General features: G+C 37.8%; 3 protein-coding genes across 38 annotated transcripts; 1 reads left to right on the top strand and 2 right to left on the bottom strand.

Annotated features, from left to right (window-relative positions):
• Positions 1 to 70046: 70046 nt before the first annotated feature.
• Positions 70047 to 219523, bottom strand: NRCAM (neuronal cell adhesion molecule). 33 transcript variants are annotated; one of them, XM_032195391.1, is made up of 33 exons: positions 219374 to 219523; positions 135933 to 136117; positions 133209 to 133226; positions 131136 to 131241; positions 128445 to 128641; positions 127775 to 127897; positions 127271 to 127441; positions 126739 to 126795; positions 124613 to 124724; positions 122535 to 122719; positions 121223 to 121354; positions 111633 to 111776; positions 110419 to 110530; positions 109939 to 110105; positions 109708 to 109855; positions 109038 to 109162; positions 108130 to 108159; positions 106661 to 106762; positions 104715 to 104912; positions 104531 to 104601; positions 103411 to 103636; positions 102985 to 103100; positions 99039 to 99243; positions 98716 to 98838; positions 97567 to 97743; positions 96465 to 96500; positions 88461 to 88526; positions 87815 to 87940; positions 86588 to 86740; positions 82733 to 82864; positions 80125 to 80203; positions 71077 to 71088; positions 70047 to 70510 (listed from the first exon to the last, which is right to left on the bottom strand). In XM_032195391.1, exons 2-33 carry the CDS (start codon positions 136021 to 136023, stop codon positions 70273 to 70275), a joined length of 3978 nt encoding a protein of 1325 aa, XP_032051282.1. In that variant the 5' UTR covers positions 136024 to 136117; positions 219374 to 219523; the 3' UTR covers positions 70047 to 70272. The 33 variants fall into 33 exon arrangements, with proteins under 33 accessions (XP_032051282.1, XP_032051303.1, XP_032051293.1 ...); XM_032195412.1 differs by lacking the exon at positions 219374 to 219523 and adding an exon at positions 216150 to 216269; XM_032195402.1 differs by lacking the exon at positions 219374 to 219523 and adding an exon at positions 154069 to 154288.
• Positions 219524 to 235088: 15565 nt separating this feature from the next.
• On the bottom strand, positions 235089 to 271664 carry PNPLA8 (patatin like phospholipase domain containing 8). 4 transcript variants are annotated; one of them, XM_032190694.1, is made up of 11 exons: positions 271510 to 271664; positions 271307 to 271401; positions 269656 to 270869; positions 269070 to 269219; positions 267702 to 267853; positions 265982 to 266076; positions 260422 to 260593; positions 256969 to 257026; positions 254419 to 254613; positions 236594 to 236789; positions 235089 to 236249 (listed from the first exon to the last, which is right to left on the bottom strand). In XM_032190694.1, exons 3-11 carry the CDS (start codon positions 270775 to 270777, stop codon positions 235975 to 235977), a joined length of 2415 nt encoding a protein of 804 aa, XP_032046585.1. In that variant the 5' UTR covers positions 270778 to 270869; positions 271307 to 271401; positions 271510 to 271664; the 3' UTR covers positions 235089 to 235974. The 4 variants fall into 4 exon arrangements, with proteins under 4 accessions (XP_032046585.1, XP_032046579.1, XP_032046594.1 ...); XM_032190688.1 differs by having other exon boundaries at positions 271542 to 271664; XM_032190703.1 differs by having other exon boundaries at positions 271546 to 271664.
• A 14130-nt stretch (positions 271665 to 285794) lies between these two features.
• Positions 285795 to 288128, top strand: LOC116500603 (arg8-vasotocin receptor-like). The gene is made up of 2 exons (XM_032205723.1): positions 285795 to 286791; positions 287876 to 288128. Exons 1-2 carry the CDS (start codon positions 285876 to 285878, stop codon positions 288073 to 288075), a joined length of 1116 nt encoding a protein of 371 aa, XP_032061614.1. The 5' UTR covers positions 285795 to 285875; the 3' UTR covers positions 288076 to 288128.
• The last annotated feature ends 230 nt before the right edge of the window (positions 288129 to 288358 follow it).

Below are 288358 nucleotides of genomic sequence, written 5' to 3'. Positions count from 1 at the left end.
TGAAGTACATTCAAAATGGAACCTTAATCACCTGCAGCCTCATATGCACACACAAAAGCAGCAAGGATGTGTTTCAACTGGCCACAGAGAAAAATATCAGAAAATCTTTTTTTTGTCAAATCCTATTTTATACTTCAAGACCCATACAGCATAAAGAAAGACGGTGAGCAATGATCATTGGTAAAGTGTGTATTTCTTATAAAGGACACCACTAGTTATATAGCATTTGGATTAACTGAAAACTTCAGCCAAGAGCCTGGAATGGAAAACCCACACAAGGAGAAGAGCAGCAACGAAACTTCAGACTGTGGGGAAAGACCGTGCCAGTGTCACACTGCCTGAGCCTCCCCCATCAAGTTTGGGACTATTTCAGCAATAGCATGGCATCTGGAAACACTACACAAAGCAAGATGAGAACATTTAGTATGCTCGGACTTAAAGATGAAAAGTTACGTTTTCCTGCTGAGCTCTCTGCAGTGAGCCAAAAGCAGTTTTCACCCCTGAAGTTGGTCAAGCAGAATTCTCTCCTTTACACCACGTTCCTCTGAACCAGTGGAGTAAATTCAGGACAAGCTCAGCAGCACTACAGCATGGACCAATAAACATAAAACAAAGCCAGCACCGGCCCCAGCAGCTCATCATTCCCAAACATGTGACAAGGAACATAGTGATATCTTTGTTCTTGCTCTGAAGCAGTTGTCACAGAAGTTTCAACACAGAAAACTCAGCTAAAAGCACATGTAAGTATAAAACTTCATGGGGTTTAGCTGAACAGAGGCTTCAAAGTTTGGAGCTTCTAATTGAGGGACTTTGTATCAATATCAAAAAGAATAAAGTTCAAACTGCTTCGTTGTTCTGAATCATTGGGATGATGCTGAATGATACGGAACTTTCTTTGAAAAGGGCAAAAATGAAAACAAACATTTACTTGACTTATGATAATATCAGTTCAGAAGATAGGAAAAATGTGACTGCTTATTTATACTGCTATGACATCAACAGGAAAAGAGTTTAATGACTGCCTTTTATTTGGAAAACACATTTAACATTGGAAATGAAAAAAATGGATGCAGGAGATTTGTGATGTCAGAGTAACAAAGGGTTTCAGTACTGCTCTGCTTCAGTTATCACTAAGGTTCGCATACAAAGAAAGAGTAATCTGTCTCTAGCCCAGCCCTTTGTTTCAGCAGGAAGAGCACCAGACCAGAGGGCTGGAGAAAGATGTCCCATACACATCTATAAGCACAACACAGCAGCCCAGTGAGCTGGGCTCTCCTCCGCTGGGCCCCATAGGGTGAGAAGAGCCTAGATTCACACCAGCAAATCTAGCTGGCTGCTACAATTGTTCTCCTCTATGAAGCAATGGGAAGATGGGTTTTCTGTCAAGCTGAAAATATTTGATGATGTGGTGATGTGGTCTCTGCTGCTTATACCTCACGGTTACAGAATTAGCTTCAGATTCATTACTCTGAGTACAAAAAAAAAAAAAGAAAAAGAAAAAGAAAGTGTTCTCTAATGCTTTCAGATATATTTTATCTACTGATCATTTTTGATCTTGCTTGGGCACTGGAATTGAACTTAGCAATTTTCAATAGTACAAACAGTTTTCAGAGGAGAAAAAAAGACTATATTAAATTTTTAATGCTGAAATAGATCTGGTATGCAATATCAGTATGTAAAAATCTATACTCCATTTACATCTATTTTCAGCATACCATTCCAGAAACATTTCTTCATATGGCCATACTATTGATGTTTCTTTTTCATTTCATGTATCCATATTGAATGTTTCCTGAATGTTTAAAGTAAATTAAACACATTTATTTTTCTGTACTTAAAATTTTTACTTTGATTGTGCTGCCATAGGGATTCTGAGAAAAGTTTTTTGGTTTGTTTGTTTGTTTTATGGGTGGGGGAAATTACGAAAAATATAGTAACATTTATAAAACGTAGCAAAATGGAAAATATAGCAAAGCGGAAACCTACTATACTCCACAACAGAGCTAAGAGCACAATCAATTCTGTCTATAAGTTCTTTCTAGCAAGACAAGTTTGGAATGACCTTCTACATATGTAGAGACACCCACAACACCAACAGGGTACTTCCAGCCTGCTGAGCATGCCTTCCCTGCTGCACGTCATTCCCAATACTGCACCACTGGCACTTTGGAAGCCTTTCTGAATACTCTCAGCCTAACAAAAACTCTGAATAAATGGAAAAAATTAAGTAATATGTTGGAATACTTAAGCACATTTATCACCTATTACTAACTTGTTTCCTTAAACAACCCTTTTTTTGAATAAAGGTTGTTTTCAGTTCAGATGCTTATTCTAAATGACATTGGTGCAGTCCCTCTCTCTCCCTATGACAACAGTGGGGAGATAAGGGTTATCACCAAGCTAACTAACTTCTATGGCAAATGCAGGCAAAATTTGGGTAACATAAATATTGTTATTACACTTCCTCACTTTCTGTAGCTTGAGAGAGATGATGACATCAAAATACGAGGGTAAAAAACAGGTTTCTTTTCCCCTTGACTGTATTGGGTTTACATGGCAAGGGCTTGGTAGCAGGGGGGCTGCAGGGGTGGCCTCTGTGAGCAGAGCCCGGGATCAGCCCCATGTCAGATCAGAGCCAGCTCCAGATGGCTCCAAAAGGGACCTGCTGCTGGCCAGAGCTGAGCCAGTGAGCAATGCTGGTTGGGCCTCTGGGAGAGCAGAGATAAGAAAGGGGAAAAAAATACTGCTGTGCAATAACAGCTGGGAGAGAGGAGTGAGAAAATGTGAGAGAAGCAGCCCTGCAGCCCCCAAGGTCAGTGCAGCAGGAGGGCAGGAGGTGCTCCAGGCACACAGCAGCAGTTCCCCGGCGGCCTGTGGAGAGGCCCCTGGTGGAGCAGGCTGTCCCCCTGCAGCCCATGGGACCAACATGGAGCAGATCTCCACGCTGCAGCCTGTGGAGGAGCCCCCGGTGGAGCTGGTGGATGTGGCCTGGAGGAGGTTGCGGCCCATGGAGAGCCCCCACAGGAGCAGGCCCCAGGCTGGAGTTGCAGCCCTTGGAGAGGAGCCCACGCAGAAACAGGGGGTCTGGGGGGAGCTGCCGCCCATGGGGGACCCGTGCTGGAGCAGTTTGCTCCTGGGGGATGGATGGACCCCATGGTATGGAGCCGTGTGGGAGGAGCTCTTGAAGAGAACCCAAAGAGCCTGTCCGCAGGCTCAGTTTGGGAAGGACGGAATCCCGTGGGAGGGACCCCACGTGGAGCAAGGGCAGAGAGTGACCGTGAAGGAGCAGCGGAGGCGAAGCATCAGGGACTGACCGCGGCCCCCATTGCCCTGTGCCATTCATGTTTTAGTTTGCTTTAGATTCTCACTGCTCTAGTCTATTAGTAATAGGCAATAAATTACATAAGTCTCCCTATGCTGAGTCTTCTCTGTCTGGAATAGTTGAGTGATCTCCCTGTCCTTATCTCAACCCACGATACCTTTTTCTGTTATTTTGTGGAGAGGAAGTACAGAAGTGGTGTGATGGAGTTCAGCCAGCTATCAGTGTGAAACCACCTTGCCTAGTCTTTAATGTCTAGCTTTTTTTAAGTACCTGAGTCTGACCTGGGCACCTTAGACTCACTTCATGTTCAGAGGAGAGAAAAACGAGGTTAAATGGATCTTTATGGTAAAATGTCTGTTTCTGAGAATAACTCAGAATTATTGATTATTGGCAGAAATATCTAACTTTTAGATGCCTAAATTAATTCAGATGAATCTCACCAAAATAAATAAGAATGCATTCTGATGTATCGTGAAAATGTCTGAAACTTCCTCTCACTTCACAAGACCTGAGAATGTCACTGCACAGGAGCTGGCTGCCATGAGCAGTGGAAAGTTAGCAGGGACGGCTTCATACTGTGAACACTGTCCTGATTTTTTGATTCCAAGCTCCTAATGAAAAGAAAATCCGTTGCATTTGGGATTCAGCTGATGTAACTCTCTGTTAAAAGGAAGATGAAATCAAGCTAAGTGAACTAATTATGGAAAGTAATCTCTGTATAATTCTTGATAGTTACCTTTTCTTACTTTCCCAGTTAGCCATAGTAAAGATACTTCACAACATTTCCAGGGAACTAACAAAAGTAGTTTCCAAACTCTTTACAGAGAGATTCTCAAGAGATTACATTTAATGAGCAAGGCTATGTCTAGGAGGAAAAGGAATAAACATAAAAGGAAAGCAAGCAAGCTCTTATATTCGTTCTGAAGGTACTTGACAGTGTAGTTCTCTAGCAATCAAGCATATGAAAAGATTTAACAGGCAGGGAAAGTTGGAGGTCAATGAATACTACAGAAGGCATTCTTACTCAGTCAAGTGAAATCATTACACTGCAACATAAGAGAAACTTGATTGGGATTCATGTACCTTATTTAGTAATTCTTATGGCACGGATGCTTTTTCTAGCTCATTAGATTACAGAATTAGGTACTTCAGCTCTAAAGGAGTCTAATGTTCCTCCAAGAACTCAAGCATAATTTATGAATTCACCTGACAGTATTTTGAAAACTTTTCAAGAGCTACAAGTGACGCCAAGAAGAAAACTTTAAAGAACATGTTAGAGGCTTTGTCTAGCTATTGTTAAATTATTAACTTTTATTCGGATTTTTAGAGCTACATAGTACAAACTGATTGTACTATGCTGAGGACAGTGCATACTGTCACTGTTTGTTTAACCACTGGAAAATAGCCAGTAGAAAGAAAAATGGGAAATTGTTTTAATCAAGTAGCTTCCTCAGAGGAAAATTTGCTTTCCATATGACTCTTGAGCAGCACCTCTATCTAACACTTCGTCTGTATTGTTCTGTAGCCTCTTATACCTAAGGATCTCAGAGCTTTTTGCCAATATTTATGACACTTCATGCCAACCTTGGAAGGAAAGAAAACAAGCATATGGTAAACAAACAACAGAAATGTTGTAAACTAAGACATTACAATGGATTTAAAATACTCTAGTCAAGAAAATACATGGGTTGTTTGGTGAGTTTTCTTTTTCTATATAATGGGAGAAAAAAATGTCATTTAAAAATTTTGCTATTTTCTTTATATATATATATATTATATATAGATAGATATACATATATATATATATATATATATATATGCACACATACACATGTAATATATTGCAGGAAGCCACATATGCCATGGCCAAAGAAAGAGACGTTCAGTGATACGGAATGCAGTTAACTCTTAAGGACAGTAAATGGTAACTCATACTTTCAGCTTTCTGCAGATATCAAAACAAAGTATTTATAATTAGGACATGCACTTGACATGATTTTGTGACCAAAAAAAGGCCATAGTAATAGCTTAGTCTGATCCCCTGTAAAATACGTTTCATGAACCATTACCAGTAATTCTTGTACCAAGTTGAATCACAGAATCACAGCATGGTTTGGGTTGGAAGGCACCTTAAAGGCCACCCAGTTCCAGCTCCCCTGCAGGGACACCTCCCACCAGACCAGGTTGCTCAAATTCCCATCCAACCTGGCCTTGAACACTTCCAGGGACCACCTTGTTATTAAAGAATTACACAAAACACAGCTTTTATGAAAGAGGCCATCTTGGCTAAGGTTAACCCTTGCCTTAAAAAAGTCTTTACTGTATTTTTAATGTAATTATTCGCATTACCAGATTTCATCGTTTTGGTCCAGATCTATCTATGTCTGCCTAATTAAAGGGCTCTCTAGCAGCAGTTCTCTCTTCCAGTGCAGGTATTTACAATCATTAGAGTCACCTATGAACTTCTCTCTACAAATTAAACAAACAGAGCTCCTTAAGTCTGTTATGGCAAGGCATGTTTGTTAGACCATGAAGCATTCCTGTAATGAACTCGGTGCCTTCAGCTCTGTTTACTGCAAGAAAGGGAAGAAACAGCAAACCATCAGTCCTTCCAATCTCCAGTTCGTTTGCCTTTTCTATAAGCTATAAACATCTTGAATATGTGACGGAATTGAAACAAAATGCCCACATCATTTTTTGATATCGTTAACATTTACTGTTACATATAATGCATATATTATTAACTCACAGAACTTTTGTCTGGGTTACAGAAACAGCCAACGCATACCATTAATGTTGTCACAGAAAAATATATCACCTTTATAGTAAGTTTTTTTGCCTAGAAGAAATTCCTAAAAGGATTTCCCAACTGTCATCCTTATGGATGGATTTCCTAGCCCATAAGGATGGGCTAGGAAAAACTAGGAAAAATTATGTGCCTCTCCTTCCAGTAGCATTTAACTTCTTTCATTTCTGAATTAAATTCCTAATTTCTGAAATTATTCAGGAGCTGGACACAGACATGTGAGATGCACTATTTTAAAGTTCTCCAGTCCATTTTAAAGCAAAGACCAAGAGACTAGGGGGGAAAATAAATAAATAAATAAAATCAAAATTTCCATCATTTACAAGTATAACACCCATGAGTGTAGAAATTAAGGCACTAACTAACCTGTAATCAGTAAATACTTACACATGCTTACACAAGCTGTAACTTTGGCAAGTTATGTGAAAAATGAATTAGAGGCAAAAGAACATATCATAATAAGAAAAGACACCTGGCATCTATCAAGGGATATTTTTATGCAAGGAAACAAAAATATTCCCTCAGAAAATAAGGAAAAACATTAAAAGTTTATTATTATTATTTTAAATAGTTCTTAATAAATGTACTGAGGGTACTTCAACCAAAAGCTGTGACTTTTCTTTGCCTTTGTTTTCTCAAACATTATTTTATATTGTAATAAGCTTATTGACAGTTTTAGGAATTCAGCAGTAATTATGGCTATTATTGCTGTTGGCATTTTTTTTCTAACATATTTTAATATTAATCACTACATAGAAACAAATATTTGTTCCTTTCTTGGTAATTTTTGTGATTAACACCAACCCAACAGCTCTTGACTCTGAGAAGAAAATAAAGCCGCTAATGTAAAACACATCTCTGATTTGGGTGAGACAGGATCACTTACAGGAGCAGCTACTAACAGCAGGAATCAATCCCCAAAATGAGAAAAAAATTGATTAAGATGCATCTCATGGGACCTTTTTCTTCACCCATCTGAGTGGTATAGATATGAAGATTAGCACATTTGTTTTAGAGGTTAATTCCTGTACAACCAAACAAGGAAGACAGCAATGGAAATAAACAGAGAGAATTTCCAGTCCAGCACTTCTCCTTGCTTCTAGTGACCTGAAATTCTTACACTGATAACAGCCTGCTGTCAGCTCATTATACAACCATATGCAATCTCGCCATCTGCATTAAATGGAGTTATATGATTCTCGTAAAAGGTTCAGGATATACATGGAATAGTCATTTGAGAATCTTCCAGCTTCAGTACAAATATTTTCAGTTAAAACTGTCTTCCCCCATTTTCTGTTCAAAATGTTGAATAAACTTCACCTCAACTATATTTCAAATAATCTCAGGATAGTTATAAATACTGTTAAAACTTCCAAAGGAATGGTCTGCATACTTTAATTACACTTGAAAAAGAATACTGATGGAATACCTTGTGAAATCAGTGATCAAAGGCACTCATAGAGTAGTGTGAGTCTATGAATTATATTTCTCCAATGAAAAGATACAGGTGCCAGGTAATCTGCTTAACCAGATCATCAAAAATTTCTTAAGATGCAATAATTGACTAACAGGCATTTCACTGGCCCAATGCCATCAGGTAGACTGATCATTTCATAAAGGAACTACTAACCTGTGAAAATTATTCTCTGCTTGAAAAAATTATGAAGCACCTCAACTAATTATTTTTTTTCCCCCTATCTGTGAAATCTACTGTGAATTATTTACCCAAGGTCTGGGTGAAAGGAGAGTATCAAGGGGTTGTTCACAGCCTCCTTCAGCTGCCTGTCTACACAGAATCAGGGCTAAGTAGGAAAATCTAGAAGCTACATACCTTTCCAATTTGCAAAACTCAACCTGAAGCCTCACAGGTTACAGGTCTGCTTTTATTACTAATTTTTTTTTTTTTTTGCAAATAACAGATTTGACTTCCAGTTACACTGAATATGTCGTTTTACAAAAGTGCACATGCACACACACACAATCTGCCTTTTAAATCAAATTATTTTATTATTTTTGACCAAAAATATCAAATCATTTATCTGATTTTCTTGGGATTAACTTTCAGCACTTATTACAAAAAACTGTCAAACAAATGCTGTGACATTCTGATTAACATCCCATGAATATAGACTCCCTAACACGCACTCTTCTCATTTAACATTGCCCATTTAATGGTTTAACGTTTGCAATTACTGCTACTAATTACATTACATTATACTATATTTTAACACACAGCACAGTACTTCTCTGTCAAGGTAATCCTAAGGTTCTTTTATTTAATAGATTTATGGAGCATTAAATGCCATTGACAGAGCTCTCTTTAGTTAAAGAAAGAGAATCGCGTTTTCACAGGATTAGCAAACTTTAAATTGTATAAAATCAACAAAAGCATTAGTCATGTTCCTCTACCTATCTTATTCTTTTCTAATACTGTCATGTGACAAAATTCATAATTCACCATTCATTCTCATGAGAAACATGATTCACACTTTTGTGAGCGCATTAAGTCATCATAATATTTACTTATAAATGTTGCTTTATTAATAAGCACTTAGCTGTATCTTTGTATAGAGTCCAAATTAAATCACTTTTGCAGCTGTCAGTCATGTGCCACGCAATCCTACAGTACTAGAAAAATTCATAATCACTTTGCTGATTGTCAGAAAAACTACAATGGGTAGTATTATCATTGCTGGCAAACAAATGTCACAGAGCCCTCAGAGAGCCACGCTGTGCTGTGATGGCTGCATGTGGAACCCTGGAAGTCCTATTTCTGGAAGGGTTAACTACTGCTCCCAGGCCTGTTGTTGTATAAAGTACCCTACTAAAGACTGAAGGCCACATAAAAAATGAGATAATTGGCAATTAAAGTGTTGGGAGATTCTAAGTGGTTCAGTTGTCATTGGGCTTGATCCAAGTCAGAAAGAAATCACTGAAAGCCTCCCCATGATGATGCAGGCTGTAAATAAAGGTCTTAAAATAAACCCTATTCAACCCTAGGGCTGAAGTTATGTTCTGAATTTTACACATTCATAACTATTAAGAACAGTGAATTCCTATCATTTATCAGTTTTATTTTTAGCACATATCCCTCTGAAATGCTTAATTAGGTAATCTAATGTTCCACTTTACTATGGCATTTATCTCTGCAGAGACACCAATAAATGGTACACAAACAAAAATCCTACCAAGGCTAAAGTAGTTCATGATACTTCTGAATTCAAAAGACACAAACATCAACCAGTTCACCAAAGAAGCCAATATTGTCATTCCAACAATAAACCAGGACATCAAATACAGCTGGTGATGAAATTAACGGGAACTAATATACCAAAAATATCCCTCTTTGTTGACTGTGTACTTTCTTATCCTCTTTGCATTTTCTCTTTTCTCATTTTACTTCCAATACCTGTTTTAAGCAAGTGGCTTTAATTTAATCAGGGATGCACACTTTATATTCCACTGCTTTAACCTGTTTTAAATGCTAGCACTTACACTTAGGACAAACATTATGTTCTGGAACAATTTCCCCAGGACCAAACAGGATGTTTTTTTTTCTGTAGTATCAGTTACATTTAGCCTTCCTGAGTAGTCTTCATTCAAACATATTGGTCAAGGTCATTGCTTTAAGGAATCTTTTTACCCTAAGAAAGTGAAAAGTTGGTGTGACCTACTTTAAAATACTTGTATGCTGACATTGCTTTCATATGAACATCTAATTCATAAGATTAATGACACAGCTGAACAGTTAATGGGATATGGGAATTATTTACCCTGAACTGAATGTGGAAAAAAAAAACACACAACCACACCCCATATTCCACAGACATGCAAATGAGAGGTGTGTTATTGGGTAAATGAGGTATGGATGAAATAATGAAACAGCCTAGAACCCCATTTTTCCAAGCAGTTCATTTGTAGCTTCTGAGTATTTTTTCTTCAGCACAATTCTGAAGACTACCAAGATTTGTCTCCTCTGTCTATTAGTGCACCACCAAAATCCATATGTGGCACTGCCCTAGTTACTGGAGTTCTTATCCTGAAGATGAAGACAAAACAAAACCCTAAGTTTACAGCAAAAACAACATTCTGCTTTCCCTGACAGATCTTTCACAACAAACCAATGCTTTGATCTTATGGTACTGTTTCTAAAATTATTTATGTGATTTATGCAAAATTATAATTACAGCATATTTATGCTATCTAGGTCCACTGTTGACAGTAGCATCAGTGTGGCAGCAGAGGAGAAATTGTTGGTTAATTGCTTGAGAATTTGCCCAGAACCCCATGAACACTTTGCAGCCATTGTTGAGCCCCATTCTCTTAGCTTGCCTTCTTAGCAATTAACCTAATTAAGTGAGTATAAATTTAGTTCATGCACATTAACAAATGTAAATAGTAATGCTTCTGATGGTGGAATAGGTATCTGTTGTTATGCACCAATATTGTTCTATGTTTCTGTGGGATTTAGGTTGCTTTGAAACTTTTTCCCAGTATGAGGATGGCAACTTGATATATCAACAGCAGATCACCACCTATACTCTCTAGGAGCTACACACACACAGGATAGTAAGCCCCAGACAGTGAGTGACTGACTTTGAAATAAATTACTAAATAGAGAACTAGGTGAAGAAAAAGAAGAACAAGAAACTGAAGTGAAATTAAATGACTGAGTACAACCATATTTTATCCACAAATACATTCAAAAAACCTATGACCAGCATGTGGACAATGAGCTACATTGCACCCAAGTTGGAGAATATTAAGGATGCTTCATGCAGTCAGGACTGTGCTGAGAAAAGATGTGGTCCATGCAGATCAGAAGGTGGCTATTCCCTTTCCTCACAGTTTGGATTATTACAAAAAAGAAGCTTACATAAGAATCCTCTTTGAAGGTCTGGGCTTTGGCCATCAATCCCACTGAATCTAAACACTAAAAGTAACAAGTACAGTTGTATTTACCCATATATATTATGCCTCATATGTCAGCCTCTGAGTCTGCTCTTTTGTATCAATTGCCACTCCTTTTTTCTTACAAAGGACTGCTCTTGGAGCGTTCTCTTGTATGCAAAGCAGTTCCCCCAGCATTCTAACTCTAACACTCATCTCAACATGTCAATGTGACTATCTGTGTGATCTGGGTTTTGAGTTTGATGCATACTTTGATATCACACTCACATTTTCTGGCCCTGAAAATCAGTTTGTCAGTGCCACTAAGTAATTAAAAAGGTGGTTATATCAGAAGCACAGGTACTAGTCAAAAAAACTTCTTCATCAAGAAGCCTTCCTCTCTCTGAATCAGAAACAGAGTTCCACATGCACAGGAAAATCGGCCTTGGGAAAGATGAAGTGCTAGGGAAGCGTCAGTCCATGGTGAGTCACCACAGCTTTCTTCAGCTTCACAAGAAGATCTTAAAGAGGAACATGATTAGCAGGTTGTTGGCACCAATGAACCCACACTTGCCTGGGCATAAGCATTTTAGCTGAAATCAGAGAAAGTAAAACTCTACTTCAACCCTTGACTTGGAGCAGACACAGGTGGCCTAATATATTCAAAATGTCTTTGTAAGTCAGTGATGCCAAATTGATGCCAGTTTTGGAATAACACAGGACCCAGTTACCGGTGAAACTTTTTCCAGAGTGAAAGATGAGAAACACTAATATAAAATACCATTCAGAGGGATGGGAAAGGAACACTGGTAGAATAAGATTTTCAGACCTTCAAACAAGCCTGTCACATTTCCTATAGCTCTGGCTAATCAATAAAATATTCAGCAGTTGCTTAACCTTAGCATGTCCTTCAGGTCACCCTACATTATTATGGCTGTCTACACCAGGAAATTAAAGATGCCCTGAACTGTATTACTTGACACAGAAGTAAACTACTGTTGAATAGTCCATATCCACAGCATCACAATCCTTTATACACTAGGGCAGAATGGCCACGTTCAAACTGTCTCCTTGAAAATGGTTCCAGGAAAATATTAATTCCTGAATTAGGCTCAGCATTGCTTCTGGGTGTCCCAGCTAACAAGTTAGCAGGACAGGCAGCTGAGCTCCTGCGCACAAGAATATTCTCTGGTCGTTAGTACAGGGGCTATGCAAGCGTCCCTAATATCAGCTTGAGCAAGAGGTATGTACACTGAACATTATTCATACAAACTCTTTGGAAGCAGTATTTTTAAAATTGTGCAGTTTGCAGCTTCTGATTCTAACCAAATATTGGTAGCAACTAGAGTTTAAATATCTAGATGCTATTTGTGAAAATCACACTACTCCATTCAAAAATATGCTTTTTCTGTGGTTATTCAGTCATTTTTCTAATCTCATCTGTAATATTTAAATGCTCATCTTGCTGTGATGCACAGACAATAAGAACACATTGTGTTCTTATGGCACACACAATTTCAGATTCACAGCAAGTGTAACCATACAGAGAAGCTTCTCCTGACCTATAAAGCCCATTATAATTTTGAACATCACCTCTCCAATGTGTTCTCAGCATATAGATGCTGAGTTTGTGGAACAGCCCCCTTGCCTCTGTACACTTGGGAAGGGAGATGCACTTGCTGACAGTGCTGAGACTGTCTTAACACTATAGAGTATGTGGAAAGAAAAAGCAGGCAAGTTTCATATGAGCAATATGAACATATACGCACAGAGTGACAATATGAATTCTGAGCTCATATGAGAAAGAAGCTGACATGTGAACTACTGACTGCAATGTCTTTTCATATTAAGAACATTATCAAATAAGAACTACACATCTAGATCCAACATCTAGAGTTAGATGCCAATGGCATCCTGGCTTGTATCAGGAATAGTGTAGCCAGCAGGACCAAGGAGATATCATCCCCCTGTACTCTACTCTGGTGAGGCTGCACCTCAAGTGCTATGTTCAGCTCTGGGCCCCTCAGTACAAGAAGGACATTGAGGCCCTGGAGCATGTCCAGAGAAGGGCTACAAAGCTGGTGAAGGGCCGGAAACACAAGTCCTGTGAGGAGTGCCTGAGGGAGCTGGGGTTGTAGCGTGGATGTTAGAAAGTAGAATCACTATAAGAATTAAAGACTTATTCATGCTATAATAAGAAGAGTATGGGTCAAACTATACCTTCAGTTACCAGCAAAGCAGAATAAAATAATAGAAAATTCTTGAGTACTTTCCTCCAACTGAAAATAGTTTCCAAACCATTGAGACTCACTCACTACAGTCCTGTTGGAGAGGAGAAATGGGGAAAGACGTGAAAAAGATCAGTATTGTGCTCCTAGCATTATGGAATCATAACACACTGGGGAAAAATAAATAAATAAATAAATACAATATTTACTTTTATTAAAGACAAACCAATTGACAGTATGTAATTCCAGTTTAATATGGCATTTTTCTAAACAAAGTTTAATGTTGTCTTGGATGGAGGAATATGACATTCCAACACTGCACTGTGACTCATCTACCTGACCAGAAATCATTAGAGTAATTTGTCTCCATATATACATGTATAAGCAGCACATTGAGTCAATTATGATCAATTTATACACATCTCCTGCATTACAGCTCCATTTGAACGGTCTTTTTGAGCATTCTAGTCTTTTTTTTGCTAGAAATGTCATTGGGGGAATGAAAAGGGGAAAAAAGTAGTAATATTCCCTGGATATTGGGCCAGTATTTGAAGCATTGATTATATGAAATTAAACTACAAAATGTACATTGTGCTACAACAGAAGAACAACTTTGCTAGATAAAATCTTAAACAGGTAAGAGAACTCCATGAAACCAAACCACTTATATACCACTTATAGGTACCTCTTTTTCTGCATTACATATTTGGCCCAAATCTTATCTGTAATGGACTTGAAAGCACTAATGGCCCAGTGATTCAGAATCAATGGTCCTCCTAAATGATAACGCAAAAGAAAAAGGTTGCAGAGCATTTACATGTAACTGAGATACTAATTTATATAATCGCTAAGTTCTCCATTTCCATGGTAACCATTAGAGAAGAGTTTTCACCCTGAAGGAATTCTTCCATCATAGCAGTACTGCCCCTACTGGACCATGTCACCCAACCTCCTGCAAGCTTTCCCACTGCCTTCCAGAGCCTGAATGGCCACTGGGGCAAGAGGCAGGTCCAGGCTATCTACCAACACCCACCATCAGACCAAAAAAAAAAATCCAGGTCATTATTCTATATTGTTGATCTAAAACTAAACATTTCCCAAGGAAAATGTGAAATATTTGGTTCATCAGATACTCTGCGAGAAAGGCTGAGTGACAGGGCTACTTATTAAAGATAGCTGCGATGCTTGCAGATGGAAAAGCAATATTTAACAAACCTGCACAGTCTGCACTCTTCCATTTTCTGAGGGAGATGAACAGTTTCATTATGAAATAGAAATCATAACTAAAAATCATAACTATTTTCGATTGAAGAGGAAAAAAAATGTATATCAGCAACATGAGTTTTTAACCTGTAATCCTATTATTCTGTTAAAAAAAGAAAGCAAATGATATTAAGGGATTCTTTTCCACAGCTATTCAGAACAGCTCTGAGAAAGGCCTGGTATCATGCTCACAGTCTTAGAGTTCATTGTGAAGTATGTGAATTTGTGAGGGGGAAAACTTAATCTCTTGCCATCTACGCACGTTAAAATATTGAATTTCTGTTCTTGAGTGTGACGCAACCACTATGTTACTATTACTGATTGATAGAATTTTGAACACAACACTATGAAAAAAACAATCATTTTACAATATGCATAAAATGGTAAATTAGATACACTAACTTACAATTAAGGATGGTAATGGCAGTTCACAAATACTAGCACTAATTATTATAGGTACATATCTATCAAGTATCACCAAAAAATCTCACCACAGTTTGCCTGGTGAAACTGTTAGTTATATCTACAAAAAAAAAAAAAAAAAGGAAAAAAAACTAACTACAAGAAAACAAAACAACATCACTCCCACACTGCCTTAGATTGGTTTATAGCAGGTGAATTAAGCCATCCATGTTTGTGTACTCTCCATACTGGAATATAAGATTAGCAGCATATTAATATACAAAATTAATAGGAAAAACAACAACAACAACAAAAACCTTAAAATTCCTTTTTTTTTTCCCTTATTCAAACGTCAACCTTCCATCATTCTCTTTTAGATTCTAAGATCACTTTGGAGGATGGGATAAAACAATAGCTGATATCACTGTGTTTAGAAAACTCTCTTGTTGCTAGGTGAAAACACATCTGTTCATGTAACGTGATTGCTACCTGCATCAGCAGATGGAGAATGTCAAACCAAAATATTTAAAAGTTATCAATTATAAAAATGGGAATGACTGAAAAAATAAATCTTGGATAATATGTATTCATGTTTGTTTATTTACAATGAGCAGATGAATGATTAGCATCTTTTGTTCACCTATAAATTCAGCATGTGAAAGCATATTTGTCAAAAACTCTTCTATATTTCCTTCCACTTTTGTCTTAGCAATGACAGTGAGCTATAAACTATCCCTATGATGAGGATGGAAATAATGAATTATTTGTTCAGCCAACTAACTTTTATGAATCTGTTGTTTGATAATGTTTTGGTGCCTCTTGCTAAATCTCATGGGCAACCACAAACAATGTCTCTAAATGAAGTTTAATTTCTGAGTGCTCAGTAGGACAGGAATGTATTTAGGTAGTTGAAATAGCATCCCTTTTATTAAAAAACACAGGTTGAATAAATTTCTAAATCTTTCATGCAAAAAATTAAAAGGAACATAGAATTCAGTGTTTTAGTTTTATAACATTATATGCATCCATTTTGATTCAATAGGAAATGTTTTGTGCCTCAGAACCTGGAAATCTGTCGGTTATTTAGATCACTCACTCAAATTTATTTGTGTCAATAAAAATAATTTAAGCATTCTGGGAAGATGTTTTTTTGTTACTGTAAGAGGTATCCCACTGAGAAGCAAAAGGAGGTTTTTGATTAAAAGATGTAATAAGTGACAGTTATTTTAAATGATTTCTAATGTGGTCTTCCTAGAAGTTACTGATCCTTTAAAAAGGCTATCTCTTTCAAAAAATAAATTCTTCAGACAGAAATACACTAAAATCAATTCCACATCTACACAGGGGAAAAAAAAAAAAAAAAAAAAAAAAAGCAAAAACCTTCTTCTGTTTGAATCACACACAAATGCAAATGGAAATGCCATCACCACCTCTTTACTCATGAAATCCAATCATGCAAATATTTAATCAGGGACTTGTCAGACTCCACCTCATGACAGTATCAGCACTAGCAAATAATGCCTGAGGTTTCAATATGTATCGTCTTTTCTATTGCTCCATTTAGTCATAAACTCAAAAACAGAATGTAAAAATAAAAGACCTCCTTCTCCCATCTTAGAGTTTTCATCAGAGATAGTAGTATCTCTAATGATAACCTGAAGACTATTTTCCAGGGCCTGAATCAGAGAGCAAAAATGAACATAATTCCCAACTCTGAACAGTCAAAGCAGAATATCAGTCCCTGAGAGAAGAACATCCTTGCACATATTGTGCAGCACAACCGTCTGTCCAAACGTGTCAATAGAGAATGCTTGTATTTCAACACAACAAAATCTTGAAGCAGAACATAAAACTTATTCAAAATTAAACGAGTATTTTAAGACTAACAGCCTATTGCATTAGGAAAAAAAAAAAAAAAAAGTAATAGCATTACCTGTCAATTGAAACAGAAATAGATCTTGCACACAATGAAATGCAGTAGAGTTCTTGCTCCTTTGCATTTACAATAACTATTCATTTTGCTTACACCTTTCAATAACTTTAAGCAATGAAGTAAAAATCAATAAATAAATTAAGACTAAAATCCAGCACATTACGAAAACAGCATACTCACAGTCCTCTGTCCAAATGTCTAAGGGTGTTACTGGGCATAATCACTCATATGAGGACACAGAAACCCGTACCAAATAGGTTCACTGAAGATAAAACACTATGCCCAGAAAGATAACAAATACAAGTGGTGTCTTTGGGGGATTATCTGCAAGGCTGTGAGCTATACTAAGCTACAGAGGCAAGAGATAAATGGCACTGGCAAATAGTTTAAGGAACTTGCTTCTAAAGGACCATTGAGATTTTCACTGTTCAGACAATAGTTGTGGGGTCAGTGTGTTCTTCCCAACTCTCCTGAGTGCGTTTTCTTTTTTTCCAGCCAAGGACTCAGAGTTCTTCCAAAATAAATGGTGCAATCAGGTACATACATTAAAATAGGGAAGGAAAAACCAGAAACATTCAGTAGGCATTTTCAGAAAAAAAAAAAAAAAAAAAAAAAAAAAAAAGATTGCAAGGTCAAGTCTGTTCTCACACACTTAGAAGACCTAAGACACTCAAAAGCAATAAAAAATCACCTCCGGCAGAGGGATACCTAAACGCTAGTCCTTGTCACCTTGGTCTTCTACTTGCCCTTATGTTATTACTTTGAGTAACTGATCACTACAGGAGTTTTAGAAATCCTGCCCTAACCCACAGCTATTTAATAAAGCCAAAATATCATAGGGTGACTTGTTTGACTTTTTAAGTGGGAGACAACTTTTACATTTTTCAGGAGCTCTTCCACTGAAAGTGTGTATTTTCTCTCTGCTTTTTGCTAAAATGTATTTGTAGCAAGCAACAGATGAAATCACTTATGATATCATTCCTTCCCTTGAACTATCCACATAATTCAATACTCAAACTAAAACTCAGAGAGCTCTGAAATAGGTATTCAAACGTGAGCTGAAAACACTTTTTCATCCGCAAACCGCAGTCATTTATGAACAACATATTCAATTCCATTCCAGATGAACAAATCTGAGCATGAAATTTGAAAACACATTGGTGGATCTTTGGGTAAATTCAATTTCTACATCTTAATAATAATAATAATAACAACAACAACAGTAATAATAACAGTCTTTAGGATTCATAACAGTACTCACATGAAAACCTAGAGGAAAGCAGAATGACTACATTAAAATGAGGAACTGCCTTATTAGAAATTGAAGCTCAAAAATCCTGAAAAACTACCCAAAAGTTGAATGCTACCAAAAACTCTCTTCCCTCCCCGCTTCCAAATACCTTTTTGCACATTGTCCTAACGAAATTTAGCGGAATAGGGGTGCAGCTACTCTCCACTATCTGACAGATGCTACTCTCCTTTACTGACACCAAGCAGTAACAATGTAAAAATGACTGAAACACTTTAAAGTATGGTCTCTACTCACGGTATTTTGAATAAATGTTAATTTTTTACCTATTTAGAAATCCAGGAACTGTTACAAACAAAGCAGCTGTCACAAAATAACAACCTTGTGTTTTTTTTTAATGTCACAGCAGTCTTAGTTAACAATTTCTGATAGTGTTACATACATAGCCCTTTGGTAGCCTATAGGATGATAAACTCAATTTTACTTATTACAAACTCAAATATTTGAATCACAAATTCAAATATTTATATACATGTCAATAATAACAGTGGTGACACATTCAGATCACTTTATTATATTGCCATAAAATCATTCTGAACAAAAATGGAAGGAAACAAGCAACAAGAAGATATTAATTTCCCACAAGAATGCAGGTTTTAGTTAATTTTATTTACAACTAATTGTCTAATTTACTTGCAGGCAAAAATAAAATTGTCTCAAACTCCAGATAGAGATATAAAAGTGCTATTTAAAATGGAGTTGAACGATTCCTACAGAACCTGAATTAGCTTTTTCAGCACTGACTGTAATACACAATTCACTAGAAAATATAGAATGCTTCCATAATTACTGAGCTATCCATCACCTAAAATTGACAACCCCATATAGTGAATCCATCAAGAAAACACTACACAGCCAATATGCTCGAAGGTACATATTAGTGACAAATGAAATGTTCAGGTAATTAAGAGTCTTGAAATGAAATTAAAGCATAACTGTTGCAATCTATATCTAAAGGATATATGAAATGCTGAACACCCACACAGAAATAACCTACGTGACTCGTACAACGGTAAATCCAAACAGTTTGACGTCTAATGGCAACATTCACAAGAGATTCAATTTTTTTTCAGATGTGAAAAGCACAGCCCAAATTTATTCACATGCTGAAGCAATCAAGCTGCCCTTAGCAAACATCAGAAATGAAATGCATTAAATCAGAAGCAGCAATTAAACCCTTTTCTTCAAATATATTGTTATTCCATTTACCACAAAATCAACATTCAAAACAAAGCTAGGGAAATGGCTTTTGCAAAGTCATAAAGTCAAATTTAATTTGTATCCTTGTTCTGCGTAGCTACCCATGGAAAGCAATATGGTACTACAAGAGAAAATTCAGAGATCATCCAATGGGGTACAACCATTGCAAGTTATGTATAATCTAATGCCAATATTGCTCAAGAATCTACAATTTTATGTATTAAAGGCAGTTGATAGGACTGCAAGGGTATAGTATTTAGAGAGCAGTTTATTGAAGGACAGTAATTGTAGAGCTCTTGTTTCCAGATCAGACCTTTTTGTCTTACTTGCAGTGAACAAACAGTACTTTGAGAGCTGTCCAATTAATAGCAGCTAAAAAGATGAATTAATTTACTTTTTTTTTTTTTTTTTTTGTGGGCAAAATAAGATGTTATGTAAATTACTTCTCATCTTCAAGGTTCTCTGCAGTCAGGCTCATTAAAATTAGCTTTTATGTCAGTGCCACTCCCTTGACGTCAGTTAAATTATTCCCAATGCACTTCCACGTGTGATTAATGTCAGACATAATAACTTGCTAATCACAATAGAAAACCATACAGTTGTTCCTGTTCCTTTCTAGGAATTATAAGAAGGCCTGCAGAGGTTGTAATGTACTTTAAGCCAGGGCCAAACACTACATTGACTTTTTTTTCAGTAGCAGCTGGAAAATTGCACAGTAACACAAGTTTCGAGGGTAGAATTCTGAATTATACAAGTTTGGTAAGATGCAATAAAAAATTAATGTTTGTGATTGAGAAAGAGGAAGGACAATCTTGAAATAAAGATGACTAGTATAGAAATAGTGCACCTGGAAATAAATACATTTGCTGGTGCCATTTGACACATAGGTTAAGAAGTCAGAGAAAACTGTCATGAAATGCACTTGATGTGACAAGTTTTTCAGCACTATTTTTATAAGAATTGGAAAATGGGATTGAACTTGATCCCAATGGAACAAATACCAAAAATTCCATAGAAGTACAGCAGAATACAAAAAGAAAACCGAAAATTCAAACTGGTTGCAGTGATCTGTAATGTGATCTGTGAACTGACTCCAATTCCCAAAAAAAAAAAAAAAAAAAAAAAAAAAAAAAAAAAAAAAAAAAAAAAAAAAAAAAACCACAACTAAGACTGAAAGAAGGCTGAGGAAAATGTTTCACAAGTCAGTCACTTCCCATTGCAGTTTCATGCTACTGAACTAGTTGTCCTAAAGTTGTGTTGTCATTAAAGCCCTGCTGGTGTGAGCTGCTACAAAATGGACTCTATGGGTGCGGATGAACCAGTCACCAGAACACATCAGGCTCGAAAGAGCAACAGTACGTGGTGAGAGGGAACATCTGAAAGCATATCACACGCTGATGAGCTCCAGAGACTCATGGCTCTGCTACACCTGCAAGAAGTGGAAGAAGCCCCAGAGCCTGCTGAGCACAGGTGCAGCCAGCAGCCACACCAGCTCTGACAGAGGGCTGCGTGAGCCAGGCCGCACCTGAGGTGACAGCAGTGGCTCTGTGCCCACTCGGGGCCATGAGGGAAGGGGGAGAGAATAAACAAGTGTACCCTGGGGACAGTTATCTGCTTTTACTAATCATTTGATCCTGTTCATAATAAAGGCTTGATTAATAAAACCTGTTCTAAGAGATTTTCCCTGTCATCTGCCTCTCCCTGTTGTGCTTCCCTGCCAGGGAAAAGAGACTTTACAACTGAGTATGGATCCCCTAAATGAGATCAGGACCCTACCTCTAACCCCTACACACCCAGACATGCATTACACTACCTGCAGAATAAGGTTTCCTTTTTCAACACATGGTTTTGTTCTTCAGACAGTTTCAGTCATCTCAGGTAGCATGCTCAAATAATTATTTTATTAAGACTTAGAAGAAAAGACACTACAAACACCAAGACATTATCAGCTCAGATCTTGTATTAAGGGACTCCTCTAGGTTCATGGACTGCCAGATTTCTGCAAATTCTGTAATTCTGGCTTGAAGTGCACTGTAATTTATACCCACCAATACTTTATGCGATCTTCAATAATGTTAATAGCAAAACACACCTTTTCATGCCTTTCAGCAATACGATCCTGCAAAAAACCACTCACCCTTAACTCCAATATTGCTCCATCATTTTTAATTTTTTTTTTTTTTAAAGTAACACGTTACATAAACCTCATAGTTAACATCTGAGGACTGAACTGGCAAGGTTCCTACACAAGTAATGCATTGACAAAGAAATCGAGTTCCATTAGAATTTCCTAAAAGGTTTCAAACATAAATATTATACAAAGAACAGTTGTTCGTCAGTCCAAAGAATCCTATATTTCTTGAAAGAAAATTCCTTGTACCATGAATTTAAAGAAGGAGGAGTTGTGTTTGATGTGGAATACACCAAGATATTCCTATGCTTTTCACACGTGCCTTGATGTTTCTAACTTTACCGTTTTCACTTTCAGGTCATTCATCAGATCACTGCATCTTCTTACTTGACCTCATTATTACTGTTCATACAAAGTGTGTTTGTGCACCAGGCTGCTTGTGAGACACAAAGAGCTGCTCCAGTGAAAATTAATTTATAAGCATATTCCTAAGGAATCATCTTAAAAATGGAATAAGTTAAAACAGAATCTCATGATAAGATCCTTTCCTCTAATTTGGAAAGAGAACTTTTTTTTTTCCCTGATTTTTTAGTAAGCAGGTAACAAAAATAAGGAGCAAGGAATAATTTTCAGATGCACTGTACAGACAGGTTGTTTTTAATGGAGGGGAAAAAAGGACCCACTTTCTGAATAACTGAAAGCTGATTTTTTTTTTTCTTTGACAGGATTAACTTTTGCTACTCTTTTCACACATATACACCTAAAGTATTTCCAACTGGCATCCACTTTAACTTTCAGGCATTCTTAGACTAGTTTTCAAAAACTATTGGTGATACTGAGCTGTCAACCCATAGTTGGTTCAGCAAAATGCAAGCTTTTCTGAGGACAAGTACATCTTCCTCATGCTGCTTATATGTATGCACTTTCTTTGACAAGACTGGATAATTGCTGATTTTCTCTGGAAAAGAAAAAGAACTTGCCTTAAAAGACTATATTGTAGCATGAGAGAAGGAGGCAATTTCCTTACCCAACTTCTATGCCAATTACCAAGCTGTGCAGTTTACAGCCCTCGGTTATTGGAAGCTAGCACCTGCCAACTGTCACCACGTCAACAGAGGAAAAAAGAGAAACAATAATGTATATATACACACTTCTGCAGTCAGAATTAACACAAGAAAGCACTATTTGCAATTGTCTGTAAAACCACAAGAGAATGTTTCTAAAAGTCTGACAAGGAGCATCTCTGCTTTTATATCACATTGAAGTCAGCAAAGATTTAAGCCCAAAACTCTGGGAGAGCAATAGAAGAAACTGATCTACAATGGATTCCTTCATTGCTTTCAGCTGTCTTCCAAGGCAGCCTTCTAGGTCTGACTAACAGAAAAACAAGAATACAGATGTTTCTCCTCATCTACATGCAATAACTGCAACTAAAAAGCTCATCATTGTGAATGTCCATATCCTCCCACAAACCAAGGGAAATATAAATTAATTGTCAGACCATGATTCCTCCCTCAGAAGTCGTTTAATGATATACAGTAAGTCACAAATGCATGCCAAAATGTGTGTAGTATGCCAAATAGGAAAGATTATCTTTATTTGGAAACATAATGTATCAGTATACAAAAAGCAACAAAAGTGTTTAAAATATAACAGCAACTACTCTACTACAAACATTTAGAAAACAAGGCATTTTGTGCTTACAAAAGCGAAAGGTTTTAACAAAAATGTAGTACATACTTTGAGAACAATAATTCATCAAGCAGCTTCTGTTTAGCTTGAATTAAATTTTCAGATTATTTTTATTGAATCTTCACATAATGGTTAAAAATAATAATCCTGCTATTTTAATTTGCATCATTGATTTGGTTATATGCTCTTGTACTTAATACAGGAAAATTTGCCTTTATCCAGTATCACAGTCTTAATCTTTCATTGTTAATTTCTCCAGACATTTTGAGAGACGACAGGCTTACAGTTCAAATTATGAATTGGGTATCAGGTTTCCACATTACTTGCTGAGATCAGGTGAAACCTTATCTTGGGCTGGCAAACCTTGCAAGATGCTGTTGTTCTTAAATTCCCATTTCACCTAACAGTCAGCATGCCCACACACAGACTTCCAGAAATGGCCAGGTCCTCCAGTTCTTGGGTGTCTGCAGTCACTGAACTTTGCCCTTGACGTGAACACAGACCTTGAAAGCCACCTGCCAGCAAGCAGACACACAACTTCACGGGTAATCGTGGTCCGAGCCAGAGGGATTTGGAAGGGCCTAGCACGGCAACTGCAGGGCTGCACTCCTGCAGCTTTGAAATCAGCTGCAGATGTCTGTTAAACTCGTGAGCAGTCTTTAACCAGTCCAGGGGAAAAGCACACTATCTATTTCAAATTAAACTCATGCAGATATCTTTAGAGTGAGGTGCAGGACAGAACAGGCCAATTAAGAAGCATGTGTTAGCACTTACTACCTCTTCCCTCCTCTGTCCCAGCTTCTCATCACTCTGCCCCTAGGAGTGAGACCAACCAGGAGAGCCCATGAGGCTCTCTTGGGACCACCAAGAGCACTCCCAGGGAAGATGAGAGAACCACGCAGGCCAATAGCCAGGCCTGCCAAGTTTTAACGGGCCATGGATTCAGAGACAAGCATGAGAACAGTACTAGTTTTCAGAAAGATTACATAATGTTTTTAAATATTCTCCCAAATTCACCCACTGCCATTTTTTCCCACATGTACTAAAGGGATTCCCAGGGAAAAAACTCAAATGAGAATGAAGTGGATGGTAAAGTTCAAAGGCCTAATCCTAACAGCTAATAAAAGCCTTCTCTTTTAAATGCCCCTCTATTTATTTCTGAAAAGCACTTACTGAATTTTGTGTTCTGGCAAAAAAGACATACATGTTTATGGCTGACAGAAAAGCGACAAGCAACAGCTGGGCACAGCTGATTCTCCTGGGGCAGGCAAGAACTTGGTCCCAGATTCACCAGAATGCTGCCTGTGATTTATGAAGCTGAACAGGAACTACCTTCCCAGTAAAACAAAATTTCCAAAGTGTAGCTTATTACCTACTCAGGTAATCATACTTTCCTTTAACAGATTTTCCTTTGAATTATTTTATTATTTCAGATTACAATGTCTCCAAGTCTAACAGCCAAATAACTGCTATGTGGCTGGTTGTACACCCCATTCCATAGCACAGTATCTACCTAGCAGCCACACAATAAATATTTCCCTTTTTATAAAAAGACCTCTGTAAAAAAGAGATTAGTAACACATTAACTAGGGAAATTCCTGGAAGTCAGACCAAGAATATCCTAAATGTTTGGAGTGCTTTATTTCCGACAGTCACAAGGAAGTGTCAGAATAGTTCTGCCTAGAGGAGTTGTGAACAACAAGGGATAGGCACCAAACTGCTGAACCAAAAATTTCATTTCAAGGTGCTGCATATCCTTCGCTGTACTTACATCAATCCACCAGTAGCAAAATCTTTCCTTGTACTGGTCTGGTAGAAGAATGCCTGTGACCTGACTAGTTCAGTAACATAAAATACTGTGGGTGCATAGATACCTAAATAATAGCACAAAAGTAACTTCTGACCAGTTCTCATTGCTTTATGCAACATTAAAATTCTTTTGACAGCAACCAAAAAGGCAAATATATTGCTTCCACATTTTCCTTTCTTCTCCTGTCACTTCAGTACCATTAAAGTATAGATGCAGAAAAGAGTGCTTGGTGTAAAAACAAACAAACAAAAAAACGTGCACAGGGAAAACCTCAGCAACTCTTTGCAAGCTTTATCTAATCACTGTCAGTATAAATAGTGTCAGCTAGCAACATTGCCAAGGATAAAATCTTCTACAAAACATTCAGCAGGCCAGCAAAGCATCCCACATGAATGTAAATAAAATTGAGTATATAAATATATGGTAATACACTTAAGTGCAGTTATTTCAGAGTTGTTCTGGCTTAAATAAATAAATAAAATCCTAACCCCCTGTGTCTCCAGTACATGCACAGGCAAGGTCTGAATGACACTTAGCTGTTGTAACTACAGATATGAACATCACATTTGAGTGGAGTTAATCACTCTGAAGAAAAAAGAAAAAAAAAAAGTCTTTATATCTTTTGAAGGCTTTAAATAAGATCTCATAGAAATAGGACAAAACAGGTTTTATGGTTCAGCCACATTTAAGACTGGGTCAGCTGGTCTGTAGAGAACCCACAGAACCTATTACAATACGGGAATGTGAGCGGAAATGGGAACAACTGTGCTTTATTTATAAATTCATGCTTTACATGTATTTATAAATTTGTGCTTTATTTATAAAACCTGCGACTGTTTTTTATGACAAAACTTTATTTATGTCTGTATGTTTCTGTAGGACTCCATGTCATTCTGAGCAGCAGATTCACAGCTGCCATTTCCACAGCAAAATACTTGGTTTAGTGAGATTTATCTTTTCCTGTATCTGTTCTGTACAACCAAGCGCAAATTAATCTTTCTTCTCAGGCATACCACTTTCCTCTAGGCCCCAAAATCATGCTCTGAAAGCCTAATAAATTAACTGATAAATCACTGGTAATGAAAATGCAATCAAATCTTTTTCATTCAAAACCCTTTAGTCATCTTGAGTATTCTTAACTAATAAAACACAGATACTTAAGATTATCTGTTTCTCTTTCTTTAATTTAGGGGTATTTATTAGATGTAACTTTCTTCTTCAGGCCACTACCTCCAGACAAATAGAAGTGCATTGGAAAATAAATCTATATAGATATTTTTGTGCTAATGTAACAATGACTGCGTAAAGCTAGATCAATGTATCATATGTGGAAATTACATATTTTTTCCATTATGCAATTTCAAATAATATTAATTTTTTGTTTATGCTTTCCCAATTCTCATTTTGCAAGCTTAGAAGGAAGTTAATTCTTCGTCTAAACCACTAATTCTATGCTTACACAGATAAACAGTTTCTACTGAGGCAGGAATATCGACAGAAATAGGTTGTGATGTAAACCAACTGACATATATTGTAATTTTTCAGTTAATGCATCAATAAGTTTTGCAAAAATGTGCTCCTGAATAGGGCTGATGAACATCAAGAAATGAAAGAAGCAATGAACTATGATAATGAACCAAGGAACTGAGAATCTTATTCAGCATTCCCTCCATAACTCTGAGTATAAGCCTTTTCCCGTACATTGACTTAAAAAATAAAAAAAAATACTGTATCCATCTGGCAAGACCAGAGGCAAAATGAAAATGGGAGATGCTTAAACAACCAAGTGTAACTGAGCTGTCACCCCAGTTATTTAGAAGAGTAGTCAGCATTGGCACTTCTTGCCTTGGCAGCTCTTTACTGGTATTTTTGCAATAGCGGACACATTTCTTATGTGCTATGTAGAGAGTCAAGAAAGAAATGAAAGTAATCAAAAAATGCATACAGAGTTTTTTTATGCTCAGCTAACATTGAATGTATGCATCAAACGCTGACTTCAGTTTACGACTTTCAAAAACAACCTGTAGCAGTCAAGCATCTGGCTACTTTTGCCATTGTGACAGCCTTGTTACACCTTTTCTGAGATACCATTGCAACATCTCAAGTTAATGGTGGATACTTCTTCAAAACATAATTTGTTTAAAGAAATGAGAAGTTACAGGGCCAGAAAAGGTCAGAAGGAGAAAGTATATTAAAGATAAAGAGCAAAGAGAGGCAGAGTTCAAGAAATGACAAGAACACAGGGAAAATAGTGTTTCAGAATGCCTGCCTTCACAAAATGTATTTCAACAGCAGCTGGCATCTGTTGGAGTTCCTTTATAATAAAAATCTTAAGTGGGAACCGTTCAATATTCCAAAGTTGATTTTCATAAAAGAAATGAACTGTAGACAGCTGATGAAAGGGAAGCTTGGCCTCTTGCTGTAGTTCAAAAGAGTAATGCACTTATTCTTCTCAAGAAGAGATTCAGAAAACAAATAAACTGAAATGTACATTTCTAGTTGCTCTCTTTCTCATCTATCTTAATCATTATTTTCCTTTTGCTTTGCTCAAAATTTTTCATAATGGAAAATGCTATACTTCAGCTATACTTTAGCTAAAAGTATTACTAGCAACAGCAGTAACACTGAGTCTTCTAACTCCTAGAAACACTAAGCCTTATCAACAAACTATCCTACTGGATACTGTAAGAAGTTCATTAATAATGGTTGGTAAAGGAAAATACAGAGTTGATATTCAACATTTCAAGATATTTTGCTTCTTTTCAACTTTATTTTAGATTTTACCAGTGAGTAGATGACAAAATAAATGACTGCCTCTATCAAAACAAAGCCAGCTTTAGTTCTTGTTTCAAAGAACTCATACTAGTTTGAAAAACTTCAAAACTTATCTCAAATGAAATCTTTGTTAAGACATAAAAAGCTGTTTATCTTTTTGCACACAAGAAAAAGATTTTTTTTTATCCTAAGCTCTGATTAGGCTTGAAGATGAAAAGCCTAAAGAGTAGTCACAGAGAAAAACAAAACTACATGTGAAAAAGGTGAATATGTTAGTCTTAGCATCAAAACAGTCTGCAAAAAATAGCACATACATTACTATATCACATATTGCTTAAATTGTAAATAGGCTCTCCAACAAATCATTGGGTTTACAGAACACAGAAGTTAAAAATTACTTCTTTCCCAGCTATGGTTAAGTCCTGAATTCCCACACCACTCTGCCCATACACGCTTTTAGGAAGATACTGTATGTATGAAACTGTTTTTATACACTCTGTATGTATGAAACTGTTTTTATACATGAATTGCAATATTCAGTTTGTGATGCAAACCACAACTCCTCCATGTTCCCCATTTCAGACACCACACTACTAAATTACTGCAAATGTTATTTTCATAACATCAAAAGGACTAGCTTATGTAAACAAGATATTATGGTGCAGTGGTAACTCCACTAGTCACAGTTTTATTCAGATCTCAATTCACCAAGAGCCTTACATCTTATTTTTCTAAGTATCTCTAAAAGAGCAGTAACCATAGAAAATTAACATCAAATAAAAATAGTCATAAAAAAGTTATATATATTTAAAAAAAAAAAAAAACACGTAAGTATAATCACAAACCAATCCAACTCATCAGACATTTCATTTGCCAGGCCAGAAACCCATAAAACTTAGCAGGGTGAGTAGAGTAGAGTAGAATAGAGCAACTTCCTAAAAAAAAAAAAAAAAAAAAAAAAAAAAAAAACAGTATATGATACAGACAGAATTGCTGATGTATCTTTATAATTAGGACTATTGATTTTAGTAGACATTTCTAATGTTTACTGTTACTTACAACTTTGGTAAAGTAACCGTCCTGTCTGTCATCTTTGCTTTCTGCTAATGCTTATACACAAGCACAACACATACTATAAACTTCATTGAAAAATATGTTGAGAAGTTCAGTTTTAAAAGGAAACGATGGAAAAAAAAATAATCTTCTTTCTTTCTTTCTTTCTTTCTTTCCATTAAAGAGTCTTAAAACACTTCAAAAAACTTAGTATGTTTTGAATCCATCAAGGTAGGCATTGAATTAATGCATTTTTTCCTGCATCTCTAAAAATGGACCAAAAATTAACCAACTTCTAAGAGGAAAGTACTGTGTAGAAGAACGTAAGAAACACTATGGGCTACAAAGAAGAGTAAAAGTTGAGACCAATACCTGGTAAAAATGCTGAAAAGGTGCCTGCAGACTGAAGACACTGGACTGATTTAGGAAATCAAGAAGAGGAAGCTTTGGAGAATAAAAAAACATGTCGAAAGAATGCTGATAAGAAAAAAGAAAGGAGAGAAGGGACTGACTGATGGAAAATAAATAAATAAATAAATGACATATTTGGAACAGTCAAGACCAGCAGTAACTAACAATTGAGATTTTGACTGGCTCCAGAAGGATAATGTGACTAGGAAACATGTATAAAGGACGACATGAGAAGGACCGTGCTTGCAGAGGACTGGCAAAAGAGCCTTCATCCCCTATTACAGATTCTCTCTAAAGATCAGAATTGAATGAAGGACTCAAGTTTTTCACACCTTCTCCACAATTAGAAATACCTGTAGAAACCTGTGACAAATTAACCCATTCTGCTTTATTACTGATGCATTTAAAGGGAAATGCACTTTCATAATGATATAATTCTTAGCTAAGAGCCTTTGCTCTTAGAAAAGCAAAATAGGAGATCCAAATTCTCCTATCCTGTTGATAATCACTGTGGTCCAATACAGTAAGACAAGAAGAGATTTACTTTGAAAGCTGAAAAGTTTATAGTTGTGTTTTTTTTATTATTAATATTATTTATTTTTATTTGCTTACATTTAATTTTCTTATTTTAAGACATGAAAGAATATTATGAATGTTACTCAAACACTCAAAAAGTAATAAAGTGACAAACATGTTGCCTGTGCAACCTTAACTCATTTCCTTTGAGCGTGAACACTTTAATACAATATTTAAATAAACACATATGGTTTCTTCAAAGTTACCTTGCCTCAACCAGTGCACAGGATAAACATGCACAGAAGATGAAACAGGACCTAGTGTAGGCAGGACTCTTGTTACCTATTGAAGAGACAGGTATGTGTGTAGTGAATGCAGAGGGCTTGCAGAAAGAAAAAGGAGAGAGACTATACTGCCATAAATGCACTGGCAGTTAAAGTCCTTCATGTTGTAGGCTCCTCCATCCCTCCTACCATCACACACACACAATTTAAGCCAAGATTCCCCAGTTTGTAATTAACTGTGATTTCCCTTTTTCCCATCCACTCTGCAGACACATTCAAATATATGTGGAGCACTCAGGACTGTTACTAAACACAGTAGCCCTTGTAACTTGAGAAAATACAGAAATACTGCTATTTACAATGGTGGAAGCTTTAAATCAGACACCAAAAATGAGTGAATGCTTTTAACCTAACCCTCTCTGTGTTCACCATTTGTAAAAGTCTTGTCTCACCTTAAGTAGCATTTGATAAAGTTAAAACTGTCTGTGAGGCATTCTGATCACATAATGATAAGCACTTTAGCAAAGCCCATACGGTTGTTATCAGTTCTGTCTTCAAAGCAGAGTTGAGATATATAAAGACGAAAAAATCATGGGCTCACGTATCAATCAAGGAGAAAGAAAACCAAAAGCAAAATACTGAATTTGTGTTAAGTGAGTTCCATCCATCCTGTGCACTGAATGAGGCAGGGTTCCTGCAGAAGAAAAAACAGTATGTGACCATGTAGTTAAGACTGTATCAGAGAGACATGCTCAAAAAGCCGCTTTTAAGTGTTTTTGTTGTTAAAAGCGTAGAGTTTCTTCTTCAGAAGGTATGTAAGATCCTTGATTTGAGGTCCTGTGAAACCAAGTTCTTGCATAACCATGCAGCTGTGTTGAGGTTGTGGCACTTTTCGGTGTCTGTCTGAAGTAAAACTGAAAATCTCATGCTGGTTTTGAACAGCACGGTAGAGAATACAGCATGGGTAAGGTCAGAAGTCTTTTGCTTAACTACTTATTTTTACCTTTTGCAAAATTTAGGGATGGATAAGGTATATTCTGATACACTGTCAACTACCATGAAACACAAATACAAGATTTAAGCAACTGATGCTAATACATGTAAATAATATATATTCAGAGACTAACATACAAAAGCTCCATAATGCCAACAGGCTTCTGCAGCATTACGGAAACTTTTTGTTAGAGAACTTTTGGTCCTTCGTTATTTACACAAAATGGGCCAAAGCTCACCTGGACATAGAGATTTGTACAAGAGAGACGTGAAAAGCTACTAATTATAAAAACAGAGAATTATTAAACTTTGAGTCATTTCAGCATGCTTTCCCTTGTGCTTATGCAGTCTCAGGTCCTCTGTTTGTTATTTTTACTGTTTTAAGAGTAATTTCATACAACAGACTGATGCGAAGTAACGTGTATCTCTGCACAGGTGGCTGCGTTTCGGGGTTTTTCATTGCCCAAGCTGTACGCACACCTGTAATTACATATGGGATTGTCGTCCAAACCCTAAGGCTCTCATTAAATATCTTTACGGCCCTTAGCATAATGACCCATAAAACTGTTCTTCCTGCACGGGCCGTGGTTTATTTTCATTACCGCATGGTGCAGGGGCGGTTACCTGGGCAGGTGGGTGTCCCAGCGGGGGGGGGGGCGTTTTGGGGGACAGGTTGGGACCCAGGAGGGTGCTCCTCGGGGGTCCAGGACCCCGGAGCTGCAGCTCGGCCCCCGGGGGGATATTTTGGGGAGCCCAGCACCGGCAGCACCCGCGAGCAGCGCTCCCGGCCCCGCCGCCGGCTGCTGCATCGCTGCCATTTGCAGCGAAGTGACACAGAAAAGGCGCAGCGCGAGCGTTTCGCAAGGAGAACCGCACAATTAAGCAGCACGTTATCACCATTTTTTTTTTTTTACTGCAGGAAGGCGCAACGAGGAGAAAAAAAAAAAAAAAAAATACACGTCAACCCGCCGCACACACCCGCCAGCCCTGAGACACGACCCCTGCAGCAGCAGCAGCAGCAGCAGCAGCAGCAGGGCTGGAGCGGAGCCTCCCTGCGGCACCCCGCGGCTGCGGCACCCCCGCACCCCGCCAGGTGACAGCCCTGGGGACCCCCTCCCGCAGCATCACTCCCGGCCCCGCCGGCCGGGCCGTGCCCTACCTGACAGCCGGGACGTCGCCCGGGGGCGTCCCGGGGGGGCTGCGCTCGGCCCGGCTCGGCTCGGCTCGGCCCGGCTCGGCTCGGCTCGGAGCCCGCCTGACAGCCGCCGCCCCCCCAGCCGGGGCCGAGCGGGGCGCGGGGAGCGGCGGCGGCTGATTGGCCGCGGGTGATGTCACTCGGGCGGGAGCGCGCGGGGGGGGCGCTCCCCACCTCACCTCAGCCGTGGCCCCCCGCCCGTGTCCCCCTCACGGCCACCCCTGTCCCCTCCTCACAGCCACCCGTGTGCACTCCTCACACACCCGTGTCCCCCTCACACCAACCCGTGTCACCCTTCAGCCCCCCCACCCGTGTCCCCTCCTCACACACCCGTGTCCCCCCCCCAACCTGCCCACCTCTCCCCCCACACACCACCGCCGTGCCATGAAATGGCGTGCGTTTGCTGGAGCTCCTCCGTCTTAATTTCTGTATTTTTTTTTTATGGCAGAGGTGTTCCTGAAGGGGCTGCCTGTCCCCACAGCCCCCCCCGAGCTGATGCAGAAATCAGAGCTTCCCCCCTCAGGGAAATTGCGGGGACCCCAGGGTGGTCTGTCCCGAAATAAGTGCGGGGCTTGCTGCATGGTGGAGGACGGGGCAAAGATGACCCCCTGAGATGGGGAAGCGGCGAATTTTGTGACAACCCTGCAGGAAGGGCTCGGGAGGGATGTTACAGAGTACCTGCAGCAGCAGGAGGCACCAGTTCCCAGGGTGCATGAAACAGCTTCTGGAGGGAGCTGCTGCTGAAACTGGCCCCTTAGGTATCTGCAGAGAGTGGCATTTAACACCCAGGCTCCAGCTGAAAGAGCAGAAGCAGCACTTGACCACAATATCCCACCCATGTGGCAGTAAGGACCAGAGAGTGGACAAATTCACCTGAGCCCCCCACTGCTCCATGAATAGCCCTTTCTGTTGGGACAGACACCAAAGGGCATCTGTTCTGCCCTAGGAAGAAACCAGGTCTCTGCAGTAGCGAGGCATATGGAGGAGTTGTTTTTTTGTTTGTTTGTTTGTTTGTTTTGTGTTTTTGTGCAGCTAGAGGTAAAGAGGTGCCAGAGAAATTAAGGCAGGAACACTTCACTCGCAGCCATCCTCTCAGCTGGTTACTGCATGTCTGAAAGGATTTGAACTCAATCCCCTAAAGCAGAAGATACCACTGACCTTATGGCCTTACAGTCTGCAGATTACAGCAAACATCATTATGACAATTAAAATGAGATCACGCTCTCACAAGCATAGGGGGCAGAAGCTTGTTGTTCAATGAACAAAACGATAGATCATAAAAAAAAAAAAAAAAAAAGAAAAAAAAATAGATTCTCATTTAATCATTCCAGCATTGGAGATTTAGGCCTGGTCTTTAATTCCTGTGTCTTAATCCAGTGCTGAGCACTGGATGCATACGCAAACATGCAAAGAGGAGGAGAGCTATCACTGGGGGTGTGCTCTGAAAGCAACAGGGACAGTGGTAAAATGTGCATGCCAAAGAGCAACCAGGGTGGTACAAAGGTACAGAAAAAAATGGGAAATATAGCAGGGAAACAGGTTGAATTATACGTATTGGCGAACAGTATATAGTATGAGAACAGAAGGCATTTAAAATATTAATAAGCTTGAAACTGGCAGAGACTTGATCCGAACCATGTATTTTAGATGCCTTAGCTGCTTCCTTACGGTGAGGACCGTAAAACCATTTCAGCCCCTGGCACAGTTTAGAGCAGTCTCAGGACTGCTCTGAACAGTGCATGGTTCCAAAACTGCCTCAGGGTGCATTTTGCAGCTATGAGCACTAAAACATGAAAGTCAACTTTAGGATAAAGATTTGCTGAAAGGAGCGCTGGGCTGCTCTGCATGTCCTTGCAGATGTACGACACAGGCAGCTCCATACTGCAGCAGTGCATTTAATATTTACCATACCCTCTGAAGGACGTTATTCCATAACACTCAGTAAATTTAGTTTCTGATTTCACTGCCAGAAGTTAAGATGGCTGTCGTACACATTTTGAGCCAGGGTAATTTTTTGCTTAAATATACCAGTGGGTGTCTCTGCACTGCACAGAACATCCCTGCCTCTCCCCTTGCTCGATTCCAACATCCCTCGCTAGCGCCAGGCACTCAGCAACGCAGAGCAGGAACAGAAAACATGCGAAAAGCAGAAACATTGTGGATTCAGCACCCGGTGCGTTTGTAATCATCAGCTGCCAGTTGCTCTGTTCCTACAATAAGTTTATATCTGTAGCTCATACACGTACCTTCATCCCTGGATGGCTGATTCCTGAGAGGAATTTGCTTCCTGAAAAGAGGCAGAAGTCATTTAGGATCCAACCGTCCGCAAGACAGAGGCATAGATGGAGCCAGCAGCTCCCACGGAGGAACAGCAGCCACTGACCTCACTTCATGTATCCTGCAGCAAACACTCATGGCATTCACCATGAGAGGAAGGGGTGGCGGGGGAATATGAAGCAAGGACAACAGCTTTCCGTTATTACAATAAAAAGGAGACACAGGCCAGCATGAGCTTTGTGCACCCCTACCCAGTCTCAGCAATCTTTTAGAGGATTAATAAGATTAGAAGCTCCTATTGTTTTGCTAATGGCTGTTTATTTCAAAAAGGGATTTTCTTGTAAACATACAGAAATGACCATATGCTGCTCCATGCTGCAGTGCTGCCTTGGACTACTACTAAAAGCAAAACAAACAAACAAATCATATCCCAACTGGCAATTTTACAAAAAGGAACAATTAATTTGCCCTTTAACTATGCTGCTGTGGGGCAGTTGAAGGTAGTGCATTAAAAATGTCTTAAGAGTGGTCTCTTAGAAATACCTTGCCACAGCTACGAAGGCTAACAGTGTAATACATCCAAAAATCTGCGGTTATTCACTTTTTTTTTTTTTTCCTTATTGAATTTCAGATGTATATTTGCAGAGATAATTTGAACTCTGACCACATCTAAGCCTATTGCCCATAAAACTGATCATGCAAGTTCCTTTTCATTGCTCCCAAATGGTGCAAAATACTTCCCATGGTATTAAAATTTTTCAAATGAAAGTAAAAACTTTAGTCAGCCACCACTGAGCTGAACAATACTCTTGTTGAATTCCAAACTCTCCAAAGTGAATGATGTCAGAAAGGTAATTTTATTTATAGGCTTTAAAATACAGCATATGGCAAAACCTACACTTCAAGATAGCTTCTGTATCTATTTTCAATGCCTTTTGCTGTAATAATTCAGGCTATTATGTCCTGTGCTTGATATCTTCTGTGACTTAAATGTTTCTGGAAAATGATTCAGACAGTTTTGAGGATGTGAAAGGACAAAATTAGGTAACTTTAATGAGAAACCACTAATTTAACCATGTCTTTCAATGGGAATACTATCCCTATATCCCTCCACAGGAGCTATAGCAGGGACTTGAGATCTGTCAAAAAAAAATAAAAAAAAAAAAGAGTAGGTTGGAGCTCAGACAGAATTTCCTATACAAACAAAAATATTTTTATCTAATGAAGAAGTGGAAGAGGAGGGAAATTCAGAGGATGAGAGGATGACCTGAGAGCACAGTTACCCTCTTGATTGCTGACTGGTACGGTGAGCTCTAGATGCCATTCCTTTTGGACTTCAGGTTACTGTGCAGTACGCTGGGGTTTTGCTGAGAACCAGTCACATCAGATCGGATGCATATAAAATGAGCTGTTTGTCTCAGCAAGCAGATCTCCACTTTCCCTTGAATCTAGCTCCATGGATTACTGTGTTTAATTTCTCCATAAAATTGTTTCTCTATAAGCTATTACCAGGATTACAAGTTTGTAGCACAGGAGACAGTGAATCATGCCCCTTCAGAGAAGCAGAAGTTGCCCTGAGTCTTGCCAGAGTCAAAAATACAATCTCTCATCAGTCCATATTCCATTGATGCATGTAGCTAGATGCATATTGCTGCTTACACTCACATACTACAGCATTTCCATACTAAAACAAAGGAGAATCACAAAATTTAAAAAAAAAAAAAAAAAAAAAGTGACCCTATATTGGCTGTTTTTCTCCTTAAAGTAAATACCTATTAATGCCAACAGTTACTAATTTAGCCCAAGTGAGAGACAATCATGAATATAAAATTCTTAAGTTAAGTTCCTGACAGCCCTACACATTCAGAAAAGATTTCAGTTTTCCTCAGGTATATATACATCTGTATGCATAAATACTATACAAAAAGGATAGTAATTACTGAAGTTGCAAGTCAAACACTTGAAGAATTAGTGTTACCTTAGCTTTATCACCCTTTTCTTATGCTTTTCCCGAGTCTTCACTTGAACTCAGTATTTTTTTCTACAAATTCCTGTCTCATTTAGTGCACAAGGTGAACATATACAACATCTGTTTGATATTTTTTTCTATTGTTTGCCAATGAAAACTTTTATTGCAATAACACAAGTAGGAAATATTGCTGTTCTTTCAGCAACATTTTTAGGGAATTATGTAACACATATCTGTATGCTACTTTTTACTTGTTTTTGTAATAAAGTATTAATTGGATACAAAAAGAAAATATTAATTTACTTCAAAGGAGAACTGCTGTGCAGTAGGGTTCAACATACCTGTAAAGGCTGCAAGATGCTTCAGATTTCTGCAGCTCATTGAACTATTCTTTGATGATATTTTCAGAAGCTCTTTTTGAAGGAGCATTTCTGATGGGAGAAGACTCTCAATCACAGTAGGTATTTGGATATTAGCTACTTAGCATTTGCTGTTAGGTACTTCCCATTAAGGTGTGGCAGACACCTCCTGGACTTTCAGCACATTTATTTTACTCTCATTAGCCTGCTAGTCATCACATATCAGCAACATAAGGTTTAACCTCTCTGTTTTCCTAAATATAACCTGAAATCAGTCTGACAAGACAAGGTACAGAAGCAGACAGTCCCTGATTATGGGAGAAAAAGGTTAATGCTAAAAATCCTATGGCTACCTTCATCTGTTCTGTTGTTTGCCATCAAGGTCAGTGTTTACTGGCTTTCTTGTCGTTACTGCCCTTGTCTTCAGCTGGGAATATTGACATGTCCATGTCGGGGCTGGAATATTGTTCTCACAGTGCTTGCAGAGCCCCTGTGAGAAGATTCAGAGTTGTTATAAAAAACTACAATATCCGGTTGGTGGTTAAAGATGAGGCCAGGTTCACTGCCTGCAAGCATGACCCTAACATATTTGCCTGATGATCATCAGTAGAGGAGTTAGGCTGTATCAGAAGAATATACTGGTGTTGTTATTTAGAGTAGCATCAAAATACGTCCCTTAACACTAATATAATAATCATTCATATTTTTATTCCTATTTAATGAGCAGAATAACACAATTTAAGCATAACTCTCTATCTATATCTTTTTTTTTTTTTTTAGTATCCTCACCTAGGTGACCTAATCTGAGGTTCATCACTTGTCCTACACCTAGTACAATTTTTCTTCCTTCTGTCCTGATAAGAGTGTACATTGTGTGAATGCCTTAGCATGTTTTTATGTGATCGATATACCTTCTCCAATGCGTGCTCGAGTCCTACAGCTACAACCAAAGTGATACAGGAATTTGCCACATACCTACTAGTGCTAATGGCAATGCTAAAATCCTCCATGGGTGAAATCTGTGTTTGCCTCACCTTAACTGTGTGTGGATATAGATCAGATAAATTAGACACAGGCACACACACATACATACATGCATACCGCTATGGACAAATTAATTTAGAACTGATTTAATAAAAAATAAAAGCTAAAAAAAAGTCTGTGTCCTATTTTTCATCCAGTACAGTCTTTAATCTTCTCGGCAATGTGTAGCTAAACTTAATTTAAAGAATTCTCATGAGACTGACATAAATTGGTTGCCCAGCAGTCAAGATCATCTAGAAAGGCTAATCTTTAAACTACAAAGACCAGGAACTTCCACATCAAAAGATTATACATTTTTCACTCGAGCTTTTTCAAGCAAGATGTTAAAGGACACAAAAGTAAAGAAATAAAGACAGGCAGATGTAAAAACATGCATACTTTAAAAGGCTCATCTATTTTTTAAAATTTCTTCACCCTCTTGAAAAAAATGTATTTCCAATACATTTACAAATAATTTTGCTGAATTTATTTTAAGTAATTAACTCAGATTAAAAAAAAAAAAAAAGGAAAAAAAAAAAAACACATCAGTAATTGAAGACTCAAAGAGACAGAAATAACTAGTAATGAGAAAACATTGTGGACAATCAACTAATTCCTGTCCTTCAAACCCACTTCTTTTACTTGTTGTCTGGGATGAATATAGCTAACTCAGATTTGAACATTCTGTTTCTCAGTTCCAGCATTTGGAATATTATTGGGCTTCATTTGCTCATATATATATGCATTTATAATATGTGTGTATATATATATATATATATGACTTAACTACTAACACATTTTGAACAGGATTTATGAACTGCTGTCCCAAATCAGACAAGCCATCCATCCAGCAGTAGCTCAACCTCTTTGTTGATAGCTTAATTTTATTAAATTTCATCAAATTAAAACTTAGAAGCAAGCTCTTTTATGCATGTGGTGTTTGGGTTTACTGGGGTGGGAGAGGGAGGCCTTCAAAGAACAAATGACATCCCCTTGTCCCAAGTTCAAATTATTTTAGGACAGGATGACTTGCCCCCTGGAAGTTACCTATTACCTGTAGACATCTATGAGAGGTAACTTTTAAATCCCATGAGAAATGTTACCTGTGAATCAGTAAAGATTACTGTTGAGAAAGATACTGAAATGAAAAGTTCTTAAAAACTTTGATTACGTGAAAATTTAATTGACATTTATAAAGCTCTTTCTGAAACTACTGTCGTAACAGTTGTGATCTGTTTTGCATGGTGTGCTCCAAATTTTCAAGTTTCATATGTTTTAATGTTAGCATGTTAAAATATTTCCCCATTTTCAGTGGTAGAAGATAGAGCTGCCAGGTTTTCCACCAGGAAAAATGACACAACTGTTAGGAGCCAGCAGTATGCCTTTGCAACAAAGAGGGCCAACAGCATCTGGGGCTGCATTAGGAGAAGTGTTGCCTGCAGCTCAAGGGACGTATAAGCTGCTTCCAGGATAACCTGTTAAACGTATCCCAAAGGGAATTCTGCCTCAAATGCTGTAGGATTAGAGTGGAACTACTTCAATACTGAGATATTTCATGGAGTGAAATATGGGGACAACAGCCTAGTTTTATAAGGTCCAGTCTGCTCGGTGCATAAACCATGCCAAATTCATATCTGAGATTCTCTCCACCACTACCTGGTTTTGTGCTTACATGCTGCTGCTTGTATGCTTTTATTCTTGATTAACAGTTAACCCTGACAGATCAAAGACAATAAAAACACAACAGAAACAAAAATTCTATGACAAATTCAGTGTTATCTTTATAATATTTCATTTAATTTCACCAAAGCTGTAAAGATAAGTGAAGTCAGATGTTACAGCTCCGTGAGGTTATTATTTGTTTCTTGGTGGTTTGATATGTTTTCTGTTTAACAGATGCTGTACCTCAGGGGAGGAAAAAAAATGACAATTACAGTTTATAATTAATGCCTCTTTAGTTTTTAGTTCCTAACATTTTAGTAACTAAACACAACAATAATTACACTGCAGTGCATGCAATTCCTCCATTAAAAGGCTCGTTTAGAAAAAGAAATTTCTAAATTAAGTTCAGCCTAATATCCATCTGCGTTTTTTCATCCAGTGACACTCTGTTGGAAAATACAGAAAGAGTTCTATACCGTGACCAGAACTTGAAGGTCTCAGTCTTGGATGAGTGACATAATTTCTTCTTCTTCATATCTCTCCCATTAAATCTTCATTTATTTCTGCAGAGCTTTGGTTAGAGACTCTTAATCCTGCTGGGATTTAAGTACTGAATGTAACTGGAGTGCAGACTAGATTTGATAAAATATGTACTTCCTAGAGAAAACTTAAAAGCCAAGGAACGTATATTATTCGGATTCAGTAAAAAGGTATGAGTTTTGAGGACATGGGTCTAGGGCACCTCTGGTCCTTGCACCTAACTCTGAAATGAGTTACATGGCACTTAAGTCCTTTTGTTAAGCTACCTGTCTGCTTCTCTGTAGATACGTCAAGAACAAATTGTATCAGACCAGGCTAATCTCTTGCACAACAACCTAGCAGATAAAAGACAGCAGATGTCAAATACTAGGAATTTTTAAGGTTTCACATAACAGACCTAGAGCAAATTGGGAAAGATGGCTTAGATAAAAATGCTATTCTCAAACTAAAAAAATATGGTTGCCAAGGCATATTTGGGGTAATTGGCACCGACTCGGGGTCAAAATGGAGAGTTGCTCTGAGAGATGTTTATCAAGGGCCTGTCCTGGAATGGTACGGTTCAATATCTGTGTTGTTGATGGGGTGATAGAGGAGACCACATGGCTTACTCAGTTCCAAGACAGTCTAGATGGAAGGGAGCTAGCTTGCCAGGGGATGAGTTTTAGTTTAAAAGGGAGTCTTGACAAGTGGAGATTCAATCTGAGAAGGGTACAGCACACTGACAAATGCACACTAGTACATAAATGCAGAAAAGGAAACTGATGGGCTGTGATGGTGTAATCCTCTCCCCAACTTCCCTGCTTAAGCAGAGCATCCAATCTAAGCAGATAACCATCACTGGCAGTCAGGAAGGATGTGTCTGGCTGTGATGGCTCTGGCCTGCATTCAGGGGAGACAGAAGACAAATAGCCAAGGGCTAATTTGAGCAATGCATGCACACACACAAACACAGCAACCACAGCAATGGCCAAGTTTGGAAAAAAGTCCAACTCAAGCCAAACTGAGAAGCAACTAACATCTGTATGCAAATGTGATCATAACTCAATCATTTTATGCCATAAATAGTGAGCAGTTCAGGAGCCCTTTGAGATGTCCCGACACAACAGTGGGCTGCACTCTGGGACCTCCCCTTGGGCAGGGACCCTCCCAGCATTACCTCTGGAGATTGAGAAGACCCTTGTTAATACAGGTAAGCACACTGGGAAAGAAACAGCACGTTAATGTGCTGTAATGGTGCTCTGTGATCACACTTTATAATCTCAACTAAGTAGCATAAAGGATTAGTGTAATGCTTATAATCCTTTAGACATAAACTGTTGACCAAGTCTGGGTCTGGGAATAGATTCATTCACACCTAGGCTCTTTACCTCCTCAGTTCAAGGGGTTTGGAAAGCAAGAGCATCCTTGAACCTTGCCAATCAACAAGAGTGTTTCCTTAATGTAATGTCACCTAACCCAGCTTCTTATGTAGTCTCTATGTAGTATATAATGTCTTCTGCTCTTTGAGTAGTATATAAAATCTCTTATACAGTGTGTAATTGAGTGTATCTTCCAATTATAATCAGGTGTGTTTTGCCATCATTGACCTTGGTTAAGCTTTGCTATCAATAAATCATATTGCTGTTACTCTTTTGAGAGTGATATGCATATCATTCCTTCCCTCCCACACACACACTGACACTGGCTCAGAAGCTGTCCTGTAGGAAAGGATTAACATAGGTTACCCCGGATGATTCTCAAGTGTTGCATTTCTGCAAGAACAACAAATTTCAGCCCATCACTTAAAAAGAGTGAGATAAAGCTGCAGAATGCGTGAGCTGGTCCATGCACCTTACTCAGGTCTGGCAAAGCCTTGCTACAATATTGTGTCCAGTTTTGGACATGACAGCAGAAGGATGTGGAGCAAATTTGGACAGAAATGAAATGCGTGCTGAGAAAAGTCACAGTGCCATATGGAAAAATTGGACAAAACAAGGTTGTTTAGCCTAGAGGAAAGGGAACTAGATGGTCACATGATAGCAATCAAGTAAATAAAGAGAAAGAGGTTCATCTGCTTTTCAAGTCCATAGCAGAGAAGACAAAAAATAATGGTTGTAAATTATAACAAGCAAGTGGCAGCTTAGGTACTTGTGGTTTGAAGTCTCCAACTTGGGAACTTTTTAAAAGCAAAAATAATCTCACTAAAGATGATCTTACCTTAGGAATTTGGCTGCACTAGGTGATTTCTTTAAAGCCCCTTCAGTCCTGTGATTGGTTTATTGATGTCTAAATCAAGACTGGTTCTAAATCTAGACTGGTTTCATGTAGTAAAGACCTCAAATAATAGCAAAACTTAGTCTTGAATGTCTTCAGTATTTTTTTAGGTTATCCAGACCATAATAGTATTGTTTCCTGAAGCTGTAAAAATGATTGTGCCTATATTATTTTGCATTAACTGGATGATAATGGAAATACTTGCTGCTTCCAGTAAGAAAGTATTGCAATGTAGGCAGTGTTTGCTTCATTTATTGCTCTTCCTTGGACCTGTACAGCTGTAGCATGATTTGCCAATTATGAAACAGAGGGAACTACTGAAAATTGAAAGGCAGTGGCCAGGTTCATCTCACCTTCCCATGCCTCCAATATGAACATCTACAACTACACCACTCATGCTGATCTCTATTCATAGTGAACAGAGAGAACCAGGCAATTTTAGGATGCAATTTATTTGACTTGCTTTAAATGTCTTTATTAAGGTGAGATGAACAGAAGTGCTTCTTTCTCTCCTCTGATTAGACACAGGCAGGCTGGATGAATAGCTCAAACAGGGAAATCTGCATGGCAAATATCCTTATCTTCTCAGATAAACTCTACCTGGTGTGTCAGTTTCAGAGTGCACCAGTATCCACATCAAACTACAAGATACACAACAGTGCTGACAGCTTTTTGAAATAGAACGTAGAAGGGGGAAGACTTCACCACATCTCTCAATTAAATCCTATAACTGTTAACAGCAGATAAAACTAGGAGGTGGGAAAGAAGCACGATCATGCAAATTATGTTAAAAATACAGAATTATTATGTAAAATCAGGGCCAATATCTTTTAGCTGAAGAGCCTATTGATTAAAATTGCTTTGTACATGACTGCAGTGCAGTGATGTTTATTTTAGATTAGAACTACCACTCCCACTGAAAAACTCAGTATTTCTTCCCTTTGGCACTCCAGATGAAATGAAAGATCAGGTTCATTCTATGTCTAGGGTTAAATACTCATTATCAGATTATTATACTTTCATTCATTAAAAAAATATATATTAAAAGGTAGGAGCACTTCATCTCACTTGCAGCTAAAAAATAGTAGCCTTTCCTATTCCAGTATATTCAGTAAAACTGTATTTTGTAGTTGAAAATGAGTAGAATTCATGCTCTAGCCCCATTTTTTGGACTTTTCTTCTTTTCTTCTGGCCTCAGAGTTAAGTAAAATAAAATTGAAGTCTTACCGAATATATACATGGTATTACCAGTGCCTCCTTAGAAGGGCCTGGCATCCTGACTGGTTCAGTAGTCTCTGGTTCTTCCACCTTGCCTCTCTCTCCTCTTCTTACCTCCTCCCTCTTCAACATTTTACCCCATTTTATTTCAGCCTCCTTATATCTACTATAGTTTTCTGTTCCAGGATTGCCTATGACAGTCAGACCCCATGCGAATGGCCGCAGTGCATGAACCCAATTAGCAGAAGCATTTAATTTTCAGTTTCTATTGTGAAAGTTTCTTTCCATAGAGCTGTCACCCTCAGACAATCACTTGCAGGAGAAAAATAGAAGAAAACACTTAGCTCTGGGGTTTCTAGAGACAAAGTTTTCTCAAGTGCATAAATGATCTATTTTTGTTTGATTATTTGAAGATTCTGAATGCAAAAGCAGGTCAGTGCTTCCAAAGACCATCCGCTAGACATGTTCTCCATGGACCCTGAAAATATACACAGCATCAGACTGCATTTCTTTAAGCTTTCCACAAAATCCATTGTTTACACACTAGTTTGCATATAAAACAGAACAAGTGCCCTGATGAAGCAACTAGGGATTACAAGATTTCTGAGAATTCAATGTTACTCAGATACATTGAAGCTCTGAAAAATCAAGCTCGGGAACATTTCTCTGAATAGCAGGGATTATGCAGCAGTCCCTAGAGCTTCATTATGAGCATGTTTTTTAATAGCCCAATGGAGCCCAATGTGGTGAGGCAGAAAAAGACTGTAAATGGAAAAAGAGTTATTAGTTAATTCCACTCCTTTTACAACAACTAAAAACATCCCCGTCCTCAACCATGACATTTTGAATGCCCAGCAAAAGTTTCCATAGATCTTCAAAGGTAAACCCAATATTCTTGCTCAAGTGGGAAAAAATTTATAAACATGATGTTTTGTAAAATAAATAAATAAATAAATAAATAAATAAATGAACAATTTGCACTGTGGAGTGTTTGTAAATATGGCATGCAATGCTGTTGCATTTGGGCTGGACCATTACATTGCTACATTCACTGAACATCATCAGCTTATTTTAAACAGTATAAAGCTGAGTGTGTACTGCTGAAATGCATCGCAAATTAACATGTTAGTTTTCCTTAAAATAAACTGCTAAGCACCAAAATGCAGGAAATTCCTAGAGAAATTTATTATTTCTAAGTCACCTTCCTGTCATTGTCACCCAGAGACGGATTGAAAAAGCTCTTACAAACAAAGGCCTGCTATCACTGACGCAGTCAATGAAACATGGAGAAGTTTACTGGATCAAGCTCTTAATTTCCTCTTTAGCATTTTAAATAACATAGCAAAAATGTTTCATCAATATTTTACATGCATATTTACTGATTTTCTGTGACCTCCACATAACTGGTGTATTCCAGATTGTATTCCTTGAAATTGCATTATAAATAAACCATATAGACACAAAAAGCTAAGTGCCCAGGTGGGTAAATAAGCAGATTCAGGAATTCTACGTGGTTATCACTCTCTGGAGTTCACCTTGGATGAAGATGCGTGATGTAAATTGTCTTCTACAAAGAAACAGGTCCTCCATGGCAGAGAATACAAATAGCTATGAGATACTCATAATGCAGTAGAAATATGTTAGCAAAACAAAACAAATAAAAGATCAGAGAAAAGAATGAATGCAAATCAGAAAGGGACGCAACAGTAGGTGCTGTGTGTCTGCCACAACTGCACTGAGGGCTTTTAAATGTGTGAGGCTAGGTTTCAGATGGCGGCAGTGGCACCATCATGCTGTTAAGCAATAGTTTTCAACAGACCCAAAAAGTTGCAGCTGTACCCCAGAAAGGCTCCTTCCAAACCTGAATCCAGTAAACACTAAAAGATGGAATTGCCAGCAGTGACTGCATAGCAAATTAGAAGAGTTTGAATATATATAAAACAAGTAAAAAGCCAAGCCAAGCCAAGCCAAAAAAAAAAAAAAAAGTCCAATAAAATGAGGGTTTGGCAACAATCTTTTCTGATCTCTATACCGATAGCAAAGCTAGAAAAAAAAAATTGAGCAAAATAAGGTAAGAATTTTCAGCTTGCAGCTGCTAAACCCCAGCTGCACACACCTCATGTGGCAGCCCACACACTACTCTTGCTGCTTTCCAGAGGCTGCACCTGGTGATCTGACCTTTCAGGGAGATAACAGGGAAGGAATGCCTTGTTTCCTGCTTGACCAAGAGGCAGGTAAAAATGCTGGAAATTGCCTAAGGCAATCACTGTACCCCAAAAAGAAATAAGCAGCCTCAGTGTGGCTCTGCTACTGGAACAGAGAAAAGTAAATCCAATCGCTGCAGCATACTGCTCCCTGTGCAGTAACACTTACCCTTTTTACAGGTGTGGCTAGTGGACTGACTTTGTTAGAAATGTCACCTTATACTTTCCATTAGGAAATTTTGTTCACAATTTTCAAAACTCTTTTTTTTTTTTTTTTTTCTTTCCAGGTATATGGATTGACATTTTCCATGCCCAAATGCCCAGAATGCAGACTTTGATGAATCCCTTACATGTTGATGTTTCTCTTTAAGAAACATTAGGACTCCACCGCTTAGACAAGGACTTGTCATTTAACAGGACCATAGTTTTTGCACTGTTAATCCTGTCCTGTTGCCTCAAACTCAGGCAAACTGGCTGCCCAAGTGAATAAAGACAGCTGATATTTTATAAGTGCAATGTGTCAGGATGCAATGAATGAGACTATAGGAATATATTCAGGCAAATAAACTAAAATGTGCCTGATCCCTGGTACAGAGACCAGCCAGCCTGGCATTGCTCATGTCATTATTATATTATCTTGCTCCTTACAGCAGGGGGACTTCATTGCAACTGTCTGCTAGGAAAGGTCCCTGGCTGGGCTAATTTCCAAGCTGTGCCAGTGAATAATTTGTGAGAATGTTAGCTGGACAAGGACAAAACAATGTCATCACCTTTAATTTATTGGTATAGCTTTAACCACACAGTTCCTTATCCCATGTGTCATCTTCATGTACAAGTGCACTTCATACTCTCACTGTTCCTGAACACAACTGGGCTGTGTGAACTGTACTGACCATACAAGTTGGCCCAGACTTGCCAGTGGAAAGCTGGACTTTCCTTGAAATGGCTCCTTTTGACCAACCTTAGAAAACCTTTCTCCCCACCTGAGGTCCTGGCGTTGTGCTAAAAGCAGCCTGACTTGGTGCCTGCTGGATTTGGTGTGCTGAGCAAGGTGGTGATGGACCAGAGAAAGCAAAAGAAGACATGGGAACACCGTGTCTGGAGCTGCTGGAGAGATGAGGAATGTCCAGGTAGGGGAGCCCGCATCAGGTGGACACAACAGGTTGAGGTCTAGTGAGCTGCATTCCCTATTATCTAGCACCAACCCATTCCCAGAGTAGCTCCGTGATGCTACTCTGCATGCTCAGTGAGAGCATGCTCATCATCGTGGTGGAAAAAATAATCTGTGGCCATATAATAAATTATAATTATATATCATAATTCAGATATTATAACATGCCTATTATAATACATGCCTAAAAAAGGCAAATTAAGGTTGAACAAAAAGGCTTGACTTGACTACCTCGTAGCTTTTTAGTGTTTGTCTTTCCAACATATTAGGGTACTTTTAAAAAAGAGCTTCTGGTTTGTCTTTTAAGATAAAATGTATGCAAATGTATTTATTCTTTCTCTGTACAGAGATGCCATGAACATCTTGGGTGCTATGGCAAACCAAAAATCTCTAGGCAATGCCATTTAGAAATAGAAAACTTATCTAACAATATTTGCAGTTAAATAAACACCTTTGCTTCTTCGTAAAATTGCCAGAGACCATCCTTCATGTAGAATTTTGGGATGATGGAATATGTATATCTGTTAATGTTACTAAATCATAGTCACAGTAATGAGCTGCTGAACAGTGGTTTGCTTTAACATTGAAAAAACAATAGTCAAATGGTTGAAAAACAATTTTTTGGTCAAATCAGTTCAAAACTTCACAAGGTTTAAGGTATGGAAACACAAGAGATGATCTCTAATGTGCTCAGAAAGTACAAATGACATTTGGACCTCTCTAAAATGTTGACTAAATCAGCTGTACTATAAACTAATTAATATAATCTAACCTTCTTTTTACAGCAGGGATATATGAAATATTCACAGATAATAGGTCAGACATGGAGACTTAAAAGGAAACAACCTTTTAATACAGAGCTTACATTAAGTTTAATGTATTCATTTGGCCCTGTATTCTACTTAGAAGATTTGGCAGCACAATATGTGCTCATTCTGTCACACCAGTATAAAATCCACTTGTTTGACATTGGTCATTAATATATCTTTAAAAAAAAAAAAAAAAAAAAAAAAAAAAAAAAAAAGCTAACACAAGATTAAAAATTAGGTCAAAATCAGGATGATTACATTTTTTGTCACATCTGGCATACAGTAATTATTTCAGTATCTTATAATGCAAGTGACCAAGCCCATAAGAATTCAATTATCCATGCACATATCATGAGGCAAATCCAGACACTTCCTGACTAATATAATCCGTTCTTTCATCTCCCAAGAACACACTGCACACTCTCCATTACTCCATATACTCTTTGTTACATTTTAGAGCCAATGAAAGTGCAGCGCCACTGTGAAGACACACATTCATATCACTGGCAGCAGGCACCACCGCTGTCTCCTGACCTTTATTCTCCTTGAATCATTTGGACACCTTAGTCTGCTGTCTGCCCAAAATGCACATGGACCAACATGAGTTTGGCTGGCAGTCCAATGGTGTATGATGTTTGGATTCATAGATGACAAGTACTGGGATTTGGGAAGTGTGCTTGTTTTGAGGATGGACAAAAATGGTCACAATTAGTATTAAAATTCAAAATGAACTGTGACCACATGCTCATTAAGGAAGCAATTAGACAAACTGTGTGCTATTATACGACTGTTTATTTGTGAGAAATGCTCCCAATAAATATCAGCTGTAACTAGTAGAATTGGTAATCATTCAAGCAATTTATATCAATATTTTAAAAGGAGTTTGTTTTTTGCCTTTTTTTAAGCGTCCTTTTTTTTTTTTTTTTTTTTTTTTTTTTTTTTTTTTTGAGTCAAGCCTCCTGATACATTCATGACCCTACTGTCCCATCTCTCCATGTCCTTTTAAATGTGGCCCAGGCCCTATGTATATGGGCTTGCCCATTGTTAGGTGCCTCTTCAGCATCTCTTAAAATTTGGGCCCTAAATGCAGACTGAAGTATCAATCCTTTTTACCCAAAGGGATGAGGGATAGCTCTACAGGTGCAGGTTCATGGGGGCTTGGAGGGTTAGCATTCACTGCATGTTCTGGATTACACGAGCACAGAGAGAAACTGCATCCCTGATTTCAGGTCACCTACCAGGGCAATCTGAATGTACACAGGGACATCTTGGACACAGTCCAGATTTCAGACTGTCTATTGGGTCCACATAGCTCAGCTAAACATAGACGGGATGATGGGGTCACAGTGAATTCACAGCTTTAATGAAAGGGAACTGATATTCTCAGCAACAGGGCCTGTATCTCACCATCTGTACCATTGTACAGTATTGCAATATTTTTAAGTCCAAAAAAGAGGATAATTTTAGGTTGTAGTTCTCTTTGTTTCCACACAAAGAGACAACAACAAAGACATATCTGGAAATAGAGCATTTCTAAACAGTCTCCTTGTTTTTTTCTTTTTGTTTTTTTCTTTTTTTTTTTTTTTTTCCCTGAAGTTGTGTAGGAAGTTCAATAGCCATTAAGTATTCATGAGCAACTCTGCAGGTCGGTAAAGAAAAGGAGACAAAATTGGTTCAGCAACAGATCAAGAAAGGTGCCTGCACACAGAAATGATTTCCATGCAATTCTGGGATTTAATGTGTGTTTTTCCAGCTTTTCTTATGTACAAAGCCTTCTCTTAGGGTAATATTTAGTCCAGCACAGCACATTCCCTTCATCTATGGAGTTAGCAAAAGGGGGGACAAAAGCTCTTCAGGTTGTAGAAGTTGCATTTAATAGGATTCACAGAAGAGATTTAGGGAGCTAATCATCCTTATAGCTTCTCAAGTCAAATTTTTATCCCCAAAAGCTACTAAATTTTTAACCATATATTTTTGGCAGTAGTCTCCAGAAATTATCTCCCCTTGGAGCACACTGAATTGTGTAGGCTGTATTACCTAAATGAGCTTCTTTGCCATCTCTGTAACACCTAAATTCTTGTCTATAGACATATAACGAGGTATTCCCTTCTTTATCTCACCAGGCTGACCACTTAACAAAGCCAGAAGAGTACAGATATTCAGCACAGGGCCTGGGACACAGTGACATGCAGCTCTGCAGTGCCTAGATGCCAGGATCCAGAGCTGCAACTGACTGGGCTAGGTGCCCAAAGAGTCCTATCCAAACCAGAGCACAGCTCAGGTGTCCACACCATGACTCAAAACAAATGGCACCCTCACCCTCTGCCAGCCAAAGGAAGCACCATGGATGACAGGATGTTTGATACTCTGTATGTGTATCTATAACCACATACATAACCATATAGAGGAAAAATGGTGGAGAAATGCAAACCAAGCCAAGGATTACTCTGCACATGTTTATCCCTCTCTGCGTTCCCCCTGCCATGGGTTCAGTGTCATTTAAACAAGCAGAGCAGGAGGAATATTGTCCACAGTTTGGATAATTTGGAAGGAGATATTTGGTACCTTATGTCCCAGTGGGTGGGCTAAGAGCCCTGCACTGGGAGATGGTAGAAGGCAGACTAGCTGGTATTTCTCATCATCTGACAGTTACTGAAGCTCACTGACATGGCTGACATGAGGCAGACATGGAAGGGCTGAGTTCCCACCAGCATTTTCACCAAATCCAACAAAGCTGAGGGCAGCTCAGTCATGAATGTTAGATTCCTTCCATCTCTCACCCCTATTCATCCCTTGCAGAGGCAAAAACCCTTAGCGTCTCCTCAGCACAGGAGGGCACATGATGTTATGAAAACATTAAGGAGCAAAGTAAGTCCACATACTAACATAAAGTTTCAGTCTTGGAACCCTTATATATATAAGGGTTTTGACTGTTTTAGTTTTCAGAATTATTGTACAACACAAGCATAATGTTCCTCAAGCCTGTCTATGGGTTCTTGCAATTTTCCCACTACCAACTGCTTGACCATGTTTTGTCAAACATTTTCTGTGCTCCCTGTCTGGAAGCAGTTTGAGCCTTGTAGGCTAAGTACAGGGTCAAGGCTGTCAGGGCCGATAAGGACTGTGAAAACACATTGAAAAAGACCTGGAAATATTGAGATGTAATGCAAGATTTTGAGTGATTATGGAACACCAACATTAAAGAGATATCTGGAAGAAGAGACTTAGAGACTTAATCAAGATGAGGGACCATGGCTGCATGGATCTTCTACCTACCCTATGTGTAGCAACTGTGGCTGTGCTGTCAGGCAGCAAGAGTCAGAAATCCAAACAGATTAATAGAAATTGTGAATTAAATACCACAACAAGCAACTGGTCCTTTTCAGATGTACTTTAATCATCTGGTTATTCCCAACACTGAAAAGTGCACAATTGTACTTCAATTATCATCTCATCACTACCTCGTCAGAGCAGTCACTCCACACAACAAAGGCAGATTGGCTACCCTATCTGAAAATAAAATATGTCTTGGCTCTGAAGAATCTCTCTTCCTGCAACACTTCTCCTTCACCTGAAGAAAAGACATGTAAATTGAGATTGCCAAGGTTGGCTATGAACTGAGATGTTAAACTTGTCCTCCTCCATATAAGGATTTAGGAAACAGTATACTTCATAGCAATTTTGAATGAGATTCTTTTAAATGTTTTTGATTTATTTAATTTGCTGTGCCATGTTGATAATATAAAAGATATACAATATCACATACAGCAATAAAATAAAAAAATAATTACACAGGTGGATTACTAAAGGCTTATTTGATCATATTTTTATAATATTAACATGCTAGATCAGAATTTGTGGTCATGTTTGTCAGACAAATGCCAAAAAATTGCAATCGCACAGTCACTGGGAGTTACTTCTGCACATCCACAAAAGCTGCACTCATTTACTTTCAAACTTGTGTCTATGAACCAGTTTAAATGGGCAGCCTAAAATGATTAAACAATGAACTGCTTCTTCAGTGGTGAGAATCTCTTCAACTACAGAAGTTCAGTAGCTCCTGGTGCCATTAGATCAAAAGCCTGATCCAGGTCCTAGCTTTGTGGGGGAACTTGCTCATACTCCTTTCTCACTTGACCAGTGTTGAGCTTTCAGACCTGCACAACTCCTACAATGTTTGAAAACTTCTGATAATGCAGACCTGCATTCCTTAAACATTTGTCATTCTGGCGAAGAAAAAAAAAAAGTATAAATAAATTTCTGTAATTACAGTAAAAAGCATTGCTTTCTCATGATTCTAAAAAACATTTTTAGCTGTATTCAAGCTGAATTCATTTTATATAATTGCCTCAGATCCTGTCGTTCAGCTGCTAAAAATCATTACCCCGGCTGGCCCCTAGCAGTCTTTCCCCACATCTGCCCAACCAGTCCTGACCACATACATGTGCAAAAGGCTGTCCCATGCTCCAGGGGATGTTGGAAATGTGGGAAGATATCAATAGCCAGTTCAGGCTAATGAAAACACATCTCTGCAGGGGCTGAGCAAGCTGATGGTTGGTTGTTAATTATATGGGGCAAGTTCAATTGCATTTCCCTTCAATAGGTTTTATCTGACTATGATATCTACTTGGTTGTTATAGCCACTTAATTACATTGCATCCTTCATACTTACAAAATGCAGAAACTGTTATTAAATAGATAATTCTGAAATATGCTTCTTATCTCATTTTAAATGTTTGTGTGCTGTTTTTATCATATAACCTCACAAAGAAATGTCACTATATATTTATAAAATAGAAAAACTGAAGTAAATGCCATTTTGATATCTAATTTCTTTGTTGCAAAAGAGCAGTTACCAGCATGCTCCATGTTTCTCCCCTTTTTATCCTTTATAGTTCTATCAAAAGAGCCTTCTATGACTGCTGTGCTGAGCTCCTCTGCCCAGCTCTTTCCTTGCTTGCATTTAGTTTGATTCAGCCTTCCTTTTGAGCTGTCTCTGCTTTACAACTTTTTTGAAAGAAGAAATACCATGTCATGCAACTTAATGTCTCTTCTGCTTTCTGTGCAACAGCCAGTGTTTTCTTTCTTGATAACCCATCCTGATATTTTTTGTTCCCTCTTTAGTATCTGCTTCTCCTTTGTGACTCCTCTTTTACACTTCAGTTCTGTTTTCTTCCTGTGCTTACTTGGTTTATGTGGTTGTGGTTACTCAGAGTCAGCCAGAGCTTTCAGCCTGGCCCCTTGCAGATCCAGCCCTTTGCTTGTTGTCTCTCTCTGTTCAGACTTGTATCTCAGCCTACCTCTCTGCCTTGTCTTGGACAGAGTTCCAGAATCTCTATCATCTTTCTTATCATGATCTTTTTTCTTTCACACAATTCAAAATTTTACTGCACTCCCCCTAACACTTCCATAACTTGGCAGTTGTATTTGAGTTTTCCTTCTTATTTTACCTCTGTCCAAATATTTCTAGTTCTTCTGTCAAATTTTTCTCTCTGTCACTTATGGAAGAAAAGTCATATCTCTCTCTCTTTTTTTTTTTTTTTTTTTTTTTTTTTTTTTTTTTTAACGTAGCTGGAGTTCTTTGAGGCATTTTGTTCATATATTTTGAAGGGTCAGTAAAGAATGTCCTTTTTTTTTTTTTTTTTTTAAAAAAAAAAAGCAGAGAAAAAGACTGCCAGTCATGGAGTAAAGTACATCTACACTAAATCATACACTTTGAAATTAGAGCCACAAGAACACCCTTGTCATAGTACATGGTCTGAATACAGATAGTCCATAAACAAAGATAGATGGTTTATCTCCATCTTCCTTGAAACTATTTTATATTTCCATGAAAGCATTCCAGTTAGGCAGCTAGCTGTGTCATCGACCCACTGGGGTTATGTAGGATCTGCTCAGAACTAGAGTCTGAATAACATTTTCTTCTAAGACCTCTAAACAGCATCCAAATCTGATTCACAGTGGCTGTATTCAGTGCCTGGAAAAATAGTTCCCATTCATTATCATCCCTCCTTGGTCTCTCCAGTACTCATCAGTTTGCCAAATGCCATCAGTGTTTTTACTTGTAGTTTGCATTTATCTTTGTGTCTGGCTGGCTCAGTTTCTTTCTGTGTTCTCTAAGGAATTATAACATAAAAATATATAATGAGTTTTCTTGAAATACCTTTCTAAACTGACATGACCAGCAGGAGGCTGGGGCATGTCCTTGCTCGTATCTACAGCCATTCATCAAGGTGCAGCACTATGGAACAGTACTGCTAGTAGCTGTGGAGCCAGTGTGGGAGAGGGCTATGTGACCTCACCTCTTGGAGGTGTCAAAGCACAGCAAAACTGGTCTCTGAAGGAGCCACAGGGTCAGCATTCAGCTTTTTGTTTGGTAGTTGTGTTGGCAATTGGAAGTTTTATGAATGCTGTTTGCTGTCCATAATTCACTGATTTCTTATGGGACCTATAGGTTCCCACTTGATACCTAAAATGCCAGGAGGTGGAATATCACTGTCAATAAAATCTTCAGAACATTTGTATTATATCCAGGTACATTTGTCGCTATTTAATCTTCTTGGAAATACTGCCAGGCTGTTATTTAGGCATGATTTATACCCTTTCTGTTAGAGTGAAACTTACTTCACTGGAGTAATCATGGTTTCCAGCCTATCTTTTATCAATGACATGAACTCACTCACTAGCCTAATGCTCCATTATCACAGGAGCATCATATTGGTGTGGTATTACCTTCCCCTGGTGGCGGCGGCTGGATTGCTTTTATTACTTCCTACTTGAACAACTGCTAATCTCTTTCCTGGAGTTCTTCCAGTGGTATGACTATACTTCTGACATGACTGATTCAAGTTGCCCTTGCTGGGATTTAACAGACTAAAATATCTCTCACTTCCTTCAAGGACAGAGATTTGATTTCCTATAGAATCTCTGATTCAAAAACAAGAGTCATTCTTTTGTGTGATTTCCCATTTGTCCTCCTTTTTTTTGATGAACTTGCCCACTTCATGAGTTTTCTGATGAAACTCATAGGTTCAGATTGCTAATTATTTCAACTTACAGCCAAGCTCTATGATAGTTTACAGCCTGTAAATACCATTGATTTCAGTAACTATTCATAATCTAAACCATCTAGAATTTGTTGTTAAAACTCATCTTTTGCTGCATTAATTTTCTGGAGTGTGACTTTTTAACTAGTTTACTAACCAGAGCTGCTAAATCACCTTCTTAGTCTTAAATCTAATGTTCAGAATAAAACAAATTTCATTAAACCAGTTCCTGAGTTTTATGTGTATGATGTTATGAGGGCAATGCCTGACAGTATGTGGTACCTGCTTACATACTGCCAACATCTGTGCAAGACTTCTGTTTCCAGTCTACCAGGTACTACTACCAGCTGCTTTGCAGCAGGACTTCTTTGGCAAAGTGTGAAGAAAAGGAGTTAATTGTGGGGAAGGACAGAAGTGTAAAATGAGAGTAAGAGATAAAAGGAGAAATATGGTGAGAACCTGGTTGTGTTGTTCCCAGGCAGGAACACCTGGACTAAATAAAAGCTTCATGCCTTTAATAAAGACACATGAGACAGAACCACCAGTTAGGGGGGATAATTATGCATTGTGTTTCTGCACACAGAAACACTGTATTGGCTCTGGGTGACCCCAGAAAGAAGATCTTTGCTGGAGGAAAAATCCTGGAAGTGGGTGATTATCCTGGAGATCAAGTAGATGGATGGAGACAAATGCTGGTAATGCCCAAGACTTGTAGCTTTAAGCAACAGCACACCAGGAACCAACCTAACTTTCTGCCCAACCTTCCTGGACCAGCAGTGATCTCCCTGTGGATCCAAGAAGTCAAGACCAAGCCAGCATAAAACTGAGGGGTGCATGTGAAGGCAAGGCGGTCAAGTAGCACAAAAGCTCAACCCTTGCTAGTTCTTATATAAAACTCATTACCCAGATCCACCATCATTTGCTGTTTACTCTGTTTCATCTGTGGCATGCTGGAACCTTGAATAAGAAAGGTGTTTACCTATTTGGTCATTTAGAGTTTTAAAGTTCTTTTAGTTTTGGAAAACTATTTTCATTTAATTTCTTTACAAACAAGTTTGAATAGATTGACTAAATTTTTTAATATTACTTAACACACTGGAATCTCCCAAAGCCTCTTTGTACTGTTGTAACATAAATAAGAGCAACCACAATAACTAATTCCTTCTGGTGATGGATCTGATCTCACAAAAAAAAAAAAAAGAAAAAAGAAAAAAAAAAGTTGTTAAAGAGCATGAAAAAGAAACATATTGAATTATTTTAAGATCACTTTTCAAAGTTGCCTGGATTCTGACAGTGTTAGGACCTGGCTATTTCAAATCAGTCTAGTCTACTCACGTCCACGGGAGCCAAAAAGGCACCATAAAAGAAACTGAACCCACAGGGGAAAAAAAAAAAAAAAAAAAAAAAAAAAAAAAAAAAAAAAAAACAGCAAAGTTTATGGTGAGAATAGTGAGAATCCAATTTTATTTCTACTCACTTCACTGCCACATAAATTTCAAGGTCTAACTGGGATCAATTTATGGTTAAGATTATTAACTGCAGGAAATCACTCATTTTGAAACTGAGCATAAATATCTGTAGTCTGCCACCTGTAACTTGACTATCCAAAATGTTTGCAGAATTTTTCTCAGCTTCTCTTGGGCTCAGAGATGGTGTCAGAAGTAGTGTGGGTCAAGGGCTCAGAGGGACTGTGCTTTTAACTGCACCCATGCTTGGACTCAGTGACGAAACTGTGCTTTCAGATGTTAGGTCCATTAACAATGACCACATTTTTAAATGGAGAGTGTGACTTATTTGATTATCCATTTAGTTGGAACATGATTGCTGAATACCCTCTAGAATAAAGAATTTAAATCAACCCAGTTCTCCCCGGATGTCTTATTAACTACCATTCAATAAAAGAGTGGCAATTACTTGGCTCCAAAATTGTTTTTTCCCCCTCCAACAAAAACATTTTAAAGCATCACGCAAACGTACATGTGGCAGTGGGCAGGAAGTCTCATTTTAGGTTTGGGCAATTAGCCATCCATCTCTGCTTTTTGTTCCCTCAAGGTTAGTTCTTCTTTCATCATGTTTTTGTGGCAAGGAGGTTTTTTTAGATGGATTTGTTCTTGCCTATTCACATAAACACAATGTGGAGATCTTGCAGATTAATTTCTTCCAAAGCAATTACATCTGTGGTAGAAGAGTCACAGTGGCATCACTTACATTTTTCTTATCTCTTTGCCTTTTTTTTTTTCCCCCTGTTACCTAATTTCCCACCGACCTTGTTCTTCCTGCACCTTTTAGTTTGGCACTTACCCTGAATTCCATTGAGTCATTAGTGATTGAATGAATGTCTACATGAAACGTACTTTACATCTAGCATAACTACATCATATATACCAGACAGCCCATATGCATATAATACATTCATGTCCTTTCACCTATATGCTTTTTCCTGTTCATTGGTTCTGTTAATTCACATATTTTTTTTTTTTAAATATGTTGTTTGCATGAAATACCCAAGCTTGGTATCATTAGACAGATGTTTGTGCCCTCCTTGAGAAACACTTCAAATAAACATATTATAGAATCATTGAATAGCCCAGGTTGGAAGGGACCTCAAAAGATCATTACATCCAACCTTCCATGGGAAAAAGGAGCTCATCTAGCATGCTGTCCAATCACATCTATATTTAACAATGATGATTTCTTATGCCTCAAGCAAATAAAGGAATTTAATGGCATATTGTCTTAAGCAGATCATGCCATACGAGACAGAGAGGAGGGGGGGAAAAAAGTGGTCTTTCAGTCTTTGACAATATAACTTAAGGTAAAATTCATTTATGATTACAAACAGAGAAAAAGCTGAGCACAGCAGTAAGATACATCATCCACATGAGATCAATTAACATCATTAGCACCTCCTGTAGCTGTGGAGAGTCTCCAATATCTCAGAGAAAAGCAGCATATCCTCCTTGATTACTACTTGTGATAATATCTTACACTCCCATGAGCTCTGTGGGATTGCCTATCTCGCCTTTTGGTAAGTATAGTCACTGGTTTGGCCTGAAAATACATAAATTAAGTTTTGTTTGAGGGCTGTCCTCTCCCCTTCAGCCCCCTCCATCTTTCCAGGGTATCACAGTTGTCATAGGCAGTCAATGCATAGAGCTAAGCAGAGAAGCAACATACGTGCTCTCAAATAAAAGGACCACAGGACTAGTGGCCCCAAGACCAAGGAACACAGACCATTCTATGACTACCCTTTGTAGGCTTTGCCCTTTGATGGCCAGGTGGCACCTCTGCAGCCCTTTCCCCTTCCCAGGTGCAAAGATTTGAAGTGTTGGATACCTTAGCTGTGCAGTGCACTGACCATGCAGAGATGGTGCTGAAGAGCTGCAGAGAGCAGAGACGGAGCTGCTGGAGTCCTGTCCTCACTGCCTTTTGGGAGCTAGGTACCTCTGAGGTCCTACAAATCCCTAACACAACCCTTCAAAACAGCCCAGTAATGAGCTAACAGCGACGCCTGTGAGCCCAGCCTCTAATTAGCAATGGAGAGAAACCCACTGAGACCATTGCAGAGTCAACGACACTACAAAGAAATTTTTGGTAAAGAAATATTTGATGAATTCAAATGAGATAAAACCACACACATGTTTGCATTAGGACTTGGAAAACTTCAGTTGTTTGCAAAATTCAACATTAGGAAAACTAACACATTTTGGAGTTACATTAAGCCTTGGATGGGAACCAAGAAGAGGCTTCAGCAGTTGTCTAAGCTTTCTGAGAAATCATGACTAAAAATATCTGGGTATGTTTTAGTGTAAGTATATATACATTCTGCAGGCTGTTGCAGCACACCTGTTGTTGTAGGAGTGTGAGAGGTAATTGAAATATCACATTACTATCACCTGGTCACACTCAGCTAGGCCATTTGACATTTACTTTAATCAAGTTATATTTCAAAGTTATCTGTGGTTTCATTCAAGAACACAGCTCCTCAAATTTGATTTGGGATATCACTTCAGGGTTAGGCATGTGTACAGCTTATAAGGATCTTAGGTGAAAAAATCAATAGTGCGCAGTTTAATGAAGTTGACAATGCTACCTGCAAGGATGATGCATGGACCTGCACCAGAACTGAGGCAGAATGCCTGGGGTTATTGAATGTGGGCATGAAACTTTCAATGACCATATTAATCCAGACAACCTATAAAAAAACACCTCATTTTCATTTTGCTGTCCATTGTTTGCTAGGAACAACGAGACATGGAGAGGTAAATATCACTTCTGTGCAGAGATGTGTGATTCACAGACTATAAACAAGGCCAACTGGCTGCCTCTCAGGAATACACACTGATTTTGTGCTTCCTATACAACAAAACCTTTGTCAGGATTTAGCTGTATGGATGTTTTATGCAGTGAGAATAAAATAATAATCCTACATGATTTTGTTTTATGTAAAATAATGTTGCATTTGTTTCTGGAGGATAGTTTGCAGGTGAAGATATACTGCAGTGAACTTGCTTAAAAAATCCTTGTGGCCATCTAAATTACTAGTCATTTGTGCATGTCTACTGTGTCTTTATGAGAATTTAGAAAGTCAAAATTAAATAGAATAGCACTGTTTAAGACTGTTGCTGTGAGGTAACAGCACAACCAAGTAGCACGCTGTAAGTCATCATCAGTGTCTCATCAGGTCGTTAACAGCTCCTAATGGATGCTGGCACAATATATTCAAGGGGTTTTCAGCACATGGTTTGATTATCTGCCCTACCAGTAGATAACATGTCAAGAATTTATTTCACGTAACAATCTGAATTAGTAGTAAAGCACAATATCTAGTGACTTTTTTCCAAAAGTAAGCACTTAAGTGAGGGGTCAAAATCTACCACTGTGAAAATGCATAAGCAATACTGAGAATGACAGCTGGCTCTGCCACCAGGGCATGCCCTACCTAGACAGCCATGGAGTGTCCCCGTCACCCACTCTTTGTCATTAGCTCAGTCACTTCTAATCATTCCCAGCAATGAGTAGGTATTTAGGCCCACAGTTCTGGCTAAGTCCTGCTTTGGCCAGGACCTAAATGGATGGACACTTGCCATGGCAAAATCTTGACCACCACCAGCAGCATGGCAGTGGCCCAGGAGGATGAGAGCACACCTGGACAGGGCACTGGGTGCCCCTGGTTCCCTCTGTCTTCTGATCAGGCAGTCTGTTCCCATGCTGGAAATAGTACCACAGGTAATTCAATGGAAATAAACACAAGACTTTCTTTGATTTTGATAGGGGGAGGCCTGGAGAATGATCTGGTTTTGCCCATCTGCAGGCAGTGAAGATTAAAACATGATAACTGATAGCCTTGATAAATCTTTGTGTATGCGGTGATGATGCACGCATCTGCCTTGTTCAGGGAAAAGGGTGATCCTTCTGACTTACTGGTGGGTACTTTCAAGGTATCTTTGAGTTGGTATCTAATAACACACTGGTCTATTATTTGAATTTGCTGGCCTGAGTAAAAGGTGTTTGGAAATAATGTTTTCTAATTATAGACTTGTCAGGTCTTTATAAAGATACCAAACTACCTTAAATGTGTGATGAAATATTTGTTAAAAACAAGTTAAGTAGATGCAGCAGCCCTGTTTTTAGGAACCACTTCCAGTGTGTGGCCAGCTTGGGAGTGTGACATTTACCTAGCACCTTCATAGGAAGGAAAAGAATATGCACTTTAAGCATTAGCCTCTATTTAATATTTCCCCCTTGCTATAATTGTTTCCCCTTTGAATGTGCTGCCAGCTGTGGGATCCAGCACTGGATGAGACCGTGCCACTGCAAATCACCCTGCAGCACCCAGAGATGCTCAGAGAAGAAATGTCTTCCCTGGGCTTCGGACAGGGAAGCAAGGGAAGAGAAAACGATTTTTGCTGTGAGACGTGAATTAATGACAGCATTTTTAGCAAGGTTGTCATTTCTGCTCCTATAGGCTTCACATTGCATTATCTTCAACAGAAACCAACCCCCATCCCCTCTCTCCCCCAAATTTACCATCTTCATTTGCCTTAAAATAAAGAAATCCGTATGTTTCATACATTAGCCTACATTTTGTCAGCTGAAGTAGTTGAACATTTCAGATTCAATACCTGTGTGTTTTTATATCAGTTCAGGTCTCACACAGAAAGCTTGCTTGAAATTAAAAACTAAGTCAAGAGGAAAGACTACGTCTAAATGCAGGACTAGGCTGCATTAATTGTTGTATCTGATTTTTGACAGACATTTTCTTATGGTATACAGCAATTTTTCTCTGAACATCTTGCTGAAAAACTCATCATCCAGTGATGATGGATATGAATAATCTTTGAAACCTATCCTATTTGATATATTAAGAAAAAATAAATGCCTGACAGCAAACAAAAAACAGAACCAAACCTGCAGACAAGCTTTAGATGGGTGACAAGGCAAATTTGTCTTGATATCTTTTACAAGAAACATCAAATTGCAGCCATTAAAAACAGAAAATCTTACCTACAATTAAGAAAGATGTTGCAATGATTCTTCTGAAGCTTTTGTGTGTAGAATTAAGATCTATACTTTGAGAGTCAGCCTCTTGAAAACATGGACTATGCCTCTCCAGAGGTCCTTTTACTTTATTTTCATTATTACGGATCTTGAGTTACCAATTTGCAATAATCACACCAAAATTTAACTACATAATTAAATCTGTTTGCTTTATTATTATTATTATTATTTGCAGCAGAACATTTTTCAGTTGCAGCCTGAAATACGTAATTTAGAAAAGAAAGATCAGTCTCCAGCCATGTGGCTGTCTCTAACATGTAAGCTGGCTGGGGCTGTAGTGTCCCTGCTGGAGGCTGCTGTCATTAGTGGAGAAACCCTGACACTTTATTAGATGGTTATTCACTAAAAAAAAAATAAAATTCATTATGAAAACCTCTGCCCAAAGACCTGCATAAAATGCCACAAGCAGAGGTCTCAGCTGGTGTAAATTGACGCAGCCTTGATGGCTTTGGCAGGGCAGCGGTTGCCTGCTCTGGCTGAAAAATCTGTCCCAGCTCCAGTGTCAGCAACTCCACTCTCACCACCAACAGCAAGAAGAAACAATTTCCCAGATTTTCTTCATTTTTAATCAGGGACCTCTGGCTATGTTCCATTCTCTAACCCCAAAATTCTTGTACTGATGTTTTCATGGGAGGCTAACACACAATGCTTTTTCTATTTTGTTTGATTTAGATCTTTAAGTGGTGTTTTTAACACCTTATTTTCTGAGCATCCCAGGCTTTCTTGCTTTACTCCACAGCCTCACTCTATGCAGCAGATGTCCTGCTACAAAGCTGTGCACATCCTGCAGGTTCCTCCTCCTGCCACCTCTGGGTGCTGTTGCACAGATGTCACAGTGCTCACCCCAAGAAGCAGCCCCCACCTGGAGTGCTGCATTCACCTTTGGGGCCTCCAGGACAAGAAGGACATGGAAATATTAGAATGAGTCCAGAGGAGGGCCATGACAATGATCAAGGGGCTGGAGCACTTCTATGAAGACAAGCTGGGGAAGTTGGGGGTGTTCAGCCTGGAGAAGAGGAGGCTCCAGGGTGACCTCTCAGCGGCCTTCCAGTGCCTAAAGAGGGCCTACAGGAAAGCTGGGGAAGGGACCCTTTGTCAGGGGGTGTAGTGATTGATAGGACAAGGAGTAACGGCTTTAAGCTGAATGAGGGTAGGTTTAGATTAGATATTCAGAATAAATTTTTTGCTGTGAGTGTGGTGAGGCACTGGAACAGGCTGCCCAGAGCAGCTGTGGGTGCCCCATCCCTGGAAGTGCTCAAGGCCAGGCTGGATGGGGCTTTGGGTAACCTGGTCTGGTGGGAGGTGTCCCTGCCCATGGCAGGCAGCTGGAACTGGGTGGTCTTTGAGGTCCTTTCCAACCCAAACCATTCTATGGTTCTTTGTGCCTGGGAGATAATCTGCTGTCCTGATCCATGGGGTTAATCACTGTGACTGACTTGGTCATACCCGAAGAGGGATTGCTTGCACAAGTGTCAGAAGAAATGAGCCCAGCACCGAGTTGCTCCCTGCCACAGTGACACTGGCCCAGCCTAGCACAATCTGCTGCGTGAGGAGCTCATCTCACCTGCATGCGTCAAGACCTTAAGCCTTTCTTCTTTGACATGGAGATTAAGGGCAATCCTGACAAACTCAAACCCGATAAGCATCCTGTCTCAGTGAGACTGGGTAGCTACTGGCCTACAGATTACCCAGTGTGGCCTTTTCATGGGTTGAGTGTCCCTTTTGCTTTCATAAATTCAGCCAGGAGCAGCATGCTGCCCTTTCAAATGACTCACAAAAATCTGAGCCAATTGGCTACAAATAAGCCAAATCAACACTATCTTTATGAAAACCTTTATTATTTTATAGCTGCCAAGCACTGGTGGCTACATACACTGACTTAGGAGTTGACAAAATAGCAAGGTGTTTGGCTGATTTCTGATTCTGCCTACATCTTCAAAAATTGCTATTTCTGTCTGCCTTTGGGACAGGGATGGATGCTGAATTTCGGACTAAGCATCCCTGCCCCACTGTTCTTACCATTCTACTTTACAAACAGCAATTCTGCACAACATGTCCTTGTAATTTATGGTCATGATAACAAATGTGCACATTAGAATAAGATCATTAATATAATTGCATATACAGCACCAAATTAAACTGCAGATACAATACAGACTCAACTTCAAGGGGATCTAATTTTAGTACCTTTTCCCCCATCTTCCTACTGTGTCTCTCACACACACATAGCTCGTGCTTCCTCATCTTCAAATATGCACATATACAAGAGAAAAGCCTCTTGTATGCACTAGGGAGTTCCTGCAAAATGATGAGCTCAACCCTATAATGTTTTTTAAAGTCTGACTCATCTCAGTGAGTGTTCATCTGTTTGCTGCTCAGGGTTTGTCTATGCTGGAGTTACATGACCCTGTAGTGGGGGAAATAAGGAGAAAAAAAATGTAGTGGTCTCATCCTGCGCAGAGGCCTGAATTTGTGTCTGGGAGACAACATGGTGTCCTCTGTCTATGTCTGTAAGAGCAGAATAAGCAGCATCTGGAAAAATTTCTAACCATTACATCCCAGTCACCCACTCTGTTGTTAAAACAGTGCCTTGCATGGGCCAACAAGCACCATGCAGAGTGCTTGCTGGCCAACAAGCACTCTGTTAAATGATTCACAAACATTTGAGAACTATTGTGGACTGTTCCTGGCTACTTCAGCTGGTCTTGAGACCACCAGCTTTCCAGAGCAGCTGTTGCTTTCATAGCCACAGGTAATTAAATGAATAGCATCCTGCACCTAATATCCTATGCAGCTCAACGTGACCAGAGCAGCATGGTAACGTGATCATGCATTCAACTCTTTGCTTTTATGGTCCCGTGGGGTTTTCATGGCTCAAAAAGGCAGACTCCTTGTTCCCTCTGTAACCCAGCAGCACCCTCCGCAGGGGAAAGGCAGAAGCTGGCAACAGTACTCAGAGAAACAATTAAAAAACATATATATATTTTTTCAAAACAGGAAAATTATTATGAACTTGTGTCTTACAGCAGTATTTTATATATGCATATTATATATAAATATATGCTTTCACATGTGATATGAACTTTGATGCATCGTTTTGGATCGCTGTTTTCATGGGCTTCTGCTAACAAACAACTGTGACTTCCCCCTAGTGGTCAATTGCTATTTTTAAAGCTTTAAAACTGGGCTATTGAATTAAACAAAATTCATTTTAGGAAAATTCAAAAACCTTCCTTTTGACAAAGTTTATGGTCACTGACTAATTTTAATAAAACAGCTGAGTCTGGTTTCTTACTAAAGCTGAAAAAAAAAAAAAAAAAAATTGAACCAAGAGTTCATTGTTGTAACACAGCCAGGAACAAACAATAACCTCAGTGGCATCAAATTTCTGGCCTGATCATTGGCTCACTGATTGATTGATTGAGTTATGTATTTACACATAAAACTATGGTTTGTCAACGCCTACCAACTTAAATGTACAGTATTCCCTTAGAAGCAGTCTAAATGCTTTTTCTAGTGCTTCCTTATGTTGCATTTGTACCCAGAGGCTGCCAGATGGCTTAGCAAAGGACATTTTTTCTCTCTTTAATGAAAATCAAAATATTCCAGCTGATGTCCACTTCACCTACATTCACTCTGTCCTCCGATTTGCCAAAAATTGTTTCAATTAACTGTCCTCTTCCCACTTCTTTTTTTTTTTTTTTTTTTCCCTTAAGAAGTTTTTCAAAAACATTGAAGCTGGCATTCCAAGTTTGGAGTCTTCACTATGTGGCTTCTTTGTATCTTCCTTATCTAAAGGGCTTGGAAAATTCCCTCTTTCCTCATCTTATTAGAACAATACCAGTCAAATTCCCAAGCTAAGGGAATTTCAGCTGGCCTTGACCTATACTTACAAAAAGCAGTTGCTTTCCAAGCAAAATCCCAGCTTGCTTCAAAAAGTAAAGAAAATTAAGCAATTGCCTTGAGTGTTTGTCCATCTGTTACAGTACTTTTCCCATCCAAAGCATGCAAATTTATTGGCTGTTTTCAATTAAATATGAGAAAAGTCTCTAAGACTGATAAGTTCTTGTAAGTATCTCGAAACAATATATGCATAAATAGAAACGCAACACTACATAAACAAAAAACCTTTTCATACTGGCATGTCCACAAGGACTCCCTCACTACAGCTCATATATTCCAGACCATCTATTTGGAATATATTTGGAATACCAGAATTAGGAAAACCTAATTTGTCCCCTTAGTCCTATGAAGACTCAAAGTCCTTGAGATCTGTGCAAACACGGAGTAATGGCAGAGCAATGTACAAAAATGGCTATCACCTGTCAGATAAGGTGATGGGTTTCAAGATAAAAGCATCCCTTTTTAGAGGCCTTTGGACTGGGAAATAGGGCAGCATCCTCTGGAAGATATGGATCAAGTATAGTTTACTGTTGGAAATAAATATAGTTTGTTCCTTAATACAGCATGAGTGAGTAATTTCCCAGAAGTCAGGCTAGAGTTAGGATTAGGTCTGAAACCCTGGACCATATAATTGTACAACTTGAAAAACTGGGGACCTTGAATTTTTCCTCCTCTTCACTAATATCCAAAACATAACAGAAATCCAGGCAGAATTAACTCCTATTTAGAGATTCAGCTTACATATATATATTTATTTATTTATTTATTTATTTATTTATTTATTTTTTTCCCCAGCATATGGGGAAACACCATCTTTTGAACTTCTTTATTCTACTTGGGTACCTCAGGGTCAGGGAGGACAACAGGCTGGAGGGGACCTGCTGACAGAAGCCATCCCCTGCCCTGCCTCATTTCTCAGCATGGAACATATGCAATCCCATTGCTAGCAAGCTTGCTCTAATTTTATCCTGCAGTGCTTCCCCAGGGGACAAAGCAAGTGCTGCCAAATGCACAGTTGGGTATACTGCTCCAGCTCTCAAATGAAGGGTTCATTTTTTAAGATACTAAACAGGATTTGGATTTGTTACTGGATCACCTACATTTGAGTACAGTAAGAAAGTTTGCATATATTTTTGTTGCCGGAAGTTGTGAGACCACAAGGATGAGAATTTATTTGTTTGCTTACAGTCACGATGTATCACATCTACTGTCAGTCAACGTCCTGTTGACATGCACTTATCTTGACAGCTTGGTCTAAAGTTTCCACTTCATGTGCACAAAGAGCAGCAAGAGAAAACATGAATCCCCTCAGAGATTAAAAATGATGACCAGATGGAGTTAATTTGCACCCCAGAAAGCATTATTTGGGGGTAGACCCCTACAGTAGCATATTCACTTATTTCCATCTTCCCATGACATCAGTCGCTCCTTCTGCCAGCTCTCTGAAGTGTTCTTTCCTAAGATAGCAGAAGAGGGAAGGCCAGGAGAGGAAGAGAGACAGGAACACACAACAAAGGACAATTACTTTCCAATTACACATAACAAAGGACAATTCTCAACATCTCAACATCTTCCTGCTTTTATCCCTAATCCTTCTTTCAGAGAAAACAACAATAACAACAAAAAGCCCACTTCTGTACTGTAGAAAATATTGCTTCATTTATTATTTCTCCAAATTCCGTCTCGAAACGGGCCAGACAGCACATGAAAAGAATTTGGTTCACTTTGCCACTTTGCCTCTGCTATGCAGATCCACAAGGAAACTCTATTTTCCTAGGAACAATGTGAGAATAGAAGATTACAAGAAAAACTACTGATGGGGTATCCTCTTTAATTCCCTCTGGATTTATACAATCACTTCAGTGAGAATAAAACCAAAAGCAAAAGTAAATCACTAAAAGGAAAATGTAGTGACTGTATGTATTAATGCACTTTGGGAAACAGGAACAGATGAACAGAAGTGTGTCTCCAAAAACAGTTATCACGTGAAATCTTTTGTCCCAACAAAGCCTAGGGAACTCAGATCCCTCTTTCTAGGAATTATCTTTAATCAAAATAGAAACAGTTGTATTTCATATCTCCCAGTCAATGTACATTGCTGGAAAAATCAATAGATGCCTGCACAGAGAAAGACAGCCCCATGTCTGAGGATGCAACTGTTGTGACTACACAGGTGACAGAAGTGAGAATAGCCAAAGGGGTCCAGTATATAGGTGGCTCGGAGGGCAGACAGAATGGCTTCAGTGATAAAATCCCTCTTTTGGGCATCACAAACATCAACCTTCTGACGTACTTCCTGAAGCGTCCGCACCTCTTGGAATCCATGACTCTCCTGCAGCCTTCTCTGTGGAGCAACTGCCCTCCTGCCCAGCGCGTTTCCATTCATACAAAGAACAGACAGGGTGTGAAAAGAGCATTGCAATGGATTTTGTGTACTGTGAAAGGTGTTAAACTCACCTCACTTCATGTACTGTTAAATATCATGTTTAGAAATGAATACTCAGAATTTTGTATGTCCTTTAGGACACAAAATCCTTATTTGGGATCTTATCTGAAGGCCCTTAATTTTGAATGGACATTCTTATTTTCTCTTATTCACGCTTACAGGTATGGACATGACTGCAGAAATACAACTAAATAAAGCATCCATGGAAGTAAAGTGTAAACAGCAGCAGATTTCAATGGGAAATGGTCAGACAAATTCATATCGTTTTCAAATGGTGGTATGTAAAGATAGGCAATAGTCCATAAGTAATTTGGTTGCGGTACATAAAGTCCTGTAACAACGTGGGAACAGCTTCTGATAAGAGTTGTTTCATGCTTTTTCCAATTTGAATCCTTAATTACATGGTGAATCAGATCTGACTTTTACTGCTAGTGTAAACAGAACAAACAGTGAAATTTTAAAACCACATTTATTTTTAATACAAAATCTGTTGCACTATTACAGAAGTGAGCCTGTATGTTTACCCCCACATGCACAGATAATTCAGCATCTACAATTAAATAAAATTATACTTCTCTTTTACCAAAACCATTGGTAAAATCTTATTAAGAAATGTTCTCTTTGTGCTTTGTAGTCAATGTTTGTATAATTCATTTCTTATTTCGATTCCCATTAAGAAAACTGGTCAATGAAAAGCTCAAAGGTGCAAAAGAAGCTTATTACAGCTAGCGTACATTTATGATCACTTCGGTTGTGCTTTACCTACAATATATACATGAAAGCTGTGACGTGTACTATGGTCTGATGTAATGCACTGGCAAAAGCTCTGAATGGTTCAATTAGGAATCTGCAGTAAAAAAGCAGAACAGTTCACTATTTTGTTTTCACAGCAAAAAAAAATATATATATATATTTAAGTAGATGCTTTAAAATACCATGCACACCATTGGCTATAGTACTTCTTACACAGTACAACATAAGCTTTCTTGTTTTATTTGTTTGTAACACCTAGAAGCATATAGCACCTACGCTTTAAGTGTATTTACAAATTCAACAAAATATCTACATATAAAAAGCTTACTTAAAATTAAACTTGATGCAAGTTATGAAAAACCAATTTATTGGCAAATGAAACTGAGCATTCCTTCAACCATAGGTTGTTATAAAAATTTATATTTGGAGGTAAACACTTGATTGATATAGTATGTGAGAAAATAATTTTGTAACTGATAATGGTAATCCTTTACCACTAAACCATACGAGCACTTGTCAGATTGAATTCTGCGGTTGTGAGTGGTAACCCCACAGTGCTTTGGGGTGTAGATAATTCCAAAGCTGCCACACTGAGCAGGCCAGGACACAGAGGGAAATGCACTCTTGCTGGTGTAGTTGGCTAGCTTGTTTTTTAGCTGTTTATTTTACAAGAGCTTATACCTTGCTGTGTTAGTAAATAATTTAATTCTGGTTGTTTGTCATGTGTGGTTTTTTTTGTTTGTTTGTTTGTTTGATTGCTTGTTTTATTATTTTCCTAAATATATCTTTTAAGGCCATGAAAACATGTTGTGCTGTAACTGTCTAGGAAGTGTTCTTTTTATTAAAGGAAAAAAACCCATACTTTCCTTTGTGTAATTTCAAACATTTTAAACCTTCCATTTTTAGCACAACAGTTTCATAACACTTTTTTAAAATTTTATTTTATTTTACATTTTTACTTTATTTGGCAACAATAGTTGTCCACTAATCACAGTTTACTGCAGCAACTGACTTCATAGTACAGTGCATTATGGAATGCATATTGTATAAAGGCACTGAATGTATTTTGCCCTGTCTTTTCTGGAATATTTTCTGTCATTTTAAAATTTTTCTTTCAGTGACTGTACAAATTCCAAAATGCATTGCAATGCGTATCTTTTATGCCCTAAAATCAATCCAATGTGTTTTGATGTAAAAATAGAACACTGTACTGCTGTAATACTTGATAGATTAAAAAGGCTATAAAGTAATAGGAGCAAAGAGCAGATAGTAGGGTCTCATTAAGCATCAGCAAATGCAAGTGTCATACTTAAATCATTTAGCAATTATATACTGTACATACTGTTCCTAACTGTCTTGCAAAAAGACATATGATAGCTAGACATTAAGTCACCAATTTCACAACAATGTCCACAAAGACATTGAAGTTCTATATAATACTACTATAACACTCTGACAATGAAAACGGAATTCATATCCAGGGATTCAGCCAAGGATTGCATAACAAATTGTCCAACCATGTTTTTATAGTGTACACGAGATTGTGAATTGTGTAGCATTTTTTTTCATGCATTATACCATATTTTCAACAGAAAACAAAATTAGAAGTCAATTTTTAGTGTCAGTTCCTTTTAAAAAAAGTAAGAAAAAACAAGTTTCAAACAAAATTTGAATTTTGTATTTTGATTCATACTAACATACCACTTGATGTGTCACCATACTGAGTAATTGTATTGACTGGCATGTTCTCATAGCATAAACGTTTTGAGGTGAGGAGCTTTGTTACCTGCATGTTCATAGTATGAGAAGGAGGATGTACAAGTGCTTTAAACAAACAGAAGACACAAGGGGATCGAGTTCTTTGATTACACAAATGAATTCATGGCATTTACAGGAGAAGGAGCCTCAGAACTTTCATTTCCTTCTGCAGGTTCTTTCTCTTTTTTACCACTGTATTGTCCAATAAAGGAGCCATCCTCATTGAACTGACCATTTACACCTTCTCCATAGTCAACTAAACTATCATCACTGTCTTCTTTTTTCACAGTTCTGTCTGAAGGTGTCCGGCTTCCTTTTTTTAGAGGTTTATGGTCCTCTGCATCACTGGAGACACAAACAAACAAACAAAATGAATTAACTGATGTACGATTCGTTAAGGCAAAATCAGCCATGCATGCAGAGTTTATAAAAAGCATGTGAGCAGCCCTATAATCCTTTAGTAAACCCACATCACATTGGAGAGACAAGTCAATATGATGCAGTTGACATGAATACATGGTGTAGTAATGGTTTAAACAGCGAATGTCTTCAGTGGAGGACGTTTTTTTTGTGGTTTTCTTTTTTTTTTTTTTCATCGTGCATGACTTATACAAGGGCATAAGACTCGTGCCCTTGGCTTGGAAGCAATTTAGATGCAACTGCAAGCATTAAAAAGTGGGTTGTAAAGTTAAAAAAATAATAATTATCTGTTCCTCAGAGTAACAAGCTTATGATGTGCTGTGAAGTTAGTCTGTTAAATTTATTTTCTTTGACTCCTTCAACACGAATGAAGAATGAACTTAGTTAAATGGGATATACTGGTTTTCTTTACTTGTACAAAGAAAATAAAATGCTGCATTTCAAATAATTTGTTACATAATGCAGGCCAGACTTGCAATTTTCAGCCTTACCTTTCAAGAGACCTATATATTCCATTAAAAGGGTGCAGAAGAAACAAATGAAAATAGCCTAAGAAGAAAAGCAAAGTCCATATCCTGATAGTGATCAGTATTTTATCAATAATAAGTTGCTTTTAAAATTGTTAAAACTCTATACAGGTAAAGCAATAATTCAGCTTACAGCAGCCAGAACTGAGTAGTTAAGAGCATGGTTAGTTTTTTTTCATTACTTATCAGATCAACCTCTCTATCTTAATCCATAAATAATAACATGTTCTGACAATGATGATGATAATCTGGAGCACAACAGAAACAAAGAAAGGAAAGAAAGGCAGGGAAGAAAGATCCCTTTAGCAAAGCACTGCAGTTTCTCCCTCGTTGGTGGAAAAGCTGCAGTGCCATCAGCAACCTTGAACAGATTTGTAGCTGTGGTAAGCCTGTATTTTATGAAATAGATCTAGTTGGTCTATTTCTGAATACTTAAAACTGAACTTCAGTTTCAAGGTGAAGATTTCAGCAGCAGCTCCAAACCACTTCTAATTAAAAAACGCTACAATTGCACTTATGGGTGAAATTGTCTTAAATGAAACACAGGACTTTATATATGTACCAAAGAACAAATTATTATTTTTTTATTTACTGACTTTCAACTCATGGAAAATATAAAGAAATGTATAGAGTGTCAAGTAAATAAAAATATATTTACAATATCCACATTGTTAGATGGAATCAAAGCAATAAAGTACGTACAAGGTCTCACAGGTTATACTGTTAGCTAATATATACCCTATCGAGAAGCATTTCACTATTGCAAAACAACAGTATATCAATTTTCCACCAAGCTGGTACCCCTCATCTCCTCATCTGTTTTTGGCTTTGGAAGATTTCAAGTTTTCATATTTTAAAAGAAGTACACCTCTACCATGCATATCATTTTTTAAAACTGCATATCAGAGATTTTATTTTTCTGTGCATACACAGAAGTGGTAGGAACACCTATCTTACCAACATGTAAGAAAAGCTTCATGTTAAAATTAAAATGCACGAAGGCCAAAACTCTAAACTTGATCATATTGGCTTAACTTTGTTTTAAGCTATTGCCGTGTACATGGCATGAGGATAAATATCACTGATCTTCTGTGCCCATTGATAATGCGAACATTTAGGTTGTTAACACTTAAATGAATTCTAGTTGAAAATGTCAATCATCCAGCAGCAAAGTGCAAATGTTTATGACACTGCAAACATGAGCAGATTACAAAGACATCACTCATTTGGAGATTGTTTTGGAAGGAACCTGTGTGAAAAATGCTAAAGAAAGAACACAGTATTTTAAAATTGCATGTCTCCTCATCAGATAGCAAGGTACTTTCTTCATTGCCCCCATCTGAGGGCATTAGAGTCATTAAAATAGGCTACAAAAGCACTGAAGACAAGACTCTCACTTTGAAATAGTATCAGGTTATAATTTCAAAGAATGACCTGAAGTGTTTATGACTTCAAGGTAAGAGCGTTTAGTGAAGAACATTACACTGCAACATGTAGGAATGAAAACAAATTAAAAACTGCATTTGTACCCTATTCAAACTGGTCAAGAAACTCTGTGCAAATGTTCTAAAGTGTGATCCTATCCAGCATAATTCATTAGGCTGGAAATACACAGTAAATAAATAATACACCACCACCTTATGAAAAAATATCAGACATTTCTGTGTTTAATCCAATAAAAAGTTCAACGATTTTAATTGGTAACAGATAAATCTGGATAGAAGAATTTTTTGCTTTGTGTTGCTCTTAGGGCTTTTTGTCTGTATTTTTGTAAACCAAATGTATTTACACGCAAAACAGTAAAGAAATACTTACACAGCTGGTTGTATTGTGTCTGTTTTTTCTGTTTTAGCAAGGATGCAGATTCTACTGTCTAATTAAAAACAAATAGACAAAACTGCTGATGCACCTGAATGGAGGTGGGCACTGGTATAAGACCATAGTTACAGCAGATGCAAAATCAAATCTGAACCTGGGTATTCACTCTGTTTTTGCACCAGAAAAGTCCAGAAAGAAGTTCTGCCAAGACTCTGGCAGTGAAAAAAGAAATGGGATTACCCAAGGTGCTTTCCACTCCTTGCTCAGGAAAAGAAAACATATTGCATGGTACCTTGATTCAAGCTGGATTATAAACACTTGTATTAGATTAATACAATGTTTTGGTTGTAAGGGAAAGAAACAGAGGATAAAAGACAAAACAGGAGAGAGCAAAAAAGTGAAAACATCAACATTTTGGACAGCACTTTTGTACCCGTGGGGGTGCAAAACAAAGAAGGGAGCCTGGTGCTCTGGGGAAATGAATGGGTTTTCTGTGTGCTGCCAAGAAGCAATCTACAAAAGTCGCTGAGTTGTCCCATTATGAATATTGATGCCCTAAGAGCTATAAAACACTTTATGCTTTAGAACATATAAAATTATATTGCAAAAACGTTAAAGTCAGAACTTTTGATACAGCATCTGCAAGATTTGCTAATCTTGTTTCTGATTGTTCATAAAACTATTCCAAAATACAAACAGAATATATCAAGATCTATTAAAATAGATCATTTAGTTTTTGTTTGTGGTTTTGCTTGCTGACTTTAAAATTATCTAGTGCAATACCCTGAAATGAAAAATAAGGTACAAATTGGGTTACCTAAAATTACAGTTGGAAAATTTAAGAAGTATTTAGAAATGCATCATGTATGCAGTGCCTTCAATTAAGACTGAGACAGTAAGTACTGAAAAAGAACAAAACAAGAGGTGAGAATGTGTAAGAATTTTATATTTAGCTCAGATGACCATGACAGCTAAGCTTAGGGATACTTTTACAATTTGTTTTCTTAGAAATAATTTCCATGCCACTAGCTTTTTAAGGATGAAAGTTTGTTAATAAAGACGCACCAGTAATTTTTGTATGTACTAATATGTACCAGGCATTTCTTGCTCCTTCAAGGACAGTGCATTTAGTATTAAAGCAGACTCTAAAAGCTTTAAATATTTTTCATAAATGATTGCTAATATATGAATACATGTATCTTTTCCCTTTGTTTAATGAAACATACAGCAAACTTGTACCTAATGATTAAGAGAGATGAAGAAGTATGGAGGTAACAATAATGATGTATAAATACAAAGTACAAACTTTTTTTTTGTTTAAAAAAGTATTTCCATTTCACAAGCTCATCAGTTATTGAAAGAAATATGTACCTTGAAATCTCCTTTCTTCTTTCAACTTTTCAATTTTTCTTCCTTAGATATGGGTACATGCAGCAACCAGTCAGAATGGGGAGGACAGTATTACGATGCCTCTGCAGTCCAGCAGGCAACTAGTTCCCACTAAACTTTGCCACATTCATGGACATGCAAAACAACTCAATATATGGTTAGCAATATACTACTTTTCCTCATAATACAACTGTCAGATGAAAGGCAACATAAAACAAACAAAATGGGTAAAGCATTCTGGGCTATCTTCTGGGCAGAAAGAGGATGCTGAGGATGGAATTTGTTGGTAGTAAATTTCTTTTTCTGTGCCTTCATGGCAACAGCCCAGAAACGTTTAAGTATAAGCAGCCACATGACGCCACAGAAGGCTTACAGGACCTTGTACTGTGGCTTTCCTGTAGACACCCAGAGAACTTCTGCCCCAATACCTAATGGGTTTCTGCTCACACTCCTAAATTGACTGGGATACCAAGGACTGTACAGGTAAATAATTCTTTCCCTATACACGTAAGCACCTGTATCAATTCAGATTTCAAAACTTTTTACTATTTCCAACCTTGCTAAGACAAAATAACTTATTTTTCTGAGTAGGTTTTCTTTAGCACATCTAATATTTGATCTTCAATCTTGGAAGAAGCCACAAAAACTGGGAGATTAAGCTCTGGCTTTAAATGGCAACAAGTTGAAAAAGTTGTTGTTAGCCAAAGAATCTGACCTACTCGTAGTAAGTATCTTAAAGAAAAATCTGCTTGAGATAAATTTAAGCAAACCTTTGCTATTTCTGGAGGAAAAATGTTCAAACTGAAATCAAAGCAATGATTTAAAAAATCAGGTGACAGAGATGCTCAAGAATTAAAATAAGAACCATCAAAGAAAGCATGTGTGTGTGAATGAGGACACAGTAAGATCACTGCCAAATCCAATCTATTCAGAGACTAAAATCCTCCTGGCAGTCTGCTGACATCACAGCTTGTGCTAGAAGGGATTGACCTTAGAATTATTGTGGTGAGGCAAAAATCATTGCTAGGTACACCTGGAAACAAACCTAGGCTGCAATAAATCTTTGTAAGTACAGCAGAAAAAAAATACTGTTGTAGTTACAAACTACATCCTCATTGATAATCAACCTACAGAAAGAAGGAAGACTAATAGATTACCTGACAATCAAAGAACTGTTCACCCATCATTTCCAGAAAGTCTTTCATAGCATAGCTAGGAATGTCTTGGAAAATAGTTTGTGACAAAATGTTGAAGACAAGAGGCAAAAGAATTCAACAAAATGTGTGAACATATTGTGTAACCATAGTAGCAGTCCTGCTGCTGTAGATGCCTTGATCTTTGATCTTCCTAAGATTTTACAGAGTACAAGAGGACAAATACACTTGGATATCATGTAAGAAGAGAGGTGAAAAGCTATACTTTCATACTCCCTGTAAAGCTAACTTAGAAATGCATGCTTTCATACTCCTCCCACCCCTCCCCTGAGGTCTATAGATGCCATAAATTCTTTATTTCTCTTGCTTTATGGCCCAGGATGGAAATTTAGACTTATTTATATATCTGCGCTGACCAGGACAGGTGCTCTGCATAGTCTATACTTTAAATTAAAAAAAAACATACATTTTCACTATTTGTTGTATGTCTTGCAGTTTATTGACGTGGGCATTGACTGTCCACAATTCAGTGTCTTCTCTAACTGAGGAAACCACTGGGGCTGTAGTGAAATCAGCTTGCTATAAAAACGACTTCTAGAGGCACTCTTTTCCTTTGCTATGTAAAGATGCAGGAATACCACCAGTTATACAAACAGTGCATACCCAGTCATTCTGTGGTTCCTGAAACACCTAGGTTTCTTAGAACATTACTTCCTCTTTAGACTGCAGAAAAATCCGATGTTGGCAGGTTCTGCAGATACCTGCTCCTAGAAGAAACCCAGTGGAAGAGTGCAAAACTTCAAAGTCCGAGCAATCTCAAGAATACTGAGAAGCCTACAAACTGAATGTGACAAAAAACTCCCCTAAATCTATAATTTCTCTAGAAAATCATAATTAATCATTAAGATTTAAGTCATTTAATCAGTTAAATCTAATTTTGAAACAACAAATTTTCTAAGTATCAGCATTAGCAATTAAGCATTGTCTAGAAATATTGAAGTCTATTCAGTATAAATTTCTGAATCTTTCACTCTTCCCAGTTCCTGAGAAACGAAGCCAGCCTATGTTCTTAGAAAGTTCCTTTTGATGGTCTGGCGTCTCGCTGAAAATGAGATGTCCTTTCATAGTTGGCATGGAATGAATGTGAGAACTTATACTTTCTTTTCCCTCCTTTAAACTTTGGAGGAGAATGGAAGTAACTCAGAGACTTGCGAGGATAAGAAAATGAAGAGCTTCTAAGAGAGCTTTTTTTTTTCGGCTGTTGTAAGGAATGTTTGTGTTCTGCAAAGTCCTTCATGATCTGGACCAAGGATTCACCAAATAGCTTGCCACCAGTGTATGGTAAAGACAGCAGTTGACATTTGAGATCTAGTGATGAGGTCCAGGGACGTAGCCATATAGCTCTCCAGGCTACTGTGAGGCATGCCATATTTTTAATTGTGAGTCTAAGAGAATCCTCAGCTGCATCATGGATAAAATTAGCTGCAAGTTTAAATAGCCTGCGTTTCCTTCGTATGGCACCAGGTGGGATCCGTTTTATTTTGACTCTGGCTCGTTCTTCCTCCAGCCATATGAGTAACGCTCTAGAAGCATAAGTGCAGTAGATAGATACTCCAAGCTGGGCTGCAACCAGCTTGAAAGATCTTTTAATTGCTTCCTCAATCTTTCTATCAGTAGGATCTTTAGGGAGAGCATCCCCATTAGCAGGCATCGAAAGTACAGAATCACCAGTAACCAACGCCCTGTCTACCTTAGGCAAGGTCCCCCACAAAGCAGCTTTATCCACTGGAAGAGGATACAGCTTACGTAGTATTGCTGGGGCTTCATGTTTTGCCTCAGGATTACCCCAAATCCTACAGACAAGATTTTCCACTGCTGAATGGATAGGAAGTGCATTATCTCCCTTGCCTTCTTCAGATGAGATAGGCAGTTCTTTTGAAGGGCGTTTACATCCGGAAGTTTTCAGCATTAACGCTCTTTTAATGTGCTTGAACAGATAATTCTGATCCTCCATGTCAAACCTACGCACAGCATCTGGTCCTTCTTGGTCTTCTGTAGGGCATTCAGATGACATTTCCCCATCTTCAGGGGTTGATTCAACCTCCAAAGCCTTGCCAGCCTCAGCTTTCTCCTTCACAGAAGCTATTTGGTCTTTTAAACTGTCCTCAGGGTCAGTTTCAAAAGTTTGGGAACTGGTCCCAGTTGCTAGTAGAGGAACCACTGGAACTTCTGTAATTGGTACCCTGGGGTGCTTTACTGAGTGGGACCTAGCCTGTGCCACAGAAGTTATACTTTGTCTGGCTGCTGACAGTGCATCCTTTAAGACAGTAGCTAGCTCAGGCAAAAATACAGATTTCATTAATGAATTCTTTTCAGATTCAGAGAAATGAGTAGTAGAAGGTCTTACCTTCCTGTGGTAGGAGCTCTGAGTGTCTTCTGAATCTGAGCTGTAGTCTGGGGTCTGGGTGAACCAGTGCTGGAGAGAAGAATGCTGCCTTGCCACTGAGCCACGAACTGAGTTGCAGCTGAGGGGTTGCTGGAAAGGGGGTGGCTGTCCTGCCTGAGAATCTGAGCCCTCCTCCGAACCCATTATCTGTTGCTCAGAAGCATGATGTCTAGAGTCATGCCTGTACTTCCATTCGTCTGACCTCTTTTCCTCTTGGCAGAGGGAAGCAGAGACAGAACTAACCCCTGTGAGCTCTGAAGACTGCCTAGCCCTCCTCCTGGTGTAGGAGGCCTCTGATTTGGTGCTGGAGTATTGATCCCCTGACCTTTTGAAGAAGTTGGATCTGTCAGATCTCACAGACTTTGCTTTGGTAAAGACAGGGTCTGCTTCAGGAGAATTGGCACAGCTACCTTTTCTTTTCTTTTCCTTGTCCATTTTCCTTCCTGTCCAAGCAGACATGGACCTGAAGTGATGAAAAAAGTTCAAAATACTCGAATTTCTAGACTTTTCAAAAATTACTTTTCTGTTCAAGGGAAACCCTATACCCTTTTTCCTCAAAGAAGCACTGCATCATGGCCAGTGCCATATGAGGCAGACAAACTGGGAATTGAGAGACTGCAGGGATGTTGGGCTGCAGAGAGGGTGCCAAGATATCTTCTGTAATCTGACTGGTTGCTGCTGCTGCCCTTTCTCTAAGGAAAAAAGAGGAAAGCCCAATATAGACTAATTACACAGAAATACATTTTAGAAAGGAGTTTTTGCATAGTAAAAATAGGATGAGCATATGAATAAGTCTGAAAGCAAGGCATGCAACTGTCCATTTTTACCAGATAAGAGGCTGATAAATGCATTATAAAATCCTTTAATACAGAACTAGATGGTTCTTTAGATTAACTCAAGCCACTTAAATATGGCAACATAAATTCAAGTCTTGCTACAGGTCACACATGAAAGCAGACTTAAATAGTCTTAGTCTAGATCTGAGAAAAAGCATATTGAAGTCACATCATTTGTACAATTCTGTACAAAGGGAAAGTTCTAAGTACAGAAAAGCAGAGGAGCTATTAAACGAGAATGCAAACTGGACTGGTTAGGAAAGTCTATGCAATACTTATTTACATCTGCTTCCAAACACTGCTTTACATTATTTATTTTATCAGCCAAATTTCATCGATACATATACACATAATGCTCTAATAATATGCTACACTAAAAGGATTAAGCTAAGAAAAAAGTAGAATGTTTTCCTTTTATTTTTATTTTTATTTTTATTTTTTTTTTAAATCCAGGAAGAATGAACAGAAACTGCTCTTTGGCATTCAGAATTGGAAATCTATTCCAGTCAGATCCAAATGCACATTACCCGTATAACAGGAAGCTACAACAACAGAGTGAATCCTTCTTTAAAAAATGGTTTTGCTTTGTACATTAAATTGCACATCTTCAAAATAATAAAGGGTGTTTACAATATTTTTTACATAGGAATACACTGTGAAATGCATTATAACACTCAGGTTAAATATAGCAGTATTGTTATACTTAGAAACTAAGAACATTATTTCCTGTATTAGTTAAAAACCATCAAACAAAATGCTTAAAAAAAAAAAAAAAAAAAAACACAACAAAACCCTATACTAAGTATTATGTGAACAGACTTATCAAAGTGTGTGCTTTTTGCAATGTCAGGAGATTCAGCTTGCCTACATTTAAAATAAATGAATAAAAGCTGCGTCACATGCTTTGAAGCTTCTTTCTTGATTTTTTGCACTGAAATACATGAAACCAAGATCTGCTTTTTCCTGTAGGACATTCTCTCACCTCCATGTTCAACACTGCCTCCTTGTTATTGGATTAGGTATTAGTATTGGGTGCCATCTTAAATGCATTCATTTTCAAGTCAATGGAACACAAAATTGTCTTTATTAAATTTCAATTAGAAATTTATTTTCAAAAACCATAATGTGAGATATGCCCTAACTGAAAGGATTTGTATTGGTGGCTTACTCTAAACTCTCAATTCCTAATTTGTGTGTGTTTCATTTTTTTCCTAACAGTGTAGTTAAAATGCTGTCTATAGTTCTACAAAACACTGGATGCAGAATCTTTCTCAACACTGAAAAAAAGTTAGTTGTGAATTAGTAAGTGTGACATATAAAGGACGTGTGATATGAACAGTGAACATTACAAACCACATCAGCTGCTCACCTGTATTCACCAAATGTTCCATCATCTTCCTTCATAGGCTGTATTTCTGGATCAGCATGTGCATCCTCCTTTTCCTTCACTAAAATATTTGAAATAGTAATTTTTATCATTAAACTGCAACACTAGAAACCTCAAGACCCTAATTTCTCAAATTGATCGCATTTGGCAGGAAAGTGGTTTGAATAGAAATCATTGTTTGAGCTATGGTCTCAGATACATGTTTTCTTTTAAAGAAAAAAAAATGTTTATTAGTTATAGAATCTTATTCAAGTACAAAATACTGCATTAGTAAAACTTTTTATTCCTTTCATTTCCAACTAAAGATTTGCTAAAAAAATTAGTAAAAACTTTCCCTACTTATGATATTATTAGAGCTATTGTTTAATGAAATCTGAACAATTTAGTTTTACTTATGCATGCTCCATATTGCCGCTCAATATTGCTCCCATACTGATTGATAACACTGAATCAAGTTCACTTATGTTCACTGTTAGCTTCCATCTGCTTTCATGTCATGCACTAACAATGCAGTCAAGGTATTGCAACAATCTCCAGGGAATTTTAAATAGCATTTAACATATATTAATATTAGAAAAAAAAAAAAAAAGTAGGTTTGGTCTGTTCATTCCTTCTTTTCTATAGCATGATGAAAAGCAAGGCAAAAACACCTAGAGTGGAAGCTAAATTTAACACAATTATATTTCTTGCACATCCTTGTTGTAGGCTTAGTAATCTTGTCATCGTTCACTGGTAAGAGTGGAGGAATCTTGCATTATTCTTTGCATGTAACCTGTCCCTATACAAGTATGTAGCACTGTGTTCTTAGATACAGAAACCTGCTAGTACCTGAGGAAACAAATCTTTATAGAAGACATATATTCCTATAAATTAAGACTGTTGACAGAATAAAACAATATACTGGCTTCAAAAAAAAAAATCTTCATTATCCTTCTTCCCTTTTCTTTTTTCCTTTCTGGCACTGTGGCTATTCAAAACCTTCCCTTGTTTAGCAGATAGTTACATAATCCAATATACAATCTCTTATCTTTTATTCTGGTAATTTCCACACTTGATTTGTACATCATTAGTTTATACACTCTTATTTAAGATGATATGAATCATTTCTGACAGTAATCTATAATTATGATAATATGTAACACCTTGAAATCTGTCTGCTATAATTTCATACTGAAATAATTTACCACTTTTTTATGACAACTGGTAATCTCAAGATGACATGCTAAAATTAAGACAAAAAAAGAATTATTAACCGTGCTTTGCATTTGTCACTTCATTGGTGGAACATTGCATTTCCAATGACACCGGAAATAAAATTAGCTCCAGAGGAAATACAATTAGCTCTAGAGTCACTGTTATAACCATGAGTACGTTGTCAGTGTGCTTATACAGTTAAGGTCTGCCATATCTAGTCATTGGCTATATCCATATAAGTGTGTATATATATTTATGCATACATAAAAGAGTTAATACCTTCCATGTCATAAATCTGCAGAACCCCAGAAAAAAAGGGCATAGCAAAGACCTCCACAAAGTAATGGCATCCTTAGCACCCAACTGTCTCCTACACTTTTACTGTTTTACCCTCTTCTGGATGGTGGCTCACTCCAAGTTCTCTCAAGTTACCCTTTGATGCCCTCCTGAGGTCCATTTATATTCACTCATACCTCACTCCTGCTCTGAGATCCTGTCACTACTATTATAGGCAAACTCGATGTCACTCAGTGTCTGTTTTCTACAGGGTTTTAGTCTACAGAGCTGCTACATAGACACAAATATTAGACTGGGAAGAAATATACATAAAACATATATACACACATGGATATATAACAAATTTATGTCTTCTATAATGTCTCAGGGGATAGAAGAGGTACATTGTATAGTTCCAATTTTTTTGTTACAAATTATAAAATATATTTGGCCATTGCTAGTCTAATACTAAAAAATAAAAGAAGAAAAAGAAAAACTCTTATGAATAAAAAGTTACACAAAACAAAACAACCAACCAAACAAACAAAAAAACAGCCTAGCTGGAGGGTGATATTTGAAATTTAGATGCAAAAATACTGACGCTGAAGAAGACACAGATTCTGAGAAGGAGGATAAAATATTTGAAAAAAAAAGTAACTGTATTAAGGGATCTATCTTATGAAATGCTGCACTCCTGAGACATTTAAGTAACATGGCAGCTATGATATGGTGTATGTTTCCATATCTTCTCCAATTAAATTCTAACTCAGCTCATTTCAGTGGGTTAAAACACATTTGCATTAGACTTCAGAGAAAGGGGCATGCAGTACTGGTAGTATGACCAAGTACATCAATCAAAGCTCAACCTTCTCTAACGTGATCATGTAGTTATTTGACCCTCCAGGGATGAAGAAGATGCTCTTCATATGCTTAAAAGGATTGAAGTTTTCTACCAATGGGCAGATTGCTCCCAACAAGCCTACCAAATGATAGGACTGATCTCCTATATACACAATGTAAATGCTAACCAGCAGCAAATGTAATTTCTCCAGTAAACCTCAGATCTGTCTTAAATGGATTACTACTAGATAATTTTTATTCTTGTTGTTATATATCATACCTGGATATTTGCCACCCTTATTCCTCCTGATGAAGCAAACAATCAGTAAAATCAAGATAAGAAGAGCAACAGCACACATAAGACCAATGAACCATCCTTGAGTAGCAATGTCAACCTGCCGACTTGCCATTGCTAGAGAACAGAAGAAAAAATATTATGAGATGCTTTCCTGCACTGTTATATTAATTAAAATAAATAATACTGTACACAACATTTATTAATTAAGGAATAACACTCATTGTGAAAATTAGCATTAAGAAAAACAGTGATACTATGAATATTTTCATATTTAAATGTTTCCAAGTACAAGCACACAGAACTTACTTTTGAAAATATAAGAATTCTGCCAACTTTCTTCAACATTTTCACTTAAGAACTATTGCAGAACACGTACACATACTATATTGCTTTTCACAAATCTCAAAACTATTCTCAACCACTTTACATTAATTAAATGTCTGAAATGAAATTGCAAATTATAATTCACACAAACACTTAGATTGCATTATCAAAATGAATAAAAAGCCAATACTCATTAGCTAATGCACACCCATTAGTCTGAAACAGGGAAACAGATGGGTCATTCAAGGCCCTAATATTAAATTCCAACTAAAAATCAACAATGAAGCATCCTTTAAAGCCTTATTAAGCATAATGTTTTCTTCCTCTCCTCAGACCTGTACCTCATGTTACAATTTATCATGATTGCCATAATTTAGCATTAGTGAGGACTTAACACAAGGCAATTGGGAGGCCTTTCCTTGGCACCGTTTCTCTCCAATTGCCAACTCTATCTGGAAAATGATGTAAATAATAGGCAAACCACACAGGAAACACTACAGCCACGAGAGAGGGCAGGAATTATCTGTGTGGTTTGGTGGCTGGAACCCTCCTACTTGTCTCCAACAAAGTATTTGGAAACACTACAGGCAACTGGCCTTAGAATTTGCTGCTGGAAGAAAGTGGGAAAGGTGATAGGAGTTGGGAATGTGGGCTATAGAAGAAAACATGAAGGGGATGAAGAAGGACATCCATTGAACTCTTGCTTCCACTGAAGTGGAGGACACAATGCATAAATAGCTTTACACAGAGAAATGTGAAAATCCCAGAGCCTGCAAAAGATTTTCACCTCTCCTTCCAGAAGATATGTCTTTAAGGGAAGGCTTATAAAAGGACATCACAGACAACCTGTTTTGTTTTTTTTTTCAGTGGAGCATTTACTGTCTAAGCTCATTGAGCTTGGATTGTCCAGGTGATACAGCACCAACTCTTTTCTCCTTACAAGACATGGAGAATGCCAACTGGGAAGAGTCCTGTGCTGGTGCTGTCCTTCGAGCAATGCCGCAGCCTTCTTTGGCAGACAGCTAGCTGATGAGAGACTGCACTGGACTGGCAAGCACGCTTACAACAAAATGTAACAGTATTCAGTCATAGGCCAGAATTCAAGCCCATGTCTCAATGTTATTTATTAGTTAAGACAGAGGCTGAGACAGCTAGCTTGCAAACATCCGTGCTATACGGTCCTAGATTCCTGAGGGTCTTCCACTGACTGCATGAAAACTGTAAGTACCTCTGAGTACTATTTAAACAATTTTTGCATTGAAATGTCTAAGTTGTATGTGTATATACAGCCTTTATATAAATATATATATTTATACTTTATATACTGCATATAAATATGTAAACAAAAGTGGCAATCTTAAAAAACAAAATCACAAAGGTAATCTTCCTCTGAATTGTAAACCAAATTTATATAAATTTTGTTCCCATATAAAGGTTAAAAGTATTTTGAGTTTTGTATATATGCATTTAGAATAAGGCATTAAAGGTTGTATAATAAATACCGTAGCAAAATGCAAAAGCACATTTAACATTCAAACGTAGTAAGAAATAGCAACAAGCAAAACAACTCATGCATAAAAATATGCAAGATAGATGGGAAGAAATAAAGGTGAAAACTTACTTATGCAGCTTCCTTAACTTATTGTATATCCAGTAGGAAAAGGTTTCTAGACCTCAGTGCAACTTTAAAAATGGCACAGAATTTCCTGTGTACTCTGAGCAAATTATCTGCCTCAGGCAGAAAGACATTTATTTACTCTTGTTGAACTGCTAATGCAAAAGTCAATGCGACACACTGTACTGGTATGCTCAAAAGATGAAACCACACACTACTAAGATGTTCTATAGGAATGCTTGCTTAAGAAAAAAATTAGGCAAAAGCTTCATTATGTCAAACATTGCAGTTTCTTTCCAAATTGGAAGCATTGGAAAGCATTCCATATTCCAATAATTTTCCCTTTGCCCACTTGATTTTTTGCAATGTTTAAAAGCTTTAATCTAGACTCAAGACAGTATGACATAACATTTTTCTTTTCTAAAAAATGTGCTATATCATTAGATTAAGAACGATGAGTAATACTATACACGGAGCGTTTCCTTGATCAAAAAGCATAAAAGGGAGTCTTTAAATTCTATTTAAATTCCCTTCTTCCTTGACTAGTCAAAGATATCAGCCAAGGTTCATTCACAGTTATGTACAAGATTCCTTATCTACTGGTTTGATATTTTTTGTTCAGAGAGATACTTTTGGGAAGATTTCTGTTCTGCTTGTTTTGAATGATACTACAATCTTGAATTATACTACGATCTTGATCCTTTCTTTACTGCTGCTTTAGGCTTTGAGTTTTTGTGTATTTGCATAAAATTTTACCTATTGGCATTTATACCATTCGCTTTCTCTGGCATAAACAACCTCTCTGCTTAGCCCATATACATTTGCTTGGCACTGTTATTCAGCACCATGCTTTCAAAATTTTGCTGCAACATGACAAATTGTCAACAGAAATGGAACAAAAAAAAGCAAAAAGTTATGATTTTAGAAAGCACTCACTTTCCAACTGGTACATTCATAATTTATTTTGTTGTCTGATAAATATTACATATTGTTCAAGCATATTTTCATATTTAAACTACTTTCTTAAATCATAACATTCTGGATTTGGTGAAGTGCCTTCTAAATAACTATGCATGGACCAAAATGCTTGGAATGAGCAGAAGTGGCTATCATATACAAACAGATAATAATAGCTGACCAACATCATACTGTGATGGTAACAACATAATCAGCATAACATCAAAAAAACTTCCAATAAAGCTCTACCTTTGAGTTAAATGAACGAGCATTACTGATTTGCTTATGAAAAAAATGACTGCTGCACCTTTCTTTACATGACTGAAAATATATACATACAGAACTTAAACAGCCTTACTGATTCACAGGACCATTTGTGAAATCAAAATATTTACATAACCAATATAATAATAGGAAAAGAAACATAAGTAGAAATCTCTTAATAGTGGTATATATAGATTACATGAGTCTTCAGATTCAATCTGCACTTCTGATTACACATACATTTTAGCTCTGATTTTTTGTATTAAATAGGATGATATGCAGATTGTTAGCTTTAAAAATACGTACTTGACTCTATTAAAGTAGACGTTATGTAAATATAGAAGCCTAGTTATATTAATTAGAAATAAATTAAATAGGTCATCTTCAATGCACAGCACACAGATGGAGTGTGAGCAGTATCTTGCCCCTAACATAAACAACAGACAAGTAGAATCAATTGAAATGATGAAAACATTCATAATCTACATAAGAAATGTGCTAGCATATCTAGGAGTTTAAAAAATAATTCAACATTGCTCTAAAAAAAAAAAAAAAGGAACATACAAAGATACAAAGATGCTAGCTACAACATCTTTTAGCTAGAAGCAGTTCAACATTTCAGCATGTGGTCTCTCGCAATTCTGACTATGATACAGAATTGGTACGGTGTGCCTCACCTGGACCTGTCTCAAACACATCCTCTGAACTCCTAAAACCAGACAGGCCCTCAGCACCAACCCGGACTTTATATGCTGTTCCTGGTGTTAAACCCTTTAACACAAAGAAGCTTCGAGAACCATTTACAATTTCTTTTTTCCAATCTTCTTTGCCTACAAAAATTTTAGGAAAACAACATATTGGAATTTTAATTGTCTACGTGTTACTGAAAGTTTCTAGACAGAATATTATCAACAGTTACTTGACTAAACTATGGATTGGCTGAAAAAAACAACAACTATTCTTTCAAAAAATAAAACCATATAAAATTACGACTGCAAATAATATATTGCATGCAATATATTGAAGAATACACTATTACACATTAATTATGAAACTATTTTAAACATTTGTTCCATTGTACTGTAAAAATACTATTTTAATTTATTTTCTTTAAAGACTTACTGAAATTGCAATTATCAAATACATTAAAATAGATTTTAATCATTTAATTAGACTATACTTTTTTAGTTTCAGTTAATATTTACTTTAGTCGAGAAATTCTATTTTGCAATCTGAACAGATCATATTTCCTGATCATTATCTTCTTTTTCTAGGACAGATGCTTCTTCGACTAATATCCAGAAAAAATGATTTATATTCCAATTTTCAGATATATCATCTTTAGTCATAACTTTAGGAGGATAAAGTATTTAAATATCATGGTTTTATTAGCTATCTATCTGTGTTACAGTTATTACTTGTATTATCAAAGATTAAAACCTATTTTCATGCCAAGAAAAGTATGCAAGTTGGTCAATACCTTGTTTTAAGGTTTAATTTAACAAACAAAATAGTTTTTCTGACTGTTTTATTTTCCTGATTTGGATATAATTTAGGAGAACTGTTAAATCCCATTTTAATGTATGTAATCATATTTTTACATATGTAATCAATGCATTTAAGCGATCAGCTTTAAGTGATCTACATTTTAGAAGTTCATGTTCACAATAATTTATAAGATAATACAAAGGAACAAAGGCTGATTTTCTATCTAAGCATCAAAAACCTACTACACATTGATGTTTACTATAATGAAAATTATTTGATCTCCAGATCAAGTTAAAAAATGTTTTTTCCAAACATTTAAAAGCTATCATTAACACTGGGTCAACTTAGGACCATGTTTAAAAATGTTTGAAAATATATCTGAACACTTAATATAATTTAATGAAATGACTTCTTACTGCCTGCTACACCATATTCAACATAAAAGTTCGCATGATCTGGTCCCTCATACTCCCAACTGATATTGGCATAGGTCTCAGCAGCAGCTGTTGTAACATTTCTGATCCTTGGATAAAGTGGTTGCACTGAATACACAATAGAAAAACAAAGCAGAATATGAAATTGTGACTTAATACATTAAAAAAAAAAAAAAAAAAAAAAAAAAAAAAGGAAGGTACTATGCTAATTTAGATCACATACAGGGAAAGTATTTGTCATTGTTTCCATTACAGGAAATTAGTGACTAAATTAGCATGCTTGGTAATTGAATCCTAAGCAGTTACTACACCATGAAATTAGAAAGTGAAATCTATGTACTCTAGTGAGCATGCCCTATAACGCTGAAACTGCCAAATACCTAAAAATGCTTAATTGCCAAAATCCCAGAAAACATTGTTTCTATTCATCCAGAAGTAAAATGAACATAGTGGAGAAGTGAGTACATTGTCCAGGGGAATGGGAAATGGAGAGAACAGAGGTATGAAGGTGGCACACACCTCCCTTTATTCCACATGTCACTGAATGGACTGTAAATGCCTCAACTGCAAGCCCTCTATAGGACTGTGTCTCTATTGCATTGATAATGATAAAAAAGGAACACAATACCCTTATAGAAAGTTGGACGGACAGTATGCATGACTGGGGAGGTTGCAAAAAGGGTTTCTGAATATCCTTCACCATCAGAGGTAGTGGGAAAGAAAAAATAAACAGTAAAAACACTTTACATCAAAAGTTATCATTTAAATAATGCAGAAAAGCCTTACCTGCTAAACGAATAATGCATGCACACTCTACATTCATGCAAAATTCAATTAGTTTTACTTGTTAAAATATGAAAGGGCTAAATGATACACACATATTTGAAAATGAACAGGAGTATATTTTTACTGAAACCTTCATTTTTACAGAACATTTATTAAATCAGCTTCCTTGCCATTATGGATTCATTGCAACTTTAAACATTTCCATAACATTCCCAATGTTATGGAGAGCCAATATCAAAATATTCTGGTGTGAAGCACTCGAGTCACTGGAAAGCAAAGAATAACAAAACAAAACAATACTACGGATTTTAAGATACTGAGTCCTATCATAACTCTCCTCAGACACAAGTGTGTTGCACAGATATGCACAAAGTCCCCTATGCAAATAAGTCCTTTTCTCTTCAGCATCTTGTAATTAGCCACATCTCTGCTCATTTCTTAATTCTGTTCTCCAATTACATCTGTTAAAAATGGACAAAAACTTCAGCATGTTTGTTTGCTTAATATTAATAAAAATAAATTATATTATTTAGTGCAGATCCAAAAGGTTTTGAACGAAAATGCCTTACTCTGTTTGCCACTGACATTTTGATCCTGCTAAAACATCAAAAATACTTCCAAAAGTATCATGGAACACCAGAGGTGAAATCTTAGTCTCAGGAAAGACAATGACAAAATTCCAGCAACTTTGCCTATATCAGAAAATAAAATGAGCAAAGGCCTGTTCTCAAGGCAAGAAGTGCTGCGGAGATTTTATTCACATACTTATTTCCTCCTCAGAACAGGATGGGCTTGTCCATACAGCTGACTAGAAGTAGTTCCAAATTAGATTCAAAGAAAAAATGGCTTGCTTTGGCACAGTAAAATAAATAAATCTGTATAGACAGACTAAATGAGTACTGCGACTAGAAATCTATAGCTCCTGAGAGTCTTTTTTAAAAAGACCTAAATGATGCAAATTCCATCAATTCTTCTGAAAATGTATCCTCGTTACAAATTTTCACACTATCAGGCTTTTTATCTCCATATTTGTACCATTCTTTTCTTAATTCTACTTCATTAGTAGAATTCTCATTCAACTTCAGTCTGTATTAAACCTATTACTGCTATATTTGATGTCTTTGTAGGTTGTTGTGCTTACGCATTTAATACAACACTTCTTTCACCAACCAAAAATAGGGAACATATTTGTTTAAGAGATAAAGAATATATCTATTCTCTAGAATCAACTTAAAATCAGAAAGAACAAGATTTTTAAAAAAAGCCATCTAGGTTACTAAATCAACAACAAAACCACTAAGAAATACCAGAGCCAGGATTCTGGTATGGGAAATCTGGTCTGTAATCACATCCACTATAGTAATGCAAGGGGATTACGTTCTGCTCCTCTGTGCCACTTTAAGGTAGCAAGAAGAAAGAATAGCAAGGTCTAAATTTAGAAACATTCAGAGTCTGAGACTGTGGATAGGATATATAAACATCTTGCCTCATTTGCACATGGGAACAGGTGTAAATTACAATCAGCATCTTAGTATTTGTTCTTTGCCAAGAAAGCTACCGGTTAGTACTCTAAATATAATTTATTCTGTTTTGTTTCATTAAATCATATTTTCTCACACCTATATTTTCCTGGATTTTGCTGTTCTACCAAAGATGTCTAATTAGCAGCAGAACTGTATGGATGACATTTGTCACTGATGTCAAGGTCAGAAGAAACTATAAGCAATAATCTGTTTCTCCTGCAAAGAGATGCCACAGAACTACATCTGGCTTTTCCCTCCTGATGCCTGGGCGCTCGTGGATGAAGTAAAGAGTCTCACCCTGTGTGAAAGACTCCAGATGACAGCCAGCCTCTGTATCACTAGGCTAATTAGATAATTACCTTTCCTGTAAAATGTGCATCTTTTCTTGTGTTCTTGTGTTTGTTTGTTTGGGGCTTTGTTTTTTAAATCTTTGATTTCTAGTTTCTGCCCCGACTAAATGGCTGTTTGCTAGATTAAAGACCTAGAATTGAGTAAATTGCTTTCTGTTCATATGATTGCACATAACAGTGAAATTGGCTCAGAAAATTATCTTCATTCTTTTGGTCTTTTAGTTTCTAAATTCTCTCAAGTGACTGACTAATGCTGACATTTCCCAGACGTCCTCTTTTCTGATTTTTACCAATGGTTGCTTGTACAGTTTGATCATTGTGTAGTATTTGGTCAGTTTTAAGTTCTGTTTTTTCTTATTGAACACAACACACCAACAAATTCATTCAGTAGCGTATTTATTTTCAAAATTATTACTTCTGTTATTCTTCCTCTTTTTCACTACTAGTTGTTCTAATAATTCCAGCAGGCCTGGAAATTGTTAGTTAAATCTTTCAACTCTGCCATATTTGCAAAATGGGTATACATGTAGGTAAAATAAAAGATGGCTGATGGATTCTAAGGTGATGAAAGCCTGATGTCTAGGTTGGTACAAGATTCAGAGCTTGTCTCCAATCTACCCAGACTCTTCTAAATCACCACACCTCTAATTATAATTAACCTCTTAGTACTTCAATATGCTTCCTAGCACTGTTCACAAATGCAAAATGTGTAATTGTCAGCTGGCAGAAACTCTCAAAGCATGCAAGTGGCAGTTGGTGAAAAGAGCAGGGCTAGAAAGCTTTGTCTCAGGGAGAAGTGCTTTTTGAGCAGAGGAACACCGTGTTCTTGTGATTTACAGCCACACATAATGCTGTGCACCACCAATAACAAGAGTCACTTCAAAAATGATGGGATTGGACTGATAATTAAGTTATGCTTTTCATACAGACTGACTTTTAATTCAGCTACCTCCAGTAAATTAAGCCATTCTAACCATGCTGTGCAATGCAAAGTTTTGCTGACATCTCTGAGTACTGTAGTGAGATATGGTATTAAAGAATTTGTCAACTGTTGAGAAAGAGGCATAGGCTCAAAGCAGTATTTTCCTTTCTTTTCAAATTAATTTCAATATTGTTTTTTGTTGCTGTCATTGTTCTGTTTGGTTGTTTTTTCGTTTGTTTGTTTGTTTGTTGTTGTTGTTTGTTTGTTTTTCGGTGATGGTTGGTTTTTTTGCTTTTTTTTTTTTTTTTTTCTTTTTGGTAGAGGAGTATTTAATCTTCTAACTTTTCAAGAACAGAGCTCCTGCACAATTATACTTGGACGGCAGACTCAACAGAATTCAGTAATTTGTGACATAAGATATGAAAGTATCTTAATAGAATAGCTACTCTTTCTCAAGATTTAGTGTAGCAGAACAGTAAATTAAATAATCCCCAAAGTGATTAAGCTTTACGAAGTTTCAGGGAATTCATCAAATCTCCAGCAAGAACTGGCAGCTATGTGATAAACACACATCTGATGACTCATGTCAAATGGAAGAAAAATATAAAGCGATATATCACAGAGAACTAGGCATATGACAAATTAGGGGTTTGCTTTAATTTGCTTTTTAACCCCAAACTTTTACAGTAGGAAATTCAAGCCTTAGTATAACAATAGGAGCAAATTCCTTTTCTGGCATTGAGAGATCTCACTTCTGAGATTATCTAAACCACTGCAAGAGTCTTCCTATAGTTCAAGAAATACAGAAGACAATGAAAAAAGGCAAGAAATAGTTTCACTGATAAACATTTAGCATGGCATAGATTTTGTGTGAAGTCTAAAAAGCAGAATGTATTTGCAGGAAGTTTTACATTGAAATGATCATCATTTTCTTACGCATCCAAAGCATCAACATTTTTCATGGTAGACTTAAAAGAGGAAAAAACTGAAGGTTTTTTTTAGCAGGCTGTACTGAAAGAACCACATAAATGTATCACAGAGAAGTCCACAGAGAGAGAGTGGCTTAAGGATCAGTACAGAAATACTATAATTAACTAGAAGAGAAAAAGCAGCTTGAACTTGTTAGAGAAAAATATGGAGACATGATGTGAGATGATTCAGAAAGGGAGGTAAAACAGATGGTGGGCAGGGGAAAATGGTTTAAACAACAGCATTCTGTATGGAATGAAGAATATTAAGATGATCCTATCCTTTCCAAATAGATCAGAAATACGAACTGAGGTGAGAATGCTTCACTCTAGCCTTGAGTGAAGAACAATACATTGGAGATTCAGCCAGAAAAAAATAAAAGTTTCAGACTCAGAGGCTCGACTGCTTGTATTTTTCCATTGCAACAAAAGTATTTCCATCAGTTCTTGAGATGTGAAGTTCATATGAAGAACACAAGACATACTGAAGTACTGCATTGACAGCAAGTGTTAGTTTCAATTAAAGCTCCCAATCTTACTAGCTTTGCAGGTCAGATCTGCCAGTTATGAGTGTCCGTGTGCATAAAGACTACAAGAACGTGCTTTTAAATTAGAAATGTGGACTATATCAAAAAGAATCAGAAAAGTGACAAGAAGGCTTGCTAAATGTAGAGACACGCATAATTACATGGCATGACTCCCTCCACTTCAACTTACAACAAAGACCATTACAAGCCCCTGTGACTGTTGATGTTAATCAGCAACTTTCACTTCTACCACTGGTCTAATCTGTATTCTTTTCTTTCTTCTGTAGTCTATTTATTTTAAAATTCTCATCAAAGAGGGTAGGAAAGACTTGACTCCAGTGATCACCAGAGTCAGTTTCCAGCTGCTTCTATAATTACTTCACAGGTCATCAGGTTCTTAATCCCTAATTTCTTCTCACACCTCTGTTACCCCATGTCTGTTGGTAGATGTAGACGTTGATGTCAATACCCAGATGCCAACGGCAATGCATGCGGCTTATCAAATACTTTATTCTTTATCTAATTCTTTATCTTGATTAAATATATCATGCATAGTACAACAGTAATTAGAAATGAAAAAATATAGTGCAAGTCAAATTGGATTATAAACAGTATAACAGGGTAGCTTGCCCATCCACAATAAAACCATTTCTATCATGATTTACTCATGTGGGGTTGTGCAACGTTGACATGAATCTCCCAGTTAAATTTCCTCAGAGGAGAACAAAACCTCAGGTCTTGTAATCAGACAAAATCCATTGCATTTTGGCTATCTGATGCAATGACATCAGTTGCCGAAAGAGCATTTTGATTAGTATGGGTCTCTTTTGCTGCGAGACAATTATTTCCTCTTTATACTGTCCCCCATTTGTTGCAGCATTCTGTCCTTCTATGTTCTATTCAATCAGAATATGTCTATCTTTACTAAAGGAATAAGGGGAAAAAAATCTTTATCCAAATTTCTTATCCTTGAACTTACTTTCATCTAAAGTTACTATTAAAGAAGAAAAGGCAAAAAGGCTTGTTTCTTTACTGATTGATCTGGGTATCTTTACAACAACTACTTGACACCAGTGCAGTCATTATGATCAAACAAACTCAACTGAGATGAATGTTAAAATTGTTAAGTGTGTCAGTAAGCAGTCTTTGGTTGCTTTCCTTGATTTTAAACTAATGAAAGACTACAGTACAATGAAGGGTCCATGCCTGCATAGATAGACTGCAAAAGTCACATGGTGCCAAAGGACCACATGTATATATTTCAGGACAGCAAATATATTTCAGGTCTACAATAAAAACATTAAGACACTGTAAGATCCTTGGCATTAACACTAGCATTATTTCCCTCAGCACTTTAAAATACAGTTTTACTCTGAGAAGTGAAATATATCTCAGGTTGTACACCTCGCCCAGGTTTAGATGCTTTCAATTCCCCCAAGACCTTGTGCCCAATGTTTCTGATTAACCAGCTACAGGCCTTCGGAAGCAGCTAGCCAGTAGAAAACACACTACCAAAATTTCACTGAGTTTTATTCTTTCTGAATCTGACATCTACTGTCTTGTTAACTTCCAAGATATTAATCTCAAATTGCAAAAGAAAGGATATATGTATTTTTCTGATAACTCCTGCCCTTCAAAATGAAACACTGGGCTGTTGCTTTTGATGGATCAGAACACAGTTGAGGATATCAAAATTTCATATCCTTCTCAGTTTGGCTTTGGGTCCACATTAATGAGACCTGTATCTACTCAACGGCTGTCCTGCAGGAGGGAGGAGGATTAAAAATTCACTGCTGGGCATGGTTTCTTCTTGAGTGGGCTGAGTATTTCTGTCTCCCAAATCCACCCACTCATGGGACCAAATAATTTGGCACTTGCTAATATGATCCTCTTTTTCCTTTCTTATAGTCCAGGATCAGTAGGGAAATAGTTAATCATGTTAATGCAAGTAACCACTGAGAACCTTCATCTCAGAGCTGCAGCAACTCAGATGTCATAGCAGATGTCATGGCTTTAGCACCGTCCTGTTTGCAGTTCCAAAGTTTTCTTTACGATTGTAAGAGCTAGATGCAACAGGAATATGTGAAAACTTTGAAACCATAAACGGCATGGAACCAAACGAAGACATCTGCTTACGTTTTCAGAGAATCTGAGATGACAGCTCTGAAATGTGAGCTGCTCCAGCTGATCTTACAAATAAGATGCTTTCTGCTAGCCCTAGACTGTGATACAGCTATAATTAGGCTGCAGTTTCACACAGAGAATCCATTTTTCCTTGCATGAGTTTTTATACTCAGCTATAAATAATGAGAACTTAATTTACATTTCTGCTGCTACATCCAGGACTATACGCCAGTTCTGTTGTTCCAATCTGTGCTGACTTCCCAGCTACAACTTGACTAAAACACAGTAATAAAGACTTAGCATTAAAATAAACCCAGTACTCCATACACTTACCAGAAATGTGTTTGATATTAGAATGCACTTATATACACAAAAGTATGCTTACACGGTCTGACTTCTCCACCAGTCTAAGTGGGTGAATAGCATGGCTAGTATTATAGCCATATAATTATCAAAACACCTGATCATCAAGTGGAAAATAAATATATGTGAAACAATTTATTTTGTCTCTTCCGAGTTTGTAAAAAATAATGGATACTTTCATGTAGTGATTTTGACATGGGATTTTTATGGCCTGAGAATCTGAAAATCCGATGTTGGTAAGTGTTAATGATACCCCTGTGATAAAATCACACATGGGTATAGAGACAACTTTCTGACTCAGCTCTCTGAAATCTCTCAGGATAATCTTTGCTTCTGGCAGTAAAGGTATCAAAATTCATAAAAAAACTGTGTGAAGAATACATTGTTCGACAGAAGAACTTCATTATAAAGAATCTAATATTGCTGAATGCAAGAACAAGGTTCACAATATGCTCCACTCACTGAAATATCTTCAAGTGATCGCCCACAAGATTTGCGAACCTAAGAGAGCAGGAAGTCATCTGCCTCTATATTCCATCTGATACTTGAACTAGGAAGTATACAGAGGGTATTGTCAGTCATCTGTCTCCTATGCACAGTTGGTCGCAAATGAAATAAATGTGATCAAATGGGTAGCATTAATCAGCAGCGAGAACAAAGGCACACCTACTTTTTTGAAAGAAAAAACGCGCATGGCACAGGCAGTAAAAAATCTTTGTGAAACTGCTGCTTTTTCTACTCCAGCTCATCAGTGCTAGTGCACCTGGACCCTGAATATTTATGACAGTGAGATACATCTGTTAAATGTTCAGAAATAATTAGACTTTGCTGAAGCAAAGCTAATGAATTCCCCAGGAACTCTGGCAAAATAAACAGATGAAAGGTATTAATAAGCATTCTGTATTCCCTTTTTTTTTTTTTTTTTTAAATGTAAATGTTTTATTCCAGCACTGATTAATACTTTGTATAGTAATGTGTAGTCCAAGATTCTCTGTCCTTACCACTGCAATTTCCCCATTTGCAACACTGCAAAATCCACACATTAACAAATCATGCAGTTTTATTTTACCTTTGCCTGCACCTACAGCAGGACGAGGAATACCAGCTTTAATGGAGGAAAACAAGAATAGGAACACTATATAATTAGATACAACACCAAAGGGAACATACATATAAATAATTTCATTTTAAACCAGAAAAGCATGCAGACTAGATAAAATGTATTAATTCAAATAAATTAGAAACAATCTAGTTATGCTGAACACCGACAGACTACTACAAGACAGAAATTAATATACATGCACTTGCTAAATTTTTTTGGTCATGCTTGTTAAGACACGGTTTAAAATAAATGCAGTTTATATGCAACCTTAATACACGATTAGAAAAATTGCATTGCATACCAACTCATCTATATCAACTGAAATAAAACTGTAATTTCAGTAATCATAAAAATACATGAAAAGATGGTATCAAGATAGACCTTTAATATTAAGATGTGCAAAATCATAAAAGGCTTTCCCCCTATACTTCCCTTTTCTTTGAAATTACTCTTATTTTTTGAGCTTTCATAATTAAATAAATAGCATCTTCAACAAAAGAACTGCCAATATCCTAGATTTAGAATTGTTACAAATGTAAAAATCAATAGTGACAGGATCAAACACTGTAAATAAGGTTATTTAAATATACAATGTCACCAGTTACTTGTGGTCACAAATTAGATATTTTTTTTGGCACCTTTTTTGAAGATGTATTTTTTTGCCAGCTCTGTGGGAAAAGTTTAGACCTCTGTGGCATAGAGCTGCATCATTTCAGTATTATTCTCTGTAATTATGTATTACTCTCTGGAATGGAATAGCACTTAAAATGTAAAGTTACGTTAAATTTTGAAGCCAAAAAAAGCCAATGAATTAGGTCTTGTGAGTTTATATCAAAAAGATAGACTTTACACTCATTATGGGGCTTCTGCTACAGTAGAAAAACTTTGCACATCTTTTCCTAAAAACTATTTAAAATATTTTAACAGTATATAATAGAGTTGAAAAAGCCCTTGAGATTTTTTTATCAGGGACTATTTTCTTAATGGAAGGAAGTAGTAGTAATATTTTTAATAAAACTGGTAGTCTTTTTTAAACTCAGTGGGTTTTCTTTATACATACCCATCTTACCTTCATCCATAATTGTTACTGCCTCCTCAGTTATCTGACTTCCTGATCCAACTGATGTTTGTGCATTAAAGTAAAACTTGTATCGTGTGCTGTAATTTAAATTCTTTAATATCAAGCTGCTCTCGTTGGCGGGTATTCTTATCTCTACCAAGGGACCTAATTCATGTGTGTTGTTAACTGTTATTACAAGAAAAAAACAAACAAACAAACAAACAAAACCACAGTTACTTAGGAAAATTGCATATGTTTTCATTATATTAAAACAGACTTCATTTTTCTGTATTTGTCTGCTGCATCGTTCATTTCCAGTCACTTAAATGATAACCTACTGTTTCCAAAGAAAATCACTTTTATATAAAAAGGAGAGGGACAAAAATTCAGAGGGGAGATAAGGAACATCTACAAGTTTCTTAAGCTCAAGGTCCATTCTCATAAGTATCTGAATCTAAGGTACTAATTCCACATCAAACCAACTGAACGTACACACTTTTGAAACTTTGATCATTCAGCTCTCTGTATCTCTGAACTAACTGCTTCAGAATAAATTCAGTATGCTTAGGAATAAAAATACTGAAATGACTTCTATCTAACACCAAGGAACAGTGGAATCTTGTAAAACAAACTGCCTTCATCTGTTCCAGGCATATGCCTAAACTCCTAATTGCCAGTGCCATTGCTGATCAATTTCTGGGCAAGTAGGCAGTAGCATGTGGATCCTAAGGAAGTGACTGGCTGAATGGAAATAATGAGCAGTTTAATTTAAAGCCAGTATAACTCTGACATAAATGAATGGCATAGAGATGTTATTTTCATTTTAGAATAAAAACTGAAGAAGCAGACAACAATATAATTGGATGTATTTTGATCTACTGCTAATGATATTTTCTCTGCAGTCAGAATACAGGATTTATAAGTGCCTCTACCTTGGCTGACAATTAGGGTTTGAATAACTAAAAGTAATGGAAAAATGTTAACCTTGCACTTGAGCAAGTGGAATTTTCTAAATAGGGTCAGATATAATAATCTTTTGCAAACTTGACTTCTACAATGCAATCATATCTTTTGTACATTACAAATTTAGCATTCAATAAATGAATTACTATTCAGCAAACATATTGTAAAAGGTATAAATATTCATAATTAACTTACTTGGTTGAAACTTCAGTATGTATGATATCAAAATACCATTTGGATGGGTAGGTGAACCCCACTCCAGAGTCAGAGAATCCAATGTTGGGTTAGTGATCTTCAAAAAGGAGGGTGAGCTAGGAACTTTTAAGAAGAATATATGGTAAATACAAAGTAGATGAGCTTAAAACAGCTAATGAATTATTAAGATCATGGATTATTACCATATTGAGCCAGATTATTATTTTATGATGTCCAAGATGCAAATTCAGCAATTGCATCCTTAGTATACTCATTTTGAATACACCACATCTAACTTAATTCCTAAGTTTCTCGTTTCATACCTCCTTCAGGTGTCTTAAATACTTTGTCTGGGCTTGCTGGTCCTTCTCCTTTGCCATTGACAACTCTAACATTCAGCTTGTAAGAACTATAGGGCTCCAGCCCTGGCAACATTCCAAAAGTCTTGTTTCCCCTGAAAGTCAAGATCTTTTTCTCTATATGCCGCTTACTCCTTCTGGATAGACTCTGTACTTTCCAGTAGTAAACCTAAAGAAAAAATAAAATCTATAGTGAGCATCGAGGTGTTCTGATTTTGCAAACTCTTAAGCTTTCCCATGTGTATCCATAAATTATAGGTAGGAATAACTGCAATTTTAATGAGCACCATAAAGGTTTCCTCCTTGTCTAGACACAGTCACGTCTGCATGACTTGGTGAGGACTACCTACCATTTGCCAGTTCTGTTTATGCTCAAAGACACTTTGACACAAGTTCTGTTTTGGAACTGCATTTGTGTCTGACAATTCTCATATTAGCATCTGAGTGGGAAGATCGTATAAACCATCTATACTTGCAGTAATATGTCTACACAGCTTCCAAAGCAAACTTGGCACCTATTTATAGATGCCTTTCACCTGACTACACAAGATACATGTATATTCCCTGTGATGTGGAGGCCAAATAGATTTTTTTTTTAATGGAAAAACAAACAAACAAACAAACAAAAAAAAACAACTAGGCTGGAAAAACACAAAAACACACATGTCATGAAAGGCCTCTTAGGATACTGTCCTGCAATGTTCTCCACATATGGTCATAGGAGAAATACTCCTCCATTTATGTGATAAAAAGATCAGAGCACAAAGATAATTCTGATGTCCATTCTGCTGATTTTCTTTCAAAGAAATTACAGAGCCTCACAGGTAATTACTGGAATCTCCTTGACTGCACTGTGTCTCTACCACAATTTCTGGAAAGATGTTAACACTTGCCCCTACAAAGACTTGTGTTAATCCTCTGACTATCACATTCATATGCATCATTGTTCGTTTTACATGGCAAAATTTTCATGCATGTATTATCAGACACTAAAACTGATAAAGCAATGTAAATTGCTAAAACTCTGTTTATGCCAACTGTAAAACACCTACTTAAGAATACTAGGATTTCATGTGTGAATTCAAAAAAGTGCATTTTTAGGACTTACAAAGCCCAGCTAGGTCGCTTATAAAGAAATACACTAACACCAGCTTCCTATTGCTGTGTATCATTTCACTCCAATTGCTAACTGCCACTGTGTTTTACATTGCTTGAGTTAATGTTTTTCAACACTATCAGCTGTCATCCTGTAATTCTCATCCTACCAACAAGTGTAAAAAGCCATTTATAAGTTAAGAAAAACTTGAATTGATATTTGTATTGAAACTCATCGGGTATAGTTCCTTTCAAAAGCACATTATTATAGTTGGGTCATCACTTGTCCATAGCCAGGCTGAAAGAAGGAGAGCTTTATTAAGCTAGGTTTGATAAGCAGGAATCTCAAAGACGAATATGACAGTAAGAGATTGCATTACATTTTTTGCTTATTGAATAACCACTGACATTATATGAATAACAAGAAAAAATGGCAGTAGTAACTGCGAAAACATTTTTTTTTTTTTAAGTTTCTTCTTAGGTTTGGAATGCTTCATAGTACCAAAGTATATCCAGTAATAACTAATTAATATAAAAACAAAATATAAGTGATATGGGGTATAGACCTTTACTAGATAGATGTCCTTCTGGTTTGTTTGTACATTTGTCTTCATGATATGAATCTTTAGAGAAATACGCTTCCCTTTACTAAGAAATGCACCCTTAATTCAATACTATATATTGGGCTACCATCTGAAATAATGTTATTACTTAACAAAGCCTGCATTTGCTAGCAGGATTTTGCTGATGTGTCTGAAAAGGGATTGTCATGTGCTATGTCAGTAAGACACTTAAAGCATATTCTGCTTCCATTAAAAGTTTTCAGCTTGACTTCAGAGAAAGCTTTATAACAATAACTATCTACTAGGTCTTAGGATGTGTCATTCCTTGTCTAGTTTTAGCTTGATTTAGCTGTATCTGCAAAAATTAGTTAAGAAAGTTCTGCTGCATCTGCAACTTATTCAAGGATATACCATTGTCTCATTTGTCCTAGCTGCAAGAGCAAAAATATTCAGTGGTCATGTTAGTTGTTAATTTTGCAGTCTTGAGCTTGTTTTATTTATGTTTATTGCCTAACTTATTTTAGCTTCAAAATTGCTTAGCTTTGTGTAATTGTGTGGTTCTTTTCCCCACACAATATCCCCCTCTCCCGATTTTTTTAAAAAAAGCTAAAAAAATGTACAATATATAGAGAAGACTATCAGACTAGACAAGTTACCATGGCATGACTAACTCATTAGGTAACTGGAGAGGCAAGAGTGCAACCCATTACTAAATACAGGAGAGAAAATAAACCTGGGATGATGATAACTCTCAGTAACTATGCCTTTGTAGTGTGAGAATACTGGATGCACTGGTAAACATTTCTGTCTACTGCTTTTTTGCATTAATACTGATCTTTCACAGAAATGTGGTGATTTGGGTTATGGTCATTAGCACTGTGGCAACAAGATTAACATCAAGCATTAACTTCACTAAATTCTAATTGTCACATAATGTTTTTTGGTCTCCCATTTGCTTGTGAAATACCAGGTTGACATGAGACTATAATCTACCAGATAGTGATATGAACTAGTAAGTCCTGCTCCTCAGCCAGTTTTATTACCTAGGTCAAAGCACCAGAACAACTACAAATACTTATGTTAGCTCATTATAGAACTAGTTTAAGTCTCTCCAGCCAGTGGTATTTTGTGCCAGATAAGTCACATCCACATAACAGGAACTCAACAAGCTGTAACACAGAGAAGTTTGGATTCAATGCTCTTGAATGTTAGCCCTCCATTTTACAAGTATTACATGCATTTCTTTTCCTCCAAATATGTTCCTCCTTTCATTTTTTTTTCCCAATATTTCTTTTCCTCCTTTCATTTAAAAAGTAGTTCAAATTAGTCTGTCTTACAAAGTAAACCTAGTTCAGGCTGTGCAACTACTCTGTTCTGATAGAACATTTATTCCTATAGTTGCAAAAGAGTAGAGGAGTAATTACTTGTTACTTTCTTCTATTGTTGCACAGGAGGTCAATGTATCCTCTCACTCCACCCTCCTCTGCCCAACTAGTCCACCATGCTTCTGCAGGTCCAGGTTTCTTCTGTGTTTCTAGTGCGACCTCTGAAGCAACTTTTGTGATCTGATTTTCCCTCATCTGCTGATGTTGCCCCAGTTTCTTACCCTGAAGTCCTTCTGTCTCCCATTCTCTATTAAAAGCAGTCTTTTGTTTCCAACAAAGACTTCTCAGTCATCACCAAAGCCAGTGCATTACCTTACATTAAACTTCCTTCAGTTATATGCGTACTCCAAACCATCCACCTTTTCTACTCTCTCTAAACTGAGCTTTTTGCCGACCTCTAAAGACACAACTCCAAGCTAGTAATTGGCTAGTTAGAATTACGTGACTAATCATGCTATGGTAGAAGATGAGCAATCACAAAACAGTTTTCAATATTATTAGACCTAAAAGAGACTCCAACAGAAACTATTTCTCCTCATCCTCTAGGTATCCTTCCAGAAAAAAAAAAAAATCTGTAAAACTATTATATATTTTTAAAATCTATGTAATGTGTGCAAGCTTAATTGCTAGCACATCCAATTTTTTTTTGAGGACAATGTCACAAGAGACTAATACTAAAAGGCTGGAACCCTGCCGAATTTTAAATGAGTCATTTGAATGCTGTTGCTCTTGTCAGCAAAACTTGTGAGCTCACTGAAAAGCAAGAATCCTCTTACACATCAGTTAATTCAATCTGGATACAATCTCATGTAGGAAGAGTGATCTCTTATATTAAATGAGGGATAGAAAGCTTTTGACTGTACTTACTTTGTACCCTTGAAGATGTCCTCGGACACTTTTTAGTGGAACTGGGTCCCAGTGCACCTTTGCCAATGTGCTGTTAATAACATGAACCTGCACATTGCCTGGCGCAACCATTGGCACTGTGAGGAAAAAAAAGATGTAACAAGTACCTAGTTAGAATCAGACACCACATGAACATTTTTGGATTTACTCTTTGCATTCCTTTCAAAGAGTAGGTTAAAAAACTGATCCTGTGTGTTAAAAAGCTGACCTCAACACTAATACTACAGAGTTTTATGAACCCTTATTATCCCCACCTTACTTAATTTTAATTTTTAAAATATCTACTATACTATATACTTTTTAATACTTTAATATTTTGAATTCCCATTTAGGTTACACATTTAGTCACTTTTAATTAGTACCACTGACTCAAACTAGGAAACTTACAGTCTTCCCCTGAATGTCCAATCACCTCTGATGGTTCTGGTGCATATCCCAGGTCATTTAAAGCCTGTACTTTTATTTCATAGGGAACAAAAGTTGGTGTACCAGACACGATATATTTAGACACATTTGCAACTACAACAGATGTCCATTCATCATCAACATCTTTCTGACGCCAGCTGACTTTGTACTGAAGTCCTGGTCCATTAGACTGAAAACCTTTCAAAGACTGAAATAAAAAGAGTAAATCAAACTGTTTTTTAAATATTCAGAAGCATCTCAAAAAAAAAACTAGAGTCACAAAGTTATCAATTTACAATTTTACTGAAAATTTATCACTGTGTTCTGTGACAGGGATGCAGCAATGCTGAAATTTCCAAGCATTGTAATTTATTTCTTACATGAGGTCAGTTCAGTTGCTTCTCATTTAATAGTAAAATTTACATTGAGTCTCGTCAATAAAAGACTGGCTAATTATCATACAACCATTCATTGGGATTTCTATACACATTTTTTGTTTTCAAGTATTTTTTAGAAGTGGAAAGAGAAGTAGATTTGCACCAGCTCCCTATAAACTGTTTTCCCTAGAGAATGTTTCTTGCCTAGGATGGGAAGTTGGTTTTACATGGCTCTCCAGAGCTCCTGTCGTAATGTTAAGGGCATAATAGAGACATAAAAGTTTTTTAGTGGAAGAGTGCACAACAATTCAGCTTATCACAGAAGCTGAGGGTAGAATTAATCCTCTTTAGAATATGTCCTAAAAATAACAATCTACTTAAATATGTAAATTGTGATTTATCTCAAGTTTTTCTATATTGGCAGCAAAACATGCCGCATTACCAAATTAGTGGATTATCTTAGAGAAATCAGTAAGGAAAACAAGGCACTTTGAAAAAAGATTTTTCTTTGATAACACACGCAGCTTTTCCTTGAAAGTGAAGAATAGGAAATGTCTACATTTGTTCTCTTTCAAGAATATCATAAACACACAACACATATATTATTTCACAGGGTGTTCTCAGGTAGATCATTGTTATTTCTCTAAAAACAAAAACATTCTACAAAAATGCTACTCACAGAGATGAAAACAAGCAAATGAAACCTCCTAAATCCCCAAACTTACCTCCCATGTTATTACCAAATTATCAGGTTCTGAGCCTATCCCTTGTACATTAGAAGGATTTTCATCAGGGTCTGAAAACAAAATATTTACACATGAACAAGAATGACTGCTACTTCCATTCCAAGCAAATTTGATGCTATTCATAGCATAAATCAATCACTAGTAAGCAGAAATACTTATTTACTTGCAGATTTTGTCAGGTACTGCTCAGATGGTTCACTTGGCTGACTTCTACCAATTTCATTGACAGCTATCACACGGAACGAGTAGTTGACATATGGAGACAACTTCAACTGTACTGTTGTCTGAGATCCAGGAACTTCCGTCTGGTAATGCCATACCCCTGGCTCATGCAGTCCATCTTCATATTCAATCACAAAGCCTGCAAACAGGAATTGAATCCAATTTTATGTCAAAACTTGCAACACCTTCCTAGATCAGTGTAGCCGTTTTTGAACAAGCTAATCAAAACTGAGCAATCCAACTAATGTTTTTAAAAATCATGGAAACGGAAGTACATAGGACATATGTATACAAGGTGGTTCTGAAAGGTACTACATAGATAGAAATGTAAGAGAAACACTCTTTCATTATTTCATATTACTAATGCAGTTGTCAGGCAACACATTATTACAAGAGCTCTCTGTCAGGTGCTGGATTTTAATATAACAGGAACCCTTGAACTATCACAGCAAGAAAGTGAGACAAGATTGGAATTTTGATATAAAAGGAGTATTTGGCAAACAAATACGTTGCTCCTAGTTGTATCAAGCTGACAATAAAGCAGCGCCTATACAATTTTAAATGAGAGTATTCCATTTTCCCCAGTGAAACTGTCTTAGTGAAAAACTATTTAAAGTCAAGAACCAATACTTAAAGAAGATTTTTGAGTGCACTTTTCAGTACCTTCAAATTAAGCCATGGAATTCATGTACAGAAGCTAAATTACTTGAGGGTTCTCTGTGTGAATATGATTGCAGTCAAGACCCTACGGTGTACACAACCTCAGGTATAAATAGATTTGTAGAACTCGAAAAAGAAAATCATTTTCATTACCAGAAACAAAAGGACCATTTATCTTCAGCTGTCAAACTGCCAGAAAAGAGATTCTAGTGTGTGAATCATATTACTTGTGTAAAAGGATCTTTTATAATGAAGTGTAATCTTTGAGCCTTTTTTTTTTTTTTTAAGTGATAGCAGCAGCATTAACAGGCTTACTTATGAAGCAAATGTCTTATAATGTCTTATTTTGCAAGCTCTCAGTGGACAACACGAGAATTTAAATTGTATTGTAATTAAACCCAGCATTATTTATTTGGAAGAGTTCAATTTCCAGTATCAGACCGTATGCAGCAGAAAAACTGATACAAGCCACAAGCTAGTATAATCTCTTTTGAGACAGTGTGAATGCTTTTCAATAGAAAAGCCAGACTTTGTCATCTGGTCTGGAAAACAATCAATGCACTGACACAAGAGTATACGAATAAGCTATAACTTAAATGCAATTCAACTATTTATATGAATCTTAAAAAAAAGCCAGACAAAAAACAAACATAAACCCCCTCCCAAACAATCAAACAAACAAACAAACAAAAAAACCCACAACCTTCTGGTCTGTATTTTCATTAAGCACAGGCTTCTGTCACTGGTAGTCATGGATAATCCCCCTAAAGATACTGGTACTGATGCTATCTCAAATTCTTGGGAAGTACTGAAAATGTTAGTAGATTTCTATTTAAGATGCACATACAAGTGACTTTCTACTCATTCAACTAATGAACAAGTCTGCTCTCTGCATATTCATAAGACTGGACATAATCATACAGAGCTCAAACCAGTATCATCTTCTGTGTTAACTAGCACAGGTTTTTGTAACAAAAGCCCAGCTCTTTAGGGCATTAAATAAGTCTTTCAGCTTGGCAGTGCAGTAGAGGATAACAAATGAATTTTTGTTATGTAAATAAATGGCAATTCACACAATCACAGAATCCTTAAGGTTGGCAGAGACCTACAAATTTTAGCAAGTGAATTTGCCATTCTTCCATGCTGCACACAAAATTTATATTAGAACTTTCGGGGATCTAAGAAGAGTTAAGGTAATTCTGTTACAATAGATACAGACAAACATACTTGTAATAGGACTGTTATTTTCGTCTCCTGGTATCCATGAGAGTTCAATGCTTCTTTCTAGCTGACCTGTCAATTCCAAGTCAAAGGGTGGATTTGGCCGAGCTGTAAATCAAATGAACACAAAGCAAATAATCACAATAGAATATGGAGTTTCATCTGTGAAAAAATCCTTACATTCCAATCAAAAGAATTCCACAGATACAGCAGTAATGACTATTAGCATGCAGTTTTCACAAAACAGATACAAAATGGAGAACTGATATATCTGGAAACTTCCATACATTAACATGAATCTATATTTGATTTTATCCCCATCTGATTGTGATATAAAATGTGATACAAAAATGTAATGAAAAGTACAGAAATATGAAATGCACGTTTAGTTTATCTATGAATGAGTATGAGTGGTATTGTATTGTAACTAAAAATATTTAATAGGATGGAAAATAAAGAACTCACATCAAAGAAGATTTTCTAGAATCACCACAAATATTTTGCATGTGAATTCAAAGCAAGTATAGTGTAAATGGAAACTAATTGTAAGTTTCTAAGACATTTGTTTTTGTTGTACTTTTTAGAAAACCTGAAACATCAATCTGGTAATATACATCCACATAATGCATGAAGATGTAAATATCCATTTCAAATTGCTGAATTTGTTATATGAATTGTTACACAAAAATTAAGACTAATGAGTAAGTTCACTTAAGAATGCATAAACATTTTCTCAAAACTTGATAGGACTTACATAAATGTGCTCATTGCTCATATTTAAAAGTGTTTTGGGCATATCATATAGCATTTAAACACCCAAATTCAGGAAAAAAAATGCTATCAAATTAATGGGTGCATGGTGTCCAGTTTAAGACTGTACGACTGACAGATTTTGAGGGTATTTTAACTTTAATTTCACAATCTTTATTAGCAGTTTCATCAATCAATAACAAAACTGGGCAATAAGATTCTACCAATTTTATGAGTGAGGTAAAATGAAGACAAACTATGAAATAAAGTACTCCATGCCTAGAAAGTTGGTATCAAAAGCAAAGGAAAAGCATATCACAATTTAGTTGGTGCAAATTCTTTGATAGTGAATTAGCTTTCAATGAACTGCTGGATTTATCTTTTAAACCTTTCATGTATTATTATAACTGATTTGTATTACAATATTCATGATGAGAAAAACATTATCACACTATAACCTCATTTAAAAGTAATTTATATCTTAAAATCATTTATTCCCTAAAATACAAAGCACCCTGCACTGTGAAATTCCAAAGTCCAGCCTTCCAATAATGAAGCATTTGGTAAAATGGGATGAAACCACAAAACAAACACACATACACATACAAAAACACAGAAAAAAAAAAAAAAAAGAGGGGGAGGGAGGAAGATGTTGCACTTTCCAACAGGCAAATGAGAAGTATATCAGGCAGATGATGTTGGAAGGGAACTTTGTATTAGTTTACCGTAAATGATAGCTGGAGTTGGGGGAGCAGCTGAAAAGAACATTAATATAGAGGATTTAATCAGTTAGTAGCCAAAGGCACAGAGTATAGTAAGTAGTTATAGACTGTAATAATTAGAGAGAAAGAAAAGTTAACTTACAGTAAATAGTTGGGTTTAAATAATACGTTGATTTTTCAATGAAAAGTGATAGAAGTATTCTACAATAATTTCTTTTCTTTTCTTTTTTTTTTTAAATATGAATGGATCAAGAAAACAAACATTAAAAAAACTTTTTAAAAGTACTAGATGCTTGTTAAGTACTATATGTCATTCCTGGATAGGCGTAAGATTACAACACAATTTTAAAACACAAGCTTTCAGCTTGAACTGGTCCAACCTAACTTCACCAGGTAAGAATAATACGGGACATCTACTTAGGACCTTCTTACAAACTGGGAGAAGGAGCACAGTAACATATTTTACAATAATCTGAACTCATAGAAAGTTAACAAGGTGAAGGAATTTAATAACAAAGTCACTGAGAAGTCAAACAATCAAGCATGCTCAGTCTTTCTGAAGAGTAATTCAGCTGCAAAAGAGTTTCCTGAAATAACATGTTCAAATATTCTGCAATATGCAATTTACTGTGTTAGCTCAGGTGTGATACAAATAGAAACCTATACCGTGAAACTGAATGTGTCCTGAAGCTGTTGGACCCTTTTGTAAGTAGACGATTCAAAGGCAAATTTTCAGGTAAGATTATTATATTTTCGAACTGAAACACATACAAAATTTGGTGGAATTCCTTTTTTCCTGTCCTAGCAACCAAAATTATGTTTGTGCTTTTCATTTTAAATCTAATGCTGTTTTTATACTTAACAGAAATTAAACACAGTATTGCTATCATAAAGTTTTAGAGTATTCTTACCAACAACAGTAAGCACAGCACTTGCTGAAACACTGTCCAGAGTAGTATTAACTATGCAAGTATATGTTCCATCATCTTTATCAGTTACATTCATAATGGTCAAGTTGTCTTTACCAACTAGAAACCTGTAAATACAATAGGTTCAGCCACTGAATCAATAACTGGTACTGTCATAAGAAACTGTTATATTGTCAAATCCCATACACTTGTGTATTTCAGCAAATATCTAGACAACAGTGTAGGCTATGGGACTGTGTCAGCCTTTTCTACATTGCTCTTAACTATCTTCCCACAGTAACTACCTATTCTTCTAATGCATTTTTATTTCCAAATATGCTCAAATTACTTTTAATTATCTGTGATCTACAGCAAAATTGTCTTCCTTTTATCCCTTTAGTTTCTTATGCCAATTATCTTATCCTTACTATTTATATACATTATAAATGTACATTTAAAATAAATTGAATCTCATTTTATTCTGAATTATATCTTAATATTTTCACTACACTAGACAAGTCTTTTAGTCATCAAATATGGGATAGTGATGATACTTAGCAGTCTTGTTTAGAAATTGTCAATAGGTCATTATGTGACTTTCAAAAGAACAGGAAAAGGAGTACATGGAGGAAATGAGAAAATAAAAAATACAGACAAAATAGTTTGTCTATACCTCTCATCATCTGGCAGTTCGTCATTGTCCTTCAACCATATAACTGTTGGTATTAAGGTAGAATCATGTTTTATTATACACTCAAATGAAACGTGGCCATATCTCTGAATCACTTTGTATTCTGGCTGTTTGATTATCAACGTTGGGTCTGAAATTTAAAATGACTATTAGATATTTAGAAAGTCTTAAATTCTATATTAATCTGTGATGAAAGAGTGATTAATTTCTTACCTTTAACTTCCAATTGTACTTCATTTTGTATCTTTCCTAATTCATTCCTTGCAACGCATGTGTATGTGCCACTACTATCCTTCTGAGCCACTGGAATTTCCAAGGTTCCATTATCATGGAAAACGTATTCATTTCCCCGCAGGATGCTGCCTTTCACTCCCTTAAACCTTTATACAAAAGGTAGATATTATTATCCAACATCATACTTAAATTCTATCATATTTTATTAACAGGAAATACAAACTTGGACTGCTACATTAGCAACTACAGACAGCATCACATAATGAAATTTAAACATGATTCTATACGGGTAGCTTAAATGTTACTACATCAAGTATAATTAATATTGTATTAGCATATTGAAATTATCTTAAGTTTGATGATATACAGTTTCTAAATTGTAAATAGAGTCTAAATGTTTGTTTCCACAGAAGCAACTGCCTCTTTTTACATAATTTAAACACAACAACTGTAACTTACCATTCAATCTCAGGTTTAGGTGAACCAAAATAAGCACAGTCTATTAATGCAGGACTATCTAAGATGACTTGATACAGTTTATTAGCAGGAGTTAGAATTCTTGGTGGCTCAGCTGAAAAGACAAAGATGTCTGGATATAGATACAAGGATACAAATACAAAATATGAAGGCATCAAGTAGGGCCTAAAGAGTATCCATTAACATCCTTCTCTGAAGTGGTTTCTGATCTCAGCTTTGTTTTACTACTATTAGCCTGAGGAAACATTAATGTAGCTGAATTTTCATGTGAAAAGTAAATGTTTCTTCCCTGTTTACAAGTAACAGGAATGGATACCAAAGCCGGTTATTTAATTTGGAATATTTAAATCAGAACATACTTCACAAAGAGAAACTCATGGGAACAGACTGAACTAAGTAATTCTGAAAAACCCTTTAGGCAGAAAGATCTATTTGGTGAAACACCTCCATTTTTGAACAGAATCATGGACTCAAAATGAGGTTCTCTCTTTTAAAAGACTGTCACTCTGTCACTCAAAGGATCTGCCAATTCCTGCAGGATAGTCTTCAGGGGCCATTCTGCCTTGGATTTTCCTACTAACTTTGTTAAATTCAGTGGGAAGATCGAGAGGTCACAATTATCTCACAACTTTAAATGCATCCTTGGAGGCCTTAAAGCCAAATGTATAATCATGTCCCCTCACAATAGCAATTTAAAGATTATATTTTCTATGATGGGGTTTAGCTGAGTCTTTTCCAGGGATTATCTGAATCCAGGATCACTGCACAATTAGAATGTGTTCTATACTGCAGTTTTCAGGTGGAACAAATATTTAACTGATCCAAAACACCAACAATCAATGAAAGTGTACTGAAACATACTAACTTAAAGAATATTAATGCCTGCCTTATTTGTTATGCTTATGTTTGTTATGATTTACATTAAGAAAAAATTAAAAAGAGATAAAATTTCTGCCAAGTTTCCAACAGCTTCCACAACCAACCTTCTTACCTAGGAGTAGTGAAAGGGAAATTCAGGAGTATCCTACAAAAACAACCCCAAGATATCTATACCCTGGGCTTTTACAAAGCTCAGGAAATATGTATATTCCCACATATTAAAGACCTCAACCAAGGCTTGGGCATGCAATTTGTATAGTAGCAGACGACGACTAAATACCCACGAAGACTGAAAAATACAAAAATGTGTTTCTTACCCAGAACATTCACAAATGCATTTGCTAGCAAGTATCCATACTCATTAGAAGCATTGCACTGATAGACAGCACTTGATCTTTCTTGCACAGCTGAGAAAATAATGGTATCACCATCCACCTTTCTGCTAGGATCTTCTGGGGCAACTGTTGGTATAAAGAAAGAAAGTAATTTTTCTTAAACTGCCATTGCATAACATGTTTCATACTTCTGAAAAGAAGAAACAAAATGAAAGACCAATATGCCCTTTGTTCTACTTTCATGCATGACTGTTCACTGGGCAAAATGTGAATTCCAGTATGATTAAAGAAGTTATTCCAGTTCTACACACATTTAATTGTTAAATTTTTGTCTTCCCCCCCCCCCCCAAAAAAAAAAGAAGTGAAGTTAAGATCATATTTTGCATGCAATAAACATGAAAAACAGTGACATGACAAGATTCGGAGAAATACAGACAATATCTACAAAAATAAATATTTCTGAACATAAAAAGAAACTTGTTAGAATTACATTGAAACTTTACAGCCTCTATGATTTAAAAGCATCTGCTTGTTGTATCAGTTTTTATACACAGAAATAATTCTCCAGGTATAAAATCAGCCTTAGTTGCAAACTACCTCAAAGTGAAACACAAGTAATTGTTTTGTACAAAATCAATAGTCTTCTCAATAGCTGTGTTAGCAGTTCAGTAGGTGGCACTCTTTCCCTGATATAAGTATTACACAGTGCTATTTCTTCAACTACTCTGTAGTAGCATGAGCTGTCAAACAGCTCCTGCATCCCAGAATAATTCAGAACGTAACTGAAAATAAAATTCAGAGATATTGCTGAAGAATAATAGCTGTCAGTTATCATACAACTGGATGAAGTTATAGGGGTACAACAGAGAAAATAACAGCTTGTAACACTGTACTGCATAAAAATGGACAAATTATACTTTCATTTAAAAAAAAAAGTAGAAATATATTAACATATTGTTAATTAAATGTACTGGTAAGTTTACTGTTATATTAATATGTAAAATAAATGCATATATGAATTAAGGAACACATTTTAGTATGGTTGCATTGTCAAAATTGAAGGTTGAGAAAATAAACATATTTGTGGAACACTTTTTCATATAAAATTATTTCTGATTTCTTTGGATTCATAGAGAAGATCGATTAAATAAATTAATATATATTTTCTGTAAGTGACAAAACCTTTTGATTCTGACTATATCTCAGTACTCAACTGCACAGAGAAATTTATCTTATATTTTCTCAGGTCTATTGAAATATTGATTACTGAATTCTCTAAGAGAGAAGAAACCAGATGACAGGGACTCCAGTTCTGAGCTCCTGCTTAAAGACATTTCCATTGTTGGTGAACTCTGAGGCTACTTTGTATATAAAGTAACGACATCAATTTTCAAACAGATACCTCAAGAACAATTCTCAACTCCATTTTTAACTCCTATCTTAAATCACTCAAAGTTAAGATCAATACAACAAATTAAAATTTTTTGAAATCAAGAAAAAGGTACAACAAGAATTGCAAATGCTTTACTATTCTCTGGGCTACTGCATTGCTGGCACTTATTTTTCTCCTTTTTGGATTTGCTTCCTATTGTGTTCTGTGTTACACATTTCTTCATGTTCCCATGTGAATGACATTTTCATTAAAAGATTCATGGGCTGAAAATAGACAGAGCAGGTGAGTAGCCCAGCAGGCAGGCCAGTCATCTGTGAGAAGCGGTCTGTTTCTGCACACACATCACAGTTAAATGGAAAATACATGCTACCGCACTCCCAGGAGGCAGGTCTGCCCAGAGCTGCTCTGCTCCATTCTCTGTGCATCCCTCCACTCATCCCCTCTGAATCCCAAACCATTTTTTCAGCACCTGGGTGCCTGTTCTAAAAAAAAAATCTGTGGGTCCTAGGAGAAAAATAAAAAACAAGAACAAAAAACGAAGGAAGTATCTTTTTTTTTTGTCTGGTCTAGCTACCTGCATGCTGAAGAGCATCATCTTGAGATCGGTGTCTACTCAATATACTGTCTTGTGACACATCTCATTCTCCCACACAACACAAACACAACCCACAGGTCTTTGTCCATGCATTACACTGCATCTTGCAGGGCCAAGCCCTAAAAGTTAGCCACTGCAGCACCCAGCTGCTTTGCTGCTGTGCTCACACACTGCTCATTGGCTTTTATGAGGACTCTGGTCACCTTACACGATGGCTGTGTGAAAAGGAGAAAATGCTTTCAATGTGTTTGATGGGTCTAAATTTGGCGCTGACAGGCAAAATAACAAAGAATTACGTAATACTAAAAATGGGTGTGCACAACTGGGATTATGAATGTTGAGGATTTGCTATAAAGGTTCTGCTGTAGTAATGGAGAGTTGAGCATGTGTTCTGTAACATCAACATTCAGTTGCAAAATCACTGAGCCTTAATGTAAGAACATGCTTACATCGTTTCTGCCCAAAGACCTGATTGCCTTTCTTCACATTATTTTTCCATCACATTGTATAACAAGACAGCTTCTTGACTATACAGCTACATACAGCCTATTTCTGCACAGACAAGGTATAGCCTCTAGGAGATACGCTTGTCACAGCCAGCTATTGGCACTCTGAACAACGCCTGTTCATCTGAATGCATATTCTCATTCTGTTTCATAAGCTTTTGACAGCCCCAGCAATTACTTCTGTTAGCATGTTTAAAGAACCACTATGGCACTTTTTTTTTTTTTTTCCTGTGTAAAAGACAGAATGAAATGTGCTGTCTTAACAGAAACAATTAAGATGCATGATTATACTTAAAATGGGAAGAAAATCTCCAGATTTTGCTGAGATTTGTTTACCCTTTTCTATTAAAGTATTTCATTTTCCTGATCAGTTCTACTTGCTGGTCAGTATTTATTTGTGCACTCTCAGGAAGCTAAACAAATGAAGATCAGAACAGCTGTCAACTGCAGTCTACAATATAACATTATCAGTCCAAATGAATGATACAGCCTGAAGAAGTCTAAGAAAAGAATGCATTTTTTTTCAGAAAATGATTAGATCACGAAATATATTTACTGATTTTACAATTCTTTAGCTTTAAGTCTTTAAGTCTTTAAGATCCTTGCAAAATTGGAACATACAATCCATCACTTGGAGTTTTTTTGTTTTGTTTAGTTTTTTAAGCTTAAACATATAAAAAAAAAACACAAAGAGGGTGGTAAGACCCTGGAACAGGTTGCCCAAGGAGGTTATACAGTCTCTTTCGTAGAGATAATCAGAATCTGAATGGACACAGTCATGAGCAACCTGATGCTGATAACACCTTCCTTTGAGGAGGCAGATTGGACCAGATGAACTCTACCTCCTTCCAACTATTTTATGATGTTGTGATTTTAAAATTAAATATTTTAATATTAAAAACATAGACTGACAATAAGGCATTACTCACTGAGAAGGAGGTATATACCTGTGATTGCTATTCTGTAATTTACTGTTGTTCACAAAAAGGTTCATGTGAAATCGAGAATCCCTGACATCTGAGTTTATTATACTGGTACCACATTCTGAAATACAACAGCGGATGCGATCTAGCTGACATCAGATGTTCTCAGCTTTGCTAACTCAGAGTCTAAGTCCCACGGGGCACAGAATTAAGAATATTTTTCTTGTTGCCTGAGAAGCATGATGTAACCTAAGGTAATATATATATTTTTTCCCAGAGGCATGTGTAGATTACAACCTTAGTTTTCAGGATATATGCACTGTTTCTATTCTATAATGAAAATGTTGATGTCGTCTTCAGATGTTGTAGTAGAGATTCCCTCTGGCTGAAAACAAGCTGGAGAAGACAGAAACTAACTTTTTTGATTTTCCTGTATCAATCACAACACATACACCTTTGGCAGGTGTAAGAGCTAATTTTATCCAGATCAGTAAAAAGTTAAATAAAAACACAGTACAAACAGATAATTTCTCTTTAGAAAAGAATAGAGATATTAATGACTGTCTTCAGATGCCTCCATTTTTTAAGCAAATCAAAGTTATGAATAAAAAATAATTATAACTGCTATGCATTTGCAGTCACTATATATGATTGTTGAAAAACCTTTCACATCGCAAATTTTATTATTTTTTAATTCACAAATAAGATGGTTTCAGAGTAGAGAACTATGCAGGAAATGCAAAAATTGATAGCAATGTAAGAACAGAAATTATTGTTTAAGTGTTATAGTTCACAGTCACTCTTTAACCTCTACTATTAGTAAAGCTGACTTTTCATTTTGCATCAGTAGAAGAATATTAATTTCTCAGAGAATCTGAGACAATTATTTGATTTAGATTATTATACTGAAAATTTGTTGTTGCTTCATACTATACAGGTCTGCTTCATACTATAATTGTGTCCTCAAGTTCATGCACAATTAATAGTGAATGTAAGTGGGGCCTGAGAACACTACTGGCTCATAAGGCATGATTTTCAAAAACCCTAAAAAAAAAAAAAAAAAAAAAAAAGCAAAGAGAGAAGGCTAGGGATTTTTTTCTGATATGGATTTAGACATGTGGTCCTTATACAATGATGCCTTTCAGGTTCTGATAGGATCACAGGATCTCCTGTATTACAGCAAATTTGCTAAAAGCAACCTATCATTCTTCTTTACCTGCTTATTCCTCCAAAAAGTCACGTTCACAAGTAATTTATAAATAAAGTAACTGTCTCAAAATGAGGAAGGTCTATCTTAGCTATAACTTGAGTGACTGAAATGGCAGTTTTGAAGAATTATTTATAAAAGGTTAGACATTCATATTCTGATGTATTACCTATAACAACGGGAGAATGTCACAGAACCAGGACTTAACATTAACAACCAACCAAACAAGAAAACTAGGAGGGACTTCCAGTGTGTAGTCACCAAGCTGTACTGATAAGAAGTCACGTCCCTTATGCAGGCACCTCCCAGCTTTTTTTATAAATTATATGGTCTCTGAATGAGCATCCAGTTAACATACTTTTGGCTACAGCTGACTAGCCTCATAACATTTGAGAACCCAAATCAGGGGACATTATGCAGGACAGACCTGTTCTATCCGATCTCTCATCATTTTGCCTAAATACTATATGAGGCATTTAGAGAACCTTATGCAACTAGAATCCCTCATTCTTCCCGTGGGATAGGGCAGATGACAAAGAAAGGAGAAGACAGGGATTTTAACCAATATTTTGCCTTACTTGGCTGAACTTTCACAGTCACATAGAGCTATAGATGTATTTCTGCACAGACATATATAGTTCCAGTGGTATGTGCAGAAAGGTTGTGGGTTCTGACAAAGCAGAGGCCTTGACGATACTTTCAGAGATGAGTATAAACTGGAGAAAAGCTGATAGTAAAATAGCAAGACTGGACAGTCATCAGACAGACCTGAAAACCTGTAAGGTCATACTGACACTGAAACTAAGCAAGGAAAACAAGAAACTTGAGTTTTGCCTTACCCTACACCCTACAGTCAACAGTCAAAGACTTCATTCTGGAAGAGATGGCAAGAGATGGAAGAAGTGCTCTTTTCCTTTTTCTAACATCTCACTTGTTCCTCAGAAAAGTATTTTCCTGTGACCCCTGCAATCCTTGTTCCAGGGTGAGATGTTTTTATTTTGGTAGTGCTGTTAACTCCAAAGGGATGGCAGGCTAGCCACAACTGTCCTTTGGCTATCTTGTGCAGAATAAGTAAAACTGATTATCAGAGGTTCTCCTGTCTGCCACAGCTCCTAGGCCAGATGCACAGTTCCAGCATCATGACAGCAGAAGTGGTGGATGCCTGCCTGCCCTGGCACTTCCCTCCTCTGTGAGGCTCAGCTCTTCAGGGTGTCAGAGACCCGGCAGATTTCATCCCACCCTCCCATGGCCACGATGAACAGCTTGTGTGTATGCTCACAGAGAACACGACGGAGGACAAATCTGTGAGCCAGGGATTATCAATGCCTTTCATGAAGGAAATGTAAGGGCTAATGTTTCCCCCTTAACTTCAATGTGATTAATAATGGAGACTAACTAAAAAGTGAGATTCAATGTGAGACGTAATATAAACAAGTGAAGCACGTGTTGACAGAAGATAAACAGCGCCTTTCAGTGCACTACTTTGTCTAAATCTAAGTGTGTGTATTTAATATTTAATAGCTCATCATGAACTATGAACTACTGAACCAATAAATTAGTCTTTTGTGCAGTATTTGCAATGCTCTTCTGAAGCCCAATTATGAAAGTGCTTCCCCTTCCCAATTAATCCGGGTTGTTACTTTTTTAGAAGTTGAGATACTTTATGCATGGTTTCCCTTTTGTAAAACCATGCTGAATATCTGAGCAGCAAAACACAACGGATTATGCAGCAGTATAAATAATGCAGACCTTGAGCGTTAATTGAAGCGCAAGGCAAGGCAGAATCGTGGCCTGAACTTTCAATTGCTACTTGCAAAAGTAATTCTAATTGACCTCAATGGGACTGTGCATGTGGGTTCAAATTACTCCTGTGAGTAAACACTACAAGGTTCGCTTCTTATCGCTCCAGCATGCCTGAAACAGCTTGCTTTAAATTGGAAGCGAGCTTTTCTTCAGAGCATTATCATTGAAGAAAATGAATGAAAAGATTTCAAAGAAGCTTAAAATCTTCCTTTAAAAGTATCTTTTTTATGCTGGCTAATATAATCTAGAACAAAATTTACACCACTGCACTTGTTTTCATAGGTGCTTAACATACATTAATCTTTTTATTATTATTATTTTGATATGAAGCTGATCTTCATCTTTCCCTTTCCATTATTTAAGCCTCACCCTTTGACTGAGATATAGCTGGATGGTTCTTTCTTCAACATTCCCCTTCCTTGTCTGACTCTATTATGGCAAAACAAAACCGGAAGAATTAAGCATCTCCCAGTTGTGGTTTCCAATAGAAAATTAAAGTATTGCAAACAGATTACAGGGCCACAGGAGGCACATTGTGGGATATATGATGACAGCAGGGCTTTGAAATTCAAATGTAGCTCTTTTTCTTTGAAATCCTGCCATGGGTGTAGCTCTCTCAGCACTGCCCTGAAGCTGAAACAGCTGTTTTAGTTTCCTTTTACAGTGATTTACTAATCATTCAGCTGGAAGAAGAGGGGCTCAATTCTGTTATTTGGTAGGAAGTGAACAAAAGAGCACGCTGTACTTGGTAGTTTCCAGACCTGTTTTTGGTAACTCAGAATAATATAAAATCACAAGAATCTTAAGAACAGCACTTTCTATGACCGTGATAATTTTCTTTCTTGGATCCCCTGACAGTTTCAGTGTACTCCAGCATCCAGTGAACTTGCACTTAAATATTTAAGGTGGCAAAACTTCTGTCTTCCTCAGCAGTGAAAGTGACCTTTAACATAAAACTGAGCTACCCAGTTATTATTTGCTGTGTTCTTTTGTCTTTTTTTTTTCTTTTTTTCTCCTCCTATTGAGTTTGAGTGGATAATTTTGTTAAAGTCTCTTAATTTTTTTCTGAGTTTCCTTCAATAAGACTCTGTATACTAATTCCTCTGGGCCATCCAATGTATGCTGCCCTCATACTTGGGAAGTTTGGTGGTATCTGCCTCTAAAAACTTTATATTTCTTAATGTTTTACTGCTATCCTGCAAAAATGCAGAACACATAGTTGCTTTTCTGGAAAATGTAGTTGTTTGTCATTTGAATAGCCAGTCCTACAGCTTTGACAAAGAAGCAGTAGAAGGCAAAGGTGCATCTCATTAACCAGCTGCAAAAGATTTTAGTCAGGTTTTAAAAAGATTTTAGTCAGGTTTTAGTCAAGTGTTTGTTTTTTTTTAGTCAGATTTTTAGTCAGGAAGGATGAAGAGTTAAACCATCAGACTAGCAAGAAAAGAAATCTCAACAAAACAAAACAAAAAACAAGACTAATGGCAACTATATAAAGAACAGTAAGTATGTTGAGACAACTTAAAAGCCAGAAAGGTAACTACAGGATAGGTATTAAACTTCAAGCATGAAGCAGACTTCATGATATATGTACATACAGCATATACAATACAAAATTACATTATTTTCCTGTTTTTCTTGTATACTTACTACTTTTTGGTGAGCTGACAAACACCTCTCTGAAATGGTGCTTAATGTCAGCTCACATAACTTACTTAACCAATAGAAACTTCTGGTTTTATATCTCAGGATAAAGATCTCAACTTATTTTTACTTAGGATTCCTGGAACAGATACTTTGCTAAATGTTTTTGTTTCAATACTTTCCCTTACTTTACCCTTTTGCCTAAAGAAAAAAAAAAAAAAGTGTACATACAGAGTATACTCTGATAGCTTGTATGTGGAAAATTAGAAGAACTTGTATAGAATGCTTTCTGTTAGTACTTTTCCCTTAAATTATCCTTGAAATTGCACATTTTCAGTTCAGTTTCAGATCTCTTGTATCCCAAATGTTTTGAATATATCTAACGAACGTTCTTGTTTGCCTGTTGCTGTTTCCTAGATTCTCACTGTGTAGAATTCTCCTCCATGTCCCAAACTCTGTGACACTTACTTTGATTAACATACTTAAATGTCTCCTGGAACTCCCAAAAGTTACAGTCATACATTCCACAGGCCAGACCAGACCCATATTTTAGAATAGATTATCTCTCACAAGGCAATAAAAACAAGATTGTTTTTATAGTACTGTTTCATGAAAAAGGAAGGACAAATGTAGAAGAACCAGGTGTGATGTGATGTAGAGGCCATGCTGAGTACAAAAACAACTGACAACATGCTGCAGCATTCTCCAGCAAGTTCTACCCAAGCAAACTTATGCTTCATACAGCAGCTATCTTGTGTCTGTCATACAGCATCGCCAGTCATAGCACTGCAACAATTCAGTGACTCAGTCAATGGCTCTAGGTAGCTTTTCTTACCACCAACTCTGGATTGCTTTTCTTACCCATACACAGAGAAACAGCTGTTTCACTGCCTCAGGGGTTCCTTTTCTTTGACACCTACTTTGTACAAGCTGTTTTCCAGGCAGTTGCTGACGCACCAAGTCAGCTTTGCTGCTGCTTTTTAGTGCTGAAGCCTGGAAGGCTCCAACATCCTCTAAGCTGCGTATCCTGCAAAAGTGCTCTGAACACCCACAGAAGTGACGACTTGACCTTTTGTGTCAACTTTTCAATTCTTAGAAAAAACTAGTACTGCTCTGGGGCAGCAAATGAGAGACCCAGCAAACATGACTGCCACAGCAACACAATGGCAGAAATTATACCTCAGTAATATCCCTCAAAAGGGCATGGCACAGCTTTGCTGCTATGGCTCTGCCTCTGTAAGGATGCTACCCCAGGAGAGCACCAGACAGGATAACCAGGTATACATTCACAAATAGCACAAATGCACTCTCAAACACTTTAAAGGCACATTTTGTTGTTAAAAAAAAACACTGTTTTTTAACCACCTAATTTATAATTTATTATAACCTGTCAGCCAAAATTAAACAAATGCATGCTCTTCATTTATATAGATAAATATACATTTTAAATGATATTGCTCATATTTCCTTATTCATCATCCTGTGAGGTAATTAAAAATCTTACTTGCTATGGGAACACCATTTGATAACCAGCTTATGCTAGGTTTTGGGTTGCCATTAGCTCTGCAGATCAATGACCCATCTTCTCCAGGAGATAGGACCAAGTTTCTGGGTGCTGTTATCCAGTATGGAGCAGCTGGGGTTAGGAAGAGAAACACAGCAATCATTTTCCAAAATTACCATGATTACAGAAAATCATGAGGAACAGTCATGGTAACCATAACATAATTCAAACAAGATATGTATAGGTATAGACATACAGTTGTGTGGTAAAATTTATTTTTGTATACATTATATTCAATGATTAACTGGTAAATTACACTTTGGCTAAACTGAGCTATTGGCTACCTCCTGCATTGAATGGGGGATAGCTTTTTACTTTGAAATTATAAGACAGTTGAAAATGCACAGAGATTGAAATGGACAGAATACTGTCCACACCAAAAGATCTTCATCTATGTCACCTTTTTTATTATTATTTTTTTTTTTTTTACAATAAATAACCACAAATAGTATATGTTGTCACATTTTGCAATTAAACTTCAGATTTTGGATTGATGGATAGAAGCAAACAGAAAACTCTTGACAAGAAGGTTGAATATGACTATAGAGTGATAGTGGACTACAGTAATAGGTTTTTAGTATGCAAAGGGAGCACTACACTTGGTTATTTAAATGACTAATTAGCTGTCATCCCTTTTTTTTGTTTGTTTCATGATATTCAAAATATTCTTACAGTTTCTATTTGGACAAACACATTTTAAATGTTTTTAAAACTAGTAAGACAGCACAGGTAAAAGACTCAGGAAACAAAAACAGAAATGTTCATCAAGGGAGAAAAAAGAGTGTAAGATGAATAGAAAAATAGGGAAGAGAAAAAATCTGGGCTATGTGAATAGAGAGCAGAAAAGACAGAAAATAAAAAGGAGATAAAGACAAGGGATGGGGAGGAAGGCAGAACAAGGAAGGACAAAGACTAATGACAATTAATCAAAGATATAAATTAAATGTATTACAGATATATATTAAATGTATTAAATGTATTAAAGATATAAATTAAATGCATTAAATGTAATACAATAAAGTCTCAATTTAGCCTGTTACTTGACAAAGCAACATAATGAAAAGAGAAACAAAAGTTAGAGATAGTCAAGTCTGTCTGTCTGATGGCGGAATTCAGTTGATTTAGCTATCCTCAGTTATTTTTTAATATTATCATTCATCCTTTCAGTTATAATTTATTATCCTGGTAAGCATACTTCAGTCTTGCATTCTGGACATCGACAATATTAAATTAACGATTATTTTAGTATTACCTTTCACAGTTACTGAAATGACATGATGAGTAGAACCTAATATATTTCTTGCTATGCATTTGTAGTTCCCAGAGTCAGCTTCAGAAACATCTACGATCTTGAGGGTTTTCTTAAAATTTTCAAAAAATGTTCTGTTGGCTGGCAATTCGCCACCTTCTTTAATCCAGCGAATTACTGGTGTGGGTCTGGAAAAGCAAACGTACAGATCAAACTAATGGACTACTGAAAAGGAAGATGAGAGTTCTATATGTTAATGTTTTGAACATAAATTTTACACCAATTATTTTAAGAGCGTTTACTCAGATTTTGGGGCATGTCCAGCAAATGTGCAGGATATGCCAGCATTTGTTTCTAGGAAATGACAAGCCTCACTAACACTGTCAATGGCCATCTGTTCATAGGTTTAATAATTATGGAATACATTTGTCTCCTGATTAATCTAAAAACCTCAATGGTTAATAAATGAATACAAGTGTATTTTAAATCTTACTGTATTTATACTTTTATATTGATGCTCATTCTGGTTTAAAAGGTAACTTCTAGATAATGATAAGATTACAACTGTCCTTCATTTGAGCAATATTGTAATACTTCATGCACATCATAAATATTATAGCAGATCTGTAGGAGACAGAAATTTTTCCTATGACAAATCAAGAAAAAAATGACAGTACTGAGTCAAGTATAGCTACTTGTAATTGCATCCTGGTTGTGTCCCATGTTGGCTACTGAGGCTGAAAGTTGTCCAAACTCATGCAGACATACCTTTAAAATTACAGCAAATTAAAAGGTGTTGCTTTCTCAGTAGAATGTCCTCTCTCAAATATTAATGATTCAGGGCAAATATTCATTTAGCAATCTAATATGAGAACAGGAACAACTAGCAAAGTTTATTTTTAATTATGGTATCAGTAATTAGGAGTAGTTTCTTTAAATAAAAACTGAATCTGGCCTCCTGATGAGAACTATGTAAGCTTCCCTCACTGAATTATTAAAATAAAAAAATACATGACATTTAAAGACAAATCCATATAATGGATAACATTTTATTTTTTCCCCGTTTTTATCCAGTGATTTTTCTAGAGTTTGGACCTCTGACTATTTTTATTGCAGGGTTGTTGAAAAGCATATTCTACTCCCCCACACAACTGTGATTATGCTAGTGGTGCTGATGCAAGGACACCTGAACAGACCACAGCTGAGGCAGAAACAGTGCACTGACCTTTGTATCAAGCTGTGTCAAGCTGTGCATGAGCGTGCCCTGTGGAGCTTATGCAAGTGCATACATCTGCATGATGCCGCGCTGCATCATTTGCAATTACTGGCTTACCTCACTGCTACTTCAGAGTGCTCTGCCTTCTATGCTTTTGTGCATTGTCAACATGTTTATAGCTCCTGAAATAAATAGGTACTAAAGATTTTCTTCTTCCACACTAACCAATCTATTCTCTTTCTTCCTGAGAATGAAATTGATTTAAGATCAAACTAGTTCATGAAGTTAAATTGCTCTTTAGTCATTTTCTACTTGCACAATTAGCAACAAAGACAAACATGCATTACATGGAAGAAACAAGTACCAATTAAACCCAATTACAATGAGAAGTTGGATGTAAGTAGCTGAAGGTATGTTCTAACAACTCCCACCTAGGCGATGCACTAAGTAATTAGCATATGTGAGCAGCTTTTTCAGATTATACCAGCAGATTCTTATCTATTTATATACTATTTGAGAGCTTAATGGCTATATAGTTAGGAAAAAAACAGAGACTTATTTCCCAAGTGCAATTCTGCAGACATGTGTCCAAGGTTATCCTATGACATTTCTTGCTTGTGTCCTGAAACAAAGGCCTTCTCATATGTTTAATACATGAGAAAAATATTTATGTTCATAGTCAGTTTTAGAATATGCTGATTTCCAAAATGGTGAACACTTCCTTAAAAGTCCTCTTTCTATTTTACATTTCTATTTCTTTAAAATACTTAAGCATACATAGCAGTAACATTTTAGGCATCTCTGAAATGTTTCCCTCTGATTCTGCATTTTTATTTTGAAAAGCACGGTCTAAAAAGTAACTCACAATCCTGCTGCAATGCACTCCAACAAAAGGACATTTCCTCTGAGTTCCACTTTGTTACTTGTGGTACCAGTTGGTGTTAGAAGAATTGGTGGCCTCTCTGTAACTGGCTTGGCTGGAACAAGAAAAAATAAAGTAATTAATTTCAATATTTTATTTTAATGTTGACCAAATTCATACATCCATTCTCACATTTTGGACAGAGATTTTGATGCACACAGGCCACTTAATTAAAAATTATCATGTTACACATACATATATATACATACATAGTTCAACAAATTAGGCTTTTGACAGACATAACATAATCATATCTCAACTTGTTTAATGCTAATTTTGAACACATACCTGCAAACATTTGTTATTGAAGAGGGGAAAAATTTGATATGTAGTCCTTACATAAGCAACTATATATGGATGCATACTGAGTATAAGGTTACTTAGGTGAATGAGTGAAAGACTGAATGTTACCAAAAGCTTCCATCAAAACACAAATAAAGCAAAGTTATTAAATTCAAAAATATAATCCAAGGTGTCACATGGTATACTCCACTTTGAAGTACACTTTGTTCAATATTTTCTAGACAATGTGAGACATCTCTGGAAATTTAACCTTGTCTTCTCCTCTCACTAAATACTTAAGTTTATTTCAAACTGTTCCCCAGTCTGGTAATGAACCACTGATTACCTGCAAGTTTACCGCAGTAAACAGAAAGCCGTAAGACCTAGTTCTGACACTATATTGTGACAGTTTCTGAAGTCTACTATGATATTTCATGTGCCTTCATGGAGATCAGAATAATAGCAGGCATCCTGTAAATGTTCTTTTATAGCAATTTTAAAATATAGGATCAACTTGCTCTAAAGCACAATAGTAATCTGAATCATTACAGTAAACTTTTTTTTTTTTTTAAACGTGGGCAGAAACAATAAACTACTTTATTAGTTAGTGGGATTTATTGATAGATTGACATAAACAGAACACAATTTTAATACAGTATGTACCATGAACTCCTTAAAAACTAACACCTGAACAACTTAAAGCTGGGAGAAAAGGGCGGTCTAGTGTGAAGAACACAGTCAACAGTTACAGGCAATTAGTAGACTACCCAGTTTCAGCACTGTCTCATTTTGCAAAACTATGAAAATCCACAGAATTATCTCTGGTATTTCTGAGTTGTAAGCCAGCTGAATGTTTTCCTTATTAACTGTAGTTAACACATTATTTTGTGTTCAGGTACATATTTCTTGTTTGTTCTTAAATGAGATCTTATTTTTATGCAGAGAATTAAAATATTAAAATATTCTGTGTCCCAATATACTTCAGATTATAGTAAATTACAATGTAATATATACAAAGACTAGCTTGACAGGGAAAAAGAGAAATCAGAACAAATATGTATTTTATAACTATCTCACGCAACATTAGGTAGTGAGACTAGATGCTCAATTGCTATGGTATGAATCTTACCCCAAAGTCAGCCTTGCTAAACACACATACACCTGCTTAGGAGAATTTCATTCACAATATACAAAAGACCATTCAACATATATTAATGAAAAGTCTCAAACACCAAACAAACAAAACACACCTTTTCCCTAAAAGGTTATTTATATAGACAGTATTAAAATGTTTAGATTTTAATTAATTCAGTTCAGCTCAACATTCATGAAATACATTAAAAATGAATGGTACATTCAAGGAATTAAATATGAAATGCGTTTGTTAAATGCTTAATTGTTGTTATTTATTATGCAGCATGTGATATTGAATAGTCCTAGTGATAATGAACAAATCAAACTACTAGTAAAATTGGAGGAAGAATATAAACAAGCACAGTATAGGAGCAAATTGACAACTGGTAAAATCTGCATCAGTGTGAAAGGACTCTTATTTTAAGAGTTGGTATTTTTATGAAGCGTATGTTACAATAACATTAAAACGTTAACTATTTGAAAGGATCACACTGTGCCATCCCTTTCTAAAGCATGTATTATCACCAGTACTAATAGATACCTTTATTAGAAATCAAAAAGGGAGCTAAAGGTTAAGTAGCCATGGAGGTAAAGTTAGTTAACTAAATGCTACTGTGAAACAGGGAGTATCAGTGGGGACCAGTATAACTCACCACCATAAATATCAGTGTCACTCAAATTAGCAGCTATAGTGTCATTCAATGAATCCACTGAAATAAACAGAATATCATGAAGAATGCATAAAAGAGGGATAAATCAAAGTATTGGGAATCACAAGGTGATGATATGGCCACGGTGAGTTAATCAAGTGATTGATTAATTTATTTCAATAGTTACAGCAACAATATCTTGATATTATTGAGCATGAAAACCATTAAAAAATATTTTTTAACACTGTATTTTTTTCAATAATCCAAATCTTAGAAAACATTTTTTGTGAGACAAAACCTACTAAGGGGGGAAAAGACAGCTTTTAAAACAGATATATACAGATATTTAAAACAGATATAGAAAGAAAACTGGAGATTACGTTTTAAGTTTTACAGAACAATGCAATTGCTTCTTCAGAATTAAAACAACACAATTCCCTAGCATACAACTACTAAAGCTGGGCAAATCACCTGAGACTTCTGGATGAATACTATGCAAGTATGTAAGTATGTAATTAGGTAATGCAATACCTACTTGAAAAGACTTTTACAGAAATGGGTTGTTTCTGCTGTATAGTTTGTGTATGATTAAATCTTGCATAGCAGATATAGTCCTCACGGGTGTCTTCTGGTTGTACATTAGAAAAGTAAAGGTCTCCATTTAGACCTTGGGAAACTCTTTCACTCTGGGGCAGCCTTTGGAAAGCTGAGGAAAAACAAGAAAACATTTATTTCAACTATCATACACATTCCATTGTTATGATTTGCAGACTTCACATTTATTCCATTACATCTTCTGTAGGTTTGTAAATATGTAGACCTTCAGAAGTTTCTTGCAGAGCTCCCTTATCCTACCATTCTTCTTCAGAATCTACAACTTACATTAAGCTCTACAGCTGCTTTTGAATTCATGCTTTTGGGCTGCATATCTGTTTGCTTATTCATTTCTACAAAACTGGAAATTCTTTGTAGCCTTCGTAAGTAATGATCAACTATGTAGAAAAACTGTGAAAAGTAAACTACATCAAAAGAAACTCACCATTATCCATCCAAAATATTATCGGTGGTGGTAAGCCAACCGGAGGTCTGCAGTGTAATACTAGAGAATCACCTTCTCTAACCTGGTTTGGTTCTAGTTTTTCTTTAGTCCACAAAGGGGATCCTACAGAAAATAATTAAAAAAAATAGACCTTCCTGAAATAATATGTTCTGATAAAATTTATGAGAATGACAAATTTTAAGCTGAGGAGCTTGAAAAACTGTTCTGAGATTAAAATCACATAAAAAGCTGTAGAAGCAGTTTATCATTAATTAAAATTTTTGAGGTTTATCATCTTTTTGGTCTCAATCTGTTCTGAATTAAAGCTATTATAACAACTATGGAACACAATCATCAGAAAGATAGTCGGAATTGCCCTCAACAATTCCGTGCCTTAGTTTTAAAGTTTATCCCAATTGTAATGTCATAAATACAACCCAATTTTAAACATCTCAGGTCATCAGATGTACTGACAAAAATTAGGAAAGCATTTTGGTTATTAAATATTCTAAGAAATTTTGGGAGACATGCAATATATTATTAATATCAGAAATTACACTTTCAATCACTTTAATGACGTATTTTTTTAAAGGGAAAGAAGAAAATGAAGCAAAACATCCATAAGAAAACAAATACATCTCTTTCATATTTTAGTTGGAGTTTCACTTACTAGAAGGCCTTATAACTATATTGTTGGAAATGGCTGCTCCTCGTTCATTTCTTGCTGTACACTGGTATACTCCTTCATATGCTTCTGCCTTCCCACCATTCATAATATTTATGACAAGGGTTCCTGAATTTGGTTTCATTGTTACCAGTTCATCTTTATCTATATCAAAATGAGTTCCATTGCGTGTCCAGGAGAAGCTAAATAATAAAAGTGAAAAGAGAAGTTGCTTCTGCAGTTGCCTTTTGTATACTATCTGGAGAAAACCATGAAAAACGTCATTTTCAATAAGACATGGCAATTATTCTTTAGCAGGTAAGTAAGAATTGTTCCCAAACTAAATTAATCAATAAAGTAAATAGAAAATTAAGAAATACTTTTTTAATATTAGAAATCTGCCAATAGTTTAAGATAAAAGGCTTGGCTGAACTTGTTAATGGAATCCTTTTTAAAGTCAATATTTTTATTTTAAAAATTACAATAAAAGATGCAGATGTTAATCACACATGGAAAAGAACTGATTTATTTTCTGCTAAAGGTAATATAGTAACATCTGCTAGAACAGATATTCCTAAAGCTGCATTAGCATTTCCACTTTAAAACCTATTGTTGGAAGGTTTTATAAACCTGCCTTTAAAAATTTGCTCTGGGTTGAAATGCATCATCTCGGGTCCCAGCAGGAAATCATTTCTCATAATTGGTTTGGCCATTTTAAAGTTCAGCACATGAATTAAAGACTGTAGTGAGTTTGATTTCTTTTCACTATTCTAACACAAAGAATTATGATCCATTAAATAAAATGTTGCAGTCTGATAGTCCCTAATTAATCTAGTAGTTTTATACTGGTGCTAAAAGAAAGGATGCTTTGAAAACTAGCCACTAGAAATAAAGACTATTTGAACTCATTTAAAAAGTGTAAAAAAGCAAATATTTGCAGTATCCAACTTATACTACTTTAAACACCAATTCTTTAATTTTTAGTTATTTTTTTAAATTGTCGATTAAGGTTTGTTAATAGTCAAAAGTACAGTTATACAGAGCTAAACCAGTGCCTAGGAAGTTTTGAGCACTCAGTTTTGAATGCTGTGAAAAGCAGTTTCTGTACTTGTTACAATTCTGCTTCATAAACTTCAACACAAACACTGTATATGCTTACAGGTTAGAATGCTACCTGGAAGTATCAATACGTATATGGTACTGGAAAAGATCAAATTTTAATTGACTTAGATTATGCCCTGACCTCCTGCAGCTGGACAGCAGAACAGGACCAGACATGCTATTTGCACTTTGTGGTGTGAGAGAACAGAAGAACTGGATCTGACCAGCTGCCTCGCACTGCAATGGTAGTGGTTTTGGGAGGACCTGTGTGTGCAATGATCGAATAGTGAAACTCTTTCTGAGGGCTTTGCAGGTAAAGCTGCAGAATGTGGGGTTTCTGTAGTCCTCAGCTACCAGTAACACTGTGAAGAGTGTGTGGAACTGTAATGTAGCTTCACATGAGAGGTGACAAACCCATGAACTTCAGATACATAAAAGTCAGAACCTTTGCTGCTCAAGTGCTAGGTAGCAGAACATCCATAAACCTTTATGCCAGCTTTGTGCCATAATGCCATGGCATTATGCCTGTCAAATTAAAATGCTCATAAAAAGAGCAACATTATGATACTCCTATTATATATATAAAAAAAAAAGCACTAAAAAGAATAAGAGAAAATCTCCATCTTCACCATTCCACTTCTGCTTCACCATTCAGCATGATAATGACCATGATCCTAAGGCAACCAGAAAGAATAATGTAGAAAAACATCAGTTATTCATACAAAGTATATTTAATGAGCTTGGTATGTGTCTGAGGAGCAATTATAGGCTGACACTGCTAACAAATTGTAGCGTAACACTACTGAGAACACAGCGATGAACGTTTCTGTTTACAGTCTTGGAAATCAGAAGTAGTTACTGGCAATGACAGAATGCACCACTGCTCCTGAGATTCCAGTGCCAGTATTCAGCAAAAATATTTGGAAGCTCCTTATTTCAAGATACTGAAGCAGGGTCTTAAAACAGAAGATTATCAGGAATCCAAACTATACACATCGTTGCCATTTTTGCTAAAAACAAAAGGCTTGCAAATACACCTGGTAAATCAAGGCTGCTGATCATTTAGCCATAGACTGATACACTGATACTGGACTCCCAACAAAATACGTACATATTTCAAGACAAACCTCATAAAACTGAGTATTTTTAAAAGACACTGAATTCGAATTTACTCATGTACTCTGAATTTATTCAATGCGCGTTCTTCTTAGACACTATGCCAAATCTGAAATGTGCTCCAACGCAGTAGGGCATGCCTTTCAGTGCTTTCCATAGATACTTACCTATCTGCTCCTTTACCAATCTACTATTATTTTGTTGCTAGATCTTCGAGGAGAAAAAAAAAATATTACAGTTACTTGCTGACTACAGAAAAGTTTAAATCTCAAGGATAAGCATAGTCAAATATATATATATATATATATATATGCCACTTTCTGGCAGCTGTTTACATTTCAACAGTAGGAGTGCATGCATGTTTCTGTGTCTGCAAGCATACACATAAAAAAATACATGTTAGTTTACAAAATTTACATTATTTTCTCCTAGTTTTCTTATGTTATTAGGCCAACATAAGCAAAATAAGATGCTACTGACCTAGGAGGTGGTTTTCCTTTTGCTTCACACTGTATTACAATATTCTCTCGAGGGTCAACGATATAATCTTTTGGAGATTGCTGAGTTATCGTTGGAGGCTGGGACACTTCATTGTGGAATATAAGAAACAGAGGAATTTAACAATATCTTCAAAGCATCAGCAAGACAGTTACGTAAATGGAGAAAGCAGAACTACAATTAGCAGCAAAATGATCAACAAAAGACTGGGATTAAAGTATATTTTGTATTTGGAGGCTGAATCCCTCTACTCCTGTAGCTCAGTGTAGCTATATAACTTACAAGTGAGCTATGTCAGTTTACAGTGGAGGAAAATCTTGGTCAAGAAGCTTATTGGATATCATTTCTATACAGCAGATTTCAATAGACCTTCATGAAGCCAAAGGACACTTGAATTCTAAGTCCAGCATATCTCAAATGAACAGTTGTGAGATATAAAACCACACAAAACATTTTTAACACACAGAAGGAAAAATGTATATTACTTTTTACTTCTAAAGATTTGATGTACTTCCGTATTCTCTGTGGTTGTAAACTTTTCAGAAATTTATCATGCTCAACATACTGAATTAATCTACAAAGCATGCTTTTAGGAGCTACTTTTCAGGAGTAAAAAATGTTAGAAGATGACAAAAAATAGTAACTAAGAGTTTCCAAATAGAGTAAATATATAGGAAAAGTCTAGGACCGATTCTCCTCATATAACAAAAATATAATTAATCTTGTGAATTGCCCCAGGAGAAACAAACATTTAAATTTGATTTATCAAGCATTCTGGAATTATTAGCATAAAATAGAATTTATTTGCCTGATAAAGTGGATGGTGCCTACCTATTTAAAGTAATTTATAATCTATTGCATTATCTATGCACATTTTTCATAGATAAATCCTGTTTATGATAATAAGATAATGAGAAATGTGTCTTCCTCAGCATTATCAATCTGTTTATAGTTTAGTGTCAACTAAAGGAACTAGTTTAATAACATCCTCGTGAAAATGCCTGTGCAAATATTGTAAATTGTCCAGTATTACACTCTGCTACTACTTTGGGGTCGCTCCTAGCCAAAGCATTTCAATCATTAGTTATCTGTGTTCCCATGTCTCACTCTAGCTAGTTAAAATTGTAAAACTGGGATTTTTAGGTTAAGTCTTCCCTCCCATTATAAATGAAGTAAGGATTCTGAAGGAAGAGGTAGTAGTCTATAAAGCACTTCCCTCAAGAAATGGCCAGAAAAAAAATTAATATCATGGCATTGCAATGAGATATAAAAGCTAAGCAGGAAAGAACAGGCAATGCAGAGCTAGCTTTTGCTCTTCTTCCTCACTGCAGAAAGGAGAGTGATTAAAAAATGAAAGCAACATTGCTACATGATGAGGACTTTTTGTGTGTTTAGAGAAGCTGTGATAGTCCTTCTCCCTCTCAGAAGCAGTTCACAGGGTCAGTACAAATCAGATGCTTCCTTGGGAAAAGCAAGCATACTCTGAAAAGGGACATGACATGAGCAATGTACCACATACAGTATATTCCTCGCATGCACAACAATGACCTGAAGGCTATGCACTGAATTTAAAACTCATTAAATTAATCATGATACTAGAGCTGTGTTAGAAGATCCCATAAAATATTAGGTGTGTTTAAATAACTGTATACACTCTTTTTAAGGACATAAAAATATGTCCAACTCAGACATGTAAAATAGCATATATTTTACATGTGCTACATATATTCCAATGAATTTTTTATCAAGTATATTTACTCCTGAAAGTATTAGTTAAAAAAACAAACAAGCAAAAAAAAAAAAAAAACACTGCTCATGCTGATATTAAGAATTTTAATGTTCAGATAGCATACAATCAAAAATCATATCACTCATTTGATCAAAATACCAGGAAGTTTTATGTACACTGCATGCACAAAGCATCTAGGCACAGCAAAACAAAATAATAATAAAAAAAAAGACAATCACACATTTTGTACTGCATACTGAATTTGCAACACAATCAGTATTAATTTTCAGCAGCACACAGTCTAGTTTTTGTGGACAGGAACTTACATTCTTCTAGAAGTTTTGCTTTTATTCCCCCATCAGAATCAGCAGGTGAATGGAAAATGGAGATTAAAGAGAAACATTTGTTAGTTAAAAGAAAATTAGCATTTTTGAGAGGGAAGATAAGTATGTCTGAAAAGTGCATTGGACCCCATGAATAAGAAAACTGCTAGTATTGTAACCTGGCCCATGATGCCTTAAATTCCAGCAATGATTTCTGTGGTGTCAGAAATTACTACAATTATCTCAAAGTTCATGGCATAAGGACCTTTTCTAAAGTGTTGGCTTTTTAAGGGCAAGTGTGGTATGTGATTTTGGCCTTCCAAGGACACAAACCACTGATACTAAGGAGAGAGGAAATTAGAATTAATGGAGTGCATTGCCCTCATGCTGCAATCAAAATCAATCTCCCCATATGACCAAACGGAAGAACAAAGAGAAAGCTTCAGGCTAGAATTACTCTTACAAAAACAAAAGCATTTAATTCTACTCAACAGACACGCAATCCCTTTTAGTTTGAAAAATAACTAAAAGGAAAAAGTCATTTTGGATTTTACATCTTCATTGCTTCAGATATTTTGCATGTATCTCTCTTCATCATTAATATTTCAGAGAAAGTAAACTGCTTTTGGTTAGCTACACTGTCAGTCATCACTTACCTACAGCAAGACACTGAACATCATAAAGACTGCTAACCCGGATGAAACCTAGGGTCCAAATAATCAAGTATTTTCTTACCACTGGGTTTCTGTGGTGGATGTGTGGGGAAGACCCACAGAAAACACAACACAGGCTTTCTCTTGTGGTGCTCTCCCAGATGTCATTCTAACCATTATATATGAAAACACTAACATAATTATAGACATAATTTCAGTTAATATAATCTTTGGCTAAAAATTGAAATGTGTGACTTTATCAGATCTAACACAGCTACTAAATATGTAGTACAGACCATGTTAATTGAGGGTTAATGTGATACATCTAAAAGGGCTACTCATTTTTGTCTGCTAATGCATTCCCAGTTAATTTAAGCTGAGGTGCTACTCTGCACAGGAGATATTAGAATGATGCACAATTTACATTAGTTTCTAAACTACAAGGTGTTAAAACAATATTTCTAGCCTGCAAAAACATTTGTGGAGAAAAATTAAGTTTAGAAAATTAAGACTTCTGTTCATCATACTTTTAAAGCCCTCTATAAACCACAATTTAATGTTCTAAAGGCATTCACAGCGCTACAATTCTCTTGTCATTTATATATATTGATCTTGTCACAGAAATAAAGGTCATTGGCTTGAGAGGCTTGGAAATATGTATGGGGGGAAAACACACTGAAGCAGTTGCACTTCATGTCAATGATTATTAAAGAAAAACATGCATTTATGGAAGGGAGGAAGGTATCAAAAACACAGGGGTAAGGAAAGCCATGAGGATCAGAATCCTAGGTGAATTTACTGATGTATTAATTCATCAATTTAATGCCAGCCCTGATGTACTTTTCTCTGGTAATTAATCTAACAAATGAATAGTCAATGTGAGGTGCAACACGGTTCACTGAATTCTGAAAATGTGATCATGTGTATATTAAGAAGAAAATAACAACCTGAAGCATGAATAAATTCACAGTATTAGCTATTAGGGCTATAAAATACAGCAGTTACCATTGCTTACTTTCCTCCTTCTGTTCTCTCACTATCACAGTCTAGAATAAGACACAACAATTTCATATCCTGGGATTTCACCCCTTCTAGATGTTTCCTGACTGGTTAAAGCTAGAGTTCCCTGCTCAGCACACATGCTCTTATGTAAAAGTTAGGTACTTAATTCTTTTCAGGCAATGTTTAGGAAATATAAGAGGTTAATTTACTCTTCTGGATCAAAAAGCAAGATGCTTCAACAGTGTGGGTATTAGAATCTTTTACTGGATCTCATATCATCTCCTGGAATCCTTTTATGAAGAAGGTAAGTGTGATTGTTTCACAGCAAATAGGAGCTGTCCTGTTCTTCTTCTTCTTCTTCTTATTATTATTAATTATTTTTATTATTATTTATTTTTTTTTAGCAAATTCACACATAATCACAGAATGGCTGAGGTTGGAAGGGCCTTCTGGAGGCCATCTGGTCCAACCCCACTGCTCAAGCAGGGACACCCAGAGCAGGTTACCCAGGAGCATGGCTTTTGAAGATTTCCAAGGAGGAAGAATCCACAATTCCTTTGGGCAGCCTGTTCCAGTGCTCTCTGTCACCTGTTCAGTAAAGAAGTGCTTCCTGATGCTCAGACAGAATCTCTTGTGCTCCAGTTTTGTTCCCAGTGCCTCTTGTTCTGGTACTGGGCACCACTGAAAAGAGCAGGGCTCCACCCTTTTTGCACCCTCTCTTTAGGTCAATTGAAATTGCCAATCTGATCTTAGTTTCACAGATAATTAGCGTTTAGCTGGGCTTCTCTGCCCCTCTTCATTTTGATCGACTAAAGCGTTCAATAAAGACACACTACAGTGGTGTATTTGAGAATCCTTTGTTAACCTTTCTCCAGTGAATCATGTAAGATATTTTATATGCAGTTTTTGAAAACCTTCAGTAAATATTCATAATCATAATGTCCTGAGTGAATTGAGCAAACACACTCCATGTTCAGTTCCATGTTGGAGCTATCTTCATCCTCCTATACTCATATTATTTAACTAATCTTCCATTATTCTGCATTTTTTTTTTTAGCAAGTTAATACTTACAGTCAAGAGGTACATCCAGTGCAGAAATCATTTGGCACAGAAAGAAAACCAGTGAAGCTTTGCTTGCAGATATGCTCTTCTTTTTCATCATGATTTTAGGCTGTGTTAAGTCACACTTGAAGAATGAAGTCCAACTTCATCAGATTAGGTAGCTTGGAACAGTTATGAAAATACAGACAAGAAACCTGGTAGATAAAATAAGAGAATAACAACATGTAGATACTATGGAGAGTTGAATGATTTTATGTTAGTTGACATGAAATACCATCAGTCTACTCATTATATCCATGGATCCTGGCTACACCATGTGCTCTACTGAAATTCAAGCAGACATCCAGAAGTTCTTAGGACACCTAGATCAGAATACTTGCAGGAATTCCTAAGGAAGATAGTGAACGCTGATAACTTTGTTGTGTAGCAATACAAATGTCTTTTCTAAGAAGGATAAATCTTCAGCCCTAGTTAAAAAACAGCATATATTAGAGATAATAGTGACCTGAAATAGATTTTGGTAGATTAAAACTCTGAATGCCCACCTCGTCTCTCTTTCTAATACCCTGAATAAGTCTTTGAAGGACTTATTTTAGGTGTCTACTCTAATGAAAACATCTCTGGCCACAGATTTGCTAAGTAAACTGTGAGATCTAAGTTAGACAACTTAGTTCTCCCCTTTTTGAGCTGTTTCTGAGACAGCTGTAGACTGAATACAGAAGACTTTATGGATTGCCATGCTGAGGTGCTGGCTTATATACTATGTAGGAACCTAGGCTCCTACCCCTGGATTTCTGATTCCAGCCAAAATAGGTAATATAAAAATACTTGTCATATCTAGCATGAATGACAAAATCTAATTAACTATGAGCACATTATGAAACTCTCTTCTTTCCTATGTGAGGAGGTGGCAGAAATGAAAATCCAGGGAAATCTTTTTTCAAATGGACTGTCTTCCTCCTCAACCAAACATGAGCGACCATATTAAACCAAGGCAGAAGAATGATTCTTATTCCCTTCTTACTTTCACTGCATTCATTACCATGTTCTAACTGAGAAGAACGTTGAAGGATTGAAAACTAGCTGCTGGTGAGCCCCATCATCATTGTTGGTGACCTACAAAGAGCTGTAAGAATACAGCCTTAGAAATCCAAACGTTGCTTACCTAACAGCAGTAATTGGACATCAACTGAGAAAGAGCTTTTCATATGCCAGACTGACCAGAAAGTTCACAGTGATCAGCAAGAACTTATCTTGAAGAGAGCATTTCCCAAGCTACGCATATAAATGGAAACCACAATGCTATCAAGTCTACAAGAAGCAAAAGTTGCAGAGAAGCAGCTGCCTGACAAATACTAATGCAATTCCTGAAGCTGATTTATTGATTCCTGAAGTTACTTAAACCAGTCTATGCAAAGAATTTGCCCTAATCTTCAGTTTACAGAAAAAAAGAAAAAAAAAAAAAAAAGGTGTCTGATTTGCTGCCATAAATGGGCTTTCTTGTTGTATGGTCTTCTGATCAGAGACTGGAATGGGAAACCAGAATTGAGGTGTAGAGTTCAACCTCTGCTGACCTAGCACATCAAACTCTCTGATTCTTACTGTCACACCAGGGTTTGTTTTGAGATCAAAACATCCCAGCAGGTTAAACTCCTAGACCCACATTGCTCCCTCAAGCTCTCAGGAACTGCTGACTAGGGCGCCATGTGAGAGGGCAAATTGCTTGTTCACATTCAAAGCTATCTACACTATGGCACACCGTAACAAAACAACTAAGCATTTGTCATGGCTGATAGAGTGATAAGAAAACTCATCGGAAGCAAGAACAACTAAGTTCTAGCCCTTGCATAATTATTTATACAAACTGGAACTGCATGAGCAGAGAAGGTGGTCAGCCTAACCCCAAACTACCTGGTAAGTGGTTGAGCACCCTAAAATGCTGGAGCTTTTAACTAGGGTAGGGAAGAAACACTTCTGCCATCCCATTTTTTTGGTACAAAAGCTATCTGGTGGGTGTCCTCTGTTCCCTCTGCAGTCAGTAAGCTGAAGAAAGGCTTCTCTTGTGAATGATGCAGAGCACTCCAGGACGTTCCCTGCACTGAAGTGCTCTCCAGAAGAGCTGACTTCATCCCATTGACTACAGCTGTCTGCTTTTCTTTGGCTAGGTTTTCACAAACTGCCCTCCTGATCTTTATGTGACCACTTCATTACCTCACTGCAAGTTCAGCTCTGAACTATGCATCTGTATTTACAAGCTGCTCTCTCTGTACAAGGTGTTTGACCTGGGATTTAGAGGACACTCTTTGTGCTGTTTGACAAGTGGACCAAGATTTTTACTGTTTCTTCTCCAAGAAAAATGTCAGTTCTCTTTAAGAAACTGAGAACCTGATTATTCACTTCAATGTCTTGTTCTTTCATTGTGTAAATTGACTAGTGCAGTAATTTGAGAGTATTTTAGAATTAGCTGCATTCCCTTTGAACAAGTGCAAATGAATACGCAAGCTTTGGTGAATTGGGCATGTGCAATTAAAATGATTGTGAAAATAATACCCTTGAGAAAATGCCTCACCTCGTCCACTGCAGCTATTGCAACATTCCAGTAAGGCACCTCTTGAGTCCACTGCTGCGATGCCTGGGCGTGATTCAGGATTCAGCAGGCGGGAATTACAAAGCTGAGCCCGCACACCACCTTGTCATTCTGCACAGGGGCAACGTGCCCGGATGATTTGTGACAGAACATATTCAACTGAGAATGATTTTAGGTTCGTCAGCACAACTGCACACTCTTGTTGAACGTATTCCTGATTACATCTGACATAATTCAGTATGAACGCAACAGCTGCTGACTGGAACTAAACGCTGTTTTGACATAATATTATCTGATACGAAGTACGGCCAGACTTCTAAATGCAGATCAATGTAAATGCTTCAATTTCAAAACCTGAAATATTTATACAGCAGACTACATTTTCCTCAAGCTAATTTACCTAATAATATTCATAAAACTCAGATATTTTGTCTTTCCTTTTTCATAGGAAAACACACAGATTTTGACAGCTCATATGGGATTCTACTCTATTTGTACAAAATAAGATTCCCTGTGCTGACATACCTCTCATGTACATAAAATACCAGTTATGCCCCCTATGCTTCATGCTGAGATGCTCATTGGACTACATATTGAAGCATGGACTACAGGTTGAAGACAACATGGTGTAGCCAACAGGAGTCAAGGTAAATACAAATACATAAGCAAAGTATAACAATATTTCATCACAAAGTGTCATATCAGATCTCAAAGGGACAGCTTTTTATGTATTACAAAGGAGCCGGCATCAAGTAAGAGACATCTAATTCCCCAACAACCCCCTTTAAAAAAAAAAAAAATAAAAAGGACATGATTTCTTTTCAAGGAGGGGCTACAGAAAGACAATGACTGGGAGCATGGAAGCACCCACGAGCCCGAGGTAGAACATTTGGCAGCAGCACAAAACACAGCTTGGTGCCAGTGGCCTCTTTGCTGTGACTCACACGTCTGGACACTTTTGATCAGAAAAAAAGGACAGAATGACAAAAACAGATGCTCTGAAAACACTGAAGGAGCTAGGAAAAACAGCACTCATACGGAAGGGAGGCAGAATCTCAGTCTTCTTTTCATACTGTAAGTGAAACTGGCTGGGAACCTTCTCCTTAGTTTAAGAGCTAATGAGAAGTCACAGCTTACTTCCCTTCCCCTCCAAAGAAGCCCCCATACCACCTACACCATGGCAGCAGTCACTGAACCGTGCAATGCCCTGAATCACACCCAGGCATCAGCTGGCAGAGTGCAATGGTTGGCTCATGTCAAAATCTGCCCAAGAGAATGGTAACAACTGAACAGTGCATGATCATGAAACGCACACAGTATGCTGCACTTTACAACAGTATACTGCTACTAAGTAGTGCTAATTACTAATTAGGATAATAATACAGACACACTCTCGGTGGACATTTTAAAGTTTAATCAATTAAGGCACAGCTGACAGAGGGCACATCCTTCTTCTGTAGCTCCAACAGGGGTGGAACATACTTACATTGTGTTTCACAAGAGCACGCTGCATCCTTGATTTCCTCGTAACTGCAGCCACAATATCCTTCAAGAGGATGTAAGAGGTGCAAGGGAGTGTATTTACTGAAATTCCACCTAGTGCAATGAATGCATTTTTAGGCATAACATTGATCTACAGAGTTTTGATACAACTGATTGTGCATTTTTCTATTAAATTAGATTATACTAAAACACAAAGATCTGTATGAATGTCATTTCCCCTGCTTCATTGGTCTAACACCTGTATTTTTTCTCACAGAGAGTATACAGCAAAAATAAACAGTTTTCAAGGGAAACAGTTTCAAGGCCACCTAATATAAAGCTCTATAGAAACATGAACAGCAATTTCAAATTAGGTAAATGGATTTAATGATTTGTACATTAAAAAAGTGTTGATAATATGCACATTTTATTTAGATAATATTTTTAATGGAAAAAAGCACAAAGAAGTGACTGCTTTTGATAGCTGCAATTCCCTCACCAAATTCCTACCTTTATAGGGCTTATGTATCTTATACAATTATGTTACCAGTGAAGTAACAACAATATGACTTAAAATTTTAGAGAAAACTAATTTCAAATTTCTAGCTAGATGTTCTTAAACTACCCACTGTATGATGCATAGCTCTGGGGTGACAGAATACAGGAGTACACATAAAAAATTACAAAACTTTCTAAAATACACCAAATTAGAAACACAACTTTGTTTTCCTCCAAAATAACCATTTTTCACAGTCTAATGTAGATACACCATTTAAAGCCATCAAGGAATATTAAATTATCTTACCTGACCTCCTGTTCACCAAGCTTATGCCCGTTATTTCCCCTGCTGCTTCACCTTCCCTTTCTCCTCCACCTCCCAGTTCTCCTCCAGGCTACTTAAAATAGCTCTTGAGAATTCTGAATATCCTTGGGATGTTCAAACCAACATGTTCCTATTGCTATGCCTCCTGAATGCACTTCAGGTTTTAAACAACTATTTAAGAATACCACCCCAAGATCTGCCCCAGTGCTGAATAATTATGAGCAGCAGGGAGTGTAGGACAGTATGGGCAGGCACCCAAAACAGTGGGCACCTCCAACGTTTTGAAACGTTACCCCTGAACAAGTGCAGAATCCCCAAAAACTAGTAAAATGCTCGGTTAAACCACAACACTGATAGCTTCCTTCTTCTTACATGGATTGTTGGCATCTAACAGTATTTAAAAACAAAAATCTGTCTCACTCAGTCATCTCAATCTGTCTTAATGATTGCCTTGTCTTCAGGGTTATTGCTGTTCTGCCAAACTTCAGACCACCTGCTAATTTCAAAGCATAAAATTACAGCTGATAGAGTCAGCAGAGAAAATGTTACATGTGATTGGCCTTTGCATTGCTCCTCATGAGAATGCTACAGGAAAGCCACTTAGTCATTGATGCTTCTTTATTGACAATCATATATTAAGACCTGCTAGCCAGTTTGCTGTTCATTCAAGTCTGCTCTGTTTCATTATACAGTTCAATTTCTGTGTTTAATAATCAGTTTCATATCACAGTAAGTGAATGCTTTTCAAAGTCTATTACATCGATAGTATTGTCTTATCAGACTTGTAGTTTTATCAAATATTAAAAGATTAAAATCAAGTTTTCATCAATTATTTGTTTTACAAGCCCTACTTTCCATAAGATTATGTTGAGTAGAATTAATTTCACTCACGGCCTTTAATTCCCTATCAGCTGAATCCTCAATCAGCTTTTTCCATATGTTCACTGTGATTTATATCAGGCTATATTTACCCCGCTCAATCTGCTTGTCTACTCTGAATCTGGGCATAACACCAGCTTTCTTCCAGTCTCAAGGAATGCATTAAAAATTAAAACCTGTGAACTAAAAATCTCCTCCACTATCTCTTTCAGAATTCAGAGGCAGACCCACCACACTGATTAAAAATACCTATCTCCAATACTTACTGTATAATAACCATTAATGGCTGCTAGCGACTATGAGAGTTCTCCATCCTAACGTGATGTGTGTTTTTTCTTCGAAGTTATTATGTTGCTTGTAATAGTTTAGATTAACAGTAAAAGAAGAAAACGTTTGTGAAGTAGCTCACAACACAGTGCTATTCCTGTTTCTTTTCTTAAGACTCGTTCCTATAAAAATAAACCTAGTATTTGCCTACTTATGTCTCCCATGGCAATAGCCAACACATCTGCCATTCAAACAGAAGCTCTTTCACACAAGTACCAGAGCTGATTAGGCACCCACACAGCCCTAGCACAACAGGATCCAATTGCCTCTAGGGGAACTGCAGCACCAGCTGCTGAGCCAGCACCACACCAGCTCCATTTTCCATCCATTTTGCATCGCCGCTGAGCTGTGTTTGCTCCATGTGGGCTGAGGCTCTCCCAGCTGACACAGCCTCGCACGAGGTTCAGTCCTCCAGCCCAGGCAGGGCTGAACAGGGTCTAGAGTTTAGGAAAAGGCAATTCCTCAGCTTTGATCTGTTCTACGTTTTTACAAGGCATAGGCCATTTAGATCTTGATTTACTTGTTGGTTTGGGTTGCTTATTATTATTGTTGTTATTATTATCATTACCTTCTTCTATCCAAGTACTTCTCCCTTTTTCTTCTTTAATATTATTCTTTAATATTATTGTTCCCCAAACACTACAGCATTTTATAGCTGCTAACTGCATCTCACTGGCAAACCACTGTGATGCACTGGGATGTGATAAGCACTGGGATACAGCTAGAAGAGCAAGGATGTAGGTCCTTATGAGTTCAGCTCAGCAAAGTCTTGTTTCATGTGTCTGCTCTAGAAGTGCAAGTGCCACATCCTAGAAGTGCCCACAAATGCAGAGTGAAAAAAAAATAAGCACAAAGTTCAGATGTCTGAGTAAGGGCTGCAGGTAAGCATGTAAAATCAGTTACGATCCTTGGCCTCTAATCTTGTCTTGAAAGCACCCACTCAGATTTTATTTATTTATTTATTTGTTTGCTTGTTTGTTTGTTTGTTTATTTAATAAGTGGAGCAGGGCAGAGCTGTCCTTTTACAGTTGTCTTGTGTATTCCCTGAGGACCTATGCTGGATTTGGCCCTTGCGAGGATTTAAACAGAGGAGCATTTGCTTTCTAGATCCTGCTCAGATTAAATTATAAACTGCTTTGACTGGGGCGATTACATACATGACAGAGCCACAGATACTTCTCTAACAGGGAGGTAAACTTAGTAAGTCCTGTAAATTTAGAAGCCTTCAGAGACAAATCAGCAGCTGAATGGCATTTTTGGAGTGTAAATTTAACCTCAGACAACTCATTTTTGCTTGGGAGCTTTCTAGTGTCCTAAATCCTCTACTGGATTCTGTCTTTTTCATCTTCTTTTTTACCTCCTCATTTACAACAGAAAATGGAACAGAGCATAAAAATCATGTCTGAATGACATTTATTTCAGTAGTCCTTTAGAGTCATTATAGACTGCGCAAACATGCTTAATCTCTTCTCCATGTATGCATACTTTGCTCTTTCAAGAACTTGGTTAAAGAGCTTGAATTGAGTTCAGCTTTGCAAATCTGCTGAAGGCTGTGGGAATACACCAGAGCGAGTGAAAACGTAAGTCGCAGAGTTTTAGAAAAAGCATAGTTTGGCTTGAAGCGCCTCACTAGACATGGTGATTAAGGAGAGTAAAGAATTCAGCTTGATTATTAAATTTCCCAGTCAGTTACAAATCATTCAGAGTGAGTGCAAGAAAACAAATTAAGAAAACCCATTTTTACAGCCGCCTGGATGTTAAAAACAGGTACCCACATGATAGTGTGAGGACAGCTCTTCAGACCATGCTTTAACATCTTTAAAGATACAAATGACCTAATTTTGTTCATTAAATCCACTTTCAGAGGGCCTAATTCAGACTGAATTTCAGCCAGACAAAGCATCCAAGTAGCTCATCTCTCTCCCTCTGAAAGTTTTGCAACAGAGAAAAGAAATGCTTGTGAGAAAAATGTCTATGAATCATCAGACTGCTGTTATAGTAATACTGTACTGTGCAACCAGAAGAGGAAGGAAAACTGCAGAGTGGGCAAAAGGAAAATGCACCATCATCCTGAGCAAAGGCTCTGAACTCAGTGTCTATAGTGCGTTCCTTGTAAATATGCAAAAGGGATGCTCAGCTGAAATGCTCCCTGAAATGTTAATTTATTTGCCCAGGAGATATGATGAAGGGTTTCTTTTTTTTTTTTTTTTTTAAACCCAGGAGAAGCCAGAGCAGGGGCTTCGAAGAGCTTGCTGATGAGAAGCTAACACATGCTGTATTGCTCTGCTTAATTACCTTGTTTACATCCCCACAGCTCACCTCAAAAGCACTATCTGTCTAGAAGCGTTCCTGCAATCCTGGAGATATTCCTGTGAAAAGCTTACTGTGCAAAAGAGCAGAATCTGATTCAAAGATAGGGAAACTCCTCCCTCTGGGAAGTAGAGCAGAAACCACTAATATTAGCGTGAAATGCCAGAATAGTTCTGCTAGGGAGGAGGTCACTCGAAGCAGGGACAGTGCCAGAAACTGAGGACTAAAGGCATTCTGTCAGATCTAAAACCCTAACAAGTACACGAACAAAGGAGGGTAAACAGCGTGGAGGGAACAAACTGTTCAAGCTCCAACCAGCTCCCCGGGTAGATTTTTGGGAGATGGGGGTTGGGAACTGCCCGCCCATACGTCATATCTATTGAACAGGCAAAAGTTAGCACTTTTGCTGTTTCCATTTTAATTAGCTCTATTGAAGGAGTTACAACGACATCTGTTAGCTTGGAATCTCTGCACAGCATTAGAAACCAAAATGAATATTTTACCACGAGCTCAGATCCAAACACTTCAAAGCTTTACAAATACGCCTGCCTTTCTCTTGGAAAACGCTGGTAACATTCACGGTGATGATAGCTGCATGGATCAGGTCTGTCCCTGCTCTACACAGCACTCATTCATGCTGCTGCTCTTCCCAGCAGAAAGACGTGAGGCCTGAACAAAGCAAGCGACTCCCCAAAATGTGCAGATATCACCAGCGTTGTCCACATCTCACACCCAGGTCACCACGCTCAGGTGTGACGCCACAGATCATATATGCAAGGATAACCACTGTCCTAGCAATGGTCAAAGAAAACTAGCCAATTTTACAATTTTCGGACAATTTACAATTTTACAATTTACACAGAGAGGCAGGGACGGTCACCACCAAAGGGGTAAACTCCTCCTTGCTACACAGCCAGGATGTCTTGCATTCATAACAGGGCACACCCTGGCCCAGATGCATTGTCTTGTCTGAAAATATTAACAGTAATGTCAGTCCTCCGTTAGGTGGCAGATTGGCCCAGAGAGAGGCCGGGCTGCTCTGAGCTTGGAGCTGGGGGGAGAGGAGGGTGAAGGAGCGGGACAGGCAGCTGGCAGCAAAACACAGCAGTGGGATTGGGGATGGCAAATAAATAGCATGGTCTGTGGCTTGCTAGGAGAGGAAGGCAAGAAGGATACATATATTTAAAGGCACTAAGGTTGAAACTATGTGTTAAAGCTTTATACATAGGGTCAGATGTAGATAAATAGATGTAGGTAAATAAATTTCATATTTCATACGAAAACCACAGAAGAATTCTAAGTGAAAAAAAAGCAGTCTTGCTGTAATTACAGAATATTAAAAAGCACCAGCACCTGGAGGCTTCAGACAAGTCGTGGATCCCCCCGGATCCATTACAAGGCAAATGCCAGGACATCTGTGTAGTACACAGAGAGATGGGAGCACAGGACTGCATCAAAGGGACTCTTCCAAAGCCCTGCCCTTTGACTCGGAAACACAAATTATGGGTATCCTCCTCATCATGCTGCTTTCATTTCAGTCAACACTACGGCCAGCCTGACATACAAGTGAAGGATTTGAGTTCAGGGCAGGAGAAGCACCTTGGATGAAATGATGGGAAACAAAGATGAAATCGAGGATGAGCCAGCATTTCACCTGCTGTTATTTCCAACTGGTGTTAACTGTTGACAACAACTACCAAGTCTACTCCTTTCATTAGTATCTATTTATCCAAATACACAAATGGATAGACCCGATGTTATTTTATTTCAGTGGGACAACTTGGAATAACAGATACAATGTACTAAAATTAATATTTTTTAGGATTAACCCCACATTTTGCTGGTGGTATTCAATCTGATCTGCCCCTGGTTTCATCTGAACTGGGCCTGAATAAAACTCTCAAGATTTGTTCTATAATCTTTACTGCAGCTGATTCTCTTCCCTAGCCATCTTCTTATATCTGCATTGTCAACGACATTAAAAAAAAAAAAAAAAAAGTAATTCCAAAATATGAATGAAGGACTTATTTTTATGTGTTTCATGTTTATGTAAATGTGGAAAATTTCTCTGCTATTACAAAGGTAAAGGATTAATATGGCTTTTTAATTTAATGTATTTTTTATTTTAATGTATCAAAAATAAAACCCTGCAGCTTAATTGTCACAATAAATCTTCCACTTCTAATAGAGTTTTTAAAATACCATTATAAAACTGAAAGCTTCTAAATGAGAAGTGCTAACCTACATCCCCATGCTGGTGCCCTTTCATTTAAAATGTATTTTATATGTTAAAAATATTTTCGATTTGCTATTTACAAGGATCAGGGAAGGCACTTAACAGCACTGAAATAACACAATTTTAGGTGCAGTTTAACAAAGCAGCAATAGGACAAAACTAGTAACTAGAGCCTGAGTGAGCTATTATATACAAATCATTAATTCAAACCTTTAGGGTAAAAAAAGCTCATTATTCACAGAGAAGTTAATCCGGTTTGTTGCCTAACTCAGAAATAGCTTTCCTCGCATTTTTAATGCATGTACGCTATTCATTAATGAAACAAAAAAACTTACCCAAGACTTCATATCTATTATGTAAGTAAACATTACACTTTGATGTAAAAATTTACAATGTTCAGAGGTTCATTTGAATTTCACATTCACATTACCACTGAGGAGATAAAAGAAATTTCTTTTATAATGCCATGTTTACTACTGTTTCCTTTGGCTTGTTACAACTAATTTATCCTTTAAATCAAGATTTCAAATCCAAACAACACACACTGCAAGAATAGTAATATTTTTAATTTCATTTAAATCAAGTTCACTGATCAAAATCACTGTCACATCAATGACTGAGGCAAGACTATTTTTCCATTCAATGCATTCTTTCAAATTCTGTTTTTCTGTTACACTAATACTGTTCTAAGGACAAAAAGTATCATTCCACAAAATTAAAAATAAATACTGAATTAAAGAAAGAAAGATTCTTCAAGGTAAAAATAGCACTGCAAGAGGAAAATATATTATGAAATCCCAAAATCACTACCAAAAAGAATCTGAAATTCAGTTGATAGTACTGCAAATGTACGTTACTACAAAAAGTAAACTCTTATATTTGTAATCCATACTTTTCACTGTTAATAGTAGGTAAATTGATGTGTATTATTTTTTCCACACTAGAGAATAAATATATTTAATCAATGAAAAATAAAATAGCTTGTTAACATATCTACATGTATAAAATCTACATAATTCAATGAGGCATCAAAAGAAACATCTGTGTTTTCTGACAATACAACTATGCGCAGAAACAAGGCAGCATGATTTTAGTACACAACAGAATTCTTATTCTCAGGAAAACACAAAGTTTTATAATATGCATCCATTTTATTTCTACAAAATATTTTTTTTCTTAAGCCAGGTTATTTGCTAAGTTTCTAGATGTGCACAGAAAATGAAAACCAGCTTTCTCTCTATTAATATGGGCACACTCCATAGTAATTTCTCATAGCACAATTATTAAAAAATATTTAAACAAATTCTGCCAGCTCTAATTTTTGCACAGTTGTAACACCTAATGTGTATTTTTCATTGAAAAAAGGACAAAATAGGAACATTTCAGATGGATAAACTCCAAGAAACTATAAACAGGAAAACAAGACATTTAAAAAGTGAAAATACATAATTTTCCTAATTAGCTTTGATTACATCAATTGTCTGTGCTTTATAGTTTTTATAAATTATCTGAGTCTGTGAGGGAATTTTCAGTCAGCCCAATTATAGTTAGAATAACAGTATATCAAGGCAGCTTGTCAGTCAGACCCCTCTCATGGCACATCTTGAAATTTTGATCTTTCAAAGAAAATACAAAGAACTGCTCGCCCGCCTCTCAAGTAACACCTGCAGGTGATACAGCTGTATTAGCATAATACTGTCCTGGATTTCAACATATAAAGAATACAAAATTGCTATAAATCAACATTAAAGGCTAAAATGATTTTCTCAGCCATGCTAATTTATATTGGGAGAGATGCTGTTGTCCACAGATTTTTAATTTTACATTAAATTGCCTTACTGCTTATACACCAGAGAAACCATAATATAACTAAGACCAGAAAGTATTCTTTAATCTTCAATATAAAATTAAATTTTGCTGGTTTTTCAATTTATCCAGAGACTTAGCACCACTTAAAACAGTGCTTTGTTCTATTCATTTTAATCAAATGTTATTTTAATTGGGTCTGCAAGGACATGTAGGAACTACTGCACCGTTGGGAGGAATCTAAGTTTTGATCTCCTGTTCTTAAATCTCTCACATCAGCCTGGGTTTTATTCTCACCTTTAACTTCCCTTCAGGCGTTATTCCCTAGGGTTCTACGACTCCAACTCCCAGTTCAGATTTGCTCAGAAGAATATCGTGTCTATCTCGGAGCAAGACTTGTGGAAAGCAGAACTCGTAGGGACTTTTGTAGTTTTTGTACGGTCTATGGGAAAGAGTTAAAGACTTACACGGGGCTCTTGGGAAACACTTCACACGGCAGATGGATGGGGCAAGAGGAAGGCAACCCTACTCAGCATGTAGTTTCATGATGTTTACGAGGGTTGCTGTTGTGCACACCCACCACAAGATCAGAGTATCTCCTTACGAAAAGAAGCAACAAATCAAGGCAGGACCTGAAGACAAACAGTTGGGAACGTATGTCTTGTCTCCCTCTCCCAGCCTGATCTCTCCTAAGCTCCTTTTCTTCTCAAAGGCAGACAGATGCTGCCTTTTCTTTCTTCCTGAAGGCTGTAAGCTAGTTCAGGACACCACCAGACTGGAGGAAGAGCAGTTTGCCATGCTGCTGAGGGAGTAGCCCTCTACAAAGAAAGGTCCTGGGAAATAAAGTCCATCAAGGAACAAATCAATCAGACTTTAAATGAGAACACTCTATACCCCATATGGAGGCAAAGGCTTTGAGATATGGCTTTTCTCAGTAATAAAATACTAAATTAATAATAAAATACCCTCTTAAAGAGGGATGTTTCAACAGCTGAGACAAGCTGATAATAGCTAGTGATTCCTCTAGGAGCACTCCTCTCACAATTTGTATTCCTTTCTTCTTTTGTAGTACATTGACTCAGGCTGTTTCACTACAAAGATTTGGTAGTTCACCATTTTCTATCCTAAACCACATGATAAATTAGTTCATAATCATTCTACAATTAAGTTGGGTTCAATTTGTCCAGAGAACATATAGACTGTAACTAATAGATTTGTTCATCATCAGAGTAAAATTTGAAGCAGAAAATCAACTTACATCTCTAAGTGCATGAAAACAATGTCTTTAATATCAATACATTAAAATATTAAAAGAAATTGAGGTTGTGTTTGGTTTGTTGTTTGCTTTTGTTTTGTTTTTCTTTTTTGCTTAGCTTCTGTGTAATTGTCTTCTAATCTGAGGTCCTGAAACAGACTTCTCACACTGTTTTAGATGGAATTGGATCAAGCTCATGGAAGGGGTTATGTAAGGGGTTATGTCAAGTTGGTTCCTGTAGAACATTCACTGGACACAATGACAAAACCCTTGCAGCCAGAAGGAAAAAGCATAGAACAGGCATCAGCATGCTTTATGCTTTTTCCTTCTCCGAGCAGAAGGAAAAAAGCATAAAACAGGCATCAACATGTTTAGGGCACATCAACAGGGCATAGGAATACTTTTCTTACAACCCTAAATAGCAGAAAAGGAAAAGAGTTTGTGTCTCTGTTAAGATGCACGTTTTAAGGCTTTTTAGTGCATCATAGGGGATCTCTGAATTCACTCATCCCGTTTTTAACTTCATAGTTGGATCTATAACAGCAGCTTGATGCTGTGGAAAGGGATTGTCTGGAAGCACCCCCTACAAAACTGTAGAGATGGTGAAGATGAAGTAAGACCTTTTCTCATTCTCCTTTAATCTTGATAGTGGGTTCCCAGCTTTTGGCTGGGTCCAATAAATTATGTGTGTTTCGACACATAATGCTTGCTGCTGGGTAGCTGCCATGCAAGATAATAAAATTTCTGCTTAATTGAACCACATTCCCGTCTTCTTTAACAGCTTAAGCTCTTGGCTGTTTTTAATACTGCAAGATATATTCACATGAGTATAGGCTGGGAAAAGTGTGATATACCTGTTGTTTAATATCAAAAACCAGTATTTCCAGACATAAAGCCAACAGTTGGCATGACTGAGACACTCAGAACTTCAAACACATGCTTTCTCACATGTTTAATCAGAGAAAGTTTACCTAAGTCACTGCACTGGTTTAGCAGAGATATTGAATGTCATGGGGAAAACAGAAAGAGGAAGAAAAGACTCAAAGATTTAAAAATGAAAGAATAATAGTTTAAATATTGTTTAAAATTGAACAAATTCTCATGTTTTTAGGTCAAGACACCTGTACCAAAAAAAGCATCTAATGAAATCTCAGTGAAGAAAACAAATACAATTAAACCTAAAATAACTTTATCACGGAGTAGAAATGAAGTTGCCCATACAATTCCCTTTGCTACTATAAAAGCATTATGGGCCGGAATAAGGGCTAGTTTCTGCCAGCAATTGAATCTGCAGCTTCCTGATCATCAAAGTACATCACTTCAACGAAGGTACATTTCAGTACTCTGTCTTCCACATATTCTATGCACTTGCAGGTATGAAAAGGGAGGTTCACGTACACTAGAACAACTACTTCCTTAAAAGCCACCCTCCTCTGCTTTGCTGCATTAAAGTTTGCTAATCTCCACAAAATAAAACAGAAACTGAGGGGAAGAGAGAGGGGAAATTAGGGCTATCCACTCAATGATTACACTCCTGTTTTTGTAAGAGTGGTCCTTACAGTTGTCTCCAACGTTGCCTTTCTCTTGAGTGAGAATGTTGATACTTAAAACAGGGCGGATTTTCACACTAGGCTTGCTTTGATTTGATAACAAGCAGTTTCCAAGAAGATAGGGAGGTGCTGAGCTCTTCTTCAGTGCCTCACTGCAACTTCCTGCCCTTTCTCCTTACATTTGATCTAGGAATTGTAGCATCCTCAACTTCATTGATTCAGGAAAAAAGAAACCTAGGTAAGAAAACATAAGGTTCCGACCTGATAGAGATCACCCAAAAAGGACCACCTCTTTGGATGACATCTTCTTTTGGATGTCATGTTTTGAATGACAACCTGAAGCAAAACATCATGTGAAACTAGAGCCTCAACCTACATGTAAGTCTTCATGGAACCAAGCTGGGCCTTACTGAAGTATCCCCACTCTAAGTTGACTATTTCTCCCCACTGAAGCACTGGTGAAGAATACTCTTCAAAGCCAAGGAAAACAACTTAGAGCAGAGCCAAAGAAATTTCTAAAAGCACTGTCCAGTAGAATAAGAGCAATGTTGCTTTTGGCATGAACACTGCCCAAGAGGCATCTTGGTGTGTAGGTTATTCCCAAAAAAAGATGTAAAAAAATGTATTTCATTTATATCTCAGAGTCTGATGTGACATTCTTTCAAAAGTAAATCAGAAGCTGCTTTTGTGCCTTTATAGCCTTTTTGTGCAGCACCCTAAGAAGAAGCTCACTTCCTCCGTTTCTGCCAGGGTCACTTTCTAGGTAGTGACACTTAATAGCCTCTGTCAAATCTTCTTCCTCCCTTTCAGCATGGTGCTGTCTTCAGTTGATTTGAAAATTTGCAGGAATACCTCTTTTTTTTTTTTCTTTTTTTTTTGAGTGGTAAGGTATTTTGAGTGGAAAGATGCTTAGCTCCTTAACTTTGTCACAAACAAAAAGCAGTAGCTACAGCTGTCAGCATCACACGGCTTTAACAGAAGGCAACAAATAAGCTTTTTTTTTTTGTACTCTAAAGGTAGTCAGCTATCCTAAATGTGAAACAACTAACAGCAGTGCTACCAACAATTATAGAAAGATGTTGACAGACACCAGATTTTTTGCAGGAAGTGCTCTACTAACCCAGTTGTAATTTTAAAGACGCTGTGCTCAGAAATTCATAATTAAATTCTTTACACATGGTTTTATTTCATACAGATTTCAGTGAAAAAGATATTAACCTTTCTTAATGAAAGAAAGCACACTTTATGAACAGAGGTGAATGCACTCCCTTGGTAGTGAGAGTAGGTAGAGTCTTTCCATTTGCCACTTGACTGAGATTAAGTGCTGCGGTAGGCAGACACAAAAGGACCTTTCTAGTTCCCAGAGAGCTTGTCCATCCCTTTTCCAGCTTCTCACGACTTGCTTTAAAGGAAATTATATAACAAGTGGGGATAAAAGAATTTCTGAATAATCCACAGAACCCATTTTTATTATATTTTGCCTGGCAGCATATTTAATTTCTTCTCTCATTTTGCCACTAGGTTAGGTGAGTATAAATTTTCTGTATAAAGTCAGTATAAAAACCTAGTATAATTTTTAACATGAGAAGGATGTATCTTCTTTCAAAATACTTTTTCCTTGTTAATTCATGGCTATTTTGGTGGCATTTCAAAAACTAATGAATACACTGACAGATGACTGGGTGACACCTTTCAAAGAACTGTTTTCACTTTCTGTGGCTAAACATTTGACAGTTTTCTTGCAGAAATGTGTTTCCTGAATAACACTTAATAGAAATTCAACAAAAAGGAACTATACTCCAAACTTGTAAAAGCCAAAACCACATGAACTGCAATTATTTTAGAAACTAAGTGGCCATCAATATTTGTATATCCAGTCTTTGTTTTCGTGTTCTAGCACTGTACACTGTCATTATCTGTTCTTTCAGCAGTATTAAAAGGCTTTAGAAACTGCTGATACTCAGCCATTTACTCTTTAGTAAAGCCAGAGAGCTTTAAAACATTACCAGACCACAGCACGTATCAAAAGACACTTAAGCTACTGCAAAACAGGGCTCCTGACACCAGACAGATGACATTACTGAGCCATTACAGTGCTCACATCTGCTGATTTTTAGAAGATCCACGAGGCTTCATGAATCCCAAAACAAAAGCCTCTGTGGAATAAATGTGAGATGACATATTCTTCATTATGCATTATGTAACAACGTTTCTGCTTCAGAATCCACAAATTGTAGAGATTAATCATTTAATAAAAGCCTGAAAGTGTTGGTGCCTTTCCAAATAAAATAGTTTGTCTATTTCACGAAGGGCTTAAATGGGTTGGAAAAAAAAGTATAAGGTGTTTTGTTTTTTTTTTTTGGATGATCTTCATACTACAAATTTTAGATTTCATCTCTTGCAACAAAAAGGGTATGCAATCCCTGGTGTTTAATTAGAAGTCTGAAATCCCTTGCTACATTTTACCATTCTTATAGGGATCCCAAATGAATGCAAAGTGATGCTATAAGCATTTATTTCCCCCTGATGACAGTGCCCATACAGATCAATGTAGTACTTTACTCATCAAGCTATAAGGTCAGTGAGATTTTAGGTCAGCTCTATTTAAAACTGATGTTGCTCTTCTTGCCTCTGCCATCTAAGTTTGGTGCCAAACTTTTTAGTTTTCCATACTTAGACTTATAATGCTAGCGTGTGTTCCCCAAATCCACATGACAAAACCAGAGCCATTATTCCCAACTCCTCAGCAACTTATACTGGCTTCTGGTCCACCACTGCAGGTTTGTGCCAAATTTAATTTAACCTCAACACTAACAAACTATGGGTAGTGTAAGGTTACAGACAAAAGTCTTCTTCCAGGCAGCTCAATAAAGGACTCGTCAAGACTTACATGTAAGCAGGTAAATGATCAAATGAGCGATTTAGATGGCTCTCACAGGACAGCAGCACCCACCGGCACGGAGAAAGGCAGGCAGGCTGATTGGCAGTAAGATCTGTTGGCTCAGCAGTTTGAAGGACTTCTCTACACCGGTCTGCTACATGATTAGTTGAGAAGTCACCATGTTATAAAGCAACCGTTACACCAACACAGCATGGCGTGCTGCTTCAGTCATTTCCCAATGTGAATGGATGGCAAGGAATTGTTGTACCTGTAAAAACAATGGTGTTGTAACTGCTGTTTAGTGACAAAGTCCAAGAATGGGCCAGATGTGTTTGCTATGTGAGGCAACACAGAAGGCTTCTCCTGTCCTGCCATAGCCACTCACCTTTCAAATAAATATAGTTGAATAAAGCATAGACATCTTTGCTTGGGTCTTTGTGGGTTTTCCTCTTACATAGACTAGTACAGATACAATGAGCTTGACAAAAATCAACTAAGGAAGTATATTAAATCATTTAAAGCTTATTCCCTCAGTTTTCATACACCCACCAGAATGCAATGATGTGATGAGAATGCAATCTCACCACAGACAGCCCATAATAACAGATGATATCCTAACTAAAGTAAGGTCAACAGGAATTCTGTTCCTGAGTTCACTTAGAGGGGATTGCACCCAAACATGCTTCTCAAATCAAATAAGGGACCTACTGGGTACAAGAACCAAAGAGCTGCAGACCCTGCTGCAGAATGAGTGCCTCCAGGAAACAAAACGGTGGTCACGCCATACTGACATGCTTTAAGCTCAGGAGAGCAACCCATTTTCCTGACTTCTGTGAGAAGAGAGCAGGGTGCAAGAGAGTGCCTGCTAGCAAAGGTGCCGTGCACACCCTGTCTCACCCACCCCTGGGAAGAGACTGTCACTCATAGGGCATCTCACAGGCAGCTGCTGGCTGAACAGGCAAGTATGGCAGCCACATGAGTAACAGAGATAAACGCTGCCATTTGTCAAGGTACGAATGCACACACCACACCTATATCGACCTCACAGTCTGGTTGTGTCCTAAGTCTGTGTTCTTTGTAACTCTTCTCTCCTATGCTCACTTCTCTGCATGATATCCCTTCTTGAAGGTGCCCTGCAGGCCTGAATGCAAGGTCGATAGCCCACAGAGGAGTCCTCCACTGAGGTTGCTATGATTGTTGTCACAATCTGCAACTCAGTGTTTGTAGCATTTGATTACTTACATTCTCGGAGGGAAGAAAACATTGTTTTTGAACAGTTAAGTCATTCCACCAGCTGAAAGCTATGCAACTCTGGGGATATTCACTGACAAATGTGATGATAAACAAGCTCAGAATTTCAAATACTGTATGCACAAGCCACAGAATCCTACTCGAACACTTAGGACCAAACCAAGAAACAACTGACACAGGCTTCCCAGCACTGAACAAAGTAAGGACGTATGCGCTTCGCATCGCTGGTCTGGGCATCTACGTCTCCCATTACAGTGAACACAACACAAAAGAGGCAGATACAGTACTTTTGCACAGTACTCACAACAGTCTCAGGGAGGAAATACCTAGCACAACCAACAGAAACTACTGGGAAAAAAAATAATTCTTTCTCCTGAGAGTTTTAAGTACAGTTATATCAGCATGAAACCAGAAACCAGAGCTGAAAACCTCTTGTACAGTATGAGACTACAGTATGACTGAGCATGGAAGAAGGAAGTTGTAACACTGTGCACAGTAGTATATAGAATCATTAGGGTTGGAAAAGACCTCCAAGATCATCTGGTTCAGCCGCTCCCCTACCACCAATGTCACCCATTAAACCATGTCTGTGAGCACCACGTCCAACCTTTCCTTTAACACCCCCAGGGACAGTGACTCCCCACCACCTCCCTGGGCAACCTGTGCCAATGCCTGACTGCTCTTTCTGAAGAGAAATTTCTCCTAATTTCCAACCTGAACCTCCCCTGGTGCAACTTGAGGCCATTCTCTCTAGTCGTATCACTAGTTACCTGTGAGAAGAGGGTGACCCCCAGCTCCCCACAACTTTCTTTCAGGTAGTTGTACTTGAAAGCAATGCAATGATGAAGTAGGAGGAAACCTATATCCCAGGCTTTTTTCTGTCCAGGTTTAAGCTAGTAAAGGGCCATAATCACAAGACTCTAAGGAATTTATATTTCTTCTGTTGTTGAGCCATTATGCAATCAAGGAAACCCAAATAACTGCATCTATAGATTATAAACTGTAAATAATAACAGGATAGTATCTTCCAAAATCTAGGTATCCCCTTCTGTAGGACTTCCCTGGAATAGCAGGCCCATACTCTGATACACCACTTGATGCTTTCCGGAAGCTACTTCTGATGCTCAGCTCAGCCCTACTTGGCAAACAGTACATCCTGCTACAGCATGTTTGTGAGAAAGAACAGAATTCAGCATTCACCTTGGGTCTTTCAAGTAAAACAGTTACATCGACAAATACCTTTATTCACTTTGATATGGCACAATAAAAATTCAGAGGTTTAAGGAAGCTTTTTTTGTGGTTATCCCCCTTTTATATACTACAGGAAAGCTCTTATACCAAAATGCAATTACATAAAATTCTCTCCCACTCCACCAGCCCTTCCAGTTCCTCAAAAGATAAGGCTTTAAATTAGCCATTAGATCTCATTTCAGTTTCAAGATGCATTATCTAAATGTTGCAGTAATGCTGGGAAAAGGCAAGGATGGTGATGGCTGTTTAAGTCAGTATAGCACATTTGTTTGTGGTAAGCCTTTAGTATGACTGCTTCTATAGAACATATAAAATATATTTTATAGAATATATAGGCTAAACCCTTCCCAGTTTTGTTTCCTATGTATCTGTGCTCCAGCACCTTCACATAGGCTACCAGCATGATTTTTGCAACAACAGTATGAAGAATCAAGCTTTTAAAATCTTTTTCATAACTTACTTATGGGAAACCAGTGAGCAAGTGTAAAACACCATGAAAGAACGACTTGGGTTTTGGAAATAATAGGTGTGGATCTAGTTTCTTTATAGTTTAAGCATGAGTTACTGATCACTTTTCAGTAGCAGTGCCAAAAAATCAAAATGCCCTGTCGACTTTCTAAACTTGTGTTAATTTTCAACTGACTAAACAAAGAAAACTTTTGTAGTGAGCAAACTGATTTTACAGCTCAAAAAGCTTAGTTTTTAAGTTAAAAACTGATAGCAGCATAATCTACGAAAATGCTGAGAATCACAACTGTATTTCGCATTAGATATTGTTTTGGGTGAACTGTGTAAAGCAAGGAACAAGGTTCAGTTGTTAACTTAGAAAAAAAAAATAGTTTATGGCTTCCTTTGAATCCCACTTCCACTTTTAACATCTGCAGGCTGCAGGAATATTTTGTTTCTTTCCAGCATTTTTTATATATTAACAGAATTCACGAACATTTCACTAACCAAGGATCTGATGTGGTACATCTAGAACTTATACTTTCCAAGGTTCCTCAACCATCTCATTGTTATTGCAAGTATTTGCATAGAATCACAGAACGGTTTGGGTTGGAAGGGACCTCAAAGCCCACCCAGCTCCAACCCCCTGCCATGGGCAGGGACACCTCCCACCAGACCAGGTTGCCCAAAGCCCCATCCAGCCTGGCCTTGAGCACCTCCAGGGATGGGGCAGCCACAGCCGCTCTGGTGTTCTGGTGCCTCACCACCCTCTGCGTGAAGAATTTCTTCCTTCCTCATATCTAACCTAAATCTACCCTCTTTTAGTTTATATCCATTACTCCTTGTCCTATCACTACAACCCCTGACAAAGAGTCCCTCCCCAGCTTTCCTGTAGGCCCCTTTAGGCACTGGCAGGATGCTGTAAGGTCTCCCTGGACCCTTCTCTTCTCCAGGCTGAACAACCCCAACTCCCTCAGCCTGTCCCCATAGGAGAGGTGCTCCAGCCCTCTGATCATCACTCATCCAAAGAATAAAAAAAAAGTGTGAACTCCCAAAGACACCAAAATACTATATTTACTCTTTCAATAGGAAATACTGTGCATCTAATGCTACCCTTTAAGTATGTCAATGATACAGCTCTACTGCAGTGCAAGTGCTTGAATGACATGAACTAGCAGACGCACGCTGCCCTTCTGCAGTCTGCTTTTCTAGATGTGAAGAAGCTTCAATTCCTTCAAAAGCTGTGTGGCCTTAGAGCTACTATTTCAGTTAGAGGACTGGAGAAACTTGCCTGAACAAACTTCCTGAACAAAAGTAGGAAAATAAAACAGTTGATGGCAAGTTATTTGAAAAAATACCTACAGGGCTTAAATCATCCTTGCAACATTTTTCCTCTCTTTTCTCTGGCTGGAAAACATCCATTCCTGCCAGCCAAACACCCATTTTTCCTTTGAAGTACTTCCTGAGAATTTAATTGCCTATTAAATTGCTAACAAAACTTTCAAGTTGTAGACCAGCCCTGAGAGACTCCAGAGGGAAGGAACAAACAGCCTCTAAGCCCTACACATCTTTCCACGGTCAGTGGGGAGGGCAGAGCTGCTCCGCTGGCCTCCAGCCATAGAATCAAATTTTGTCTGGACAAGGCTCACCAAGATAAATGCAGACCGGTACAGGAGGTGGCAGTTCTCACTGAATGCAGTCCGAAGTTATGCCTGAGCAGTGCTTTTGAGAACTGAGATGCTTAGTCATATAAATTGTGGATCCAGCTACATAAGCACTGCAACTCAAATTTGAAAAGGTTTCATATTTGAAAATGTGTTTCTTACTCAATTCAAGTATCTACCTTATTTATACTTCATTACATAGTTCTTTCATTCTTGGCAGGTTCTCTAAATGGACTGTTTACCATCAAGTTGTCAAGGTTCAAATGATGACAACATAAGAAATAGAGCGGGGAGGAGCATCCAGTTAATAAAAATATAAATATATATAAGTTACTAAGTTATAACTAGTTACTAGTTTAGTAAATTAGCTTTTTATTACATGAAAGAATTTTAGATTCTCAGTTTTGTAACTTCTCAAAATGACTAGTTTTCCATAATAAAGTAAAAGGACTCAAAATTCTTGCAAGGCAGGGGATGCAAAGCCAAACCGAGCAATTTATTTTCAAAGAAAATGCCAAATAGTTGTAGTAACTACCCTAAAAGTGCTGACGTTGTTGCATAATACTGTAAACTATGCACCTCATGTAATTCAGGAAAATCTATTATCTGTCAGGAGAGTGTAAATTGAAATAATACAGAATTGCAGCAGTGCCTAGGGTGGTATGAATAATCTATTTATTTTTTGAAGTTTAGAAACAACTCTACAAAAAAAAGATGTTCACACTAGAATACAGACTGTTAATCATGCTTGACACATTTTTTGAATATTCTAGTAAATACTTTTTAAATTGCCAATTCAGAAAAATCAAGATTTGTAAACACCAGATACTCAATTCAGGGTGTTGGAACACAAAGGGCTAACTGTTATTTCATTTTTAATCAAAGTCAACCTTTTTGCAAACAAACTCATACTTCTACAAATATAAAGATATTGCTTCGAATTTTATATTTCAGAATCTTCATATAATTTATTATTGTACTGCTTCTATACTTCATTGAAAAGCTTTTTCCATTGAATGCTTTATAACCTTTGTAGCTACTTGGGTATGTCCTAGCAACACAACAGCTAGAAAAGCTCAGAAAAAAATAAAATAAAACAGCAGGCGAGTAGCAGACATTAAAGATCTACAAATATGGTAAATAATTTAAGAGAAACAACGGAAATTGAAAATACTTTAGAAGCTCCAATCTATGCCTCTATATTCCCCAGATTTGTCTCTGAATTTTCCATCACTTTTTACAATGCTGAAATATATGTACATTTGTAGGATAAAGAACGGGAACAGAAATCAAGAAGGGGTCTTAAATCATAGCCTGGAAAAAAAGTATCATTTACCTTAGAAGCTATGATTATTAAAGTCGACCCATGCTACTCTGCAAATGAGTTCTGGCATGGTATGTAAATCTGTAGGTTTCAGATAAACAAAAAGTAATGTGTTCAGTGTAGATGGTTTGGGTTTCCATGCAAGAACAGTCTAACAGAGATTTTTCTTAATGAACTTTATGCCTGAAAGAACGGGATAGATGCCAAAGGTTTTTTACATCTCTTTGCTGTGAACAAGACATATTTCAGCACATGCGCATATCATATTTTAGAAAGTAAATTACGTTATGAGAACCCTAGTGAAACTAAACGGTTAGAAGTTGGGCCTGACTTGCTTGCAGAGGCACATGTGGACTTATCTGGAGGGAAAAAGGCAGGGCAACCCAACAGTGCTCCTTCAGGTTGCCAAAAGGAGCAAGAGATACTAAAGCTGCTTTTCTTATGAGCCTCCTGATTGCAAACAGGCCAGATTGCTTAACAGAGGAAAAAAAGAGCCCCTTGGACAACTGTCCTGAGATAGGGCACCAGCCTCCTCTTCCTCCTATGAAGAGAGTAGAGGTAGGCAAGAAATTAATTCTGGTTGATGTACATACAGCATCGTGTTGAGAGAAGTGCAGGGCATGAGGAATAAATACACAAATGCTGTTACTTAACATTTCTGTACATTTCAGAAGGTTCTTTCTACTAAGGAGCATCTGAGGCTCAGGAAATGTAAAACGTTTGGATACTAGTGGATGGAACAATATATACATATAAATATTATTATTATTTATTATTATTATTTTTCCCTGGGGATAGTACAACAAAATATTGTCCAGGATTTTTAAGACTGTAGCAGTCAGAAACTAAAGCTCATTCAACGGAGTAATTACTTCAGCAGTCAATAATCTTCTGTCCATTTTATGCCTTCCCTCGGTGTTACTCCCTGATTCTGATATAGTGGAACTAACAAGGAGATTTTGGGGGAGGAAGAAAAAAAAAGGGGGAATTGAGTTAAAAGCCTCTACTTGCCTTTTATTCTTTCTATGTTAAGCACAGATCTGGATTTGTTAGCCCATCATATCCCTATCTTCTTAGAAATAAATCCATACATTCTAGATACCTCTTCATCTACTAACAAATTTTAACAGTGATAACGTGAACATCTTGTTTCAGAGATCAACATGCAGCACAACCAGTAGCACAAAAATGATCTGAAGTCTTAAAGCTTTTAGAATATGATTTCCTTGAAATAAATAGAAAAAAAATAACAGTGTTACATTATGTCAAGCACTTAAATATTTGTAGATATTTAGACATAATACACTCCTGTTGCAAAAAAAAAAAATCAGATAGTTAAGGGGCTATCTGCACTGCTCTGCAAAAGGACATCATCCTTCAACAAAGGCTGAAGCCCTCCAGATATTAAAATGTACATTTGCTGCCTTAACTCATTATCCATTACATTTTATTGATGCATAAATCTTTCCAGCTCATCCACTAATAATGCCTGTTCATTACATTTACTAACTATTCTATAAACCTGTAATAAAACCAAGAAACTTAATCTTCTTTTATTATTTTAGATAGTGATAAAAAATAGTGACTTAGAAAACAGTTTATCCCTGTCCATATTGAGCTGTTATCCTTTGCCCTTTATATCCTGCTGTAATCCATTCCAGTGGTCTTTTCCTAATTGATTTTGTAAGCTCATCTTCTGTGTCACAGAATCACAGAATCACAGAATTTTCTAGGTTGGAAGAGACCTCAAGGTCAGTACAGTATCACAAGTTTTTCTGAAATCTGAATTAATTACATCCTTTGTTTCAGATTCCTTGTTTATTACTTCATACACGTGGAAATATGAGCAGGAGCTTATGCACTGGGAAACCACTCTATAACAAATTCAACACTGTCAAGCCTTCCCTGTGACAGACCAAAGGAAGAAGATGTATTCGGGGTTTTCTTCCCAATGCTGCAGTCTCTTTCAGCACTATGTTTCTTTGCCCATTTCTCATGTTAATGTGTTACATAAGATATTTACTGATACAAACTTTAAACAAATAAGAGGTATAAACAAATAGACTTTAAATAAATAAGTATAAAGTTGCCCTACAGTACCTTAGTATTTTTATGAACTATCAAGTCAGGGCTTCATTTGGTGTTACTTTTGTACATTCCCAATACTGAGCCCTAGACTCAAAGAGAAATCAAAACAGGGAAGAGGGTGTGAAAGAATAACTGCCATGTGGCTGATGAACAAAAAAGAAAAGCATGTGGATGAATGTTTTGCAAGACTCTAAGCCTCACAAATAAGAGGTCCTGTTGAGTATAAACCTGTTTGAAGCATGATAACAAAAAGATTAAGTCTGGACACTTGTTTTTGCCTTTGGCTGCACCACCAGGTTAAAATAATCCTGCCTTTAGGTGTGATTGCTTTTTGTTATGCTTAATTTAACTCTGAAATTCTAGGATTTATGCCTAAACAGACTATAAATTTATCAGCTAGTTTGATTTGCTTTATTCTTGTATTTCAAGAATAATTCTAAAATATTTTACTCCCATCTCCTGTATAGGAAAAACTAACCCAGGGGGGCTGTAGGGGTGGCCTCTATGTGCAGAGCCCAGCAGCTGCCCCATGTTAGATAAGGGTGAGTTTCAGCCAGCTCCAAAGGGATCCGCTGCTACCCAGAACCGAGTCAATAAGAAATGTTTGTGCATCTTGGAGAGCAGTTTTAAGAAAGGGGGAAAACCTGCTGCACAACAGCAGCTGGGGGAGAGAGGAGTGAGAAGCAGCCCTGCAGACCCCCAAGTCAGTGCAGGAGAGCAGGTGGCAGAGATGAAGTGTCAGGGACTGACCGCAGCCCCCATTCCCTGTTCCCCTGTGCTGTTGAGGGGACGAGGTGGAAGAGGGTGAATAGGGGGGAAGGTGTTTTTAGTTTGATTTAATTTCTGACTGTTGTAGTCTGCTAGCGATAGGCAATAAATTATATTAATCTCCCTATGCTGAGTCTGTTTTGCCCATGATGATAATTGCCCTTGAGCTCTTTCCATCTTTGTTTTTCTCTCCTTTTTCGTTTGAGGAGGGGGAGTTAGAGAGCAGTTGCAATGCAGTTCAGCTCCCCAGCAGGGTAAAACCACCACTGTAGTTCACCAAATTTTTTTCTACAATAGATGCTCCTTTAAGATTTCATATAAATGTCTTCCACACTTTCTATTTAAAGCTAATAAGCAGTATTAAACTATTTAATTATTACTTTCATATTTCTTGTTTCAGCCTGCATCTTTCGCTCTAGTCTCTTAACTTTCCACTATTTCCCCTCACACGAGGTAGTAGTACTAAACTAAACAATCAGCCCTTGCTCGATACAACTGGGTACATTTTATATTTATATATATGTGCAGCATGAAGTCCCAATCACAAGAGAAGACAGAGTTTCACACATATGTGTGCCAATCACAGCAAGAGAAGGAGGGGGCAGGAACAAAAGCATAGTCAGCAGATTGAAGAAAAGTATGCAACTGCTCTACTTGATATTCATGAGGTATTTATTCATCTTGAAAACTGTGTTTGGTTTTGGGTCCTTCAATTGCAAAACACTGAGGAACTTGGAGTCCAGTGAACAGCTGCTTTGATGTTCAAGGAGCACATAATGTACAAGGATGCTCAGAAAATTGAGTTTGTTTTAGCTGAAAAAAAAAGAAGGCCAAGAAGGAACCTAATCAGTCTTCCACTCCAAAAGCAAGGTTTCAGAAAATGTAGACTTCTTCAAGGTGCACTACGAAAGGCCAGGAAACTTGAGAACTTACAAGGTGAAGCAAGAAGTCCAACTGGACCTGAACAAAAAACTCTCCAAGGACAGCAGTTAAGCATATGACTAAGTTGTCCAAGGAGGCTGTAGAATCCCCACCCTTTGGAGATTTCTAAAATAAATAAGACTAAGCCCTGAACGTTCTGCTCTGACTACAGTCTGACTAAAGTCTTTGTACAAGAGGTTGGACTAGATGACTTCCAAGCCCACCAGAAGACCTTAAAACCTAAATTATTCTATGATTCCATTAATTGTATAGACTGAAGAGTCTTTGAAGATCAAATGATATATATTTGCCAGACAAAGTAGCTGTGATAAGTAAAAGCACCTGTATAAGTCTCACTTAAGCTTCCACTGAGGAATTGTAGGGGAAAAACGTTATTAACCACACTATTAAGCCTCAATGAAGTTGCCACTTAAAAGTTGCATGGACACACTTAACAAAAAAAATCTTCAGTTGGAACTTAAATTTATTTATTTATTTTTAATACTGGTCTACTTAAACATTTGCTTTATTCTGTCAGGTCTGCAAAAATGGTTATAATTTCCTCTCCCCTGCTCCCCCTGCATTTTGCTTTACAAAACAGAGATATGCAAAATGCGTTCACTGAGAAACCCTAAGACGGAATCTAGTTTCTCTTCTATAATCAAAACACGATTAGCTACAGGGGGTGTCATTAGACACTGGAAAAGAATCTACTGAAAAAAAGAAAACAGCATTTATGTTAAAGACAGTACTTTATCTTGGCTTCTAGTTATATCTACTGACATACTTACAACAGATGATGTTTGAGTGCACCAATTTTAAAATAATGGCTTTACCAACATTTAAAATGTTTTAAATTATTCCTTGTAATGATGCAGAAAAGGACTTCCCAGGTTGCAAATAAATAAATTTTGGGTGAAATATTTCCAAGCTCTGGAAGGTATGTTTTTTCTGTTGTTATTGTTGTTTTGTTGATTTTTTTTTTTTTACTGCTATTGGAGCTTATCCAAGCATTCAGTAAGAGCATCTGATATGTAATTTTCTTTCCCAGTTTGTACACTCAACAGTATAATATTTTTAAATAAAATTTCAGAATTAGAGCACCCCTAAGAGCTAGCATTGAAAGATAGAAAAGGTGCAGTCATGGATCTCTGGAAAGCAAAGGTTGGATATCATTTGGACATACTAACAGATCATCCAGGCACAAAAGAAATTGCAAAACAGGAGGCTCTGCTTGAACATCAGGAAACACTTTTTTACTCTGAGGGTGACTGAGATCTGGAAAAGCTCAACTGTGGCAGTGGTGGAATCCCAATCCTTGGAGATGCTCAAAAGGCATCTGAACATGGTCCTGGAAAGTCTGCTCTATGTGTCCATGCTTGAGCAAGGAACTTGGACAAGATGACCTCAACCATTTTGAGATTGTGTAACCATGCATTTTGTTACAAGAGCAAAAACATTTGGAAATAAATAAAGCTAACTAAAAAGTTATTACTGAGAGTTCTAGCTTTTTCATTACTTTTATTCTTTTAGTATCAAGAAACAAAAACAACCAAATATTTCTCTTAAAGCTGGGCACTTCATACTAACAATAGTATATTCTAAAATAGATCACCAACAGTGGGAATGGGTGAAACAATTTTCAAAGGAGCAGTAATATTCTAACTTGACTAAGCAAATTGGAAAGAAGAACAGCAGAAAGCAGCTGCAAAACACATAGGTTGAAGTTCCACTAACAAATCAGTGATTCACTGATCTCTTATTCCCTCTCCTTTCTGCATACTGCTACCTTCTCTGCTCTTTGCACTTACACACCAACTCTACACATAGGTAGACAGATGAGACAATTGTCAGAATTCAAGTTGCCTACCAAAAATTTTCTTCTTTAAACAACCATGCTGTTAATTTATCTGAGGTATCCAAGCACCTAAGATGAGATGTAATAAACCCAGGTCTTAATATTTGCGTTTGCTGCTTTCTGTGTTTAACAGTCACTCTTCATGGGATTTTAGTGAATGTATATGCAGCACAGAACAAGAATTCTGCAGTCAAATATATTCTCAAGATCCTTCACCATTGTTTCTCTCACAGGAAGCTGAAAGCTCAGAAAACTTTTCAGAGCAAAAATAGAACAAAGACACATCCCAATTAAAATTATTTTTAAAATGTTGTATAGTGTTCATTTATGACTTTGGTTGTTCTCGTGATTGCCACAGGAATCACCTCAAATTTGCAATAATGTATGTAACATAAAAGAAATACTCAGTATTTCTTTGTTTAACAAAGCTTTGATTGATAGTGGGGCCTGTACTGTTAAACATCTTTGTTTAAAGCTTTAAACAACAGTCTGAACAACAGCCCAACAGGTACCTCATGAGGTTCAACAAAAGGAAACTCCTCCACCTGGGAAGAACAACCCCAGGCAGCAGCACAGGCTGGGGCTGACCAGCTGGAAAGCAGCTCGGCAGAAAAGCATCTGGGGGTCCTGGTGGAATATGAGTTGGCCATGAGCCAGCAGGGTGCCCTTGAAGCAGAGAAGACCAACAGTATCCTGGGTTGCATTAGTAAAAATGTTGCCAGCAGGTCAAAATAAGACATCTTTCCCCTCTCCTCAGCACTGGTGAAACATATTCAGAGTGGTGTGTCCACTCACGGGCTCCACAGTACAAGTGAGATGCAGGCATACTGGAGTGAATCCAGTGAAGAACCATAAAAACAATTAATGGATTGGAGCATCTGATCTCTGAGGTGATACTGAAAAAGCTGTGACTCTAGCCTGAAGAAGAGGATGCTTGAAGATATCTTGAATAATGTATTTATACCATGTGTATAAATATCTGATGGGGACGGGGCTAAAGAACATTTCTCAGTGGTGCTCTGAGGCAGGACAAGAAGCAATGGGTACAAATTAAAACAGATGAACTTCCATCTGAACACAAGAAAGCACTTTTCTACTTTGAAGGCAGTCAAACATTTGAACCAATTGTCCAAACAACAAGCTGCTCTAGTTGACTGTGCAGCAGAGGTGTTGTTGGACTAGATGATCTCTACACATCTCTTCCAACCCCAAGTATTCTATAGTTCTTTGAGGGAGAGATGGAACGGGAGCAACAACACCTGAGTAACATGGACTTAGTGCCAGTTGTCTTCTTTGCTCAGAGTATGCCTTCAGTAAGTTGAAACTGTTCCCTTGCACATCAGTTGCCTGTATCTGATTGCATTCTACGAAGACAAGTTGTTTATTAGATTTGGGAATGGACTCACTGTACAAATATAGCTAAACCATTTTTTTGTCTTTCCCACACAACCCTTATGCACAAGACTCTAGCACTAACCAGTATGAGAACTATGTAAATACAATGAGCAAATACAATGTGTTGTGTTTGTTTTTTTTTTTTTCCACCAATCCAGTTTCTTTATTATAATCTACTATATCATCTATTTCTATCAGCATACATCCATCTCCTCAATGGATTTTTTTGCCTCCCGTCCAGTCAGCACTCAAGTGCTAATGTTATTTTAACCAAAACAGTCTAGGGGGAGGTCATCCTTCTTCCTTCCTAATGCTTGTTCTCTTGCAATAAACTATAGACAGTTTTGCTTTACAGCTGTAAGAAAAACGAAGGGAACCAAGAGAAAGTCCCAGAGAAAAGCTAGAACATCTCCCTCATGAGGAGCAGGCACCTGTGCACTGACCCAATTAGACATTCAAACACTTGTCACTTTGAAGCTGGCTGGTTGTCACTCATCCAAGTAGCCCCAGGGGGCCTATTGTATGGTGGCATTCCCTGACAGAAGAACTGGAGCTACGGAGGCAATGAGGGCACAGGGATAGGGTGCCAGGATCCTGGTGAGTGAAAGCAGCTAGCAGGAAAGCCAAAGAACCTTAGAGCTTCCTTAACTTGGTTACCATCCAAAAAGCCTTTCAGAATCTTCAATGGTTATCTTTTCAGAGCAGTCTAGTTTCAAAACCTTACAGTAACAGTCCTCGTTATGCAAAGCTACGTTTAACTCTTGAGTGACTAACACAAGAACACTTTCAGAAAAGATCCCTGAAAGATTAAAATACCTTTGCTGGAGGGAAAAGATGGACTAAGTTTTACTTTCAGAAACACCACCAGCAAACGGTTCGAAAGTCAAAAGTTTTCAGTGTCTATCTTCTCCTTTCTCTATTTTAAACCTATTATTGACACTTTCAGATGTCCCTTCTGTTTGAACACATAAATGAGAGATAAACCACTGTGGAGCCATCCATGCCTACGCACTATGAAAGAAGTCTGTTTTAGCAGACTGCATACAATACTGTATTCAAGACCCCAAAATCAGATTTTTTGTTCAAAAGATTCAGATATTAAAACACAGATGACTATTCAGCAGTTACTTCTGACTTCGAGTAAGGCTATCTCTGTTCTTATACTGAAAGTTATTCAATTGAAATACAAGAGCACAAAGGGGTTGGAGGGCAATTGAAAAAAAAAAAAAAAAAAATCAAAGCTTATTTCAAAACTTCCAAAACAGACATTTTAACCTTGGGATCTAAACCATGAGACTGAAGAGTTCAGAATGTCTCCACCACCAAATCTGTGATCTATCATAGAAGAAAAAACTCTTTTGGTACAGAAATATTTTAAGTCCCTTCTAAATTCTGTTTTTCAGACCCACTTGTTTACTAGTTAACTTGTCCCGACACCTGTCCTCTCCAGCAAGGCACATCCGAGATGATGAAGCCTTCCTTTATTTATATGAAGCTACGAAATACTTATAGCTGCTCTCCTAGTTAATGTATTTGATTTGAGCTATTCAGGTAAAAGCTGTGATGATATTGTAAAATTTATATTAATCACAAGCTGTTAACCTAAACAAATGTGGAAATGCAGCTAAAAGCATAATATGACTATCCTGATAGTACTTAAAAGAAGCTATAGAAAGAAGAAACTTAATAAAGAAAAACTTAATGCCAGTAGCTTTTTTTCCCTATATTTGGCATGGGAAATTAAAATTTAAATAGAAAAAAAATATCTTACCTTTGTAAAAATAACTTCTGAGACAGATGGTCTATATAATTACTTTTCCTTCTTTCTTATTTGTTGTATGGCAGATCTTTACCTTACTGTCTTGCCTGCAAAAAAGTGATATAGAACCTGAAATCTTCATACAGGTCAATAATTACACTCACTATTAAACTACAACAAATACTTCAGAAATGTCTTCATAATATAGCTGCAATGCTAAATCAGGTATGGTTTAAGTGGTGTCAAGAGGAATGACATTTTACTAGGAACTAATTTATATATGTTGGGCTTAAGGAAAAATAAGAGGCATCAGGAACAAAAGAAGCATCATAGGTTTCAAAATTATACTTTGCATTTAGCTCCCCAAAATAACGAAAACAGACCCATCCAATCAAACCAGGCCACCCATACAGGTATACAGGTTTTTTATAGTGTCGGTGAAAAACAGTCAGTGCTTCCCAAGACTTGACCAAGCCACTGGAAAAGACTAACAACATCTTCTTGAAGTTCAGTAACTTAAGGCACGTTGGGGTACCTCTCTCTCTTCAAGACCAAATGCTGCAGTGTGCTTTGCGATACAGATGCCCAAGCTTCTACTTAGAAATCAGCTGGGAGAGGTCAGAGCAGCACTGACAGCAAGCCTCTGCAGGAAAAGCTTCTGGTCACAGCACGTGCCTGGAAAGCAAGAGATCAGGGTTTATAGCCTATTCAAAAACTGCCTGATCTCATGCTTTCTAGGAGAATATCCTAAATCCTAATTGAGGGATGAGACAGACAACCCTTCCCCCTCCAGCCAACCCCCCACATTAAAAGCACAATACAAGGAAAGAGGAAACAGCAGGTGAGGGCTTGTCTTCAATTCAGCTGTGACCTTCCTCATTTATTCATGAGAACTGTGCATGCACTACCACTATCAAGTCTTTGTTACTTTAACACCCTATTTTAGACATATGTGAGGCTTCGTTGAGAAAGAGGCTGTTTATTTTTTCACAGTTAAGCACACGTGGAGTTGAACACGTGAGTATGGTTCATGTAGGATCACAAATTTTGACAGTGAGCTACAAAAAATTTAGAACTGAGGATTCCCATGATAGTCCTCTGGCTTTACAGCACATGTTGCTCATCTGCAAATTCAGCTCTGCTTGCCACCTACAGTCTTTATTTCAGTGAACCAGTGACAAAGTGAAGCACCAGATTAGCATCACTGCAGTCAAGCCACGTGTTATTTTATTTAGTGTACATAAAAGTACAAATTTTATCTGCAGAAAAGCTTATCATTTACTCTTATCTGTAGATGAGCACCATCTTGTAGGATAAAACAAGAGACTGCAAACTTAGTGATCCAGTAAGATTGGTTTAATTTGATAACCCTGTCGAAGTTTCTTTCAGAGTATTTTAAAGAACATTTTTATTGCTAAATTGTTCTGTAACCTGGCAAAATCCTAAATGTTGAACAAACTCTCTTATAACTGTTTCTTACAGTAGCAAAGTGCACTCTTCTCATAAATCGCTCTTCACCCTGCTCTTTCAAATCATATTGTTACTCTTACATAATAAAGCACTGGAATGAACATGTTATCTTTGTCACGTTGGAAGTTTGATATCTAGCATTTATTTCACCAGGGTGAAATTCGCTTCATTGCCTTCACCTTCACTCAAGCACTCAAACCCCTCCCTACCCATATTCTCTGGGGGGAACAGCTGCTTGCCCCCCAACCAGACCTGTATCAGCCACAGGCAACAGTGAACTTGCTTTCCGAACTGCTACAAGCATGCTGCTCCTAACTGACCAAAACGCTCAGGTATGACACTAATCAGACATATTCAACTTCTACGTGAAGATTCATCTACCCTACCACTCACGTTGCTTCCTGGCTGGTTTGGCCACCAACTCACTCCCCCACGTAGAAACCCAAGGACATGTAAGGGAACTCTCCAGCCCAAGGGCCACTTCTGAAGGGTCATACTGTCAGGACTGCACAAGTTTAGAGCCTCTGTTTGAGACAGTCCCTTCAAGGCACTGTCTGCACAAACACCCCCATACCCCCACACACCACATGTGTAACACCATGCTGCAGACTCATCCCTTTGGTGGGCTGCCATACAGCTCTCCCTGCTTGAGATGCTCTGAACTGCAAACATGAACTACCTGTGTATTAGGGCCACAGGGACGTCACGGTACCCAGATGAAATTCAGAGCATGTTGGGTGAACATGGCCAGCATGTTTTATAAGAGACTTTAGTCTATGCAATGACAGAAGTTTATCCCGTTTATCCCTGTCTGGATGTTAGTACCATTAAAAAAAGCTGCAGCCTCAAGGGCTAGGTGTAAAAGTTAGGTGTGATGTTAGACCCAGGATGGGCAGCTTCTGTGTAAGACTTCACATACAGAAAAAAAAAAAAAAAAAAAAAAAGCTCTGCAGAGCCACAGATCAATGTTGACACAGTTGATAATCCTTCCCAGAGCCCTAACACACATCAAAAGAAGGGGTGAAAAAAACAACCAGTTCCCTTTACTCCTCTGAGCTAGATACTGTTACTTAATGATATATATTGTTTGGGACATACTATAAAGCATTACAGTTTTCAGTGTTTTAGTGAGAGAAAAGAAACTGTATTACAAGCAGTCAAACTTTTTCAGCTGTTGTGTATGAAACGGTCAGAATATCAGGCTCTTGGGATGTCTGGACTACACTCATTCTGCTCCAAAAATAAATATTTGCTATAGTTCTTTTTTGGCATCCATGGCTGTAACCTATTTACAGTCCAGGATCACATTCTTTTGCTGTGATGTGATTCACTTTCTTTCAGAAGGGAGCTTAGCTTAACAAAAGCTCCTAACTCCAGTGAACTCATAAGCATGAGGAGTTCTCTAAAAGGTGCACAGAGGAGCACCTGCATCTCCAAAAGTCAACTCAGGTGTAATGAAGCACAGAAGCAATCTCAGATTACAAATATGATTTTTTTTTCCTTTTTCCTGCCTGACAGTTAAGCTAAAACTTTGAATTGTTATTCACAATGCTAACTGCATGAAGATGATATTTTGAATGGCTTGGTGGCATCATCTTATGGGATTCAACAGGTGAAGTGACGTTTATTTCATTCTAGCCAGAAACCTCTCATCTCTGAGCATGTGAACAAATAACCAGATGTCTGCTTTTGAGAGTAAGAGGAGCATTTGTACCCTTATAGAACAGTCACAAGTGAGGGAGTTAGCATAAATTGAAAATAAATAAATAAAAATAAAAGGTAGGCAGAAAAGATGTTTTAAAAACATTCTAAACGAGTTTTTTTTTTATAATTAAGTCTACAGATTCAGTGAAATATGTTTTTTAATGTATTAGATGCATTTGGGGGTAACATTGCTCATTTTCTATTTACGAAACTGGCTGCAACGATGTTGTAGAAATATAAAACAGTTTTTATTTCTACACACTAGATCATTATGTTTATTGTGTATTCATTCATTTAAAAACTTGTGAACTAAAATTTATATAGCGTTGCTTTAAAAACATTTAATAGTGTTGATAGACTCTAGGAAAGTACAATTTAGAATAAAAAAGTGTGCATTGTAATACAAAGCTATACAAAGAAGTTCAAAAGTAAAAAATAGTAATATCAAAATTTCACTTCTATTTTATAATCAGATTGGCCAAATGGTTTTAGATAAAATGTACTCAATATATTCATTTAAAAAGTTAAAATGTTCTACTGTTATTAATCTAACCTTAGAAAGCTGTAAAATGAGACAACACGTAGCTTTCTCCTAAAACTAATACTATACACACTATGTATATAATACAGTTTCCTTTTACTTTGACAATACTTAAAGATATTTAATGAAATACATTTTAAGGGGGACCTGGAAAAATATTTGCTTTATGAAATATAAAATATACTTAGTGCATTTAAGCATAGTTTCATGCAATTCAATACTGCAGAGCTCCAGTATTCACCCTCCTGTCATTTCTTCTTTCAGAATTAAGGAGTGATGAGGAGCCCTCAGAAGAGGAGAAACTACCCTGGTGGTTGATAAGGGCGGTGATCCATCTTTCTGTCATATCTATCTTATTCCTGGCAGTGCTCAACCCCAGATGATTCTGACAAAGTAATAATGGAAAAAAATATATATCCTGGAAATTCACCAAAAATAACTGTTCAGTTTTTCATTCTCCATACACACATGCTCACATATTCTAATACAAGCAGTTCAGGCTAGTTTTTATTAATATCCTTTAGAGCAACAGACTCATTTTATATAAATGAGTTCATTATATTACAGTCATCAAAACAGAATTTACTTTCTATCTAATATTTAATATGTTGCAAAGTCACGACCTTCCTCCATGGATATAAATTATATTGTATTGACTTCAACACCTAGACTGCTAACCAAAGTTAAATGTTTCAGTAAGTTACACAGGATAGGTCTATTCTCCTTTTCAGAGGTATAAGCTCCATTTCCCCATGCTCCCGCTACTCAGATAAATCAGACTAACCAATACCAAGGTACACAAATCTCAGCTGCGTAAGGGATCAAGAAGAATCTGAATAGAAAAGAGAAATCAGCCATTACCTTGTGCATATAGCTATATAGTCCTCTTCCTGTTTTGCTTTTTTTTTTCCCCCTTTTGTTTTGTTAGCAGGAGATAAGAATTTGTTACATGCTCCCCTCCACGTTGTAATCTTGACAAGAGTCGGCTGCTAAGCCCCGCTGTCGCAGCGCTGTGCAGAAGCACGCACAAAAAGCCCTTTCCAGCAGCCAATGGCTTTGTCCTCGACCTCCCAAGCTTCTGTGTGATCAGCACGGGCTTTGTGGCCATACAATGGGGGTTAAACATTTCCCCGTATTTATTTAAAAGCAGAGCTAAATCTGCTTAGCTGCATGAGCCTTTTAGTAAAATGATGCTCAGTGTAGCCTGGTATTCTGTTCAAGAGTAAACGGCTTCTTCTATCTACAGAATATAAATATATGTATGTATTCCTTTTCAGTGTACACAGTGTATAAAGAATGCAACCAGTAAAATCAAAGATTTGGATCCAGATCGTACCTTATCTGGGATTTCCCCCTCAATAGCTACCATTGAGCTGCCTACTTCCATCTTTCCTTTATGTCCTTTGGACCCAGTGGCTTGCCAGTGGGCAGCTCTCTGCTCTCCATTGATTGCATCTGAGAAGCAGACCCTTGCAAAAGCTACTACTTATGTTGTCAGGTGAAATTCCATAACAAAGAAAATATAAACATCCCAGGAAATAAATGAAAACATTTTACAAGGAAGCCACCGATTTCAGACATCATACCAGTCTCTGAACCACCTTTGCTTTTCAAGAAACTACCTTGAAGCAACAGTGGTACAAAACAGTGGCTTTTTCCAATTCCTAAAGAAAGAAACCCTATTAAAACCTTTCATTTCAGTTCTGCAAAGCCAGACATTTTTGTTGGTTAGTTTGTTGTTAAGTCCAGTTTAAGGAGGTGGCAGCCATTCCTAGGTAGCAGCCTCAGAATCCCGTCAGCATTTATTAGCACCAGCGTTAGCTCTGAACAATAACTTCATCTGCTCCTTTGAAACCTATTCAGCTTTCAAGGCTTGCTTAGAACAATGCTGTTCCTCACAAAAGCACGACACAGAAGAATCTCCATCAAAGCATGTTGCCAATGAGGTTTGGTAATGACGGCAGCCACCTGACCCCCTCAACTTAACGACACAGAACCAGGGCATCTTCATTCAGCTCACACTTCCCACATGTGGCATGCTTCTGGAGGTGCAGAGAACTAAGCTGAGAAGGCAAATATCTTAGAAAAACAGAAGTTATAGTTACAGGCAACTTGGTTTTGATTTGAAGGTTTATCATCAAATAATATAGTGTTTATTAGGCAACACTGTTCGAAGTTTGTTTAAGGGTAATTGGCTTCTTTGCTGCTCGAAGTTATTGCTTTTTAATTGCACATTTACAACTCTATATTCTAATGACAACAGCTGGCATTAAACTGTAAATAATCAGGTATTTACTACACCACAAACATGCTACAGTATTAATCTATTATTTGCATTTACTAACATTTAACACTAATGAAAGCTTAATTCTCAAAAATCATTATTTCCGTAGCTTCGATCATTCCTTCCTAAATGAAGTCCTCACATAAAAAAGGCAACCTTTGCCACTGCAGTAGCTCAGCTCCTTGTTCCCCTTTGTCTTTGACAGCACACTTCATCAAGAAACTAGCTAAAATATAACCGACTGAACCGACTTTTTCTGTTTAACTAGGTTTAAGCAGAAGTTATTTTCTGAATTTTAGAGCTGAATGACAAAGGGGCAGGTTCAATTTTGTTGTCTGATTGACCAAGCCTAATCAGAATTATTTCTGCACACTGCTTCGCTACAGCTGTAGAGCCATTAAACACTAAATGCTCTGGAGGCCCATTCCCTTTCAGCCTCCTACTGCGACTCGTACTTTTCAGACAGTAGCTACTCAGTGGGCTACTCAAAACATTCAAAAAATGGGGATGCTATATTTAATGGAAAGCTTAAAACCCACAGCAAGATCTGTCACTTGGCTTGTCAGGATGGCAGCTATCATAATAAAACAGTCTTTGTGATGAAGACTTAAAAAGAACCCTGTGAACTGGGTCTCTTACTTCACAATACATTTTTATAAGGAAAAGTTTTTCAGTCACAGCAGCTAGTTTTTCTTCAAGAGAAATAATCATATCTGCCTCTAAAAATGCTCACTGAGATATGCACACTTTTTAGTAACTGTAATATTACCCGTAGCATCTTGTTTTACACCTTATTATCACCTATTATCATTTACACATTATTAGCCTAAGGAAGACTTTATACTAATATAGCCATTAGGATTATCTTCCTACACAATTTAGGAAATAAAATAGAAGAATAGAAGAATAGAATATAAGAAAAAAATATTAGTATTAACAAATACTAACTAAAAATATTAACAAAACCACTTTTTTTACCTAGTGAACTGATTATGCTGAAAATACCTGTGATGTGCACATACAGTGCACAATTCCTTGCTTTGAAACCTGCTGGTAAAAGAAGAGAAAATTCATATTCTGAAAAACATCTACCAATTGCCTGATGATACTGATTTCTCATCCATCTCCTTTTTTGTGGATTTTTGTTTTTTTGTCCTGAATAGCCTCAACACTTCATAGACTTCTGACAGTACTCAGGAAAAGCCACCAATCATTTAAACTTCTTGAGGCTACAGTCATACTACACCAAAATTTAGCTAGTGTTAATACTCAGCTGAGATCTTCAAGTAGCTCAGTAGTTAACTTTGCTTTACAGTTTAAAAGGTGTGAGATCTACAACTCTATAAGACAGTGTAACTCAAAAATATCCAGGGATGTGGCATAGGATCCCAAAATGCTAAAAACACAGGCAGTTACACCCACCAAGGCCACTGTAAAATATTCCAAGAAGAAAAGAAGTGGCAGATTTGAATTATCTAACACGAAACAATAACCTAGCCTAAAGACAGTTGAAGCATGTTGACATAACATATCTATCCAGGCATTTTAAGACATAAAAAGACTATGAACTGTAGATCCTTCTTCCCAAAAGGCATTCCAAATATTTGGGAAGGGAGATGAATATTTTGACAAATAAGAATTAAGTGATATTATGAAGTGTAAATCGTGAAGATCAAGATTCTCCAATAAAAACAGAGTAAAATATGTTTTCACAATGTTCAACATAAATGAACAACAAACTATAAGGCTGATTATTTTGTGTCAAAACTAAGACATTATAAAGAAGTATTAGGAAATACGTAGGAGATACAGACAATAAATATGCTAAAAAAATATTAACATTATTTTTCTTTTATGTAAATAACGTTATTAAATATTCTATGACAAACTTGTAAAGATTGTAAACTTGTAAACCTGATAGTTTATGAAGGCATATGAAAAGGAAGATGCCATCTTATGTAACAAAATTACTTTAAAATATCATCCTAACTTCTACTAATTTCAGCTTTTACAACTAAGATCTCATGGATTTATTAAGCACACTGCTGTCACTTCATAAATAATAATTTATTCCTTTTATTTTTTCTTCAAACATACAAAAGGATGTAATGGCATACATAGCCAGTCATTACTTACTGTAATCAGAAACAAGTGAGCAGAGCAGGTTAAGCAATTCTAAATTAGGCCCAAATAACCCATTACTTTTGTTCCATCTTTGTATTTATGTCCTGTTTATCATTCCTGATTTTTTTTTCTCTCCTTTCTCCATTTCCTTAATGCTTATTGTACAAGCCAAACTTGTCAGTTACAGAAAAATAACTTATCAAATGCTTTAGTGATGTAGACTCTTACTGGCTTGATTATTGGGCTGCATCAAAAGAAGCACAGCCAGCAAGTCACAGTAGGTGATTCTCCCCCTCTGCTCTGCTCTCGTGAGATCCCACCTGCAGTACTGCATTCAGCTCTGGGGCCCCCAGGACAAGGAAGGCATGGAAGTATTAGAATGAGTCCAGAGGAGGGCCATAAGGATGATCAGAGGGCTGGAGCACCTCTCTCCTAGTGGAACAGGCAGAGGGAGTTGGGGTTGTTCAGCCTGGAGAAGAGAAGGCTCCAGGGAGACCTCACAGCAGCCTTCCAGTGCCTAAAGGGGCCTCCGGGAAAGCTAGGGAGGGAGTCTTTGTCAGGGGTTGTAGTGATAGGACAGGGCATAATGCTTTTTAAGCTAAAAGAGGGCAGCTTTAAATTAGATGGAAGGAGGAAATTCTTTACTGTGAGGGTGGTGAGATGCTGGCACAGGTTGCCCAGAGAAGCTGTGGATGCCCCATCCCTGGAAGTGTTCAAGGCCAGGCTGGATGGGGCTTTTAGTCTAGTAGGAGGTGTTCCTGCCAAGGGCAGGGGAGTTGGAACTAGGTGGTCTTTGAGGTGTCTTCCAACCCAAACCATTTTATGGTTTTATGATTTCACTAACAGAGTGAGACCTTGCTCCCACACAAACAATCTGTTTAGCACAAAGAGTTGCTGTCAAAGAAATTTCCCAGAAGTGACTCCAGACTGAGAAGAGTCCTCTTCAAGCAACTCAAGGTTCAAACACTTTATTTTAGCAGCTATAGAACATACCACTTAGTATTGTGAGAGATGCAAAATAAGTGTTTCTTTTTCTGCTTTCATACTACATTTGATGAAGAAGTTATTTAACAAGATTCACAGCATCGACTTAAATTTTTCTAAGGTTTTCTCCAGTAGCATTCTCTATCCGTTGTCATGAGGGGGAAAAAAATGTTTTACTTCTCCTCTTTGTGCACAAGGAGCATCCTTGACCACTGGATGCCTTTAAACAACTGGAGGTTGTTTAAATACATAGGACGCCAAGACACAGTACATGTGTACACAAATATGCACTTCCTAACCACAGGATGAGGGGATTTGTCAGCAGCCACAAAAACAACCACAGTTTCCGCAACAGAACAGATTTGCAGACTTCTATTGTTGCAAACTAAAGCCCTCCTAAACACATCTAGTGCCTGAATAAATTCACAGCAACTACACAGAAATAGATTGAATTGAATCAAGTAAGAGGGAGAATGCAAAGAGGATAAAAGAAGGGAGATCACAGCCACAGAATGAGGTTAGAATCTTGATTCTCGGAAGGAAAAATTATACGTTTGCTGTACATTACATACATAAATGTATATATATATATATATGCATAAAGAATAAAGATTCTGGAAATTCTTGAATATACAGTCTTTAGTCCATGATCAAGGGTAAGGAAAAAAAAAGAAAAAAAAAAAAAAAGGAAATATAGCAAGTCTTCTCTGGTTGCAGAAAGCCTTTTGGGATGCTTGAGCTGTTCAAGAGTTACCTGGAAGCACCCAAATACAGTAGTGCCTTAAATTTGGCCTGAGGCTCTGTGTCTCCCCTTGTATCAAAGAGTACACTTAATAAATATTCTGTAGGTTATGAAATTACTTGGTGTAGCCACTAACTTCTCTGAACTTGTGTTGCATGAATATAGAGTAAATATTTCATTTTTACAATATGTACTGAAAGAGTAACAAGCAGCAGCCACAACAGTGGCTTCTTCACTTCAGCAACGCCAAATGGGACTGGGACTATCAGTTTTTCCTTAAAGACAGTAAATCCACATGGCAACAGAGGTGAATTGAATAATTAAAAAAAAAAAAAAAATCACACACCCCAAAAATTGTTTTAGCAAGAAAATGCAGTATGCAAATACTAGCAATGATGAAGAAAAAAGCTGTAGGATGTATCAGGTACATAAAAGTACAGAAAAGGAGAGTTAAAAGTAAAGAAGAGGGTTTGATTCATTAAGAGATAAAATCATTATTAAAACATTTTAATATGAATGATTAAAATAATTAACATCAGATTCATTACAGCCAACTTCCCACACACCCAAACTCTCAGCAGGTTTTTGATTTGCATGCACTACATCATTTTGTAGTCTGTACAGTAACAGACGAAATATGGACACAAAAATGAGCTTTATCACTGTTTAAAAATGCCAGAGAAGTTGTTCCCTTTATAATTTTTTCCTTACTTCACACATTTGTCAAATGACTTCTTACAGTCTAAAAAAAAAAAATAAAATAAAAATCTAGAAGTCTCCATAGGAATCTGATCTTTGCTGGTATCAACCCAGATGCTTATGTCACAAAAATAAAAGTGGAAATCTGCAGCAAAACTCAGTAAAGCATTGTCTTATTAAATACATACACAGAAGTAGCAAATTAACTACTTACAAGTTTTGCTTTGACATTTATTACACCCACCATTAGAGTGTTTTTCTTTACAGAATAGCAAGACAAAGGCAATCATCATCTTCCCACCTCAAAGAAGGGTAGGCTATCATAAAGATTTCTTATTTTGTTTTTTAAAGCCTGCCCCAGGTGACAAGCAGCAGATGTACCACTCTCCTTTCACAGTGGATTGAGAAGGAAGGTGTTTGGCATGACTCTTGCCCCTCGGAGGCTGGAGCTATATGATTTGCCTACAGTACAGCAAAGCTGATTTGGATCCGGCTCAGCAAGAACAGAGAAAGAGCTGGAGCAGCTGGAGAGATGACCCCACACCAGTCACCACCACCAAGGACCACCAGCTTGCTGGATGAGCTCCTGAAGCCAGGCCGCCGCCCGCAGGAACACGGCCTCCTCCTTCCGTCAGGAGCGCTGACGTGGGCCCACAGCCATTGCCGGGGGGATCCGCACGTTACTTTGCCTTTTGTTTGGAGGAGGAGGAATCTCATTTACATATCATTTCTATATTTAAGTATAATCCTTTTTAAGCACTTGACTACCAAATTGTATGCCATATATAGGATTGCAAATCAGCTATCTGCCTTACAAACTCAGCACAGTTCTGCATACACAGGCTGGGTTTGGCTGCACAAGAGAGCCTGCAGCCCTGGCAATCAATGTATTTCCAGTAGGTTGACAAGATAACAAGTGTAGTATGCTCTCCTTCAAAAGGGCAGACATGCATGTAACAAATGCAGCCTTAAGGCTCAAAGTTTGATGAGGGTACAAAATATACAGTAATCAAATGATTTTACCAGTGGGGTTGGGTTTTGCTTTTTTTCTTTCTTCTTCCCTTTCTGGGACTTTTAAGGGCATGACTAAAATTGATGTGTAACTTCAGTCAATATACTAACATCAATCACTATTTTGTCACACAAAGAAAATCATGGTACAGAAGGGATGTCTGAATAGCTCATTAAAGCTTTATCAGCCACTCATCACACAGTCCCCTAATTTACTTTTCTACCTGCATTGAACAACCCTACCCATTAATAAAGCAGCCCAGTTCCAATGAGTTATGCCAGCCTTTCCTTCCAATGATCCTCACATATTTCTCTAATATTGACTGGAAAAGTCAGCCTTTGATCACAATTATTTTAGTGTGGGTTGATTAAATACAAATGTATTTAATCCATCTTTCCTGAAGTTATACCCAGGTATACAGGGATGTCACCCCATTATCAGACCTGGCTACTGCTAGGCTCATGGCATAGGGCCCACGTTTTAACCTACTACACACGACGATTTAGCACTGCTTTTTAATCAGGGCTTTTTCTGCCTCCTGAAGTCAAGGAAAAATCTCATCCAAAATAGATGAAAAACTGAATTATGTTCTTGAAAACAGATTAATCCTCTTCAGTAATCAGGAAGATAATGGCATTGTTAGTGAGTATATATAACCTTTCTTGCTGACAAAGGGTTTTGATTTACTCACCTTAATGCATTGTATCCAGTATATGTCAAGATAGACAATACTACTTCATATCTTCACAGACCAGATTTTAAGAAGAAATTAAGAACAAGGGAAAATGCATATTGCATGGAGGAAAAGGGTGAGAATTCACACTAGTGCTTAATGCTCATATAGACACTTCATTGTTGTTGTTGTTTTTAATTAAAAACACAGCTATCTAATAATTACAACATACTTGAGTTGATTTATTCAGCTTGTTTTTAGGCAGCACCACAAATAAGTGGCTTTCACCAGCTGAAGAAGTGGACCTTAAGAATAAAGGAATATAGTGGTTCAGGGGCTGTGTTGGACAAAATGCTATGTTACTGCAACCCCCAAAAGCCTAACAAGTATTAGGAAACTACCTTCAGCAAGTTTAGCCTATTCCAAATTACATTTTCAGTTCTTAGAAAATAATTTTGTATTGATTTTAAATAAGACATGATTATGCAGGTAGATGATGAATAAGCTTTTAGTAATTCTTTTAGTAATTCTTTGAAATCCAAAAGTTCTACAAATATATTTTTTACTTTGCTAAGTTCTTTTTTTTTGGGGGGTAGGGTGTTGAAGATATACTTAAACCTAAACCCAACCACTCTAAGTATCAATTTTTTCTTTTTAGTTTTGAAAACAGTAAGAATTGTGGTGTAGAGCATAAAAGCTACAAATACCTAAAGGATGATTAAGTAAAAGCAAAGATCAGGAGCTTGAAGTCATGCTACAGTAATCTAGTAAATAATACCAAAAGTCTACTTCATTCCAATGTTGCTATGGTACTGTTTTCCAAGTGGAAATCAAATTCTTTTTCCACTGTTGCCACGGTGTTGTGGTCTAGGATAATCCATCATCACAGACAGTGTTCGTATGCATGCACAGGTCCCCCTTATCAGAAAAATAATAATACTGGGCAAGTACAACAAGCAGCAAGTGATTTTAAAAACATACTTTTACTCTTCAAAATGCTACAAACAGCAAGAGATGAAGTGTATATTTTTGATAAAGCCAAACCCAGTGCAGGAACTGGCATTCAAACAGTCTCAAGAAAGAAAAAAGGGGAAAAAAAAATAGTGTCTGCAGGTTCCTTAAAGGACTTATACGCATATATCGATTAACACAGCAAGCTACCAACACACTTTGAAGTTCTGAGATAGCTTTTAAAACACACAGCAAGATAAAGCTGCAGTGTTATTAAATATTTAATGTTATTTTGACTTTAAACACTGACAAGGTGTCTATTTTATCAAAACAAAACATTAAAGAGCATTTGAACTTTTTTTTTTTTTGAGGTAGATTCAAGTTTTTGAACTGAACGCTTTAACTTTCAACTTCCAGTTTCCCGAGGACGTTTGAAGAGTTCTGCCTTGCTGACAGTTCAACACTGCCAACTCAAGGAAGATCTCTTTAGAAAAGATGATATCACTCAAAAGATAATTTGTAAAAACAATCATGGGAAAATACTGACAGCTTTTAGGTTACTTTCTTCATAATTTAAGAAGGTAGTTTTGGTTTTGTTTAAACTGAACCTGACACTGGGGCCAGTTTTGTTATTTAAAAAAAAAAAAAATTGTCTTTTTTTTTTTTTTTTTTTTTTTTTTTTTTTTTACAAAGACCCTGACCTTCTCAATGCAACCAGATAAATGGTGCTGGCGAAAACAAGTAAATATTCCTTCATCCTGCCTGTGCTATAAAGACACTTAATCAAATGCGCACAATGAGATGTTAAATGCAAGTCCAACTAACCTATTCACAAAATCAAAATTAAAAATTCTCAGTAATATAGATTAAGTACAAGACTTTTACAACAAGCCTTTTTACTGATAGCTTCAATACACCATTTAACATGGCAAAGTGGAATAGCAGCTCTTATTTTACACATCATATTGAGAGCTGAAATGACTTAGGGCTACAAAGCAGCAGCAGATGATATACTCCAGTATGACAATTACACAAGCTACAAAAGACAAAAAGAAGTAGGTGACAACAGCATGGTAGCATAAAGTCATTCTTTACACTGTTCTGCACATTCCTACTAGGCTTATTTGCTTCTCGTCTCCCTACCAGTACTCAGCACCCTGCCCCAGCCTGCTGCCTCTGATCCTGAGCTCCCAGTCCACTGCCCAGACCAGGTAAGTATTTTTAGCTATCACCAGTGGCCAGAATCACAAGGTATAAGACCTGCTTAAAAAAAAAAAAAAAAAAAAAAGCCAAACACTAATGTATCCGTATTAAGAAGCACTTTCTGCTGAACACCTGACACTCTAAATTCGTCTCCCATTCAAGAAGAACGCCTTGCAGCCACTGATGTCCCTGCAGAGTACATCCTTTCCCTTTTTACTCATTAGAGGCAAGCAACTAATGCATCTGGACCCGGAACTAATGCAGCTAATTCAGGAACCTGGGTATTGACACTCTGAAAAAAGGAGCGAGGCTGACTAGCTGATAACAAAACAGTCTGCAGTGCTTCCTGTGTAAAGTTGCAGTAAGATATCTGCATTTGCTTGTGCATGTATTTTCATACAAAGTATATATATTGATAACACCTGTCAAAGCTACAGGGTATCAAATTAATTTTCACCACCTGTAGAGAAGGTGAGCAATCCACAGAAACCACCTGGTTTCTCTAACAGGAAGCATAACACAAGATGATGAAAATAAACCCCATGTTCCTCTGCTTGCGGTACCTGGGGATTGCTTTAGCCCCAGGAGGTGGAGAGGGGAACATGAACAAAACCAAACATTCACAAAAGCTGATTTCTGGCCCCAAGGCTGGAAAACCCAGCAAGTTTCTGTGAGCTGGCAGGTGACAGAAGCTGCCAAGTGCTACACCTTCCCAAAGGACAGGGGATTTGTGCACATCAGACCCCACTGGCTGTTGGGAAGAGCTGACTGTGTACCCACAGCACCCACCATGGGCTGAGGCTGGGGCTGCAGAACCCCACTCAGGTGGGCAGGAGTGAGAAAAAACACTCAGAAAGCTCTTGGTGGCTATCTGGATGCAGAAAATACAAGTCATTCATGCTAAAAACAATAGGGAATTCAGCCCTAGGATAGAGGGGAGCTGCTGCAAGATGTTTCTCCAGGAGATTTCGATATTCAACGCTGTGGGTGTGCCTGTCAGCTCCTTGCATGCACGCTCCTCCCCCATCCCCAATTCCATGTATATTTCATAACAGCATATGGCAGAACAGTGTTATCTTAAAGCCATATAAATAATTAAAATCTAATTTTCCAGCAGCAATTTCATCCTTGCCCCTTATATAAACAGATAATTTATTACGTCAACGTCAGCATGCCTTATCATGTAATGATTACAGTACCCATGCATTATAAGACCAAAGTTATATCAGACTTGCAAATTTATTGTAATGTTTCGACTGAGTGCTTCATATGGCAAGCTTTATGATAGTCTTTCAACAACATCTTCCTAGCAGGTTTTCAGAGAAAGTTTTGGAGGGAGAATTTCTATCATCTGGTATCCTTACAAATGACTACAGTGATGCCAAAGCCTAAAAGCAGGCCTGGGAACTTCAGGTCTGCTATGGTAAGCCTCTACACAAGTTGTCTGAAAAGAAACCTCAAAAAAACATATTTCATTTTGTGAAAGAACAACTATAGAGGAGACAAGTTATGCTTCTTCAGTAGATTACACAGCAGTAGGAGCAATGACCCTGAAATTCTGCAGTCAGCCTTTGAAGCTATGTAAAACACACTGTCCAGAAGCATATTTCAGCCTAGAGATGGGAGACATACAAAGAGCTCTTCTTGTCCAGCCATTCCTTAACATACTGTCACGCTTTCTACAAATCAAGCTTTAGCTTTTAGTTCCTCGGGGTTTCTCCTGGTATCCCCTCTCTTCCCAGTTTTACTCTCACCTGTTCCACTCTGCTTTTCCCTCCTCCAAATCCACACGCATAAATAGGCTTCCAGTCCTTTAGGCTAATCCATTTCTCCCCATCCCTCAGCTTTCCGGAGCTGATCTCTTTGCCAAATTGTTCTCACTGAACACTTGTCATGCTCACACCGGCATGAGCAGGGGCTTAATAAAGCACTGAGCTGTAAGACTGCTTGTATGGCTTGGTAGCTCACTACACAGCTCTCACAGGTCCCCTCAACTAGCTTTTTATGAAAATGCTTCACTCTAGGGCTGTTTGCATTGGACAGCATTAATAAGACTGCTTTAGTTCTCGTTCCCTCAACAAAACAGCTCTCCAACACCATCTCAGGCACTCCCTGTACCCTCAGACCTGCTCTGATGTGCCTCAGGACACACCACACACAGCCAAGAACATCCCAGTGAGCTGCACCACACTCCTCCCATTAGATCTAACACATTGGACTGTACCCTTCTTGCCTCCTCCCAAAACACTGTCATTGATGTAAGGCACAGGATGACTGTGTAGGACCCAGAGGAGACTCAGAGCCAAATGCCACAGTGTGGTTGTGACCAGGCCACCAGAAAATGCAGCCCTTAGTGGTGCTGAGTCAGTCACCTGGTGCTGCTCTGTCCAGAAGCCAAGGACCCCCTTCTCAAATGATTTTTGTCAGCTCCACAGCTCCTCACAGTCCCTGGACCCTCTACTTACCCTCTTGCTTACTCTCCTTGCTTCTCCACATTACCCACTGTTATGTTACCCACTGTTCATCCCTAGACAGTTCTGTCAAGCAGTATTATAACCCAAAGGGAAACACCCTTCTCTCCCTCCCAGCCCCTCCAAACCACCAGCTCTTTTGCCAAGCCCCACACTTGGCCAGCCCCCAGCATCTTATTACTATAATTACAACAAAGACTTCTCAGGCACCTGCAGGTACGAGCTGGAAAGCACTCAGCACAGACCCAGTATTTGTTTCAGTTATGAGATACTGCTCAACATGGGCAAGCTGAAATTTACAGAAAGTTCAGTCAGCCAATAATAGGCAAGTGTAAAATACTAATCTTTGAAAAAAAAAAAGGAAAAGGTTTATAAAAAAAAAAAAGCTTTCCCTTTTTAAAGATGGGCTTCTACTCTGTCATCATCTTCAGAAGAGAGTGAATTACTTGGGCTGAAGTTTTTCAAACAAACACAGCTTGCAGCAAGCGCTAGCAACAGCTTTAAAAAGCAGACAGCACTAACATTCCCTCCTTTAATAATAAAGGGTGAGACGTGGTTGACCATTACAAGTTATATTTATTTTGAGCAATTTGATATCTATATATATATCATGTGTCCCACATGAATTAAAATAACTCTAGATAGGAGTTGAAATAAGAAAACACATGAAAACTCATCTCCAGTTTTGAAGAGAGCTCTAATTTTAGATCAGCTTTGTGTAACAGCTTCTTCAGGTATGATTTTCTTCAACGTGTTGAAGTATTACAGCGTGCCAGTTGTCCTCACCCACTGTTAGGAACCACCGGAGGAAAGCCTGCAAACAGACCTGGAGCAGCACAGGGCTTGCTCAGATGGCTCAGTGACATCCGTGCCGGGCAGAGCGAGCAATGCTAAACTTTGGTCTCGATGCTCCTACATTCTTAGGAGCCCACCTTGAAGAGCAAGCAATTCAGGAATGCAACGATCATAAGCATCAGGTAACAGCTGATCCTTTACTACATACATGCCATCCCCTAAAGCCACTGGGGCCCTCAGAGGCTGAAGCTTGCAGCCCCAGCCCCACACACGCTGCTCAGAGCCTTGCAGCATCCCCACAGCAAGGAGCAGGCTGTCCCAGCTAAAGCAGGGCTCCTGGCTGCAGCACAGCCGTGCCAGCAAGAGCAGCTTTGGATTCAAAAGCAGCACGCTGGAAGTAAAATTAGCTCCAAGTGCTAGATCGTGACTTGGCATCTAATCGTTACTCAACCTACATGATTCACTAAATAGAGAACTCCCAAGAGGCTGACCTTAACAAAAGCAAGCCTCCACCATATACCTACAGCACAACATTTTTAAGGAACTCTGCAATACACACCCTTCAGCAAAGCCACACAAGCCAGGCAGTCATGCACATACCACATACACTCATTTGTCATTAAATTTAATAGATCATAATTAGACACTGGAGTATATGATTCTTTCAATTATGTGATAAACCCATTCCTGCCTTTAAAAATAGGCACTTGAATATTTGGTGATTTAGGCATAGTGAGTGTTTAACACATTTTAATATAATGATGGCTTTGAATATATGGAGATTTGTATCTTAAATAAGTGTTGCTGTAATGTTTTCCCCGCAATTGCTGATTTCAATTATATTTTAAGAAAAATAAAAATTTAACTCAGTGGGAACAGTTCAGAGAGTGAGAATTTCCTACTGCTTTTAGCTTATCTATATGGGGCCTATGAACCCATTCTAGATAAAGACACATCTCAATCCAATAATCAACCTTTTTTAAAAAAAAAAAAATTAGAACATTAAAAACCCTTAAATAAACACTAAGTGTCCAGGTGCTTTGAAACTCACTAATTGTGAGCATGAGGCACTCAACACTGATTCAAGTTCTCATATTTAGATGCATGAGATTTAAAAGCCACAAACCCAGCTGCGTACAGACCCTCCACTTTTCTTGGTCAGTCTTCCTTGCTAAGCCTTCTGCCAGTTTACCTGCTCTGCAGAGACCTTTCTACAGCTGCCCACTGAGCACGCTGCTACCAGGAGAAGAAGGCCATCTCTTCCAGGCATTTCTCAGATGGCTTTTCTACCAGTTACCTGCAGATCCACGTTTGGACTACACAATAAGGGTTGGAGTATTTCATACAAAGTGAATTACCTGTAAATTGCTGCCTGTGCAAGTATATCCACACAGTGCACTCTCATAATTAATTGTTAACGATGTAATAAGCAAACAGGATTGAAATATTCTAAATCATTTTAAAAGGCACATATATACACCATTTTCATCACTATATATTGAGTGGGTTTTTCAAGCTTCTTTTCTAGCTTTCAAACATAACTGCCAGGCTCTGAATTTGTAAACACATCAACATAGCCTTACATGCTTAATTACATTAAAGCAAGCATTTGATTTTATTTATTTCTGAAATAGTTGACAATAACTGTCTTGCTTCCACTCCACAAAAATATACTAGTGAGACTTCTGGTGAATTGAAAATCATTAGTGAACTCCAATTAGTTTACAGTGCTGAAAATTACACTGTCAACAGCTCAAAAATAAATGAGGAGAATTCGAAGGTCTGTCACACCTCTCAAATTAATGTAATTACCAGAATAAAGCTATACAGCTCTCAAATCCAAACCATTAGACAGATGTAATCTGAGGAAGTTTCTTAAAATATTTAAGTGCTGAAATCAGTTCAGGCTTCAGGTGGTTATTATGGCCTATTAAAAAAACTGTTGGGTAAATACTTTTTACCAAATTACTTACGCTTTCTGGTTTAAGAAATTATCTGCTGATATAAATATATTTCCTTTAAGAATTTTAAATAAATAGAAAATAAGAAACTGCAAAATAAGTTATTCACAGACAATTCACAACCAAACAGAAAAGTAATACAGAAACATGGAAAACTAACATCCATAATCTGCATTCTTTCAGAATGCAAACTTTTACAAGTGTATTTCATATGATGTTCATTTGAGCTCCTAAGTCAAATATTAGTGATATGAACAGAGGGATTTCCTTATGGTAAAAGTGGGTATGTGCACATACACATATATGTACACACGCACTCCCTTACTATATCAGTTCTTGCAATGTTTAGTTTTTTATATTAGCATTTTTGAGCAACTTGTGAAGAATACTGGTACCATCCTGCATAAATCCATCCTATGAAAGACTGGGGAGAGGGGGGGGGGGGTATTTTTTTTTCAGTAAAGACACTACAAGTATTCTGTGTAAAAAGGAAACCACTTATGCTTCTCCTTACACCTTGACTGAATTCTGCTTTTCGCTGTGCTCAAAAATAATTTAAAGGTCAGGTAGTAGAAGGCAATGAAGGTTTAAAGCTCCTTGAGAGGTCATATGGGGGAGATGAGAAATTCATTTAAGTTAAACAACATCTGACAATTGAGCAAATATCACTGATCTCTAGAAAGTATAATGAACTAAATTACAATCCAGTTGCACACGGAAGGAATATGATTGAAGATACAGGCAGCTAATGAGACCTTCTAAAGCATCACGTGCTAGCAAGGCATAGACAGATCAAGTCAAATTTAATAGCTATTAAATCAATAGAAAACATCAGGAAAACAGAATTTTTAATACATGAACGAAGGAAAGAATTAATGAATACATCTCAAATAATGATTAACTGGGAATCATTATCTGAAATGGAAGTTATTGTCCCCATGCTCCTGCGTACTAAAAATGCTGAAACCAGTACTCAGATGTCACCGGTGCTTTTCTTGCCTGCATCAAAAAAAATAAGTTACAATATCTTGCAATACATTACTTTTGAAAAACCTAAGCAGAGTACAGCAATAAATAAATATGTACACACAATCTTAGGCTCAAACAGTGATGTGAGTCTATTGAAATCCAGCCAGTTAAAAACATCAATCTTTGTGTCCAGGTTGCATCAAGAAAGACACTAAAGATGTTCCAAAAGCTATATTTACAACATGCATCATCTGTCTGGTGATACACAAGAATCTTTCCAAGGTCTTTACTCTTTACAAGAAACTTAAATGAGGCAATGCATTTACCATGAAAAGGGAAAGCAGCAGACACTCTCGAGAACTTTCTCAAGCTGGTTTAATAATTTAAGTGAAATCTGTTCTAACAAAGACTTGACATATTCTCACAACTGTGTTTGTATCTTCAGGGAAACAAAACTTCCTACATCCTAATATCAGACTCAGAAAAGCCTCTCTTGATATCATCCAATTTCACTACAACTTGAACCACCCTGCACACACCCTTGCTGTTTACAGCCCGCTGCTGTGCCACACTGCCTTGCTGTCCTCAGAACAATGAAGGATGCTCCAACAAACCGAGGTCACCCACTGCTTCCTATAAATCATCTTGAACCTCATTGATTATTTTAACAAAGATATTTTAGATACACATTTGCCTGCTTTGCACAGGAAAGAGGAAATATATGCAACAGCAACAATATTATGCCTTAGAATTCACACAGAATCACAGAATTTCTAGGTTGGAAGAGACCTCAAGTTCATCGAGTCCAACCTCTGACCTAACGCTAACAGTCCCCACTAAACCATATCCCTAAGCTCTACATCTAATACAGGACAACGATGATTACTCAGTATTACAGGCTGAAGGCTACAAAATTATTTATCTTTCCCTAACAAAGCTCATATGAGTTGAAGCAGAGGGAAAAAAGTTTATTCATTCATGATTACTTAATGAACAAATTAGGATGCCTATCAGGCACACTAATCATGCCCCAAAATGCAGAAGTTACATAGAAGCATGGAAGGAAAAATGAAAGAAGTCATAGGAATCACTGCTGAGCCTCACACAAGTTCTGCTTTTTCATTTCTTCCCATGCTTCAATGAACTTGCAAGTTTTAAATTATTATGGGGCAAAAATGGATGCCCCATCTCTGGAGGCATTCAGGAGCAGGTTGGATGGGGTCTTGGCCAACCCGATCTAGTGGGTGGCATCCCTGCCCATGGCGGGGGGGTTGGAACTGGGTGGTCTTTAAGGTCCCTTCTAACCCAAGCTATTCTATGATTCTATGAAAAAAGCACACCCTGAGACACCATACCTTTTTCTCTATGCTAAGCATTCCAATACTTGGCCTTCAGCTACAAATACATGTTTTGATGTTCCAACTGCATTTCTCCATCTAAAAAGGATGGTAGAAAACGATTTGGCGTCCAAAAATCAGTAGAGATAACAATACTCACACACACTAATGCCATTACATTCCTGGTCCAATATTCACTCCTCCTGGACCTGATATAGCCCATCCTGCTCCCATACCCAGGGCACTGGTATGAGCCACAGGAAGCCTTTATTCTGTCTAAGAGTGCTTTCAATTCCTCCTCTTGTAGTTAGGTCACTGCATGCTCTAAAAAGCAGCAATTTATTATTCCAGAAGATGTCAGATGCTCCAGCCTGGGACACCAAGCAGGGCTGAAGTACATGTCTTGGAGGACAGATCACACAATTGAGCCCCTGACTTATTTCTATCAAATTTATATCAACAGGAAAGGCACAAACAGTGCAGGGTTCAAAATACCCTTTACCCCAATTCTCTCCTTCCTCACCAGAGAAACTCTTGACAGAAGAACACAATCCTGTTCACTTTATCTTTCCCATGCCCTTGTTTCTTACAAGCCATCTGTGCTTGCTTTCATTCTTGTTAAAAGCCAGGCATGCTCAGCAGTGTGGAAACAGGTCCCAATTTCAACAGCACCAGAAGAAACAAACTGGCCTCTTCTGATGCCTAGGCTGCTGCTTCCAGCCCTAGAGGTAGCACGGTACAGGTATGCCTAACAACATCACAGCAATAAGCTTTTACACAGAGCTGCTTTATATATAACCAACTTTTCAGATACCCTGAGAGAAACAGCAAACTGACTGCTTCTCTGTGCTAGCCATGGGCTAGTGAGTCCTGCCAGGCCCAAGGGGCTGTGAGCAGTCAGACAAGGTCTGAGACTTGTGGTGGGACCTCAGGCTACTGGTAACGGTTTTCAGGCACACCCAGCACCCCAAAATCCAGGAGGGCTTGTCAGCTTGTATATACAATGCATAAGGATGGCTTGGATCCAACAGTGAACCTCAGCCAAACCCCTCTGGCACCTGCAGAGGTCCCCATGGGAAGGTAAGAAACTGACTAACAGACTGGGGGAAAGCCCTAAAACCTGATCAGTTAACATCACTAACCAGGAAGGGCCACTGTATCTGTGCCAGAACTCCCAGGGAGGAAGGCATTCGGTCACCACCTGAAACAAGGAGGAAGAAGTGAGCAAAGAGTGAGACGAAGTGCTGAGGATACGGCCCAGAGCTGCACAGTTTGAGGGCCAACCATGGAGAAGAGTAGGACAGTTAAAATACCATCTGGATAATATGGCTGCAGATGAAACTCACTGCAGCAAGACCAGACAAATGCACGCTGGGACACAGCCCATGAACAGATTTGCTAACAAGTTCCAAGCAAACTGTTACCAAAAATAAGATCTTGGCAACGTAACAGCTCTTCAGAAACATCTGCTCAATCCTCAAGCACCCTGAAGCAACCAAAAAAAAAAAAAAAGCCATAAGTTGGGAATGTGGTAGGAATGGGAAGGGTGGGAGATGAGGAATACTTTATTACCTGATATAAGTCATACCACACTTGCCTCACAAACAACAAGCAAAATTCTCCTCGGCCCCACCCAGAACAAGGTAACCACTAGAACTAGTTCAGAAGTGACCAGCATGGATGGATATGACCACTAAATGATTTCTGAGATGGAAACAGCAATTTGAACTTTATCTTCAGTCCAGCAAAGATGGCTACAGAGGTAGGGACGGTGGTAGATTTACGCAAGAATAGTGGATGATATTCTCCAACTGGAGTTTGGGTGGCTTGCTGCCCATCTCAAATTCACAGCAGCTCTGGTGCCTTATACCACAGACAGAGCCCCATCAGAGCACATCGAACTGAGGGAACCTGGTCCTGTGCAGCTAAAGAACAAGTGAGGCCTTCTGAGGAGTTCTTACTGTGGCTTCCTCCTTCCACAGCAGGCCCAACTACTGCCCACAGATGGTAAACTAGGAGGCAGACAAGACATACTTTATCAAACTTAAATGTGATGTAACACAGGATGTAGGACACAACCCACTGAGAGTAGCAAAGTCAAAGAAGAAAGGCCACAAGCCTGTTTTCTGGAGCAGAACCAAATGAAAATGTTATTTCCCCACGACTGAACTTCTCCATGTCCAGGAAGGCCAGGCTTGGCTCCCCAAGCAGTTCACAGTTTTTTTTACTGGAGAGAATTGCACAGCCATCCCCATCAGATACACTTATGTTTTATGAGACAACTGGTACAAGTTCCTTGAAAGGGATTAATTTGCGATAAATCCACTTAGTCAATCAACAAAAAATTACCATCGTTGCAAGAGGTACAAGATTGACCTTAAAGATAAACTAAAGATTCAACATTTTCTAACTGCAGCCAAGCACAGTCAGTTTTAAGAGTGGTAAAAAATTTTAAAATATAAGTCAACTATCAAAGAAATTAAGATTTTTAAATCTTCCAAGAACTTGCGATTTTAAGAACATGTTTTTAAGGAATCAAGTTTTAGTTATAACAGATAACTGCTTTCAAATACAAAAAAAAATATATATATATAATTATCAAGTAGTACCTAGAGGTAACATGAATTTAATATCTCATCTTCTAATCAAGTTTGTCTTATAAGTTTTGCTGCATTTCATTTTAATCGTATTTTAATGAGATTTGCAATATAGCCTAGTAAGACTGAAATAGGTTACTGTGCTGAGAAGAGCTGCCTCAGGGAAAGTGGGAAAAAAAGACGTGGGACAGATTTATCTTCAGCAGTGCATCACGCTGCCTTGATCTGCCAGGTCTATTCTCTATCATCATGTCTATGATCACAGAGATGGTGCTACAACAGCCTGTTACACATTTAATGAATCCAACCCAGGCAAAGAATACAGGAGGATTTTCCTTTGTGTTTTAATTGCTTATCTCTTTGATAAGAAAAAGGAGGAGGAGGAAAAAACCTCTCTCATATTAGGCTGCTGCCCTAGAGACTGTGTGGAATCTTTACATTTTCTTTCAAACCATATAAACGTGAACCTGAGGACAGGAGTCCAACAAAGTGAAGAAAGCCATAGGAGCCAGGCAAGCCTAGACAATTTCAAGCTGTGTTAATATAAAACATGTATTGAACAGTAACTCATCCACAGTTACTCCTATGTTCCTCACAACTTTGTTGTATGACAGCTTTGTAGAAACCTCCTGTTGATATTAACTAGGACAAGAATCAGCACTCACAGAAATAATAGGCATGTTTTCTATATGCTTATCTCATTTATAAGGGAATGATTTACTACGGGAAAAAGCTGTTGCCTCATTAACTAATGTGAAAAGACATTACTGGAGCCAGCTTCATAAAAATGGAAAGAGAAACCAAGCAAACGGGCCTGATAAAAATACAAAGGATGAGCTAGCAAGAAGCAGTAGATAAACAATTACCACTGGTAATTTTCAGAAAATAGAAATGTGCACAGCTTTCTCTTCTTTTATTCACAAAGGCAATTTTTATCTAAACTTTATTAAAGCAAGGACTGAGGCTTTTATACAAACTATGCATGAACAAATTGATCCCAATCTCTGTCAGACTACAGATACCCATGAGGACAATGACTAAAACAGGAGATTTTAAGCACAGTCAGAAACCTTTGACTTGACAGGGATAATAAATATTCTACAGAAGGCTGAGAGTGCTAGAAAACCCAGTTCCAGTTGAAGGCCTAAAGTAGTTTTGCCCACTGATTGCTTCTTAGGATCTTCCCCCATCACACTGAGGTGACTGGAGAACTGAACCACGTGCACAGCCAATCCCACAAGCTAATTGGGGTCGGGGTGTTGAGAGATGTTGGGTTGAATCATTGAGGCCACTGCTTCCTCTGTGGTTATCCATCGGTGCTCAGACCTCAAGCACATTTAGCACGCTAACGCCATCAGTGAAAGTATTGGCTGCCCTGGTTAATAAGGAAACTCTGGTAACAGCAGGTTAAGAGCAAGCATGGCATCTGTTGATAAGATTAATTGAGATATGGTGTTACATAAAGCCTCAGGGAAAACAAGTGAGGTGGGGGGAGAAAAAAAATAAAAGCTGCATCTAGAAAAAGATCATTTCCAGACAATATTTGTCCAAAAGCAACATCCAATCTCTTAGCTTTACCCTTTATCTTTAACACAATTTCTCATCTGTAAGAACTCACTGCTAACCTGTAAGCACGCTTTCCCAGCCTTTTTCCAGAGGATGCTGACAAGGTCATTGTAATTCAAGCTTTGGGCAATGTTTAAGCATCTTTTCATGTAGTTCAGATGTCTAAATGTACTAAATCAACTGCTTCATATTCTACTGTCAATCTCTTCTTAAATATAAGCTAACCTTTGCCTTTCTAATCTTAACTCCAGACACAGCAAAACTGAAAATCCATCCACGTACTCCACTTTGATTAGGCTACTGCTTCCTCTCTGTGTCTATTCAGATCTATGTCAGTCTACAATAACAAAAGAACAAACTGAAACTGCCATTTGATCTTATCTTTCTGTAGGGAAAGAATTTGCACATTCAGAAGTCAACTCAAATGAAAAGGAATATAGCACATTGCTAAGCACAACATGCTCTGCTCGCAATCCCATGACCACTTACACAGAAGTTTGTATTATCATACAAATATATGGAAAAAGTTACACTACAAAAGGTATTTTCTTGTTCTCATTGTAAGTTTTCTCCTTAAAACAGTCTAGTTCCCTCCCCGTGGTTTTTCTCTCTTTTTTTCCACTGTGCTTTTCTAGTCTGCAGTTTCTTCTCTCAAAACAGCTGAAAACACTTCTCGAGTTCCGCTTCTTCCACACAACTCTTTGAAAGAAATCTTTTGTTATCTTGCCATTACCAGTCACTTATCATCCCGTGAGAGCTCTGAGGTTTCATTTTCTGATTGCCTCCAATTGTCTGTTCTTTCTTACTGTCCTGTCCAGTGAAACCCTTACACTTGCAGTGACTAAGTACAGTAATAGGGGAAAATAAAGAACAAAGATGCCTCTTTGCAATTTACTGGAAACTTGAATCATAAGAGAATAAAAGTACAAAACCAAAAGACTATGTTATACCAAGAAATACTGCCAGTCTGACCACTGACACGCTGCAAAAACAGAAGAGCTTCTACACATGCAACTATTTAAACTGAAGTCTGAATCAGTCGGCTTTCTCAGCATGAATACATACAAAGACAGCGTAGTCACGCTGCCCCAAAGTTACAGCTATTTTGATAAAAGGTCGGAGATAATTTAAGAGTCAAGAACGCTTACTGAGAGCACTGAGTCAAACCATCCTCCATTTCCTTGGTGGAAGGCTCTCCGCACAGCCTAGGCCACTGCTTCCACCAACTCCACAGCCACGTTTCTGGTAGCTGCTCACACACCCCAAATGATAGACCAACACTCCACAGAGACACCTGGCCTTGCTACTTTGCAAGTTCATAATAATATACACTTGTTTTTCTACTCTTATGATGCAAACGCAAGTAACATTTGATAGAAGAGTGTAGGATGATCTCATCTTCAACCATAAACCTATGTTAAACCAAACTACTCCCAGCAAGCTACTACATAAAGATCTCACCCATGTAATTTCCTGTGCTTTCTTCTATCCATTCCCTGTTCCAAGTTTCAGTAGCTCAGAGCTATTGGTGTGTAATTCCTCTGCTCTAGTCTGCATTTTAGAACTCCTAAGCAAATTAAACTGCAGCAACAAGGACACAGGAAGTATCCACTACCATTCATTGCTATTGAACACCAGTTGCTAAATGCAGACTAGGCATTAAATAACAGAGGAAAAAGTACAAGGTTAGAGTTTTCATTACTTATTCTGATTATTATAACAGGTGTAACTAAAATTTTAAACTATGTACTCATGTCATAGTACAAAGGGAGTCTGTCCAGAATCTTACCTCAGGCTTATGCTGCCCACTATATTTAAAAATTTTCTCAAGAAGGACCAAACTTTGAGGCTCCCCATGTTCCTATGTCATTCTGACTATAAAGACAAGGACTGACTGCAAGTAAATGCACAAAAAAATGCAGTGTGAGGTCAACAGACAATAAAATAGCATAAGCAATTCAAACAAAGACTCAAGAGTTCATTGTTAAAAATTCAAGAATGATATATTAGTTTACAGTTAGTGTTTCTAAGAAAGGTCAGCACAACCCTCATCGCCTTTAAAAAAAAAAAAAAGTATTAGGAAAACAGAGAAACATAACATAATTGTACAGTAGAAATCCATGATACATCCGCACTCTCCATATGTTTTTTGCCTTTCCTCAAAAAACTCTTTTCTCCCTCAAAATTCAGGAAAAAATAGCCATATTAGAAAAAGATAAACCACAGATGATCAAAAACACATGAAAATTTGCCGACAAGACTACAGAGCCCTGGATAGCACAGAGAACCACTAGAACATCTACTTTCTGCTTCTTCCAAACAGAAATTATGGAGCATCACTGTAATTAGCAGGCAATAGATTTAAAAAAAAAAAAAAAAAAAAAAAAAAAAAAAATGAGCAGGAGTTTTTTTTCCCCCCTTCATGAGGATCAAACATCCTAGCCCTTTTGTCTCACAGGACAATTAAAGCACATGCCTGTTGCTATCAGAGCTCTCCAAAAGGGATGACCCCAGCTGTGAGCAAGAGGAGGCAACAGCCTTTATCTCCCCTTGCCTTCCTTCTGGACCTCCCTTCCACATATGTTAATCAGCAAGTAATCAGCAAGGAAATTGCCTAAAATTGAGGCTTGGGAGAAAGAAGGCTAAAATAATCTCAATTTACACTTTTCTTAAGTGTATTTGGCTTTATTTCACATATTTATGAGTATTACTTCAATCACCCAACAGTTTCTTTATTTACCAAAATTGAGTTTAACGCTTTATGTTCAAATTTAGAAACCATCTTGCTACTTGTTTTAAAATATATTTTAACATCATAATTTAGAGATAATTCAATAAACTACAACAACATTCAACAGATATACTTTATTTAGAGAGAAGAGGTTTAGAAAAAATATTTTTGAAGGCTATCTTTCAGTCTTGTCTTTTTCCTCATATATAGAACGTTATACTGTGTTACTTCTAGTAAGAGAAATAATCTTCATAGATGACTTCTTAAATAGACAGGCCTGCAAAACTGAATTAAAGATGCTGTTACTTTCTCAGTAACATTCACAGAAAACATGATGAACTTGTGAAAACCAACTTCTGCTTTCTCAAAATGATTATGGCAGTAATCATACTAAAGACACTACCTGCCCCGAAAAAATAATATGATTTTCTACTAAGTACTTCCTCTCTTGCAATGCATTTAGCACTGAATTATGCTGAGATCCTAGCTTTCCCCAATGTTTCTGATACAGGGACTGGAGTAAGCAGTGATTTGCAGATCAATTTATAGTAGCTTATTACTGACCATTACCTTGCTTGAACAATAACAGCTAAACCTGCTTGTGCGGCGACTTCCTACACGCAAGAGCGAGCAGTGTCACACAAACACACACTTCACATTTCAGACCGACTGCAGCAGCGGCTCCACTAATCACAATGGTGAAAGGATGTGCAGGCTGTCAGAAATGGGAACAAAGACCTGTGGCTACGGGAGAAAAGCTCCTAGCTCACTGCGTTCAGATGCATCATTCATGTTACCCAAAAACTGCTCATCAGGAGGTTTTTCACCACCCATTCTTTCATTTCACAGGGGAATTAGGTGACATTATCTATAGCTAATTGTTTGAATTCTTGAACAGACTGAGTAAACAGTCAACTGGGTCACACTGGTTTAGCAAAGCTTTTGGAAACAAGGCCAGATCATTGACATACTCACAGCCACAGCATAAAACAATCCCATGACCTTTTGTTCAGAGAACCGTATCAGCCTCTTCAAGGAACGATGAAATCCATCCAAGAAGATGAAATTCAGCTCTAGGAGTTGATCTTTCTAGAGCTGCCAGACTACTGGCAGCCATTCAAACGAGCTGATGGGGTAAGGACATGGTGGAAACCAACAGGTGTCACTCCACAGTTATATCTATTATGTTGACCCCCTCCCTGTGTCAGTCCGAAGAAAGAAAGGGAAAGAATTCCTGACTTGAGGAAGTCAAGCCTCCTCCTTGCATCTGTGCTTCATACTAGGCATGCCTGTGGCACAGGCACTCTGCGGATCACCCAGACCAAAAGACAGCACACAGGGTTAGGAGGAGTCGAGTTCTACAAAGTAACAAGACAGAAACCAACACAGTTCAATGAATCCATAGGCAATAGAGGCAAGGAGCGTTTCTTTCAGCAGCAGTATTCCCCCACACGAAGCACTCACCACTTACATTCTGCTGCTCCATCTCAGCGATGTTTCACACCCCTAGCATGCAGCTCAGGGCTCACTGCAGAAAGGCCAAGAACCAGCAGTGGCAGTCAAGGGCTAATGTCATCTCTGACCCTTGGATTCATCACTGTGTTTTGCCTTTGCAGGCAAGAAGGGGAGAGAGGCACTTTGTGTCAACTATGGAAGTACTCATGAAAAGTTTGGGGCTGTGTTATGCCAGTAGACCTTTTATTCCGAAATCCAGAGTGTTCCATTCATTCATCAAGATTATCCAGACACCAAAACCAACAAGAATCCTTAAGAAAAAGGATTGAGAAAAAGGGAAGAAAAAAAAAAAATCTAAAATCCAAAATTTTCCCCCTCCCCACCATATAAATACATCCTAAAGTGAATTTATTTCACTAATAAATGCTAAATTTGACAATGGATGAAAGCACTCAAACCAGGAAATGTCAAGCCATATGTACAGATACTAAATATATCTGTATTTGCCTGCTAATGTCATCTTCATTGCAAGAGCTAGGAAAACCTCATAACACAAAGGACTCTTCATCTCTATCCCATATGTCACAGGAAAAATGTATGCATACACGATTGATAGAAAAAGTTTCCAGTTATAATTAGTTCATTAAGAAAGAGGTTACAATCCCATGAGAACATTGGCTTCTTGTATCAAACTACAGAATGGATTAATTCAGAATCAACGTAAATGGTAGTTTTAGCTATCCTTGTAGTGAGGCCTAGAGTAATGCTGGACTTGACAACCTACATTTGCTGATTTAAAAGGATGACATTGAACATAAGTTTTATTTCAACTGCAGTGAAAACACTGTGCCTAGAAGGATGCATGTATAAGGACAAAACTCATAGGCCTCATTCTGAAAATGAAGAATTCAGAGGAAATAATCAGAGAATCTAATTGTAGGTTATATGATTATTTCCTTTGAATTCTTAATTTTCAAAAAGAAATTATGATTACATTACAGAAGAGTTTATTTTAATGTTCTGGACATGAATAACTGCTAGAGATAACTTCTGTACAAAATGAGGTCAGCTTTCACAAGATGAAAGTAGCACATTTCACTCTCTCTCAACCTATTAAGTACAGGGTTTCTCCATTCCAGGGATTCTGCAAGATACACATTCCAGAGGAATAGAAGAAAACCAACAAAAAACTCCCCCCATGTATTTATATGTATATAAACACAAACACATAAAATAAATGTCAAATTCCAAGTGGTAATATGAGAGGACATCCCACTCAAGTTGCACCAGAGGACATTTAGGTTGGATATTAGAAGAACTTCCTTTACTTAAAAGGGTTGTGTGGCACTGGAACAGGCTGCCCAGGGGAGTAGTTGAGTCATCATCCCTGGAGGTCTTCAGGAAACATGTAGACTTGGAACTTGGTAACATGGTTTAGTGGTGGACTTTAGTACCAGTTTAAAGGTTGGACCATGATCTTGGAGGTCTTTTCCAACCCGAATGATTCTATGATTTTAAATAACTCACTGCAACTCAAGCCCGGAGTAGGTACGTAAGTTGTCTGTGAAATGAAATAACCATTTCTATGTCCACAAGCATTCAGCACCTATCTTTTCACCTTTTACAAACTCAGTAGGCTCACCACAGAAAATATCGGCATTTCACTAAGTTCATGCCCCACTCCATGCAGAACAGCTGGGGATGCAGTGGGAAGAGGGAAAGAACACAGAAGAACTTGCACTGGATGTATTTCCTCCCACTTCACCTTCTCCCATGGAAGATTTACCACAGAAAACAGTTTCATTCGTGATGTTTAACAAGTACACCGATGATAATCCAGCAAAAAGATGAAGATGTTAACATCCGTATTGCAGAACCATGTAACTACTCACCCCCACTTTCAGTTTATATTATAAAGCTTGTTTAAACATCTTAAATGATCCTAAATCAGTCAGGTTAAGAAGAAATGAACAGCTTGGTCTTAGCATGGACCATGAGTTCCTAGGTGTAGTACAGCAAACAAGAAGGGACACAGAGTCTGGTTAGCCTATATTGCATGTACATATGAGACATTTCAAAACTGTCACTTCAAAATACAATTTTAAGCACTTATTTTAATGGCATTTGTCACATAGCCTACAAAAAGGATTCTGTTTGCTCAAACGCCCTTAAAACAGTGCACAGAAAAGGTCTGTGGCTAGTGTGGGAGCATAGGAGGGACAGGGAGAAAAAAGCAGTTTCTTTTCATTTGAGAGGACTGAGTCACAGAAATACAGCCAGCCACCATATGAACAACCCAGTTTCACTGGGAACACCCGCACTTCATTCTAACCTAAAGGAAATGATCGCATCACTACCGCCTGAGGCAAGCTGACAAATGACTTCAGAGATTTCATTCTCCCATTCCAAACTTTTGTTTCAGCACTTTAGGACCACAATGAACACCATAAGCACAAGAAAATGTTACTCCCACTAGTCCCATACGTTCAAGAGCAGAGATGTGAAAGCCATGCGAATCGCAGCTATGTCCTTGATCAGATTGTCATTTAAGAGCCAAGTGCACGATGTCTCCAGGACTAATTCCCATCCACTTAAAACTGAGGGGTACGGAGAGCATTGAGCTTAGCAGGAAGCCATGGGCTTTCCCAGCTGCTTCCTTGGTATTTAAGGAACAACCTTCAAACTCTATTTTATTTTTATCTCTTTGAGGTATAACTCATACGCAATCACTTAAAAGGAGCTTTTCTTAAGATGTCCTCCAGACTTTTTTTTTTTTTTTTTTTAACCTGAAGTTATTACCACCATAAAAACCCTCCAAGTCATCATCCCACTTCTCATCAGGGATCAGAAATAAGGATTGTCTTCCTCTAGAACTTATTGGTATCTATCTGAATGCCACCTAGAAAAAGCAGATTGAGAATGTTACAAGAATTTATCTTCTAAAAAGGCAGACTGAATAGCTCTAACATTCACACTTCTAATTGTTTGTAGCATTTGGAAATCATATTTCAGTACTCCTAGAACAGACCTCCACAGAAATGAAAACTAAGCCAATGGTAAAACTACCTAGTTAGTTATTACAACTGATGTGAATAAAAGTCACAATACAATAAAACCTTTATTCTTTAAAATAGAGGGAATTCAGCAATAAAGCTTGCTAAATGCAAGCTTGCTAAATAAAGCTTACTAAATGCAAGCTTTATTTGTTTATTTTTGAATATGCATGTAACGTTTCACTGCTGCTTAAAACCTTTTTATCCCTTCTTCAGTTTCTACTTTTCCTTCCACACAGTAAATGCACCTTGTCACAAGAAATATTGCAAAATGTTTCCTCCCTGGGAAAATACCAGGGAAAGAAAAGGCTTGGAAGAAATCTTGATGCTCAAACTAGGAGATGTCAGCATATTTGAATGAAACTGAATAAAAGCCATAATGAAACAAAAATTGAAACTTTTTTTTAGAAAAAAGCAGGCTTCCAGTTAAATCTCTTGGTAGGGAACAGAGCCTGCTGAGTACATCGAAGATTTCAGCTTTCCAAAAGGAAACATTACCTTTGTAAGAGACTTTCTTTCTCCTGTCCATCTAACAGGGAGTGGCACATTTCAGGCATTCAGAGAATAAAGCAATGACAACAATGCAGAGTCACATGAAGCTATTCTGTGCCAGCTGTGTAAGCTTCCTGAAATTTCATTCACCAAAAGGTCAAGAACTTGCAGTACTGTATGTATGAGGCCTTTTATAAATTATTTGGAGTTCAACTGCTAGTAAGATTATCCTTGTGGTTCAGTACAAAACTAACATTTCGCTGATCTGATGTGAAACATGACATTTTGTCTTCATGAGTTTCCTGTACGGCAGAACATATGGGGTCTTTTGTGTCGTCTAAGGAACAAAGCGGCTCCCTCCCTTAGGAAAAAAGTTATGGGGTATGAAGAAGAGAAGCAGTTTCCAGTCTTACCTATGCAACTGTGTTCAGGATCATTAAAAACAACCTAAGAAGCTATCCATCTTGAAAGGTACTGAAAAAAGTAAATCACTTCAGATTTGAAGTTCATAGTTCAAAATTAAAAGATGAGATGATCTAACCTGAAAATACCAAGGATTTGCAAAATGGTATTCTGCTAAACCTAATCCTAATGTGCTCGGTTATAAACAAATAAACATAACCCAGCAAAATCTAGCCACTGGCTTAAAGACAACCCCGCATTAAAGCCATAGGTAATCTGTCTTACATAATGCTATTTGCATTTTGTAATCCTGTTAAAAATACTTGTGACATCAAATCGATGTCTTCTATTCACACATGCAACACCCAAAGCAGGAGCTGCACTCAAGCAGTAAAATTACTTTTGTCTTTATTTTATGAGAAGTCCTTCTGTAGTGTTAGTGATAGAGATAAGCAGTACTGTCCTATGAACTGAAGTTTAATCTTCTACTACAAATATAAAGTAGAAAACTATCACTTATACAATGAAATTAAATTAGAGCCTGGTGTTCTGTTTTGGTGAATTATTCACATCTGTGGGGGGTAGTATGGTAACAGCTTTGGCATCAATAAAGCAGATTAAACTTTCTAACCTGAAGACCTGCAGTTATAATATTAAGTTTATGCTAACACACCTTACCACACTTGAATTCTGAACAATTATTTGTTTTGTAGCATCAAGTAGTCCCAGTCTGTAGGCAGGTACCCAACCACACTGCACAGCTCACAACTCAGCCTAAGACTTTCATGGAGAGCTGACTTCATTCATCTCTCTGTGCTCAGAGGCACATGCTCTGGCTAGGTAAAATCTTCTGCCTGAAGTGCTATAGCTCTCTAAATAGATGCAGCTAAGCACATGAAGTCTACCAGAGCTTTCTAGAAGAACTGGAGAAGTCAGACGTCATGGGGATCCCTACTACTTCTGCGAGAGGCAGGAACAGTCATACCCTGCCCACTTTCTCACAGTCTGGTGGTTAGAGCACATACCTAAGGATGGGAGATCCAACCTCAGGCTCCACATGAGGAGAACTGGTTGAGCAGGGCTCGTGATGATGTACATGAGAACACAGACCAGGAGAGCATGATCTGGCACACCAGCTCTCCCAGCCCTCCTTTCTTGCATGGGGACTTACAGTGGGTGGAAACGTTAACACGGCACAAACTGGGTGCTGCCAGTTCATGCTCCGAGATCAGGAGTGACCAAGACCCTACCAAGGCCAGCAAAACAAAGCAAAACAGAACAAAAAAAGAGAACCAAGATATCTGCCACTTCTTCATTGGGAATCCTAATAACTGGGGGGGGGGGGAGAGGGGGAGGAAGAGGAGGGAGAGGTGAAACTAATACCTCTGAAACACCTTCCCATTGAAGACAACAGACTTGCTCCAAAATGGAAAGACAGATGTATCACTTCTGAAAGTCACCTAGCTTAAACTGTTGCCTCCCACACTGCTCAGCACTGGATCAAATTCACACTGAGACAGATACAATATCATAATGATTCCTTAATGCTTTTAATTAAATACAGATTTTTCATTGGACAGCAGCTAAAAGCAGATGCCTAAGGGAGAAGGATACCTTTATGGCAGTATTTTCCCAGTCTTCATCAACGGAAAGCTCAGAGGTTTACTGCATTTTCTATTGCTTAGTTCTACTGCTACACTGTCCTGATGAAATGTATCTTCACAATTTTTTTTTCCAGAAGCTTTTTCAAGTGGGCATCAAATCCTTTATCTTACTTTTACTATCACATTGTGGTTTAAAACTGTACTGTGTGTAGTGGCAAAACCTATGGAATTTAAGTTATAATTGTGGTAAAATGGATGAAATTCAAGCTTGCATAGAGCCCTAGGTATCAGAACCGTGTCCCTGTGCATCCCAGGGCACTTGCTCACCAGGGTGGACCAAGAGCTGCTCAGAGTCAGCCTGACCTGTGCACTGCCCACCTTCACAGCAAGGACACAGGCTAATGGCTACAGGACCCTCCTGGTGACAACTGTGGACAGTCCCAGAGTTTCCCCAGGCAACTCCTGCTGTGTGCAGACCAACTGAGAGGTGTTGCTCCTATGCCTTAATGCCCAGCTAGCATCCCAGGCTGAAAATGCAACAGACTCCCCAAGGCAGCCAAAACTGCTCCTGGTTACACAGCAGTCCCCTGAATAGGAGCAAGAGAGCTGGGAAGTATTCTGTACAAAGCTTCACATAACCAACAGAAACAGGCCATGCGTGAACAGCAGCAAACACTTTGTATAGTCTCCCCTAATCCTGACGAAGGGGCTCCCACCACCATCCAGTAAAGGACCACTGCACGCTGCTTGAAAGGTTAGGTCCCCCAGGTGAGCGTTACCTTACACAGCAGAATCCAGCAACTTACTTTTCCCACCTACTGACTAAACACACAGCTGTCTGACAGTGCAACAACATCAGGAAAGCTATTTGGAGACAAAGGATTACATTGTCTTTTTCAAGGAAAATGCTCAAGTCACTTCCCAGCATTTACAGTTGCATTAAGCCTACATCATTGCCATCTGTATTGCTTCCCTAATGGCTTCCAGATTAACATTTTGGCATAATACCTAAAAATCACAGAATCAACGAGATTGGAAAGGACCTCTGAAGATCATCTAGTCCAACCCCCCTGCCAAACAGGATCACCTAGAGCAAAATATTTGTTTTGTCAAAGTTGCACCAAACTGAATGATAGAAAGTGACCAAAAATCCAATCCAATCTTCAGATTAATCCTAAAGGCACTACTTCCAATTTACATATAAAGCAGACCAGAAAAAGGCCTTATGATTACATGAAAATGTCTTTAAGTAATGACACCAGATGGAGGAAAAAAAAAAAAATGCACATTTCTCTCTTTTTTTTTCCCCCTCAAAATACTTGAGGTTCATTGCATCACCAATGCTCCTGGCAAATATTTTAAAATGCTACCCAGGCAGTACTTCCCAAGTGAAGGCTGCATCTACCACTTACATTACAATTTCTCAGATCAGTCCAAGTCTAGCCAGCTTCACCACTCTTGCTTAAAGAAAAAAAAAAAAAAAAGAAAGAAAGAAAAAAAAACACGCTAACCACAACAGACAAGACGGCTTTTTATTTTTATACACAAGGTTAAGTGATTCCAACAGCGTTCCTCAGATATAACCTTTATACTGTGGCTGTCTTGAATTACTAGTGATGGATGGCAGAATACCCTCCATGGGGGTTACACCTTGGGAGCCAAAGCTGAGGTGCAACACAATTGCTTTGTGAAGTGTCATTCCCATCTTCTTTCCCCAACCTTTAGCAGCACAGCTACTTCCCAATTATCCAACGCAATACGTGGTCGGATAATCAAGAAAAAAACAGGGATAATACGTGTACACATGCATTATGTTACAGAAGAACATTCAGAGCAATGCCAAACAGGTCATATATACCATTATACTGTTGACTATGAGCCAATGTCTTGAATAATACTGGTCTAAAAATCAGACAATACTGCATAAAAGTAATAACCCACTCTCTGGCCTAAGCTTGCTCACAGGAAAGTCAGTTTGGGCATTTCCACACTTACAGTATGGTTAATACATAACCAGAAAAATGCTCATGTCCCCAAATAAATCAACCCTAACAGAAGCCATACCTTGGAGAATAAACAGAAGTACCTATAATGGAAAGCCTTTTATTTAAAGCTACAGTGTAATGCTACTTCTAACCTTACAAATTGCAAACAAAACATCAAACCCATTAGCAATTCTCAGGACAGTTAACTGGATGTGTAAGAGAAGCTTCTTCCACCCCCCACTCCAGAATGTAATGAAATAAAGTCAAAACTCATCACCCGTCATCAGATTTCTTATTTGTTAACTGTATTAATAATTTGATTACAGGCAGCAGAATATCATTTGTTCACGATGATGATGATCAAGACAGCGAAGATAATCTGGCCATTCTCCAAACCGTATAATGGTGCCATCTCCCTAAGCCATCTGCGGGATGTTATGTTTGCTTTACAATGTAGTTGTTAGCTTCCCAGTACTGAAGCACTATTCAGACTTCAACTATCTGGGTACAACTCTTCCACTCTACATCCTCAGTAAGGTTAAGGACCTAAAATCCAGCTTCTTTACTGCAAAGAAAAATTTTGACGAGTTAGGTACACTACATGTAATGCTTCTGAAAGTAGAACGTGATAACCACATGTTCCTTCAGGATGTTTTTCAAACTCTGGTACAGAACAGTAGAACGACAACATGTGAACATATTTAACAGAGCTAGCTTTTTAAATAACATTAAAGCCAAATGCTATAAAACTATACTGCATAGTACTTAATTGTATCCAGGAGCTGTAATCATAAATTACCATCTCATTGTGCCCGGTAGTGTACTAGACAGATAACCATATAGAAATTTGCAAAATCACTTTATATGAAAACTGAAGCCATCATACAGCAAGCAAAGGTTTTGAAATATGTACTTCAAAGTCTGGCTTTCTAATTATATTTAAGTATGTAAGTCTTCTTAAAAGGAACCTTGAAGTTTTGTTTTACAGTTCTGTGCTTACTATTACACAATTGTACTCAAAGTAAGATTTACATACTAATTACTCGCCTATGCCAGAATAAAAGGTAATTAAAACAAAAAATCTATCTTGCGATGGTACAAACAGGGAAAAGAAGACATGGGAACTCAAAAATAATGCTCTTTTGGGTGCTACTTTGAGAATTGCAATTGTTTCTTTCTGGATGCTGCACCAGTCTTTGTTTGAGGATTAGTGTTCAGAAATTGAATTACATTGGAAAGGTTAAGTTACGTTTTGTGTTCTCTCAATAAAGTGATGGGTTATTTTTTCCAGTGATATATAGCATTGAAAAATTAATAAGTATTACTCATCAGAACGTAACCATTGGTAAAGAGCAATATTTTTTAAAATATATATTAAGTTTCATATTCCAAGTCACATTTCAAGGGAAGGCCAACGCAATATCAAATTAGTTCCCTTTTTATTAATTATCAAACTAAATGAATATTGAAACCGAGGGGAAAAACCTAAACAGATAATTCATTATAAAATGGAAATTCATAGTTCCACTAATCTGAATTGTTTTGAAAAATAAAAAAAATACTAGTTCAAAATAGTATATTAGTTCACTGTAGTGACTACCGTAAGCTACTCCCTGTAATGACAGAAAATACCCCTCCCTAATGAAAGTAAATATTCAAAAACTTCTTGTCGTGGTTTAACCCGGCTGGCAGCTAAACACCACGCAGCCGTTCGCTCACCCTCCCCCCTCCCTCTCTGGGACGGGGGAGAGAAATGGAAAGTGAAGCCCGTGAGTTGAGATAAAGACAGTTTAATAAGACAGGAAAATAATAATAATAATAATAATAATGATGATACAATGGTGATAATACGAAAGTAATAATAGTATGTACAAACAAGTGATGCACAATGCAATTGCTCACCACCCGCTGACCGATGCCCAGCCTAACCCCGAGCAGTCCGGCCCCCTCCCCCCGGCTAGCCACCCCTATATATTGTTTAGCATGACGTCAGATGGTATGGAATACCCCTTTGGCTAGTTTGGGTCACCTGTCCTGGGTCTGTCCCCTCCCAGCTCTTACTGCACCCCCCAGCCTGCCCGTTGGCAGGACAGAGCAAAGGCTGAGATGTCCTTGGCTTAGTATAAGCACTGCTCTGCAACAATTAAAGCATCGGGGTGTTATCAGCACTCTTCTCATTCTAAGCCAAAACACAGCATTCCACCAGCTACTAGGAAGAAAATTAATTCTGTGCTAACTGAAACCAGGACACTTCTGTAGACATGCTTTCAGAAACAGACATCTCATTCCATCCTTCATCATCCGGGATAAATTTGACACAATCTCAGGGATCAGCATTATTCTGCACCTTTAGAGAAAGGGGTGCTTCTATTCAGTTGCAGTTCATTTCAGCATTGTCACAATATCTTAAATACACGTTATACTGAGTTTACAAGACAGACTGCTAAGAGCTTTTATACTTTCTAGCAAAGGTTGTTTTCTTCTTAGTAACCAATATTGTTTGTGATCTATTTAACTATTTTCATACATAATTAGGCAATTGAGTCTCATTTCAAGATAATCATCTTTTCCTATTTGAATGCTAAAACAATGTGATTTCGCCCCTCAGTCTGTGTCTGTAACGCACTATTTCCTCCCAATTTCCTTCAGTCTCAAGTTAATATCTATGATTCGCGGTATTTTCTCTAGTTCTGAGCTGTATTTATCATATGCAGCCTTTTTGCACTGGCACCTCAGAATAGAATACAACAGTCCAGCTCATGAAAAAAATGCACTCCTTCACCTTCCACTACATCTTGCCCTGACTTCTCCTCCCTTTCTCAGACCATTACCTTGAGACAGAAATCATCTACCATCAAAAACAGCTGCTCCTGCTGTCCCTTCCCGACCAGTACTCCTCCAACACCTCTCTAAAGATCTTGGTTTTGCTGAACAAAGCCAGCTCATTGACACTGATATAATTCACCATTGCATGACATCCAGCTACAGAACAGCTGCGATCACGTATGAGAGGTGGTCAGCCTACAGAACTACACAAAACCACTGGAATAACGTAACTGGCTTGGGAGACCAAGTAATGAGTTACAGACGCAGCCACCCAGCTTATTACTAGTATTCATCCCCACCTTCTTGGTCTTCATAACCTCTAAGGCTACTTCATAACCTCTTGGGCCTCTACAGCTGATGAGCTAAAGAAAGATGTGCCAGCTACACACCTGGGAACTACCCATCCCATCTGGCCTTATCTGAGGTGACTCTTCCACTCATACCACACAAACCACCAACTGCAAAATGGTACAAACCCGAGCTGCAAGCTGGAGAGCAAGAGCTCCAACAGCGAATGCCTCCTGGTGGCCTCCAATGACAGGTCAACAGAAACAACAGCATATAGACTCATAGGAGATAGGTAGTACAAGGTCTCATCTCCTCTCCTGTGAATAGCTATTTGCAAGTAACCAAACAGATCTATTGTTGTTGTTTTGTCCCCCCTCACTTTGCTATTTTCCAAACCTTTTGTTTTCAGGACCTCTTTATCCTCATCTCCTCCATTCCAGTTCATGTCTTTATGTTATCAGTCAAACCTGGAAGCTACATATTAGTTGTGAAACATTTTCTAATTAAAAAATAAAATAATAAAAGGCCAGATATTTATTTACTTTACCTTGCTGTGTGAAACTTTTGTCACAACACTGGTTAACCATAATGGTTAGCTGTAGGTGTGTCTCTCAAACTAATGGGGGGAAAACAAACAGAAATCCTTGGCTGTTAGGGTCATATCTCAGCATTGCAGATGAGAAAAAACAAATGTAACTGTCTACATTATGTAATTAACATAGAGACTAATCTTTCTACTAATGCTAACACTTGCATTAGTCCTGGCAACCACTTCCAGCAGATTACAACTATTGCAGGGGTTCTCACTGATGATGTTCTGTCACTGTATTAAAGGGACCAATAAATAAATAAATAAATAAATAAATAGCCCTTGTAGAGTTATTAAACCACATAACTTTAACGATTTATTGAAAACCCAAATGAAAGAAAAATCAAACAATTATTCAAAGCAACTCAGGTTTGCTTTTGGATGTTGCTAGGCTTCTAGTCTAAAGGCCAAAAGAAAAAGAGAAGCTAGGACGCATTAGCCAAGTGAACTATGAAGATGCGAGTCTTATAAATCATGAATTCCAGTGATACTCCTGAGTGTTTGGTGCTGTCAATTCTGCTGGCACATTTCTCTGGATGCTGCGAGAAGCCAACTCCCATGTTTCAATGCCAAGTGGAGGAGAAAGTTGTGAAGAAGTACATAAAACTTCAGATCTAATTTGGGGAAACTCTTCCAGCTCAAGTTTTGAGGATGATATCTGCAGACTATCTTAGGAAGAACCTTTCCAGAAATCCTGCTGTTAAGGGACATGTGAGCGCAGGAAGTGACAGTGGGGAAATCAGGAATCTGGGGGAGCATTTACAGCTATCTTGATGATGCTTCACTCCAGCAATGAGTGGAACCAAGACCCCAGAGAGCAAGGAAAGCTCTTAAGAGTTGCCTCTGAAGAATACTGTGACTTTGGAGACATGGGATAAAAGACCCTTGCTACTTTCCTTATAAAAATGTAGGCAGTTTTTAGAAGAAAATAATTCAATGAAAAGAAACTATCACTGTAACTTGAGAATGTGCAAGGAGAGGTAAAGGCCAACATATGGCATGCTTTAATTAAGCACCCGCATTCCTAGCGGGGAAACTATATAAAAATGACTGAACATCACCTTCCACTAAAAAATGCAGTTCAATATTCCTGAAAAAGGCTACCTTTATCGAAGTATTTAATCTTAGACCTATCATGTTAATTTTTTTTCCATAATACTCTCAGAAGCAAATTTACATGCTCTAAAGGACATAAGTGCTGTTAATAATATAAAAAAAAAAAAGGGGAGTAGGAGAACATGCAAAAGCTAGAGAGATCTTTGTAATAATGTGAAGGTTAATTAAGACAGGATTAAATTATTCTTTAACTGCATGAAGAAAAAACTATCAAGAAAGGGATGGAATTTTCATTTTCAAATGAAGATGGACATGTTCCTGGAAAATGTACTTGAATTAAAGTTACTGGATTCAACGACATGATGAACTGTTCTCCTGGATTCCATTTAATGGATACACAGCCACGGGTCAGTTTTAAGCAGATATATTTCTTTTCATCTTATTCTGACAAAATGTAACATTATTTAACATTTAGTATAGATGCATGGATCTTCCTATATTATTTATTCAGTCATTATTTGCCTGTATTTTCACATGCACAGTCTAAGCATTTGTTTTGCACTCAAAACAATATGTCTGCCCTCTGGTGGTCAAGCTCACCTTCCTAACTTCCCCAGATTTTCACTTTTTTCCCCCTCCCAAGTTACACGTGAATTTTATACAATTGCCATATACAAAGTCTAGCGGGCTGTTTAGCTTTCAGTCACCTTGGGCTTCTTTGCTTTCTAGTTACATAATTGTGTGAATTTCAACTTCAGCACGCAACTTAGAAACAGCACACAACTTAAGATGTTCCTGGCTTTGTCAGCATCTAGAATCAAGTTTAGGCAACTTTAAAACACAAACTACAGAAAAATGGAAAACTTACAATGTTTCCCTATAATAACACCTCAAATTTCAATTTTTACTGATACTGTATATTTGGTATTGTCTAGGAGACATTATACCCTGTAATACAATGCAGTGACAGCTATGAGATTCCAAGGTCCATAAATATGTGAAACACTTCTGACAGAAAAGATGGGATATTTAAAAGAGGATTTGCACATTAAGGTGTCAGAATTACACTATATGCTATGTCACAGAAGTTTCCGTATCATGCAAGACCAACGTGGACAGAAACATTCAGTTCAGAAGGACAATTCATTGTCTGTCATCCAGTCGTTAACACTCCTCTTCTGACAGATACGTTAATTCATGTGACAGAGGAGCAGTCCTGTAAACTCTTCATTTACACAATATTATATATCCAGCTAAAAGTTAGAGAAGACTTTTCCCAGCTCTAAACCTTTGTCTTCACAGAAGCAGTAGGTGGTATTCTTTCTCCCTCTTTATTCCACACCTTTAAAGGCATTAGATAAGGTAAAAACCACACATACAATCTTCAAAATACATTTTGTATGGAGAACACAAACCACTGAAATTAGTTTTGTTTGTTGTTTTAGGCACCAAACCAAAACTCTACTCATGAGCAGACAAAAGCAAGTCAAACAATAGATAAGGTACAACCAATTCCAATGTGAAGAGCACACACCCCCGGACATGCTTATGATATTACTTGGACTGGGTTGTTGTAGGAGTGGTGATTTGTCCTCATCAGCTCCTACAATCCAAACCAAACCTATGCTAGTGCAAATGCCATATTATTTTTGCCTAGAAAGTGACCATGGACTCTCTGCAACTACCTTAAGAACACAATCTCCCCCTTCCACCTTCATTGCCAAGATATGTCCAGTCTTTCAGGGTCTCTGAACTTCAGTGTAGACCAGTAATCATTAAGTAGGGTGGTACACAGAAGTAGGAATCTTCTATATCAGGCAAGAACTCTGTATCCTGTCCAACTTGTCAGATGACAACACTCTGGTCTTCATGACTTACAGACCCGATCACTGCAATGCCGGAATGATTCCCCACACACCCCAAAGAAAGCCACAACCTCCTCAAGAATTGATAACCCCAAGACCACGCAACACATCATGGTGCAGACACTGGCACTAGATTCCTGCCCTGGCTTTTAGTTTTACTCAGAATTTAACGCACAATCTGTAACTACGCTGCTGTATTGCTCTGAACTTGTTTAGCAACAGCAAACAAACCTAATCACACTGAAACCATTAAACTGTTGGCAATTGAAAAAGGCTCACCATCCATAGCAAACACAGCTCATCACAGCAGCTGGACCCAGAACACAAAGCTCACTACTCCAAGACAGAAGGAGTCTCAGTTTATCCCATGCTACATGTAAAAAATAAATAAATTTTTATATAAATATAAAAACCTCCATTTCTGTTATCTTCTCTTTTAACGTAGATCTCCCTTGCTGGAAACTCATTCAAGTCCTATAACATTTTTAAATAAAGGGAAAGAAAAGGGAAATACATTCCGTTTCCTGAGCTTCCATAAAAAAAAAAATACCATAAGAACAGATTAAAAGCCAGCAAAATAGTTAGCATAGCCTCATCTCATCTCACCTCACCCAAGGCGAGAAACAGATTTTGATAATATGTGGCCATGCAACAAAATTACCAAATTCAGCCTAGCTGAGGAATTAAAAAAAAAAAAAAAAAAATCTCTTCCATTTTCAAGAGAAGAGCAGCAACTCAAGGGGGTTAATCTTCTTACATTTAGTTCATCCAGAGACCAAAGCACTGGTCGACAAGCAATGAGGCTGAGAGGAAGAACCCACAGATACCACCTTACTCAAAGTGACACTGACCAAGTCACTAGACCTCATTATCCCACATGAAGAATAGCCCATGCCAAGCCCACCACTCCCTTACATCCCTTGAAAATTGTGATGAGGAACACATATCAGATATCTCCTGTATTTTCCTGGATATGTGAACAGCAGCAGGGTAGGCAGCCCCACTTTTTAGTCCTTCTAAACACTACCTCTCGAAGTAGAGAAGAGGAGGGTTGTCTATCCTGCTGCAAAGGGAAACTTATGAGCCTACTGGTGAAATTAACTTGAACAACCTTGCATTTATAAATACTCTTGAAAAGCCCTTTTAGTAAGTGACAGGAAATACGGCATACTTAATGTTTTCCTTCAAAACACTTGATTTGATATATTCTAGAAAAAAAGAATCAGCAATACTAAGAAAAAAAATTCTTAGTTTTCTTTTGTTCCCTTCAAGCAGTTGATTTCCCTGCTTTTGACATGTTCTTCAAAACGCTTCCCTCCCTCCGGATTGTTTGCACTTCCCACCTCACACCTAGGAGCTATCCCCTGCTTCATCCCACACGCTTTTGTGCGCAAGTTGTACGCACGTCCCCTAGCTATTCTGCTGTTGTCTTTCTTCTAAGACTTCCAGAGGATTTCATTCCCAAATCCCTCATTTCTACCACTTCTTTCTGATGCAAAAGCCTGTAATATTTTGTTCTTCATCCTTCTACTCATACAGCAGTCCTTCTCATGAATTTCATTCATAATTCATTATCTTCTTCAGCCTCCCGGTTTGCATTTAGTTCATTTCCACTACCCTACAGTACAATATTCAGCTGGAAGACTTCCCTTGGCCAGTATCTATGCACAGGTTGGTCTACTCCATGGTATTATTGTCCATCTGTAGAACTGTTTCCCAAACACAGGTCTCGTACAACAGTTGGCTTTTGCACTGACTCTCTGCAATGCCTTTGCATACACACGCACAGAGCCCCACAGGTACGTGGTACTGAAAAAGCAATTCCTTTATATGAGCTCTCAGAATGAAGTTGGACAAATGCAGCAACACTCAAAACAGCAGAAGGGAAGTTAGAAGTGAGACTTACGGTTGAGAAAGACAAAAAATATCCATAGTCATGTATAAACACTCACAGCTCCACACTTAGGTAGCAGTCTGTAAGGGAACATGGTATGGTAATACTTGGGTGGCTGTCCAGGAAAGCTTAATTAGTGGCCAAAGACCACCTCACACCACCAGGAAGTCATGGATCATTCCCCTTTCCTCAACCAAGTTGTTAAACAGTAGCAATTACACATTTCAAGCCCCGGGAAATTAAAAGGCCACATATACCTAATGGAGCAGACTAAGCGCTGGGACACCCACGTTCCCACTAGGCGTCATCCAAAGTCAGCAGTCTCACACACAAGGATTTACAGAATTTGGAGACTACATCAATACTAATTCTGTCTGCTCTAATTGACCATTTAGACAGCCAGCTCCTTTCTAATGCGTCTGTTCTTTAAAGTTATCACGTCCTTATAAGTTGAACTGGCCCTTTTTCCTTGCTTGGCTATTTTTGTGCATCTGAGATGCTCTGCATGAAATGCTGCTTTTTATATAAAGTTTTGTTGCTTAAAGTAGAATGGGGGTACTGTGAGCTCTTACAGAAACATTTTATAATTCAAGCTGTTATGCTTCCATACTAAAAAGTTAACAAGGGGAAAGCTGTAATCACATTATGAATCGAGCCGTTTCAAAACCGAAACAGTGTAGGAAAACAGTGTATTCACAAAATGAATAGTAAGATACATTTATCCTGATTCATACAGCAAAACAAAAAAAAAAAAAAAAAAGCCTCTTACACCAGTTAATAGAGGATCCAGATGAACATTTCTGTACTTATTCAACATTTACTGGAAGGGAGAAGCTAGAGAGCAATCCAGAGAAGTATTTGCAATGCAATTAGGCTAGACAAGCAAGCCTGAATGTATGCCAGCTGCAGGGGCCTGCCCTTAACTCACAATCAAATGTCTAGTGTGTTGCACGCTGTCTAGCATCAGCATCTCCGGTATTAAAAGTCTCATCAGATATGGACTTGTTTACTGAGCATCTTAATCAGGCTCTGAGCACATACCTAGCTGCACCTTCTACCAGTCCATACGCCAGTCCATCACCGTCCGTCAGTTTCAGCTTCCACAGATAGGAAAATCTCCGTTCAAACAAGCGCGTTCGGCTCTCAAACTAAGCTATCATTCACATTTCAATATGAGACTTGAATTCCTTTTCAGTATTCTTCAACTTTGACCCAGCTCTACCCCCTCCTTCACTGAAAAGGGCAAAGACAACAGCCCAGCAAGTGGGACAGGCAAAACAGACCTCCTTTGTTCACTTTTTTCCTTCCAGTTTTCTATTGAGGTAAATAACTGAAAGCTCAGCCAGCCTTCAGTAGCTCAGAAGAAAGCAATATAGCCAGCTTGCAACTATGTTTTCCTGCTTAATGGGCACTATGACAAAACTTAGGGCTCATCACATTAACCTTAGTAAGGAAGATGAACTCTTATGAATATTGTCTGTTAAATAAAAATATTACGGGAATTTGGAAAATGCATGAAGTTACAGTATCTTTAATACTAAACTGAATAGGCAATAAACACACATACTAATTTAAAATGCAACAAATTATCACTGTGGAGAAAGTATAACTGAATTTTTTGAATGCTATCAGCCCACTCAGGAAGGCAAAATCAAATTCATTGCATATTGCCCAGCAGACAACCTCCTACATCATTCCCTCAGCTTACATTACTGAGATGTACTGTCTCTGTATGGCTTCCCATTTTACCAGCTCTCTTCATGAAGCATAACAGAATTAACATACTCAGTGAAAACTGAATAGCACATTCAGTTTATTGTACTCTTCAGATATAATGGAAGGTAAATAATTACAGTTCAAGGTGATTTGGGACAACTGAATAAAACTAGAGAGAACAGCAATTTCACAGCTGCAAATTACAGATTTGGTTTTTAGGCTGACTGAGCCATCTGAGCTGTGCAGCACTCTGTTAACAAAATCTCAAACCCCGAATATACTCAGTATGTTTTATATCCAGATACTATGGAGATGCATTTCACTCAAGCAAACAAGAAAGGGGAGACTCATATTACATTTTCCTGACTTGAAATCGGAATCCTCAAACCAATAAAAGCCATCAATTAGAGCCACGCTTCATTAACTCCAAGAAACTGTAATTCGGTTACTAATGCTTCTGCTGTCACCTCTTTGAGCAGCAGAGAAAAAGACCAGAGCACAAGAAGCTATTAGTAGATATGAGTAAATATCCACTGGATTTGTAATTTCATTTCATGCCTGACAATAAAGACCATTTTAGGAAGTTGGATTTACAGGCTAGAATCCTTCCTCACAAATAAGCTCTGTGGTATATATGATAAATATTATGCTTTTGGTGAAAAGATGAAGAATGATAACTAAGGATCAGATTCTGGTGATCCCATTCACCAGAAGCATTATTACTTTTTAGTATTTTTACCACGACCAATAAGACTAATTACAGAACTGAGACACTAATACAAGTATAATTAATTGTGGATTTATTCTGTGAGTTGTGAAGAGGGTTTTAGCTCCATCATTAAGACCAGCTGGTACACACAGACACATCATCTAATACTGACACACAGCTGTACAGTTTTCCTTGAGCTAAATCTCCTTTGCACAATCCAGAACACACATTCATTCAATGGATTCTGAGTTCTGTCAACATCAAGCCACTTGCTGTTGTGTTGTTTTTTTTTTGTCGTCGTTTGGTTTTACATTCAGCATTCTGAGAACATACTTTCCCACCTCTACACTGATACAGTCTGACAACTAATTTTAAACACCCAGGAGAATTTCAAAGTGCTTCTAAATGCAGATAAATGACTTCTCCACAGACTTTGTTAGCAAGTTCTTTAGCAACTCTGGTGCCTTCCTTTGCAGTTTATGTTAAAAAACACAGACAGCCATCACCTAAAGAAAAGCCTGAAGTGGATACGTACAAGAGTTATCAAACAGATTACACAAATACTGAAAATACACAGCTTTATAATTAGCAGGTCCTTTGAGTCCATGTATAATGCTGTAGTTTCTCTTTCCAGCTGACATCCCTTGCCAAAAATACCTGCCAGGTGCATGCTTTAGCACATAGACTGCTCTACAACTCAACCTGAAGCCCAGATGCCTTCTGATGTTGCACAGTGACCTACTCAATGCACAGCCCCATGCATTGATGAGCCCTACACTAACACATTGATTATGCTAAATCGTGGAATACATTGAAATGATAAATATTGCACCTGTTAGAGCCAATGAAGTTGGTTTTTTTTTCAGGTTTCATCCACGTTTCCCATAGCACATCTAGTCAGAATGTACTTTAATATTCAGAAACAGTGAAACAAATGGACAGGGCACGTTAAAGACAAAAGGAAAGCCAAGCAGTTAACACCGGCTTCTCGAGTGGGAAGGAGGCTGGGTTGAACAAAGAGCGAGGAGGTGGACATTTAGGGATAGAGGAACTCCTTATTCCGACCTGCAGACCCCACGGTAGGGTCACGGATCGCATCTCCCGTTATTTTACCCAGCCAGACGCCAGCTAAGGGGCAGCGCTCCTGTTGCCAGGTGCCTGCACCGGACAGCCCCAGCGCCGGGGCTGCCGCACTCCCCTCGCCAACTTCCCAGGCTGGGCACCCCGGCAGCAGGCAGCGCACACACCCGGTTTTGGGGCGTTTCAGCCTCGGAAACTGAGGCACCCACGCCAAAAGTTTACCCTTTTGGGGCTTTTTCAGCGAAAAACCGAGGGGCACTGGCAGCTCGAGGCTCTCGTTGCCATTTTCTGCGCCGGTGGGCAGCGGGCGGCGGCAGCGCAGCCCCCGGCCCCTCGCCGCCCCCCCCGGCTCGCCGCAGCCAGGTGCGGGGCCGCGCGCACGGCGGGGCCGCGCACGGGCGCGGGGGCGAGCCCGGGCGGCCGCTGCGGCTCCGCTTCAGCACAGACAGCTCCCGGCCGGCGGCCGTGCGCGAAATGGCGACCTGCCGGCACCGGCACGGCACGGGATCGGATGCGATGGGATGGACCCGGCGGAGGGACGATGCCGGCGCCCCTCCGCGACGCCACCCGCACCTGCGGCCACCAACAAAGCCCCGCGGCCACCGCCGCTGTCGCCGCGTCCCCGGCAGGTGCCTCCCTCCCCGCGGGCACCCCCCGGCTCCGTCCCCGCCGCAGCGCCGAGAGAGGCGGCGGCACCCCCGGCGGCTCCCTCGCCCGCCGTCGGTTCACCGGCCGTCGGGACGGGCAGCCCGGTACTCACGGGAAGCCGCGGCCCCTCCGCGCGGGGACAGGGGTCGTGCTGGACCCCCTCCTTCTCCTCCTCTTCCTCCTCCTCCTCCACCGGCTGCCCGGCGAGAAGAGCGGCGGTGGCAGCGGCAGCAGGCGCGCTCCCGCGCCTATCACCTCCCCGCGCCCCCGCCCCCGCCGTACCGCGGGGCGCGCTCCCGCGGAGGGAGGGGGGAGGGGGAGGAGCGCGCTTGCGCGCGGCGGGGGCGGGGCCGCGGCGGGGCTGGCCGCGGAGCGGGTCCCTCGCACCTGAGGCGGCGGGCGGCGGCCGCCATCTTGGGCGCTGGCTGCCCGTGGGTGGGCGGCGGTGGGGCTGTGGTGCCGGTGGCCGTTGTCACAGCCCGGCAGTGCCCCTCTGAAGGGGCTGTTTTGGCTAATTCCCAAGCTAAAGAACATAAAGTGTCGTTTGATGCTCGAGAAAACCCTCTCGGGCTCGGTAGTGCTGCCCCATGTGCGTTTCACAGGGTTCCTGCAGGAATTTGGGCGCCTGGGTGCGGTTGGTTAAGGAGAGGCTGTGTGAGGCTGCTTGGAGATGAGTCTCTTGGGGACTGTCCCACGTCAGCCTTCCCTTGGCCAAGCATTACACACCTACACCTTGGCTTCCCCTTCACATCCTGCCCTTCATTTCATGTGCAAAGTCAGATGGCTTTTAAATACCGCTCTGAGGCTTCTGTAGGCTCAGTGCTGCTCAAAATTAATCAAAGTCTGCATTTAACACCTAAATGTGATTATCTGCCACTGCTGGACTTGCTATCAGCCATTTTAGGGGTACCCTTTTGTGCAAGGTGGCGACTTTGATAGCGGTTAATTCTTTATTATGCGCTCTGGGAAGCAGCCCTCAAGGTGAACTCTGTGGTGATAACTTAATAGTGCGAAACGCAATGCCCAAGCTAAGCAAAAAGCCCTTATCCCGCATCTCCACAGAAACCCAATTTCAACTCTGGCAAGTTAAAGCTGAACAGCTGACCCACTGGAAAACAACACTCTGGATGAATAACAGATTCTATAAATGATATAGCACATGCATATAAATATCCAAGGGATAAACAGTAACTCAGGCACTACTGCTTCAGACTTTGGAGATATTCAAGCTCCTATCAATCTGATGCCAGGATATTATTGTTTGAGACCTGAATATGTAAAGAAGATTAGATAGATGTGAAGAAAATCCTTTTTATAAAGAGAGGGAAGTAAGTGCTTGAATTTACTGTCTAGCCCTAAATGTTCTTTTTGTTTGCTTACATTTATTCTTACTGTCAAATTATCATATTCACAACTAATTTATTCAACCTTAAATACAAAAAATATATATATATGTTTTAAGTAAACATTATGCAATGTGTAAACAGAGCCTAAAATACTAGGGTATTGCCTTACTTTGCTTCCAAGGTGCTGTGTTTCATAAGGAGAATATGTAACCAGTCCTGGCTTTGAGAAGATGTGGGCATAAAATGCTGAGAAGCGTGGTTTCTTATACAGCTGTCTTTTTGCATCCTTGCCAGATTCCCAGGGGAACATGGCGAGTCAAACCTTCAGGAGGTGTACTGAGGAACTTCAGGGGAAACAACTTGAGTTGAAAGTGTATTTTATTTTAAATATAGAAGCTAAGATCAAGTTCGTATTTGGATGATGGAGAGCACCTATGTTGGTTTTTATAAGCACAAACCAACTGGGCTATGGCATACCACTTGCTGCAAGTTAGACCACAGAAACCAAATAAATAAAGAAATATCACTGTTGCAAGGGAGAAAACAACTCTACATTGATGTATGATGAAGCTGAAATGTTGCACCTGTAATGATTACACACTTATGATACCCCTCAGAATTTGAACTCCATATTTTTTATATTACTGAGATAAACAAATACATACATTCAGTGGCATAAGCCATAACTTTCCAAATGGTGGCATAGATATGATTATCAGTAAACAAGTAAATTCAAAGGTTTATGCAACCTACTGCAAAGCTAGGAGCTATTTCTTCTGGCGACAGCATCTACTGCTGTGGACCAGTGCCATCAATACTGGCAGTAGCACCAAGCAAAAAAAGAAACAGGTGGGCTTGTTCCATAAAAATGCAAGCAAAAGTTGTGTGGCTGAAGGAATATTACATTTAAGAGTCATTCTCTGCTGCCTTGCATCATCTCTGGAGTCATCACACTACTTCTTGTAGCATTTCTCCTTAGTTTGCCTGCTGCAATTATATTCATGAATGAGCATTTCCAAAGTAGTCTGATGTTACATTAATAACAACCTTGATTCATTTAGCTTTCTACCCTGTATTACAAAACCTCTGTATTACAAAACATCTGCTGAGTTTGTTGTAGTCTCTGATTAGGGAAACAACGATCGGGTGCATGACACAGTCATTTAATCAATACACAAAACAGATACACATACACATGGTTGCAGTACTGTGACACAGGAAAAGCTATCAAAAACTTGTCTGAGGGAGCTGTTAGGCATGATCTGGACATTTGCAAAGTGTTTTTAGGAAGAAGATAGCAACTCAAATATTCAGAGGGCTGGTAGAGTGGAGGAGACTATAGCGTTAGCTGAAAAGAATTCTTTGACATTTTGTTCTTAGACCAGACCTTTTAAAGGGATATGGAAAGACATCTTGCGTTGTTCATCTCACCTAACTTTAGATGTCTACTATGTCAGTGTCTGCATCTGAGCTAGTCACTCTCTCAACTGAGCATAAAGGGAACTAGAAATAGACGCTTCTAGCGGATGATTCATCTAACCTATTTTAGATGTCTACGCTAGGATGAGCTGAGCTGCATCCTAGAAATGCCTTTTTCTCTCCATTGACTGTAACTGGACCAGCGGGTGTCTCGTTCGGCTGTGAATGTCTACATTTCAAGAGTCTACATTTACTAAGCTGAATGCCACCCATGGGATTCTAACTTGAGTTCTGCCACTGTTCCACTTGGTCTTAGGTTTTACAATGGTGAATGGAGCGCAGTGTGGCACATCAAGTACTTTACACAAAGTAAAGCGGAGAAAAATACCTGATGGAATGTATTGAAAGTCAGGAAAATGTAGGCTAATCTTGTTCAGTAGATTATGGGGCCTTCCCAGTTGTATATTGAATGGCTTTTGAAATGATTCTAATATATTTATTGGCGTTTCAGGTTTCTTTCAGAGGACCTTCTTATACCATAATAGTAAAATAAATACACTTACTGCTGGACAAATACTTTACTTTTTGGAAGCTAGTGCTTCTTTACTATTGTAGCATAAAATGTGAATATTTCTAAGCAGAAAAGAGACCAAAGACAACATCAAAAGGTTAAGCAAAGATGTCTAATGTTAAAAGCTGTGCTGCTTGGTATATGGTAACAAAATCAGCCTTCACGGAGGATGTGTTTTGATGTAAAGTATGTTGAGAACTAGGCTAGCAAGAGAATCATACAGAAAAGACATTGCACAATAGTGTACTGATATGTTGTCAAGAATTGAAAAATAATACTTCAATTTAGGCTTCAGAACTATTTTCTCAGAAGATGATTCGTGACTACAAATTGTACTGCCCTGCCTGATACATAAGCTATCATTTAGTCTTCTCTCACAAGAAATGCAGAGTTCTTCTAGCACCTAGGAAGGTCAGCAGGCTAAGTAAAGACCTGGTTATTGGCAACCATACCAAAATGCTGTGTTTTTAATCTTGCCTTTTTAGGACTTCAGATATTCCAAGCTGCTGTGAAAATTCATTGCTGCCAAGCTGGTGCCAGAAATTCACAGGGCTGAAACTTTCTTCAGCAATTTGATGTTTGAATGCAAAATGGAAGGAGAGGATCACGTTCTTTGAGGAGCAGATGGAGAGAAGGAGCTGCCAGTGCTATCACCTGTCCCATCTTCCATTAGCTTGATCTTTACAGTGCTGAGGAATGAAGCAGGAAGTCTAGGTTCAGTTGTCGCCATTGCTGCATTTCTCACACACCCTGGACAGTTGTAATTACAGGATGATATTACCACCTTGGTTTAGTGTGCAGCTTAATCAATCAGATGGAAGTGCTTTGAAAATGCTTAACAGAGGAATTCAGGGTTGTGAAAAAGAGAGGTGAACACCCAAAAATGCCAAAATATGCAGACCACAGTACTTTTTTGGCCATGCTCAAAAGATGATCTCAAGGGACATAAAGGACCTTTGGAACTTGTCAGGAACTCGAGAGAGAAAGGATTACATAAAAAACATATTTAATGTGATCTGTAGCTTTCTACAGAAACTACAGCCATTTTTGACAGCTGAATGATGAAATGGCAACACGATGAAATGGCTCAAATCAATGGGAATTGGATATTGATTTCAACAGGATCAATTTTATCTGGCATATAAACAAAGGGGGGAAGTCCTTCACAGAACAGACTAAACTTTATGAAAACACCAAACATGGTTTGAGTGAATGATGGGTGTTCCCATTTTTCCATTAGAAGAGATTGGCTGAGCCTGTGAAAAATATCTTACAAGCCTAATTCATGGTGCACGATTCTTGAAAAGCTGCTTCCACAAAGATCAAAAGTCTACAGACACCAGGCAGCTTATCCAAGGGACTTCCAAAGGGCTGAATACTAAGCAGCTCCGTGTTCAAAACCAGGAGCTTAGAGTTAAGCTTGACCTTGTGATTTAACCTGTTCCATCCTTCTGCTAGATGTCTCACGGGTTCAGAGAGTTCACTGGGGAGTTCTCCACTGTGGAAATGAGCTAGGAGTCAATTCCAAGATTCTGGAAAATGGTTAATACCAACTATTAGAACTATAGCTATAGCTGCTCTAATGAAACTTGATTCTAATCCACCAAATGTTCACGCGCTTTATTTTGCATATATGTAATATGAATAAACTTAATGATTCGTGCGCACACACAAACATGTATTTAAGCTTTCCCAGGTGGCAGAGGCTGCTGGTGCAAGGCTGGTGAAAGAGTAAGGTCTGCTCCATTTCCCAACACATTAATATGAATTTTGATCACATGTAGTAAGGCTTAGAACGAAGGAAAGGTTTTTCCTGGGAAACTGAAAAGAAAGAGGGAAAATCTTCAGTGAAAAATTACATCAATTAAGTCTTTTTGAAGTTATCATTTAGTCTTGAACTAGAAAAATTCCCAAATAACTTTTCTAGTCTTTCTTTCTTAAGATACACCTTGTTCTTTAAGTCTTTTGTATCTTCTGAGGATGAGATTGCTTTTAAATTACAAACACACTGTTGCCCTAAAGGCTTATGTTTGGATTCCTTGAAGCAACTTAAGTGAGAAAATCTCTGGATAAATTTGCTGGCTCTGTGAAGTTCCCAGAGGAGAGACATCAATGAATTGCAGTTCATCGTCCTTGTAGCTTTCTGAAAGCAGATGACAATGAACAATCAGCATTATTTTTTTTTCTGAATAACCAAACATATTTGAAAGATTTTCTTTCATTGGTCATCAGATCAGGAAAGCTGTTTAGTTTTAAAGGTCCAGAAAACTATAATTACTTGGACTCTCACTTCTCACTTTGTGTTTGTTAGTCCAAAATACAAAAGGAAAAATAAAAAAATCTGCCCCTGATGATGTGCTGTTCACACAGGCCAAGCACCCAGTATAGGTGGAGAAGCAGCACCTGCGCAGCCCATCACCTCAGTACCAATCTCAACTGTAATGCAGTGAGTGTTCTCAGCTGTAACTGGGAGTAAGGTTGGTTAATAATTCATAGGGCCTGTCATACTCTAAGCAAATGGTGTTTAGAAGATGTGATGATCCCCACTAACGCTAATTGCGATTGCTAATCATGAGCCTGTTGGGATGCCTGGAAGAGGAGGTAAGGTCCCCCAGAATGTTCTGGTGAAGAGCAATTGTATTAACCTCCAGGTAGGAGCTAGGAATTTAGAAGAGTTCAAGGAACCAGACATATGAATTACTTTGAAGGACACAAAAAAAAATTTACTCAAAATATTTAACATGGAACACAACAAATGCATTAAATCCAATGCATTCAAGCATCACAAGAAGTATATACACATTTAACAAAGGAAAAGGGTTTTAAAATGAAAAGATGCTGAGATGTTCGGAATGCTGACAGGTCACATCTTGGTAGAAATAACTCTATCCCTGCTTTGGAAATTAAGCTGAGGTGCAGTGAGGCTGCAAAGGTCCTGTTGCATGTGCAATTGGGCACCTCAGCATAAACAGGAGGAATATGTTTCTTTCATCCTCTCATTCCTCACAGAAAGTTACACTAATACATAACTAGCAAGCACAGCTATTTAATTCTACAATTCTGTCATTAGCAGATGAGCTTCTGGCCTGTATTTTTATATTTTGCTTGATCATTTTCAGTTTATGATACCAGCATAGCACTTCTTGGTAAAGCAACCAAATGCTATGTCCTCTGCTGCTTGATCTCCCCTAGACCCCTGCCCTTTGCAGCACAGTCTCTGAGCTTCTTTATTTTCCATTCTTTTCTGGGAAGAGCACTTTCCTTTCACTAACTGAAAGAAAATGACACAATTTCTGAGAAGAATACTGGAAGTGAGTCTTCTCTGTCTCTTTATTTATGAGAGAGACAAGAAGAGCTAGTATCACATACAGCAATTACCGTGAAGTTTGGGTATCTCCCAGCTATGTGCTGCTTCTCACTAAAATAAATGAAAAACCTTACTTAATGACATGTGATCCTTGGTGTTCACACTTTCCTCCCGCTGGAAATGAGCCCTTTTCCAGTGCATGTTTCTAAGATTGTCAGTCTTTCATTCTATAACTACCTGTGCTCCTTCCAAAGTGCTTGGGCAGGACTTCAGCTTGAAGGATAATCATTCACCTCCTCTGGTGCCTGCTCACCTGCTTGCTGTGATGCGGACTGCTTCTGGACTCCAGCAGGTTCCTCAGCTCAGGGTTCCCTTGAATATTTTGAAGACTTGCAGAAAGAGATGACTGTAGTTACCAGCTCTATGCTCTCAGATCAGATGGTTGAAGTGACAGAGCATAGACTATGCAATATTTGGGCACCAACAGTGATGTCAAGAAATGTTCTTGGTTTACCCGAACTCTCTAATACCACATGGATTTTTCACTTCCTTGATAATAAATTCAGAGTGGGAGCAAGCCTAAAAAGGTAAAAAATGCAATTTGTTGGTCCTTGGTGCTGTAAATCCCAACTGGTTACAAGCAATATGGCCCAGGCTGGCACTACCTTCCATTGGTCTGGCAGGGGACTCGGCAGCTGAAGGCAAGGTGGGTCTGCCAACCTTTGGAGAGGTGATGGAAACCTCTGGATCTATGGCACCAGCTCCCTGGCTTCTTCATCTAACACAGTCCCTAGAATGGAGCCAGGAGAATGCCTGTACTCTTTACTTTTAACTGGGTAAGGAATACATACAGGATTGGTCTATATGTGTGCACACACCTCTTCACTATTTTCCACTACCATGTATCACAGAAACGAGTTTAAGTCTGAGTCTCCTGGGCTGTTTAGATATGCTACATAACCATTTCATTTAGCACATTCAATAATAATTTCCGTATTTAATATATGAATATCTGCAATCAATACGCAAATGAAATTGTGGCTTACTGTTTCAGCCAGTGCTTTCAAGCCAAATAGATTAATGTCATCTAGGTTTCTGTTCAGAAACTTCCTGTATATATTACCTGTCATATCAAAGGTGGTTTTTTGTTTGTTTGTTTGTTTGTTTTCTGCTGATCTTTCCTTATTTTCTGAAGTTATTTTTTATTGTGATTAGGGAGAAACCTTTTACCACATCCAAAAGCAATCCCATGGCACAATCAATGATCTATTCTTTTAGCAATGTAATAATGATTTTCTCAGTTCTCCAGTCATCTGTTGTTCTGAGAAGCATTTGAGCTCAGCTCAAAGTTTTAGAAATGCTGTACTGACATTCTTGAGCAGGAAAGACAAGGCTAGTGCTTTTTGTTGTTGTTGTTGTAACACTTTTATCATTCTTCATTCTATGGCACAAATTCAAGAAGTGACATGAAGAGAGCTATCTTAGTACACTCTTGTCCAGAAATAAACAGAGAAATGGATGAGCACAAAGGCTGTTCTATAAGCCATTTAACTGTTGTCTATAACAGCGGCATTAGGTTTCAAAATTAGGCATGTGGTCATTAATGAAAGTGCTTTAAAATACACAGCATTAGAGGTACTGCAATGTCAGAGGTCAAACCAGACATCCCCTGGAGCAAAGCTAAAGAAAATAAATAAATAAATAGATAAAAAGGAGCTCTTCAGAATGGGGAACAGGAAAAAAAAAAAAATATATATATATATATATATATCTTTCATGGAAATGAGAAAGGGAAGAGCTTGAAGCAGAAATCTAGTAGGAACTCATACAGAAATGCTATTATACATTTTGTCCCTATGGGAGTAAACCTACACCCTGATTCACAACCAATATTGTTCTGGACCTTCAAAGCAAGATGTGAGCGCACCTTCAACAAGGCAAGATGATTTGTCTGAGCAATCCCATGAGATCCCAGACACCTTCGCAGAGATGAGGAGGAGCAGATGCGGCTGAGTGCACAGCTGACTACTTGCCACCATGTGCCATGACATCTTGTTTTCGTAATGATAGAGACACATACGTCAAGATCAGATGCACAGATCTGACACACAGACCTGCACAGAAGCTCAGAGACGTAAGATACTCGCAGTGAACCTTCTGTGATCTGATTTTGTGACCTTCACAGTAGGTGTCTGCAGAAAAGAGGCTAACACTACAATACAGACTAGCAGGTATTGTTTAATGCAAGCTAAATGAAGGCTGCAGTGCTGTATCTCTATAAAGCTATTTGAGCATGTCTGCATCTGATTAGAAAATGAGCAATATTCAGTCGTTTTCCAATCTGCTGTTTACAGTTGTGGAGAAGGGATTTATGAGATGTAGTGTGTTTGCTTTTACAAATATAGTCTGACAAGATGACTTACCTTCTGAAGAAACTCTTTATTCTTGTTTTGTTTTAGAGAACTGGGGAGGACAAGCTGTCCAGGAACTGTGACGATAAACAAAGTACGTACTTCTTAGCTGCATTTTAGAAAGCTCTAAGAGCACCAAATTAGAAGTTCTGTTTGCTGCTTCATGCAGGCTCTATCTGCTTTGCAGTTTGAGAGTCCTTCTCTGCAATGAGGAGCACAAGTTGTCTTCTCTTAGCACGCCTCTGGCAGCACCCATAAACAGACTTGTGGTTCTGGAGAATGACCCAGCTGATGTTCTGGGACCATGCTCTCCACAGAATAGGACTTTTACACCACCTTGCAGGTCATCTCCTCTTGTGGTCCACAGTGCTTTGAGACTGCCAGCACATATTCCATGCCACCACCTCTATGGTGCATGCTTTTGCCCACACAGATAGTCCCTCTCTGCAAAAGCATGGCAACACAGGCACATTTTGTGACCAGTTATATTTTTCCACTACTAAGGGGACAGTGCCCTCTCATGCTATAGAAAATTTAGTTACGTTTGGAATAGCAGCCGGCTTATCCCCATGTCACTCCGATGTCATACAAGGAGCTTGTTGGTTTAGCAGAGCAGCACCATGCTTCTCTTTTGGCTTGCTCAGGGGACACACTCTCCTCCTCAGCACACCTGAAAACATACTCTAACATCCCCCAGCCCAACGCTAAATCTAGCTGGGGAACTTTGCTATCTCGTTCTAGAGTAGGTATCTCCAGGGCAGAAGGTGGCATGGGAGTCTTTTACTCCTGAACTGCCCAGGGCAGAAAGCAGAAGGCTCATCACCAGCTCCATGCAAAGTAACTTTCTGCTCATTTGCCCTACATCTCAGCTGGGCATTTGATGCCAAGGGATGAGCTCTGTTAGGGGTGCTCCTGGTAGAATAAGGTTACCAGGATAAGGTACCTACTGCCAGCTGGAGGTTAATTTGTTCTGGGGACTCTGCACTCCTGAAGTGCTTTTGTGATGGAGAACTGACCATGGGGATCGTCTGCAGAGGGATCTCTTGACACTGCCAGTCTTTCGCATTGCCTTTAAAGTTTGGCAGTCTAAGCTGCACTGGAAACCAGACATTTCAAACTAGCTTGGGGACCTGAGAAATTGTCCTTTCTGGTACTTTTAGTGGCTTTTAGCTGCCTCTGGGCTGTTACAAGGGTTCTGACCACGGAGTATTGTTTTCTGAGGCCTGGCTGCAAAAGCTGCTTCTTCACAAGTAGCTATTGTGAGCAAGGAAAGCAAAGGCATTGTGTCCTGAACAGTAATGATCTTAGTCTTCTTCCTCATTATCTCCAGAAGCAAGAGAATAATATTTTTCTGCATGGCTGGCTTTTTAAAAGGACTGGCTACTAATACGAAGTAGCTACGACTCTAATGTGGAGGAAGGGAGTAGCTGCTGAATAACTGTTTGCTGCCTGAGCACAGTCACCGCAGCCCCCCGTCCATTCCCGGAGTGACCACGCAGCACAAACTGCATGGAAGTGATGCTGCTCTCTGGGTCTGCCACAGCGAGAGTACATTACAGCAAAATCCCACTGTTTGCTGACAAAAGATGGTAGCAGCCCCTCAGTTTTGCTCTTTATACATGCTGGGTATTTTCAGTTGGGGAAACTATTCTCCTTTTTAATAATGTTTGTTTTAAGTTGAAATATGATGAGCCTGCTGAATTGGTTTGAAGAGAGATGACATTTACCTGAGAAGCTGCAGTGAGCTGAGCACTGCATAATAGATGAGGGAAAGCTTTCCTTTCCTCAAAGACCAATTGAAGTATATAGGCTAGATGTAAAGTGCATAGAAACAGCAAACAACGCTGGAAATATTTCATCTTGCTTTTTTCTTTACTTTCTTTAACATACCCCACCATTTATATATGTGTGTGTATATGAACCCACACAATAAACAGCTGTTCAGAGCACACTTGCTTCCTACTAATCTTTTCTAAGCTTTCCTACTGATCTGTAGCTCTTCCCAAGGATTTATGACATATCTAGAGTAAATTCATTAAAACACAGTCTACTAAAGAAATTTTATTGTCTTTCCTGCTATATTTATACCCAGCGATTTTTCAAAGCTTTGTTCAATTTGCTTGGTGAGGGCTTTAGGTCACATATGCAATAAGAAATAAATCAGCTACAATGGACAAAGTGCTCAGGTTTTGAAGTTATGACATGCTTATGTCAGTAAACTGCAAAATAATCCTTTAGGGCTAGATTTAGTAGTACCATGGTTTTGTCCTGTGACTCTACATCTAACCAGAACTTGATACATCTGCCTTTCCTTGTAGTGGGAAAGAAATACTCCCTACCTGATTTTTAAGCTCTCCAACATTTGTGATTTTTTTTTTTCTCTACAATATCTGTCATCTTGTTTTATTATTAACAGTACTCCATGTCTTCCTGCCTGGAAAAGTATTCAACTGAGTGTACGTACAGAACAGATTTCCAGGCAGGACAGGACAGGACATATTTCTGATTTCTACAGAGCAGCCAGCAAGGAAGCACGAAGCAATAGCAGTTTTTCTGAGATTATGCCTGAGAGTGGACATAGAGCAGGTTTTTAAGAAATTACTTTGGGGAGTTTGCTATCAAAATTTTGAGACATTCTGGAAGCATGCTAACCAACAACACTTACTGTGATGATTTTAATCTCACCCAATAATGAAATAATGCTGTGAGCACAAAAAGCTATTCCCTTTTCAATTTACAAGGTTCTGAAAACCAAGGAAGCTTTTAATTGTTAAAACCATAAGTTTGCTGAGCTCAGGCATTGCATTTCAATGGTCTCAGTTATCTGTTTAGTCTGCTTTCATGGTTTAATATGAAAATACTGTATTACAGCTTCGTCCTGAAAGATAAGTATTTGGGGATATTGGTGTGTATTTTTATTGCTACTGCAACTATGTGGTGAGATAGCCAGAGATGATAGTCTTAGGAGAAACTGCTTAAATTAAATGAAACCATAAATAAAAAGCAAAATTGCGTTACTACTAAAGATTAAATATACATTACCAGGGATATAAGTACTGGGCTGTTACAGCGCTTGTTTTATTTTTATATTGTTATGCTGAAATCTTATGTTAGTGGTTTCCCCTTCGTGAAGTCTGCCAACTTTATTAAAATAAATGATAGAATTGACTTCATTAAAGCTATTAAAAGCTTGGAAAAAAAAAAAAAAAAAAAAAGTCTTTTGTTGCACTAGTAGCTGCAAAGAGTGAAGGCCATCAGCAAGGTTTTGGACCAGGTGGCACACAAGGACTAAAAGGTGCGTACCTGGAGATGCATGACTGCAAGTGCAGGAATGAGGAGGCTGGGGGTGAGGAGGCTGAGCTGCAAACAGCTAGGACATGATTCTAGGATATGATTTCAGTAGCATTTAATTAGCCAAGATGTTTATTTCTGACATTTTTTAAAAAAACTCTCAGGGGACAGCAGCCCCCTGAGATCACACCTCAGTGATGTGGCCTTTTGGTGGGGCTGGGGTGAGGAAAGAACCTGCTCACCTTGCTTCTGCAGCGTATAAGGAGGAGGGACTTGGCACGCTTATTTTTCTTTGTAAACGATGTGATTGCACTATGAATATACCTTAATTTTGGCATTAAACTGTCCTTCAAATGGGGCAGTGCTGCAAGGTCTGAAACTTTGACTTTTGTGGCCAAATGGCAGCAGTGAAAAAAAAAAAAGTGTTTTTGTTTTGCTTCGTACCTTATCTAGTTGAATGTGAAAGGCTCCAGGCTTGTATCACATCTGTGCCTGGGAGTCCAGCCCTTAGCAAGAACAGGGAGCCTTAACACAGCTCCTCCTGCAGAAGATTAAGCTTATAATTAATACTGGTCATTTTGAGAACAGGTTTCTAATGGAAGAAAATCAGGACTATTTGTTGACCCAGCAGCATGTAAATACTCTAATCTCTGATGAAAAATTAATGATGGTAATCAGTAATAAGCACTTGCCAGATTTTTTCCTTCACCTGTCATGTGCCTTGTCAGCCTCTTCGGCCTCTGTCAGCTCCCTTTACCAGCGAGGCAGGGAAAGCAGGATAAATGAAATGCTCTGTAAGTGATGGATCAAAGATAAGACGTAATCCTCACCTATTAGGCCTAATGAGAAGGAGCTGCTGAGGGGCCTTTTCTGAGAGAGTAGTTTGGAGGCATATAGGGTGCAGAACATCCAGATTTACTTCTTTCTATTAGGCAGCGCTGCTTCTTCTAAAATTAATTGCCTTTTCAATGTCTAGGCATTAAACTGCTTTTGCACAAGGGAATATAGACCAGGACAACTGCTAGAAGAGGCCGAAGGAAGCACGGCTCCCTCCATCGGCTTTGCTACCGCTGTGCTTTAAGCGCATCCACAGCACCCAGCGCGTGGGTGCACAATGGAGCCAGAGGGAGGTGATTCCTCCCCTTCCTGCCCCTTTTTTCTGGGCTTTACAGGGTAGCTGTACAGCACACCTTTCCCCCTCACGCACACTTCCATTAGCCTACGGATTCTGCTGTATATAAGGGTTAATGAGCTCTTTCCTACCCCAAGGGTTAAAAGTTTCTGCTGGCCACGGAGCCCACAGCCCTTCTAATATTGCATTGTAGAACCCCATCCATGAATTGTTTTTAAAACTTACACTAATACAGTGTCTTTTGCCCCATTAATTCTCTGCATAGCTCTGCAAAATTCTTGGAACCTTTTTGTTTTCTGTCTAAATTTAATTCTGGGCAGTTTAAACACCCTTGGTTTTATGCAAGTGTTGTCCCTTAGTTTATCACCTCTTCCTTCTTGAAGTATTTTGAACAAGAGCACATATCCTCCTTCCAGTCCTTGTTTTCTGTGATGAAACAAACCATGCTCTCTTCATCTTCCCTTTGGCAGCCCTCCTTTGCATCTGTTTTAGTCTGAATATCTCTTTCTCTAACAGCAGTGACCAAAACTATAATTATATTCAACTGTTGCTGTCTGCGCCCTGTGCAAAAGAATTGGTATTTTCAGATTGCTACTGGAATTGCCACTAGCAGGAAATACCTTAAAATCAATGCCTCGCATTACAACATTTAAAAGTTTTATTTTCTTTCTTTTGCTAATGAATCATCTTTCAATTGAGATCTCCTTCTGCATAGATAATTAGAAACTAAGACATGGCATAGGGGTGTTTTCTTTTTGATATTGCACAAAGATAGATTATTTTTTGTCTTTACTTTTTCATTTTCTGGTCTCTTTCCTCTTGCCCTTTAAAATCAGAGCAAGGACACCAGTTTTGCTAAGACTGACATTATCACTTCCTAAATTAAAGTATGAACTTTTTTTTTTTTTTTCCAGCATGCAATCCTGTCACATTCAAATGTGAACATTCACCTGGGCAGACAAACTTTGCTGTCTTCTCTGACAATGAGTAACCTGGTACGGTTATCTAGTATCTTGTGATTTTTTATGTTCTTAATTTTAGATTCCAAATTCACTCTGATGCCTCATTTTTCAGGCTTGCTCCCATTTCCCTGTCCGTGGAATTTTCTGTGGTGCATCAATACACATACTTATTTTTGTAGCTGTGAATTCACTGACTCAATTTCAGTTTGGAAACTGAACACATCATTCCCATGGGTACTTCTTCAAAGCAGGATTCCTTTAACTTGATTTTCTGCATTATATTATTATTCCTTCCATTGTTGTTATATTTGTATTCTTCAGGGGCATTTTTTTTTTCATTCTAGCCTGTTTTCTGCTTGCATTCATGCTGCCCTGAACTCCCATTATTCAAAATATTCATGATTCCTCCTAGATTCACCTGTTAATTATCACGTTCTTCAGTCCATCGATTATTTAGAATATGCTAGTATTTGACCCACAACCAAACCATCTGCTGTCTATCAATAACCCACCCCCCCCTCAATTTAAAAGATTTTTTCCTTGTCTATCCAGTTCCAATTTCCCTATTTCATTTTCTTCTGTTTTAGAGTATCACATGGGACTCCACACCTAATGCCTCAATAAACTTACTGAAAACAATTTTACTTTATACTCTGTGCTGTAGGGAACACATCCGTGATAGTTGGGAATCCTCGCAAGTTGCTGGTATTTTTAAAGTAACTGAAAACTAATTACAGTTGGAGTGATAAATCTGTTGTGCCTGCGCATTTTAAAGTGGTTTTGAAGGGAGCACAGACTCCTAATTAGTGCCTGATAGTGCAGCACTGGCAATGCTGAGGATCAAAGAGTTTAGTTTGAAAGGATTCGATACATGCATCCTGTGAATTTATACAACATGGCCTAAAACAGTCTGCATTAATTACTCTGTAGCTCAACTCAATTCTATGTGTATTTGTAAAAAAACCCCACACCTAGGAAAAAGTAGTTACAGCAATAAACAAGAGGAAAAAGGGTTTCCAACAAAAAAAGAGTGTAATTGCAAATCCAGATCTTCCTCTGAAATAAGCACCTCCTTCCCTTTCCTCAAGACAGCAATATGTACAAAAATTGGCAGTTTTTTGCCTTTTAAAATGAACCAAATCTTTTCACAGAATTTTCACCTCATTTAAACACAGACACTTCTTGTCTGTCCTATGATATTGTTTCTAAGAATTCACTTGTACCTTCCTGTTGTTGAAAATGTCGCTTTACTGATGTCCAGTATTGCCATCGCTTACCACACCCCTCTGCTTGACACAGGCAAGAAGTTGCACAGAAATGAGTAGTAAGATTGTAGCATGCTGTAAATAATACTTCACAACTTGAACAACTTCAAGAGGATTCACATATGAAAGTTAAAAGATAAAAGGAAATGCATAATTTATTATTCAGGTATCAACTGCTAAATTTCTCTTGCCTAGAAACACGTGAAGTTTGGCATCCAAAACTGAAGCTTCTATAACAAGCTTCTCAACTCGCATAAAACTTTCAAACAGTTCACTAGTTATTTCCCTTATCCTCTGACAGGAATAGCAGCTCAAATGAAGTCTGGGGGCTTGGGATTATTTTCAAATAATGAATGAACCAATGTGAAGTCATTCCAGTAAAAACAATAAGCAGCAAGTCCCCAGAACATCAGTTAATTTTGATAATTTAATATGCCATTTATAGTCATCTAAACATCTTACTGAATACGGTTATATACAAAAACATTGGAAATAATAAAAAAAGAACTTAGATGTTATCTTTCAAATGTAAAAGTGCAATTAACACAGGAAAAGTGTTTCCAAGATGTTACATTTCTTTATATTAACTGGCTGCATAAGAGCCTCAACAGGTATATTGCCTACTCTAAAGCGAAAGAAGATTTTATTTTTTGTTAATTTTGAACAAGCCTGGTAGTTGATGAATAAAGGCTCACTGCCACCATAATTATGGTACATACATTGAAAAATGTAGAGCACAATTGTTTTCATAATTTTCAGTTTTTATCAACTTTAACAAATTTAAGTAGAACAACATTAAGATCCCTAAAGTTCAAAAAATAATTAACACCATAAAACTTTATATCAAGTTAAGTGTGCACAAAACAGCCATCCTGAACTGCTTTCACCAGAACTCTACGGACAGCTTTCCAGAGATGTTATTTACCCACAATAAACATTCTTCCTTTACAGTACTGGAGGAGTTTTCTGGAATAGGATTTACATTTACAATCTTTCATGCATTACATATTCACAATTTGGAAAGAAAGGGAAGGCCTTCATACATGTCAGCCTTTAATCTTATCCAATCATGAAATTTCTGCAAAGTCGATTTTTCTTGTGTTAATATTTTTGCAGCTTTTTTCAGTTTTTCTTCATTTCGTTCTAAATAGCGAATTCCATCTGTCTGCAGCTGATTGAGTTTCTCTTTCCGACTTTCATCCAGAGGTATGTCTTCATTCATAAGAGGGTTAAATCTGAAGTAAGTATCTGGTGGTAACAGTGCATCCAGCATGGTGTGAACTTCTGTATTTAAAACAAATGTATGAAACTGTTACATTTACAGGAGAGAGACACAGTCCTACAATCTGAACACCAAGTGCTTTGGAGTGACACAATGATTTTAAGTATGTACTGCTTTGCTAAGTAAACATCTTTCCACCATTGTCTTATAAAAAAAAAAACAAAACACAAAACATAAAAAAACACCATTCTCATTAGAAGTTTGCAAACACTATACATGTTTTTTTCTCTGGAAAATGTTTATCTTGTATTCTAAGACAACCTCAGTTACGATAATCGAGAATGATAATTCTAAGAATCTTAAAAAAAAAAAAAATCACAGTACAAATGCACCTTAAGACACTAACCTTCTGTATCAGTTGCACTGCTGATAACATTTGTGAGTTTGGCTTTCAGACTGGTGTATGTGACATTTGTCTTTCCTTCACTTTCGTATCGACCAGTACCCAGCGATATCAGACACTGCAATGGAACATTTGGCCAAAGACACTTGCACTCGTGAACTGCCAGTGCAGAAGGATTATTTAGAAGCAAACCTCCATCCTGTAAATTAAAAGTAAAGGTTTAGCATTATATGTAATACATAGTCATGAAATAAATCACAATGATAAACTAAACCTGCAATAGCATTAATATACAAGACTATGTCAGTGAAATAGGCAGTGATTTCCAACTTCCGTGCAACTGTTCTGTTTGTGCTATGCAGCAGGTTTCCTGTGCTTCTGGAGCACTTCTCAGGTCTCTGGTCAGTTCTGCTGGTGTCAGTGTAGTGTGGAAGAGGTAGGTTGAAACAGTAGCATTCACTGGAAGATCTGAATGAAGTCATGAGTTCATCTTCAGAAGATCTTTAAGCTAAGACAGATAGGCTATAGAGAATTCTTTAAACAACCCAGAAGTCTGCATCTGAAAACGTTTATTACTTCTATTACAAGGTTATATTCTCTAACAAAATCTAAACCTGCAGATCCTAAAATAAAAAAAAATAAATGACAAGAGCTAAGGATGCTCTATAGGCACAGTAATTACATAGGATGCTATAGCCTAGATTTAAGACTTGGAAAAATGACAGAACAGTTTAGGTTAGAAGGGACCTATTGAGATCACCTAGTCCAACCCTGCTTCTCAAGCAGGGTCGGCTGGAGCATGTTGCTGAGGGCCACATCCAGTTGGGTTTTAAACATCTCCACAAGTGGAGAGTCCAAACCTCTCCAGACAACCTGTTCCAGTGTTTGACCACCCTAACAGCCTTCTTCTGTTCAGATGGAATTTAATGTATTTTAATTTATGCCATTGCCTGATGTCCTTTCAGAGGGTACTACTGGGAAGAACATGGCTCCCTTTTATTTGTACACATGGCTAAGATACCCCACATAAGCCATCTCTTCTCTAGGCTGAACATTCCCAGCTCTCTCAGTCTCTCCTGTAAGAGATGCTCCAGTCCCTTCATCAACTTTGTGGCCCCACACTGAACTTGCTCCTGTATGCGCTCTATTTCTGTTGTACCGGGGAACTGGATACAGTACTCCAGATGCAGCCTCACCAGTGTGGCAAGTGAAGATCATCTCCCCTGACCTGCTTGCAGCACTGTTCTTAATGCAGCCCAGGATGCTGTTGGCCTTCTTTGCCACAAGAGTGCATTGCTGGTTCACGTTCAGCTTGTCCAGTAGGACCCCAAGGTCCCTCTGCCCAGCTGCTTTACAACCAGTCTGTCCCAGCATGGGTTGGTGCCTGGGGCTATTCCACTCCATACACAGGGTTGTGTTTCTCCTTTTTGAACTTCGTGAGAATTCTCCAGCCTGCTGAGGTCCCTCTGAGCAGAGGCACAACCACCTGATGTACTAGTGACTCCACCCAGGTAATGCATGATCTGCAAGCTTCCTGCAGGTGCACTCTGTTCCATCATCGAGGTCATTACTGAAGATGTTAAACCTTACTGCCACTGGTACTGGCCTCTGGGATACATCTCTGGTGACTTGCTTTCAACTGGCCTTTGAGACACAAACCTCTTGGCCTGGCCATTCAGCTCATCTGCATTCCACCTCACTGTCTACAGTGTTATGGGAAATGATGTCAAAGGCTTTTTTTTTTTTTTTATCGTTAAGGTAAACAATATCCAGTGCTCTCCTCTTGTCCATCAAGCTAGTCACGTCATTGTAGAAGGCTATCAGGTTGGTCAATCACAAGATGCCCTTTGTACAGCTATGCCGACTACTCATGTACATGCAGAGGATTTTGGTTTCAAAATTTCTGTAGTAAATAATAGTAGAGACTAAGATTTTTTTTTTTAGCTATTCAAAAATCTATGCAAAAAAAAAATTCAAAATATAGAAGAGAAAGAATGACTACTACAAGCATTATGCAAAAGCTCCCTGAACTCCCTACATCCTATACCTGACAACCACATTACAAGAAAAGGAAATAAACAAACCAACTTAGCTCAAGAAGAGTTTGGAATAGAAACTGTTTTGGAGTCAATACACGCTTTACTGAAGCTCCTTTTAACTACAGCTGTGCTAGATAAGTAAAAACAGGACTACTGAGCTTTGATTTTTTTTTTTTTTTTAATTAAGCTTCCATTTCAAACTACAAAAAGATCTTTGAACTCCTTCTGGACTACTGTCCACTTTGCTCAAAACACTGCTAAAATGAATAGTCTTTTCAGTGCCTATTATCCTTATGTTTAAACTAGATTTGATGAAGAAAACTAAAAACAAGGATGTTTTTGTCCTTGATAAAATTCCCCATGAATCTTAATCTGAAATCTTAATACTTATCTTTGTGGTGCGTATTTTCTTTGTATCCTAAATGAAAAAATGCTTACCAAATAATTTCCACTGATCTTGTCAATATAATTTAATTAAACATGATTTTTTCCACCATGGGAAAGATTAGAGTTATCAAAATACATGATGTAGTTAATACTAGATTACTGCATTTTTGTCAATTTGACAAATAGAAGACCAAAGGAATGTAAACTACACATATCAAATGTGCACTATGATGACATTACCAGCTTCATGCAACTATTTCCATACTTCAACATTCTCCAATTTAGGTTTGTTGGACTAACAGTAAATATCCACTCCTAGTACTTTTTGGACACCTTTAATATAGTTAAAGCATTTATAAAGCTATATGTAATTTTTGGCAAGTTAGGACTCAATAAGGAAGTGATTTCTTTTTCTTCACCTGCAAACAGATTACAATTGATAATCAATATTGTGCTTCAAATCAGCTTAGTCTGTTAAACAAAGATGTTTATCACATTGCTTTTCTGCTTACAATGATCGACTACTGAAGCAGTAAATAATGTTACTATAAACTGGACTTCTGAGGAATCAATGAGGAAAATACTTCAATAATTTATCTCAGAAAGCTCCAGAAAGCTTAGAACAAATTATGTCAAAGGAATGAAATCTTCATGTAAAAAATATTGCACAAGTTGTAAAATTGGTTTCAGTGATCTCACATGTAGGTGAATTGTGAGGAAAACTGTAAACAAACAAAAAATCCAGGTCAAACTACAAAAAAGTGACTTTTTTGATTCTGAATAATTGTTTGCTTTCTTGATCTTCATGAAATTGCACAAAAACTCTTCCCTGAGAAATAAATTGACTATCGATATTGACTATTAATATGAAAGATCTAATTCTTAAAAAAGTAATAATGCAAAGAAATCATGACGTGATTCTTCATGTTCATCCTTGGGACACTGGAATTCAATTCCAAGTGAGTCAGTCTGCACTTTCGTATATAAGATACACTGAGATCACCGGGATTTTCACCAGTCATTGCTCAGGAATTCCCCTGTGTTCAGCCTATCAATTTATTTTGGAGAACAACTGGATTTATTTGGCATCTTTACTTTTTTTTTCCTGATTCCATTTAAGTTATTCATTAGTTATATAATTTTATATGAAGTGATATAAATTATTTATAACTTACCAATTAAAGCATTTCTATTTTAAGTGCTTAGCTTTTTAAAGATTGGTTAACCAATGTGCAGTATAACCAAGAGACCGAGTGACTGCTAGTAGTATGCAATGTCCCTTGAATAACACAATAGCTTCCTCTTCCATTATTACTTTCTATGAGCTTTCTTGCCACTTTGAAAAGTTTCATACAGTTAAATAGCTGGAGATAAGTGATAAAATAAATTGGCCTTGTTTATCTTATCTATGGGTACCGAGGTGCCTGTTGGCCAAAATCTGATTCTTGTCTCTGTTTCCAGAAAGAAGTAATTCAGTTTGGGAGTCGATTCCATTTCAAATGCTGTACTTTCTTGGTACTATCTCTCGTCTTTAATCTGCCTATTTTTCAAGCTTAGATTTAAGTGCTCTACTCAGTAGGATGGAAGAACTAGGATCTACACAACATGCTTCTGCAGCAGGGAGGAATGACAAACCAAGCATGGCAATCCAGAAGGAAGAAGTTTCACCGAGGCATTTAAATGTATTGATGAAGGACAGCCATGGCTGGGGAACACACAAACCAAACATCAGTAAAATACTGTGTTGTTTTTCTACAAACTGGGTAGTTGTGATGTGCTATGGGGAAAAAATATGAATCACTGAAAAGGTATGGGAAAGTAGGTATCCTAGTGACAAGCTGCATATGTCATGGAATGACAACTTCTGTGTGCCCGACTCTTCACAAATGAAACTGTTTACAAAATAACGCATTTTACAATACTTGAAAGTATGACGATTAACAAATGCTGACCTTAGTAAGACATGCAAAAGGCACTGACAGAATGCAACCTTCAAAGTGTCTGAAAATTGTTGCATCCCTTGTGTCCACTATCTTTTTTTAATGAAATATATTTTCACAACATTATTTATAGCGGAAAAGCAAACATGTAATGGATACATGCTAGGATAGCACAATTCTGCTCTCCTAAAGCCTACATATAAATAAAATATAGTAAATAAAAAAGGATTTTTATACGACACACAGCATCACAAAAATCTTGTTGACATAAAGTGATAGTTTAAATTACACTACAAGCTTCAGATGCAATTCCAGTTCTAGAAAGCAATGCTTTGTGTGGCCCTAAACCTTTTCAGTTCCTAATAAATGTGGTTTCTTTTTGACAGACTAAAGCATTTCCAAGTACTGTGGAGCCCCTTTTACCTACATTACTAGATAAGAGCCATACCACAGCAGTAATCTGTGTACATATAGAAAAAACAATATGAACCGTTTATTAGACACAATACTATATTATCAACACACATTTGCATGAATGAATATTAATGACATGTTAGGTTAAAAGCATAACCTGTAGGTCAAGTGAAGTGATTATTCCCTTTTATTAAGTTCTCATGGGGTCATACTGGGAATACTGCGTCCAGTTTTAGACACCCAATTACAAGACACTGAGAAACTGGAATGTGGACAGTGAAGAACCACTAAGATGCTTTGGGGGCTGAACATAAGTGAGAAGATAGGCAGAAATATGGGTTTGCTCTGCCTGGAAAAAGAGAAAGCCAAGGAAGAATCTAATCAGTCTTTTACTATTAAAAATGGGAGAATACACAGCCAGACTCTTTTTTAAGAAGTGCAGAACAGAGCACAGATAGAGAAAGCTGTAGAATCTCCATTCTGGGATATTTTCAAAATTCAGCAGGGTGAGGCCCTGTCCTGAGAAAGCTGCCCTAACTGTGAAGTTTACCTGCTTTGGAACAGGAGGCTGGACAAGACTACCTCCTGAGGCCTCAACCTCTCGATTTTCCCGAAGTTCTACTCTACTTAAAGAAATAGTACACGAAACATTGTAAAGGCATGTTATTTTAGCTGTAAAATGAACCCATTTTAAAAGCCATTCTTACAAGAAATTGAACTTTGTCAGTACCATCAGAAGTCTTAGAAAAACAATATATATGCAAATATGCTTTTCCCACTTGCTGCTCTTCGTTTGGAAATGAACTGAAACTTACAGGAACTCTTTAAATGACTGAAGTGCTGACCAACATCCCCAAAAATGTGCAATTATCTGAAGTTCTGACTATGTGCTAGGCAAACAGCCAGAGTAGAGCAGTGCCTCACTCTTTGTTCTCCCATTCTTAGATCGCCTGTCCTTGACTACATTTCACCGTCTTCTCTCGTTTCATTAGTTCTCAGTGTAATTGCAATCTTTTTCACTTCCCAAACATACATGAGTCACCCCTTCCCTTTGTGTTCTGTGCTGCTACGGTCAGTGTGCTGGCATCTCCTGTCCACTTCTTCGTGTTCTGAACTCTGCAAAACCAATCCACGCTTAAGGCAACTTCATTTGCTGGCAGCACACTGAGCACAAAGTGCCACAGCAAGCAAGTGCTGAAGAAGGGTTTATAATTTTCCTAATGACAGTTAACAGTAGAGAAGGCTTTAAAAATACAGTAAAAAATAATTGAGGAATATTTAAGAATAAAATCTTAAAACAGAGACATGTATAAACAAGCTTGTTTGTGCTAGCAAAGCAATAAAGTCACTCATACATTACTTTCAGTCTTTTGCCAAAGGTTTTCCAAGCGGCAAACATACAATTGTTATGCTTTACTCAACCTTTAATCAAGTAATTCCTAAGTGAAGTTTACGAAATGTTTTCCCTGCCCCATAAAGATTTTTCTAGAACTTGCCCAATGCAAACATAACCTTATTTTTAGGGCCTAGCGTTGGTTAGCTGGAGTCTAAAGCTATAGCTAATATTTTCTACAAGTGTATTTAAAGTTACAAAATAGCCAGGGAAGGCTCCCTTATCATTTGTCTACCAGATCTAATTATTTAAAGCCCCCCAAATTCACTTTTTGTAGGCATGTGCTCCATCGAAATATCTTTGCTGAAGATACAAGGCTTACACGGTTCTAGTGATAAGGAAAATCCTGGTTAAATACTGTCAAATTTTCCTTATTTATTTCATAATCAGAAGGGAGGTCTCAAAGAAAGCAAGTGCTCCAGACCACCTGGAGCCTGGTAACACAGAACCTGCTGAAAATCCTGTCCCATATAAGTAAGTATGGTGAAAGCACATAAAATCACCACGCAGATATTTATTTCAATAATTTAAACCAGTTGTTAAACTGATGTTGAAAAAAATTTGAACCATACTTTACCATGGACTTTAATTGAAGTTCAGAATACACTGCATGTTCATAAGCTATCATTACACTTCTTAATTGTGTCAGATTCAAGTTGTGCCTTGCAATTGCTCCGTGTAACATCCTGTGTGCTGAAGTTTCGCTTAAGTGATGTTAAGCTTTGTGGAGAAAATAATTTAGCATTGGGTGAAAGATATATGACTTAGGAAAGCCAAGTCCGATATTTGGAAGCTGAGTTTGTTGGCTCCATAGTAACCATTTCACCTCACTGCCTATGCAGACATGCTTTGCATTTTAGTTCACTTTTACAGACTTGCTCTGTTGTTTACGTTCATTGTATTTGTGGAAGAACTGGAGACAGAATTAGTACAAAGCCATCAGAGGGTAAGACAAGACAGGCAAAGATTCTCAACAGAGTTTTGACAAGTATTTTTCAAACTCTATGTTTAAAATCAACATAAAAATCATGAACAGACACAGATTAAGGCTGGGGCTTATTGTTTCAAACAAGGAGTTTGAAGAGTCTGAACTTTTGCAAGCGATTACTTGGCTGAAAAATTAAAATACATATTCCAAAAGCATTTACTGGAGTTTCCATAGATAAAAAGGTACGTCTTGCTGAGGCAATAGCAAATTCAATGTGTTTACATGAGCAGCAGCAAACGTTCCCAGAGTAGAAAATAGGAGATAGAAACAGGAGGTTTGTTTGACTATTTGTAAGATCTCCCATACCAATATCTTTGAGATTCAGATCCCAGTCAGTCCTCTGATTGCACTGGACATCCAGTGCTGGCATGACACTAGACAGAGCTTCAGGGCTTGCTTAGTCAAAGGTCACTGGGCTACCAAATAACAGTTCTCAATATATACACTGTGAAAAAGGAGAGTGCGTGTATCAGATTTAGCTGGACAATATGCCAGCTCCCACAGTGTTCAGTACAAAATACTGAATACAAATACTCCTCAATACAAAAGTTCCATGATTACCCTGGTTTGTTAACATTAATCTAATATCACAAACTTTTTGTATTATGGCTTTCCTTTGGTGAGTAGTCAGTCATGGCACTACTGAGGATGACTCGCAGAAAGCACAGGACATCTTTATGTCCCTGCACAAACTATTTTGACCCTAAAAATATTGTTGTAAGCAGCAAACAGCGCATTAGTAGCACTGTTTCCTTTCGATCTTGGTGGTAACAATGGAAGGCAGTGCCAATCACATCTAACACATCTCTAAAACATACAGTGTACCAGAACAATTTGTTTTAGGTTCCTTCTAATGGTGGGTCTGGCTTACTTTCATGCATGAAAGATGAGTGAGAAAACGTTTTTAAAATAAATCAGATTATCTCCTGTACAGCACACAATGACCTAACGTTAGCTCTTTATACGAATATCTCACACACTTTATTTAAGAAGAACCACCCTTGCCTCATAGCCATGCTAACAGAGATGCCACTAGGTCATCTGTATACAATTTATAATGTCTTCTGCGTAATGCTGCTTCCTAACAGAGGCCTTGCTTGGTGATGGATGTTTAATGCACTCCTCTTATACACTGAATTTCTAACTATTTCAGAATGAACAGATTCCATTACTTAAGAAGAGGCAGAAATGATCTCTTAAATTTCCTCAAATAAATGTCTTATTCCACTTGAATTGGCTAATAGAAAAAATCTTTAGAAGGTGCTCATACAGAAAATTAAAATTCAATGCATTTGCATTTATATTGTTAAATGGCTCTTTGACAATTAAAAAGAATTTAAAAACTTCATTTGTACTTTTACTACTCCAGTCGTAAAAAAAGAATACCCTAGATTGAGAGATCACATCACATAAAATATACAAATATCTAATAAAGATTGAAAGTTTATTGAAAAGGTTACTTTTTGATACAACTGTTCTCCCATACAGTATGCATTTTTCTAAAAATTATCAATGCCAGACAACACTTTGTATACAGACAAATGTCATACTAAATGCTTCTGAGAGCTACCAGTACTATTGCCATCACTAAACATTTATTAATGTATCGTACAGTTTTTCCCCCTACATTACCCACGTTTGCTCTTGACATTTCTTTGGAATAAATGGTTTTCTGAGGGAGACTACTAGGTGATTATCTTAAATTATTAACTCATCCCAGCTAGTCATTAATTCACAGAAAGTGACCAGCTGTGCTGAAAACATTATTGAATTAATGTTTTTGTGTCAGATAAAGAAAATGTACTTGCATTGCACTGATGAAGATTTACCAGATATTGGCAGACATCATGAAAGAAGAAATAAAATAATCAGATATTTCATTAAAGCATAAGCCATGTACCACGTTTAATTGTACTAATTTAGCAACGTCACTGGGATAGTATGTATTTAAACTGGTTCCCAAACAATGAACAGAGGATCATACAACCCAAGAGAAAAAAAAGCTGGCCTGTGGTTGAATCTATACTAGCCTTAAACACATACCCCAGCTTGAGAAGCACAGGCAGTGTTCAAGATGAGTTTTGCCTTTCATAATGTAACTCCAAACTGAGATTGGGTTTCCCGTAATTTTATTACAGAAAACTATGCAAGATATTTATTTAATACAACTTTATTCTTCGTTGACTCAAACATTAGATTTCATTTCATTGCAACTGGAACAAAGCAGGTTCATAACTAAAGGATTTGATCCTGAACTGTACAAAATTTAAGAAGAAAAGTGCACTAATTATTGGAGATAATTGAGATGGATCAGGATTTGGATATCAACTACTCAGTATTTGTATCCCCAATGAGGGAGAGAAGGGAGAAAGAACTGCAGGAAAGGTTCTGCACCCAAACAAAGGAATAACTCCTTTGAATAATAGAATCACAGAGAAATCCTATGGAGAGGGGAAAGAAAGTATTGAGGGTCAGAAAATGAAAAGGACTGAAAGATTCATGTTAGAACTTGTAAAAACATCGAGAAGTTTTTATGAGTAATCTAAAGACAGAACAGGGAATGATTTTAAAGTGCCTATAATTCACACTATGCTGATTTATTTCAACTGTTCTTTTCTTGATTCATTTCTATAGAGATGGGCACGTTGCAAAGGCTGGAGAGTGTTTGCAAGGGTCACTTTCCTTCCCTGTGCTGTGGAAGTATTATGTTCACTATTAATAAAGGGATGATACCATACTTTTTTAAATGAAGTTTTTTTGCAGCTACCAACAGTTTCCTGAGTCCTGTAGAAATTTACTCTCTAAATTAAGAAGTAAATGCCTGAATGACGAAATATACCATGGATTCATTGAAGGCTTGATACCAAAATAGAATCAGAATTTTTAAATTAAGAAAATCTTGTTTTATCAAGCACCTTACATACCAGACCACTGTAAAGGGATTAAAGAGACTACAGTGGAGAATAACCAGATGAGACAAGAGTCTACATGAGTGAGGAACTCTTTAGCTGGGGACTGCTTTCTATCAGAAGTACTCAAAGGCTGGTCTGGGTCTCATCCTCTTCACCGTTTTCTCAGAAGCACGTAACCACTAATCAAGTCTGCTACTACAAAATTAGAGGCTTTGTAAATACAAAGGCTTTAGAATAAATACCGAATGACTCTGAGGTCTAGGAAAACCCAAATGAGATGACACATAATGAAAAGTGCTCATAAACACAAAGCTGTGCTCTTCAGAACTAAGTTGGGATCTTAAATTGTAATTCTATGCTCTATCTTCCTTTGAAAAAGAAGAATTTCATGACACAGCTAAAACTTCACCTAGAATACAGTGTTCCAGCTGATCAAATTAGCTTCTCTAAATTTTGCTTCTAGTTTAAAAATGCTGATTTTGAATCTGGTGTATCATTCGACTTTTCACAGTATGTCTTAGGTCACGCCAAAACACACTGAATAGTCCAGTTTCAAGAAACATTACCCCAACTGCAGCAGGTGCAATGAAGGACTATGAGAATGATCAAGGGAACATAGAGCCTATTTTGCAAGACTGAGACAGCTTGGCATACATAGACTAGCAAAATAAAAAAAAGGATAAGAGAACTTTCCATATACACATCAGAAGTGTAAATACTACTAAAAGAACAGTAAATTAAACTGGAAAACAGTACTGGCACAAGGAGAACTTGTGTACACTTGCTATGAACAGAGAGTGAAAACCAGAATTTTGCTGGCCATTTAAAGATGAAGAAATATCCTTCTCTAAATAACTTTCTGCTAGGGCATCAACAGCAAAGACAGCTTTACATGTTTATGAACTAGTCATCAAATGCAGTCCATATACTTGGCAACTATGACAGAGGGCTGGATTTGACCCAAGGGAAACTGTTTTGTTCTATACTCTTATCTTTTTTTTTCCCTCCTGAGGAAATGCCAGCTGAAATAAATCTAAAGGGTTCTGAAGCCCCAAATCTAAAATATATATATGCTACTAAAAATAACAGTGTTTATACATACACCCAGTAAAAAAAAAAAAAAGATTGGAAGATAAACAATCTTTGAAGAGATTTCCAGCCAGTTTGGGATTTGCAAAATTAGCACTACAGATTAATCCTTACAATGGAAGAGAAACTCAGCACAGGAAATAGGGCTCTGGGTACCCCACACAGCTAATGTAAAGGGACTTGGTATCGACCAACTTCATGCATATTTTCTACACTTTACAAATTATCACCATCACAGTGGTAAGACCTGCACCCATGACTATCAGAGGGCAGTATCCTAAACTACTCTACAGAAGGCAAATAACAGCGCATGGCAAGTTACAAAGCATGAAGTGATTGCTTGCAATACGCATCATATATCATAAACAAACTTTCCGTAAGGAAAGAAGTTATCGTGTAACACTACCTTGTCGGGCTTTCCTTTCAATGATTATCAGGAGGCTATTTCAGATGGAAATACGCCCCCCTTCAAGTCAGCATTAGATGAATATTCAGCCTGGCAAAGTAAAAACTACAGGTGATAAAAACTGACAGCAAGTTGTCTTGTATGATCTCCTAAGAAACGGTGGTCAGCAGCATCAGAACTACGAAGAGCAACCTAAATTGACTGGACAAGTTTCTGAACTGACTCAGCTCTTAGTATTTCATTATAACAGTCTCCTCTGATTTTATAAGGTTTAGGTACAGTCAATGTTAGCTGGTAAACTGTGTCAGTAAAGGTATATAGACTCAAAAGTTTAAACAAAAATATTTAAACCTAATACAGCTTCTTTGGGAGTGACTGTCATTTCTTTAAAAAGCACTCTGAGAATTACATTTACAATAACAAAGTATCACTGAACCATGGTAGAATAAAATTACAATGCTTCCAAGTTAAATGCCTAAACGAAATACCCTCTCAATTTTGTTTCACTAAACAAATCTTCCAAAACCAAGCCACTTAGCAAGTCCCTGCAGGGAATCCTGTGGGGAGTCTGCTCTGCAGAGTAACACTGGCACAGTAAACAGCATTTTCATGAAGGCTGGCAAACTGCATCATCAGCATCCACCCTAAGAGCTGCTAACCAACCCTACAGAATCTGTAAGAGAAGAAGAATTGCATGTATCCATGTAGCTAACGCATTCCAGTGAATTCCTCCATCCTTAACCAGTAGGAGATATTACCTCAAAGGCTGTAGGAAAATGTGTATGGCAACAAGTAGACAGAGAAACAAAGAAATACTTGTTTCTATCATTGTGAGAACAAGATACACCTATTAAACCACAGCCTGTGTAAGCTCTGGTGCATACTGATCACCATGGCATATCCTAAGAATGAAAAGAACTCCAATGTGACCTATATTCTATGTCTTCTTAGAGCCTGGGAAGTACCCTTGAATCTAATTTTAAAAGCTACCATGTAAAACCAATTAGGGCAGGATCCACTAAGCGAATCACTTTTGAAGCCTCTCCTGTAACAAGCTACAAAGATGAAATGGCTTGGCAGATTTACCATCTCATAAAAGGAGGGGGGAAGATGAAAAAATGCAGCTTATTTTTCAGACAAGGCGAAACTTGAAATTTTAGTTACATGTCATTGTATCTGGGGGGTGTGTGTGTGTGTTTATATATTTTTTTTGTAGGTCATATTCTCACCATACATACTGTTACCCTTGTACTACAGCTCCACTAACAGACTAGCTGCCAATTTGTTAACCACTTCAGTATTCGGTTTGCTCGAAGGTCAGAAAACGCGATTATTTGAACACTCCTGTAAGTCAACACCAGCGTTTCATTAAATGGAATTGCATTGCAGCAATGAAATCATGGGAACGCACCAAGAAAAAGTCGTTTGTGTTAAACTGAGTATATTTTATTATCAGAGAAATACATGTCTTTGTTAAATTCCTCCCCCTCCTCCTCATTGCCCTTTTAATTAATCCTGCAGTGCAAATTTAGTTTTTGCTGTAAAACCAAGTAAATGAAGTGTGCATAATGATTTTGTTAAAACTGCTCTATTAATTAATTGGCAATTTGCTCAGCATACCACAGTCTACTGAAGTGACACTATTGAATAGCTGAAAAGGAAGTGCTTTTTACACTACAGAAGAAAAGGGGAATCTAAGAAACATCATCCCTCTGTGAGAAGTAGGGAAAAAAATGACTGGTTTTAATGGGACTGGGGAGAGGTTTAGACTCCCTCAATACTTCCTAAGTAGATTTTAATATAAAAAAGGCTGACATGTGGCAATACAGCTTCAATACTGTGACATCATGACTTGGTCTCTCTTGACTTGCACAGTTTCTGGAGAAGCATGTTACAGGGATTAAATCCCTTTGAATACTAATGTGTTCCTCTTTTGAACCACAAAGAATATTAATCCTCCTCCCCTCATCTACCAACAGCTGCACTGGTTTTCCTTCTTGACAGGGTGGAACAAGATAGCATGGCATGATTGACCTGAATGTAAATATTGCTATTTGTTTTTCGAACTGCTTACTTGTTGTGGAAATTTAACTAATTTGCCATCAGGTTCTCAACAGCATGAACAAGAAGACTGTTTAGGCACCTAGAAATGCATTTCTTAGCAATTAGATCCAAACAGTTATAGAGATAATTAACTTATTAATAAATTAACACTGAATTCTCTCAAACATTTAGAGTGGCTGATACAGGACGTCAGACTGGAATGTTCCCAGAGAAAGGGCATGCATGTGCGTACACAAATACGCATGCATGTATAAATATATATAGGTATGGGAACGTCAGCGTTAAAGTGAACAGCCACAGTTCAGCTCAGGCATGATTCCAGCATACACGGCTGGTTACTAGTTCTTCAGGAGTTGATGCATCTCAACCCTACACAACTCTTACACATCCTCTTTGTGCAGTTTCAGGAAGGACACCAATTTCAACAAAAGTTAGATAACATAAAAGAGAATATGCAGACTTACCATAAAAAAATAATCTACTTAGTTCCCATTATCAAAGTAAGTATTTTCATACATTTGAAGAGTCAGGTCAACTGCCACAGTACCTTTCATTCATATATAAACATACAACTGAGTGATAAGTCAATACAAAGCTTGGCGTCCATATAAAATCCTTTAGAGTCCCAATCTTCAAAGTAAGAAACAAACCCCATCATATTTACCATTCTGAGTTTTCACAGACTTTTACCAGTATTTTTACCTTCCTCTATTCTTTGAAATATGTAGAAATATCAACATGGCAGAAATAGATTATATATAGATTAATAAGGAACTAGCATAGTTTATATTCAGAAGAGATTACTCTTATGAATTAATGCAAGTTTCCAATCCATTAAAAAATCCACAGAAGTACCATCACCTTTCTGATACCATAGTACAGCATTGAATCCTCTGGCATACAATTAATGCACACTATGATGATGCACGTTACAAGAGTCATGGTACCATTGAGAATGCCTAACACAGGTATGCTTCCTTTATTCTGTAGTGCAAAAAAAGTATTTCCACGTGACCTATTGAATGTATACATACTCTTTTCAATTCATCTTCGGTTCTTATTAGAGATAAAACCCTTGGTTAACTTATATTTTCTATTGAGGTACCATTAAATCCAAGAACATAAGTGTAACAGTCTGCTAAAGGCATGGAAGCTCTTCCCCCAGGGTAAAAACAGTAATTCAAGGTACCCTGATTGTGCGCTGGTGGAAATGAAATCTGAGATATAAATCTGCACACAAACTTATGTGGCAAATTGTAGTAAAGCACCTTGCTAGCCTGTCCCCCATTAAAAAACAAGCACATCCCATGTGCTAAGAAAAATGCAATCTGAGGAACCAAACCCAAGAAGGCATGGAAGATGACATCCTTTGGACTCTACAAGAATTCAAACACATTAAAATATCATGCTCAGGTGGAAGATAGATTTTTCAGATGATACTAAATAGAAAATTTAGCATATAGTTCTACTATAATAAGCAGGTTTAATACCGAAATCATACTCAGTTCTCTATAGTCTAAAAGGGCAACACCTCAAGAGGAATACAAAACCTTGGGAACTCATAGGTGTGAATTTTGTAGAATTAATTTAACCAGGTCCTAAGTCCCTGTTCTCTAGCAATTAAAATACATCAAATAGCGTTTTAACAAAAGAACATCAAGCTTGTAAAACAGTGTTGGTAAGGCTTGGAATGGCTTTGTCCAGAACCTCGAGTAAGAAAAAGTGAACTAGATGTCCTTCTACCTCTGTGTACCTAAGAATACCGTACCTGTCCTCTACTAACATTAATCATAACTTGATGTTCTCTGGTGTAGTAAATTGGACTTAAAGTGAATACAGGTGGTATCAAATATCTACTTCATTGCATTTCACAAGTCTGGCAATTCAAAAACAATATTAAAGCAAGTAGTTATCTAAGCAATCTGTAGAAGTTAAACATCATACTGTTTACTGCCTCTTCATATAGCAGCACACAAACTTTGATGTGCTCTCAATTCAAAGAAAGAGAAGGCAGAAGGGTGAGAAGAGAAAGAAAAGTGCCTCACATAGCTTAACCCTGACCCATTCCAGCAGTTAAGGAGCAGCTTGGAACAACTCCAAAGACTAAAACAGCTCCCTTTCTAGTTCTGCTTGGACAGATGGAAGATAACCATATTTCAGGGTTTCAGAGTATCTGAGAGTATCTGATAACCATGTTTGAGGGTGTGAAACTCCCTGTTTAGCTTTACAAAACTAAAACAACTTATTTGCTTTTTTCAGGCCATATTTGATTAAAATGCTCTAAACAAGGTGGAAAAAAGAGAAAGAAAAGGGCTCTAAACAGAATGGAAAAAGAGAATATGAAGAAAATGGAAGTGCTCTCAATCTGGTTGATGCAGTAGAGCTATCCTGCCCTTCATGGGAACCCACAAGTTGTATAGACTTTTTACATAGCTGAATGCAATTATTCCATCTCCTTCTAGATGTTCATTCAACATATACCTTAACTTTTGAAATTACTGTTTTCAAACATGGTGTTTAATGAGTATTTAATGTTTTTGGAATGCACACACAAAATTGCCAACATATGAACAGTTTCCATTAATTAACATTTAAAACTAGACAAATTCATCATATCTGAGTAATTTAAGAAAACTACATTACATAGTAAAAAGCTGTCTTATATGAAAAGAAACATACAAAGGCCTACAATAAGCTCTCTTGTTATCCTTTCCAAAAACCTCAGCAACTGCAACAATGTATGGAACAAAAAGAAACTGAGCACTGGAAAAAAAAAAATATATAAATAACATGTTGGATACCCTCAAACCTTAGTATGATGTATGACTATTAAATACATGCCTCATGCTACTTATGAGTCTAAAAGCAGTGTCCTACACCTTAAAGTATTTTTACCCTCTCATCTGGCGATTTAGCTCTCTTGCTTTATCAGTCTAGGCAGAAAATATGCAGACTTGCTTTCACTTTAAGAGGACAATTGCAGACAAGTTTTGCAGAACTGTTCTCCCAGATATGCTGATTTTTTTCAGGTTAAATTCTACCTGTTTTGCTTTTGTATCGGCGCTTCTGTTTATTGACTGTTAATATAATGAAACTTTTATTTACATTCCTTATTTATCTGCTAAACTTCAGTAATACTTATGCACACTACTATGTTAATGAGATTACAAAACCTTTTAATGAACACCATGAGAAACTGTGGATGTGATACAGGTACACTTATTACTGAAAATATGCTAGTATTGCTTCCCATTAGTTAATGCTAATGCCATCATATGAATTAGTATGATAGGAATGTAATGGATGTTTTCTTTAGATTTAAGTGATAGAATCCTATGCTGTCTTTGTCGAAGGTCTGGGGTTCAGTCATCTATTACAGTCCTTTCTGCCACAGATCTGAAATTATCTTTTCGCAAATAAACACTAATATTTTTAAATAAGTTATGTATTGTAAAAACAATTCCTTTAAACTCAGACTTATGGAACAATCAAGGGGCACTGGAGGACAAGAACAGAAAGATTAAAAAACATCTAGTAAGTAAAGTTAATTTGCCTCACTCTTCACCACTCAGGGTCACCAACAGGAGCTATAATAAAGTAAGAAACCATTCACTATTAACAGGAGACATTGCTTTATCCTCAAGGGAATTTCTTTTGCAGTTGTCTTATGATTTTAATCTAACTGCCAGAGCATCTCCTACTTTTTGCTGTTAAACTCAGAATCAGTGCAGAGCTTTAACTATCAGTACAAGGAATTAAAAGTAGCTCATAAACAGAAGTTATTCACTAATAAAAGGAACACTGAAACACACAACTTGAATTTTTCACACCTTACGGTATCGTTAGATAGTAAGCCATACCATCTGTTTAGTGAAATAATGCTCAATGAAATACCAGTTGTAAGCAGGAAGTCAGAGGCATTTACAACCCATATAAAGTTTCCTTCCAGGCAGAGAAGAAAGAAACAGCAGAAGAACTTAAGTTCACATTAATACCATAAAGATTTTTATGCCAATACCCTTCTAGTTCTATAAGGGCTATGCAAATCAAAAGTTTCCTTTCTTACTCCTAACCCACCTTAGATTTTCTTTCTGCTATGAAGGGATTTGCTTAGTTCTGATTCAGAAACTCAGGCAACTTTCTTTTCCAGAAATAATAGTAAATATTTTCCAGTAAAGGATGAGATTTCAACTTACCTGATGAAGATCATTGCCCAAGACATATTCCTGGAAGTAACCTGGTGCAGCAGATGATGCTCTGATGGCCTGCCATAGTTTATATTGACAGCCTCCAATATAATGAGACTTAACCCCAGGAAAGTGATTGTAGTTTCTAAAAACAAATGCTTTGAGTGGTGTTCCTCTGTTTACAATGGTGCTTACTGCAGCTACCTAGGGAGTCAGAAGGAACAAAACTGAGTTATATTACATAATAATATGATAATGACAATTTCACAAACTATGAAATTCAATTTATACATTTAATGAGTCTCTGGAATCCTTTGTACATATTTTATTAACTTTTTTATAATACTTATTTAAATTTTAAGAACTTAAAAAAAAAAACAAACAAACAACAATCTCCCTAAAGAGAAAGCTTTTTTAAACCTAATATTGTTTCCACTATTTTGTTTCCACTAGTATCTATCCACTGACATTTAAACAAAGCTAGTGTCATATATGATATGCAATTAAAAGAAGTTCCACCTTCATGAGTAGCAGTTAATGCTAACACTAGAAAACAAAGCCAATTCTTTGTTTGCTAGATACACATAAAAAATAATCCCTGCATATTTATTTTGTTGAATTATTATTTCAAGCTCCACGTAATTCAAACTGCTCTAAAAGAAAAATCCTAATGGAAGTGAAAAGTGCACTAGAAGTAGGCCTGCACAATTCTCACACAGTAACAAGCAAATGGTAACTTAGGTATTAAATACATATGTAAGAAACATCATTCAATTTCTTTCTCCTAGGAAACAATTACTTACCATTGCAACCTCTGTTAAAGGATTGCAGGAAAAATCTCTTTCAAAGGGGGGAAAATCTTTGAAAGACTTTCTTTCAAATTTTTTGTAAGGACATGTAAACATCATTAAGCCACATACATAAGTTTAAGTGAAAGGCCACAACTGCATTTCCATAAAATGCATGACTGCAGAATTCAGCACATTTTACAGATATAAATGCATGAGGTGGGAGTACCTATAATTATGGGTGAGTGTTAGAATTTGCAAGACCTTTTTGTGAGGATGTACCCAGACTGCCTGGCCCTGTTTAGAACAATACTCTATAGCAGACAAGTGGGTGTTCAATTCTATTTTGTGTACTGTTTTACTGAATATTTTTTTGTATGTGAAACATTACTCAACAACACTAGCAGCTGATGCTGTGATATCGCTGTATCCATTTCCATTATTCAGCTACGTAAGTAGCTGAATTAAAATAATAAAAATAATTTAATACACAGCAAGTTCACCTCCATAAAAAAAGAAAACAAAAGTGTAACTTCTAAATGAAAATGAGAAGGAAAATGAGTGCATGATTTATATTATATCATTTGATGGGGAAAAAAGTTTCCTGTTTTGTCAAAAGAAAAGCCTGGTTCTCATCACTACAGAAAGAAACACTTTGATAAGTTTTCTATTAAATTTTCTAAACTGACGCTTTTTTTTTTTTTTTTTTTTTTGTAACATCCATATTCCCCGCTTCTTGAAGCAAAAGTGTAACTTGTAAAATGCTGGGCATCTTTTGGAAAAATCCATCTCTTCCTGAATTTAACAGCATCACAGAACACACAACTGTGTATTTTGATTTTACTGGCCCTGCAAAGAGTGCCAGCACTACAAAGTGATTACTGTGAATAACTAGTTTCAACTCTATTTATATTCACGTTTTATTACTGAAGAACATGGAAGGAAGCCAAAGATCCCAGTTCAAAGATAACTTTCAAGTCAACATAGAATAACTTCTCTCTCAGAAAGTAACATACCACTCCAGCCTTTTCATGTCCTTGTTTTAGGCATGGAGTAGGAACGCGATCAGTCAAGCACATGTTTCTATGTTTAGAAAAATGTGAATGTCTTCCATTTAACAGTAAAGCATTGAATATACTGCTATGACACCAAAACACCTGTTAATTGCAGATTGTTCTGAAATGTGCTATTATATTTCCCTTCTTTCTTCACACCCTACCCTTCACCAAAAATACCCATGCTTTCTCATCTTTCACTCTTGTGCTGCTGCTGAATATAAAACCCCTCCAACTAAATGGTGCCTTTTAGATGATACAGAAAGAATAGAGAACTTAAGGCCTGCAAATGTGAATGGAGAAAACCTGGTAGTCCAGATAAACTGAAAAGAGACTCCTTCCTGTTACTACACAGTAAGATACTGCATTTGACATGATCTCCAGATCTCCATTTGATCTCCAGATACTAGAATTTTCTTGTATCCAAAAACAAATTTTGCACAACTTCAAGAGGCTGACCTAAGTACCCCTCTGCTTACAAACCTGAAACATACTTTATCTTGTAGTGTTACCTAAAACCATAAGAAATTGCTAAAGAAATTAAAGTGTCTAATTAATTTTTATTCTTTATTAGCACAGGTTATCTTATACAGATGCTTGCAGAGCTTATCAATACCCTTAGTATTTATCCAATATTCTTCTAGTGATAATACTCAAACCCTGTTAAGTACTTGTGAAGCATACAGTTTGTATTGACCTCAGAACATTGTACGTACCTTCGGACATTTGGAATTTCTTGCCGTTTCAATCAAAAGATTTGAGCCCATTTTTTCTCTGCAAATAAACGTAAAAAATTGAAAGTGCTCCATCAGCTTAGCATGAACAAGAGACATACATTTTTATAACCCCCAACTTCTCTAAGAATTTTGCATTTAGAAGAAACGATGCTTGGATTTCACTTTAACAATCAGAATTCCACAACAAGCTTAAAGAGTTAATGAAGTTAACTTCAGTTAACCAGTACTTCATACCTACTAGGCTGTTGGAAGTAAGTCTGAAGAGTGACTGAAGTCTTGATTCAGTTACTCACTTCGCTACATACTTAAACAAAAAATCAGTGTATTTTTGCATTACTCAACTACTTTATGAGAGGATAGTAAAGTACTTCGCAGTATTTAAGAATCCAAAAATCAATAACCTCATTAGGCAGTTTTACAGGAATGAAAGTAACTCTCCTGAACTGTTTTACATTATGCAAAGATAAAAGAAATGCACTGTTCTGCATGATTTGGAAGAAAGTTGTAAGCTTATTTTCCGTAATGATAATTCGATATACATTTAGTATTCGTTTTTCAGGTGGAATTTTTTCCTATTCAGTTTTCTAATCACTAATTAAAAGGTAGCCCTCCTGCATAATGCAGGACACTGGAGAATATCAGCATACTAGTTAATCTCATAGCAGCATCTATTTCAACTTCCATTTGCTTAGAATCAAGATATAAAAGCCTATAGAGTGGGTGCTCATCCATAACAATTCAGGAGGTTTTCATTTAAATCAGCAAGTTTTTTTGTTAGTTTCATTTTTTGTTTGTTTGTTTGTTTTGTTTTTTTGTTTTCCTCAGTATGAGATTTTAGTTAGCTTTTCAAAAAAAACAAAACAAAAAAAAACAAAACACCTCCTAGCTACTCACACTAAATTTCTCCAGTTGTTTGTCAAGATAGTATGAGAGGAAAAAATGTGAAAAGGCAAGAGAAGACAAAAACTGGTACTATACACCAGATTCTCCTTGTAAATGCAATTCAATACAGCATTACATAGACTGATGTACAGATTATACAGTAGGTATAGTTTTGTTCACAAAGTAATTAAGATAACTGATTAAAACCATTCTTCAAATTGTAACAGGAGTCAATAAGAAATGTTAAAATAAGTTACAATAATATCTAAGACAATCAATTCCCTAATACACTGAATAAGAAGTTAAACAAAATTAGTTGTAATTTTCAGAAATGGAATTTATGATGTACCCCATGAATGAATTCAATATTAGCCTTAGCCTAATGCAACACTAGCTGAATTATTTTCAGCAAGAATACTTGTCCTGGAAGTAATCCCATCAAATGCTAAATGTAAGTTGCATGTCTATTCATTGGAAATTTATACTCTATTTCAAGCAACTCTGACAAACCTAACTACCATTTAAACAGAAAAAAAAAATCACCTCAGCATTGCTAAGACTTATATTTAAAGAAAATACAAAGTAGTTTTCCTATGCAATTACTTAAAGTTAGATCTGAGCTTATTTCCATAAAGAGATGCTATAAGACCTTTCAATTTCTTTCTTAGTTCTAGGCTGTGAGGAAACCAGCATGAAATCCTACTGTTTCAATGAAGTGTTGTGTAGGTATAGCATCTCCCATCAACACTGCAGAACTGGGTCAAAAAAGAGTAATCTGTTAATCACTAGATTTTATTTTTAATCTATGAATTAATATAATTGCCTCACTTTTGTCCACTGTCCATGAATAGAGTACTTTATCTCCCTTGTGTTATATGCAGCTACAGAGAATAAGAGCATTTCAATTAAAGGCATGCGAAATACTTCCAAACAAGGTAATCCTGGTCTTTCTAAGACTGTTCCAGTTGGGCAGGGGAAGAAGAGAGGTATTTATTTGCCTTGCCTCTTTTCTGGAAGAAAGAGGAACTCCAGATATCTTAGAAGAAAAGATACATGATATTGGTATCACTAACATTTAACTTTCCTAAAAATTTGTAAAATCACAAAGAAAAAGTGCTTGGAAGCCTATCTTCACTTCAACAAGCCATCAATATTCTTAAACCTCAGGCAGCAGAAGTCACTAATGTCCAGAAGAAACACTTTCAATCCCATAAAACGCATTAACCACATTTCCAAATAAACCTGTTACTTCTTATCCAGAGAAGCTTTTTACCATTTTACATTTGCTCTCAGAGTAAGTTGTTTCTGTTCTTTCAGAATCAGTGTCAGTTTCCACTAAAAATTATAAATAAGTGAGCTATTGTCATGGCTCTGGCCAGGATGGAGTTAATTTTCTTTGTAGAGGCTCACACAACATTGCTTTGGATTTTTGATGAAAGCACTGGTGATAACACACCAATGTTTTTAATTGTTGCAGAGCAGGGCTTACACAGAGCCAAGGACTTTGCAGCTTCTCGTGTTGCCCTGCCAGTGAGGAGGCTGGGGGTACACAAGGGACAGAACCAGGACAGCTGACCCAAACTGGCTACAGGAACATCGCATACCATGTGGTACTGTGCTCGGCAATAAAAGCTGGAGTAAATAAGGAGGGAGACAGGGACATTCAGAGTGATGGTGTTTGTCTTTCCAAGAAACCATTATGTGTGATGAGCCCTGCTTTCCTGGAAGTGGCTGAACACCTGCCTGCTGATGGGAAGCAGCAAATAAATTCCTTGTTTTGCTTTGCTCTCTTGCACAGCTTTTGCTTTGCCTAGGAAACTGTCTTTATCTCAACCCAGGAGTTCTTTCACTTTTAACTTTCTGAATCTCTCCCCCATCATTCCTGGGGAAACTGAACAAGTGGCTTCATGGTGCTGAGCTGCCTGCCAGGATTAAACCACAGCAACTATCAACATGAATACAAATAAATAAAAGTAATAGAATTTTTAATAAGCATTAGCAATTTCTTCCACTGATTTCCCCCCCCCATATATTCATTAACACACCTGTACACATATCTCTGAACAAGTATCTTCTTATTGCTAACTCTAACAAATTGGATATTTTTTCATTGCAGTCCTTACAGCTCTTTTCGCTTTTCAAAGCAGGCAAGAAAACTCAATAGCGCATCTAAAATTAAAAATGCCTACTACAGCATATTATTTCAGTTCTTGCTATGTCTCCTTAAAAAATAAAAAGGCACAGCATGTGGCTAGTAAAATCTGTAGCAGATCTGTAATGAGTCAGATGAAGCAGAGTTGGCAAACAGACAGGAATATAATCAGAAATCAGTGCACTAAAGCTTACTTTATTCCCCAGAAACAGAAACCATTACATTAAAGGCTTTAAACGTTTTGGTAAATAGAAAACAGTTATTTCAGAAGAATGAGAATATAGGCTAATCCTTTTTCTTTGTTTTTAAGAATTTGCTTACCATGGAAACAATAACAAAAATGAAGGCTCTCAAACTTGCATTAAAAATCAGGTTAAAAATAATTTATTTTTACTTACTTGAGCATTTTTTCCCAGATATCGCTGTCATAAAAGGCATGGCTCCAACCCATTTTGACTGTTCCAACAATTACATTCTGCTTAAAAACGTCTGATCCTAACTTGCGATACAGTTCTTCACAATCATCCAGAGGAATATGGAACAACCCCAACATAAAAGCTAATATAGCTCCTGAAAAGAAGTATTTTGAAGTGTTAAATATAACATGGAATAAGATTACAATGATGGATTACCATTAACATAGTTCACAGGTTAGCAGAACATCTATCTTGAAAAGGGAAGATTAACTGATGTTTATATCACCAAATTACTGTTCAAATATCATAAACCGTGCTTTAGAAGGACATATCTTTCATAAACAGAATGTAGAGAAATTGACAAATGACATTATTTTGTTTTGCAGATTTCATCATTGCAAAAACATACATGGCTGATATGAAATTAATTCCACTGCTTTATTTGGAAAGAGAAATGAGGATGAATAATCTATGCTGTAGTATTTAAAAATATTTGGAGCATTGCTTGCAATCTTCCAAACTCCTTGATTGACTGAAGAAAAAATCTAGGAAAATTCTGTGAGACAACAGGAATTTTGCCTGTTCTTGAATACGTTTGGTGGCAAACATTTACAATCAATCACTCAGAGAGACCTTGCAAAGGGATCTAGATAGTTAGGAGCATTGAATGATCATCAACAGAATGAAGTTCAACAAAGGAAAATGCTGGGTTCTGCACCTGAGACACAGCAATGCCAGCCACAGACACAGGCTGGGAGATGAGCGGCTGGTGAGCAGCTCAGCAGAAAGGGATCTGGGGGTGCTGGTCGACAGCAGGCTCAACGTGAGCCAGCAGTGTGCCCTGGCAGCCAAGTGGGTAAATCGCATTTTAGGATGCTTTAAGCACAGCATGACCAGCCAGTCCATGAGGTGATTCTCCCTTATAAGTAGCATTAACATGGCCCCATCTTGAAGATTGCATACAGTTCTGGTCTCCACAATATAAAAAGCATTTTAAGGGTCTTGAAAGCATCCAGAGGAGAGCACCAAAGGTGGTAAAAGGGCTGCAAGGCTGTGAGGAGAGGCTGAAAACACTTGGGTTGTCTACTCTAGAGGCTGAGGCGTCCTTGTTGCCCTACAACTTGCTGAGGAGGGGAAGTGCAGAGGCAGGTGGCGGTCTTTTTGCCCTCGTAACCAACAATGGGATATGCAGGAATGGCACAAAGCTGCGCCAGAGGAGGTTCAGACTAGGTATTAGGAAAATTTCTTACCATGAGGGTGGTCAGACACTGTAATGGGCTTCCTAGAGAGGTGGTTGCTGCCCTAAGCCTGTCAGTGTTCAAGAGACATTTGGAGAATGCTCTCAATAATAGGCTTTAACTTCTGGTTTAGCCCTGAAGTGTTCAGGCAGAGGCACTGGATCTTTGAAGGTCCCTTCCAAAAGATTTTTTCTATTCATACATACTGCCATCTAGTGTGTGCCTAAAAAAGGCATGACCTACCTCTGTAGGAACAAAACAATTTCCAAAAAGCAAGACTGTAGAATATCATTAAAAAGACTTTTGAAATTTATAATCAATACATTGCTAAAATTCTTAGGAATGTTAAACTGAAAGGGGTGTGTACAACCTCTGAATCTAATTGTGCAACGCTGAGATATAACTAAAGCATTAAGAAAAAATAGGACTAAGGTCTTTCAAATTTGGAAATGAATGCAATACATTTGAATAAAGTTCATTTCAAAAGTAAATTCTTGAAATGGATTAAGAATAAAACACACATGCAGAAAGAACTACATACAGCCACAGATGGCTTTAAAGGAAACACCACTTCCAAGCTTCTTCCCTTCTCACAGACCCCCCAGTCATGATAGCAGTGTCAATGTATCAACAGTCTCCAATTCTTAAGTGTAGCACACATCCTTAATTTAACCTGGGGCTACTTGTCACATTAAATTTGTGTCAAGAGAAACTTACTCGACTGTCATATCACAAAATTCAACTCAGACCAAACATCTATCAGCAAAGAAAGTTTTCCAAAATCATGCAAGCTCTCTGCTACCTTATTTTCCTCTTTAGTCTCTAGCACTAATTCTACAATATCATGTATTTACTATTTTCATGAATAGTTTCAAACTGAAGGGCAAACTTCATGCGAAATACAAGCTCATTTTCCTCACCACCACCTGAGAAAGAGCACCAAAACCCTCACTCTGTGTCAGCATGCAAGTGGCAGTAGGTATTATCAGAGTCAAGTTACACGATAAAGGGCTTTGCTGAAACCTGCTGCATGGTAACAAGACACACACAGGAGAGCAAGCTTAAAATCAGAGTCCAGGCTCTATCTGATGGCCTAGTGAAAGAGCAGCTCACACTCTCAGTCTTGACTGTCAACACTTCAAGGGAAAAAAAAATAAATAATTAAAGCCTGGGAGGCTAAGGAGCATATCTTGAAGGACATGGGTCACTAATAAGACACAAGATAGATAAGAATATAACCTGAAAGAAGTAGTATTTCTTCCTTATTCAACACTAATAAGAGTTCAACTGAAATGCTCTATGTTGACTTGCATGATGTTCTTGAAAAAACAAATGGACAAACTGAAAAAAATCCACAAAAAAAAGCACAACCACACATCAAGAAATCTGTTGACAAGGAAAGCCTGAATAAACTGGGTATAGCAAAAGCCTTCATATACATAAGAGGCTAATGCAAAGAGAAAGAAAAACAATGTCCCTGGGGAGTTGGGACAAGAAGAAACATTTGAACTGCAACAGTAGATTGACATTACATTTGGAAGTTTTGTTGTCTAAAGACAGCAGAGCACAAGTTTTCTGAAGACATCTGTTATGATTCAGAGTCTGACAACTGTCAGCAGTGAAACATTCATAGCTGATCCATCCCCTGGGAAATGAGATAGCCTAAGGTCAATGTCAGCTCTATAATACCATGACTTGACTTATTTATGAGTTTTCCTGAAACTAGATTTCTGTCAGAAAGGTGTTTAAAAAGCATTTCAAAACTGGAAAGAAAATATGAGGAAAAAAGAGATTTTAATATAGAGACGTGCCAACTTTGTTCCAGGAGGCTCCTAACTTGCAAATCACTAAAGGCTGGGAGAATGCATAGGGGAACCAGCCCCATGTTTTTCTTGTGAATTCTACATTGCACAGGATTTACTTTTCCTCCATAGAACAACATTCAGTGGCTATCTCTGTTTCACATGCTCGTGGATTTTCTGGTGCTTCCCTACCCAGGTATTGTGCTCAGAGGTAAGTGACCAAAGCGTGCAGGGCTCATTACGGCATCATTTCAGCGATCTTTCTGTGTGACTGCCACATTTACACCCTATGACCAACAGCGTAGAGAAGTACAGAGAAACTAACGACAAAGACAGATTGATGTTGAAGTCACAGCACACTGATTTCTTAAGCTCAAAGGCAAAACAGCTAAAGGATTGTAAGAGATGTGAAAAGCACAGCAGAAAAAAAAAAAAAAAAAAAAAAGAACTGTAATGCACAAGGGATATAGCTTTTATCACTTAATACACTTCTGTAAACCATCATTCATCCAGCTGCAAGCTTCTGCAAATCCTATCGGTACACGAGCTGTCAACACAAACTGCAGTGGTAACGTACACAGCTAGCACGTGCTGACAAACATGCACATCCTCTCCCAGTCAGGTACTGTCACCTATTGCACGTTGGACTGGTGCAGACAAAAACTTGCTTGTGGAAACAAAGCTTAACAGAAAGAGTTAAGTATTAGCAGTTAAAAACCCCAAGATCTGGTGAGAAGGATTCAGAATAAAGTTAGTTCTAATCACAAGTGGGATTGAATTGAGTAAGAACACCGGGCTTCTCTAGCAAAGATAAAACATCTTCATTGTGATTGAAGATGACAGTTTCACTAACAGAACTTTTCTAATACCTTCCAAAAGAAATAACCCCTCACACTGCTAAATAAATTTATCAAGAATTTTTTCAGACTGTCAAAAAAAAAAAAAAAAAAAAAAAGTAAACCAGGCAACGATAGCGTGTCTGCAAACAAATTCTGTCTAGTAGACCTAACCATTCACCCCTTCTCTACTATTTTGAACCTACTAAACACATCTTTGGAAACATGGACAATGTATTTACCCACAGTGATCTGCATTTAATACATTTTAGAACTGAATTGTACTGGAAAATAAGTATATTGAAAAAAAGAATTTGGGTTTCAAAAGGAAACCGAGTTATTGAACTAGAGCATACCTCACATTTTTAAACAGTAATTTGCTGCCACCGGCCTAGCATAACATCTAAAAAGCAATGATAGTCTTTCTAAAATAAACTTACATTTACAGTTTCCTACTTCCGACGGAGAAGCAACTTATCATTGAGTCACTGAGTAATTAAGGCTGGGAGGGACCTCTAGAGATTGTCCAGTCCAAACTCCTGGTCAAACAGGAGTTTCAACTAGAGCAGGTTGCTCAGGACTTGTTCATCCAAGTTTTAAGCGACTCCAAGGATGGATATTCCAGTCTGTTCAGGCAACTCTTCCCAGTGTCTGACCATCCTTGCAAGGAAAATGTGATTCCATGTACCTAATTGTTGTTTCCTGTACTGCAGCTTGTGCCTGCTGGCTTTTTTCCTACCACTGTGCACCTTCAAGAATAGGCTAGCTTCTCTATATTTTCACATTAGCTGAAACAGCAATAAGGCCTCCCTTAGCCTTCTCTTCTTAAAGCTGAACAAACCCAGTTCTTCCATCCTCTCCTCACACATTGTGACCTCCAGACCCCCAACGGTCTAAGTGTGCCTGTCAAACACAATCAGGATGTCAACATCTGCAAATGGGGAGCTGAAAGAAAACATAAAGGGGCCAGAGACCTTTAATCTGCTAGGTACATTACAAGCTAATATGTGATTGGCTTTTTTTGCTGCAAGGACACACTGATGATTCATGTTCAACCTGTTCCGAACAGACCAGGTCTTTTTCTGCTGAGCTGTTTTCTAGCCAGTCAGCCCACAGCACGTATACTAGATGAGGTTATTCCACCCTAGATGGATGACTCTGTATTTGCCTTTGCTGAACCTCAGGCAGTTCCTGTTAAACCATTTCTCCAGCCTATGAAGGCTGATCTGGGCAGTGTCCATCACTGTATTGACCCCCTAATATGGTATCATCCATGTTCTTCATACAAATGTACTCTGTGCCATTGTCGAGGTCGTTAATTAAGACAGGAAACATTACTGACCCACTATTAATCCACAGGGAATATCACATTTTTCTGTAAATGCCATAAACATCTTAAGACATTTGTAACTGTGCAAAAAATCAAGGTTTTATATTCACTGAAAAAGTGACAAATCTGTTTGAAGTTTCAATCAAAAGCAACCAGTATATCATGAATAACCCAATGTTTTCACTTACAAGAAAAAAACAACTTTAAAATTACACCTGTACTTTCCCAGCTTACACTCAAAGTCAGAAACCTGGCAAATATTGAAAAATCTACATCTATCTTCAGATGTTCTTGCTATATTTATAGCAAAATTCCAACTTGAGGATTAACAGTTACCTGTGCTTACACCACAAATGTAGTCAAAAAGATGATGAACTGGCTTTCCAGTAAGTTCTTCTAGTTTCCGTAGCGTTTGTAGTGCAACTAAACCCCTGAAACACACAAAAAAACATACATATAATGGCAGTTTTATCTTATGTAGGTTTAATTACGCATCCCTTTGATTAATCAGAACTGATAACTGCAATAACAAGAAGCCTGAATATTTCAGGGAATGAAAAAGTATTGGTATCAATACTTTCCAGGCCTATGCTAAAGAGCTGTGTACGGCTAAAGCTGCATCAAACCAAGCACTGCCTTGCCAACACATCCTGCTGAGATCAGCCCCTCCTTGCTACAAATTATTTCCCTTAATACAAGTTTAAACTTGAAAACTTTTCCACAAGCACTTACAGTTTAAATATTATGATAATTATACATTGTATTAACATACTAGCCCCATATGTTTAAGATACTGCTATCTAGTGCAAACACCAGGTTTACAAAAATTTACAATTAATGAGAAAATCATATAATGCTTGAAGGCAACTCTACTTCATAATTATTTGTTGGCAGGATGACAGCACGAAGAAGGCAAATTGAAAAAAAAGTCCTTATAATATCACTGACCTAGAAATCTAACAGAAACATTACAACTTTATTTATACATGTAGGCAAGCATTCACATTTTTATTGAAAAGTAAACAAGCAAACATGCTTTATACTTCTGCCATAAGCATAATTATAATCAACTGCATTTACTTATTTGCCCAACGTTGAGTTTTACAGCTCACATGAGCCTGCACTTTTAAGTGAAATTATGTGACAGAAAACATCTTTGATCTTGTGCTGTTATCTGTGAACTATCTTTCTTTTTTACTTTGTAGTCTACACTGAACTTTCAGAAACATCCAAGCTGACATTGTCACATGCTTACTCCTTACTGAAGGCAACTGATTTTGATGTAAATAAATACCATGGAGAAACAAAGTCAGCAAAACTATTTCTGTTATGACTTCATAATCCACTCTCTATCAACAAAAAGTTGTGAACCAGTAAACATTTGACAAGAAGATTTCTTCAAATGTGCCTGAAAACATAGCTTTTAATAAATATCAGATTTTAAACACTGCATATGCTTTCGCTGCTACTCTTTACAAATTGTGGTAGGTGAATAAATTCATGCAAGTAACTGAGGACATGTGATACATCCATTTAATAAAAGCAGGTGTTGGTAGTAGGTAAAGAAATATAAACAAAAAGCTCTGCGAGAAGGGTTTTCACCATTAACCTATTCATTCTTTCATGTGACTAGTCCTGCTAAGGCACATTGTCCTCCAGAAGGGTACAAGAACAGGTTTTGTCTTATTAAGCTGACATAAACATTAAAGTACAAAATACTACCAGCAATTCCTGCCAATTTTGAATTATGGAGATGAGCACTAAGTAAAATGACCATTTAATTTACTCATTTCCAAAACAAGAAAGGGTCAGTCCAAGAAGCACTGATGCGTGTAGCCAACTTTAAAAGTAATTTCAGAGTCCCAGGACTATTAATCCATGGAAATTTAAGTAAAAATGAATACAGAAGTAAGTACCTATGACTTGAATAGTCAAATGCAACAGAACTGTAAATCAGACTTTGCATGTTTAGGCACAGAACTGTCAAAGAACTGAAATTCTATTTACAGTTACACTATGAAGAGATATACAAGCATCTATTAAAAACAAGTTTTACCTTGTTCCTCCTCCATCAATAGCAAGGACTCGAATTCCCCAGCCTTTCACAGGGTCTGTATATCCAATTATTGCTAAAGTCTCTCTAACAGCAGCCTGAAGACTTTCGTCATTTGCTTGTCTCAGTCGCAGGAGGCATGGGATTACTTTTTCCTATAGTTATGATAAAAGATCTTTGTAGTTATCAAAATGTTTATACCAAAGGAATTCATACTCATATTCACTAGTTTCACATTTTAGAATTAAAGTAGTATATGAGTTACAAGAAAACTTCTTTAAGCCTGTGTTTACCCATCTCTATATCTACCAAGGGGAAGAAATGACTCCAATATTATGTTGTATGTTTTTGTTAAAGATAACCAGCTCTCACAACTCATCAATCAAGCTGAAATTAAAATCCTTCTAATAACTATAAAAGCTAAGTTTACTGTTATTTTAGTTTTTTTTTAATTATTTAACCAGCAGTTTAGTTTTGTGGACATTAATGTCACATTTCCCAAATAGAAACTCCAGTATTGAGAACATGAAGTACAACTCAAAGCACAGATTTTAATGAATAAATATCACACTGATTCAAAGTAGCAAGTGCCTTCAAAGTATATTAATATCAAAACAAAACTTAAAATTCTTCACACTGACTGTTAAATTTGGAATTATTATCACAAAGATATATTACAATCAACATGGGAGTAGTGAGTGCACTCTCTCATAATAAAATATTTCACAACTATTCATGTGCACGTCTGACCAATGCCCAGCCAGGGTAATTCTCCTGGCCTGAACTCCATCCAGCAATTTTACAATCCGTGTCACCCAACTGTCACATCTTGTGGAAAAACACATGGAACTGACAAACACCTGATTGGGCTAGAACAGCCTACCACCCACCTCCTGTCCTCACTGCATGCAGGAAAGAGAACGAACAGAACTAGATTACGTAAAGTTCTTTGATTGCTACACTCCACTCCTGTCCTTTCTTTGAGGGGAGCATGCAAAGAAGCATCAAAACTGTTACACATATGTAGATCAACCGTACAGTACATTCCCGTCTGGACAATTGCGAAAGAGAACACAGCGTACGACCTTCATCTACCACTAGAATAAGCTATATTATCTACCCACATGACAATGCTGTATGCTTCTAAATTAAATTTAGCAATCTTAACAGCCTTAGGCTAGACTACTGATAGTTTGCATAACGAATCTGCTTGAACCAGCTAAATAAAAAGCTAAAAGATATCCACACCGTAATCTTTACAAGAAGAAAATATGCCTAGCCCACAAATCACAGAAGAAAGTTTTATGTCATTCTATAAGAATACCTCTGTCAGATATTTATTGCTTTTCTAAGCATAAAGATTATTTGCACCTTAATTGCAACTCCTCTGCTCTCTGGAAATTCCAGGAGATGATAAGTCAGTTCTTCAACCCTGCTGATACAGATTCTTCGATTAGAGGATCTTCGTAGGGCTTGAACTAAAGCTCGAGTCCTGTTATCAATACTCACTCGTGCAATGATCTAAAACAGATAAGAGTTATACAAAGAACATAAAGCTACTCTAAAATATGTATACAATTTGTCAAGACTAATTCCAAAAGGTTATTTTAAGATTTCACAGAAGTCCTGGACAGCATGTCGTACAAGCATGTCTTAAACAGAAGCAGGCCTTGTTTACAAGGAAATAAATAAAGAATTCTTAGAACAACCAGACACCAAACAAATTGGCATCAGGATTTCTGACTGGGAGAATTGTCAGGGCAACTCCAAAATGATTGGACCATGAAACAGTATGATGTTACTGTCACTGCAGCCAAAAGAAACAACTAGAGCTACAATGTATATAAATATGAACTATACGTATATACATGTAAATACATCTATACAGACACATTCTTACATAAAATATACCTATACATAGAAATAATATACGTAAAAACAGTAAACAAAGACTTGCCTTTTCTCTCTGAATGGACAGATGCTTTTCCCGGTCTTCTGCTGTCTTACTCTCTTTTGCTTTGTCTTCCTCATCCTTCTCAGACCCTTCTTGCTCTATCTGTTTACTCTTTTCTGGTGCAGCAACTTTTGTTTCCGACCTTAACTTGGGCACCAACCCACCAATGTAACTGTCTACAAAAGCTTGTACGCTGTTACTGGGATAAGAAAGAAAGTTTGCAATACTTTTCTTAGTGGAAACTGGAAGAGCAGTACTTGTCTTTTCAGCATCCTGAGTCTCTGTTTCAGGAGCTAAAGTAGCTGTTGAAGTCACTGTCTTTTCTTCAGTAATTACAGTATTTTCTGATGAACCAAGCTTATTTGTCACTTCACTTTTAGAGTCCTGTAACAAAGCATTCCTCTTTTTCTCTTGATCCATAACGGAATTATTACTGAAGTACCAGTTGATATGGTCAGCTACAAAGTTGTAAGTCTCTCCAAAACTTGTAGAAAGGTAGCTTATGTGAAAAAGTTGGGTTTTAGAGGCTGAATCTTCTGGAGTATCTTGATGAGCGCCACTTGAGTTTTTTAGCATAGACTCCAAGCTTTCGTTTGCATCAGTGCATTTCCTGGCAGCTAGGCCTCTGTTGCAATCCTCCTGAGTTCTGGCATCTGAAATTTGTTTACCATTTTCCAGACTGGCACTGAGGTTATTTTCATCTGCATTACTTTTAGTTGTTTTTCCTAGAGTACCTGAGTGTGACTTTAACCGAGCTATCCGCGAAATCAGTTCACTGTGAGTGCCAGACACTGCCTTTGAAACAGACTCTATGGTATTCTTAATTCGTGACATGCGATTGTTCACTTTTGTAAGTCCTTTGGAAGAAGAAGTCAACAGTTTAGAAACTCTGTAGTATAAGAAGTCATGGCTGTAAATGTGCTTGTTATACCAAAATGTCCTGCTTCTGGCCCATTTACACTGAGGCTCGCTTGTATGGAAAACTCTAAGATGAACTCCATGATTTATCCTCCAGAAGGCTTTAGGTCTATACAAACACAGGTGCTTGGTTCTTTGCTTCCACCAAAGACTTTTTGGGTTAATCACAAAGAACAAATATGTATCTAAAGACAAATGAACTGTCATTACTTATAAATAATTACACCTTTCCTACGTTGCTTGTCTACTTCATTCCAGAAAATATATTTCAATAAATAAGTCCAATATCATGGTGTTACCTGGAAAACAAAAACAAAAACAAAATAAAGCAGAAACTAAACAATGGCAACTCCAAACCAGCAACAAGTTAGACTGCAATCTCAGAGTTGTTTAAAGTAGATACAGCTTATTAATTGCTCCAATAAAGGCAGACAAACATTCAAATTACGTAATCTTGCAATACCGAGTGCCCAGGACATTCGGTAATACCATTCCAGCTATTTAATTTTAACACAATCTCCCTAAAAGGCCAGTTTATGTTCATTTTGAGGAATCACAGATTCATTAAGGTTGGAAAAGACCTTCAAGGTGCAACAGCTGTCAAAAACGCTTATTAGCATATCGCAAACTGCTCGCTGGTCCTCCCAGTAAACAGAAAGCTAAAAATCACCTGGTGGCACAGAGCAAACTGCTCGACAGCCCTCCCAACGAGCTGCACCTCTCCTTGGCACCTTACCTCGTGCCAAGAGACAGCCTTCCAAGCGGCGATGACATTACACTGCCATGAAGGACTCCTCCGAGGCCGAGCGGGCACCGGCTCCCTGCGCGACCCTTCGGTACAGAACCGCAGTTAGGCTGGGCGCGGCCTTTACCCCTCTCAGGCCCCTCTAAGGCCCCTCAGAGCCCCCTCAGGCCCCAGCCCCACACCCCGTCGCCCACCTCAGCCCCAGCCCAGCCCGGCGCTCCCTCACCCACGTTGTCCCGGGCTGCTGTACACCCCCGGGGCGGGCAGCGGGGTTTATTTATTTATTGTTTTCACCCCTCCCCTCGCAGCGAGGCCGGACCCGCCGGGCTCCTGCCAGGTCCGGCCCCCTCCCCCCCCGCCGGCCGCCCCCCACCGCGGCAGCGCAGGAAGCAGCTGGGCCGCGCCGCTGCGCATGCGCCGTGCGCAGCCCGACGGAAGTGGCTGAGGCCAGGGTGGGCGGGGCGGTGCCAGGCGGGGAAAGGGCAGGGCGATGGCGGGGAGGGGTGGTGCGCATGCGCGGGGCGGTGACGTGCGGGGCGGCACGGCCGTCATGGGCGGTGGGGGGGCGCTGTGAGGGGAGGGGGCACTGTAACGGGGCTCCGCCCGGGGTGCCCGGAGCTAATGGTGGTGGTAGGGGAGGGCGGTGAATGTCTGGGGTGGGTCGTGGGCTCCTTGCCGTGGTCGTCAGAGAGGCAGCGGTTCTTGTAGGGGTCTGGATTCCAGTCGCCTGTCTGTGCTCTTACTGATTAAAAAGAATAAAGTGAATTTCCTTTCCTTGCGTTTTCTTTCCCCGGGAGAATTTGTGTCACTTGTGTGTTGCAGTTAGTGTCAGAATCAAATGGATTGAACTTCCTCCATCACATCATCCTCCAGCTGCTGAATACTGGATGAATCACAGAATATCCCAAGTTGGAAGGGACCCAGAAGGATCATCAAGTCCAACTCCTGGCTCCACAGAGGACCACCCAAAAATCAGACCCGATGTCTGAGAGCACTGTCCAAACACTTATTTAAACTCCATCAGGCTGGGTGCTGTGACCACTGTCTTGGGCAGCCTGTCCCAGTGCCCGAGCACCCTCTGGGTGCAGAACCTTTCCCTAACCCCCAGCCTGACCCTCCCCTGTCCCAGCTCCGTGCTGTTCCCTCGGGTCCTGTCGCTGTCCCCAGAGAGCAGAGCTCAGCGCCTTCCCCTCTGTTTCCAGGGGATTATAGCACACTGAATAATTTGTAGTTCCTTTTTTTGCCCCCTCTCAGATTTTTATGAATCTTAAGAGTACCAGGGCAAGACACAGAGGCAGTTCTCCCAAAGCACTTCACCTCAGCGAAGTGCTCAGTGGCTCTGAGAGCTGCTTGTTGTCCAGAATCTCCACGGCACAGCACACCAACAGGTTGCACCCAATTACTCAGATCTTCTCTCCAAGGTCTTCTTCAGGTTGCTGCTTTCTGGACTGTGTCAGTCTTCTGCAGGTCTGGTCTGCACTCCCTGTCCATAGATGAATACCTACCTGTATTATTTAGTGATGGCCTACTGCTGGCAAATGTTTTAAGACTTGTGGGCTATTCTTTAGTTTGGTGTGGGTTTTCACTATATATTGTAAGGTTTGTTTTTAAACCAAATGAATCATTGAATCATCTAGGTTGGGAATGACTTAAAGGTCATCGAGTCTAACTCTCAGCCTGACCTACTGAGTCCCATCACTAAACCATGTCCCTCAGCACTACATCCATCCATCTAAGGATAGGGGCTCCACCAATTCCCCGGGCAGCATTTTCCAATGCTTGACCACCCTCTCCATTAAGAATTTTTTTCCTGACACTTGTCACTTGATAAAAGAGACTGATACCCTCCTCGCTGCAGCCTACTTTCAAGTAGTTGTAATGCAGGTAGCCCATTGTTTTGTGTTTCTTTAGGTAAAGGCCACTTATTGCTATGAGAACAACACAGTACTGGTAGATTTTAGGCTATGGTACAGGAGTAGTTTCTTTGCCAGGGGTTTTAGGCTAAGCAGCTTCCCTTGCTGCACCTGCTGTTCTGCATGCCCCAGGACTCCTCCTTGTTTGGCTGCCTGGTGAATCGGGGTGGATCTTGTACCATGGCTTAAGAAGCAGTTGCCCATCTGAAGCAAGAGTTGAACTGGCATTTAGTAGGATAAATTGCATTCTTATGGTAACAAAGAATTACGCAAAACAAGACCAACAACTTCAGTAAGAAGGAAGTTTGGCCACAGGCTGCCCATGCATATCCTGCCTTTCTTTGACTGGCAAATTCTGTGGTTCATAATGCGGTCCCTTTTACCTTTACATAGCTCTGAACAGTCACCTTTTTCCCATAAGGTCTTTGTAAAATTCCTTTCTGTGCTTGCTCAGGCGTTCATTTTACCACAGAGATATGTACAACATGTATATACCACTGTGATTCATACCTCTTCTAAGGAAAAGATTCAGGGATTTCACATTTCAAGTCTAATTGCAAACCCAGACATTCTTGCCACACAGGTCTCCCTGAAGATGGCTGTACCTGTCTGATCTGATGTGTTCAGAGGCCTGTGATTCATCAGGTTTGCAAAACAACCACACAAATCAGCAAAAGAGCTAAGAAAACACTGGACAAAAAGGCATACATTCATCTATTCCCATGCACAAATTCTGCGTCCACACCTTCTCAAACAGTTTGAGAGCTTAGCCTTTTCTTTACTGTGGAGGGGACCTTAAGAAGAGTTGGTTTCAATTCATTTATCTAAAAGATAGACAGCTCCACTAGGCTAATTTTGTGAGTTCTCCTTATAGTTAAAGGAGAGTTGATTCATCCCATTTGACTAACTGCCTGCTTTTTAGGTAAGAAAGGTGAATCTCTCTGAGGCACGCAGAAGGTGGCTATCTCCACTTACAGTACTTTTCATATAATAAGTAAATGAACACATTTATCACATTTTGAGATGTATTTTAATTTTAATAGGATGTACATTAGCTATTTAAAAATGACTTTTGCTTCAATACTTTCTATGAAAAGCTTCAAAGAAGGATTCGTTGTGATTATCAAAATTTTGTTAGCTGATCTCTATTAGATTGCATTCCCAATGCTTAAACTTTGTCAGAATGGACACTTCAGTTGTGACAGTTTCCAGTTTAGGATAATACTTAAAGTAGTTTGATTTTAATTAGTGCTGTTCCTGTAATTTATTTATATGTTTTTTTAAATAAAATTTTCAAAATGTTTTCCCAATGTATATGCTCATGCATGTTTTTGTAGATAAGATGCAAACTGTAAATCAAATTATAGCTCAAAAATTGTGGTAAATCTTCCTGCTTTAATGAAAGAAGAATTGTTCTTTGATGTACGTGATTTCTGACATTTCAAAGCCAGACTATTGTGTCCATTCTGTGCCCATTTATAGTTACACTATACTTTTAAATTTCAAGAATTATTTATAGCATTCACAATTATATATATGCCTTGGACTGCTGGTTGTGAAGAAAGTCATCATGCATTGCATCGTGAGGCAGTTGGTTAAGAAATGGATATTTACTAGAAGTAATTGTTCCAAAATTTGTCTTTCTAGGGTTCTCTTTTCTGATCTACAATATATGAAAGTTTTCTGTTTCCTTACAGTCTCCTTCACTGTAAAAGGTGGAACAGATACACTGAAATTAATACATTCTGGAATTCCTTACAAAATTAAATTTTACTCTTCATTGCTATTTGACGGGCATTTACATAGGTAACCTGAGACTATCTCAAGGATATAAAAAGGGTCTGATTTTTACCCCAGATGGAGCTCTCCCTCTCCCTCTCCCTCTCCCTCTCCCTCTCCCTCTCCCTCTCCCTCTCCCTCTCCCTCTCCCTCTCCCTCTCCCTCTCCCTCTCCCTCTCCCTCTCCCTCTCCCTCTCCCTCTCCCTCTCCCTCTCCCTCTCCCTCTCCTCCATCTTCACCTATCTCCCTCCTCCAGTGCCGCACTTCTTTCTTATCCTAAGCAAGTTGAAGCTTCACTGAACCATTGGATTGACTCCTAACTCTTAGGCTGATTCCTCAACTCCATGACACTCCACATCCTGTGGCATGGATCAGCACCAAAGTGAGGCTCTGCCCATTACTTTGGACCCCTATTATATGCCATTTGGGCATATACAGACTTTTTTTTTAATCACTTGCCCAGTCGATTATGGATGGTATCCTGGAAATGCAGCACAATCATCTAAGACACTCAAACAAACAGAAAAAAAAACTATCCCAAGGATTTCAAAGCACTAGGACAAATTAACATAAATTGTTAGAGTAGTATTCTACTAGTAATGGTATCTGAGATAACTGCTTAAATGTAACATCTTAATTAAGCCTTAGGGAAATGCAGTTTTCTGTTTTCATCAACATAGCATGACAGGCAGAAGCTGTGTAGTGCTCCATTTTTTTCAGCTTTCTAAATGCAGAACACAGGCATTCTGCTTTTAAACACTAGATGGCAGACAAAAATGAGAAAACATTTCCCCTTTTTTTTGGAGATACAATATTGAAAAAATAATTTGTGACTTGAATGAGCATACACTGAGAGTTCTCAAAATAATAAGAATGAAGACTATGGGACACAGATACTTATGACAGCTTGGACACTTCCTGCAGCCTTTCATTTGGATATATTTTTTTGGGGACAAATACTGCAAAAAAATCAAGTGGAACATTTCTACATTATTTTCTTATTGCTTTTTTATCTCAGTTACATCCCTTCAATATTTTTCTCTTTTCAAAGAATGACAAAAAAATCTTGAAACCTTAAGAAGGCTTAAACAACTCAACCAGAAGAGAAACTTTCAGAGACAACTGTCCCTGCCAGGTGGTCTCATGGTTGTGTAATTGCCTTCAGTGTATTCAGGAAGGAGGCAATATAAAACCTTATATAAAACCTAGTATTTTTAATCTTACATAATTTTTCTAAACTAAATAGGCTGCTTTGCTCCTTATTGAATCTCAGAAAGTAATACAGAAATGACATTTATTAAGGAGGAAGCTCAATTTAATGGAAATTGCTGTCATAAATACCATGTCATCAGTTCACCTATCAGCCAGTTAATATATTGTGCTGTTACCCCATTACTCTCCCAGATGTGTCTTCCAAAAGTGTTTGGCAATTCCTTTAGCACGAGGATCAGAGTCCCTGAGAGTACGTCCATGCTCAATCATTTGTCAAAATGTAAATTCATCTAGCTGTAGCACCACATGAGTGCAACTGCTCGCAGGCTGTGTGCTGCTGTCTGCACCATGGAGACAGCATTTGTTCTCTGTGCATGCACCAGGTTCTGTTAGCAAAGGTGAGAGTCCCAGATTGCTGTACAGGAACCTGCTTTGCATTGCGTGTTATGCATAGAAGGGTGGTGCATTTGTAGGACTGGTAACCAGTACAGGCTTCATCGTGGTGTGCATGTAACAGAGCTGTAACAGGTCACACCAAGTCAAACCTGATCTTTCCCTCTTTGTGCTGCTGCTGTAGCTGCACAGGTTCCATGCCAGCCTAGCGGCCTTCAGTGATGCAGCGTGCAGTGCATGCAACCAAATAAACTATAATCAGAGAAGACTTCAGTTATTCTCATTGTGTCTTTCCTATTGGGGTTGTTCCAAATGAGAACAGTAAATGTACTGGAGCAGAAGGTAAGTGCAAAACTAAACATGGCTTTTCTGCCTCACATTTAGGAAGTCACCTACAAGGATGGCCATAGCTTCTGGTCTTGGTTCTTCAGATTCTTATACAATAATTTTTGGTATAAAATGCACATACGAGACCAAACACCAGCATGGCCTTCCCCTTCCCATCAGAGTGTTTTAGCCACAAGGCTGTAGAGTTGTGTCCCTTTTTCATAGAATTATGGAATGGTTTGAGTTGGAAGGGACTGTTAAAGATTCTCTCTGGTTTCCATGGTTTCTTCTTGGTTCCATGAACCTTCCATTCTTTTCTGCATAGTCATCTAGTTTCAACAAGAGGTGAAGAAAGCATTTTATGTTCCACATTGCAAATAAAACAATAAACAAAAAATTATATTAGGGAATCAGAAGTATGTATTTAAGCCTTTTCAGGCTGAAAATAGCACTGAACCTATTCTCTTGCATCACCTGGACAAGTATTCTATTCAGAATAGTGTTAGACTAGATATTGTCAGTGCCCTTATTCCTTTTCCTCTTTTCTCTTATTCCTGCCGTTCCTCCTCTCTCTACCCAGGGATCTTCATTTTCTTACCCCATTTAACGGAATTGGATGAGTCCCAGTGTGTTCCTTGAAGGAATAGTTGTAAGACACCTTTAGAATTACAGCCTCTGCGTTTCCAGTAGGTAAAGATACTAGACTCTTGTTGGGAGTTAAGACTCTAGATTATAGTCTGGATATAGGATTTCAGCTATGCCTCCTCCTGTTCATTTTCGTACTTTGCTACTTCCAAGCAGTTTCCTGCTTCCTACACAATATAATGAGTTTGGATCCCTAAATCAGGGTTTGCAATTCTATTGATATATAAAGTTCTTTATATCCATCTTTGATTTCCTGTGTCTCCACAGCTCATAGTCAATGGTCTCTGGCCTTGACCAGAGCTTTTGTGCATTCTACAAATCAAGCCGCTAAAAATAAGAATGTAGTAATCAAATAATTATATTGTAATTATGAATAATGCAGGAGATTATTTAGAATTTGTAATTCAGTCCCATGCTAGAGGTCATATTACAAATCCTTTCCAGCCCACTGTGATTGCTATAATAGTTGCTCTGTTATTTTTCAGTACTCGAGAACTGATAGAAGTGAATTTCATTACTGCAGCATCTGGTTGAGAAATTGTGTAAGTGTCAGACAACACTCTTGGCATGAATGTAAGAGGTCAAAGCACACAGTCTCTTTAGGTACACTGGAATTAATTCACTGTCCTCATTGTTTGCTATTGCTGATTCAGTATTGTCTGAATCAGACAATGAGAAACAGACTCACTGCTATTTACTTTATTTTTAATTCAAACATTGAAATAAGTCTGACCTTTGTACCAGGCCACGAAGTACTATACCGGGTTCCATCTTAGCATTTCTCCCTTTGTTCAAAAAATCTGTTTATAACTTCTCATCTGTGGAAGAAGTACTTTGTCAGTCTTCTTCAAAACCATTCCATCTGTAAACCAGAGCTCCTTCTCCTGAAGTTACACATTATTTCTCCGTTTTTCTTAGCTCTGTCGAGAGCCTCAGTAAGGCTCCTGTGGGTATCCGTATCTGTCAATTGTTTTCCACAGCACTAGTGGCAGGTGAGCTGGCAGGCCATTTAGTATCTTAATGAAGAATCCAGACTGTCTGGAATGCAGCAAATGAAAAAGATAGGTTTTGGAAGAAGCCTACGTACCTAATTTATAATGATTTATTTATGTCTCAACTTAAAGTAGCCTGATGAAAGTTGTCGAAATACTAGTAAAAGCTTAGTATTGTACCACTAAACACTATTTATTGAAGTTGCACAAATTTTTACAGCTGCTATGAGAAGGTGTTATTTAGAGAATGATCTACAAGCTGTGGAAAACAATTCTACCACAGCAATTCAATTACGTGAATTAAGCAAACCGGTTATAGTCTTCAGGCCAAGTGGGACTCACACTGCTGTCAGTAACAGCTTTGAAATCAGAAACATGCACAAAGGATGAGGTCAGCACTGTGAATAATAAAGTTTAAAGTTTTTTTGAAACAGGTTAAAAAGTTATTCTCTCGAACATAATGTCCTTAGGGATTAAAAAGAGGCACGTAGTAATTTACGTAGTTAGTGTTACTGTTCTGTGACGAGTGCCTACAATATACGAGTTACAAGTCAGAGGAGGTCAATACCTATTGTTTTTTCTCCAGCTTTAATGCCCGTGGCAAATTCCTACTGCACTTAGTTTAGGAGAGTCTTGGTCCAAAACATTGCCTAAGAGTAATAATAGTAATTTGATGTGTTTCAGTCCAACATTTTGAGGATATAAAGACTATAAAGATTTTTTTTTTTTTTTTTTTTTTTGTCTTACTGAAGTAACTCTTCCTTCCTTTAAATACAGCATTAGCACACTCATCTGAACACAGTTTCACAAATGAAAGTCATCCAGTCTGTGTATAAGGGAGCAGCTTTTGCACGCACATACATTTATAGGCACACACATGCACACATGCACACGAAACATAGGTGTGTGCACAACTAAGAGCCTGGTCCACTTTGAAGGGTTTGAATTTCAATTTCACCATATAAACAAGTTTAGCAGGACAGAATGTTTTCCTATGTTCACTACAATGTTAATTTGAAAATTTAAGGTAGCTTGGAGTCTATCTGGATTGAAAATTGATGAGATTTTGGGTTCTTCCGATATATTTTCTAATAGTCTTTTGGCTTTCCTAAAAGTTCTGCTTCTTGCTCAAAAGTACTTTTGTCCAAATCAAAGCTTAATTCTTTCTGAGGAATAGAGTTATTGACACTATTCATCATTTTGTGTCTTATCCTGTTGTGACAAGCGTTAGCAGCTGCCTGTATTGCATAACTGAATACATTCTCTCTGCAATATTGTTTTCAGTATATTTTTCTCTGTCTTTAGTTGGCACCTTTGATTTCTCTGTTGCATTTGAGGCTGCTTTACTTCCATAGTCCCTCTCTAATAACTTCCTGAATATGTAGGGCTGGAGTGAATCATTATGCCTGGTCCAAAGAACCTTGTGTGTTATGTAAGTATTAAATTAGCGGTGGTTTTCTTTGTTTGTTTGTTTGGTTTTGTTTGGTTTTTGCTTGTTTGTTTTAAAAAGAAACCAGAACTGTAGGAGAATGTAACAATACAGCAGCAAAATGGTGTACAAAATTTTAGTCTGGTAAAGATGACTTAAAATTAAGTAGTTTATATGCTAGAAAAAATCTAGAAATAAACCATGTTTTAATATTGAAAAATATTAATTTACCTTGTTCTAAACACATCCATAATACAGGCTAAATCCTTGAAGAGTACTTATGCAATTTTCACTCATCTTGTAAGTGAAAGAATCCATGTGCTAGAAATTGTACTACTTCCAAAAGGAGTTTTTTTTTTTGTTTTTGCTACTAGTATACATTTATACATTTACACTACTTAATGCATTTTCTAGAATGTATTCTCTGTCACTACATCAATTTCATGCAACACTATGCTAAATCTGTTTATCTCCCCTATATTACTAAGTAAATGTTTTATATAAAAATATATTAAGAAGTCAATATTTCTACTATATTCTTGATAACTGAATCTTTCACTGCACACTTGTCTTTTCCACCTTACATGATCTAAGGTAGTTGTTTTTTACATTTGGAGGTTTTAAAAGAAATGGAATCACATCACCACTTAGGAAATCAGTTTTGATTTCTCCAAAATCCTTCGGTGATGTAGCCAACTATGCAAAAATTTACGTTTCTTATGTAATTGTTCTTTGTGATTTAATGAGTACAGTAGCAATATCTAGTAGCTCTTTAGATTTACAGAATATCACAGGGAAAAGAGCCATAGCTGTGTTTCTTAAGTCAAAAGCAGACAACGGTGTTTTCCACTTGATCTTTTCTTAAATAGGAAGTTTTTATAACTTGTTTATGGATTCCAGAATAAAAGAGTGTAATCCTATAATATTCAGAAGTTGTATTTAATAAATAGTGTCTGCCATGAGATGAAAGAGCTGATGATCTTTAGAAGGCTTTTGCTGTTGTTGTTGTTGCTTTTAACACTGAAATGCATGTAATTCTACTTCAGCATATATTTCGTGCCTGGCTTGGCAAAGAATATCTGCAATACATTGAGCAATTCATGCAGTTTTTGGAAGACAGATATTATTTATTCTGGCAAAGATGTTTTTCAGGAGTGAACTTATACCAGCCTATAAATGCTTTAAGAACAGCTACAGAATTGATGAAACAAAATTCTTCTCAGTGGTGGCAGATGATACAACAGCAGCCAATGAATGAATCGCTGAATGAGCATTATGAAATAATTCTTCACCAAGAGCACTGGAAGAAGCATCCCATAGAGATAGATTTTCTGTACTTAATGGAATTCAAGACTTGACTGAAAACTGTGTCGGACCTGAACGAGTGATAGGGCCACTTCAATAGGTAGTTATACTCTGGAGGAAGACCTCAGAATGTCCCTTCCAACCAATATATCTGTAATTCTGTGATTTTATGATTAAGGTACTCAGGCTAATACAATCAGTATTGTTGCCATAGGAGAAGTTATGGCTGAGGTTTGCCTAATGCTACCTTTGAAAATATCTTCTTGAAAAACAGAGTGACTTGAAGTCATTAGCCAGCTACAGGTACAGAAAAAAAATGTTTACCTGACTTAAAATCTTATATAGCCTCAATAAATTAAGATGGATTACCTGACAGTACCATAGATATAAAGTATCAAATGCTAGAGGAAAGATAAAGGAAGGAATGATTGTTTGAATAATGTTGGAATTTTGCAAATCAGAGAAATAACAAAACAGTGGGCTATATATCATTTCCAAGATAAATTTTAGAGCCAATACACTGAAGAAAGTCCATGAAAAGATTTTAGAAGTTAATTTTTTCCACAGTCCTTACACAATGGTAGGGTAAATTCTATGCTAGATGAATCTTGGGCAATGTCACTAAGGAAACTTAAAGGGTACTTGATACCTATGTTTAAGCACTTAGCTGAAAGCTTGATATGTTTTTTGTCTGTGATGGGAGTTGAGAAACATAGCTCACATGTAACCTGTAGGTCAGAGGAAATAGTTATTCACCTTTAATTAACACTTTTTATTCTGTGCCTGGAATACTACCACCAGTTTTGGAGTCCCAGTACAGGAAAGATGCCGGTGAGTTTGAGTGAGCTTGGCATAGGGCCATGAAGATGGTTGGAGGGCTGGAAAATGTAACTTGTTAGGGGAGGCTGAGTGTGCTGGGCTTGTTCTCTGCATGGGGGTGAGGAGGAGAGAGGTGATGCTGGCTCCTCTCTTGATCTCAGTAAAGCCCAACAATAATGGATGTGGTCAAATAGCTGTTTTAGTAAGGTAGGACAAAAGAGACCACAGGTAGCAAGTAAATCATAAATCTTAGTCCCTTCAGATGTTGGGAACCCCTCTTTTGTGTGGTATCAGAGAGATCTTCCCCCAGCACGCTGCACACATCCTGTCTGTGAAGAGGTCCTTCCTCTCTTTCATGCCATGGAGCCTCGTATTTTATGTAGCAAATAATCATATATCTTCTGACAGACTGGAACATCGTCTGCATCATACCATTCACCACTAAAGCACGGGCCTTAAGTGCAGGGCCCAGTAGAGCATATAAGGAAAGATTTTCCAAAGTGACAATAATGGTTTAGAATAGGCTACTCAGGGGGGTTGTGGGGTCTGTGCTCTTGGAGGTTTTTAAGACCTGAGTGAACTGGTCTGAATTCAGTGTTGACCCTGCTTCGAGCAGGAGGTTGGACAAGAGACCCGAGAGGCCTTCCAGTCTGAAGGACACACTTCAGCTGTGTGATTCTGGAGTTCTATACAGACACCTCATTTAAGTGCATTAATCTGTGAGCTGAATCCCTCCAAACAAGCTAGCTGACAAACATTAGATGAGAGCCCATACTGAGAAAATCAGCAGAAGTTAATTAAAATGTGTCTTCCCACACCACTGAAAGTAAATAATTTAGGGAAAGAATTTAACTTGGACAGATATGGTTGGGAATGAAGCAAAGCTGGGCAACAGGAGAAGGAACTATCGGAGTAAAAGAACAGCTAAGACTGCTTAAACATTTTCATCTGTTATTCTGTTTTCCTTTTCTCAGGGAGTTATATTCCCAGAGTGGAATCAATTTCAGTATAACATTATCCTAAATGTCAGCTAGCATGGATGAAAAAACTGGAAAGGGCACAATTATAAAGTTATGAAACCATTAACATATATTGAACTAATTATATGCAAGATGGAGTGGAGTCTTACATCACTAGGACAGTTTGTCCGAGGAGCACCACCTCCCTTTCTATAAACACAGCAAAGGCCGACGTGTTGCAGTGTGCTTGCCCTTCAGCCCATGTCCACATACTGACACCCATTACAGCACATGTGCTGCCCAGACGGTGTGTGCTGTGGCTGTGTGCACACCTCTGAAGAGCTGCATGTTCCCAGGGATCTTGTTCTAGGTGTAGGTGATAAAGCACATTTGCTCGAAATACATCTACTCGTACACTAAGCCCTGTGAAAATCATACAGATTTGATTCTGGTACTGTATGCTGGTTAGTCTTTTGATACTATCCCAGAAGTGACTCGTGTTTCATACTGTAGTCTTTTTACGTATAATTCCTTCATCATCTTTCAGATCACAAAGTGTAAATTTAACTTCCATGCCTGACCCTGGGCTTAGTTTTTATTCAGCATGTTCCTGCTTCAACCCACTTAGTCCCAGCACTGCCTGGATGTAGATGTTTACCCTGTCTGCTGCTAGAAGAACAAAGATCACACCTGGCTTTTTGTTAACTCATGGAGTGAGGATGCCAGGGTAAATGATTTTGAAGCACACACCTGAAATTTTGTTTCCATCTGAAGGCAGAGTTGGAGATCAGCCAGCCTGCTCTGCAGCACAGTGTCTGCAACCAGAATAATTGCCAGGGATTCTTGGGCTGTGGCCAACTCAGTTATTCTCCTGGAAGTTACCAAGTGGAGGGAGTGTGAGGGTAAGTGCAAGAACATTTGTTCCCTTACTCTCTTGCCATGCTGTTCTCTGCTAATTGGGATGGATTACAGACCGGGGGGGAAACTAAAAAGAAGCAACCTTAGCAATCCAAGTTTGTTACAAACAGGCTTCCAGTTATGAAAAAATAATAATAATAAATCAGGTATATTAGATTAAGTTGTTACGATTCATAGCCTTTGCAACATGGTCATAAAGAAAAGCTGTTGGAGGCTCAGGCAGCTGCAGCAGTGTTCAGATAGATTTGGGATAAGGATGTAAAAGCTGTAATAGCTGCTGTCAGTGGCGAAGTTTACCAAAGCTGTCCTGCTTGTCTGTTGCCTGCTCTCATATTCTTACTCTTGCTTGAGATATTAACATCAGTCCCCTGCTGGGATGGAAGGGGCAAAGAGACAGAGAGAAAAGGGATCTCACTGCTCTTATAAACCTTTGTAGTTCAGCATCCTGTTTATGAATTTTGCCCTACCCTTGTTGATATGTGAACGCATTCGGTTTCAAGATGTCTATTCATCTTTCAGCTGTTTTTATAATATAGTCATGATCACAAAGATAAATCAGTGTAGATGTATAGTGTACTATACATACAGCGTGTATACTCTTAACCTTATCAGTTTCCTCTTCAGAAGAACTTCAAATTACCAGTCCCCTGACCTTATCCAAAAGGATATGAGTGCTCTAGCTTCAGACAAGGTTGCGAACCAATATGTGTTATCTTTCATATTGAATTAATTCCTTTTATTAAATCCATCTTTTTGTGATTAAGAGGACAGACTGAGGGAGAACAAATGAAATTAAATCAAAATTGTTATTCTTATCTGCCACTACCAATATGCAAAAGTTACACTGGAAGATCGAAGAACAATGGAATTCTTGTGGTCATGATATGCCTTACTCCACAAAGATAAAAAGGATCAGATAGTGAAAAATGACCTCTCAGCCTTTAGCACTAGTAGTATAGAGACCCTAGGAAACTGTTTCCTTGTACAAACCTTTTCCTCAGTTGGATTTCCCACTGAATTTTACTTATTTCCCTATTAAATTCTCAGTAGACTCACAGTCCCATTAAAAGTAATTTATTTCACGTGTTATTTTTCATTTTGCAGAGAAAAAAAAACATCCAAGGCTTGACCCCCTTCTTGAAATAATAAGATTATTTTTAGGGCAGTTAAAAGCTTTTATTTTATTATTATTATTATTATTTTTTCTTCCCCCTCACTATAAGGTGACTTAGATACCCCTCCTCCAAAAGGAAAAAAAAAAAAAAAAAAAGCTATGGAAAAATATATCTCTTTGTCTGTGCTGCATTTAGGATGTGGTCTTGCCCCAGGAGCCCAGAGAAGTGCAGTTACGATGCATCTGAGCTCAGGGGCCCAACTTTCCGTCTACGTCCAAACATTCCTTCTGATTAAGCTGAAGCACACACTCCTGGGTTGCGTAAAAAATATCTGAGCGAACTCTCATGAGTAATATCATTTGAGCATGATTTTGGCCGCAGCTATTTACAAGTTCGGCTTTTGACTGAAGTGAGTAATTTAATTATGTCGAGCCTGTGAAGTTCTCCTTTTATTTATGTATTTCACCCAATTGTGTGGCTCGCGTTGCTATTGGCTCGGGTCCCTGCAGCCTACCAGATGACTCTGGAGTTACATAAGGCTCGACTCGGAGCCTATATAAAGCCTTTTTGCACTCCAGCAAAGGCAGAATTTTATCGAGACACAGGTCCAGTGCTTTGGTTCACACAAGCAGGAGGAGATTTGCTCGAAGATATCCTGAAACCTGAACCTGTGCTGGTTTATTCGCCAGCCAGCACTTCACAGCTGTCAACCTGAGTCGCAAGTAGCAGCTACTGTGAGTAGCTTCCGTGCACTATGAAGAATTTTTCATTTCCTATGCAGGATAGCACACATCAGACTGAAAGTCCTTCTACTCACAGATTCCTGAGTTTGACAAATAAGTCAGATCCTGTTGGAAGACCAGAGAGAGATGAGCAATTAGCTCAAGTAGAGATTGCTGTACTGGGGGTGATATTTCTGACAGCGTCTGTGGGCAATTTTATTCTCATTTTGGTGCTGTGGAGAAGAAGAAAGAAGCTCTCTAGGATGTATGTATTCATGCTTCACCTCAGCATAGCTGACTTAGTGGTAGCCTTTTTTCAAGTACTGCCTCAGCTTATATGGGATATTACAGATGTTTTCATAGGGCCAGATTTCTTGTGCAGAATTATCAAGTATCTACAATTGCTGGGCATGTTTGCCTCCACTTACATGATAGTGGTCATGACAGTGGACAGATATCAAGCAGTTTGCTACCCTATGGTCACTTTCCAAAAGAAGAGAGCTCTGTGGAACATTCCCATTTGCACCAGCTGGTCTATATCCTTGATTCTTAGCCTACCACAGGTATTTATCTTTTCTAAGACTGAGATATCTCCAGGTATCTTTGAATGTTGGGCTGAATTTATTCAACCATGGGGCCCTAGGGCATACGTGACTTGGATTTTTGTAGTTATATTCTTCATTCCCTCAGCTGTCCTTATCACATGCCAGGTTAAGATTTGCAAAATAATCAAAAGAAATATATATGTGAAAAAACAGAATGAATATGAAGTAACAAATCAGAAGCAAGTCCTGCCATCCCGAGCAAGCAGTGTGAACTGTATTTCAAAGGCTATGATCAAGACTGTAAAAATGACAGTGGTGACAGTTGTTGCATATGTTCTCTGCTGGTCACCTTTCTTCATTGTACAGCTGTGGTCTGTGTGGTTCCCAAGTGTCATTACTGAAGGTAAGATACTCTCCATCCTCATTAATAATTTCATAGCAGGCTAGCATATAGCTTTACATGTGGACTTTGCTTTTGTGTAAAAGTTACCAGTGATCATTTGGGTATGATTAAAAATAAATTCCTGTATTATTTATCTACTGTATCGAATTAGATACAGAGAACTTCATATATTATGTGATGAAAACATAATGTAAGTAAGGATATGTGTGTTTTGAGTGGTGAATGATTCTATGATTAACAAACAGCACAGTGAAAGTAATGCTCTGACAAGGGTTTAGTTCAGACTTTTGGAGGTTTCAGATAGTATAGCAGCAGTATTTGGGGCTCTTGAGATGAAAAGAAGTAGCTAATTATTCAATGTAATAAAATAAATATTTTTATTTAATGTATAGAACAGTGGTGTTCTAAGAAATCTGATTTTTTTGAATATTGAAATCATGTTGATGAGTCTCTGTAGTACAGTACAAGACAATTCAAAGTCATGAAACAGCTCTTTATATATATTAAAAAAAAAAAAAAAAAAAAGCCTAGTAGATATATCAAAGAACATCATGCTGGAAACAAGATTAATCATGTCAAACTTATACTTGCCTCTTTTGTGGAAGGCAGGCTCTCTGTATGTGAGATTATTTAAGTTCACCTATTGAAAATTTAAAGATATTAGCCTAAAATATATAAATAATAGCTCTGTCTGATAAAAAAATATCTGATCTTTGTTTTAAGAATACTTTATGTCAGTGTGAATTTGAGTATTACCCTACATATAGTTATATCAATATATGTGTTTGTCTGTGTCTGTGTAGCAGGTTAGCAATTGCTTTTAAATGTAATGCAGCTATCAAAAAAGAGCTGTATAGACAGTTACAAATGGCATCGAAAAACTGGGATTTTCCCAGTATTACTGTAACATTAATATATGAGCAGGTACACCAGAAAGCAGCAGATTGTGAAAATGTTACTTACTTGTATGAATGCTTTATTTCACAGAATCACAGAAAATCTAGGTTGGAAGAGACCTCTATTTACTATTTACTATTTACTTTATTTACTATTTACCATTATTCCTTTAACTACTTCATTCCAGGTTCAGCATTCACCATTATCATGCTTCTTGGGAATTTAAATAGTTGTACCAACCCATGGATTTACATGTATTTTTGTGGCCACATCCCATATTGCACAAATAAGCAGCTGGAGAACACCTCAGCTCAAGAGGAGTCGGTGATCACAGGAAGCATTCATCTTGTAGACAGAGACCCTGAGGAAAACATCACTTCTGCATAAATGTTGAATGCTTTTTCTTGTTTTGTTACATTTGCCATGTTTGCAGGACATATCAATATTTTACCATTGTATCTTGTTTTGTGGATAAGGAAGCTGGAAAATTGCCTTTTGTTGTATAAATGTATTTTTCTGCAGTTCTGTAGCATATGCAGAAGTTTCTGTGTTGTGCAAACTTGAATCAATACTTCCATCACCACTGTGTTATCAAAATGAATTCTTGTGAAGACTGACAAAGATACATTAAATATTTCAGATATTTTGTGTCATAAACTACTTCTGTGAT

Source organism: Aythya fuligula, chromosome 1, assembly GCF_009819795.1.
Source record: "Aythya fuligula isolate bAytFul2 chromosome 1, bAytFul2.pri, whole genome shotgun sequence".
Classification (NCBI taxonomy): Eukaryota; Metazoa; Chordata; class Aves; order Anseriformes; family Anatidae; genus Aythya; species Aythya fuligula.
The sequence above is the reverse complement of the archived record's forward strand: the minus strand, read 5'-3'. Positions and strand labels throughout refer to the sequence as shown.

Excerpts from the sequence above, each read along its gene's own strand:
- NRCAM (XM_032195391.1), bottom strand. The coding sequence starts at position 136,023 with ATGATGAAAAAGAAGAGCATATCTGCAAGCAAAGCTTCACTGGTTTTC. Across the intron at positions 103,101-103,410 it reads TGGACATTCAGGGGAAGACT|TGCCAATGGTTGCGCCAGGC; the intron begins GTAAGTTTCCTA and ends TTTTCCTCACAG. Across the intron at positions 82,865-86,587 it reads TGTGTTTGAGACAGGTCCAG|CAATGGCAAGTCGGCAGGTT; the intron begins GTGAGGCACACC and ends TCTGTTCTCTAG.
- PNPLA8 (XM_032190694.1), bottom strand. The coding sequence starts at position 270,777 with ATGACAGTTCATTTGTCTTTAGATACATATTTGTTCTTTGTGATTAAC. Across the intron at positions 269,220-269,655 it reads TGTCCATTCAGAGAGAAAAG|ATCATTGCACGAGTGAGTAT; the intron begins GCAAGTCTTTGT and ends TATCTGTTTTAG. Across the intron at positions 257,027-260,421 it reads ATCTGGGAAAAAATGCTCAA|AGAAAAAATGGGCTCAAATC; the intron begins GTAAGTAAAAAT and ends GTTTATTTGCAG.
- LOC116500603 (XM_032205723.1), top strand. The coding sequence starts at position 285,876 with ATGAAGAATTTTTCATTTCCTATGCAGGATAGCACACATCAGACTGAA. Across the intron at positions 286,792-287,875 it reads CCCAAGTGTCATTACTGAAG|GTTCAGCATTCACCATTATC; the intron begins GTAAGATACTCT and ends ACTTCATTCCAG.